This window comes from Leopardus geoffroyi, chromosome B1 (assembly GCF_018350155.1).
Source record: "Leopardus geoffroyi isolate Oge1 chromosome B1, O.geoffroyi_Oge1_pat1.0, whole genome shotgun sequence".
NCBI classification, from domain to species: Eukaryota; Metazoa; Chordata; class Mammalia; order Carnivora; family Felidae; genus Leopardus; species Leopardus geoffroyi.
The window spans coordinates 187,678,206-187,966,563 of NC_059327.1; the positions used below are offsets into that span (position 1 = coordinate 187,678,206).

A 288,358-nucleotide genomic window follows, 5' to 3' on the forward strand; every position below is an offset into this window, starting at 1 on the left:
AGGGAGTGCCAGTAGCTCAGGCAGCACAATCCATCACCAACACAGGGGAAATAACTCAAATTTCGTGTCCTACTAATGGCGGGTCAGTAGCATCAATTTTGTATTTGAAGGGCAATCCAAACCAAATTCCCTAAAATGCACCAAAATTTTGATAACTCCTCTCTGCTAAAATGAACATCATCTAGCAAAACAACAGATTTAACATTGAAAGAAAGTGCAGCAATTGGGAAAGCAAGCGAATTAAAAGCATAAGAACAAATCATGCAAGGCAATCTTGTTGGTTGTTTTGATAGAACGTCTAAATATATGGCTATTTAAGGGAACAGTATTTTATCAAAATGTCAGAAAACCTTACTCATTTTTTATGGAATCTAACAATTTGGCTCAAATCTCCCTTCAGTACAAAAACTGTATACTGAAAATGGGTCAAAGGTACAATATATGGCCCTGTGCGAAATTACCATCACATCAATCCTATGATATAATGTTTTAAGACCGGAAGATGAATATAAAAGAGTAAGAAGAACCTCTAAAAACAGTCAGGAAAGCAAAAAGCTAAGTACATTAGGTTATCAAAAGACATTAGAGATGACAGAAAGGGATTTTTCAACTATTTGGAGCTAGAGGAAAAAAAAATAATGGGATAGGCTTACCATTTAAAGAATATAATGCTAACAGGTGATAGAACACTAAAATATTTCTATTCGGTCTCCTTCAAGTTGAAAAGGTCCAATTTAAAAAAAGGAATTATAGCCCAAGATAGTTGAGAAGATAGTAAAAAAGGGCACATAACCACTTTAAGTGAATTTAAGTCTGTAAGACCAAGCCAATTACATCTTCAGAAGCTGAAAGAATTTGTAGATGGGACCTCAGCACCACTATTTGGTATGAAGAAAGGAGTAGAAGCCAGGAAATTGAAGGTGGCTCCATGTTCCTCTTTTTAATAGGAATATTGGAGTGTTTTGTTTTGTTTTAAGTAGCAGACATAGATTGTAGGCAAAATCTAAGAGTGGATTTATTAAGCATATGCATTTCAAACATCTAGGAAGTAATGTAGGGATGGTTGTGCACTAATAAAGGTTTACAAACACAAGGTCTAAACTAAACTCATTTGCATTCTTGTTTTGATTGGGTTTGTTGCTTGTTTTCTTTTTAGGTTCAGATTTGCTAAAAAGAGCTCCTGAGCTTTGGAGGTAGGGAACTGAATATGGATTTCAATCCTGGCCTTACCACTTTCTTCCTGGGAGATTGTGGGGAATTCTCTCCCTTTTTCTGCCTGTCTTGTTTACTCATAACACTGCCTCAAGGAGCTGTTGTAAGGGTCTTGTAGGCTGATCCGAGTGAAGCGCCTCGCATAACTTTTGACACACACTTGACTTGGTATTAAGTGTAAGTGGAAATTCTCCATTTCTCTGCTTCCATATTCCTTTTTCTCAGTGCAGTCCCTTTGCTCTTTTGGAGCTAGCCTATTTAAAGGATGTGTGCTTTCGGGTTGCCTTCTGTGCTGAGCAGAAAGCTTACCCAGGCAGTTTCAGCTTATGCAAAGGGGAGGCATAAGATTGCCCAACACTGCCTATATAATGACCTACTGAGGTTATCAGAAAGCCCCAGTGGCCACAGATTGAACCCCCTTCTTCAGTTTTATCAACAATAAAGCTGATCCTCTGATCTCGGGGCACCTGGGTGGCTCTGTCGGTTAAGTATTCCAACTTTGGCTCAGATCATGGTCTCATGTTTATGAGGTGGAGCCCGGTGTCAGGCTCTCTGTTGTTAGCACAGAGCCCGCTTAGGATCCTCTATCTCCCCTCTCTTTCTGCCCCTCCCCAACTTGTTCTCTCTCTCTCTCTCAAAAAATAAATAAACGTTAAAAAAAAAAAAGTTGCTACTTTGATCTTCATCCCAACTTTTGTCTCACTATCATTGGGGGAAAAATTGGGGGTTCGGGTGAAGAAAACAGTGTTGTCAGCCAACTGGAACCCCAACAAAGATGATTAACAACAATGATGAGAAAATTAGTAAACTGGGATAATTCTTACATATTTTACACTTGGATCGCAGTTCCTTAAATGACAAAATCTTTGCATTCTTTTGAAGAAGATGGTTAAATGTATGGTGGTTAAATAAGTAATAAATTATATACCAAAAGAGCCTCGATTTAATAATACTTCATGTTTCCTTAGCACTTAAGGAACCCTGGATACTTAGCTAAATGCTTCATGTGTATCATCTTATTCTTCTCTAACAGCCACTGGATGCAGATACTGAAATTCTCCATTTTACAATTGAGGAAACTAGAGCTCAAAGGTTAAGTGATTTGCCCAAAGTCACACAGTTAAGTGGAAAATCAGGATACAGCCTCAGATCTGTGTAATTCCAAAGCTCGTATGCTGACCCAGGGTTTGGCAGACTACATAGCACAGGCCAAATTCGGCCTGTTGCCTATTTTTACAAGTAAAGCTTTATTGGAACTGCCACGCATGTTTGCTTACATATTGTCCATGGCTGCTTCTGCACTGCAATGGCAGAGTCTAGCGGTTGTGACAGAAAGCACATGGCCTGCAAAGCAGAGAACAGTTACTATCAGTGTCTTTATGGAAAAGTTTGCAAACCTCTGCTCTAGTAGAAACCATTCTGTAATGTTCTTTCAATTGAGTATCTTGCCAGTTTCCATCTCGTGCATAATTTCCATCTCATGACTCAAATCTGGCCCCTCACTTAACACTGGGTGATGAGATAAAAGCTGGGGGGCTTTCGGGTGTACTCTTTTATTCAGAAACTAAAATGTAATAAATGACCCAATGGCCCCCATAGTGTTCTTTTTTTTACTATTTTTTCCTCCCTGGAGTTTCAGCATTGTTCTCAAATCACTGTAAATCCCTTAAGTGGTATCTCTTGACAGTCCCGGATTTGACCTTTTGGAAGAATTAAGACAATTCCTAATCAATACAACTATTCCTAACCACATTCAGGGTTTTTTCACTTTATATTAGGAAAAATTCAAATAGACACAAAATATATAGAGTGAACGGTTAAGTCAAATTCCATACGTCCATCACCTAGGTTCAAAATTATTATCTTTGAGGCTAATTTTATCTCATCTATACACTTTATTTCCCCCAGTCCCCACCCCCAAGCCATTTAAAACACATTGCAGACATCATATCATTTCAGCCATAAATACTAAAAGTGGTTTTCAACACAGACCAATAGGTTATCAGTAATAAAAACTATATACTCCTTAATATCTGCAGACCTATAAGTCTGCTCAAATTCTGGTTTTATACTAGGTCTCTGCTTCTGGCATGACAACGTATGCTACATTTTCCGTCAAAAAAGTCAGTTTAAGAGAACATACTGTTCAAAAGTCCATTAGGAAAAGAGTTCAGAAACTGTTATAACAGTTCATATCATGTGGTAGGAAGTGATTTCAATTACTCTACCAGTGAAGCTCCAAGGGGTCAAGAATGAGAGTCTAAGTAATAAAGAAACATGGGGGAAGAAAGAAAGCTACCCAGGCCATGATGTGCCAACAAAAATAATAAATATAACATCTGCCATATATTCTTGAAAGATCCTATACCTGTTTGTTACTGAGACCATTATACATTTCCCAAGACTACAGTAATGATACAGCTGTTACTGTTGGAAGCTGTCTTTTAAGTGTGCAGGGAGAAGTTATAGTCTATCTTTTAAAGAAGCCAGCACAAACTAACCATTTGTAGATGTTCTTGAAAGCTAGAAGTGTAATTTTGCTCCATGCAAAACAACTAAAAAAGATCTGTTGCTTGCTGGCTCCTCAAATATCCCCAAACACAACCTGTGGATAAGACAAAGTTAAGTGTATTGCTTACATATTAACGAAGAACACAACCTCTGCAAAGCTTTGGTAATGTCTCTGTGGGGGAACGAATTCAGCATTAATTGAGAATCAGAGATTTAGTTCGCTGGGGAGCTTGATGAGAACTGGGTAAAGATTAAGAGACAATAGTCCAGGGTTGTCAAAAACAGCAGGCAAGGATTTTTCAGGCAAGACATTCCAAGAATCTTAGGATGCAGACTGTGTGTTGATGTTTTCCATTGAAGAATTGATGGGTTTTTTGAAAGTCACACCTGTGAAGACAATGGAATAGTAAAGTCCTGTAAAGTAGATGGTTAGGTTATCTGTGGGTAGTGAGGGCAAAATAGGCATTTTAATTCTTTAGTGCCCAAACTGTGAGTAAGTGTTGGTAGTTTCAGTTCTCAACCTTTATCTTCAAGTCAAATAAGTTGTCTTCAAATAGGCTATGGTTAGGTAAATAAGCCATATATGAGATAATCTCTCCATATACATATATGTTTTTAATATAATGTAATCCATACAGTGTTTAATTAGTCTACTAGATTTGTGGTGAAGATGCCAGTAGAGACTGAAAATGATTCATTATGTATTTTTCTTCTTCATTTTGGAGTTCAGCCAATCTTTCATGTGGCTCCTGAGGTGTGGCCCTACTTAACTTTCAATATCCTTAGAGTCTTCTTAGCAACTGTAGAGAACTTCCGGTCACTGCACCTGCAATCATTCAAAGTTCAGATGGTTAACCCAGACACATCATCAACTGTAGTAAAAGTTGGGTCTTTTATCTAATTCTCTCTCCCTAATGCTTACCCCTAATTACTTAGGACTCAGAAATGTTTCAGTTTTTTTTTTTTTCATTCCTGTGTTATGCAGTATTTCTGAGATGTCATGGCCATTAACACAATGAAGCCTACCCAAGAGTTGCAATGTAAGGCTTAGAATTTAGTGCTTCTACTTCTCAGTTTTAATCCAATCTTTCTGCACCATATTTCTGATATTGTTGAGAGATAGAAGCAGAAAATATTCACCTTTAGCCCAGAAGGCTGACCTATACCCTGCATAGTTCTGATAAGGATCAAATACTGCTGGTTGCTACATCCTTAAAGAATTTCATGACTGCCTGTATATCTCACCAATAGCTAATATCGAACTGAATGATAAGCACCAAAGAAATCTTGAGAAAGTAGTTTTACAAGTAGAAATTTGAAGAAGCCATTTATGATCTAATACTCCCGGCACATTCCCTCCCCCTTGATCATAACCACCAGCTTCATACAGCAAAAGTGCAGGTCCTGTCTCTGTGCTACTTAAATGAACTTACTAAGTTGTACTGTCAGTGTCTCAAGAATTCTTTCTTGGCTGTCATGCTTGATGACCCTGCAACAGTATCAACAGATGATGAATCATAGAAACCCTTGGGAGGTCCGAAATCATCTTGCAGTTATATGAGTGGGAAAAATCCGAAAAGTTAAATTTCCAGCGTCATTTCCTTAAGCGATCATATCAATATGGCTAGTGTTCACCCGTACTCAAGATGAGATTGTGCAGTATATATTCCCATCTACCCTTGAAAGAACAGAAAATCCAAGCTTTCTTTAGGTTGTTAGTGTTTTACTTAGAGTCTAATTCACCTGGAGGATTTGGTCTCTTAAATCGTAGGAGAACTAACTCCTGAGGTGAGACTCTTACCAATTTCTGAACCAATTTACCCTCAAGGCTCCAGTGGAGTAAGATCCTGGTTAATGTGAACGTCTTCCACAGCAGCCCCTTCGGCTGCCTTACCCGACTGACTAATCTAGCTTTTCGCCCTAACAATCTTCCTCCACTAATAGACCATAGACTCTCAATTATCTGACCATCTGTTCTGTATTTATCTTGCACAACCTCTCACTCTCCCTAGTAGTCAGAGCCTGCTTCCAAACCGCCAACATTTCCCTGTTGATTGGCTCTTGACTTTCATATTAATGCATGCTCTATATAAGGGGCCACCAACTCTGTTCTTTTCTTGTGTAAGCAAACTACTTGCAATAAAATCCAAACTCAGCTCATCACAAATTGGCAACTCAGAAAGAATATCTGATGGGGAGAGAAGCAGGTCTCAAAGACTTTTAGACTTGTTCTTAGAGATTTCTCATTAATTTCCTCTGCTACTTAAAGAAGGTCTTGCTCCCAGGGTGCCTGGCTACCTCAGTCGGTAGAGTATGCAACACTTGACCTTGAGGTGAGTTTGAACCCCACATTGAGTGCAGACATTACTTCAAAAAAAAAAAAAGGTGCTGCTTGCTCTTTGACATTTTCTTCCAAGATGGGACACAGGACTCTTTCCTTAATTCTCCATAGTGCAGCTACACCCAGACTGAAAATTTAAAAATAATTTACTGAGTACTAAGAGTGAGAAGGTACTAACAGTGATAGAAATAACAGAAGTAACTTGCTAAAAAATAATCAATATTACACTATGCTATTTATCTATCTCCTACTGGGTGTTTATTGCAGAAATTTCTCTTTGCCTGGTTCCTAGTCTCTGCCCAGCCCCAGGTCTGCCTCAATGGAGCAAAGGTCATTTTCTTCTCACTACCTGGAAATAAACTATGCATGACTGGACTCTTTGGGGACCAGATGTAATTCCCAAAGGAGGATGAAAATTTTCTTTCCCATCTGCATAAGCCATGTTAAAGACAAAAACTGGGGGTGTTTGACTGGCTTAGTCAGTAGAATATGCGGCTCTTGATCTTGGGGTCATGGGTTTGAGCCCCATGTTGGGAGTAGACATTGCTTAAATAAATTAACTTTAAAAAATAAGACAAAAACTGAACAACTAAGGAGAATGATTTTATTCATACTATTGCAATAGGGACAGCATCTAGATCTGAAGATGAATTTCTCAGTAGGGTGGATTCACCCTAGACATTGTAAAGAGAGCAGTAGCTAAGTGACAGATGGGGTGATTTGCTGTTGGAATTGTTTTGCAATCAGACAAAGTCTCAGTCATCTCAACAGGAAATGTTTATGTCTATGTCTAGCTAGCTTCAGAGGACATACTTTTTTTTTTAAATTTTTATTTAAATTTGAACATAGGGTTCAAACTCATGACCCTTGAGATTGAGTCACATGCTCTTCCAACTGAGCCAGCCAAGCACCCCAGAAGACACATACTTTTAATGTTAGCTAATCACTCATGAGACGAAGAATTAGAAATTGACTAGGGGCAAAAGGGGAAAGGTCTCTGTCTGGCCTTGTTAGTAGGTTCAGGCAATAGAGAAAAGCGATGTGTTTGACCTTGTCACACCACCTTTCCTCTTATTGAAGACAACCATAAGGTTGTCCTTAAATAACTGCAAGGGAAACAAAGCGATGGGGAATGTACAGATCTACACCTTTGTCATTCCAGATTTGATCTTGGTACTTAAAGCTCAAATTCAGCCTCTGAGTGAGAAGTTAGTTGGAAGTGGAGTTGTTTTGGAGTCTGATGGATCATACACATTTTTGAATCATATTTTGAGACAATAACTACATAGTAGCATTTAAGACTGTGGACAGGATGCATCATTTAACTGTAAGGCATAAGATTACAAGAAGGGTGAGTAATTCTTGCAATATACCCCAAATCCAGGATCCTAGATTTCCATTTCCCATCCAGAACAACATGTCTGATAGGCCATTTGGATCAACTTTTAGAGAGCCAAATAGCCTTTTCCTTGAGTTTAGTGGTTGACTATTCTACTTGATGTGTGATGTTAATCCAAGTGCAACAAGATGTTTTGGCTATGGAGCAGACGCCTCCCTGACCATCCGGGAAGAGGTTGAGAGCTATATGATTGTCTATAACAACATGAGCCAGTGAGTTTAAGCTTATTTGTTGTGTTTCTATGGCAGAAATGGTATCATTTATTACTTCTGCATGGGTTTGGAGACCTTTCTATTTTTTCCAATTTGTAATTTCCATAGTGGATATAATAGCCTCCACAGCACACATAAAGGGAGAATTAATGACCCCTCTATGAACTCTCCTGAATAACTTATATTTGCCTCATTTTGTTTTTTTTTTTTTTGTTTTTTTTTTAATTTTTTTTTTCAACGTTTATTTATTTTTGGGACAGAGAGAGACAGAGTATGAACGGGGGAGGGGCAGAGAGAGAGGGAGACACAGAATCGGAAACAGGCTCCAGGCTCTGAGCCGTCAGCCCAGAGCCCGACGCGGGGCTCGAACTCACGGACCGCGAGATCGTGACCTGGCTGAAGTCGGACGCTTAACCGACTGCGCCACCCAGGCGCCCCTATTTGCCTCATTTTGAAGTGACCATTTAAATCTCCAGATGGACACATGGCCAACAGGTAGACTAGTGATTTTAAATAATTGGAAGTCCCAGATAAGGTTTCTGAAGATGTAAGGGAAAAAATGATGTGGGGAAGGCAGGTGTAGGCTTGCTACCACATAAAATGTAATATACTTGGCAGGGGGACACAGGCACTTTGGGGGGTGTAGTAATTAATAATAATAGTTGTAGTTCACCATTGGGTAGATCTGGCAGGAGGCCATAGTCATTACTTAAAATTCAACAAAGTTTGTAAGGTTAGTTGAAATGTAGTGAAGGAGAAGATGGTTATCAGAAATGAAAGTGCTGATGTGTTTTTTTTTTCTTATACCTGTTATGGGGAAAGTAGAGTCATGAGTTTTGGAGATTTTTTAAAAATTTTTGTTAACATTTATTCATTTTTGAGACACAGAGTATGAGTGAGGGAGGGTCAGAGAGAGAGGGAGACACAGAATCCATAGCAGGCTCCAGGCCCTCAACTGTCATCACAGAGCACAATGTGGGTCTTGAACTCATGGACTGTGAGATCATGACCTCAGCTATAGTCAGATGCTTAACCGACAGAGCCACCTAGGTGCCTAGAGTTTTGGAGATTTTAAGAGACGTCTTGATTATGTTGGGAATTGCTGAGAAGTTGGGGTTGATGAAGTGGAAGTGTTTGAATTACCCATATAGACCATTAAGGAGAAAGTCTCCCTGGGATGTGTTGAAGGCAATGGAGTGTCCAACCCAGTGGTCAGGTGAGGGAGGGGTTGAGAGTGTAGGGACAGTTGAAAAAAAAACAGAACAAATTGAATGAGAGAGCTTTGTTCTCTTTTTGTTTATATGGTGAGACAGGACAGGACAGAACAAAGAGGGGCAAAATCATTTCAAGGTATTGTGTAATAAGGGGAGCATTGGTTCCAAGATTGATGGAAATAGAAGAAACAGTTTGACGAAGAGTAGACAAAGAAGGCAGGGATTAAGCAGGGAACCCCTGGAGGATCTTGTTTTGGAATCTGGGGTTGAAGCTGACCACTTTTTGATGCTGTGTGCCTGTTTGGTGGGGCTTTGGAAAGCAGGGTACTTCATGCTATTCTCTGCTTCTCGGAGCTCTTGAAAGAGCCTTGGTTTAAGGTCTTCTGTTGGATCAGATTTCTATTTAGGTGAGGCTGCCGTCTTCCTTAATTGTGCAACATGAGCTCAAGGTTGTATTCCTTGTAGATTTGCAGCAATACTGGTGGTTAGGAGGACAGAGTTAGGTCCCTTCTACTTGGATTCAGGATCAGTTTTTCAGACCTGTCTTTCCCAGAAAACTAGGTATCTGACCTGAAAATCATGTAAGGGCTGAGGTGGGAACTCTGGGCGAAAACAGAATTGACCTGCTAGTCATAAGTATGAGTGTATTTAATAAGACCTGGGCAGTATTGAAGGTTATTGGATTGAATCATATTAGATCTCCTAAGGTCAAAGAGGGATAGTAGATCTTCCCTGCCCTGACTGTAACTATTTCATAAGGGCTGAAGTGGGAGGAGCAAATAATGGTCAGAGATAAAGGCATGACTTTGAACCCAGGCAAACACAAGTTCCTCGGGGAATTTGGTTGTTTTGGCCCATTCCTTTTTTCCAGAGAATGGTAAGAAGGATGCAGTTTTGTGAGAGTAGAAGTATCTGTTGAACATTAGTGAGTTGAGTACCTCTATTACTAGAGGGGAACCAAGGGACTGTCCAAGTGGTTATTCTTAGCTACAATGGTGGCAGTGCCTATTTTCAAGGGAAAGCTTCCAACCATCCTGAAAACATGCAGACTATGGTTTAGAACATATTCCTATCCATGAAACATTAAGAATTGAATAAGATCCATTTACCAGTGGAGAAATGAGACAGAAGGAGCTGGCTCTCATCCTTGTCCCACATTTACATTTTTACCAGGATTGTGTTCCTGGTAGATTGAGCCAGTGGAGGTTACCTACTCAATATGAAGGCAGGTGCACTCCCACTAATATTTGTGCAGGAGAACTTTATTTCCTTTGCCATAGTGTCTAATCTCACAGAGGTTATGGACTAAATTGCAGGCAAGAGAAGAGGACAGACCAAAGCAGGTGTCTCCAAAGCTAAAAATAAATAAAGATAGAAATCTCCCCTGTTTATAATTAGCCTTTTCAACTTCAGGTGCTACCAGTTCCTATGCCTTAAATTCCTTAAGAGTTTCTGTGTCTAAAGGAGATTGAACAAGAGGGGCAGGGAGGGTAGTTGAGAAAGAGGGGTCTTGGAGAGCAGTTGTGTTAGTGTATTTGTCAACCAAGGAGTTTACTTTCAGGAGTCTGGCTACTAGTCTGAGGTTTGATTTTAAGAATTTTTCTTGGAATTCCTGGGAATTACAGATTTTTATCATGTCCTTGTCATCAATGTCTGAGGGCCTCTAAATGTTTATGTCTTTTGGCTGATCCTGTTACAGAATTATCTTTCTAGGAGATCCCATTTGGTTTATGTCTCAAATTAGGTAAAGAGTGGGAATATGAAATAAAGGCTTGATCCCAAGTCATCAGCATGAGTTAGTTTGACATAAAGGATATATTTTGTAGAAATGTAATATTGTCTTTCTGAAAGGGGGCTATCAGATCATCTTGGGTGTAAAACACTTAGAAGAAATTTTCATGACCTTATTACTTAAACTTATGTCAGGTAGCATGGGACAAATACAAGCAATGAAAGACTGTAAAAGGGTTCTACCACATTCTGGCCTACTTGATGTTATTGGCCCAAGGTCACTTCAGGCTAAGGGCTCCAGAAGCATTCAAAATGCATTTCAAGAATTCATATTGATTTTGCAGTCTGATACCAAAAGAACTTCTTGGGTTAGACTCTCTCTCTCAAAATGGCTCTAAGTGCTTATAATTACATTTCAAACATCTGCTGCAATAATCAGGTCTGTGCTAGTTTTTGCAACACATGGATTGACAGACACCATCCTTACTGACAATAGTTCTGATTCAACCTCAGCATGAGTGGTGAGAGTTTGTAGTTGGGAACCTTATCTGAGCTGTCACCATTATGTCTTATCAACTCGAAGCAAATGGCCATCCCCAGATGGATGGTGCAGTCTACTAAGATTGCCTTAAATAAGAATGTTGGAAGAACTGGACTCCAATGTTTCCCAGATTTTTTTTTTGCCCCAGGGTTAACATTTTCATTTTCAACAACTGGAATTGAATTTTCTGAATTAATTATTGGGGGGAGGAAAGGAGGTGGTGATAATTCAAGACATACTATGATGGTCTCACCTAGAGCAGAAGTCAGTCTACCATCTATTTTTACGAAGTCCACAAGCTAAGGTGATTTTTGCAGTTTTAAATGGATAGAAAAAAATCCAAAGAAGAATAGCATTTTATGACACATGAAGATTATATGAAATCCCAATTTTAGTGTCCATAAATCAAGTTTACTTGGAATACAGTGGCACTCATGAATTTATGTTTTATCTATTGCTACTTTCACCATGGTAGTTGTAACAGACACTCTAGCTAGCAAAGGCTGAAATATTTACCACTTGATTCGTTACAGAAAAAATTGGCTGGCCCCTGCTCTAGCATGCTGAAGACAAAGAAAAACTCCCTCTGGAAATCAGTTCCATATTTTTACCTATTTTTGCCAATGGGCAAAATTTTGCTGGAGACTATAAAGGACTAGACTAGGTATTTATCTTTAAAAGACATATATGGCAAAAGGCCCCAATTCAATGATTGATTGATAAGATCTTCTTCCATGATGACTTGGTAACAACAGAATCCTTAGAAGTGCCTCCTCGGGTGCCATTAGCATGGAATATTTAGCTCCGTCTTCTAAAAACTGAGTAGTGACACAAAAGAAAAAAACTAATTTTCCTGGATTCCTGCAATAGCTCTAGAGGAGTCAGCTGGAATTGCCATACTTTCTAGTAAAACTCAGAGACAATGTCATAAAAAGCTGTGCCATAAAGGAGAAAAGGGTTCTGTTAACTCACTAGTAGGGCAGCGGGGTGGAGGCTAGAATGGGGCTGGTGTGGTATGCAGGACAGGTGATTTTGTGCTTTTAGTGTTACTGCTTGTAGTAACTTTGGTGTTTAAATTGGTGTTCGGCATCTTTGGTGTTCTAGGAGGCAATTTAAGAAGGGTTAATTTAAAATAGATATTGTTCTTGATAAATAACGAATCTTCCTGTCTCTAAGTGATCTTATTAACTTTGTAAAACAAGGAGAAAGTAAATGATCATAGGGACTAATCAGCAATCCCTATTATTACATTATTCGTTTTTGAAAGGCTTTATTCTACTTTGTCTTTCTTTCTCTGCTGCCTTCTCTCCTCCCATACATTTAAAAGTTGACTTCTTGGGGCGCCTGAGTGGCTCAGTGGGTTAAGCCTCCAACTTCAGCTTAGGTCATTTTCTCTTCGTTCATGAGTTTGAGACACGATAGGCAGTGAGGAGCCTGCTTTGGGTCCTCTGTCCCCTCTCTCTGCCCCTCCCCCATTTTGTGAGCTTGCACTCTCTCTCTCTCTCTCTCTCTCAAAAATAAATAACATTAAAAAAAAATTTTAAGTTGACTTCTTTGGGATAGATGCTCACCAATCCCTTTTCCTTTCTCACTTTAATTTTTCTACTTAGGAAAGTTCATCTTCACCTATGCTTCAAATAAAACGTTTATGCTCTAACTTAAAAAAAAATTTACCTCCAGTCCTTGCTGAAAACTCCAGACTGTAACAGTGCCTTCTCAACACTGCCACCTGAATGTCTAAAAGAGACTTCAATCTCAACATGTCCAGCAAACACTCCTGATCCTCCCATGCAAATCGGTCTTCCTCCAGGGCTTCCTGTCTTGGTAAATGTCATCCCTATGCAGCTTGGCAAACCAAAACACTGGGACTCATCCTTGACATCCCCCTCTCCCTCCGTCCAAATAAGCAAAAATGAGGCTCGTAGTTTCTTAAACATGGTGTCAGTCATAGATACCCACCTCTCTTTACCTCCATTCCCATCCTCCTAGTTTAAAGCTACCAGAATAATCCCTCATCTCTGGCTACAGACACCTAATTTTGTCTTTAGACACCATAATCTTTTCGTATGCTGTTTCCATTCCCCTCCAATCCCTGTGCAGGAGCCAAAAGAAGCATATAAAACTGCAACTTTTATTGTGTCTTCACTCTTCTTTAAATCCTTCGATGGCTTCCAACTGTTATTAAGGTGAACGACGTTCCTAATGACCAAAGCCACAAGCGCTGCAAGATGTGACCTCTGCCTGCCTCACACGTCTCTTGGGGTGGCAATCTTCTCTCCGTTACACTCCCTGCAAAATTGGTCTTTTCTCATTTTCCCAAATGTTCTATTTTCTTTAAGGCTGCAGGAGCCTTCCACAGACAGCTCTCAGTTCAGCTACAACGTTACTCACGATAGAACCGCCTGGAGACCACTAACTCCATCAGAGATATAAAGCCATTGAGCCTCAGAAGGGTTCAGGTCCTCAGTCTCCATCCCTAAGCTCCCAGGAATCTCCTTTGAGCCTATGCAAATTTACCCACCTTGCCCTCAGAGAAGTGATCTACATTTGAAGGGATATTAAAAAGAGCAATTTTGTTCAAACCATTTAAAAAAAAAAAAAAAAAAAAACGGGGCGGGGAGGTGGGGCTTCCTTGACAATGGGTACCTTCTTCCGTTACAGTTTTTACACATCCACCTTTAGGAGTCTTCCTTCAAGACAACCTTCCTGGAACAAGTAAGACATATTCTGTGATGCTTTGCTGTCTACTGCTGCCAGAAAATTGAAAAACATATTTAGAGTTTTTTGCTCAGTCTGTTTCTAAAATCAGTCTTTTTTTTTTAGTCTGCCTTTTTAATAAAAGGTAAATGCATGTATAAAACTTTTAAAAATCGAACAATAAACAAATTTACAGGATGAAACGTAAGTTTCCTCACTGCTGATCCTTCTCCCAGAGGTAAGATTTCATTACTTACCGTTTCTTTATACTCTTCCAGAAATACTGTATGTATACACAGCATAAAACACACACACACACACACACACACACATTTATTTATAGAAATGGGGGTCCACTATATCCCTCTTTTCACCTAACTAGGAGATCAGCACACAGAGGCTTTCTCATTTCCTTACTTCAAGGCTTCACTTGAAAGAAAGTGTCTTCTAGGTGATAGGATGGAGATGGTAGCTAATACCATGGTGATAAGCATTTTGCAATTTTTAAATGCATTAAATTATCATACTGGCACCTTAAACTTACACAGTGTTATGTGTCAATTACATCTCAATAAAGCTGGGACAGGAAGCAAAATGGTTTTTTGTTGTATCCATTGATAGTGCCTCTAATCACTTAGGAGAACAGTTGACTTCTCCAAAAGTCATCGGATATTATCTAACTCTCTGATTTTTTCCAGTTCGAAGGGTAAAAATTAGTATCTTGATTTTTTTTTTTTTTTTTTTGTAGGTTGCTTTGATTGCATTTCTTTATTATTAGTGAGGCTGGGGCACCAGGGTGGCTCAGCATTGGACTTCAGCTCAGATCCTGACCTCATGGAGCATGAGTTCGAGTCCCGATTTGGGCTCATAGCCTGGAGTCTGCTTCAGTTTCTGTGTCTCCCTCTCTCTCTGCCCCTCTCCTGCTCAGGCTGTGTCTCTCTCTCTCTCTCTAAAAATAAACATTAAAAAAATTATTAGTGAGGTTGAGCATTTGTTTTAATGTTTATTTTTGAGAGAGAGACAGTGTGCATGCGCTTGTGGGGAAGGGGCAGGGAGAGAGGGGGACAGAGGATCCAAAGTAGGCTTTTGAGTTGACAGCAGAAACTCAAATTCCCAAACCTGAGTGGAAGTTGGATGCTTAACCAACTGAGCCACCCAGGCGCCTGAGGCTGAGTATTCTTTCATATCATACTTTCATATCATATCATACCGTATATTTATCCTTTTGTGAACTAGCTATTCAGATATTTCACCTGTTTTTCTTAAGTAGTTGAACGTTTTCTCACTAATTTGTAAGTTTTTTATATTTCATTATCCCTCTAACACATGTGTGTATGCACACACATACACCTAGGTGATTATATACCTGCATATAAATGTCATTTTTAAATGTGGTTTATGATTATATATATTTTAAGTTTATCTTTTAATTTGAAAGAGAGGAAGTGTGAGCGTGAGAGGGGGAGGGGGTAGAGGGAGAATCCCAAGTGGCTACGTACTGTCAGCTTGGAGCCCCGTGCGGGGCTGGACCTCATAAACCGTGAGATCGTGACCGGAGCCGAAATCAAGAATCAGACGCCTAAGCAACTGAGCCACCCAGGGGCCCCATGATTATATTTTTATATTTAAATCTTTGATGTCTCTTTTATGAAAGAGAGGGATTTGGTGATAAGCAGTGAGTAATGATAGCTGGTAAGTTTTAAATAGCAATTATCCTTTTACCAAAGGAATTTAAGGAGTTTACAACAGTGATTAAGTGAGTATGTGTTTGTCCTCCCCATCTAACAACAAATTCCTTGGTGGTAGTGGCCAAGCCTATTTTATTCATTTAATTTGCCCTTAGCATTCAGAAAAGTGCTTTACACGCAGCAGACTCAGGAATTATATTCATTCACTTATTTGATAAAATGAATACATTCCTAAAATAGCACTTAATTTTAAAATTATGTTAGTAACTCATGTACATTATAAAACATGGAAAATGACAACAGTATAAAGAGAAACATAAAGAAGATGTTCAAATTTGCTTGCAAGCCATCCAGAAATAACTGTGACTAACATTCAGCGAATTGTCCTTCCTATCATTTTGTCTATGTCATATACTATTGGGGTAAAGATAGCATAGCAGACAGTTTTGTTTTTTCTGCCATCAAGTATGTATTTGGGGAACTCACCTTATCCCACACTTGTTCAGTATGTGTGTTTTCTTTTTCTTTTTTTAAAGTTTATTTTATTTTTTATTTGTTTTAAAGTTTATTTTGTGTATGTGTGAGAGAGAGCGCGCGTGCAGGGGAAGGGCAGAGAGAAAGGGAGAGAGAGAATCCGAAGCAGGCTCCATGTTCAGTTTGGAGCCCCCCTCAGGGCTCGATCTCATGACTGTGAGATCGTGAACTGAACTGTTATCAAGAGTTGGTCGCTTAATCGAGTGGGTCACCCAGGCACCCCTCTTTTTTTCTTTTAATGAGTTTTCTAAAACTCGGTTTCCTTCCTTCCTTCCTTATCAAAGTACAACTGACACACATTACATTAGTTTTAGGTGAGGTAAGTGTATTTTCAACCCAGACTAGGTTAGTTAGTCCCTCTCCTGGGAATGCTGGGAAAGGGGATTGTTTTGTTGCTATTTTTATTTTTTACTGGGATTTTACAGTAATGTGAGGTTGATATTGAAGGTGGAGCTGTTGGTGGCTCTCCAACTGCAGGGTGAATAGTTCCTGCCCACAGAACAAAGCCCACAGAGTGCAAAGAGATGGAGAGAGAGACCTGGGAACATTGCTTCAGAACCTAGATCCAGCTATGCCTGAAACAACTTCCTATTTATGTGAACCAATATGTTCCTTTTTGGTTTCACCTAGTTGGAGTTGTGTTTCTGTCACTTTCACCTGAAATAATTGTTAACTAAAATAGGAGTAGTTTCGATAGAATTTCATGGTGCTATGGGCAGGGACCTACAAACACCTGACTCCTGACTTCCTCCTTTCAGAGTTCTGGAGGGAGGAGGTTAGGGATATGAATACACAAAGACAAGAAGAATAAAATCAGAAAATATTTTTAGCTCACTGGGTAATGAATAATTCCCAAGGGGATCAGGTAAAAATGAGTCACAGTACTGGACAGTGCCCTAGACAGAATCTCTCTCTTCCCTTGAGACTCTATATATTGCAATATTAGCTGTCAGAGAGGTTGTTTTTATTTTATATTCCCATCAGATGGGACTGAGTTTTATATAATGAAGATTAGAGAAGCTAATTAAGTGGATTTAGAATTTAATATACAGAGGTTTTACAGCCAAACAGGCTCCAAATAGATGAGCAACTTTTCCTGATAGGGACAGACAGGAGTCATACTGCTGAAATTTTATCATTTATAATCTAGCAATGATAGCATGATATGTTCATATAGTTTCAAGAGGTAAGTGCAAGTATGAGAAATTTCAATGCACAGTCAACTGAGCTGAGAGTGGAGTTCATAAATAAAAGTTTTCCTTAAGTTTCCATATGGCAACTCAGTTGCAGTTATTTGATCGCCAGGAAAGACAAATTCATGAATGGAGAAATGTTACCCATTCTTTGGCTTATTTTTTCATTCATCGATTCATTCAACAAATATTTATGGAGTGCCTATGGAATACTAGGCATTGTTCAGGTGCTGGGCTTACAGTAATACAGAAGACAAAGGCTTTTCTTTCTTGGAACAGACATTCAGAAGCATCTCAGTTATATTGAACTGAACTTGGAATGTACATACATCTGGGCACCTGGGTGGCTCGTTGAGTGTCTGACTCTGTATGTCAGCTTGGGTCATGATCCTGAACTGTATTGGACTCCATGCTGAGCATGGAGCCTGCCTGTGATTCCCTCTCTCTCTCTCTCTCTCTCTCTCTCTCTCTCTCTCTCTGTCTCTCTCTCTCTCCACCCCCCCCATCGCCACTCTCCCCCACTCTCTCACATTCCTTTCTCTCTCTAAAACAGAGATAGAGAGAGAGAGAGAGAAGATACGTATATCTGTATGATGAGGAGTGTTCACTTACAGAGAGATGAGGACAATTGAGGTAATTACCTGGAGAAATAGAACTGTAAAACTCAGTCCGTGTGGAGAACACAGGCTTGCTTTTTCCTGAATTTTCTGTATGATTCCCTCAATTCTCCATTTTGCCTTCCTAGTAGAATCACTGTCTAAGAATGTCCACTGCACTAATTTTGCTGGAATCTAGAGATCCAGAGATGAAAGAAGCTGTATATATGTAATTGTAATGTGGTGTTATTAACAATGAGATGCTTTTGCAGCTTCTAATGTTTATAATGATATGTTATGGTTACATAGAAAGTTTTTCCCAGTGATTTCTTCCAGGCATTACTTCTTTGCCTGTCTAATATTCCTAGAATATAGGAGGTAATTATTAGTCCCTTGATTCTGCAGGTAGAGAAACTGAGACATTAAGTGAGTGACTTATTTAAATCATAACTTGTGACCAGATTATAAGAAAGTCTCATTATAGGCTTATAAGGGAAACGAACCATACCTGCAGTCTTTCCAGTTCTTCTGTTCTGGATTTTATTTGAACCAAAGGTATGACCTGAGATACCTCTGTACAGCCTGTAGGTTTCAGCTTCTCCATCTGGAATATGAGGCAATGGGCTAGATTCAGGTTCAGTAGGTTCAATAGGCACCGATCGTGCAACTCATGTGCCAGGTGCCTTCAGTGTTGTCATACTTAATTAAATTAAGTTTTAAATTCAATTTATATTAAATCTTGCAACAGATGAAGAAATTCAGCCACCAAGATGTTAGGTAAGTTGCCTAAGGTAACCCAGCTAAGGATAGAGTCGGTATATTAATCCAGACTTCCTGACTTCACTTTTTCCTCCGTATTTTCACACTTCTTTTGTATTTTAGCATGCTATGGAGTTATACAAACTATACATGCATTTTGACTCATTGACATATAAACGAAAACAGTCCTGTTACCCCAAATGCAGGTAACGTAAGGAGAGCAATAACTAATATATCTGAATTAAAAGTTAAAAATTTGACTAAGTTTATATAACCTAATTTTATGATTTAGCAATGTTTGAGGCTTTTGGGTGACATAGGAGGGTGTTTAGAAATGTGTTACAAAAAAAAGCACGTTACAGAAATCCAAATACCACAATGTTCAATGTGTTATCGATATACTGATTCAGAGGTTGATTCAAAGTAATGATTATTTTATTGAGAAATGTATAACTTCAAATATATCTTCCCATTCTGTACAGCTCAACAAATGGATTTTGACATGTTAACTAACACTAAGGAAGAAGGAAGCTACTGGGTTCTTAAAAATATAGATGGAAATTTATGACTGACCTATCTCCTACTATGTCTATGATTAATAGTAATTGGTGGATAGGTTTTGACCATTATAGTTGGCACATAGGACTAAAACTTGTAATAACATAGATAGGTGATATAACAAGGCAGGTTATTTACATCGTCTTTGGGAGGTAGGTCTCAGGCAATACTACTATTTGAAGAAGCTAGCCACATCTCTGGTGTGAGCTATATTTCTAAATTTCCCCAAAGTCTGTTGTTTCATCTGTCATGTAATGTGTTTTCTGTGTTATTTTAAAACATTTAATTCTGCTATAAAAACAGAGAGAAAAAAAAGGAGAGTAGATGACACTAGGTAGAGAAGCAAATCACTTATGAGACATGATAGATTCAGGAAAGGAAAGGAGAGAACATGAGCAGAAAACAGATAAAAATGATGGGACAAATGAGAAAATGACTTCTAGGCAGAAAAGGATTGAAGAACTGAGGATGCACCAAATATTTATGGTTCAGTAAACAGGGGTGGCATATAAGGTACTCAATATTTATCGGGTTGAGAACCAGCTACCCACTGGCGATACCCAATCTGACCCTGCGTGTCCTCTGTCCAAGCAGCACAGATAAGACCCACAGCTGCTTAGCAGACAAGTCGTAACTGTGCTCAGGCACAATTGTCCCCACATCCCTCTAATAGAACAAGGGAGATGCTGGCCCCAGATACGTTCTGTCTGTTGGATCTCTTTGCTCAAACTTCAGCTCTGCTCCTTGTAACTATAACTATACCAGCAGTGGGAAGATTGATTTTTCTGAGTTAGAAAACAGACAGATGGATAGACGGACTCCAACAGTTCAAATGAACACCATGTGGCCCAGGGTCCAGGGGGTGTTCCATCTGTCACATTTTATTCTCTGTGGGTTGACCAACCCCACCTCTTTCTCCTGCTTCTCACCAGGTGCTTTATTATATTTCTTTCTAATTTTTTTTTTTTTTTGAGAGAGATAGAGACAGGAGGAGAGGGTAGAGGGAAAGAGAATCCCAAGCTGGCTCCACACTCAGCAGGGAGCTCAATGCAGGGCTTGATCCCACGACCCTGGGAAACCAAGAGTCAGACACTCAACCGACTGAGCCACTCAGGTGCCCCTCTCACCAAGTGCTTTAAATGAATGTAATCAACTGCGCGATTTGAGTGTCTTTAGCTGAATGGTGGGCCTTCCACAAAACTCTGTGTAACCGACCTCATCGTGTGTTTGGAGGCTACTAGGTAATTCCTCACATGGCACGGCTGGCCAATTTTTGCCTCATATTTCTTCTTTGTATTTACAACTGATGGTAATTACACTGGAGTGGGCAAAGAATATACTATTTCAGAAAGATATTTGGTCATCTAAAGAGAACATTTAACTGTCACAGCGATACATTCCAATAATAGTCTGGCTGCAGCAGACAAACAAGAAAAGAATTCATGGTTCAGCAGGATAAAATCATAGTGCTTAAAAGCTGGTTGTAGTTCAAACTCATTTCAAAAGATGAGATTTAGTGACTTGTCGAAGGTCACTATTTCTAGTAACTAGTAAGCCAGAACAGGAGCCAATGCTGTCTAAAGAGGCTAGGGGGTGATTTGAGACACTACTGCTGTTCCTATCTGGGTCCTGGGTAATGACTGAGCATGCGTTCCAGCACAAGTTATGTAATGACTAAAAATATAAACTACAGCTGTGAGTTTAATGGATTAACATTGGGGCGCCTGGGTGGTGCAGTCGGTTAAGCGTCCGACTTCAGCCAGGTCACGATCTCGCGGTCCGTGAGTTCGAGCCCCGCGTCAGGCTCTGGGCTGATGGCTCAGAGCCTGGAGCCTGTTTCGGATTCTGTGTCTCCCTCTCTCTCTGCCCCTCCCCCGTTCATGCTCTGTCTCTCTCTGTCCCAAAAATAAATAAACGTTGAAAAAAAAAAATTAATGGATTAACATTATGTGTGTTTTTTTAATGTTTATTTATTTTTGAGAGAGAGAGAGAGAGAGACAGAGTGTGAGTGGGGGAGGGGCAGAGAGAGAGGGAAACACAGAATCCGAAGCAGGCTGCAGGCTCCGAGCTGTCAGCACAGAGTCCGACTTGGGGCTCGAACCCACGAACTGTGGGATCATGACCTGAGCCAAAGTCAGATGCTTGACCAATGGAGCCTCCCAGGAGCTCCAATAGATTAACACTAAATAATGCAAAAATATACAGAGAATGTCTGTTTGTTAACAGGGTTTATAGAGGTGTCACTGAGACATTTCAAGTCCCAAAAATTGCTCTTCCTTCCCAAATGCTGTCAACTTAATCATGACATTACACATTGCCCTTTGATTCTAGAAGACCAAACTTTAGTCAGCCTCAAGTTAGTTGATTTTAGCTGGACATTCTTGCCCAGTTATCAAAAATATTTAATTCACAAAAGCTTTTACTCACCAGCTAATGCATATGAAGAACCGTATTGGATGTTTGGGACATGAAAATGACCAAAATTTAAGCTATTGAATCAACAAACACTTTGGATTTCCTTCCATGTGCCAGACACTGTTCTAGGAACTAGAAAACCACAGTAACCATGCATTAAGCCAGAGAATATTCATTACCAATAAAAATAAGGCTTGATTGCCAGCCCAAGTATGATCTCAATGACCCAAATGGTGGTTTTCTCTTTCCGATTCCTCCTATTATTTTGGAATTTTCCTTCAGGCTTCTTGCCTAGTGGTCACAAAATACGTGCTTCAGCTCCAGGTCTCCTGTCCCCACAATATGATCTCTAAAGCAGGGAGAATGAGGGTGGTGGGAGAGATATTCTCTTGTAAGTATCACACAGGGCCCCTGCCTTGGTGGCTCACTGGGTTAAGCATTGGACCTCAGCTCAGGTCATGATGTCATAATTCATGAGTTGAGGCCCTGCATGGGGTGAACTTGAGCCCTGCTTGGGGTGAACACAAGCCCCACTTTGGGTGAGCCCTGTTTCTTTCTCTCCCTCTCTCTCCCTCCCTCTCTGCCCCTCATGGGATTCTCTCTCTCTCTGCCCCTTACTCATTTGCACCCTCTTTGTCTCAAAGCAAGAAAGAAAGCAAGAAAGCAAGAAAGCAAGAAAACAAGAAAGAAAGAAAGAAAGAAAGAAAGAAAGAAAGAAAGAAAGAGAAAGAAAGAAAGAAAAAGTCTGTCACACAGACAATTCCTGTCCTGAGGCTTCTCTGTAGACAGGCTTCTCAGATTGGTGTTGACGAGGAGAACTTTCTGTGATGTTGAAACTATTCTATAGTCTGTGCTGTCCAAAATGGTATTCACCAGCCACATATAGGTAGGGGGCACTTGGGTTGTGGCTAGCATGTTGAAGGAACTGAATTTTTAGTTTAATTGTAATTAATTTAAATTTAAATACTCACATGTATCTAATGTCTACCATATTGGACAGCATAACTTCTGATTCTTTTTGGCTAGAATGAGGTCACCAAAAGTTTGGGCAAGGGAGGCTGAGAAAACGATTAGCTTTTTCAGTCTCTAAGGGAGAAAAGATTTGGGAATGGATGCTTGGGAGAAGCAAGTGTCTGTGATAAAAAGGAGATAAGACAGTGTCATAGAGCTGGTGTCATGTGGGAGACTAAGGACAGAAAAATGTAAACAAATAAATTTTAAAAGGTAGCTATCTTCAGGTTTGAACAAGCCATGTTATCTAGACTCCGTTTAGATGATTGGTCCAGATTTCAGAGTAACTTAATAGGGAGTGATTAGAGGTGGGCGTAATTTAAGAAGGCGGTTGGAAAAGCCTCTAGGAGCTAATAGTTTGGTAGAGGAAGAAGACAAAGCATGTAAAATAAATTGTTAACAATAAACAGGGTGGCATCTGTGTATATACACACATATTTATTACATATTCACACATACATAGTTATACACTGCCCCTATTAGGAGGAGAAACAAAGTATTTTGGAGTGTTTCTCTGGTGTCTCCCACAAGCCTTACATAATATAGCAAGACAAGATTGGTAGCATAGAAGCTTTGGAATGTGGTCCACCTACCATCCTTAAAGCAACAGTTGGTGCAACATAGCTTTACTACTGGACTGTGGGTACATGAATATGGTTAATGAGCAATTTCTCAGTTTCTATAGGATGTTCTAAAGTGGGAAATCACAAACACAGTGAAAACTTTGAAAGGATCTCTTAAGTCCTACAACTTCAAATCCTATGATGCTCATGATGCCTGAGGGGGGATCAGCAGTAGATAGACCTGTCTGGCAAGAGGCTGTCGGAGGGCCTGGGGTAGCATAATTAAAGCACAGTTTTTGATCTGACGCAGGGTAAGTGATGGTAAGTTTCAGACAGCATCATCCTCTATTTTTGTACATGTGGAAGGACTTCTTGCCATTTCCTTACAAACCCATACTGGTACAGAAATGCTAATAACAAGGGGTCCTGTGGTTCAAAGGACTACAGCGTTGAGAGATATTTTTTCTAAAGTTCTTGCCAGCCTTAATGCATTACTAGCTTGTGATCTATAATGATTTTTAATTTTCAGAGATAGTATGAGTGATTCCTGTACAAGAATGGCTGAAATTGTCCATATAGTAAGACATTTCATTTCCTCTGTATTTCTCCTTGGATGAGTGATACTACTTGAGTTTTTTTGTTTTTTTTTTTTTTAAGTTTGTTTATTTACTGAGAGAGAGAGAGAGAGAGAGAGAGAGAGAGAGAGAGAGATGGGAAGGGGTAGAGAGAGGGAGAAAGAGAATCCCAAGCAGGCTCCACACTGCCAACTCAGAGCCCAACTCGGGGCTCGAGCTCATGAACCGTGAGATTATGACCTGAGCTGAAATCTAGAGTCAGATACTTAACTGACTGAGACACCCAGGTGCCCCCCACTTGAGATTCTTTTTCTTAAATTCTATACTTTATATAACTTTTTCAACTGCAGTGAAGTAAACAGAGGCTATGTACCAAACTGATGTTAGTGCTTGTGGCAAATTTCAAAATAGACATGCACATTTATTTCAACTATAGACTGACATAAAGTATGTGAAAATATGCACAGATTCTAAGTTCAAATGACAATTTGTAGCTATGACAATAGTAATATGACTATTAAAAACTTCCATTTTGCCACAGTAAGAAGTATTTAATTTTTTTATGTTTATTTCTTTATTTTTGAGAGAGAGAAAGAGAGAGAGAGAATCCCAAGCAGGCTGTGTGCTGTTGCTGTCGACCCCACAAACCTTGAGATCATGACCTGAGCCGAAATCGAGATTCAGATGTTTACCTGATTGAGTCACCCAGGTGCCCTAAGAAGTTTTTACTTTTATAAAGAAAAGGGATGATGATGATAATACCTTTGTTAGTGGATAATAGTTCTTTATATAAATTCAAAAGAAATGTAAACAATTTTGCCTACTTAACACAGAGGCATTTTTTTTTTCTTTGCCTTCTAGCTGATTTACAGATTGAAAGCTACTTCATGCTGATGATGAGCTGCCACTTTTTGTAGCCATCAGTGTGGAGATCTGCATTGTTCAATGGAGTAGCCATTCGGCACCTTGGGCTATTTAAACTCAAATTTAAATTAATTAAAATTAAACAAAATGAAAAATTATCTTACCTCACACAGGCTCCATATCACGTGTTACACACCCACTTCCAGCTGCCATATTGGACAACACAGACCTGGAATATTTCTATCACATAATGTACTATTAGCAATGGATACTGTTGGGTTTATATGGTTGAATCTCAAAAAATGTTGGTCAGATGAAGTGCTATTCAAACATGACTGCAAGAGTGTACGTTATATCATTTATTTCCAGTGCGAAAGTTCTAGTCATAGATTTCTGGGAATTGGTCCCTGGGATAAACTCTGCAGGGGCCCCAGACCCACACAAGAAAAGCCTCGGGTTCTGCATTTTAGCGGCCACCATTTTAGCTCACCTCCCCAAAGGGAAAAATTCCCCAAGACCAACGGATGTGTTCCCCAAGAGCCTGTGTCCCCTTCCTGATTGTAGACCTTGTCCAAGGTACCCAGAATCCTTCAATTCACTGATCAAAAATTCCCAAGGCTACTTGCAGGTGCTCAGCAGGCCTCTCTCCAGAATTGTCCTCCCAAGGGAAGACCAAACAACTGATGTGGGCACTGCTACGCCAAGGGGTGGCTGTTTGAGGGTGTGGACAGAGCTTGGTTGAATGGGCTCCCGTATCCATACACGTGCAGAAAGCCCGCTTGTTTATGAATGGAGCTGGCACAGGAAGCAAAGGGTGTGGAAGTGCGTAGGCCAAGGGCTGGGGGTCTGGCTCTTTCCTCCCCGCCATGTTTCAGGGTGGAACTGAGGGCCTCTGAGATCTCTGTACACACACCTGGCCTTGTGGGTTGTTATTAAGGTATGTTTCTCAAGGTAAGAGAATAGATTATATTTAGTTAGCTTGACATATTTCTTGTAAATATTTAAACATAGAGTATTTAAACATAGAGTATGTTAGCCCTTGCAAATATTAGGGTGGGGTTGGCAGCCCCACATGGTAGAGTGATGGATTCAGCTGGGGTTTCTTGACTAGTTTGGTCACTAGTGCTCTAACTGGTTACATCTAACTAACTGGTTGCTGTCAGTGGAAAATTTCTTTCAAAAGGCTTTTGGTCAGGCGGGACCCCGATGCATCCTTTCCAGGGTTTACAGCTGGAGTTGCTGAAGGCCAGAAACAGCTTCTGAGAGTCCCCGGACCAGGAGGGGAACCTGTTTCTTGCTCTGGGGCATTTGGGACAAATGAGGCTACCGTGTGCCAAGAGAAGGCGTGAAATCCCTTGGGGGGGGGGGGCGGGGATGAGGTGGGAACGTATATTCGGTTTGGGGGCCCTTGCCCTTTCCTTTCTTTCTCGGAGGAAATACAGTCCTGCTTCTCTCCCTCGCTCCACGTTCCCGGCTGGGGCTCCTCGGGCGGAATGGGCGGCCTCCAGGGGCGCACAGGGCGGCTTTGTCTGCAGGGCGGCCGAGGGAATCCAGCGAGAGAGTGGCTACCGTGCCTGGAGTTTGGACGAGAACTTTCTTCCGCCCTCTCCACGAGTTACCGGACCCTCGCGGGGCGATCACAACTGCTGCCCGGAGGCCGACGCCGGGGGCCGGGCGTGCACCGGGTCGGGGGTCGGGTCCCGGACCAGGGCGGGCAGCGCAGATCCCGGAGCACGCTCTTCCTAACCCGAGCCGCAAGCGGCGGGAGGCGCGAGGAGGAGGAGGAGGAGGAGAGAAGGAGGGGGAGGAGGACGGGAGGAGGGGAAGGGGCGGTGGCGGCGGCCGCGGGCGGGGAGGAGCCGCCGCGGGCAGTGGCCGGGGGAGGCGGCGGCGGCAGCGAGGGAGGGGGAGGAGGAGGAGGAGGAGGAGGAGGAGGAGGCGGCGCTCCGGCCGGGCCAGAGAGCAGCGCTGGGACCCGCGCGGCCGTGACCCCGCGGTTCCCCGGACGCCGAGCGCGGCCGCAGCGGACAAAGGAGCATGTTGGCGCCGAGGAGGGCCCGTCCTCCGGCCGCCATGAGGCTCCGGGCGCCGCCGGGCCCGCGCCGCGCCCCCGCCCGCCCGGGCGCCGGGCCGGCCCGCTAGGCCAGCCCGCCGCCGCTCGGCCCGCAGGCCCCGGCGCGCAGCATGGAGCCGCCCGGGCGCCGGCGGGGCCGCGCGCCGCTGCCGCCGCTGCTGCTGCCGTTCGCGCTGCTCGCGCTGCTGGGAGGCGGCGGCTGCGCCGCGGCGCTGCCCCCCGGCTGCAAGCACGACGGGCGGCCCCGAGGGGCCGGCAGGGCGGCGGGCGCCGCCGAGGGCAAGGTGGTGTGCAGCAGCCTGGAGCTCGCGCAGGTCTTGCCCCCCGACACGCTGCCCAACCGCACGGTCACCCTGTGAGTAGCCCTCGCCTCGGGTCCCCTCCCTGGGGCACTTTCTCGTCGGGCCGCCTCTCTCTTTGCAACTTTGGAGAGGGGTGCTGCCGGCACCCACGCGCCTTTGTGTGAATGAAGCTGCAGGCAGGGATGGCGCTGGGGGGTTGGCTTGGCAGGGGCGCGTTTCGGGGAAGGCAAGTGAATCGCCCCGGAGCCGCTTTCCAGTTCCGCTAGTTTGCAAAGTAAAAGTTTTCGGGTTCCCTGGCGCGCCCCGCGCTGTCCCGTCGCAGCGCTTCTGTGGCTGCGCGGTGCCACGTGAGGATGCAAGTAAACATGCAGTCGGCGAAGTTGTAGATGGCCCATCCTTTGCTTGGGCTTCCAGAAAACACGGTGCTCCGTAGAAGCGCCGGTCCTTCAGCTTTTCTGCACATTAACTTACACTTCCATGCGGTTTGCATGAATAGTTTGCAGAATACCAAAACAACACTGGGACTTGGAACGCCTGTGTGTACAATCCCCCAACCCCCAGACTGTTTCCTTGTCTTTCGCTCCCTTAGTTTTATCACACAGTAAAAGAACACCTTTTAAAATGGAGTTGTTATTAAGGGCGTGAAATACATTTGGGACGAACCGTGCACCTTCCAGCCCGGGTTTCATGTGTTTGCGCGCTCATACTTAAAAACCCGAGAATTTTGGAATTGAAAACTGGGTTTGTTGAGCCTCCCATGTCGAGGCACTTGATATTTGAGTTGAGTTTCCGACCTGGAAGGAAGAGTTTTTGGTCTCAGGACTCCATTTGTGCTCAGATTCACGGTCCAGTTTTGCAGGCGTGGTTCTGCCCATGCTAGCTGGACAGTTGGAATCTTGACTTGATTTTCTGAACGATGAATTGGCTTGGAAAAGGTCAAGTATTTCTAAGGGGATATTTTGTCGAACTGAAACGTGAGCCTCTCCCGTGTTCCTCTCCGTTCTTTTGGTTCATTTCCTAAAAAAGAATCAAGGCTACCACTGTAAAAACACGAAGGCAGGGGGAACAGCATAATTTATGAAAAGCTTGAAGTACGATTTTTAATTTAACCCAAATTAAGCAGGAGGCTAGGGGTAAGAGAAGTATAAACCTCATTACTAAAACCTTTGTTCTTCCATTGCCATCTGTTTGAATTAAGAAAGGCTTAACACAGGGAAAAAGTGTTTTTGTCTATGGAGGCATGAAAATGGATAAAATAGTTTTCTTTGACTCGTTTACTGAGCGTTTGGTAGTGGCAGCAGCTGTATTTATTTATTTTTTACCCAGATTCTTTGAAGTGGAAATTTTGGGATGGGACCTTTAATTACAGTCTTGAGTCAAGCAGCGAAAACCCCATGTTGGAGATATCCCTTTATAGCTTTGCGGAAATTAGTCATCATACATTTGGGTTCTGAATCGGTGGTGCTCCAGCTGATTCAAGTTTAGGTCGAGTTTTTCAGAATGTCAACAGTTTCAGCTGTATTAAGTCAGCTATTTGTAAGTTGTTTTCGTTTTGCAGAAAAAAAAAAGATGGTGTCATAGAAATCACTTTTCAGCACATTATCAGTTAAGCTGTTTCAAAGAATTCTTAGTGCCTTTAAGATGTCATAATTTTTTAAAACATTTATTTAGTTTTGAGAGAGAGCATGAGCCCTAGTGGGGGAGGGGCAGAGAGAGAGGGGGACAGAGGATCCAAAGCGGGCTCCCGTGCATGCAGGGAAGAGCCCGATGGATGTGGGGCTCCAACTCGCAAACTGTGAGATCATGGCCTGAGCTGAAGTCGGACGATTAACCAACTGAGCCACCCAGGCGCCCCTACAATGTCCTATTAATCCAATATTTTTTGCACCTGAAACCTCTTTAGATGAAAATAATAGAATGTAGTGAATGGGGAGAAATTATAATTCACTTAAGAATCAGCTAATGTTCTGGATTACGTTGGTTCAAGTTATATCGGACCAGTTCCCTTATTTTGCTAGGGAGTACATGGGAGAGTCCTGCAGGGATAAGTGACTTGCCTAAGCTCCATAGTGATTGAGCATCAGGGTCAATGTCCCAGATTCCTGATGTGCAGTTCAGATGCTTTCTTAACTGTCTTCCCCCCCCCCCCCCCCCCCCCCCCCCCGCGCCAAGGCTTTCATCATCTTATTAGTTCAACAGTTTTGTGTGTGTGTGTGTGTGTGTGTGTGTGTGTGTGTGTTTTGTTGTTTTTGAGTGTTTCCTAGGTAGTGGCAGCAAGTTGAGGTTTAGACTAGTTGTTAATTTCCTCCCGGTGTGCCAAATTACCACACATTGGGTGGTATAAAACCAACAAATTTCTTCTCTTACAATTCTGGGAGCTGGAAGTTGCAAGTCAAGGAGTCAGTAGAGCTATGTCTTCTCCGGAAGGGTCTTCTGACTTTTCTTGGATTGTGCCACCCCAGTGCCAATCTCTGCCCCTGTCTTCATGTCGCTTCTTTCCGGGGTGTCTCTGTGTTTCACATTCTGCCCCTTCTCTTGTAAGGACACCAGTCATTGAATTTAGGGTCCACCCTAAGGCCAGGATGATCTCATCCAAGGATATGTAACTTAATTCCATTGCAAAGACTCTCTTTTCTTTTTTTTTTTTTTTTTTTTTCAACGTTTATTTATTTTTGGGACAGAGAGAGACAGAGCATGAACGGGGGAGGGGCAGAGAGAGAGGGAGACACAGAATCGGAAACAGGCTCCAGGCTCTGAGCCATCAGCCCAGAGCTTGACGCGGGGCTCGAACTCACGGACCGCGAGATCGTGACCTGGCTGAAGTCGGACGCTTAACCGACTGCGCCACCCAGGCGCCCCAAAGACCCTCTTTTCAAATAAGATCACTTTCAGGGGTACCAGGGGTTTAGAGCTTTGGACCTCTTTTGAGGGCATACTGTTGAACTCACTACAGAATGTAAATAAAGCATGGTCTTTCTTTAGGAACACACAGGCAGTAGGAGAGAAATATTCATGAATTCAGTATGGTAAATGCTCTAATCCTGGAGTGTACATGTAGCAAAAGGAACCCAGAGGAGGGCAACCAAAGCCCCCTTGGGACATAGTTGGTGGGATCCAGGATCTGAGGATCCTGAGCCAATTCGAGAAGGATGAGATGGATACCTGTGAATGAAAAAGGTGATGAGACGAGGGGGAAGAAATGCGGGGTTGGTCTGTGGTAGACTCCCTACTTCCCACCCCATGCTCATGGGCTTGGAGGGTGCAGTGTTGGCTTGCTATGCGGTGCAGTTAATGCTGGATGTCAAGGGCAAGTGTCTACTCCCTGGAGTGGTCCAAGGGGAGCCCGCAAGCACCTGGTCAAGGACAGACAGGCTTTCTGGTTCTGGTTTGAGTTTTAATTCCCTAGGTGTGTCCAGCCATTTTCAGCTGCTGCAGGGAAATGTGATGAGGCTTGCAAGGATAGCAAGGATAGGATAGAATTTTTTTCTTTTTTTAAATAATGAAAAATAAGGTAATTTCTGCCTTGGGGAATGAACTAGACTTCACCATAGCCAAGAGCTCAGACCCTTCAGCTATCTTCGTGAACAACATCTATTTTCATAGCCTTGGTTATGGAGAGGTCCAGCAGAAACCCTCCGCGTGACCACACTTGTTTCATGTGTCGTGTAGTCTTTTTTATTAATGGAGTGAATTGCATTTAGTATTTACAGCCAGATTGAATTAAAATTTGACTTTTAATGTTTTTGTTGGAAATATATATTACTATTTTTTAAAAATGTTTGTTTAGTTTTGAGAGAGTGCAAGGCGGGGAGGGACGGAGAGAGGACAGAAGATCGATCTGAAGCTGGCTCTGCATTGACAGGCTGGCAGCTGCAAGCCTGATGTGGGCCTCCTACTCACTAACCTGGAGATCATGACCTGAACTAAAAGTTGGATGATCAACCAACTGAGCCACCCAGGTGCCCTGAAATATAAGTTATTAACTTTATTCCTGTCTTATTTGATATTTTAAGTTTTAAAAATAATGAGGACTTCAGTTATAGAAAGTTTTACAAATTTACCTTGCTTTTCAGATTTTTTTTTCCCCATAATGCTACATGGAGATTCTAGGTAATTTTTTTTTTTTTTTTTTTTAATGACTTGTCATGAATCATACCTTAGGGACAATGTCTAGATGTTTCTCAGACTTTTTAAAACAATCAGATAATGTAGAAGGTTTGGTTTTTACTTTACAAAATGTTTGTTTTTGCTATCAAAGACCTGATTACAGACATCAACCAGTGTGCCCAGCTCAGTGTCAGGGAGACAAAAAGGAATGCTGTATTGTTTTGAAACCCAAACCTGGTTGGAAGAAAGGATTTGCACAAAAGCAGCATTTAGGGAACAATTGCAGACTGTCTGTAATTAAGTAATAAATCCTGTACTGCCAACTGTTTAAATGCTTTAGGAAGTCTGAAAAGATTGGAGATCAGCTGGGGCTGCGGACGCCCTGGGAGATTTTCTGTTTTCCTGGAGAAGTTTGGACTTGAGCAAGGCCTGAGGGAAGGGAAAGATTGGATTTTGTGCGGGCATCGGGGAGTTACTGACAGGGGTGGGGACGGAGTGGTTCTACTGAAGCAGGGAGGTGGTTTTCAGAACCACTGGTCTGTACCAGGTATGTAATACCCAGGTGCGGTGGAGGTCAAGTTAGAGTAGGGGAGCGTGTGCAGGTGGGGAGGAGGAGGCGGGGGTGTGGCCCAGGCAGAAGCTCCCTGGAGCAGTGGCGGAGCCTGGTGAAGTGGGGGACGCCGAGGGGGGAGCATGCGGTTGTAGAAGCCGAGGCACGTTCAGGTTTGAAGGAAGGAATGGGTGCCGGTGTTGAGAGATGCTGGGGAATCAGGACCAGGAAGGCCAACGAGCTGAGCACTGGAGTGGCCTGCTTGGCGCTTTGGTGCCCTCTGGGGGTCGGAGGCCACGAAGGGAGGTTGGGGTGGCTTCAAGGGAGAAGGGGGTGAGTGAGGATGGTGGTGGTAGCATCTAGAGGAGGAAGAATTTCGGTGAAAAGGAAGGTTTCTTAGGAGCAAAGGACCATGAGAGCACATCGGAGTAAGCTGGACAGTAACTTGGGTGTGGGGCAGACGGTGGATGGAAGATGAGATGAGCTAAGCGTAGGCACAGGGTTTTGCTGGCAACAGGCACTGTTTGTTCTCGAAGAAGGCGGTGGTGAGGCAGGAGGGCTTTGGGAGTGCAGGTGGGTTGAAGTGGGGGTTCTTTTATGTTCCCATAGACGTGGAGGCAGGGTGAGGGAGGAAGGAGAAACAGGAGGCTGGGCTTTGGAAGCTGGGAGAGCTCGCTCGCTCGCTGGGGATTGTAGAAAAGTTAGCAGAGTGGAGTTGTGTCCTTTTCTGCCTTGTGATCAAATTCGAAGGCACATAGATGACCACAGTTCTTTCTCCAGTCGCATTCAGCCCAGAGGTGTAAATAGTTGGGATTGGCTCGGCTGCTTCTTGCCAGGGCAGTGCCACAGAGCCAGAGAGGCATAGGCTGTGGCCTGAAGTTTCTGTGTGTCAAGGGTTAGGTTTTTATCTTTGAATTCGAGGCCATCCAAACCTTTTGTAGCCTGATTTCCCAATACTTGGCACCAATTATATTTTCTTCACATGCATATCAGTTGAGGCACTGTTAATACTGTAGGCACTCGCCTGGGTGCTAGGGGTGTTCAGGGATAACGTAAGACGTGATTCTTTCGTCTAAGGATCAGTGCTATGTGCAAAGTCTCTGCGTAACCCAAGTGTGCCTCTCATTGTCCCCTGACTTGGTTTCCTGTGCATCAAGGGTAAGTCTGTCGCTCTTGCTTGGAAATCCTATTCTGGTAAATGCTGGGTCCTTCACAATCCAGCTCAGCTGCTGTGAGCTTTTTTGTCACCCTTCTGGCTTTGGATCCGTCCCTTCTCTGAAGCCAGGTAGTGCTTAACTAACTGTGCTCCCATATCCCTCTGTGACACTTTATATGACACTTGCTCTCCTAAAGCACGTACCCTTGAAGGGAAGGACTGGGAGACCTGTCTTAATACCGTGCCTGGACTGTGGGGTGCGAATTGTTCTTAATGGGCATGAGTCATACTGGCAAAGATAATACCGTAAAAGGACGGAGGGATGGAAGAGGGATGCGAATTCAGATTTTCACCCTATTATAGCAAATGAGAACACTTATTTATTTATTTTTAGTTTTTTTTTTTCAACGTTTATTTATTTTTTTTTGGGACAGAGAGAGACAGAGCATGAACGGGGGAGGGGCAGAGAGAGAGGGAGACACAGCATCGGAAACAGGCTCCAGGCTCTGAGCCATCAGCCCAGAGCCCGACGCGGGGCTCGAACTCCCGGACCGCGAGATCGTGACCTGGCTGAAGTCGGACGCTTAACCCACTGCGCCACCCAGGCGCCCCTTTAGTTTTTTTTTTTTTAATGTTTTATTTATTTTTGAGGGACAGAGCGTGAGTGGGGGAGGGGCAGAGAGAGAGGGAGACACAGAATCTGAAACAGGCTCCAGGCTCCCAGCTGTCAGCACAGAGCCCAACGCTGGGCCCAAACCCACGAACTGTGAGATCATGGCCTGAACCAAAGTCAGACGCTTAACCAACGCAGCCACCCAGGGGCCCTGAGAACATTTATTTACTTAGGTCGGCGTTTCATGGCCGTAGGATCCCCAGTTCAAGAAGGGTATGTGAAATTTGTTTAGTTACATTTGACAGTAGTGATCTTATGTGTCTGGTGAGTACACACATAAGGCGGCGTGGTGGCAAGTTGCTCAGAAATAGTGCAGAATTTTGGGCAGACTTAGGCGTTTGGTCCATGAACGCAAACCTTAAGTTTTTTTCCAATAGGATGGGAAGCTTTTACATGATCCAGACTCTGAATCTTGTTGCTTCTTGCCTGCTTGGAGCGCTCCAGCATCAGGAGTGTGTGAGAGAGGTTGGTGGGTTTGGCAACAAACCAGAAATTAAAATACCAGGAACAAAAGCACAGGAATGTTTGGAGATCCTTGTCCCAGTTCATGCACCACTTTTCCCAGGAGCCTGTAAAGATGGTTTTAAAAACCAGACAAAAACAAAAACAAAAACAAAACACACCAAAAAACAAAACAAACACCCCCCCCCCAAAAAAAAAAAAACCCAGAAGTAAAAGCTCTCGGAAAGTCAGAAAATGACAGTGTGAAGTTTTAGTGTATGTAATCAGTGATTTATTACTATTACTCTTTGCTATTTAGCTGCCTGTCTGAAAGCCATTGTTTTCTGTATTGGCTGCATTCCTATGGAGGGGTCTTCAATCCAGAAGACACAGCTAATTTATTGTTGGGTGAACATTTTCCTTGTAAATAGGCAAAAATTAGGATACAGAGCTCTTTTACATCTTAGTAGCTTGTTAAGTCAGTTTTTGCAAAGGTAAGGAAGCTATAGATGCAGGCTTGCTCAATGAGTTTTTAATTGTTGCCAGACTAAATTTATTTTAAAACTTAATGTAATTTTCATGCTTGCATTAATGTTCCTGTGCAATTTTAGTCTGAAGAGAGAGTTTTAGAGAAAGTAAGCATCTTCTCCCAAGGTTTTTTTTTTTTTTTTTTTTTCATGACTAAACTTTTCAGAAATTTCTGGTAGGGGAATATCCTGCGTGTTGGCGTGGGGTGAACAGAGATGGAGTGGGCATCTCACAGAAGGCCACTTTTCAGTAGCATGCTGAGTACATGGCAGATATTGGGCTGTTCACCCAGGGAAGCATTTCTTGTCCTCAATTCCCTCCTGCTCAGGGTCTGAAGGGAACAAAAGGAAAGTTTAGGGATTGGTGTAAGAAGTCTGCAGAACACGTCAGGCTCTGGGCTGATGGCTCAGAGCCTGGAGCCTGTTTCCGATTCTGTGTCTCCCTCTCTCTCTGCCCCTCCCCCGTTCATGCTCTGTCTCTCTCTCTGTCCCAAAAATAAATAAACGTTGAAAAAAAAAAAAAAAAATTAAAAAAAAGGGGCTCCTGGGTGGCGCAGTGGGTTAAGCGTCCGACTTCAGCCAGGTCACGATCTCGCGGTCCGGGAGTTCGAGCCCCGCGTCAGGCTCTGGGCTGATGGCTCGGAGCCTGGAGCCTGTTTCCGATTCTGTGTCTCCCTCTCTCTCTGCCCCTCCCCCGTTCGTGCTCTGTCTCTCTCTCTGTCCCAAAAATAAATAAACGTTGAAAAAAAAAAAAAAAAAAAAAAAAAAGAAGTCTGCAGAACAACCCCTCCCCCCAGTGCTCTGGTCTTCTTTTTCCTTTCCGTAAGTTGCAAGCCCAGGCTTAAATCTGTGCATTTCCCCATACAGCGGGGTCTGTCCAAAGACCCAAATCTACTTTTGATGTTTACTGTTCTGTACTGGCATTCTTTTTTTTTTTTTTTTAAGTTGATTCTAGTATCCAACTTTAATAAATTTACCACATATTCTTTCTTTTTTTTCAACATGTTTGTTTATTTTGAGAGAGAGAGAGAGAGAGCGCACAAGTGGGGAGAGGGACAGAGAGGGGGAGAGAATCTTAAGCAGGCTCCATGCTGAGCACGGAGCCTAATGTGGGGCTGAATCCCACAACCCTGGGATCATGACCTGAGCCGTAATCAAGAGTTGGATGCTCAATTGACTAGCCACCCAGGTGCCTCTTGACCACATTTTCTTATGGCAGTGAATATTTGGGTTTCATTATTCATTTCGTTGCTTTAAAAATACAAAGAAAACTATGTAAATTGTATATAGGAAGAAATTATGTTCCCTAATGAACTGTAATCTTATGAATCTTTAATAAAAGGGAAGGTTAAAAAAAAGTTCCTTGAGATCAAAACTGGGAAAGAAAAGGAAAAACAGTCTTTCAGATGACATGATCTTGTTTTGAAGAGACCTAAAATGGGATTTGATATTTGCCGAAGTAATGTATTTTTTTTTTTAATTGATGTATAGTTTCTATACAATGTTATCAGTTTCAGGTGTACAACATAGTGATTAGACAATTCTATACATTATGCAGTGTTCCCCACAGTCACCATCTGTCACCATTCAAACTTATTACAATATTATTGATTATATTCCCTATGCTGTACTTTTTACCCATGTAACATTTTATACCCGGAAGTATGTACTTCTGAATCCTTCTCACCTGTTCTGCCCCTCCTTCCTTTGGCAACCACTAGTTCTCTGTATTTATGAGTTTGTTTCTGTGTTTTGTTCATTTCTTTCTTTAGATACCACATAGAAGTGAAATCATATAGTATTTGTCTTTCTCTGTCTTATGTCACTTAGCATAATACCCTCTAGATCCATCCATGTTGTTGCAAATGGCAAAATGTTATTCTTTCTATGGCTGGGTAATACTTTATGGTTTATACCACATCTTCTTTATCCATTCATTTGTTGATGGATGCTTAAGTTGTTTCCATGTCTTGGCTATTGTAAATAATGCTACAGTAAATATAGGGGTACATATATCTTTTTGAATTAGTGTTTTTGTTTTCTTTGGGTAGATACCCAGCAGTGGAATTACTGGATCATATGGAATTTCTAGTTTTAATTTTTTGAGGAGCCTCCTAGTGCTTTCCATAGCGGCTGCACCAGTTTACATTCCTACCAATAGTGGAAAAGGATTCTCTTTTCTCCCCTTCCTTGCCAGCACTCGCTGTTTCTTGTCTTTTGATACTAGCCATTCTGACAGGTGTGAGGTGACATCTCATCGTGGTTTTGACTGCATTTCTCTGAGGACTAGTGATGTGGAGCATCTTCTTGTGTGTTGGTCTGTTCAGGTTCTCTGTCCATTTTTAATCAAATTATTAGGTTTTTTTTTTGTTTTGTTTTTGGTATTGAGTTGTGTGAGTTCTTTATACATTTTGGATATTAACCCCTTATTGGATATATAATTGGCAAATATTCCTCTCATTCATTAGGTTACCTTTTCACTTTGTAGATGGTCTCCTTTGCTGTACAAAAGCTTTTTAATTTGATGTAGTCCCAATGGTTTATTTTTGCTTTTATTTCCCTTGCCTGAAGAGACATATCCAGAAAGACATTACTAAGGCCATTGTCCAAGAGATTATGGCCGATAGTTTCTTTTAGGAATTTTATGCTTTCAGGTCTTACATTTAGATCTTTAATCCATTTTGAGTTAATTTTGCATTTGGTGTAAGAAAGTGGCCCAGTTTAATTCTTTCACATGTATCTGTCCAGTTTCCTCAACATTTATTGAAAAGTCTTCTCCCCATTGTATATTTTTGCCCCCTTTGTTGTAGATTAATTGAGCATATAAACGTGGGTTTATTTCTGAGTTCTCTTTTCTGTTCCATTGATCTATGTGTATTTTTGTGCTAGTATCCTACTGTTTTTATTACCATAGCTTTGTAGTATACTTTTTCTAAAAAAACATTCTAGTATAATTAAAATACAGTATTATATTAGTTTCAGGTGTTCAGTATAGTGAATCAACAATTCTGCACATTACTATGGGCTCATCATGGTAAGTGTAGTTTCAAAATCGTTTTAAAATCGTTTTAAAATTGTTCTCAATCTGGTATGTGATGCCTACGTCTTTGTCCTTTTTTTTCTCAAGATGCTTTGGTTATCTGGGGTATTTTATGGTTTTGTACAAATTTTACGATTATTCTAGTTGTGTGAAAAATACTGTTGGTATATATATATATATTTTTTTTTACGTCTGTTTATTTTGAGAGAGACAGAGACAGCATGAGTGGGGAAGGGGCAGGGAGAGAGGGAGAGAGAGAATCCCAGACAGGTTGCATGCTGCCGGCACAGAGCCTGATGCGGGGCTGGAATTCATGAAGCCATGAGATCAGGACCTGAGCTGAAACCAAGAGTCATGTGCTTAACTGACTGAACCACCCTGGTGCCCCCTGTTGGTACTTTGATAGGGATTGCTTTGAAACTGTAGATTGCTTTGGACTGTATGAACATCTAACAATATTAATTCTTCCAGTCTGTGAATGTGGAATTATCTTCCCATTTGTGTCCTCTTCATCAATGTCTTACAGTTTTCGGATTACAGAAGTTTTATCCCCTTGGTTAAATTTATTCTTTGGAATTCTTTTTGCTGCAGTTGTAAAAAGGATTTTCTTTATTTCTGTTCTCTGTTACTTCATTATTAGTGTATAGAAATGTAACAGATACCTGTATGATAATTTTGTATTCTGCAACTTTACTGAATTTATTAGTTCCAATTTACTATTGGTAAAGTCTTTGGGACTTTTTCTATATAATATGTCATCTGCAAATAATGACAGTCTTATTTTTTCCCTACCAATTTGGATGCCTTTTATTTCTTATCTGATTTCTGTGGCTAAGACTTCCAGCGTTATGTTGAATAAAATTGTAAGAGTCACCTCAGTGTCTTGTTCCTGATTTTAGAGGCAAAGCCTTCTGTTCATCATTGTAGGTTTGTCATTATATTAATACTTATTAATATGTAGCTGTATTATATACACACACACACACACACATATGTATAAATAAAATAGGGCTGTGGGCCTCTATTATATTGAGGGATGTTCCTGTAAACCCACTTTGTTAAGAGTTTTTATCATGAATGGATATTGTACTTTGTCAAATGCTTTTTCTGCATTTACTGAGATGTTTTGATTTTTATCATTCATTTTGTTAATGTGTATCATGTTGATCTTGTGGATATTGAACCATCCTTGCATTCCTGGAGTATATCCACCGGATTGTGGTGAATGATCCTTTTAATGTGTTGTTGAATTCAGTTTGCTGGTATTTTATTGATTTTTGCACATGTGTTCATCAAGGATTTTGGCCTGTACTTTACTTTTCTTTTTTTCTTTTTTGTAATGTCTTTCTTTGGTTTTGGTACCAGGATAATGCTGAACTTGAAGAATGCATTTGGAAGCTTTCCTTACTCTTCTAATTTTAGGAATAGTGTGGGAAGGATAGTTGTTAACTCTTTAAATGTTTGATAGCATTCACCTGTGAAGCTGTTTGATTCTGAATGTTTGTTGGGAGTTTTTTAATTATATATTCAATTTTGTTACTAGTACTCTGTTTAGATTTTCTGTATTTTTCTGACTCCGTGTTAGAAGATTGTATGTTTCTAGGAATTTATCCATTTCTCCTAGGTTGTCCAGTTTGGCATTTAATGTTTTTGCAGTAATCTCTTACAGTTCTTTATATTTCTATGATGTCAGTTGTTACTTCTCTTTGATATCTGATTTTATTATTTATGTCCTCTTTTTTTCTTGACGAGTCTTGCTAAAGGTTTATCAATTTTATCTTTTCACAGAACTAGGACTTTGGTTTCATTGATCTTCTCTATTGTTGCTTTTGGAATCCTTTATTTCTGGTCTGGTCTTTATTACTTCCTTTCTTCTAACTTTGGGCTTCTTTTTTTTCCCTCTCTAGTTCCTTTAGGTGCAAGTTTGGATTTATTTGAGATTTTTTCCTGTTTCTTGAGGTGGACCTGTATCCCTGTAAGCTTCCCTATTGACTGCTTTTGCTATGTCCCAAAGATTTTGGTGGATCATTGTGTTGCCGCCTTCATTTGTCTCCAGCTCTTCTTGGATTTCGTCTTTGATTTCTTTGATGCATTGGTTGTTTAGTAGCATGTGGTTTAGTTCTAGTGGCATTTCTGATGATTCCCATCCTGTTTTTAAAAATGGCTTGCTTTTGCGTTCATTCAACAAAGTTATTCACTGCCTACTCTGTTTGTTGTAGACTTAGGTGGGTTTCTGTGACTTTTTATCTCTGGGCATGACTTTTTCTTTGGCCATCAGACCAGTTTTATCCTAGTCCTGTATGCTTGTATCCCTTTCTGGAACTCCATTTCTTGCCCTTAAGCTGTCCAGTATCTCTCCTACCAGACTTGACCACTGGCTCTTTGTGATGTGATTTAACCTGCATCTCCCTCCATTGCTGTGCTCTGCTAAGAGAGCTAGAGATGGCAGGGGTGGAAGGCGGGAGTGGGGGCTAACAGGTGGATTTGTAGAAATTCTTATAGGCATTTTTAAGGGAAATTTGTAAGACTGGCTTAGGAAAACCTTGTGAGAGGGGCTCATAGACCTTTTTGTTCAGTGACCACCATTGTTTTCCCTCACGTCCACCTGCCAGGCACAAAACCTTTCCAAACCTAGTGTGTCTCAGATCTCTTGTGGTACATAATCACTTCCATTATTTATAGCAATTCTTTCCAAGAACTTTCATGCCATGACCTGTATAGGTAGTGATGATGTTTGTGTGAATGATGCCCCAGGCTCTGCATCCCAGCCCCAAGGGCTGAGGGGAGCAGTTCTCTCAGCTTTCCTATAATCTGGTCGGTGGAGTTTTTTGTTGAGGTTTTTCAACCTTGCATTGAGTCACCTGGGAGCATTAAAAGTTCAGATGGCTGGGCCACAGACATCTGCTCTGATTGAATTGTTTCAGAATGAGGCCTAGATGTTGGTATTTTTCACACCTCTGCAGGCAAGTCTGATGTCACCTGGGTTGAGAACTTGTTGTCTAGTAGCCTAGCTACCTGAGGGTTAACCATCTTGACCAGCTGTCATCCACTGCCACAAAAGTAGAGAAAAGAATAGAGGGACACACTGGGGACAGCTGCCTCACGTGGGAGGGAGGGAGTGTTTTAAGTGGAGCAAAGATGGATGAAAATGAGGAGACATTTAGGTAGCTGAGAGCTTTAGGGGGCCTTATTCACAGGAGACAAGACAAGTGACCATTTGTAAGGTAGGGAGTGATGTGCTGCAGGTGGATTTAATATCAGGTCGTGGGGTTAAGGGCAGTTAGGTTGTAGCAGTATGTTGTGGCACCAAGTGAGCTGAAAGGGCCTAACAGCAGTGAGCGTTTGTCCAAACCAGTATTTAAGGGCCTGGTACTCTGGTGGAGCCCCCTGCCTGAGTGTACCTTAAACCCATTATTTTAGATTTAAAGTAGAGATTTAAATCTGGTCGTAATGCATTATTAACATAAAATGATGGAGGAATGAGGAGAGGCCTAGTTTCCCAGGTATATACCTGCTCTGGGAATTTTGGTGGGAGGGAGGTCTTACTAGTTAAAAAAAAAAAAAAAAGTCTTATTTTACTTTGCATTGTGATTATTAGTGAAGTTTAATATAATCTGACATGTTGGGGTGCCAGGGTGGCTTAGTCGGTTAAGTATCCGACTTGGGCTCAGATCATGATCTTGTGGTTTGTGAGTTCGAGCCCCATGTCGGGTCCTGTGCTGACAGTTCAGAGCCTGGAGCCTGCTTCGGGTTCTGTGTCTCTTGCCCCCCCCTCCCTAAAAATAAATATTAAAAAAATTTATAAATCTGATGTGTTTACAAAACTCATTTGTGTTCGACCACCTTCTCTGTACACTTTTATTTTCTAATACCATTTTCCCCACTTGATACTCTTGAGATTTTTAGAGACCTTCTAATCATCTGATAACATTTTAAGTTAAAAAATTTTTTTTTTAAGTTTATTTTGAGGGGGAGAGAGAACACGTGTGTGCGTGTGGGGGAGGGGCAACGAGGAGAGACAAAATCCCCGGCAGGCTCTGTGCCGTCAGTGATCAGCGCACAGCCCATTGCGGGACTCCATCTCACAAACCGTGTGATAGATCATGACCTGAGCCGAAATCAAGAATTGGACGCTTAACCGACTGAGCCACCCAGGCTCCTCTCATCTGATAACATTTTAAAAATTATTTTCTTGCTGATTGGGTGGGACAATGGAGGCTGGATGATGGGCATCCTTGTCATATTCTTGACTTTATAAGTGATGGGCATGTTGGGCAGACCAGGACAAGAGATTTTCTGTATCCTAGGCTGTGAGCCTGAACCGGCTCTTATAGGAGGCACTTGGTAGTTACTTTTTAGCTCTTTATCAATTCAGATGACTGACCTTCCTGTTCTTAGTTTAAATAAAATATATACATCTTTTGACCCCCCCCCCTTTCTCTGCCACCCCGATATTTTGCCTTAAGTTCAAATTACATAGTGTTTGAATTGGGCATATTTGAAATCTTTTTTTTTTTTTTTTTTGGTTGGTTGTTCCAACCTGCCCCTGTGGGAGTGGGGCAGGTCTACAGAATTCTATATTCTATACAAAGAAAGCTAAATTATCCAGACCCTTAGAATCTTAGAGTTCTTGCTCAACCTTTTTAGATGACAGTGCCATGAGCATAAAGGAAATCTTTTGGCATAATTGCTAGCTCTACATGAAAAAGCGCTGCTTCCTCCCTATTTTAAGAATGGTCTTTGCAGTCGAGATGTCCCTGTAAAAGAGGAATAAGCACGCCGCCTACCGAGGCTGGGGGGAAGTAGAGAAGCCCTGGCGTAATCGAAGCTCCCCAAGCCCCCTGCCTCCCACTTCCCACATCCCTAGTACAGGGAATAATGCACAGGATGTGATCGTGAATTAAATTCACTCCCCAGGGGCGCCTGGGTGGCACAGTCGGTTAAGCGTCCGACTTCAGGCAGGTCACGATCTCGAGGTCCGGGAGTTCGAGCCCCGCGTCAGGCTCTGGGCTGATGGCTCAGAGCCTGGAGCCTGTTTCCGATTCTGTGTCTCCCTCTCTCGCTGCCCCTCCCCCGTTCATGCTCTGTCTCTCTGTCCCAAAAATAAAAATAAAAAATGTTGAAAAAAAAATTAAAAAAAAAAAATTCACTCCCCATATGAGGACATTTCGGAATTATAATACCTCGTTCCGAATATGTGGCCTGGCCTCATAGAAGGTCTAGAAGGTCTGTTCTTTTGAGGTCACAGACCCTTGTTTTGCTCCTTCCTTCAATTGTAGCACCTGGAGTACAGACTTGTATTGCACATGCACTTCTGTGATGGCCTCTTAGTGTGGGCTGGACCAACAGGGCGTTGTAGATTGTGTTTGGGACGGCCCTTCAGTCTAAACCCTCCTTAAATTTAATCGAAGGGAACTTAGAGTGGCCTCAGAGGTGTAAGTGTGATAGAGATTCTTTAATGCAACTGTTAAAGTTTTTTTTTTTTTTAAGTCTGTTTGAATCTAAGTCTAATTAAATTGATTCATTTCCCATCAAGATAAGACTTAAAAGCATCCTTTGTTTTATTGTGCAATGTTTCCCAGCTTTTTTCTCACGAAGAGGCAAGAGAAATTGACGAGTGTTGTATTCATCTCCAGGACCATGTTTAAGACAGATGTGCTTTCTATTAGATTAATCTTTTTTTTTTTTTTATTTAACCTGCCTTTTTCTTTTTCTTTTTAAACAAGACCAAGCATAAACTCTCCCTTAATGCCCAAGACTCGACTAGAATTCTAAAGTCATTACAGTACTGTGGGCCTGCAGTTCACCTTCACAATGCCAGGCTGCTCCTTCGTTCCTTGTGACTGGGTTCCGCCTCTCCTTTGCTTGCATTAAGGCAGGAGTCATACTGTGTGGAACTATTTATAATCCTCACTGTCTTACCAGATTGTGAACTCTTGATGGTGATATTTATCTCTGTGTCTTCAATGTCTCCCCCGTAAGCGCTCAGTAAATCTTTGTATAAAGAACTCTCATTTCCCCCCACTGGTTTTTAAATCAAGTTTTAAAAATGTTTCTATTTTTGAGAGAGAGAGTGTGGGGGAGAGACAGAGAGGGGGGGATACAGAGGATCTGACGTAGGTTCTGTGCTGACACCAGAGAGCCCGATATGGGGCTCGAATTCCTGAACAATGAGATCATGGTGGAAGTCAGAGGCTTAACTGACTGAGTCCCCTGGGCGCCCCTTCCCCAGTATTTTTTTTTTTTTTTTTCCTTAAGTAGGACTGGGAACAGAATGTTGCATTATCCTTAAGAGGGATGAATCTATCATGGATAAGCTTCAGGTTCTTGAAAGCAGAATGCCCAACCTACAAGATGAGGGCTTAGACTCCCACTCTTCATTTGCTAGTGAAAAATGTCTTTCCACATTAGTTTGTCCGCCTCCCTTCTTGATCCCACTCCCCACTACCTCTTGAGAAGCCCATCACTTACCTTTCCTGTGTTTTGAGTTTCTCTCCTACTTTGTGACGTTTCTCCTAGGCATACACCGCCATGTCCTTTTCTCCTCTCCCCAAACACCCCCTTGTAGCACCATGTTGGAGGGGTCACTCTCTTCCTTCACAATATAGCTTCTTGAAAAGAGGCTTGAATCCATTGTCTTCATCTCCTTACTCTTCATTTCAGTTTCAACCCATTAGTGTCTCGTGTCTGTACGGAGCCCAGCCTGAGTCCGTCTAGATGTAGACATTTTCCATTCACCACCTTGTGTGTTGACTTCTGGCTCTTTGATGGCCACCACCTGTTATCAGGCTCACCTAATGATTGGATCTTGGCAGTTCACACAGTTTGCGCCATGAAGCTCTTAGGAAGAAATGGTTAGCTTGGCTGTGTGGTTTCTCTGTCAAGATAGACCACGGAGAGCCTTATGTCCTAAATAATGCTTTTTGAAGTGCTGAGAATGGGTGTCATCTGATCCGAACCCATGAGAAATAGAGATTGTCCACTTGAGATTACTGCCATTGTAAAGCACCCTAGGTACCTGTGTGACCAGAGTTTTCAGGGTTCCTTACTTAAATAAACAAAATTATTGGAGTTCCTGCAGGGGTAAAGTTGAAACACTTATGCATCAGCTCGGCTAGAAGTTAGCAACCACAGACCGGGACCCTGAGCATAAAAACTTTGTCAGACTTTCCCTCGTTTAAGCTTTGTGACATTCTCAGGTACTTGAGTTAACGTTTCCATCTTTTCCCATTTGAGTGATTTTTTATTTATTTTTTTTTAATTTTTTTTTTTCAACGTTTATTTATTTTTGGGACAGAGAGAGACAGAGCATGAATGGGGGAGGGGCAGAGAGAGAGGGAGACACAGAATCGGAAACAGGCTCCAGGCCCTGAGCCATCAGCCCAGAGCCTGACGCGGGGCTCGAACTCACGGACCGCGAGATCGTGACCTGGCTGAAGTCGGACGCTTAACCGACTGCGCCACCCAGGCGGCCCTTGAGTGATTTTTTAAACCTTTTAAATTGTGGGTGTCCTGTTGGCACTGCGTGCGCAAAGGTGAGGGGGGATTATGGAGGCCTTCTACATGGTCCTGGTACGTTGAGTAGTACTGGATGGTGGCACCTTTCAAACGGAAGGTGTAGGGGTCGTGCAGTCTGGGAGTACCAGGCCCCTGTTGTGCCTGGAAGATATACCTGGGAGGTGAACCTAATCTGGCCCAGTCAGGTTCCCTCTCTTTTAAACTTCTTTGTTTTGCTAATCTATGAAACTGAGCCTTAGTGGTTATATTTTATTCTGACCCTGAGGGATTAGTTTTAGTTTAGGTTAGGTTTGGTTATTTTTAGGGATGCATTTATTTTTCTGTTGGGAGGTGGCGGGATAGTAAAGTCAATCTAGAGATTCTGGTCGTCTTGTTGTCTTTCAAGAGCATGGAATTGGAAAACACTACCAAGCCTTCTGATGAAATTAATTTGATAGACCTGCTGCTTCCAGTTTGGATGTCGCCTAAAGATTTATGATTGAGTTACATGGTTACAAACTGTTTCTTTCTGTTGCTGGTTTAACTTTCTCCCAAAACCGGTTTGGTAATTACCAGGAAATACTGGAGAACAGGAGAACCTTAAGCTGTCTATAGAGCCTTTCAGCCTTCCGAACTACCTTTATATACAAGAACCTTTCACTGAGTTATGAGTTGTAATGACGGCCAGCATTCAGATGTTTCTCATGTACCGGGTACTGTGCAAAATGTTTCACATACCACAGCTCAATCATGAAAACCAGTTCATGAGGTTGCTGTGGTCCCGCCCCTCCCCAACATCTGACAGGTGTGCCAGCTGAAGTGTGGACAGGTAAATCGATCCTCTCAAGTTACAGGCTTTGTAGGTTTCTGGCGTCTGTGTCCTCTGGGCCTCAGTATCATGTCCATAAAAGATAAAACAGACAACTTAGGTGCTCACTTAGGCAGTGGGATTGGGCTAAATCTTTTTTTTTTTTAATTTTTGAAATTTATTTTTAGAGAGCAGGGGAGGGGCAGAGAGGGAGGGAGAGAGAGAGAGAATCCCAAGCAGGCTGTGAACTGTCAGCGCAGAGCCCAATGTGGGACTTGATTTCACAAACTGAGAAATCATGACCCTAGCCAAAATCAGGAGTCAGATGCTCAACCGACTAAGCCACCCAGGCGCCCTTGGGGGTTAAGTCTTTGTCGAACAAAAGATATGGGACTTCTTTACTTTGAACCATTTCTTTAGCAGTGGCTGGCTGATGAGATAACAAGGTAACTGAGAATTCTCACCTGGTGCATATTCTGTCCAAGGAACTAACTGTTGAAGGAAAGAATTTTAATGTCCTATTTTCCTATCATCGAGTGGTTTTGGGGGGTGACTACGGCGGTGGCACTTAGGACGGCCGTGGAGTAGTATTGATGATTAAATAATCAGTCCTTTTCTTGTCTGCATTCTTGAGGTTGGAAATTGTACCCTGGAATGCTAATTGACCCTGTCTCAAGCCTGGCTGCCACGTTCAGATGAAAGGAGTGATAACGAAGGGAAGTAGCTGCATTTGGGTAGGTTTCCACTTTTAGGGAGGGTCCACACCTACGTGTCACAGTTGCGCTGGGTAAGCAGGGCACTGGCATTCTTATTCCCTATTTGATAAGGACGACCAGAAGGAGGGTACAGAAGAAATAGCAATGAAACCGGATGGCTGCGTGGGTGGCCTCATGGTAGCTTTGATACCAAGCAGAATGGTGACCCATAGCCAGTCCTCACTTTTCTGGCCCTCCCTTTCTTGAATAGTAAAATGGGGTTTTGAAGCAGATGATCTTCAAGGGCTCTTGAACTGTTAAAGTTGTATGATTTTATATATCCCACTAAAGCAGACCAAACCTGATAAAATCACGAGGTAGATTTAAAAATCCATGCATGTCGAATGAAGCTCAAATTGTTTTATTAGGATTGATTCATTGCATTATAATAGGTGCAGCAGCTGTTTTCTTGGGGGAGGGGGTGTAGTATTGGGTCTGTTCAAGTCCTGAGTCTGGTCTGTGTGGTTCCTGAGCTCCTGGGCATTTACTTTTTCTTTCTTTCTTTCTTCCTTTCTTTCTCTTTCTTTCTTTCTTTCTTTCTTTCTTTCTTTCTTTCTTTCTTTCTTTCATGTTTATTCATTTTTGAGAGACAGAGAGAGCATCAGTGGGGAAGGGGCAGAGAGAGAGGGAGACACAGAATTCAAAGCAGGCTCCAGGCTCTGAGCTGTCAGCACAGAGCTCAACACGGGGCTCGAACTCACAAACTGCAAGATCGTGTCCTGAGCCTAAGTCAGACGCTCAACCGACTGAGCCACTCAGGCACCCCACCTGGGCGTTTTCTTACCACTCCTGGGGCTAGTTGCCCCTCGCCGGCTGAGACCTGCCCTCTCCCTAGGGCTGCTGCCAGCCTTGGGACCGTGCACTCCCTTTCTGTTAATTGGATTTCTTTCTTGACTCTTAGTTCCCATCTTTAACATCTTGGTAGACTTTGTTAGCATCTGAACTCCGGGTTGTCTCTTTGTGTAACCCTGTTCCTTCCTCTGTTACAGGAATATAGATTTTTAACTTCCCAGCTCAATGAATCGGCCAGCTTGCTTGTCTGAATTTTTGAGTCTCAAAGGAATTGACAGGGTGTCCATAATGTTTGTCTTACTTTCTTTTCTTTTCTTTCTTTCTTTCTTTTTCCTTTCCTTTCCTTTCCTTTCTTTTCTTTCTCTTTCTTTCGTATATGAGAGAGAGACAAAGAGCCCGAGTGGGGGAGACACAGAATCCGAAGCAGGCTCCATGTTCTGAGCTGTCAGCACAGAGCCCGACGTGGGGCTTGAACCCATGAACCCCAAGATCATGACCTGAGCCGAAGTCAGATGCTTAGCTGACTGAGCCACCCAGGTGCCCCTAGACTTTCTTTTTAGCATAGTGAAGATACCCTTCATGACATCATACACACAGTCACGTATTTTTTCCTTTTATCTCCAGACTTAGTGCATCTTTTAAAAAAATTTTTTTAATGTTTATTTATTTTGAGAGTGAGAGAGTGTGCGAGCAGAAGCAGGGGAGGGACAGAGAGAAGGAGAGACAGAATCCCAAGCAGGCAGAGCCCAACGTGGGGCTCAAACTCATGAACTGCAAGATCATGACCTGAGCCGAGACCAAGAATCTGACGCTTAACTGACTGAGCCACCCAGGCGCCCCCAGACTTTATGCATCTTACAGATTGTGTGCCACACGGTTATTTTCTTGCTGGCATGCTCTCCTACCCTTTACGGCTTTGCCTGTATTACCACATATTTTTTTATTAAAAATTTTTTTTAATGTTTATTTTTGAGAGAGAGAGAGACAGAGTGCAAGCAGGGGAGGGGCAGAGAGAGAGGGAGATAGAGAACCCAAAGCAGACTCCAGGCTCTGAGCTGTCAGCATAGAGCCCGATGCGGGGCTGGAACCCACGAACTGTAAGATCATGACCTGAGCTAAAGTCAGACGCTCGATTGACTGAGCCACCCAGGTGCTCCACCACATATTTAATACAGATCTTTCAATGCCAGTGTTCTGGCTGATGCTGTTTCACGGCAGCCCCCACTGACTCTGAATACCTAACTTCTCTCTAAGTGGGTAGGCCAGCTTCTGGTCATGATCCCTCCACCAATTATAAAACTACATTTGGGGTCATAGTTGTCTATGATCTACTTCTGCACTGGAGCCAGTATGACAGATTTCTTGAGTGTCTGCACTGGTGAATTGGGAATAGCCATCAGGAGTGTTGTGTATCAGGAAAGAGCTAGGACTCACTCATGGGCTGCCGTGGGCCTGGGATGGGGACCACTAATGAGCTGCCCTGGGATGGGGAGGTGACGGCACACATGCCATTGTTTGCCAGTCGCCCCGGAAGCCCAAGACTCTTAATCATTTCTTTTTTCTTATAATCTTAGGATCATATGGCTTTTTGTGCATATCCATGTTCTTTACTGTTTGAGAGCGTTTTCAACAGCTACTTTAAGAGTGGCTTGGCATACATTTATAAAAGGTCTCAGGAGATTTCTTACTGGAAGAATTATTTAGATTCTATACTAAGTAGTAAGCTCTCTCCTTGTCAAAAATATTGATTTCACTCCTCAGTGATAGTTTCTAAAATGTACTTTCCAAATATCTTCTAATAGAGTGGCTCCTAGCATTTGGACCAGCAGTCTAAGGATCTTTGGGAGATTATACTGGAGGAAAATGCTGGTTCCCATATATTAAGAACTACAAATTAGTGAAAACAGACATGATCTATTAGAAATATGGGGCAGTAATAACAGGCAATGTCTTTGGAGCGTGCCAGATCCTGTCCTGTGTGATTTGAGTGTTGTATTAATTCATACAGTTCCCTGATGATATCATTATTCTGATCCCTCTTTTGTGTCTGAGGATGTGGGGCATGGAGGCTTATTGATTTCCCTGAGGTCACTGGCCAGTAAGTGATGGAACCGGGACACGAGCCCAGACAGCCTGACTCTAGAGCTCATGTTTGTAACCCGTGTGTTGTAATGGTCAAGGGGCATTTCCAGACCTTCAAGGGAAGGAAACAGATTCTCAGTCGCAAATGCAAATTAGAATTTTGAGGTACCACTTTTCACTACTTAGATTCAAGTGTGACTTTGGTAGGAACTACTTCATAGCTGATGTGTAGACTTAAATCCCTCCTTCCCTCCACCCACGTCTGCTCACTCTGGCCTCGCTGCTCTTGGAGCTCAGGTGTTCTGCAGCCCAGTGCCACCTGAGCAGAGGACCCGCCCACCCTGTGCCTGGACTTCTGACCTGTGTGCCAACTTACCGGTGTTGATTTAAAGCACTCAGTTTGTAAAATTTGTTGTGCAGCAGTAGAAAACTAATACAGAACTTTGAGGGGTTGTCTCTGTTTGAAAGGATTTTCCCCTTCCTGTCTGCCCTTTGAATTTCTACTCCCTTTAAAAAAAAAAAAAAAAATTTATTTCGAGAGAGAGAGAGAGCTTGTGAGAGTGAGAGCAGGGGAGGGGCAGAGAGAGGAGGAAGAGAATCCCAAGCAGGCACTGCGCTGTCAGCATAGAGCCCGATGTGGGACTCGAATCGTTGAACTGTGTGATCGTGATTTGAGCTGAAACCAAGAGTCAGACACTTCACCGACTGAGCCACCCAGTTTTTTGGTTTTTTTGGTTTTTTTACACAAAGTTCAGAAACGCTTGATCATTCTGCATTTCAGCAACATTTAAACTGCATTGTGTTTGGATCAGTCATGCACCCTTTTTGTCGCACTTTACATTTAGACCACAAGGATTATTTCTACACATGAATCTAGCTGTGTATCCTTGGTGTCCCTCCTAGCACAGAGTAGGTGCTCAAATATATTCTGAAGTAATGTGTAGTAGGTCTGTCAGGAATTTTAACTTAAAAATCAAAGATTCAGAATTCTGAAAGGACCTCAGTAGGGTCCCAGGAGAGAGCTCTCTATTTGATTAAAATGCCAAATAACTTGCTTTTATTGTATTCATAAATATTAAATGTCCAGTGTTCTTTATGATGTATAGACACCTTGAAAAATGGGCTCCCTTTTCTCACGGAGCTGGTGTGTTCATGAGATAAGATGAAGTGTTCTTTAATAAACGGTTTTTCATTTTTGGGCATTTTAGATGTATATCTAGACTGGCATAAAAAACCGTTTAGTTTTTCTTAACCAACTGCTATTTAAATACATGTAGACTTCCTGCTTAATGCTAAAGCATAAAAATAGATGATTTCCCTTTTGTTTATGAAACTGCTGAATAAAGAATCTGAAACAATTATAAGAAGGAACAGTCCTGAAAAAATGTCAGGTCTTTGATTAAGAATGAGTGGAAACTTGAAAGGTTATTTAACGAACCATTTGAATAGTTAAGCATGACCATATGCCCAAGATGACACCTGTTGTCTTACTGTAATTATTAATGGCACCTTGTTTTATTCTCAAGTGTCTGTTTGATGATAAATTATATTGTGACCCTGTAATAGTATGTTAGCAGTTGATGTCTTTGACTTGCTGTCTCCTTTTAATAATTATTCACCTCCCAGAGATTGAAGTTGGAAGTTGTACAGCATCCGCTTTCAAGAAGGCAGGCAGACTATCCTGAACTTCCTCCCGGACTCGCCAAATCTGTGGAAGCGATATTAAAACTGAATGATAAAAACACCCACGTTTTCATGTCTGTTTGGAAACTTACAGGGTTTTTTTTTTTTTCTTTATCATGGAATTCACAAATTTTATTAGAATACGCCTGGGTGTGTGTGTGTATGTGTTTAAAATTGATTTGCCTGGCATGTGGTTAGTTTTTTATAAGTCTTCAAACTGGAGATATCCCCCCCCTGCCCTTTTTGAGGGGTTTATACATATATCTTTATTAGACATTACTTTTTTATTGTGGTAAAATACACCTAACATCTCTAACCATTTGTAAGAGTATAATTCAGTGGCATTAAAGACATTTGCAGTGTTTATAACCACTGTTACTATACCTGCAGCATTTTCATCCTTTCCAGTGTAAACCCTGTACCCACTGCATGATAACTCCCTAAACCCCCCTTCCCCTGCACCCTGATAACCTCTGTACTACTTTCTGCAGAGATCTTTCCTTTTACTTAATTGTAGTCATTTTTATACCTATTCCATTTTTTTTTTTTTTTTAGTTTTATTTTTAAGTAATCTCTACATCTGACATGGGGCTCAAACTCACAACCCCAGCATCGAGTTTTATGCTTCACACCGACTGAGCCAGCCAGGTGCCCCCACTACCTGTTCCTTTTTTTTACCCTCTGGAATCTGTATTACTTACAAATACTCCAGATTTCATGATTTGCCTCCCACTGGTGTCTGTCTTGATTTTTATTTGCTGAATTTAAAAAGTCAAGCTGGGGGCGCCTGGGTGGCGCAGTCGGTTAAGCGTCCGACTTCAGCCAGGTCACGATCTCGCGGTCCGTGAGTTCGAGCCCCGCGTCAGGCTCTGGGCTGATGGCTCAGAGCCTGGAGCCTGTTTCCGATTCTGTGTCTCCCTCTCTCTCTGCCCCTCCCCGTTCATGCTCTGTCTCTCTCTGTCCCAAAAATAAATAAACGTTGAAAAAAAAAAATTTAAAAAAGTCAAGCTGTATGATCTCACTCATATGTGGAATTTAAGAAACAAATGAGCGAAGGGGGAGAGAGAAAAAGACAAACTGAGAAACAGACTCATAACTGTAGAGAACAAACTGATGGGTTACCAGAGGGGAGATGGGTGGTGATGGGGGGGCGGGAAATAGGTGATGGGCATTAAAGAGTAATCAACATCACTATTCATTAGGAAATGTATATTAAAACCACATTTAGTTACCACTGCGCTAGAATGGTGTAAATAAAAAATATTCTGGGCGCTCCTGGGTGGCTCAGCATCCGACTTTGGCTCAGGTCATGATCTCGTGGCCTGTGGATTTGAGCCCCGCATCGGGCTCTGTGCTGACAGCTCAGAGCTTGGAGCCTGTTTCGGATTCTGTGTCTCCCTCTCTCTCTGCCCCTCCCCTGCTCGTGCTCTCTCTCAGAAATGAATAGATATTAAAAAAAATAAAAATAAAATTCTGACAGCCGCACCGGTGGGGAGACTGTGCCACAGCCCTCACACAATGCCAGTGGGGGTGCAGTATGGTGCAGTTGCTCTGGGAAAATGATTTGCTAAGTTTTTTATGAAGTTAAACATGCATGAACCAGCGATCACACTTCCAGAGAGTCAGTTACTAAAAGAAATATGTTCACACAAAAACCTGTCTTCGGATATTTGTAGCAGCTGTAGTCCTATCACCAAAACCTGAAAGTTTCTCAAATGTCCTTCAGCTTGGTAAATGATAAACCGTGGTCCGTCTCTACCATGGACTGTTACTCAGCAAGAAAAAAGGAACAAACTACTGACATGTGCAACACAGATGAATGTCCCAGTATGTTAAAAAAAAAAAAAAGGCGGGGGCTGTGATGAAGAGTTATCACCTATAATACTCCCAAGGGTTAGAAATCATCTTTCTTGTAGCTCTCCTGGTTTGCCTACCCACCACACATATGGAATAGCATTTTGGGTGCTGGAAAGCCTTTGCGCTAGGTTGCCTTTTATTTGGTTACTTATGTGTTTACCTTTTCCAAACTCAGAAAATGAACAAGCAATTTAAATGGACACTTTACCAAAGGATATTTATCAATGACAAATAAGCATATAAAGAGAAGCTCGACATTTATACTAACAAAATTACAAAAGAGATACGTCATCATACCTACTAGAAAGGCCCAAATCAAAATGACAATATCAAACTTAGAGGGTGTGGAACAACTGGAACTAAGCGGGGCTATAAAAGGCTACGACCACTTTGAATTTATTAATGCCTAAACCCTATGGCCCAGGAATTCCAATCCTAGATATTTAATTAAGAGAAGAAAACTTACGTCCACAAAAAGTACGCACGTGGTCTTCATCACTTAGTGAGGAACCAGAAGCCCAGACACTGGTCAACAGGGATAGTAAACCAATGGAGGTGTGTGTATTTGCATGGTAGACTCCTACTCAGAAATAAGGGAGAAAATATACAGCAGTGTAGATGAATCTGAAATAATTATGTTGAAGACACAAACTGTGATAAGCATTCCCAAAAGACCAACTTAATTGATGGTGGTGGAAGTCAGAAAGTGATTTCAACAGGGTAGAGGGCAGGAAGGAATTTTCTGAAAGGATGGCAGTGTTCTCTGTCTTGTTTGGGTGGTGATTGTATATAAAGGTGTATAAAACTCAAAAAGCATCAAACTGAATACTTCTGTACATTTTATTATATGTATGTTACAGCTCAGTAATAACAAGGCTAGGATTGTGCATTAAAAGTAAGTCAAGGCGAGGTGCCTGGGTAGCTCAGTTGGTTAAGCATCCGACTTCGGCTCAGGTCGTGATCTCGCCGTCTGTGAGTTTGAGCCCCGAATCGAGCTCTGAGCTGACAGCTTGGAGCCTACTCTGGGTTCTCTATCCTCCTCTCTCTCTGCTCCTCCCCCACTCATGCTCTGTCTCTCTCTCTCAAAAATAAACATTAAAAAAATTTAAAAGACTTTGAGGACCCCACCAAGCATGTCTCAAAAGAAGAACAACCATAAAAAAGTGAGAAAAGTAGGTCAGTCAGTGGTTGAAGCTATACCCAGGGCTTCTGTGAAAATTGATTGGGCCATAATACAGTCTTGTAAACAAAAAAGGGATGAATCAGTTGCAGACTTTCGAATTTGCTTAGAAGAAATATTTAGACAGCATTTTGGTCTCAGGGACTGTGAAGCTAATATTGCCTTGTCTGCTCATTTTGTTAATGGGCTTCTCCCTGAGCTTAATGATTTATTAAAGAAACATAAAATAAGACGGGAGATCACTCCCCTTTCTGAGCTCCCAACATCTTGCTGAGCATTTTGAAAGAATATTAGAACAGAAAAAGGGGTTATCCAGCAAATAAACTCATGGCCCTACAGTTATAACAACTACAGGGGCCTTGACCAAACTTTAGAACTAACTTTGCACCTGCCTCTGTTGAGGAGATACTTGTCAAGACTATAAGCAAAAGGGACATTGGATAAAGGACTTTGCCCTCAAACAACCTGATTATCCAAGAAGAGGAAACACTCCACCTTCAGATTCTCAAGATAACACTGATGGGGCTGAGGAATCATCTGGTAAGCCACTCCCAGTAATTCCTGTAACTCATCAGGGTGAAATGAAACTTGAAATAAATGAGAAATATGCACTGTGCTGGTAGATACCAGAGGTACTCTTTCTCCTTTTAACTCCACCATGGTACAGCGAGAACTTCTTCAGAGTGATAAAATTGGTTTGGTGATAGGAGTCACGTCCAAAGAGTTCCTTTATCAGCGCCCTTAACTTTGGCCCTTACCCTCTTCTCCGAAAATCATGCCTGTCTCTTAGGAGACACTGACTCTGTCAATCTCCTGGCAAGTTACCTACTTCCTAAATTCAGAGGTCAAATAAATTTTGTCTTCCCCAACCATATAAATCTGTTAATTCAGTTTTTTGGACATGGGGGTCTGACATTTGACTGTTCAGGCGAGGTTCGCTAGTGCCTCTGTCACCAGCCTGCAAGAGACCACTGTTGAGCCCTCCCGCCACTCACAAGTTCAAGCTGTCCCAAGAACAGTGAGGGGTTTGAGCTGAGCACAGCTATGAAGTGGGCCATGGCAAGAAAAAGGGAAACCATGACCACTCCAGAGGACCCAGTGGCCAGAGAGAACAAGGGAACAATCCAGAAGTCTGTTTCTAATGACCTGTGTCAAAAGTTGATAAGAAACAAAAACCCAGTGAATCACCAAAGTAGTAATCAGTAGAACTTTACTGTGCACACACCGAAAGGCTGTTTGCCAACCATGAGCACTCAAACCGAAACATGGAATAAGACTCCAAGGTGGCTTATATCGCATGAGGGCAGTGAGTGTTCTTTACAGTGGTTATAGTAATAGAATTTTCTTAAATGTAAAGGAATTGGTTAGTGGTTACCTCATGTCAATTTTGGGGAATGAGGTTACTTTTGCTTATGAGTTTCAAATGCAGAGGCAAGAGGTGACTCAGGTTAACCTGGAGCTTTTGCTATTAATAACATTTTACCCCTTCATCAGTTGCTTTTTCTGTGTGTGACAAATGTATTTTAAATCTGACCATTTGACAGTATGGTGCCTATATCATAACCCACTGATCTTTTTCTATGGGTGATTTTGACTTTTTTTCATCTTTAGTCTTGATAATATAATTTGGGTATCTACGAAGATCAGTTTTCGTTTGCACTTTTTACTTGGTTAATTTAAAAAGCTCCCCCTGCCCAATTTTAGTTTAATCATGTCTCTCTGGAAGTTTAGCTGCTTCCCTTATAAATGAGCTGGCAGCTTATGAGATCTGTCGGCTGCTTGAGTGATAGTTCTCCATGACACATGAATGAATCCCACCAACCTCTCCTAAATGTTAAATTCTGAGAGGTTTAGCATTTCTGCTGCCTTTAATTACTCTGACTGCTGTATAATATGCAGTCGTCTATTGCACAACTTTTTTTTCAGTGCTGTATCATAGTGAAACCTTAATGTGTAAACATTAAGCCGCGATTAAGGATCCAGACTTAAAATTCAACCCCAGTTTGTGTGTATGCCAGCAATGACAGCTACTGATAAATTCTTAATTTCTTTTCCTAGCAGCTGGAAATTTCTTTTGATACCAATTTGAAGATGGTCCTAACTTTAGAAGGGTGAAAATGTGGAAAACAGTATCTTAGGACACTTCTATCGCAATATTAAAGGAAGAAAGCGAGATGTATTCTGGTAGAATTTTGGATTCCCTTCTGCCCCCTAAATTACATAAGCCTCAGAGAGAAGAAGTAATGAGAACAGCATTGAGGTTTTTACTCCTCATCTGTAACACTGGAAGCTGGTACATTGTAGGTGCGGGTGAATTCCTTAAGAAGGATCTTTGCCGATCCTTAAACCCAACCATATTTTTATTTTATTCATTTATTGAACAGATATTCTGGGCATCTTGCCAGTTGGGTCCTCTGGGAAGCACATGCCAAGTGCTTAGACGGGGTTAGAAGTAGAAGATTTTTACCGATGGAAATACAGTACATGAAGGGAAACGAAGCAGAAGTGGGCCTGGGGATCCTTCAGACTGGGATGCAGGTGTAGTCTCTGTGAAGGGAGAGGGGAAAGGGAGGACGACTGGGTAGACTATGGTGCAGTTGTACGGCAGTCTGGGCCCGCCCTGGTGTAGAGATTGCCCACTGGCGAGTCTGTGCTGGCCGGGAATGGAGAGCCTTCTGGGCCCCGCTGTGCTTTGTCCTTGGCTGGCATTGCCTACAAAGTGGCGGCCTCTGCTTAGAAACTGAGGCAGGTCCTCTGCACAGCTGCAGCTGGAGTCTCTCTGCTCACTGGCCTCCTGTGCAGGGTCTCTCTTAGAGGATGGTCTGAGGAGTGCGTCTCCACAGCCACGAGAGTCCCTTGCCGCGTACCAGGAGCTGTTGTAATGTTAACTCTGCCACTTGGTTTGAATCGGAACCTGGACCAGTCGCCTAACTTGCAGATTTTAGCTTTGGAGAAAATAATGCCGATATCGTAGGGTTTTCGCGAAGTCTCACCGCACAGTGGTCTCACTCACACGTTCGGCGTTCTGGTCTGTTTCCTGTGGGGACGCGGTGATGGTCAGGTTCGAGAAGGTCCCTGTGCGGGTTTCACCCGGTCATGGCAGACACGGTAAACGCACAGATACCTGAACGGTAGTCTCCCGGCCTGAGAGCTGCTCATTAAAACCAGGTGATGCGGCAGTGTTGAGCGCAAAACGTTTTTTCACACACCGGAGCTGTGAAGCCTACCACGCGGAATGTTTTCTGCAGAATTGAATGAACGAGTGCGCAGGGTTCGGAGGACACATTGGCGAACAGACTAATGGTACTTCGGACAAAATGTGCACAGCGCCTCTGGCATGCCGACTTAGGTGTGATTTCAATGTAAAGGGGACTCAGATTGATGAGTTCTGCAGTCTAGTAGATACTTATTCTTACTTGCTGGGAAGAATTAATTTCGAAACGAGCACTCGATGTTTCATTTGCTGGGAAACCAAAGGATAAACTGGGACAGACTGTGCTAAAACGGGGGTTGACAGACTTTCTCTTTTTCTGTAAAGGACCAGATAGTAAATATTTTAGGCTTGCCTGGCCGCCACAGCCTCTGCTGACACCACTCACCTGCGCCGTCCTGGCATGAAAGCTGCCGCAGACGACATGTGAACAAATGGGCCTGGTTGTGTTCCGATAAAATTTTGAAAAGATTGAAATTTATGTTCCATAGGATTTTCATGTGTCGCAAAAATACCATTCTTTTGATTTTCTTTCAACCATTAAAAATATATAAAATCCATTCTTGGAGCCTCCCGGCTGTCCAAACAGGTGGTGGGTTGGATTTGGCCACCCTGTGGACTAGAACTTTGAAGAACGTAGGAGTAACCGGATTTCATTAGTGGGATAAATGAAGCAAAGCACTAAAATTCACTTTTGAGGAGTTAGCATTTCTGATTTTAGCTTTTTGCAGGTGCTCCTAAATTTTTAGGGCATCTGCCGATTGAGGTTAGTGACTCAGAAGCTTAGCCTAGCCATATTGTCTGTTTTTCTTGTATTTGATAAAGATGTGGCAATAACAAGTATTACTCTACATAATAAATCTAATGCAGAATCAGTTTGTATTACCAGTTTGTATTGCTTGAGCAAATCAGAAATGTCAAGCGATGGAAAATTTTAGTACCCATATTTAAAATGCATACCTTCAGCCCTCTGTATGTCTTTGATCTTTCTGTATGAATACCTGAAAAGCTCTCTCTCTCTCTCTCCCTCCTCTGCGTGGTATCCCATTTTGTGGATAACTAACCAATCCTGTATTACTGGAACCAACCTAAATATCCAGTCGTTAAGTTTTATGAATATAGTGCAATGAATACTTTTGTTCTATAAATATACAATTGCATAATTTAACATATAACATGAAATGTATATTGCACAACTACAAGTATGTCTTTAAGGTAAATTTCCAGAAGTGGAATTAATGGGTCAAAGACTGTATATGCATTTGAACTTTTGCCTTGCATAGTGTGATTGTATTGATTGATATCAAATTTGAGTGGCTGTTTCCCTCTGAATATAAAGTGTGTTGTCACATTTTTGTTTTTGCTCATTAAGTGAATTATGGTATCTTGTTTTAGTTTTAATTTGCATTTCTGTCATGATTGTGGTTGTATATCCCTTCATATGATTATGATCCATTTGTATTTATTTTCCTTGAACTGTCTTTTTATGGCCTTTGCTAGTTTTTCTATTGGGGATTTTTTTTTTTAAGTGCTTTTTATATGTTTGAGGAATTAGTCCTTTGTTTTTGGTGGTAGTCCCAAGTATTGTATATCTTTTAACTTTGCTTATGATTTTAAAAGTACCAACGTTTAAAAAATGTAGCCCTGTTTACTCCTTTTCTTAGTTCTTTAAAATCTTGAATTATTATGACTTGTAAATCTGTCTGCCCCGCCCTTTTTTTGTCTTTATGAGACTGCCTTTGTTTTAACTATGACATTCTCTTAGTCTTCTCCCTTTTTTTTTTTTTTTTAAATGTTTATTTATTTTTGAGAGAGAAAGAGACAGAGCATGAGTAGGAGAAGGGCAGAGAGAGAGGGAGACAGAATCCAAAACAGGCTCTGGGCTCTGAGCTGCCAGGACAGAGCCTCACGCGGGGCTTGAACCATGAGCTGTGACATCATGACCTGAGCTGAAGTTGGACACTTAACCGACTGAGCCACCCAGGCACCCCTCCCTTTATTTCCTAAGGATACTTGTCATTGGATTTAGGACCCAAACTAATTAAGGATGATCTCATCTCAAAACTTTGAACTTCATTACATCTGCAAACATCCTTTTCTTTTTAAGGTCACGTTCCTAGGTTTTGGGTGGACATATCTTTTGGAGAGCCACTGTTCAACCCACTACAAGAACTCCATTTGATTGTTTTTCTGATTTTTTTTCCCTCCAGTGTTGACTTCAAGAATTCGATTCCTGACGTTTGATCTGAATATTTAAAGCTCTTGAAATATATTTTCAGTTCTTCTCAGAAGGAAAATTATTCTGTGCCTTCTGCCATACAGGGTGCGGGTGCTATGAATAGCATAGCGTTCCATTCTGGGACTTGGAATAGCAAGTGGCTGAGAACGTGTAATACTTAATTTTTATTTTTTTCTACTCCATAAACTTTTGATTTTTTTTTTAAACATGTCTACGTTAAGTCTTACTCCTTTTTTCATGTTTCAGCATAAATGGTATATTGAACTAACTTGCTACTGTGTTCAATGATAACGGGCATCCAAGGCTTCCTGCAGTGTTTAAATTCAAGAGGCATGAGCCCAGAATAGCGCTCCTAAGCATTGTCTGTAGATATGGTAGTGTTATAATATCGTTAGTATAGAACAGAAATGGGTATACATAAGCTTTATAACCTTGGTCAAGTTTTATACTTTTTATTTAGTTACCTCCTGGAAAGTTTGAAGTTTCAGAGATGTCGGCAAAAATATTGATTAGAATGGGTTTTAGGTTTATAATGATACATGATATTATGCCTTTGCTAACTTCACAGTCCCCAGTCTCAAAATTGAGTGTAAAAACTGTCTGCAGAGTAAATTTATTCACACTGATCCTGTTTTCTTACACAAAATCCTTAAACACATCAAGTTATGTATAGACTGAATATATTAACATGAGGTTGTAAACTGTATTTTTAAGGTTACAGTTATAACTTTTTAAGTGTGATAAAATGTCTTCCTTTTTACTCTTCTCAATAAAATCTATCATTTATTGTACTAAAAGCCTTTATGACTGAGCAAAATGACAGTCCTTTCGCTGAAGCAATACTGGATTGCAGTGAATGTAATTCAGCCAGAGCCCTGGATGTTTTTCACAAGCTACTTCCATATTTGGGTTTCATTCTTCACTCAGACACAGGGTACTGATGTCACCAAGCCTGTTACCTGTTAGATTGTGTCATTTTCCTTTGTTTCTTTAACTTTTGGTTTATCGGTTATAAATTCTCAGACACTGTAAAGTTCGTCAGTTTTGCTCATTGAAACACGGATACAGAAGTTTAAAAGGGGCTAGAAAAGGATCTGGGTGGTCACTCTGGTCTGATTTTTTTTCCGTCTTAAAGGTGATGAAATTGAAGTCTAACTAGAGAAGTGAACTAAATCATTTATTGCTGGTGAGGTCTCTATTAAAACTCCGGGCTCTGGATCTCTGCACCATTGTTCATTGGTCTACTTTTAGTGCCTATTTATAGTGCCTGCTAAGTTGCAAACTCTCACTACGTAAACATTTCGTGAATATAAATAAATAAGCATGAGTCTTTAATCTCAAAGCTTCAAGTATTCCTTCGGTTTTTATTTGTAAGATATAATTCTATGCAAAATTAACGCAATTTCAAGCTATACCTGCTTATGAAGATTCTTATGTTTATCATCAGGAGAAAAAATATTCAAAAAATAAGAGGAGTCTGCTAGATGTTTCAAAAAAACTACAAGTATAGGGAATAAGAGAGAAGCTAGTAGAAGCCTCATCACTAAGGTAGTGATCCATTAGGATGTGTTTCTTCCCAGTCTTTTTTTTTTCTTCTTTTTGATCTCTGTATAGATTCTTTTCAGTCAGCGATATCACTTTTGGTGTTTGCTTCTGAACTGAGTGTAAGCATTTTCCTTTTGATCAAGTTTCCTTTGAACGAATTCTTTTTTAATGGATGCATGAAATTTTGTTTGGATGTGCCATCATTTAACTCTTCCTCTTACATAATGTTAACATGAGGTCGCTGGATGGATATCCTCCTTGTCGGATTTGGTGACATGTTTAGGAGTGATGTTTTAGAGAGCAAGGTGCACTCCCAGGCTGCTTGAGAAAGCTGGTTTCAGTGACCTTTGTGGCCAAAGGTGGGCAAGACTTAGTTTGCTTTTGCTCGAGCCAACCACCTCACTTGCAATTTTGATTGGAGAAAATGGTATTGTATTTTCATGGCAGTTTATTTGACCACCATGTTTTCTTGGTCCCGATGGTTGATGCCTTGTCTTTGCTTTAGGAACAGCTTTGAGAAGCAAGAGGTTACATGGTAATACACTTGGATTGCAAGAAATATTGGAACGATGATGGAAGGGGCTGCCTGGGGGGTGCAGTCAGTTGAACGTCCGATTCTTGATTTCAGCTCAGGTCATGATCTCAGGGTCGTGGGATCGAGCTCCGTGTTGGGCTCCACGCTGAGCATAGAGCCTGCTTAAGATTCTCTCTCTCTCTCTCTCTCTCTCTCTCTCTCTCTCCCCCTCTCTCCCTCTCTCCCTCTCTCCCTCTCTCCCTCTCCCTCTCTCCCTCTCCCTCTGTCTTCTCTCCCCCACCTGTCTCCCCAGATTGCACTCTCTCTTTAAAAAAAAAACAACAACAACCAGAAACAAAAAAATGAAGGAGGATGTGCGACTTAGACGCAGGGAACAGAATCTGAAATTTGATGAATGCTCGTTGAGTGTGTCGTGCATTTTCTGATTTCCTCCTGGTGTTTATGAGTAGATATTATTCTTCCTGTTTTATGTGTGAGATGTGGACTGACTTACCCAAGATCAATGTAACTTGAAAGCAGTAGAGCTGAGTTTTAAACATGGGTATCCTTGACTTGAGAGGCTCCTAATAATCATTCCCAAAAAAGGCTCTGAAATATGAATCTGCCTGAACAGGGCTTTTTTTTTTTTTTTTTTTAATTCCACTTACATCAAAAGAAATTCAGATGTCAAATGGCTATTTTTGTTTGTTTTAAGACAAATAATCAAAGCTTCTTCTTTTAGGGGCACCTGTGTGGCTTAGTGGGTTAAGCGTCCAACTCTTAATCTCAGCTCAGGTCTTGATCTCAGGGTCATGAGTTCAAGCCCTGCATTGGTCTCCATGCTGGGCACCATGCAGGGGAAGCCTGCCTAGAAAAAAAAAAAAAAATTCTTCATTTAGAATAATAAAAGTAGATAAAATAAAAATGAATGCCTGAAATCGTATGACCCAGAGGCATTCTGTTATTTGTATATACACAGAATTGCTGTGTCGCTCTTTCCAGGAGAGAGGGGCCACTGCTCAATCTTGTGCCCATTGTGAAGAATGTCCCTGAAGTGCGGCATGTGTGTGAGGTGCGTGACGTGAAGTGTGTGATGGAGAACTTTCTTGTCCATGAGGCCAAGAGTGACTTTCTTGACCTATGTTGGTGTGTGTTGAATGTGGAGTGTAGAGTAGAGATTTTCTGGGTTTGTGATCTGATTCTGGCATTTGCTGGTGTAACTTTGGGCCATTAACCTAACTAAATCGTCTCTACCTTGGTTTTCTCACTTTATTATTTGATGTCCCCATTCCTCCAAATCAAGTAGCTTTAGCATTTTCACTTTATGGAAAATATTTATTGGTATTTTAGCTGCCAACGGTGCACAGTTACAATGCCTGGAGAGGAGGCAAGATCGTGTACACACAAGTGCCTTCTTGGGCAAGTCCTACTGTGGGGGTGGCTTGACTGACTTCTTGCAATAAGTTCTTGTTTTTAGGTTGCATTTTTATGAACGTTGTACCTGATACGTGACATAGAATACTGTGATACAGGTACCTGTGCCCTCTGTACGTGAGGATGAGCAGAAAGCTTATTTTCACACACAGAGGCGCAGTACATTTGCATACTGTTAAATTACAAATAATATTCAGCGTTGAAATAATATCTAGAGGTTGCTTTATTTCTTTGTAAGATCAGTATTTTATAGTGTGTTACACGTTTTTCTATTAAGTTTCTAGTTTTTAAATAAGCCTTCAACTTACATAAATTGGTTTAATTATATAAACGTATGTGCTGTTCTTCTCATATTGAACTTTAGAGCTATTTTGTGTTCACTTCTCTCCCTTTTTACTTTAAAATGATGGGAACAATTTAAGAGGCAACAAGACAGACGTGTGCGCCAGTTATTTTAGGTAGTTTCTCAGAGAGAAAGAAGGTCCTGTTTTTTTTTCAGGCATCTCAACGATTATTTGGGTAATAGATGACTTTCTAGAATTTCTCATAGGTTTAAACATAGGGAACTAAATTATTTTGATATTATTGGTGTATGTATATTCCACAACTTACATTTTTTTGTCTTTTGTTTTTTCCCTGTCATTTTTAGGATTCTGAGTAACAATAAAATATCTGAGCTGAAGAATGGCTCATTTTCTGGGTTAAGTCTCCTTGAAAGATTGTGAGTATTGTTTATTATCTCTTATTGTTATTTCACTTACTGCATTTTTTTTTTTTTTGCTGTTTATTATGAGCTTTACTTGAGTGAAAGATAATACTAAGTGCATTTTCATTATAAGACTGTTACTAAAAACTTGAGTTTTCCCAACATTTTATTTCAAAAAATTTCAAGAATTTAATGTCAGAAAACAATTCGTTAATTAGATGTTGGCAACCTTGCCGAAAAAGGGCCAGATAGTAAATAATTTAGGCTTTGTGGGCCATATGGTCTCTGTCACAGTGCCTCGTTTTCTGCCATCGTAGTGGGAAAGCAGCAAGGGACAATAAATACATGAATCATTGTGGAGGCAAAATTATTTGCAACGCAGGCTGAGGTCATGGTTTGCTGATCACTGGTTTTTGGAGCATAGATGCTATTTTGAAATTCTTTCATGATGTGTATGTCTTATAAAATAAGTAGAATTTAAAAAATACATCAAGGGGGGTAACTTTTGGATAAACTTTGATATTTTATTGAATGTGGTAATTTTGTTTTGCTTAGAAATTAGGTCTAGTTTTGCTTATGATCAGATATAAGTAGCACTAATTTTTTTTTTTTTTTTGCCTTGGAGTTTGCACAGTGAATATTTAATTTGTGTGTATCATGAATGATATTTCTGGTTCTTGTTTCAAATTCCCTTATTACTCATACATTTAGGATAACATCTCAAGACATTTTTTTTTCTTTTTTTCTTTTTTTTTTTTGAGTACGCTTCATGTCCAACGTGGGGCTCGAACTCACGACCCTGAGATCAAGAGTCCAATGTTCTACCTACTGGGCTTGCCAGGCACTCCTGGGATAACATTTGTTCAGATGAATATAAGGCATAGATCTATAAGGAAGCTGGACCGTGAACCTCTCCACTTCTGTTGAATAATAGACTTTTCCTTATTTTCTTAGTTCTCTTTGCTTTACTTTCTGTATTTCTGTGTCGTCTTTCTTGACTGTTTTACCTAGTAGCTTCTACAGTCGAACGTCCACAGGACATTTATTGCTCTGATCACTGATGTGTTATTTACGCATATACCTAGAGTTTTTATTTATCCTTTTAGAAGTGTCTGTTCTTTTCATTCATCATGTGTCTTTTTTTTTTTTTTTAATATTTATTTTTGGGAGAGCACAAGTGGAGTAGGGGCAGAGAGAGGGAGACAGAGGATCTGAAGTGGGCTCTGTGCTGACAGGCTGACAGCAGTGAGCCAGATCTTGAACTTACCAACTGCAAGATCATGACCTGAGCTGAAGTCAGATGCTTAACTGACTGAGCCACCCAGGTGCCCTGATTTACTGATTTCAAAGCTAAAACCTCTATAGTTTTTGTAATTTCCATACCAACTCCTTGAATAATCTCTTGATTCTTGCTTTCTACCATTTTCAGAGCTCTTCTCATTTTCCCTCTCTACCGGGTCACCTAACTGACTCTGGACACCTAACTAATGTCCTCTGTCTCTGTGTGTCACTGCCCCCTCCTCGTGATGGAATCCAAACAATATCTTGCCCTTCCTTTATGTCTGTCAACTCTACCTTGTATTCTTCTGTGGTTTTCTTCACTGTAAGATTCTCCTCATGGATTCTGGTTTGCTTTGGGTTCTCCTCATGCTATCTGTGAAGTATCTAGGTAGCTTCTCTTCTCAGACTCTGCAGAGACTTTGGGACTTTGTCTTGGGCTCTCAGTGCCTCACACACAAGCTGTGTGAGTGCAGTGGTTGTCTTTGGGCTGCCATAACAAAATGCTGTAGACTAGGTGGCTTAAACAACAGAAATTTATTTCTTCCCAGATCTGGAGGCTAGAAGTTCAAGATCAAGGTGCTGGCAGAGTTGATTTCTTCTAGGGCCTTAAGGGAGGGATCTGTTCCAGGCCTCTCTTGTTGGCTTGTAGATGGCTGTGTTCCCCCTGTGTCTTCCCATGGTCTTTCCTCTTTGTGTGTGTCCACATTTCCTCTTCTTACGAGGACACTAGTCATATTGGATTAGGGCCTATGCCAGTGATTTCATTTTATGTCGATGACCTTTTTAAAGAACCCATCTCCAAATCCCAAGTCCCATTTTGAGATAAGAGGGGTTACGACTTCAGCATAGGAATTTTGGAGGACACGATTCATCCTGTGACAATGATTTAGCATTTTTGTAAGTTTACTTATGTGTGTTTTCCCTGCCTGTTTACTAATTACTCTGCCTTGGAAGGAATGACAAAACAGAAAAAAGGATTCAGTGTTTGGCTGTTGAGTTTCAGAAGTCCTAGTCCAGTATAGAAAAGAGATTTGGGAAAAGATAACATAAGAGAAACTTCCTTCTTTCCTAGATACACATTCTGTGGGCTCAGTGGAGAGTTAGAGGGAATGTAGAAAGAGTGTTTATGCTGGCGGGTCCTGAAGAAGGGTCTCTGTCTTTGCTTCCCCACCCCTACCGGGTTTAGGGGAAGGACAGGGAAAATGACCATATAAAACGAATGAATGGTTCTGAATCTAAGGGCAAAGAGCCTCTGAGTCCTCTTTCCTGGAGAGGAAGCAAACCCCCAAATTTCCCAGGACCCAGTGTGATCTAGGAGCAGAACCGGTCACACAGCCATTGAGGCACATGGGCTAGGTCATTCTGTTAGAGTTCCCAGGGAACAGCAGAATGGCCCTTGCTGAACACAGGGATGGGTTGTTCTAAAAGAAGGTAGAAGGATCTGGGCTACTTCTGGGGAACTCAGCCTAAGACATAGCTAGCCACGTAAGTGACTTAAGGTCTTTATGAATGACATCATTTTCAAAATTTTCAGAGTTACTGGAAAATACAGTGTAGCTGATTTTATTCCTTCACTGGTCATTCCTGGTGCATCTCTCCTTGTGTCTTCCCCCTGTGAACCTGAGAGCCTTTTGTGCGCCAGCACTGGAAGGAAAGTCACTGCCCCAGGGACCCTCAACCAGTGACCGAGAGTAGATGGTGGGTAACCACCTGACCACCTCCCCTCTCAGAAGGGGTGATGCTCTCTGCTGTGCCCCAGGGGAGATCTCCTCACCAGTGCCCCTTGTATTGGCTTCCTTCTCATTAAGGGCTGGCTGGGTTGAATTGACTGGCAGATATGCCCCAGAGGTTGAGGAAACCTACAGGCCAAGCTGTCCCTGGCAGTTCTTTTGAAGAACAGCTTTTTTTTTTTTAATGTTTGTTTATTTTATTTATTTAAAAAAATTTTTTTGCCATTTATTTTTGAGACAGAGAGAGACAGAGCATTAGTAGGGGAGGGGCAGAGAGAGAGAGAGAGAGAGACACAGAATCTGAAACAGGCTCCAGGCTCTGAGCTCTCAGCCCAGAGCCCGACACGGGGCTCGAACTCGCGGACCGCGAGATCATGACCTGAGCCGAAGTCTGACGCTCAACCGACTGAGCCACCCAGGCGCCCCTTGTTTGTTTATTTTTGAGAGAGAGACAGAGAGAGACAGAGGGTGAGTAGGGGAGGGGCAGAGAGAGAGAGGGAGACACAGAATCCGAAGCAGGCTCCAGGCTCCGAGCTGTCAGCACAGAGCCCGATGTGGGGCTCGAACCCTGTGAGATCGTGACCTCAGGCAAAGTTGGACACTTAACCAACTGAGCCACCCAGGCGCCCCTGTTTGAAGAATAGCTTCTTCAGAGGATTAATTCTCTCTCTCTCTCTCTCTCTCTCTCTCTCTCTCTCTCTCTTTCTGATATATTAAAACTGGCCTGGGTACACATATTCATTTTAGAGTATTGTGATTCTTCTTATTTGCCACTATTTAGTGACACTCCTCTATAGTCTAATTACTGACACTAAAATTACATACCAGGGAATGTGTTTAACTCCCCACCTTCCATTCCACCCCGAAAGATGGGTCCAGGTCATGGTGGCATCTTTTTGTAGCTATTGCTAGAGCTAGCCGGAGCCAGTAAGAGTGATGAGGGGTATTTAGCTGTGAGAAAGAGGTGTGGCTCCTAAGGAATTACAGGAGGAAAGACTTCACTCTTTTTCATGACTTTGTGCTTGGCGATAATTTGTGGACCTTGGGATATCCTATCATGGTTGAGGGTCAGCCCGAAGGCCAAGTTGACATTCTGAGAAGGGCAGACTCCAGAGATGGTTGGAACTGACCACTTAGCCTGTCCTGTGTCTTGATTTCCCTAAATGCCAGAGAATTTCCTTTATTGCTGAGGCCTTTTTGAGTAGAAATTTTGGATACTTCAGTTAAAAAGCATCTTTTCTGATACGCTTGGCATTCTTTCCTAAAGGAGTGTGTTCTTTTTCCAAGCACTGTTAAAATACTCCTTTGATTTTGTTAAAGCAGTTCTTGTGCACTTTTTCATTTATTTTTTAATGACCCAACATATTTAGATTTAGCTATAGACCCTAAAGTTAGACTCCTGTTCCCTAGGGAAGCTGTGTTTGGTAAGAAAGAGGAGAGATGTTAAACGAGAGAATCTGACTATAAATATCGTTTGGCAATGCCTGATTAATATGACTATTAGTAAGTATTATATAATATGTCAAGGCGTGTTTATTATTAAAGGAAAAGTGTATCTTTAAATCATATTACAGTACAGTACTCCGTTATTCATGAGAGGTATAATGTAGAAACACACGTAGTACATCATTGACCACAAATTTATGTACTGCGGTAGCTAAATCAGTACTTGTTGTAGATGCGGTTTAAAATATGAAAAGGGAAACCTATGTTTTTAAAAAATGAAACTGACATATATTTGTTTGCAGAGCTTTTTAGCTCCAATTGGGGGCGCTTGGGTGGCTCAGTGTGTTAAGTGTTTGACTCTTGATTCTGGCCCAGGTCTTGATCTCACTATTTCTCACAGGGTTCGAGCCCTGTGTTGGGGGTCTGTGCTGACAGTGCAAAGCCTGCTTGGAATTCTCTCTCTCCCTTTCTCTCTGCCCCTACCCTGCACGAGTGCTCTCTCTTTTTCTCTCTCTTTCAAAATAAATAAACACTTAAAAAAACACAAAAACATGCCGATTGAATTTTCTCCCGAAATATTGTTTCTCTTTGAGGTGTAGGATTGTGGACAGTTGGGCTAGGGGGAGATAGGGACTAAAAAGTTGGGCCTAATGATTAATTGTATTTTCTGGGGATAAAAAATGATTTTTATAATGAAAATTTATAATCATACAGAAAAATTTAAAGTATCATGTAGTAATCTCCCATATCACCAAGTCACTTAACCTGCATGCAAGAAGAAGTAATGATTTGCTGTCATTTTTTTTTTTTTCTTTATACTGGAACATGTGTACACGTAGACATGTTTGCTGAATTACTTGAAGGTCAATTGCAGGCATCATGACCCTCTGCCTGTATTAAGAAATGTAAGTGGTTATGAATGCGATGCAGCCGTCTCTCTGTTGCCTGAGTTTATGAATATCATAATGATTCTGTAGCTAACCGTAATTTACCAAAAAGATTTTTATAGTGAAGGTCAGCTAATGGAATTCTGTCTCTCAGCTATGGTTTGCTTTTTAAAAAAATTTTTTTCTTATCCATTTATCATCTGTCTTTGTCCATTTTGGCTGCTGTCACAAAATACCACAAACTGGGTAGCTTGCAAACAACACAGATTTATTTTTCAACAAACATTTAGTTTTGGAGGCTGGCCGGGAGGTGCAAGATCAAGGTGCCTGCAGATTTATTGTTTAGCGAGACAGCTTCTTGGTTGACTGTCACCTCACTTGGTGGAACGGGAGGAGGAAGCTCTCTGGGGTCTCTTTTATAAGGGCATCAATCTCATTCATTAGGTCTGTGCCCTCATGACCTAATCACCTCTCAGAGGCCACACCTCCTAATTCCATCACTTTGGGAGTTAGGATTTCAATATGAATTTTTGGAGGACACAAACACTCAGACCATATCAATTCCATCTATACTCTATATTGTGTGTCTGTCCCTCTCACCGAATAGACAGACATGGACTCTGCCCTTGTGGAACTTCTGGTCTCTCAGTGAAGGTGGTTTAAGCAATCAATAGAGAGACCTGACGGCCACATCAGGGCAAGTAAAGGGCACTGTTGTTCAGAGGTATTTTTTTAGAAACAGGAATGCTGTTCAAGGTGTAAAGAATGAGTAGGAGTTATGCAAGAAAACCAGGATGGAGGTAAGGGTAGATGTTGGGGGCTATTGGGATGTGTATCAGTGACAGAGCAACCACCTGCCAAGGTCTAGAGGTGAGAGAAATAGGACTCTTCATAGAAACATCTTGAAATATGACTAGTAATATGAAGAGAGAGAGGCCAGATGAGGGTGAAAGCAAGGTCTGGGACAGCATGGGAAGTCAGAGTTAGGGTAGGAAAGAAAGAGGGCCAGGGCCATGGAGGACCTTGGAAGTTAAAGAGTTTGGACTTCATTCTGAGGGAACTAGAGCTTTCAGATGTTTTCTCCAGCACGGAGACACATTCAGGTTTATGCTTAGGAAGATCACTTTAAATGGAGAGTGGATGAGAGAAACCAGGGCACCAGCCGGAACTGTGTGGGGGTCACAATGGAGAGGAGGAGAGAGAGGTGCATGGCTCTGTGCGTCATTGGAAGGCTGGACGATAGCACATCTGATAACTTTTTTTCATATTATAAAATTTATCAAACACAGAATTTGAAGGAACATTATGTCCAGCACCTTGATTTAACCATTATCATCTTCTTGGCATGTTTGCTTTATATGTCTCCCTCTTGCTCTAGGTGTAAATTAACTCAGTTCCTTCAGAAAGTCTCCACTGTATCAATGAGAAAGATGGGTTTAAATCCTGAATTCTGGCTTGGCCACTTATTAACACCAAGAACTTGGCCTGATTTCATAATCTTTTTTGCACATGAGTGTCTTCATCTGTAGCAACAGTCGTGTGTCCTAGGATTGGTTGTGAATTCTTAATGGGATGACAGGTGACAGACAACAACTTGCTGAAATTAGTGGCTTGTGTAACTGAGGAGCCCAGAGAGTTAGAGCTGGACTTCAGGCTTAACTGGATCCAGGGGCTCAGCATTAATTCTCTTTTCCTATCTTTTGGCTTCATTAGACAGGCTCTTATATACTTTTTTTTTTTTAAATAGTCTCAATGCCCAAATGGGGCTTGAACTTATGACACTGAGATCAAGAGTTGGGTGCTCTGTTGACTGAGTCAGCCAGGCACCCCCTAGCCAGGCTCTTATATCATAGAAGCAAGAGGGCTGTAAGGTTACCTCTTGACCTCTGATCAAACCACTGGAAATAGCCATTCCCTATCCCCGTCTGTCTCTTCCTCCCTACCCCAGGCCCTAGGTTGAGTTGGACCAGGGTCATGTAATCATACCATTTACTGAGACCACAGTGTTTGAAGAATCTGGATGGAGGTTGATCAAGTGCCATACCTGGAAGGGTGGTATTGGGGGCTCTGGGGCACTGTCCGTCCTATATGGTGTGTGAAGGAAGTAGGTCTGTGAGAAGAGCAAGGGAGAAGGCAGCAAAAAACAAACAAACAAACAAACAAAAAAAAACCCAAAAAACCAAAACTAAAAAAAACCTAAAAAACCAAAAACCAAAAAAATGTTTAGCACAGTGACTAAACATTAAATGATTGATAGCAGTCATAGTTTGAGTTCTCATTGTTAAATTCCGGAACCTTTCATGCTAGCTCTCCTTTCTCACCTCTATCTACTCCAAAGTTTTTGAATTCCTTTTTTTCCTTAGGAATGAATTTTTTTTTTTCTTTTAACGTAAGTTTTTGAATTTTTGAATGACTAAGTCTTTCCTTTTCTGCTGTGTGCCCTCAAAATGGAGCAGATGGGTAGAGTGTCTCCTTAGGTTTCTGCACTGATGTTAACACTTGGCCGAGTACTGGTGGGTTTCACATTACTGGGCCAGTATCTTTTTTTTTTTTTTTTTTTTTTTTTTTTAGTCAATTAATTTATTTTCAGAGAGAGAGAGAGAAAGAGCACAAGCTGGGGAGGAGCAGTGAGGGAGAGCGAGAGACAGATCCCAAGCAGGCTCTGTGTCATCAGTACAGAGCCCGATGGCGGGGCTCGAACCCACAAACCGTGAGATCATAACCTGAGCTGAGATCAAGTCAGACACTTAACTGACTCAGCCTCCCTGGTGCTCCCATTGGGCCAGTATCTTAACCTGAGTTTCCCCAGAAGCTGGTCCCGAGATGAAGTTTGAGTTCAGGTGGTTTATTTGAGAGGTGGTCCCAGAAAGCTCACAAATTTGGGAGGGAAGGGAGGAAGCCAACGCCTGGTGCCTTTGTGAGCAGCTTTGTTGCAGGGAACTGAGCCTGGACCCGGACCGCTGGGAGCTGCACGGGCACACATCACCCTCATCCCCCTGGAGGCAGAGGATTCTCCCACTCGCCTCTCTCATGGGGCAGGAGCTCTTCTCGGGCCAGTCACACCCTTCACTTCTGACTTCCCTGGAGTGGCCCTTAGGAGCTAGCCAGGAGAGAGCCCACAGGGCAGAGAGGCGTGTGGGGGGAGGTACAGGTCTGGACCCTGCTGTCACAATCTGCCTTAGTATCCGTCTGCCCTGGGCAGGAGTTTGGGGATAAGGGATGCTGGGGGCATGGCGTTTGTAGTTGGAACTTATTCTCTCCCTGATTTTCTGTGGAAATCGTTGCACCAAAGACCTCTTTTTCACTCCTAGTTTAGAGGACCTAAAAGCTGGCTGGAAGTTCCAGAAAAGGGTAGGATTCGTGAATTGACCCGAATATCTTTTGAAACTTTTATTATCATCCAATTACATTTTGTGAAGCTACCTGGCCTTTTCAGATACTTTGGGTTACTTTATTTACAAAAAAAATATCTTCGAGACTATGGTACAAAAAACCAAAAGGTCAGCTGCCTGCTTTGGCAAAGCAGTTTTCTTGTGGAATATAACGTCTGAGCTCTGATTAATGAAATACTCTTACTTAGTAACGGTAATCCAAGCATAGATTTTATGTGTAATAGTTATTTTTTAAAAAGGGATTGCAGGGGTGCCTGGGTGGCTCAGTCAGTTAAGCATCCGGCTTCGGCTCAGGTCGTGATCTCACAGTTCAGGAGTTCGAGCCCTGCATTATACTCTGTGCTGACAGCTCAGAGCTCAGAGCCTGCTTTGGGTTCTGTGTCTCCCTCCCTCTCTGCCCCTCTCCTGCTTGCACTCTGTCTCTCTAAAATGAATAGATTTAAAAAAAAATAAATTAAAAAGGATTGCGGATTACTGGGGTGGTGGTGGTGGTTCAGTTTTAGTTAGAAAAACCTGGCTCTGATTTGGGGAGGAGGGTAGAATTGAAACTGTTCCTCCAGAAGAGTACCTGATGTGTTACAATGGGAGTTAAGACCCAAGAAAGGCAGAACAGTATTTGCTGGAGAGCATGCTGCTCCCAGAATTCACAGACTGCACTTCCAGAGAAGCGTTACTGAGAGTTTCTGGTCAGTGTCTGTCACCCCATATTAAACAGCATGGAGAGTGTTGGGAGGCCAGTGTCAGCGACGTACCAAGAATGGCGGACTTTGGGGCCAGTGGGTGGCTCAGTCGGTTAAGCATCTGACTTCAGCTCAGGTCATGATCTCACAGCTTGTGAGTTCGAGCCCTGCATCGGGCTCTGTGCTGACAGCTCGGAGCCTGGAGCCTGCTTTGGATTCTGTCTCCCCCTCTCTCTACCCCTCTCTGACTTACACTCTGTCTCTCTCAAAAATAAACATTTAAAAAAAAAAAAAAAAAGAATGGTGGGCTTAGAGTAAGTGAATGACTACTACCATGTTGTGCATAGGGCCAGTCTTATCAGGATGTTTTTGTGAAATTTCCAGAAAACCTGTTCAGAAACTAACCCCAGCTTTGTAACTGGTATATGGCAATAGGTGGAATGAGCTGTTGGAAAAAAAAACCCAGCATGTTATGAAGCAGGCCAGATCCCAGTTTTCATTAGCTGATGGGACAGTGAAATTGAATGTGCCTTCCTTCACTGGATGGAAGAAAATCCGTGGCTCAGCGTTCACTACATACAGTAAGACTTCCTCGGGGGTCTTTTCTTAAACACAAGTAGGCAAGGGAAGTCACACGCTTTCTGAGTTAGAGCAGTTTGAAAAGTCAAACACAGGGTTCTCCTCTAATTTATAGACTGCCTGGGCTCAGGCTAAAATCCCATGATGGAGCAATAGTCATAAAGATCCCAGAGACCTGTCACCTCAGTGTCATGATAACAGGTGGCACCAGTGGTCCAAGATCTACTTCCAGGAAGGCCTTTTAAATCTCCAGTAAGTAAGGGACTGAAGGATCCTTTGAGGTGGCACCTGCCCTGCTAGGTTTTATTTTGGTGTTGCTCTGCATTTCTGTCCTGTTTCCCTAACTCTGTGTGCGTCCCTGTGCCACGTATAATTGTGTCACATGTGCAAAGGGCAGTGTTGCCATTGTTAGGGGAAGAAGGAAGAAGGGAATGGTGGGAGAAGTTGCAGAGAGTTTCTGTCCTTTGTCTGACATCCGGTGCCCTGCGAGATGACTGGAAACCACTTGGGACTTCAGTGGGCAAGGTTATGAGTGAGTCTGGCTCGAGGGTCTGGCAAAGCTCAAGTGTGGGCCAGCCCACTGGCAGGAATGTAGTCAGGAAAAATGGGCTGCTCTTCTGCTTTTCTAAGTCCTCCTGTAGTTGACTGTCAGCTGTCTTTGAGGTCTGTGTGAACATCTGTAGGGGGCAACTTGAGTCCCCAGCTGGACCCAGGCACCCACTGGAGAGCAGCAGCCTTATTAGCAGGTGGCTCAGATCCCCTCGGGTGGAGGGATGTGGCTGTGGCGTTCACCACCGGCCCCCCAGTGGCGATGCGCTGGCATGGCGTGGCTGTGCACTTGACCCTGGGAGTAAATTGTGCATGCCGTCAGCTGCCATTCATTGTCTTGGGGGCTAGTGGATCTTTGCTTTGAGATATATATTGTGAATTGTCACATTTTTGTTTTACAGGAATCCTAACCATAGAAGCTCAGGGAGGGAAAACTCTGAAAAACCAAATGACATGAACGTTAGAGCATGTATTTTTGAAAATGGTTTTTAAAAAAATTAAGTTTAATTATGTTCCCACATATAATCTCTGATTTCTTTCGATAACTGAAGTATAGCATACTAAGGAAGAAATTGTAGAAATAATGTATAGGATTGTAGCTTAGCCATAACTTTGAATGTGAATAGTAATAAGGACATAACATATCTTTTTTCGACATATGCCTTTATTGTATTCACCAAAAAAGTGATTTTGGAACCAGATTTCTTGAATTTGAATTCTGGCTCTACTCCTTACTGCTGGGGTTAACCTTTTTGGCGTTAATTTCCTCCCATTGTCGTTTTCTGTATAGCAGGTAGGTGTAGTTTGCCTAACTATTTGTTGCAGTGCTGATATGTGAATAACTTTTATTTCTAACAGGGACCTCCGAAACAATCTCATAAGTAGCATAGATCCAGGTGCCTTTTGGGGACTATCATCACTGAAAAGATTGTAAGTATTTGAATTGTTTGCCTATGAATTTAAATTCTTCTTTTTAAAGTAACTGTTAACCTTCTTTAAGCTTTACCATGATTAACAAAGGTGGGTTTTTAACAATTTTTAGTTAACTAGCCAGGACCGTGATGGGGGGGGGGGGTGGGAGAAAAGAGTAATAGAAGTCGTGTAAAAAGTGGTTAATTTGTACAGTAATTTGATTTGTTTCATGGGAGATGGTTGTGTCCTTCATATGCTAATAAAATGATTACTGGCTTTGCCAATGATCATAATATGTAATATGTGAATGAAGGATTTTAAGTTATAATTGCATTCAAGCTCCATCATATATCCATATCATTTGAGGCCCCTTTCTATTAATGATTCAAAGTCTTACTATTAGCGTGTATATTTTATCTGTATATTATTATTTCAAAACCTACAGAGCAGGTTTTTAGTACTTTTGAGGCTAAATAACTCCCTTCACCCCTTATTTTGCTGTTTTCACAGCTGCCCTGTGAGCTCATATTTGAGCATGTGAGCTTAATTATTATTAAGTACTGGCTGCTTACCATGGTCTGACTTCCTGGGAAGAGCTCACAGACTCTTGGGGGCAACTAGACAATGAAAATATACCCTAACACAGGCACATGTGAGCTGTCACAGATAAAGTTATAGCAATAATAATCCACCAATGACAGGAGTGGCCACCTGGGAGGGGAATGGCCTGTCACAGGAGCAGTTGACCTTCAGATTTGACCTGGCTCCTGAGGGATGAATAATACATACTGAGGAAAACAAAACGGGTATTCTAAGCAGAATGGACAATGTGGGAGAATATGTCTCTTGGGGTTGAGTTCTTTGGCCAGAGCATGAAGTATATAGCAGGAAAAGACGAGTTATGGAAGTTGGGCTGGTCATGGAGGGATTAAGTTTGGCAGGCTTTTGATGACCTGCCACGTTAAAGAACTCTGAATCTCTTCAGACAGGGCAGGCTAGGAGTGCCTGGGTGGCTCGGTCTGACTTTGATTTTGGCTCATCACGGTTGAGATCGCGCCCAGTGTGGGGCTCTACACTGACAGCACAGAGCCTGCTTGGGATTCTCTCTCTCTTCCTCTCTTGTCTGTCCTCCCCCACTGCACTTTCTCTATCTCTCAGAATAAAAATAAACATTAAAAAAAAGTGTGGGGCTAGGAGGACTTTTTGAATACAGAGTTGACATCATATTTCTGATGGCAGGAAGGAGAAACCGGTTAAGCACAGAGTGGTGGGGACAAAGGATATTGGGGATGGGACCTGCTTTCATTCCTCCCTCTGTCCCTCTCTCTCTCTTTTTTTTTTTTTTTGGTTTTATACTCTTTTATTTTTTTTTAAGATTTAATTTTTAAGTAATCTCTATACCAAATGTGGGTCTTGAACTCACAACCCTGAGATCAAGAGTTGCATCCTCTACGGGCTGAGTCAGCCAGGCACCCCTATCATACTCTTTTATTATTTAACATTTTTTTTTTTTAATTTTTTTTTTTTCAACGTTTATTTATTTTTGGGACAGAGAGAGACAGAGCATGAACGGGGGAGGGTCAGAGAGAGAGGGAGACACAGAATCGGAAACAGGCTCCAGGCTCTGAGCCATCAGCCCAGAGCCCGACGCGGGGCTCGAACTCACGGACCGCGAGATCGTGACCTGGCTGAAGTCGGACGCTTAACTGACTGCGCCACCCAGGCGCCCCATTATTTAACATTTTTAAGGTATTGAGGGTGCCTGCTCATTTTTTTTTTGTCTTTGTTTTCCATATTATTTGTATAGTAAAATCAGCTCTGTTTGTTCTTAGTTGAATCATGTCACGACTTAAATGCTGACAGTGACCTTCCCTCCCAATATTTTTGACGTTCGGTATCTATCATTCTTTCATTCAAAACTCGTTCCTTTTTACAGTCAGAGCCAGTTGTAAGAGTTGGCCATGCTACTTTCGCATATTAAAAAAAAATTACTTTTACAAATAATTTTTTTTTTCGTCTAAAATGTCTCCTCTGAAACCCTTCCTCTCAGTCTCCTCTCTTGGGTTTCTTAGTGTTCAGAATTCTGGAAGATGAAGCATAGTAGGAGTTAAAGGATTCTCTCTTTCTTCATTCTGTAAAATTGTTTAAAATCTCAGTCAGACTCTGTAGGAGGAAATTTTATTACCATGGTTTTCATTGAGGGCCCTAGATGGTGGTTCATTGTTTTTATCAGCCATGCGTGCACTCAGGACGCCCAGGGATGTCTGGAGGAGGTCTTGCCCCTGATCAGTTTTCTTCCTCGTGCACTTTGCTCTCCATTATTTTCCAGTTAAGGCTTTTTAACAAGACAAGTCAGAAAAACTGGCCCTTCTGGAGTAGGTCAGTGGTGTTAATGGAGACTGGAGTTCTGGATAAGGAAGATAAGCATTGGAGGGGAGGGGCATTACGTGGGGCATCAGAGTTGCAGAGGATCAGGGTGTAGAGTTAGGTTTCCAGCCCAGGAAAAGTAGTAACTGAGCACAGCAGTGGATCAGGTGGTGAGACAGAGACCACCATCAGTTCCGTTAAACAAAAATGGAGTCTGTTGTGGGTGCTCAACAGTGAGCCCAGCTCCGAGATACACAGGTAACTCAGGAATCCCTAGAGGGGTTGGCAGACTCGTGGAATCATATACACCGACCAGGAGCCTGGATGTGGGCTTGGGATCTTCTTACAGAGAGCTGGAGCAGTAGCTACAGTGTAGCTCTGAGAGCTTCTAGGACTCAGCCGTTCAGACCCAGACGAGGGTGTGGAACTTGGCCATTGAAGGGCTGCAGGCACCTCTAAACCGGTCACTGGGGAGAGGAGCAGCAGCTTAATACGCTTGTTTTATTACTGAGGCACTTTCTTTGTGCTTCTTACCAGGTGCACACAGACACCATGTTTGGATGGGTCAGTTTGAGTCCAGGTGTAGGAACGGGAGTCCTCAAGTAGGAAGGAAGAGAGCTGGTATTAGACTCACCCTACCAGAAATTGGGGCGGAGGCTGAACCATCTTTGTTTTATTTTTCCCTCCTGGCGATTCTGATGCTAAAGTTGGGGAACTTCTAGAATAGCTTTCCCTCCAGCTTTTTTTTCCCTCTGCGGGTGGGGTGTGACCTCATACTGCCAGATAAGACAACTTCTCTCCCTCTGTGATTGACACTACTGGATCCCAGCCTTTTGGGAGGGAAGCTCTTTTTTAGGAAGATAAATGCTAATAATATCTCCATGTAGAGATGGGAATTGAAGGGAACTTGACTGTGAATAAAAAAGCAGTTTCATCAGGCTGTTTTAAGGATAATGCAGAATATCTTAGATTCTCTGTCTAGTTCTTTATCCTTTAGTAAATAATTTCTCAAGTACTTCCGTCCAAAATAAATAAATAAGTTTCTTGATTGGTAGCATTTAATTACTAATATTGTCCCCTGCATTGCCTGAGCATTTCTTTATTGCATTACACATTAAGTAGTCTCTTGTGTTCTTGCCCAGGAAGGTAATTGCCATTTATAATAATCTTCCCACTAGAAGATACATTCTTAATTTCAAACAGCTGACTTGTAATGGAACTTACAGTATATGGTTTGCTGGCTGAGAGCATCCTGTATGCAAACTCAATGAGAAACAAACATATTCTGTGTTAGTAATGTTTGCTAGTTGCTTATGGATACAGGAGCTGCTTCTTATGAGGCCCTAAATCATTCATTTCAATTGTGCATCTCCCTCGACAGCCACACATAAAGTGTTTTTGTAAGTGTACCGTGCCTTTGCCTTTATTTTATAGATAATTTGAATCAGGAAGATTAAGTGGCTTTCTGAAGAATAAACTACCAAAAGTAGGTAAAACCCAGACCCATTCAGTTTGTCTTTTGCTTTATCAACACATTCAGGCTGATTCTCCATCTAAATGGAAACCCATTATCAATACCTAAATACCATTTTAAATAGGTATAGCTATAATGAAATTGTTTCCCAAAGAATCAGTGGTAATTACACCAGTTAAAGCTCAGAAGAGAGACAAGATAATGAATAGAGCCCAGAAATGCTTGCTTAAGCAACAATTCACAAAATGATGCCTAATTTTCTTAAACAGTAAAACCCAGAAATAAAAGGAAAATCGGCTGGAATAAAAAAAGTCCCACAGGATTAAATACTTCACTTTAACATTGTGAGGAGCAGGGTCCTGGAGCCCAGCAGGCGCAGATAAAGTTTCAGTTTTGAACTGCTTAAGATTCTTTTATCAAAAGTTGCTGTAAGATAGAGAAGGCAAAGCTGTAAAGTCAGGGAACCTCAGGATTACCTAAGCTAGCTTTTGGACTATCTAAGGGAGACACTTGGCGAGTAAGTACCTAGTTCAGATGCTAGATGCTTACCATTTCTAGTTTCTAGTCTGGCTAATAAAGTTTCTGCTGTTATCAAGCATACGGTTGAGAATCCAACAGTTTTAGTTTAGAAACAGCTGGTACAGATTCCTTCTCTAAAGAGTAGCTTAGAGTGTGGCTCAAAGCATAGGTACTTTTCCATTACAAAGAATAAGACAGACATTGAAGAAAATGTGTTAAAAATATTTCTGGAAGTTTGGTTTAGAACCTTGTTCAAACCCTTTTGTCAACATCCAAGGGGTGAATGGTTCCAAATCTAAGAACTGATAAAAATTAAGATTCATTGTTTTAGGGTTTTCTTGTATATAGTTTACTAAGTCTTGTGATGGAAAAAATGCTGAAAGCCATGCTATGTTATTTGAAGGTTACAGAAATTGTCAATTATTATCTCCCAGTTAAAATGCGGTTTCCCAGGGGTGCCTGGGTGGCTCAGTTGCCTTTTCAGCATCTGACTTTGGCTCAAGTCATGATCTCACAGTTTGTGAGTTCGAGCCCCGCATCGGGCTCTGTGCTGACAGCTTGGAGCCTGGAGACTGCTTCAGATTCTGTGTCACCTCTCTCTCTGCTCTTCCCCTGCTTGTGCGCTCTCTCTCTCTCTCTCTCTCTCTCTCTCTCTCAAAAATAAATAAATGCTTGGGGTGTCTGGGTGGCTCAGTCAGTTAAGCATCCCACTTTGGCTCAGGTCATGATCTCAAGACTTGTGAGTTCGAGTCCCATACGGGGCTCTGTGCTGGTAGCACGGATCCTGGAGCCTGCTTCAGATTCTGTGTCTCCCTCTTTCTCTGCCCTGTCCTGCTCACACTCTGTCTCTATATTTCTCAAGAATAAATAAACATTAAAAAAAATTAAAAATAAATGTTAAAAATAATTTTTTTAAATGTAATCTGATTGAAATGTAAAATTGTATTCACTGTGGTGTGAGGAAAGAACACAGTGCAGAAGAAAACAATATCTACTAAACATTTTATGTAGATAAAAAGGAAAACGTTTCGTGGACTGAGGAGAAAAACATATTTAGAGAGTAGTATTCGACCGTAACTATTAGTTAATAGTGAAGGGAAAAAATAACTAGGCTGTTACCTAGCTATTGCTGAAGTAATTTGGCTTAGAGACTGAATGATAGATCTGTGAAGTAAGAGCTAATTCTGTTTTCTCCATACACTCAAAACTTCGGACTGTTTAAGGAATGACATTAGAAAGCAGTAAGTTTCAGGTATTCTTGAGGAAATAAAAGTTCAAATATTTTGGTTATTTGCCCCTTTATTGTCTGTTAGATGTTCGCTGAGACAGCTCTGTCCCTAACTTCTCCAGCGTCGTGAACCGTGTAGGCCATCTAAGGAATTCTATCACAGACAGTAAGGTAGATGCAGTCTCCTTTTTACCACTCCAGTTTTATCTTGAGTCATTTTATAGGAGTAAATGGGGGTGCCTGGGTGGCTTGGTCGGTTAAGCGTCCGACTTTGGCTCAGGTCATGATCTCATGGTCCGTGAGTTCGAGCCCCGCGTTGGGCTCTGTGCTGACAGCTCAGAGCCTGGAGCCTGTTTCAGATTCTGTGTCTCCCTCTCTCTCTGCCCCTCCCCTGTTCATGCTCTGTCTCTCTCTGTCTCAAAAATAAATAAACTATAAAAAAAAAAATTTATAGGAGTAAATGCTTGAAATACAGAGGGCACCTATAATTAGACAGTGTGTAGTCTGTAAGTGCCAGAAATAAGTGAAAGCCAAGACTTCCTTTTTCTCAGTGCTACCCTTAACTCACTTGAGGTAGGTAAACTTCTCAGAGATGCTGAAAAGATCTTGTATGTTACCTGGGTGCTGTTCCTGAATATTGAATGTATGAAATCTTCATTAACCAAGAGAACACATTGAAGATATTTTTTCTTTCCCCTTTCTCCTTAGGGATCTGACAAACAATCGAATAGGATGTCTGAATGCAGACATATTTCGAGGACTCACCAATCTGGTTAGGCTGTAAGTACGCTTTTCTATTAAAATGTAAGAAAGCATGTGAACTATTGCTCAGATATTTATAGATACCCGTGACATGTTTAATAGTAAAGTAGCAACTGTTGGGATTATAGAAGGAGAAGCAGATAGCTGGAAATTCATTCCTGGAGACATATTGTCCTCAGAACTTAATACTCTGTTACTGTGCGCGCGCACACATGTACACACAGAGCCACACAATGTGGTATGTGCCTCAGAGGACATGTTCGTGTGGAGAGAGATGGTCGGAAGCTTTGCCAGTCTGGATAAATTTCCTCGAAGAGGTAAAACGTGAGCTGATGGTCCAGAGATTGTAAAGATTTGGTTAGTTAGAAAGGAAAAGAAGCGGAACAAATGATGCATGAAAGTGGAAATAGGAGCAAAGCCATTGTCAAGGGGAAGGCCACTGGTGTGAAGAATAAAATAGCCATTTGAATTGTGATGCCTCTGACTTTGTGATTTGGGGTGAGGTAACTTTTGTGAGCTTTTCGATTATTTTTCATCTGTTAATATAGGTTAATATAACTCAAGGTTATTACAAAGATGAATTAAAATTTGAATTGTCTGTATCTATCTCAAAATTTACATACGATATAAATGCAGAAGAACTTTGTATAAGCCATCAAATGCATTTTTTTTTTATTTTAATTTTTATTTTTTAAAATGAAGAAGAGATTCTGTTTGGGAATAACTAGAAATAAGGCCGATAATAATAGAACTTTAATTTTTTCTTAACGCTTTTTTTATTTTATTTTTTGAGAGTCAGAGATAGAGTGCAAGCAGGGGAGGGGCAGAGAGAGAAGGAGACACCAAATCTGAAGCAGGCTTCAGGCTCTGAGCTGTCTGCGCAGAGCCCAGTGCAGGGCTTGAACCCATGAATGCAAGATCATGATCTGAGCCCAAGTCACGTGCTTAACCAACTGAGCCACCCAGGCGCCCTTATAATAGAACTTTATATGGGAGCGTATGAGAAGCAGATAGAGGCTTAGATCCGATTTAACAATAGGAATCCACTGAAGCACAGAACCTGACACAGGAAGGAAGATGGCATAAAATCCTATTTTAGAGAATAGTAATCTGGGAATAGGGTGCAGGATGAATTTCGGGATTTACAGTGGAAGGTCTAGTTACGAAGGTTGTCTGTGTCTGGTTCTGTCTCTTTGTAGCTTTTCGGAATGTTTCTTCAACTTCATTCATGTTAACTTTGAAAAAGCTGTTAGGGGGCTTAACCAGGGAGATGAGTTCACCCTAGCAGGAAGGGAGGGGACTTAGGATCACCTGTGAGAATACCACAGAGGATTCCTGTTTCTTAGCAAACTCATAATACTTTTCAGTGAGCCCTTTAATTTAGGGGGAGAGGTATACGGCCAATATTCCTGTGTTGAAATAGAAGACTGATTTGGTGTAAAGCTTTACTCATAACTGGAAATCAATGAAACCAATTGCATTTTTTCTTTTTTTGAGGCTGTATCACAGCAATTTTATTTCAGTGCTTTTATTATCTCTTCTTGAGGGTTTTGTATTTTTGGTTTTTGAGGACTGCACAGGAATTGGCAAAATGAGGCATTTATGGAGAAAAATCTGTTATATTTTTGGATAGCTATGACTCAAGTAACAAAAAAGAGTCTGGAGTCTACTGTTTTCATTGACTTTGGTTCCAGATGGATTTATAGCTTCGGCAAAAGAACTAGAAGGGGCAGTCTTTATGTTAGGGCGTTTCCTTACTATTTCCTTACTGTTTGTTTGTTTCTTTCTTTCTTTCTATCTTTCCCTCCCTTTTCTTTCTTTCTTTCTTTCTTTCTTTCTTTCTTTCTTTCTTTCTTTCTTTCTTTCTTTTTCTCTCTCTCTCTGTCTCTCTCTTCTTTCTTTCTTTCTCTCTTTCCTTTTCTTTCTCTTTCTTTCTTTCTTTCCTTCCTTTTTTTCCTTTTCTCTCCTTCTTCCTTTCTTTTCTTCCTTTCCTTTCCTTTCCTTTCCTGTCCTGTCCTGTCCTCTGCCTCAAAAGCTGAAGTATTAAAGCTCGGGTACATCTCTTACATTTTTAATTAATTCTTTGATACCTGTTGTGAGAATTTACAGGACATTTATTCAGGTGAATTATTCAAACAGAAGAATAGTGCTACCAGGTCTCCTACTTTGAGATTTTATTGAGATAATTTTGTAGCCCATGTAGTAATAGGTCTTTGTGGCTTTTTTAAATGCAACAGTTGATGGCACATACAGAAGTAAACCTGACTTAACATCCTTTAAATACTGTTCTAAGAAAAATTGGCAATTGAGGTAGCTTCTTAATGTTCAGAAATGCATTGTAATGGAGATGCCTATAATAATTTGGGTTGACCTAGGTCTAGAGCTGTGGATCAAGAAACTTTGGACAAGTATTCTATATGGGCAACAGCAATTTCCCAGTTTCTAGGCTGAGCCACCCTGTGTGCTGGTTGTGAAGGCTAAAAACAATTTGTGTTTCCCCCTGGGAAGAAAAACATACTTAAACAAATTTTTTTTCTAATGTTTATTTTTGAGAGAGAGAGAGAGAATGCGCTAACAGGGGAGGGACAGAGAGAGGGAGATACAAAATCCGAAGCAGGCTCCAGACTCTAGGCTCTGAGCTGTCAGCACAGAGCCTGACACAGAGCCTGATGCTGGACTTGAACCCATGAGCTATGAGATCATGACCTGAGCCAAAGTCGGACACTTAAACGACTGAGCCACCCAGGCACCCGAAAAACATATTTAAAAAAAAAATGTTTATTTTGAGAGAGAGAGAGAGCACGCCAGCCTGGGGAGAGGCAGAGAGAGAGAGGAGAGAAAGACAACCCTAAGCAGACTCTGCGTTGTCAAGAGATCCTGACCTGAGAGTTGGACGCTTAACTGGCTGAGCCACCCAGGCACCCCAAAATAGTATTTTGTTAGTGTAATAAGTGGAAAAAAAATTTGATTAGCAATGGGGCACATAGTGCCTTTCTTACATAAGATCTGTCTCCCCACCAAAAGACCAGGTGTACAGAAGAAGGGAATCCACAGTGGATCACTCTTGTAGATGTTTCCTCTGCTGCTGCTTCAGGGGACTCTCTGGGTTGCCCTGGAACTTGGCATCTGGGACTGGCTGGGCTTCTTAGCCAAGGAGGCTGGAATGGAGGCCTCTTGCCAGGGAGGCCGGATGAGACCTTGGCACACAAACTGTAGCCTTCTTGCCCTGGCTTCTCATTGTTTTGAAACAAGCTGTGGCTTTAGAGGCTTCGGTTAAGAATTCAAAAATAACTTGAAATAGTTTGAGGCTTCAGTGGACATGGATGTGGAGGGTAAAATTGATTAATTCTATCTGTGGATCTCAGCCTTTGTTGATGGAGAATTTCTGGGGAGAACCGTCTCAGAGAAGTGAGGGCTTAACTTCCCAGAGGTTCCCACCCTATCCCGCTCAACAGTGGAAATAACCGGCAAACCGAAGATGAGGAGCTAAAAATGGATGTTATATTTAAATTATTTTTTAATGTTTATTTATTTTTGAAGGCCAGAGAGACAGCGTGAGCTGGGGAAGGGGCAGAGAGAGAGGGAGACACAGAATCTGAAGCAGGCTTCAGGCTCTGAGCTGTTAGCACAGAGCCCAACCTGGGGCTTGAACTCACAAGCTGTGAGATCATGACCCGAGCCGAAGTCTGACAGTCAACCAACTGAGCCACCCAGATGCACCGTGGACACCATATTTAAAAGCCAAACCAGAGATTTTTTTTTTCCCCTCTGAGTTGCATTGTATATTTTCATTATAAGTCTCTCTCCTTCATTTAGGAGGTTAATTTCCAGAGAAATTGTTAGGAGATCAGCAAATCAAAAGCTTTCTCCTTTTTTCTTTCTTATGAATTTTGATCAATTTAAATCTGGTATTTTTTTTCCTAAGAATTACACATTTAATATTTTTCTATCAGAAATAATTGGTAAGTGGTGTTTATGAAAACTTCCTTTATACAACTGAACAGTTAGTGATGTCATTAAGTAATAAAACCATTTAGAGACCTGAAGGAAAAGTTAAGCCTCCTTCCATCACCTCAGACATACCACTGTGAGGTCGCCTGTACTCACTATGCGGCTGTCTTATTTTCATATTTTCTGTTGCTCCCACAAATGTACGGGCATGCATATAGGGCTTTAAATGTGTGCTGTACTCAGCAGTTTACTTAAAAAAAGTGCCCATATATCATTAATCTCTTTTCAAGGGGGTACATGTTGTAGTCCTTGTTTGTTAATAGTTACAGAATATCCCTAGTGTAGAACTGATTATAATTTAGTCAATTGTTCTTCTGTTGAAGGAGATTCTATTTGATTGCATTTTCCCTTCCTTTAATCCATTGGCCCTGGTAAATATCCCTGTATATACACAGGTAATGTATATATTTAACTTACAGGAATTCAGATGTATCTGTTTAGCAAAAAGTAAGTAAATAAAAATTAAGACATTAAGAAACAATGCAAGGGTGGGAGTGGGGGACGGATGGATAAGTCACCTGCTGTTCCATTCAGGGAGCTGATAGACTGGGGAGCAATGACTTTGCTGTGCCGTTGTAATTCTCAGTTCCCTTTTTGCTTTTTCTGTGTAAGCCTCTCAGAGCTGGAGTGTGATTGTAGTGTTTTAAAACATGTGTAAGTTTTTATGGTCCCCAAACCAAAGCCAGTCACTCTGTTTGGTGTTCAGCCAGTCTGTTTGAACGCTGGAGGAAAAATTGGTTTGTGTTGGGATTTCCTGGAAGATGGCATGTCTCACCCCAGTGTGATTCCTTCCTCTGTGATTTCCAAGAGAAAATCGCTAATAATAACTAATAATTAGAATAAAATTACCTAATAATTAGAATCTAATGATCCCTGTAAGGTGCTTTTATTTTGTTTATACTTAAATCCTATATTTACAGGATAGAGCTTTATTTCCAACTTACTATTAAGGAATTTTTCAAGCTTGTAAAAAAAAATTAGAGACAATTATATAAGGAATTTCCATGTAACCTTCCTCCTGTTTTAACACTTAGCAACTTCATAACCGGTCTTGTTTTAGTTATGCCTCCCATCTCTTTTGCCTTCCTGCCTACGTTGATTTAAACAGATCCAAGTAATCATGTAATTCCACGTAGGATAGCTTCATACAGGTACTGTTGTTCATTTTAATTGCATGTAGGTTACTTTTTTTTTTTAAGTTAATTTCAAGAGGGGAGAGAGAAAGAGTGGCACGATGGAGTGAGCACAGACATGCAGGTGGGGGAGGGGCAGAGGGAGGGGGGAGAGAATCCTAAGCAGGCTCCACACCCAGTGCAGACCCCTGTGTGGGGCTCGATCCCAGGACTGTGACATCATGACTTGAGCCAAAATCAAGAATGGGACGCTAAACCCACGGAGCCACTCAGGTGCCCCTAGGTTACTTTTTAAAAATATAATAATGATTTACACTCCCATCTGTAATACCCTTTTCAAAATCCACATTCAGTATCCCTTCTGATAGGCCAAAAAAGAGAAGGGCATCTCTTTCATCATTCTTTTAATGGCAAATCTCCTTTTTTGTTTGTTTGCTTACATTCCTAGGCAGCTCTCCTATGAGAATCTGAACCCTTTCATCCAGGCCTTTTCTATCGAAAATTCGTGTATTATATTTAAAAGCCAATCCAGGGAGGTCTTTTTTTTTTTTTTTTTTTTTTTTTTTGTGTTACTGAATTTCATTGTATATTAATTTGTGAAGGATTGGCATTTGTGTCATATTAAGTCTTCCCATCCAGGAATACACGACTGCAGATGTCACAGGAATGGCTGACCTTTCCCGGATCAGTTCTGTTCCCTCTCCCCACCAGGGAATCCATCTACCTGATTGTCCACACAGGAGGGATTCAGTCCAGACCCCAGTGAGAGGCAGGCTTTTTCCCAAGTCTCAGGGCATCTCCTTTGAGAATTCTAGGTCTAAATTGTATCTATTCTTGATAGTACCATAGACAGAGAACAGATCTTCAGATCTTGTGGGGGTTGACCTTCCTGCCATTTTTCCGGAGCCCTCAGTCCCGATTTAGTATTCAGAGCCTCCTGAGGTGGAGTCCACATCCCGAATAGTCAGCCACCACCACGGAGCACCTACTGTGTACCACAGCTTGTTACTAGCTGCCAGGGGTACCCTGATAAATAAGACACACAAGTCCTGCTGCTCCCGGAGCTTATGGTCAAGCGCGGAATCCTCCTGGGTTTACCAAACCACTCAGATTGTAGCATGGGACGTTCTGGGTTTAATTCATACAAAACTCAGCAAGGGTTAGGTATTTATTAAAGTCATCTGATACAAGGGGAGGAAACAAAATAGGTTAAGTAATTTTCCCCAGGCCCACACTGAGTTATGTCCGTCTTAAACCCTGGACTCTTTCCACTCTGTTCACATTTTTTATCCACTTCCTGTGGGTTGCTGCTGATGATTATTCAGATCATCCTTGTCCTTGTCCTTTTCTGATTTTTAAATTTCTGCTTTCTTACATGATGCGGAGTTAACATATGAAGACTGATTTACTTAAAATGAGAGCATGACTAAGGCTCTACCTTATTAGTAAGGTAGCTTTTAGATTCGCCTGGTATTTGGTAGAAAATCCTATGTGATAGTGATAACTTTAATTTTATTACTTGAGATAGGCTGAGAGCAAAGTTATTCATCCTTGGATAAAGTATTTACTACTTGCTCCTTTTTATAAGATTTAAAATAACTTTCATAAATTCTTTATAACATTATTCAGTGATTATAGGACACTTTAGAAAATTGTATAAAATGATACATAATTGTATTTTTTACATGAAATTATTTCCTCTTTTTTTTCTTTTTTCTTTCCCAGAAACCTTTCAGGGAATTTGTTTTCTTCATTATCTCAAGGAACTTTTGATTATCTTGGTTCATTACGGTCATTGTAAGTAAGAAAATTTTTTTTTTCCTGTTTTGAAAAATAAATCTTGATTTTTTTTTAAGAATTAAAAACAGTTATTATATGGTTTAAGAGACTTCATGGGGAAAATGTGAAATTTTGCAAAAGTTAGATTCTCAGTTGAGAGCATGAATTCTCATTGAAAAGCATACTATAAACCAGAGTAATGTGTTTCAGACTGGGACAGCCATTTTCTCCTTAGAATACTGTCTCTATATTTAGAGTAAATAAATGGGCAATTCATTCTCTTTCACTTTATTTTCAAATTAGAAAAGAAGTTGAATCCTCAAAGTATAAAATATCCTTCCCTATGAAAGTCTATTGTGAAGAATATTTTATACTTTAGGGTTTTACTTTTATCTTGTAACCCTTTCCCCAAACTGAATTCACAACTAATTACTGAAATTTCTAGGATTGTTTATGTAGAATGCCTGCTTACGAAACCAACGTAAGATCATACTGACATAGCTCTCTGTAGCTTTAGAATTGGCTGATCTTTTTTTTTTCTCCCAAAACAGTTTTATTAACTGAGATTGTATGGGAGTTCCTTTTGACGGTAATTGTATTTCCACATTAAACCATAATATATTTCAAACTGTAAGTTATACTAATTTCTATTGGAGATACAGTTAAATATAATGTTTTTCAAATCTTTATTGTGTATAATTTATGGGGTTGATTATTTTTCCAGGGAAAAATGTCTTCTCTTGCAGACGCTATCTGGTGTATGCTGTCTTCTTCCCTACTGTGCCTTGTCTTCTCCATTTTTTTTTTTTTTTAACCTTTCCTTCCCTGTCTCTTCTCTGCCCTTCTCCTTTAATTTTCTAGGTGTACCGTTTAGCAGTTTTCACTGAGATGTAGCTAATACTTAGGCATTCGTCTGGCTCCTCACCATTATAGATATGGACACATGTATCCACTTGAAGAGCCACCGTGGATCAAAGTCTGTCTCGTCTTTCTTTTTGTTGCCATTACCATTGTTTAGTGAATGAAAACATCTCTATTTGGCATATGTAGTAGGCTCAAGTCAACCATTTCTGTAAGTTTAGAAAATAAGGACTACGGAGAGTAATCTGGCTTTTGAGACCTTGGGCAGTAGGAATGTAGGAGGTATTTTTATCCAAAAATTGGGAAAAATGGCTAGTGTTTTTACCTCTGCGTGCTGGAAACCAACCAGAAAGTGGTGCTTAGGGGTTAGAAGTCAGTCCAGTCGTCCTTCCGTAGTGTTTTCTAAAATTTACTTTCTCTTTTGTGTATCACTCATCCCACCTCCTTTTTTTTTTTTTTTTTTTTTGCCAGAATTAATGAGATGAAGCCTGTGCTGATGCACGGTCCGTGCTAGGAACACACATGTTATATTTGTTCTTTGCACTTTGATTTATTTGTGCAGGATGTGTTAGGTTCTGTGTTAGTTGTATCTATGTTTTGTCCCCCTATTACATAATGTGTTCGTGTCCCCATGCTTTTTGATGAATGGGTAGAAGTTTGATAGGCCCAGAAGGTGGAGGTTTGCTATTCTAGACCCTGAGATTCAGGAGCCTGTTACATAGAAGAGGGATGATGTGTAGATTTTGTTTGCATACCAGCTTTGATCTGAAGCGGTCAGTCTCAGGATTAGCAGGGGGGGAGGGCTGGGGTCAGCCATTCCTCCTGTCCTCTCATTAGCAAGGAGAACACAACCGGTGGGTGGTTTGTGCCCCAGGCATCCCAGGGTGAGCACTGGTGTGCTTGTCAAAGCAGAAGCCAGCAGTATAAAGCAAACATGCCATTTTATTACATTCACTGTAATCACTAATTTGAATTTTGTATGTTACAGAGAGTTTCAGACTGAGTATCTTCTGTGTGATTGTAACATACTGTGGATGCATCGCTGGGTAAAGGAGAGAAACATCACTGTCCGGGACACGCGGTGTGTTTATCCTAAGTCTCTTCAGGCCCAGCCAGTCACGGGTGTGAAGCAGGAGTTGTTGACGTGTGGTAAGAGAGAAAGAGAAAGAGAGAAAGTGTTTGCCATATTTTACTTGCTACTGTCTTTTTCTTGACAAACTGTGAAGTCCTCTTCACACTGTGATGGAACTGATTACAACTGTTACTCTTCATGGATCTGATAATACATATTTAGTGTATGTGAATAGTTAAGTCAACTGGATAAAACAGTTTTGGATGGGTGTTTAAAGTTCTTAGGTTTTGAACGGCTTTCTGTACGAAAAGCAAGTTCAGACAATCTTCAAATTTTCTATCAGTTGGCAAATCAGGAATTTGATAGTAAAAAAAAAAATCTGAGGTTGCAATCATACTACTTGTTGGTAGGAGTGTGAATTAATAGAGCCTTTTTGACATATACTTTGGCAGTATGTATCGGTGTTCTCAAAAATTTGATACAATTTAATCCAGTGATTCTATAGGAGGGTGTAATTCTTAGGAAATGATCAGCTATGTTAGTCAGTATTTAAGCATAAGCATATCTTCAATCCTCAAAAATAGGGGATTGACTGAATTACTTGTGACACATCTTTATAATAATGCAGCTATTAAAATTTATAATTCTGAAGAGTATTTGAAGACTTGAGGGAAATACAACATATTTATTAAAAGAAAAAGAAAAAAAATACACATAAACCGAAAATATTCCTTAAAATGATAAGAGGAGATTCCAGACTTTGTGTCTGGAAATAAGCAGTTCTATACTTGTTTACATTTTTTCTTTATTATCTTTATTGTTGTAGTTTCACAAGTAAAATATGCTCCTTAAGATTTGTGAAAAGAAATAACATATACATATATCAAATCATCATGATGTACACTTTAAATATCTTACAATTTTAAACATGGGTGGGAAGAATAAAATAAACAGAAAAATATATTATAGTTCTGTCAGTTATACCTCAATAAAGCTGGAAGAGAAAAGACACTAAAAGAAGCAAACCTATGGGGTGCCTGGGTGGCTCAGTTGGTTAAGCATCCAACTTCGGCTCAGGTCATGATCTCATGGTTCGTGAGTTCAAGCCCCACAACAAGCTGTGTGCTAATAGTGTGGAGACTGGATCTTCCTTTGGATTCTGTGTCTCCCTCTCTCTCTGCTCCTCCCCTGCTTGTGCTCTGTCTCTCAAAAATAAATAAACACTAAAAAAATTAAAAACAAACAAACCCAAAAAAGCCCATGCTTGTATTCCCAAAGGTAGCTGTTGTCAAAGATAACTCAGTATATTTTCTTCATCCTTTTCCTGTGTTTTGACCAAAACCTCATCATACGCTAATAATATTTTGTAACTTTTTAAAACTGGAGATGATGTAAACCCATTTCCTCATCATATAAAAGAGATGCATACCAGTACATGATACAGATGTAGCTGTAACTTGACCGCTTCCTTATTACTGCGTATTTAGTTTATTAATAATTTCCAAGGATTCATTTCTTTGTATGCGTGTTTGCATATGTGCTGTTACTCTTTAGGATAGACCACAACTTGGACACCTGGTGGCTCAGTTGGTTAAGCATCTGACTTTGGCTCGGGTCATGATCTCGTGGTTCGTGGTTTGAGCCCCACATTGGGCTCCATGCTGTGCGGAGCCTGCTTGGGATTCTCTCTCTCCATCTCTCTCTGCCCTCCGCTCCTTGTGTTCTCTCCTCTCTCTCTTTCTTTCTCTCAAAATAAATAAATAAACTTAAAAAAATAAAAAAAAATAAAAATAAAAGAGAGGATAGAGTACATACAGGTAAAAGTAGTAAACAGTGGACTAAGTATTCTAAAGGCCTTTAATGAGCCCATGGTATTTGTGTATAGTTTTGCACATATATTTAGAATTCCTCCCTGTTATTTTTCTGACTGGAAGGAAATATATCAGCTTCTATTTTTTTAATTAGTCTTTTTTTTTTTTTTTTAAAGTTTATTTATTTTGAGAGAGAGAGAGTGCACATGAGCAGCAAAGGGCAGGGAGAGAGAGAGTCCCAAGCAGGCTCCATGCTGATAATGTAGAGCCCAACATGGGGCTCGAACTCAAAAACCATGAGGTCATGACCTGAACTAGAACCAAGAGTTGGACGCTGAACCACCTGAGCCACCCAGGCACCCCACCCATATCAGCTTGTTAAAATGATGATGATATGTGGGATCTTAAAAGATTTTTCTTTCCCTTTTCTTTAAATGTTCTAAGTTTTCTCAGTGAGTATTCATCACTTATGTAAGCAGAAAGCAGTGGTTTAATCAAAGGTAATGCTGTCTTCTAAATGTATTCTAAAATTGTATGTCTATCAGTATTTACTTATCACCAGCTCCATTCTCCAGATTTAAGTATTATTTTACAATTTGTTTTCTTAGTAATTGCTTAGATACCACAAAACAGGAACAACTTTAAATGTCAGAACTGATTATGAAATGGTTTCATTTTAATTTTACTAATTTTGTTTTCATTTAAGAGCCACTTATCTTAGTAGGAGCCTTGTTGGTGCTAGCATGAAAATGCTGGTCACTGGGGAAAATTTGTTTTTTTCATTTAAAACATTTTAATTAGAATTTCTATCACTTTGGGGGTACCTGGGTGGCTTAGTTGGTTAAGCATCCAACTTCAAATCAGGTTGGGATCTCACAGCTCGTGAATTGGAGCTGGAGCCCTGTGTTAGGCTCTGTGCTGACAAGCTCAGAGCCTAGAGCTTGCTTTGGATTCTGTGTCTCCCTCTCTCTTTACCCCTCTCCCGCTTATGCACGCGCTCGTTTGCGTGCTCTCTCTCTCTCTCTGTCTTTCTTTAACATAAGTAAACATTAAAAATAAATTAAAAAATTTTGTTTTCATAATAGAGTTTTTTCTTTCTGTGTATATTTATTTTTGAGAAAGAGAGAGAGACACACACGGAATCTGAAGCAGGCTCCAGGCTCTGAGCTGTCAGCACATTGCCCGATACGGGGCTCAAACTCATGAACCGTGAGATCATGAATGACCGGAGCCAAAGTTGGACGGTTAACTGGCTGCGCCACCCCAGCGGCCCCCCCAAAAAAGAGTTTCAATAGCTTTTAACTCTGGAGAGTGAATATAGTATGGTATCTGTTTCCTGAGTCTTTGTTTTATGGTCTGTAGATCCACCCCTTGAATTACCATCTTTCTACATGACTCCTTCTCATCGTCAAGTTGTGTTTGAAGGAGACAGCCTTCCCTTCCAGTGTATGGCTTCATATATTGATCAGGACATGCAAGTGTTGTGGTATCAGGATGGACGCATAGTTGAAACTGATGAATCTCAAGGTATCTTTGTGGAAAAGAACATGATTCACAACTGCTCGTTGATTGCCAGGTAAACTTGTTTAGATGAGGAATCGTCTCCGTGGATTTTCTGTATTTCAGAATTGAAGTGTTAGAATTTGAACTAATATTTTATCTTCTTGCATTTAAAAATACAAACATTTGGTTTTCCTTTTCCTGATTGTTACTCGTGTCTGGAAATTAAATAGCTACCTTTGTCATCCAGTTGTGGAGCAGAAAAGTATAGGAAGAAAGGGAAACACTGTTAAAAAGTTGGAGACTGTTTTTGTTAAAAGTTTTAGGAGGAAAAATGTAAACTTTTGGTGCCAAACTTAATTTCTAACCATTTACTGCTGCTAAACTCAGATTTTCACATTTAGCAATCACCTAATTTTCACCGTAGGTTAATGCTACAGTTTAAGATACTGTATTTCCTTTCTCTACTCCATCAGTATAAAAGATTTAACACCTGTCCTGTTAACCCAATGACTGGTGTGATCACCAAAATCATTGATTTGAATGAGCGTTATAAAGTATAAAAAAACAGAGTGAAAATATATGATATTACCACTATATATTTTATTTTGGTAAAATCTTAACCTGTAGGCATTGAATTTTCTTTTTTCTTCTCTCTTGTGTCTCTTTTTTTCCTTCCTACCAATTTCGTTCTTTTTTTTTTTTTTTTTTTTTTTTTTTTTTTTTTTTTTTGAGAGAGCGTGTGTGTGCACAGGTGTGAGTGGGGGAGAGGCAGAGTGAGAGGGAGAGAGAATTTTAGCAGGTTCCACACCCAATGCAGAGTGCATCGTGGGGCTCAGTCTCACAACTGTGAGAGATCATGACCTGAGCCGAAATCAAGAGTCAGATGCTTAGGCAACTGAGCCACCCTTCTTACTATTTATTCTTCCTACTTCTATCTATTTAAGAATAGGTCTGTAGTTTCCAAACTCTTTTAGAGCAACTTAGGGTAATATCATTGCAGATTCAAAGAGGTGCCATTAAAAAAAATGATCAAGAAAATAAAGGCATTCTGACTTGAGAATCCTGTCTGAGAATTTCAGAGATAGAATATTCTATTTTACAATTTTTGTTTCCCTCCTGAGATATCCTGTCTGTTTATTAGAAGCTTATTTTTCTTTGTGTCTTCTAACATATTTATAATAGATGCTTTTAAATTCTTGCCTGCTATTTCCAATATCTAGGTTATCTTGGAATCATCACCACTGTCTTCTTTGCTTTTGAATATGTTTTATATTTTATTATTTAAAAAATGTTGAGGTGCCTGGGTGGCTCAGTTGGTTAAGCATCTGACTTTGGCTTGGGTCATGATCTCATGGTTTGTGGGTTCAAGCCCTTGTTGGGTTGGCATGGGGAACCTGCTTGGGATTCTCTCTCTCCCTCTTGCTCTCTGCCCCTCCCCCACTTGCACCATCTCTCTCAAGATAAATAAATAAGAAAAAAATATTGTTCATGTGTCTAGTAATGTTGGATTCTATCCTGGACAGTGTGAATGATTCACTATAGAGAAGCTGGCAAAGTACAGCCTGTGGTCCACACCTGGCCTGATGGGCCTGTGGGCTAAGAATATTTTTAAGGTTTGTGAACAGTTACATAAGTACCAATATAATATTTTCAGTGTTGCTTCTTGGCCAGCAAAGCCTGAAATAATTACTGTCTGGCCTTTGAAGCAAAAGTTTACAAACCCCTGACTCTGGGTTCTCTTCCATTTGCTTGAAGTCAGCTGGTTTTTGTTCCCTCAGGCATTTAGTTTGGCTAAACTCAAACTCCTACTTCTGTCTTTTCTGTGCTGGGCAGCATCTGAAGTCTGCTTGGTGCCCACTCTGTCAGGGGCCAGTTAGAGATCCGGGTAGATGTTCTATGCAGAAGTTTGGGCTTCCAGCCAGGTTCCTGTCTACCTCTGTCCTCTGATTTTTCAACAAGTAAGACTGTGAATTTCTATTTGAGTGGGGCCTGTCCTTGGTAAAAGCCATTGAAAACACTTTCCTGGTCTTACTCCCCACTGCTGATCCCTTCTTCCAGGTGTCAGCTTCTCTCCGGTTTCTGCTTGCCTTGGATCTCTGACCGTGTGTTGAGATAGGCGTCATGTTGTAGTTTGTCCAGAGTGTATAATTGTTAACTGCAAGGAGGGTAGTTTCATAGGAGCTGCCCTGCTCTTCCCAGAATCACAGGTTGTTTTTTTTTTTTTTTTTGAAATTAGGGAGTGAGATTGTTAGAAACAGTTTAAGTCCCAGTGAGAAGACTCTAATTGTTACCTCACTTGTGTTGTGATAATTTCACAAGCATTGTACATATGTTAAAACTCATGGAGTTATGTGCTTTAAGCAGTTTATTATATGAATAGACAATAATTCAGATATGATATAGCAACAATAACATATTAAAATATATAGAACCTTTTTTTAAATAAAAAGGCTCTTGGGGAGCCTGGGTGGCGCAGTCGGTTGAGCGTCCGACTTCAGTCAGGTCACGATCTCGCGGTCCGTGAGTTCGAGCCCCGCATCAGGCTCTGGGCTGATGGCTCAGAGCCTGGAGCCTGTTTCTGATTCTGTGTCTCCCTCTCTCTCTGCCCCTCCCCTGTTCATGCTCTGTCTCTCTGTCCCAAAAATAAATAAACGTTGAAAAAAAAAAAAAATTAAAAAAAAAAATAAATAAATAAAAAGGCTCTCAGTCATTTAGTACTCTTTACATTTTGCAATTATAAAGTAACTAGATTAACTTTAAACATTTATTTCTGCAGGTCATACTTTAAATTCTTTGTAAGCAGGACCAAAAATTAATTCTAAGGTCAGCATCCTTGCCTAATAGTTTTTTTGGGGAGGGACACTTGACTAATGTGAAAATCTTTCATATGAAGTCCTTTACCCAAAATTTGCCTCCGAATAGTAAAGAAGTTGCAGGAAAAGGAAATGATGGTTATCAATTTGGTTAACCTGAAATACTTGTTTGTTCTTCAGTGGTTTTTCTCATGTTATCCATTCTCCCTTGGTAAGAATCAGAGTTTGCACTTTTCCTCAAAGATAAAATTGAAGCTGCTTCTTCCTCCTTAAATCTCCACATATGCTGCCTTGAGGATTCCTGAAAAGTTTATTCTGATAATTGGTTTAAAGCATTGAAGGTGTTGCTAAAGGTTATCTTTAAAAGCATGTTGGCAGAATGTGTTAGGACCTTCGCTCCCAGTGGGTGTGCTGAAGTGCCCTGGGACATCACAGTGAGTTTACAGAGGTGCTGTGGGGTGTTGTAAGTTTTTCCTTTTTTTAAACTTTATTTATCTGTGTTTGAGAGAGAGTCGGGGAGGGGCAGAGAGAGAGAGGGAGACAGAGAATCCCAAGCAGGCTCCACGCTGTCAGCACAGAGCCCAACATGGGGCTCAGACTCACGAACCGTGAGATCATGTCCTGAGCGAAACCCAGAGTCAGGTTCTTAACCGACTGAGCCACCCAGGCGCCCCTGTTTTAAGGTTTTGAAGAAGCGTGGGGATACTTGACATTTGTTGGACCAACTTGAGGCAGTTACAGTATCATTCGATCATGCTGGATTCCTTTCTGTGGCGCCATACTTTAAGGGTACCAAGTTTTGGGTAATTAATATGGTGCAAAGCAGGTACTGTGTGAAAGTCATTGTGGAACGTGAAATAAGGGTATCGTTTGATCTGTATCTGACACTTGGTTAATTTTGGAGTGCTCAAAAGACAGACACAACCCATCAGGAAGTAATTGTGGTCATTGAAGAATGAAACATTTACCTCGGATTGTTGTGCATTATTTTTTCAAATGGCTCTTAAGATATTAGGACATCGATACACAATTCTGGGATTTAATTTAGTAATTGGACCATTGTAGGTATTTCTTTTGGGCTTAGGGCTCTGCGTAACATTTTCTTGTCAGTGAAGGTGCTGTGAACCAAGAAAGTTTGGGGACCTCTGGATTAGACAGTGATTGGTTATTTTAGAATTTGGTTATTTAAGTTTAATGTAAGGTACTTTTTGTGGACTTTATTTGGAGTATATTTAGTACTTTTAGTACTTTATTTGGAATATATTTATTACAGTGTGTTGGTTTGTTCACTGACTTAATTAACAAAGATGATAAACATTTTCTTTGATTCAGAGTAACAGTGCCTCAGAGTCTTTATTAGAACATATGATGTTGTATAGCCATTAATGATTTAGGAGACTGGAAAAACGTGTATTAACTTCAAGACATAATTTTGTCAGTTAATTAAAATGATACATCCTTTATGTCTAATTATCTCTTAATTTTCTATTTACATAAAAGCATAGCATAGTGGGTCATATGGTGGGGAGAAAGGCTAATTGAAGGTTCTGACATTTGCTCTTTAATTAATAGGTTTTATATTAGAGAATTATGATTTCATCTTGAAAATTGAATTTACTGACAGCTATTTAGAAATATAGCTGTTTTCTAAATTGAAGTATACCTTTACATGGAAAACTCCTTTTGTGAAAGCATTAGTTGGTAATTTATTAAATCTTTGTAGAGACTTAATGAATTCTTCCCACAAAGTATTTTACCTTAAATATTTTCTTAATTGTTCACTTCATAATATTAATCTCCTTCCTTCATGCTTGACTGTTTTCCTTCAAATCAGTGGAAAGGTACACGTAACCTGGAAACGTTTCCATTAGTTTTGCCAAAGAATGTGCCGCCATGTTTCTGCCTTTGCACTTAGGCTGTTGCCCTGCCTGGCTGCATCCTGGTTTCCTCTTTCTGGTGGGAGAAGTGTCAGGCATGATGTCCCATCTCACTGTCACTTTGTTCGTACCTTTTTTTTTTTTTTAATGTTTGTTTGAGAGAGAACGAGGAGGGGCAGAGAGAGAGAGAGAGAGAGAGAGAGAGAGAGAATCCTAAACAGGCTCCGTGCTGTCAGCACTCTCTCTCACTACTGTGAGATCATGATCTGAGCTGAGGTCGAGTTGGTTGCTTACCTGACGGAGCCACCCAGGCACCCTGTTCATACTTCTGGTACAGCTCTAACCCTAGTGTTTTCAGGAGCTTTTTATCTGTTCATCTTGACTTGCTATTGAAGTACTTAAATGGAGGGATCATTTATATATATTTTTTACATATGTACATATATATGTACATATATACATATATGTGTATGTCTATATATATACATATATTTAACATTTATCCTAGCATGGTGAGAGGGGCATGTGAGGGAGAGAGAGGGAGGGAGGGAGACAGAGGATCTGAAGCAGGCTGTGTGCTGACAGCAGAGAGCCCGACGGCGGGGCTTGAACTCACAAACCACGAGATTGTGACCTGAGCCAAAGTCGGGTGCTTAACCAGTTGAGCTACCCAGGCGCCCCTGGAGGGATCATTTTAAATTTGTTTTTAATCTGGCAAGTGCTTTGCCCACAGTGTGTATTCAGACGTATTTGCTAAGTGAATGATAGAAGCCTGATTGTCTCCCTTTTTTGGTCTAACCATATTTTCTCTCTTTTTAAAATCTTTCTTCATGCAGTGCCCTCACCATTTCTAACATTCAGGCTGGATCGACTGGAAATTGGGGCTGTCATGTCCAGACCAAACGCGGGAACAATACGAGAACCGTCGATATTGTGGTATTAGAAAGCTCTGCGCAGTACTGTCCTCCCGAGAGGGTGGTAAACAATAAAGGTGATTTCAGGTCAGTGACATGGAAAGTCCTGGTGGAAAAGTGATTTGCCCACATCTGTTTTTATTCTTAAAGGTGCATCATGGTCTCCTGTTTTGAAGAAGAAAATTTGAGAAATACAAGCATATTCATATACACATATCCTTACGTATCTTAGGACTACCCTTTAGAACAGTGATTCCAGACTCATTTATGAAGATTGAGAAGAAAAGGTGCCTGCATTTTATCTCAGATATGTGGATTTAACAGCCTCTGCAGGCAGAGTGTTTCATGTTTAATAGTTTGTTGTAAAAGTTAAGGACCACTACTTTAGGGAAATGTTTTGGAAATTCTACTAAAACTGTGAAATCCAGACAGGCTAATGGTATGTCCTGCTTTTTTCAGGGGCTCTTTTATGGATGAACTTTGCTTCATATTGCTAAGTTACTTTTACCTATTGGCAGTTTAGTAGACATGAGAATTAGGAGAAACGCATGTCCCTTTTTCCTCCCCAATTTGGTTTTTCTGACAATTAAGCCAGAAGGACACTGGGGAATGAAAGCTTTTCAGATGGCCTGAAACTTTCGGAGCCACTGGTGGTGGACTCTGTGTTGAGATAAGCAGAAGGAGTTAAATATTACAGTTTTTTTTAAATAGAAAATTTAGAATTTGTGGGAGGTAACAACTTTTACCTTAGACTCTCCTTAACTTTTCAAGGTTTTTAAAAAGCATCTTTATATTATTTATTTAATGTTCTTTATGTTCAGGAATTTAATAATGACTTTATAGTTGATGTAAATGTAGGGAAATATGACTGCTCTTGAAAGCAGCATAAATAGTGTGTTGAATACCCAGTTTGCACTGTCTTTGATTGGTGCTCCTTTTGCCCAACTTTTAAGGGTAAGAAAACCCTTGGATATTAGTCTTTTAAACCCAAGGTGAAGAAGCAATGCAACGTCTTTAGCTCAGCTGCCTCTTCGTGGCTTTTTTAAGAAACTGTCTTTCTGTCCTTTAAAAAAAATCTCTCTGACCTGAGTATATGGAAATTAGCATTTTATTATTGCCAAGAGCTAAATCCTTTATGTAGATGAATTGTTAACAGATAATATTTACACTGTATACTTTAAAGCAAAATAGACAACATTTGGGAATTTTGTTCTATTCTGCATTTTTTATTACGTGCTCATGATGTGTTTTCTATTTATGGTGGATTTTCTCTTCCTACTCATAATTGGAGTATTTTACAAATTTAAAAATAGAAGAATCTAATTATTTAACTGATTAATGAATTAGCTTTCGACACTCCTTAGTATATTATACAATTGGACTTTCACTGCATTAATAAGATTTAGTTTAGTGTTGCTTAGTCTGTTTATGCAGATTTCGGTGATGAATTATATTTCGGCATGACTGATGCTATAATTTATCAGTTCCTGTGTTATACAGGTCAGCTGTAACTTTTATTAAATATATTCACTTCAGTCCCACTTTTGGAGAAATGGAGCTCAAATGACAAAGATTTCTCCCAGCTGTTAGTGGCAATCCATGCCACTTGCATAGGGAGCAGTTTCTCCCAGATAAATTCATTTGTGTGTCGTGTTGGAGGTCTGCTGGGCCACCCCCAAGTGCAGAAGGTTGCTAGGAGGACTCGCGTGGACTCAGCTTGTCATTGCGGTCACAGCTAAGATGCATTATAGTGATGTAGTAAGACACATAGCAGGATAACCAGGGGACCGACCTAGGTGCATTCTGGAGAGATCCACGTTCAGGCTTCTTCCTGCTCTTTCCCTCCCATGAAGATCACACACAGCATGCTCCTCCTTCAGCCATGAAAAGGCAGCAGCCTCTATGCAGCGTTGTTGCTCAGGGAAGCCCGCGGGAGACTCAGCATGCCGAGTTCTTATCGCTGGCCGTGTAGGCACCCTCTGCCTGGCATGTACCAAAATTTCAGACTCCCAGGAAGAAAGCAAGTTTCAGCATAATCCCTGTGGTGTGTCCCAACAGCCTAGGCACGGTGAACAGCCCTCCAGTTCACTGTTCGTGGGAATACTGCAAGTCCCAAATACTCCCAAGTCCCCAGTTGTCCCAGAAGGGCCAGTGTGGCGAGCGGGCCTTTCTAAGGAGAGCCATCCTGGCCCTGCTGTGGTGACTCTTGTCTGCACATCTGCTGACTCTGTGCCGTATGTGGGATTTTCTTTTTTAAGACAGTTTTCCTGTGTGTTTATAGCAATATTTAGAATATTTTAAGGAAGTATGCTGTGGTATTAAAATATATGTGGCTGATGGTTTAAAACAGTTCAGTTCATGCTAACCTTTTTTGTAAAGTCTTTGTTCCAAGAGGAATGTGTTTCTTCTTGATTTTTCTCTCTGATTGTACGTGACCCGTTGTCATCCTTGATTTTCTTCCCCTATTACTTGTGTTCCACGTGAGTGTTTTCATACAGTTTTGTCTTCGTCTCTCTAGATGGCCCAGAACGTTGGCAGGCATCACTGCGTACCTTCAGTGTACTCGGAACATCCATGGCAGTGGGATCTACCCTGGAAACCCGCAGGATGAGAGAAAGGCTTGGCGCAGATGTGACAGAGGCGGCTTCTGGGCGGACGATGATTATTCTCGCTGCCAGTATGCAAATGATGTCACTAGAGTTCTTTATATGTTTAATCAGGTAACTAGAGAGTCTTCACGTTGACTGAGGTGGTTAATTTATTTTCGTTGAAATGCCAGGTGTGTGTTTGTGTGTGTTTTAAATACGAGTAAAGCACAAGGATTTGGTGTTTCCATTCAGTTGCTGTGTCTTGGGGATTAGGCTTTGTCACCTCAACCGGTATTCAAGGCCCTCTGTGGTGTCGATTTTCCTTTCCAGTCACTGCCTGACTCGGTGCCTTTGTTTGAATATCTTTATCATCTATATTCACTAGACCGAATTCCCAGCCATCCTTCAAGTCCATCTGGGAAGCCACCTGTTGGGTTCCTTTTATAATCTCTTTGTCACGAGTGATCCCTTGTTATACTTGTACTCATATGTCTTTTCTTGTATTCTCTCCTGTGCATCCTTTTAAACCTGACCACGTTGTAAGCAGCGGGAACATGGCCTCCCTGTGACACATTTTCTTATGCTCCTTGGTAGCTGTTATACCCTTGGTGTAATGGTTGGTGCTGAGTTGTGTTTAAGTCAATAAATAAGCAAATGTAAAACATTACCGGCAGAGCATGGCAGTATAGATACATGTTCAGTAAGTGCTTCATACTCTCGTGCATTGGGGCTCCAGGGGAGTTATTGATCCCTCCCAGTTGGAATACTCAGGAAAGGCTTTACTAAGCAATTGGAATCGAGTATGTGTAGAATTTGGATAAGCAGAGAAGAAGAGATGGTGTAGTGTGTTTACCAGACATGTTTTCATGTATTACTGTTTCATTTAAAGTTAAAAAAAAAATTGCCTTTAGGTTGGTTACCATTATAATTCCAGTTTTCTCAGCTCTGAAAAAGCATTTTAAGAAGGTCCTGGTGATAAATGATAAAGACTTTGAATTCATTGCCTTGTTTTGAATGCAAAGATAAAACGCCAGATTTTTTGCCTTTTTAAATACAGATGCCTCTCAATCTTACTAATGCTGTGGCCACAGCCCGACAGTTACTGGCTTACACTGTGGAAGCTGCCAATTTTTCTGACAAGATGGATGTTATATTTGTGGCTGAGATGATAGAAAAGTTTGGAAGATTTACCAAAGAGGAGAAGTCCAAAGAGGTATTTTTCTGGTTCACATTTGTAGCATATAGCATGTCAACAAATAGTCATGCGGTAGGGTTGAATCTGTAGTTTGTATTTATTTAAAAAAAAGTTTTTTAACTCTTTTATTCAGTTTTGAGAGACAGAGAGAGAGCATGAATGGGGGAAGAGCAGAGAGAAAGGGAGATACAGAATCCGAAGTAGGCTTCAGGCTCCGAGCTCTCAGCTCAGAACCTGACGCGGGGCTCGAACTCAAGAACGGTGAGATCGTGACCTGAGCTGAAGTCGGACGCTTAACTGACTGAGCCACCCAGGCGCCCCTGAATCTAGTTTTTAAAGAAAAGTTTACTTATTTTGAGAGAGAGAGAGAGCAAGCAGGGGAGGGGCAGAGAGAGGGAGAGAGAGAATCCCACGCAGGCTCCATACTGTCAGTGTGGAACCTGATGCGGGGCTCAAACCCACAAACTGAGATGATGACCCTGAGCCGAAACCAAGAGTTGGACACTTAACCAGCTGAACCACCCAGGCGCCCCTGAATCTGTATTTCTAAAGCATCTTTATGTTTGCTCTATTTTAATTAAGTGTACCTTTTAATTTCCAAAGTATTGAGAAATGTATGCTGCATTTACTATAGTAATCTGTCGTTAGAACAGAGGTGAACAATCCGTTCTTGGGAATTAAGGTATCGTGATAGAGCAGAGCCAGCCTGTGAGAGAGCAACTTCCTGCCTCCACATTGTGGGTTGGCTAGAACTGTTCCCCGGCATTCTGGGATTTCTCCTGTCTACACAGGCATGTGTTTATCCTTCTCTTTCTCTTCCCCCACCACCCAGTTTTATTGAGAGACAATAGACACTCATCAGTATATAAGTTTAAGGTGTGCACCATGATGCTTTAACTTACATATATTGCAAAATGACCATCACGATAGGTTAGGCTAACATCCATCTTCCCATATAGATACAACAGAAAGAAAAGAAAGAGAAAAAGAAAAAAGAAGAAAACAAATTTCTTCACGTGATGGGAACTGTTGGGATTTACTCCAATAACTTTCCTATATACCATGCGACACTGTTAGCTGTTTTCATTTGTGTGCTACATCCTTGGTACTTATAACTGGAAATTTATACCTTCTGACCACCTTCCTCCAGTTCCGCCCCCTGCCCTCCCAACTCTCTGCCTCTGGTAACCGCAGGTTTGTTCTTTTTCTGTGAGGTTTCTTTTTGTCCACATGTAAATGAAATCAGGCTGTATTTGTCTTTCTCGGATTTATTTCACTTAGCATAATGGCTTCAAGACCCCTCCATGTTGGAATAAATGATAGGATTTCCTCATTTTTTAAATGGCTGAATATGATTCCTTTGTGTATATATATATATATATCACAACTTCTTTATCCTTTCATCCTCAATGGATCATGGGTGTGTTATTATAAATAATGCTGCTATGGACGTGGGGGTGCAGAGCCATCTTCAAGCTAGGGTTTTAGTTTCCTTGGGATATATTTCTGGAAGTGGAATTTTGGGATCATGTGGTAGTTCTGTTTTTAAATTTTTTAGGGTCCTCCATATTGTTTTGCATAGTGACTGTACAAATTTACATTCCTACCAAGTGCACAAAGGTTCTCCTTCTCCATATTTTTGCCAGTGTTTTCTTGTCTTTTTGGTGGTAGCCATTCTAACAAGTCTGAAGTGGTACCTCATTATGCTTTTAATTTGCATTTCCCTGATGACTAGTGATATTGAAGACCTTTTCATGTACCTCTTATCTTTGGAGAAATGTCTATTAGGTCCTTTGTTTATTATTTAATTGTGTGTTTTTTTTTTGTTTTTTTTTTTTGCTATTGAGTTATGGAAGTTCTTTATATATTTTGCATATTAACCCCTTACCAGATAAATGGTTTGCACATATTTTTTCCCATTCTGTAAGCAACTAGGTTGTCTTTTCACTTTGTGGATGGTTTCTGTTGCTATGCAGAAGCCTTTTAGTTTGATGCAGTCCCATTTGTTTATTTTTGATTTTGTTGTTTGTGCTTTAGATGTCATATCCAAAAATCGTTACTAAGACCTAAGTCAAGGAGCTTTATTTCTGTCTTGGAGTTTCATGGTTTCAGGTTTTCATTTAAGTCTTTAATCCATTTTCACTTAATTTTTGTGAGGAATGTGAGATAGGGGTTCAGTTTCTTTCTTTTCCATTTTAATATCCAGTTATCACAACACCATGCATTGTGAAGAGACTGTCTTTTCTTCATTGAGTATTGTGGCTCCCTTGTCAAATATTAGTCGACTGTATAAGCTGGGCTCTTGTTTCTGTTCTATTGGTCTGTTTGTCTGTATTTATGCCAATACCATACTGTTTTGATGACTATAGCTTTTATAGTATAGCTTGAGATCTGCAAGTATGATGCCTCCTTCTTTGTTTTTTTTTTCAATATTCTCTTGGCTATTCAGGGTCGTTTGTGTTTCCATGTAAATTTTAGGAGTGTTTTTTTCTACTTCTGTAAAAACTGCCATTGGAATCTTGATAGGGATGGCATTGAATCTATAGATATCTTTTGGTAGTGTTGACATTTTAACAATATTCTTATAGTGCACGCACATGAGATACCTTTCCATCTATTTGTATTTTCTTTGACTTCTTTCATTGGTGTCTTGTAGTTTTCAAGGTAGAGAACTTTCGCTTCATTAAATATATTCCTAAGTATTTTATTGTTTTTGGAGTTATCGTAAATGGAAATGATTTCTTTAAAAAATTTTTTTTAATTAAAACCTTTTTTAAGTTTATTTATTTATTTTGAGAGAGGGAGAGAGAGAGACAGACAGACAGACAGTGAACACGGGAGGGGCAGAAAGAGAGAATCCCAAGCAGGTTCTGTGCTGTCAGCCCAGAGACCGATGACAGGCTCAAACTTACAAATTGTGAGATATGACCTGAGCTGAAACTAAAAGTTGGACACTCAACTGACTGAGCCATCCAGGTGCCCTGGGATTGATTTCTTTATTTCATTTTTATAAAATTCATTGTTACTGTGTAGAAATACTACTGAGTTTTAATGTTAATTTTGTGTCCTGCAACTTTACTGAATTCCCTGATAAATCTAACAGGTTTTTTTTTTTGTTGTTAGGTCTTTAGGATTTTCTGTATATAAAATTATGTCCTCTGTAAATAGAGACAGTTTACTTCTTTGTTTCCAATTGTGATACCTTTTAATTTTTTTCTAGCTTGGTTTTTGTAGGTAGGACTTCTTGTACTATATTGAATAAGTGTGGTAAAAGTGGGTCCTTTTGTCTTAATTATAATCTTAGAGGAAAATCTTTGAATCTTTCACTATTGAGTATGAGGTTAGCTGTGGGCTTGTCATCTATAGCCTTTATTATGTTGAGATACATTCCTTCTATGCCTAATTTGTTGGGAGTTTTTATCATGAATAGATGTTGAATTTTGTCCAATGCTTTTTCTGCATCTATTGAGATGATCGTATGGTTTGTTTTTATTCCATTCATTTGATATATCATATTGATTGATTTATATATGTTGCACCATTCTTGCATCCCAGAGATCAGAGATAAATCCCACTTGATAATGGTGGGATCTTTTTAATGTACTGCTGTATTTGACTTACTAGCATTTTATTGAGAAGTTTTGCATCTACATTTATCAAGGATATTGGTGTGTAGTTTTCTTTTCTAGGAGTGTCATTTTCTGGTTTGGTATATCAGGATCATGCTGACTTTGTAAAATGAGTTTAAGAAGAGGAGGGAACTCTTCAGTATTTTGGAGGAGTTTGCGTGTGATTGGTTTTAATTCTTCAAATATTTGGTAAAATTCACCAGTGAGACCATCTCATCCTGGACTTTTTTTCATTGGAATATATGTATACACACATATATATACACACACCCACATATGTATACTTACATATATATATATATATATATATATATATATATATATATATACACACACACACACACACACACATACATATATACTTATATGTGTATATACATATACACACACACAAATATATATATATATATACATATATATATATTTTATTTTTAAACATTTTTCATTTTTGAGAGAGTGTGAGTGAGGGAGGGGCAGAGAGAGAAGGGAGACACAGGATCTGAAGCAGGCTTTAGGCTCTGAGCTGTCAGCACAGAGCCTGATGTGGAGCTTGAACCCATGAACTGTGAGATCATGACCTGAGCCAAAGTTGGACACTTAACTAACTGAGCCACCCAGGTGCCCTGGAATATTTTAGATTACTGATTGATGCTTCCTACTAGTAATTGGTCCATTCAGATTTTCTATTTTTATCTGATTTAGTCTTGGTAAGTTTTATGTTTCTAAGAATTTTTTCATCTAGGTTGTCTAGTTTGTTGGCGTATAGTTTTTCATTGTTTTCTCCAGATTCTTTGAATTTCTGTAGTATCAGTTGTAATGTCTCCTTTTTCGTGTATAATTTTGATGATTTGAGTTTTCTTTTTTTCTTGGTTGGTGTAAGGGTTTATCAGTTTTGATTTCTTTTCAAAGAACTGACTCTGTTTTGGTTAATCTTTCTATTGTTTTTTTGTTCTCTATTTCATTTATTTCTTCTTTAATCGTCATTATATACATTTTTTCTTCTGCCACCATTGAGCTCACTTTGCTCTTCTTTTTCTAGATCCAGAAGGTATAGAATTAGGCTATTTGGAATTTTTCTTGTTCTTAATGTAGGTGCTTATTGCCCTTAACTTTGCTTTTAGAACTTCTTTTGCTCCATCTCCCAAGTTTTGCTATGTTTGTTTGTTGTGTTTCCATTTTTGTTTGTCTCAAGAATGTTTTTTTTTTTTGTTTGTTTTTGTTTTTGTTTTTTTTGCTGCATCTCCCAAGTTCTGGTATGTTTGTTGTGTTTTCATTTTCGTTTGTCTCAAGAATCTTTTTTTTTTTTTTTAAGATTTTATTTTTAAATAATCTCTATACCACATGTGGGACTCAAACTTAGAACCCTGAGATCAAGAGTCACATGCTCTACTGACTGAGCCAGCCAGCCAGGTGCCCCTCAAAAACTGTTTTTAAATTCCCTTTAATTTCTTCTTTGATCTACTGATTATTGAGTAGAGTGTTGATTTCCATATGTTCATGAATTTTACAGTTTTCCCTCTTGCTACTGATTTTTGATTTCATGCCATTGTATCAGAAAAGATACTTGGTCTGGTCTCAGTCTTCCTGAATTTGTTAAGACTTGTTTTGTGGCCTGATATAAGGTCCATTCTAGAAATTGTTCTGTGTGTACTTGAGAGAAATGTGTATTCTTCTGTTGTTGGGTAGAATGTTCTGTATATGTCTCTTAGGCCCATTTAATCTCTAATGTTGTTCACATATACTGTTTCCTTTTGATTCTCTGTCTGGGTGATCTGTCCATTGTTGAGAGTCAAGTGTCAAAGTCTGCAAGTACTATTGTTTTACTGTTTGTCTCCTTTTCTGTTAGTTTCTGCTTTCTATATTTAGGTATTCCAATGTTGGGTGAATGAGTATTTACAGTTGTTAGATCTTGTTATATTGACCACTTTATCATTTTATAATGATTTCTGTGTCCTTTTACCACTTTTAAAGTCTGTTTTGTTTTGGTTACCATTTGCTTAAAATGTCTTTTTCCATCCTTTTCTCTCAGTGTAGGTTTGTCTTTAAGGCTAAAGTAAGTCAGCATATTGTTGGATCTTTTTTTTTTTTTTTAATCTACTGAGGCATTTTCTTTCTTTTAATTGGACAATTTAATCTTAAAAACAATTTTTTTTATGTTTATTTCTGAGAGACAGAAAGAGACAGAGCATGAGTGGGATAGAGGCAGAGAGAAAGGGAGACAGAGTCCAAAGCAGGCTCCAGGCTCTAGGCTCTGAGCTGTCAGCACAGAGCCCGATGCGCGCGCGGGGCTTGATCCCACAAACCCGCAGGATCGTGACCTGAGAGGAAGTCGGATGCTTAACTGACTGAGCCACCCAGGCACCCTGGACAATTTAATCTTCTTAACATTTAAAGTAATTATTGACAGGTAAGGACTTACTGTTGTCATTTTGTTAATTGTTTCCTGGTTGTTTTGTAGATCCCTTATTGCATGATTCTTATCTTGCTGTCCTTTTTGTTTTGATATCTCTTGGTATCAGTATATACCGTTTTGGCTTCTTGTATTTTTTGGTGTAATTAGTAGAAGATTTTTCTGACTGGTTGCTATGAGTCTCACGTAAAATATCTTAAACTTATCACACTCTATTTTAAACTGATGGCAACTTCAGTAGAGTTTGTAAACTTTGCAGTTTTACTTCTCCTCTCCCTCACATTTTAGGTTACTTCTGTTACTATTTATACAGTACAAAAAAACACATAGGGATGCCTGTCTGCCTCGGTTACTAGAGCATGCGACTCTTGACCTTGGGGTTGTGAGTTGAAGTCCCATGTGTGGCATAGGGTGTACTGTAAAAAAAATTTTTTTTAATGTAAATTATAGCAGATTGTTGTCATTATGGTTGTTTTAAGTATATTCTTTTAACTTTTAAACTAGTTTTAAGTAACTTATGCCCCACTATTACCATATTGCAGAATAGAAAATGCCCATATATTTGCTGTTACCAGTAAGATTTACACTACCTTTTTTTTAAAAAAAATAAAAATGTTTATCTGAGGAAGAGTTAGGGAGGAGCAGAGAAAGAGAGGGGAGAGAGAATCCCAAGCAGACTCTGCACTGTGAGTGCAGAGCCCAATGCTGGCTCTATCTTTTGAACCGTGAAATCATGACCTGAGCCAGAATCAAAAGTCAGATGCTTTAGTCACTGAACCACCCAGCTGCCCCAGCCATTATTGCTTTAAATATACTTTCTCTTCCTTTCTCTTTCTTTTTCTTTTCTCCTTTTGGAATTCCCAAAATGTGAATATTGTTTTGCTTTGTTTTGTTGTTTTTTTTTCCCCATTGTGTCCCATAATTCCTGTAGGCTTTTTTCACTCTGTTTCAGAACATTTTTGCTCCTCTGACTCTGGAATTTCCAGTGTCCTATTCTCTCTAGTTGTTGATTCTTTTTTCTGCATGGCTGAAGCAACCTTTGAAGCTCTGTTGAATTCTTTAGTCATTATATTCTTCAACTCTCAGATTTCAGTTTGTTTGTTTTTTGATGGTTGCTGTTTTCTTGTCAGACTTCTTATTTTATTCATGTATTGTTTCCCAAATTTTATTTAGTGGTGTCTCTCTTTTCTTGTAGCTCACTGAATTTCCTTAAGAGGAGTATTTTAAATTCTTTGTCTGACAGTTCTTGGATCCTCCATTATTGGAACTCGATGAGTTTCCTTTGGTGGTGTCATATTTACGTGACTTTTTGTGATCCTTGATTCCTTATTTGAGTAATGGGGCTTCTCCTCTAGACTTACCAGTTTTGTTTTTTCACTGGTTAGCTCTGTTTGGGTTTCTGGGTGTGTCTGCTGGTAATGGCCTTGGGCAAGTGGCACCTGCTATTATCATCTTCTTTTGGGCCAGGCGGCTCTTAGAGCTCTGAGAATGGGTACAGGGACTTGTGCTCCTGGCTTGGTTGCCTACCCTGCTGAGGCTTTGTGGTTGCGTGAATTCTCTGGTCAGACTTACTAGATTGGTCTGGACTGCATACCATATTCCGGGGTAGGTGGGGCCATGGGTTAGCTTCCCTCCAGGGAGAGCCATCCTTATTGTGAGTTTTAGTCACCCAGATCTTGTTATATTGCTTAATTTCTTTTGTAATATCCTGGAAAAGGAGACTATTTTTTGGAACTTTTTTGAAATTACTAATGATTGTAATATGCAAGTTAGGAAAATTTGGTGACTTTGAAAATGAGCACATTTTGGGGTACCTGGGTGGCTCAGTTGGTTAAGTGTCCAGCTTAGGCTCAGGTCATGATCCCATGGTTTGTGAGTTCAAGCCCTGTGTTGGGCTCTGTGATGACGGCTCAGAGCCTGGAGCCTGATTCAGATTCTGTGCTTCCCTCTCTCTCTGCTCCTCCCCTGCTCATGCTTTGTCTCTCAAAAATAAATAACCATTAACAAAATACTAAAAAAGAAAAGAAAAGAAAACAGGTTTATTTTAATATGGCCATGTTCTTAAAACTGTGCTTGTCAACATGGTATCCTTTATGTGAAAACATTGACAACCACCATTTTCAGAATGAATGAGCAGAAAATAATGTTTCAAGTAAGTTTTTAGATGCAGATTAATGTATTCTTAAATGTTAAGTTTCAAGCTACTTGAGAACTAGTGGATCTTATGTGATAGAGTCAGTTACACAAAAAGGTTCCGCTCTGTCAGCACACTGTCAGCTTGGAGCCTGATGGGGTGTTTGGACTCATGAACTGTGAGATCTTGACCTGAGCCAAAATCAAGCAACAGATGCTTAACCGACCGAGCCACCCAGGTACCCCTCATGTTTACTTTCTAGTAGTGTTGCCCTGTGTGGTTTTCCAAAGTACACAGCACACAGCTGTGTGAAAACACTGGACTGAACAAAGTCTAATGTATTTCTTGATGTAGGACCTCCCAGATTCATTAATAATGTTCAAAGGTAAATACCATCCCTAGTTCTTCTACATCATTTAAACCAAGGAACTTTTTTTTTTCTCTTTTTAGTACACTGCTTATTAATATCTTGCATTTTGGTGATAAGTTTTGGAACTTGGAACTACAGCCCCAGTACCCTACGTGCTTTATTTGATAGGATGTAGTTACTAAAGGAAGAAAAACAGTTACATGTATTTAAATGAGACTCAGGTCAAGGGACCACTTGATAATGAGGTAACATTTTAGTGTTGCTCTCTGCACTTCAGACCACAGTTTTCTTAAGAGCTGTCTTGCTACTTGATGGTCTCTCTGGGCCACAGCCTACTTCCGGTGGTAAATTTTCCCAGTGGTGGGAGAAGCTGTCTGGATTCTGGCTCTGTGGTAGTGCTGCTTTCCATTTTGATGATAATCACAGGTTGGCTGCTACATGATGAGAAATCATTCATGGAAGTGGGAATGGTTTGAGTCCCGGGAATAAATGGCATATCTTCTGGAATGTGGACATTGAGAAATATTTTGCCAATATATAATGCCTGTTTATTCCCACGCTGCCCTGTTTATTCCCACGCTGCCTGTTTATTCCCACGCTGCCTGTTTATTCCCTCACTGCCCTGTTTATTCCCACGCTGCCTGTTTATTCCCACACTGCCCTGTTTATTCCCACGCTGCCTGTTTATTCCCTCACTGCCCTGTTTGTTCCCACGCTGCCTGTTTATTCCCTCACTGCCCTGTTTATTCCCACACTGCCCTGTTTATTCCCTCACTGCCCTGTTTATTCCCACGCTGCCTGTTTGTTCCCACGCTGCCTGTTTATTCCCACACTGCCCTGTTTGTTCCCACACTGCCTGTTTATTCCCATGCTGCCTGTTTATTCCCACACTGCCCTGTTTATTCCCACGCTGCCTGTTTATTCCCTCACTGCCCTGTTTGTTCCCATGCTGCCTGTTTATTCCCACGCTGCCTGTTTATTCCCTCACTGCCCTGTTTGTTCCCACGCTGCCCTATTTATTCCCACGCTGCCTGTTTATTCCCTCACTGCCCTGTTTGTTCCCACGCTGCCTGTTTATTCCCTCACTGCCCTGTTTATTCCCACACTGCCCTGTTTATTCCCTCACTGCCCTGTTTATTCCCACGCTGCCTGTTTGTTCCCACGCTGCCTGTTTATTCCCACGCTGCCTGTTTATTCCCACACTGCCCTGTTTATTCCCACGCTGCCTGTTTATTCCCTCACTGCCCTGTTTGTTCCCATGCTGCCTGTTTATTCCCACGCTGCCTGTTTATTCCCTCACTGCCCTGTTTGTTCCCACGCTGCCTGTTTATTCCCACGCTGCCCTGTTTATTCCTACGTTGCCTGTTTATTCCCATGCTGCCCTGTTTATTCACATGCTGTCCTGGTTTTGCCTGAAGGAGCTTTGTGTGCATCTCAACTCGTGAGGAGTCACATGGTGCCCAGAGGTGTGCGTTCCCCCACTGCGTGCGGTGAACCGTCTCCACTTTGGTGTACTGTCAGGTAGATGCATCTTGTTGAGGACAGAAAGTGCATAGGGTTTCATGAGTTACTTATTAACCTGAGGCCCTTTCTTTATTTTTGAAATGGGATGATATTTGCCCTCTTTAACTTGCGGTGTTTGTGTGCACAAGTGAGAAAATAGAGGCGAAACTGTTCTGCGGAATCATTGAAAGCTATGTTATACTTTCATAAAGTTAGGAAATTTAACATTCTTATCTCCAAAGCTGAGAAATAGGTTCTTTAAAAAAAAAAAAAAAAATCACCAGAGTGCTTTAATTACTTAACTGTCACTTTCACTGGTGACATTAGAGGTAAAGTGTGAGTTAACTTTGGAAACAAATGATGGCAAATTATTAAGTATAAATAGGAGAAACAGAAGAAAAATATTTAGGATCGAATAATTGAGGTACAAATGTACTATCATCACCTGTGGTCGTGACAGGCATCCTATCAGATTCTCTGGAAAGTTAAGGTATAGGCCATAGCTGTCACCATGTATTAGAACAGTAAAAAGAAATCATGATGTTTAAGGGCTTCGTTTTATGTTAATTACCATGAAATTATTCTAAGGTATCCTGAAATGCATATGGCTTAGTTGGGCAAATAGTTAAATTGATTTTTTGCATTATATCCAAAAAGTTACTCTGTTATGAATAATTCATAAGGGAAATATTGTGAGGCAATTGCTTTTTAACCTATGATTGAGTCTAGGCGGCTCAGGCTGGTGCTCTGTGATCTTAAGGTGGGTGCTGAAAGCTTCCCAGCCGTCAGATCCAAATGGTGTATTTAATGGACTCTTTTTTGTTTTAATATTTGTTTTATTTTTGAGAAACAGAGAGAGCACATAAGGGGCAGAGAGAGGGAGACACAGGATCCCAAGCGGTCTCTGTTCGATGAGCACAGAGCCTGATGCAGGCCTGGAACTCACGAACTGTGAGATCATGACCTGAAATGAAGTCGGATGCTTAACTGACTGAGTCACCCAGGCGCCCTTTTGGTGGGTTTTTTTTTTAAAACAGCTTAAGGTTGTCTGTCAGGCAATTTAAGTGTCTGTTTCGTATTTACACTAGTGATGTCTCTTATGAAAACATATGTGCATTTCAGAAGAGGAGAATGTATAAAGATCAGATTTGGTTATGCATAATAGTCCTTTTACTGCTCTGGTTTGAAATTGTAATTATATATTTAAAATTATATCTATGTATGTATGTATATATATCTAAAATTTTTAATTTTTTAGTGTGCTCTAGTTTAAAGAAATTTTTTTTAATGTTTATTTATTTTTGAAGGAAAGAGAGACAGAGCATGGGTGGGGGGGGGGGGCAGAGAGAGAGGGAGACACAGAATCTGAAGCAGGCTCCAGACTCTGAGCTGTCAGAACAGAGCCCGACGCGGGGCTCGAACCCACGAACCGTGAGATCATGACCTGAGCTGAAGTCTGATGCTTAATGGACTGAGCCACCCAAGGCGCCCCAGTGAGCTAGTTTTAAATGTCTGAGTGAGGCATGCACCCTAATGCTAGTTTACCACAAGGTTCATTTGGCACATTTTTATGGCCAGATCTTTAAAAATGTAAAGTTCTTTCACTTCCTTATCTTAAAATATAATCACTTCTGTATTAACCATTTTGTTTGGTTTTCAGTATTACTAATGTTTTTTCCTTGATTTTTGTCAGACTTTACTGTTAAGCTTTTCAGAGATGGCTACCCTGGCTTTGTTACATTGTTTCTGAAACTTGAGTGTATATCTCAATCCCCCTAAGGTTTGTGAAATAGAGCGGTGGCCCTGCCCCCTCAGTTTCTGATTCAGTCTGTCGAGGAGGAGTCTGCATTTCTACACTGTGCCCAGTGTCCTGTCTTTGGCACAAGCTTTGAGAAGCACTATAGTGTCTTCCTTTTCTATCCCTGTCTTGCTTTAAAAAAAAAAAAAAAAAAATGTATACTTTAGTCTTAACTTCCTAAAAACTTTTCAGAAACTTTTTTTATTGGAAAATTCTAAAAGTGTAGGAGAGAGAATGTTATCATTAATATCCGTGTTTTACCTTTCACCGGGCTTCAGCATTTTTCGGTTTTGACCAGTTTTGTTTCATCTATCCACTTCTTTTGTCCCCACTCCCCCACTCTTTCTTTTCCTTTATCTTTTTCTTCTTTCTTTCTTGTTTTCCTTCTTCAGTGCTGGAACATTGAATAGCAAATTCGAGATGTCCTACCTCATCCATAATTTTCCTGAAATAAAAGGAACTTTAAAATAGAACTATGAGGGGCTCCTGGGTGACTTATTGGTTAAATGCTCAGCTGTTGATTTCGGCTCAGGTCATGCTCTCACAGTTCGTAAGATCGAGCCGGGAGTTGGGCTCCATGTGGACAGTGTGGAGCCTGCTTGGGATTCTCTCTCCCCCCCTTTCTCTCTGCCCCCCTCCACCTGCAATCACATGCACGGTCTCTCCCTTTCTCTCTCTCTGTGTCCGTCTGTGTCTCTGTCTTTGTCTCTGTCTCTCAAAATAAATAAACATTACAAAAGATAAAATAGAACCGTGATACTGTTATGTGTTACCCAAATGAGCTCTGAGACCTTAACACCATCAAATGTCTAGTCTTTGTTCAATTTTCCCTAATTATGGTTTTTAAAAATGTGCATCTTGTGTCTGGTTACCTTAAGGAATTCGTTCACATAATTTTGCAGTTGGTTATGTGGGATTTTCTAGACATAGGTCACCAGTGAATACAGTTGGTTTATCTGTTCCTGTTTAAATTGTATCCTTTTTTAAATTTTTTCCCTTTCTGGTTGTTAGTGAGAACCACCAGAACAATGTTGATTAATATTGATGATGAGGAGTCTTCATGGGAATAGTCTAATGTATCCTTATGAAGTGTGATATTTGTTTGCTTCTGTTAAGTGCCTAGGGGCAATACCAAGGTAAGGGGCTCGCTTTGAAATTAGTTCTCAGCTTGAGGTTTTTTAGACCTCAGGAATAATGTGATGCCTGACCTTAGTCCTGTGTGATCAGCTGTGTTTACGAATTGCCAGGGAAGAGATTTTTCACCTCCTACTTTGTGCCAAGGTCAAGACAGTTTCAATTTTGCTTGCTGGTTCGCCCTGACCCTGGAGGTGTCCCCTTTATGTTATCAGCGTAATGCAGTGATCTCCTTGTAGGCCTGCCTGGAAATCAAAACATAAGCCACGGCCATCAGAGTTCAACCTCAGAGCTTCTTGGATTCCTGCTGCTGTTTTGCTGTGGGCCTCTGGAACAGTCTTTATTGTCTGACTGGTCAGTGGTGCCTTTCTTTCTTTCCTGTCGACGAGTTTTCACTCAGCAGTTTTCACTGTTAGCAGGGGAATCTTCCTGAGTACCTAGTTCTCCATGCTCCCCGAATGGGAGATGCACAGAGGTTTGTGTAACCAGAAAAAAAACAAAATGAGCTTCCCTCGGGAGAATTGAAGGACTCTGAGGAGTTAGGCTCTTCCGTTTGTTGTGAAGGTATGGCTGAGGGGGCCGCCGATCGAGGTCCACGTCTCGAGTAGTGTTCCTCATAAAAGCAGCTTTGCTGACCTGGAGGGAGCGTTCTCCCTTTGTGTTGATAATTGTGGTATGGTCTTCACCGCCTCGCCTAGAAACATACCATTTTTTCCCGTGTGATAGAAGCTGTGCATTGATGCATAGTTTTTTACTTGTGTATCTTTTTCTTATACGTCTATATTTCCCACTATTTGCTTTCTTAATTTATTTTTTTTTAATTTTTTTTTTTAACGTTTATTCATTTTTGAGACAGAGCATGAATGGGGGGAAGGTCAGAGAGAGAGGGAGACACAGAATCTGAAACAGGCTCCAGGCTCCCAGCTGTCAGCACAGAGCCCAACGCGGGGCTCGAACTCACGGACCGCGAGATCATGACCTGAGCTGAAGTCGGACGCCCAACCGACTGAGCCACCCAGGCGCCCCTGCTTTCTTAATTTAAAAGAATAATCCTTTTTATTTTGCTAAGCTACCTCAAATCCGTTTTGTAAGGAAACAGAATAAGTGGGACATTTATTCCACATAACATTATTCTCAGCCTCCCCCCCCCCCCCCCCCCCCCCACTTCTCACCTGTTTCCCCGGATCCCCCATGGTCATCGTCCTCCTCTTCATTATCTTCTTCCCTCCTTTACCACAATAAAATCAGATCTTTAATCTTTGCCACAGGCGCTGATGATTATCACAGTGAGACTCTCACTGAATATTGACTGCTTTACTAAGCAAACTGAGAAGCCTGCAGTGGGATCCCGAGGCACTCAGGACACCGAAGCTAGTTAAGAGGGACATAAATACACCTTTAAAACTTGGCTTTCACAGTGGAGTAATCCCTTTGTTAAAAGTATGCAGGGCAGGGGCGCCTGGGTGGCTCAGTCGGTTGGGCGTCCGACTTCTGCTCAGGTCATGATCTCGCGGTCCGTGAGTTCGAGCCCCGCATCGGACTCTGTGCTGACAGCTCGGAGCCTGGAGCCTGTTTCAGATTCTGTCTCCCTCTCTCTGACCCTCCCCCGTTCATGCTCTGTCTCTCTCTGTCTCAAAAATAAATTTTAAAAAATGTAAAAAAAAAAAAAAAGTATGCAGGAGTAACACAGTTTGAAATAGGTTTGATCTCAGTATTATACGTAATGTGTAACTAGGAGAAAATCATGAGGACTTCTTGAACTTAGTAATAATACCAGCTGCTGCCCTTATGCCTGTTATTACCTAGTCACGTTTGGACGGCACGTCATCCCTTTACAACCTGTCACCATCTTAGCTGTCCCCAAACAACTGCCCAGCTTGCTGCCCCATCTCACACATGAGTCTGTAATTCTTGATTTTCTGGTTATTTGGTTTAACGGGTACCCCCTGCTTCCTTGTGCTTGGAAATGCAAACTGGGGTGGGTAGGGCTACATCCCTTGGCTTTTCTCAGAAATGACGTGAGTTGCTTATTGAAGATAACTTTTGTTTTCTTAATTTCCTACGGCATGAACCCTTCTGAGCCTTCTCATAGAATTCTTGGTCTCATTTTACAAGTGAGAAAACTGAGTGTTGGGCAGGCTCAATAACTGACTCGTGGGCATTTAACTGGCAGGTGACAGACTTGAAGTCTCAACCCAGGAGTGTGTAACTCGAAGGCACATAAATACTCTGTCTTCATTGTCCTACTATCCTCCTACATTACAACTAAATACCAAGTTTATGTTATGTATCATCTCATGTGTTTCCTATGCTAACGCATCAGACGTTCATGAAATTTACAGGTGATTTGATCTGATTCTGGTCAGAATTCCAAACACATATATTGAGAACATGAAATATTCTTGTGACAATTGACATTTAATGCTTTCTTTGTTATTAATGTGGCATTTCCATTTCTTTACCCTTTTTATCTTTGATAATGCGCGTTCACAAGTGTTTTTATTTGAGCTTCAACCATTCACTGTGACAGGTGGGAGAGCAGGTGTGTGATTCCTTCTGACCCTTTTGTGCCTGGAGTGGCCTTTAGGAAATGAGGTCAAGGAGAGATCCAATGCTTTTTAACGCTCGTTGCAGTTGCCAAACTGTCTTGGTGTGTCAGATTTTAGGAATACTTTTTTAATCCAATCTAATTTTTCATGCACTGTTACCCTTTTTGTGTCCTTCTTTTGCCACTGTGACGGATTCAGAACTGCTTCCGTAACCAAGCTACAGAAGTTTACAGCATTTTATGATCACCTGCTCTGGGGAGTATTTTGGCAACAAATCCCTTTCCTGAGTTCTTAGCCATTTGGAATGAAGTAATGAGAAAGATAGCTTATTTTCAGCTAAAGCAATCATTCTTGCTAGCTATATACCTTCTTAAAGATACTTCTTTTCTTTACAGTTATTAGAACACACTAAATTCCATTACTGGCATTATCTGGTGGCCATAGCAGTAAGTAGCTTTTTGATCATGCAATAATTAAAGTTTCTCAGTGGAGATGATGTATCTGTCAGGTCTCCTGTTGGATCTTCATAAAGTCTATGTGTTTAAAACTTAAAAAAAAAAAAAGTATAAGACAAGTTGAATTGTAATGGTGCTAATCTATGAATACTCCATATTTATTTCTGTAGTACCTTAGAGTCTGTGTTTTCTTACATATTATCTTTTAGGTGTTTGCAGCCAGTGGGAATTTTTTGATAGCCATAGAGCATCTTTTAAAATCCACAGTAGGTAAGAATAAGAGACACAAACCTAGCCCATTTATTCCGGCTACTCTGAATTCCTGTTAAAAATTGGCAGTTACTATTCCAATTGTCTATATAAGTAGCTGATTGGCATGTTCAGTTATTGGCATATTGGAGTCATTGTCCTTTTTTTTTTTTTTTTAAGTTTATTTTATTTATTTTGAGAGGGGGAAGGGTCAGGGAGAGAGAGAGAATCCCAAGCAGGCTCTCTGCTGTCAGTGTGGAGTCTGGCACAGGACTCAATCTCATGAACCATGAGATCGTTAATGACCTGAGCCGAAATCAAGAGTTGGACGCTTAACTGGCTGAGCCACCGAGGCACCCCCCCGCCACTGCCTTCTTTATAGCTCCAGAAACAAGAGCTTCTGTTAGAATAAAATCCACCCCCCTCACCTGTTTGTTATTAGGAATATATAGACTATATACTAGGATGCTAATGTTCCATGAATTATATAAAATGAATAGGCTCTGGGTTGCATTGGGGTTGATTAGAGGCCTAGGCCTTTCTGGTTCTCAGTTGATCTTGTTAATGTGTTGGGTTTGGAGGGAAATGCTCTTTGGGAATGTCTGAGTCCATTAAAATAGAGTGTTTGGATTAAATTCCCTTCTCTTCATTATATATCACTCTGGTAGTTTTGCAGTTATCACAACTTAGTCACTTTTAAAACATGCGTTTACTTGTTGTGCATTTTCCTCAGAGACTACAAGCCCCCTAATAGACCTTGTATGTTTCTCTTACTGCTGTGTCTCCATTGCTCTGGACAGTGTCTGGCTCACCTTGGTTCTCAATAAATATTTAGTCAGTGAGTAAATGGAACTGTGTAGCTATTGGCTTTTATACCAAGAGTTCTACTAGTGAATAAGGGTATAAATATAAGTAAGACATTGTGTTGTCTCTGCCCTTAAGATGTTTACATTGGAAAGAAAATAAGGAAAGAGTTGCGATATAGTATGTTAGAGGCATTAAGAAGCCCATAAACTATTTTTAATTGGATGAGGTAGCAGTGCTTTAGAGAGTAGAGAGAGACAGTTTTGCTGGATGCATTGTCCTATTTACAGATGAACATAGACTTTAATTATTTTTAGGGGCGCCTGGGTGGCTCCGTCGGTTAAGCATCTGACTTCGGCTCAGGTCGTGATCTTGCGGCTCGTGATTTTGAGCCCTACGTCGGGCTCTGTGCCGACAGCTCAGAGCCTGGAGCCTGCTTCGGATTCCATGTCTCCCTCTCTTTCTGCCCCTCCCCTGTTTGTACTCTGTCTCTCTCTCTCTCTCTCAAAAATAAATAAATATTAAAAAAATGTTTAACTGGCTGAGCCATCCAGGCTGTCCTGAACATAGACTTTAAAAAGGCACTCCTCTTTTTAAGTTAAATTAAATTAAATTTTTGTTTTTTGTTGAGGTGTAATTGACATGAAACATTGTATTATTTTTAGGTGTACAACACAATGATTCAGTATTTGTATATATTGTGAGTCGATCACCAAAATAAGTCTAGTTCATATCCATCACTGCACAGTTACAAAATTTTTTTTCTTGTCGTGAGGAAGATCTCCTCTTTTAGCAACTTTCACATATGCAATAAGTATTTTTAACTACAGCCCCCACACTACGTCCCATGACTTATTTGTAACCGGAAGTTTGTACCTTTTGGCTTCCTTCACCTATTTCGCCCACCCCCTACTCCCTCCTGTGGCAACTCCTTGTCTGTCTTCTTGGCAGTTTTGTTTAAGATTCCACATAGAAGTGAGATCCTATGGTATTTGTGTTTCTGTGTCTGACCTGTTTCACTTAGCATAATACCTCAAGTTCCAACCACGTTGTCACAAATGGCAAGATATCCTTCTTTTTTACGGCTGTGTAAAATTCCAGAGAGTATGTGTGCGCGTGCACACGTGTGTGGACACCACGTTCTCTTTATCGTTCATCCATCGATGTACATTTGACTTGCTTCCATGTCTCGGCTACTGTAAATAATGTTACAGTGAACATAGGGGCGCGAGAACCTTATGAGTTAGCATTTTCATTTTCTTCAGGTAAAGTGGAGTTGCTAGACCCTATTTTTAATTCTTCAAGAGACCTCCATACTGCTTTCTAGAAGTAAGCGGCTGTGCCAATTTACATTTCCACCAGCAGCGCACAAGGCTTCCCTCGTCTCCACATCCTCGTCAGCTGTCCCTGTGATAGCCATTTTCACAGGTGTGAGGTGACATCTCATCGTGGCTTTGTTTAGCATTTCCTGGATGACGAGCGATGTTGAGCACCTTTACATGTACCTGTTGGTCAGTCTGTATGTCTTCTTTGGAAAAATGTCTTTTCAGATCCTCTTCCGAATTTTTAATCAGATTTTTTTTTTTTTTTTTTGCTATTGAGTTATATGAGTTCTTACATAGTTTTGCATATAAATACACCCTTTCTCTTTAATACTTCTAGAGCTATCTTGAAAGAGGGGCCTATGCTGGAATTGAAATGTTAAACAAATAATGGAGCGATAAAATACGATAATGAGGACAGCTGACCAGGCATGGTTTTAGGAGCCTTGTATTATCATAGGAACTTAATCTTCACAACATTCAGAAAAGACAGGATTGTTATTATCTGCCTTTTACAATTAAAGGAAGGCATAAGAGGGTAAATGTCCAGCTCAGCTAGAGGTCAGGACTTGAAGTCCTACTCTTCACCCCTGTACTCACTCACTTGCCTCACCCATCGTGTTCCAGCGCTGGGATCCAGTGCATTTCCACAGGCTTGTCTTCTTTGTGAGGTTAACTGTGGGTGGGATGGACTGAACATTTTCTAGTCCCATCTCAGTCTCATAATTATACATCTTGGGAAGAGTATCGGATGCAGAGCAGGGTTGAACAGCTCATCTGGGATCTTCTGGGATGACGAAAAGACATTTGCTAAAATAGCCTTCACTTTCTTGCTTGGCTTTGGGGCTTAACACCTTTGCTGTTTGTTTCTTGATTAGAGGCCCAGCCAGCTTGTAAATCCTGTGATCCTACCTCTGGAATGTTTTTGTAGTTGTTTCTGCCATAGATCTCCCTCTCAGGAACATTTTGCTTGATAGCAAACCCCCTCGACACCAGTATGTCTCATTAGCCCGGGCTATTCAATGCATTTCTCTGACATGGGACACACAAGTCAGTGTCGATAATAGTTAATGGACATTTTTGGTGGCATTGCCTGACAGATGTTTACATCTGTAAGTCATGGACTGAACTTAATAAAAGGAATTCAATAAATAAAACAAGTGGTGGAAAAGTACCTCTTAGGATCCATGTATTTCATGGCACTGGATCGTAAAGCATTCATTGAACTGGGAGGAACCGAAGAGGTTCATTCGAGGTCATGGAAACCGCATGTGCAAAGACCCATCCAGTGGCCTGGCATATGCGGGGAACTCATGATAGCTGGACATTCCTAGGGTTTTGGACATGACAGGATACTAAAGAGGTAGCCGTGTGTATTTCCTACTAATAATACTGAGTTAACATACAAAAAGAGGTCTTTATAAATGTTTTTCCAAAGAGTTGAGATCTTTTTGTTCTGGGAATCGTGTGATATCTTTCCCTTCTCCTTGATTAACTTAACTGCCTTTCCCCCCCTTATGAAAATGAGTACCACATGTCATTCTTTACCAATGAGTTGGTAGTTATTCAAGTATACTGTTTTGAGCTAAATGTGTTTTTTTTTAAGAGAGAGAGCGAGAGGCAGAATGTGAGCAGGGGAAGGGGGAGAGAGAGAGAGAGAGAGAGAGAGAGAGAGAGAGAGAGAGACAGAAACACAGAATCTGAAGCAGTCTCTGGGCTCCAAGCTGTCAGCACAAAGCCTGACCCTGGGCTCGAACCCATGAGCCGTGAGATCATGAGCTGAAGTCGGATGCTTTAACTGACTGAGCCACTCAGGCGCCCCTGAGCTAAATGTTACCTGCCGGTCATAACTGAATGTGCTATTCATATCTGAAAATGTTTCAGTCAGAAAAAATAAGTGCCTGTTGGGTTTTCAGGTGAACATTTAGACGGAAGGCCAATCTTGGTGTCTCATTGTGATTTTGATTATGTAAAACAGCCTGTATTGGTTTTAAAGGTCTTCCTCTTCTCTCCTGCACACCTGCTAGCTAGGTGATGTGATGGTTGACATTGCAAGCAACATCATGTTGGCTGACGAGCGTGTTCTGTGGCTGGCACAGAGGGAAGCTAAGGCCTGCAGTCGAATTGTTCAGTGTCTACAGCGCATTGCTACGTACCGATTAGCAAACGGAGCTCATGTTTATTCAACAGTAAGTGTAACATTGTCCTAGAATTCTAAAAAAAGAAATTCACTGAAAGCAACTTGAACTTATAAAAGATAGTTTTGGTTTTTTTCCTCATGATGTGGGTATTTTCTGTTCCTGCTGATTATTACAGAATTTCCAGTTCTCTAACATTTTAAAAGCTCATTTCACTTTTGAGTAATCTGTTTTCTTGGTAATTAGAAAATACTTTCTTAATTTGCAGTTTGAATGGTTATCGCCATTTAATTTGAAAGACAAATAAGCACACTGTAGGATTACTGTAACTGTCACGTGCACCTCCCAGCTGATACTCTGTTCTGGGCCCTGAAGGATGTTCTGAGAAAGTGTCTGATTGTTTGCCCAGGTTCCAATTTCAAAAGAGAACTGGGGAGCGCCTGGGTGGCTCAGTCGGTTAAACGTCTCACTTCAGTTCAGGTCATGATCTCACTGTTTGTGAGTTCAAGCCCCATGTCGGGCTCTGGGCTGACAGCTCAGAGCCTGGAATCTGCTTTGGATTCTGTCTCTCTCTCTCTGTGCCCCTCCCCTGCTCACACTCTGTCTGTCTGTCTCTCTCTCTCAAAAAATAAATGAACACTACTAAAAAAAAAAAAAAAAAAAAAAAATTGAAACAGAAAAAGAGAGAGAACAACGAGGCCCTCTAACCTTTGTGCACTGTTGACATTTCCAGTAAGTCTCACTCTTGGAATAATGAGTATTTATATTTAATAATCACTCATCATATTAAATTTTATTTGTGCTAAATTGAGCAGCTCTAAATTTCTTGGTGTACTGCTGACTTTTTCTACAAATGTGGTAAATATGATAAATACTCTGTCATTCCCTTACTACTCATACTCTGATCTCTGGTCCACGGTTCTCATTTCCTAATTATTTTAAGTAGGTTCGTAGAATACTCTCTACTTCCTCCTAGGATTTTATACAATTCAGGGTTACTGTTTTTCCAGAGGTTGATGGGATCTTTTTGATGATACCGTGTTTTATTGTTCCTTTTGCTCAATTAAGTTTAGGATTACTTTCTTGAATAGTAAATAAAATGGTGGGCCTACCATGGCTACTGACCTGACAACATACTTCAGGGTAATTTCTCTCTCAGACACATGACCTTACTGGAAACTGGCTCGCCATATTTAAAAAAAAATTTTTTTTTTTAATATTTATTTATTTTTGAGAGAGACAGAGACAGAATGCAAGTGGGTTAGGGGCAGAAAGAGAGGAAGACACAGAATCCCAAGCAGGCTCCAGGCTCCAAGCTGTCAGCACAGAGCTTGACGTGGGGCTCTAACTCACAGGCCATGAGATCATGACCTGAGCTGAAGTCAGATGCTCAACCGACTGAGCCACCCAGGTGCCCCACACCATTTTCGATGACCACATTTGGTCTTCCCTGGTCATTTAGATCTATTTTAAATTCCTTGCCTGAGCCTTACTAAGCTCAAAGAACTTCTTCCTTTCTCTAAACTTCATTGGTTCTTTGGAGAACTCAAGGATATAATAAAGGTGCATAGTGCATTTGCCCTCCTTTTATTTTATTTTATTTTATTTTATTTTATTTTATTTTTTAGTTTTACATTAATGCTTCTTATTTATTTTTGAGAGAGAGATACAGAGCACAAGTGGGGGAAGGGCAGAGAGAGAGAGGGAGACACAGAATTCGAAGCAGGCTCCAGGCTCTGAGCTGTCAGCATAGAGCTGACGTGGGGCTTGAACTCATGAACCGTGAGATCATGACCTGAGCTGAAGTTGGACGCTCAACCACCTGAGCACCCCCCCAGGCGGCCTGTCCTCCATTTCAAAGGGTAGGAAAGTTTCCCGGAAATTGTGCCTCTACTTATCAAAGATACAGCTTACAGGGCACCTCAAAATGGCTGTTTTCTTCCTTTCAACTGAGGTTTCACATATTTGTCTTAATTATTTGTGTCTTTGGTCAATAAAAAAATGGAACATACTTTGTTAACAAACACAGTTGGGGGCACCTGGGTGGCTCAGTTGATTAAACATCCAACTTTTGATCTAAGCTCAGGTCATGATGTCACGGTTTGTGGGTTCAAGCCCCACGTTGGGCTCTACGCTGACATTGCGGAGCCTGCTTGGGATTTTAAGCCTCACTCTGCCCCTCCCCTGCTCTCTGTCTCAAAAATAAATAAGCTTAAAAAAATGCAATGGAATTTAGTAAGAGTTTTCACAATGTGACATCTGGGTTGCAAAAGCTAATGCAAAAATTTGTTAGTCTTGAATATTTCAGGGAGCACCAATTCTTTTCTTCCATACATATGGTGCTTGGCAAATTCTACTTTGCCTTTTATATTTTTTAATTTGTATCTTATCTTCCTGATAGATTTTACACACCTTGCACATAAATTTTACACTTAAAAAAAATTGCAAAAGAGGACTTTGTCCATACATAGGACTTAAAATGGGACCTTGCCTTTTTTTTTTTAAGTTTCTTTTTAAGTAATCTCTGCACTCAACTTGGGGTTCAGACTCATGATCTCAAGATCAAGAGTCACATGCTCTACCGGCGGAGCCAGCCAGGCGCCTTAGAACAAGGCAGCTTTTGGAAGTGTATTTCCCAAACCCCAGCACTCCTCTTGTGTTACTAAGCGAGTCCACTGATTTCTCTAGCTGATTTTTTTATAAGACACACTTTTCTTTAAAGTTTATTTATTTATTATTTTATTTTATTTTTTAAACATTTTTTTTTTAATGTTTATTTTTGAGAGAGACAGAGTGTGAGCAGGGGCGGGACAGAGAGAGAGGGAGACACAGAATCTGAAGCAGGCTCCAGGCTCCGAGCTGTCAGCACAGAGCCTGACATGGGGCTCGAGCCCACAAATCACAAGATCATGACCTGAGCTGAAGTCAGACACTTAACCAACTGAGCCACCCAGGTGTCCCTATTTTATTTATTATTTTAATTCTTTTTTTTTTTAAGTTTATTTATTTTGAGACAGTGAGCACGAGCAGGGGAGGGGCAGAGAAAGAGGAAGAGGGAGAATCCCAAGCAGGCTTCCACACTGTCAGTGTAGAGCCCTCTGTGGGGCTCCATCCCACGAAGCATGTTCCTCAGTTGGTATTTTTCTAGATTAGGATATCCTTTTGTTTCCAGCATCTTTTTTTATGTGCCAGTTACCTACACAGTGTCTTTGTTATGTAAGAACTTGAGCTTTTGCCTCTAGCTTATGTACAGTGTTTTGTGTTTGGAGACTCTTTGAAAGTGCTTTTCCCTCATGCTGTAAATCTTTCATAACTCCTCTTTGACTTTTGAAGTATTCACCCAATATTGCTCTGGAAGCTTATGTCATCAAGGCTGCTGGCTTCACTGGGATGACGTGTACCGTGTTCCAGAAGGTAGCAGCCTCTGACCGGACAGGCCTCTCTGAGTATGGGAGGCGGGATCCAGATGGAAACCTGGATAAGCAACTGAGCTTTAAGTGCAATGTTTCAAATACGTTTTCAAGTCTGGCCCTAAAGGTATGTTACATTCTATAAGCATTTAAGACTCTTTATTGTTAGGTTAGAATACTCAAAATGGTTTGCTTTGAAGAATCACCTAATTAGAAGTTATTTGGGGGGTTGGGTAGGTATTGGTATTGTTTTTTGCTGTTGTTTTGAAAGAAATTCAGACCAGGAAGGGACATGTAATGCCTCTCATGGGCCTAGACACTTTTGCCCTTTGGACCCCGTCTCCATACAAAAATATCAAAATTATATTTTATGACTGCACTGGTAAAAAGATGAATATATTAATACATATTAGAACATTTTCTTTGACCTGAAAGTTCATTTTTATGCTCCTGATTTTAAAGACATGAGAACATTTCGTAGACCTCCTGAAAGTATTGTGTGTCCTTGGCTCTGTGCCTCTTGGACCTAATGGAAAAGCCAGCCTTGAGATTGGGCATTTAATCAGGCAAGCTGTATATCAAGAGTTTTGGCAAAGAAGTGCAAACATGTGATCTGTCTTCAGAAAATGTGTGTTTTATTGCAGCAAGCAAAATGAAAAGCATTTTTATTGAGTTTTAAAATTTGGGGTTTAGATGTGTTTCATTAAGACTACATTGAAGCAAATAGTGGAGGTCCAAGTCTAACACCCTAATGAAACCACATTTTTTTCATTTAGCTTTGCGTGGCCACGTGTAGCTGTGTTGTCTGTGGATTTTAATGACACAGGACTTTGTTTCTGGCTTGTCCCTGAATTATATCACAAACAATATTCCATTCACTTTAATGGCTGCATAGTAATTGATCAAATAGGTGTTAGGTGTCCTGGTACATTGTGGGCATTCAGTAAATATTGAATTAATGAATGAACGAATGAATGAATACGGGCACTCAGCAAATATTGAATGAATGAATGAATATGGGCACTCAGTAAATATTGAATGAATGAATGAATATGGGCACTCAGTAAATAATGAATGAATGAGTGAATACGGGCACTCAGCAAATATTGAATGAATGAATGAATATGGGTGCTCAGTAAATATTGAATGAATGAATATGGGCACTCAGTAATGAATGAATGAATATGGGCACTCAGTAAATATTGAATGAAAGAAAGAAGAGAAAACAAAGAAAAGAAGAAAAAAGAAAGAAAATTAATGTATTTTGTTACACCTTGCTATTGGTGACCTCCATAAGGAGAGCCAGCTTGCTGAATTTAGAAGCAGTCCAACTTCCCCCACTTCCCAGGACAATCTCAACCAGGCCAGAATGTCTAATGATAATATATTTACTTGATATAATATACTCAGAGGAAAATTCGCAAGATTTATTTGTTACTCTTGGTTCTGTGAGGGTACTCAATGCACCCAGCATTGCTTCTGCAGACCTGTTCCTTTCCTTGTTGTGTTTTTCATTGGTAAAACATACCACAGAAGGCAGAGAAACAGCATCGCACACACACCCGAGAGAGAAAGGCATGTGCCTTTGAGGAGCACTTAAAATTGATGAACCCTTCTATCTTAGATGATCAGAGCTGGTAGAAAGGGATTACAAATGATGAAACCCTACATTTCATCAATTTCACAAGCTACCCCTCTGGGTAAGGAGAGTTTCTACCTGCCAAAGTGGAAAGCTTTAAATGAACACACTCAGATTTGTCAATTTCATACTATTCTATCCTTTTAAGATCATCTGTGGCCAGAAACCAAGGACACATTGCACTATTATTCATGCTTCTTTGGTGGACATGATTAAACCGAGTGAAAAGGGAGTCTGTCCTTCGTGACACAAAATTAGTTAAAAATTGTAACGTCAACAGAGCAAAATGCTTTAGACTTTAACAGGAAACTAACTTTACATTTGTAACTTTACACTAGGGCGGTTTTTACTCTTTACGCATGTCTTTTTCTTTTTTTTTTTAAAGCCTTGCATATACGAACTAGATACCATGTATATACCTTTGAATGGGAGAATATGCTAACATACAAAGTTAAACCTATAACAAGGAGGTTTTCCGTTAGCAATAGGAGCTTCTTGAATTGCTTTTTATGTATTTCTTCAATCGCTGTCCTTCTGTCTTTACTACCATCACAGCCTGGTTTGGACTTCTAGATTACCCAAACCGTTGTGGCTTCCTCTTTAGTCTTTGGGTCAACAGGCTCTTCCTTAAAAATCCATTCTCCTTATATAGATTGTCTCCCTAGGGCTGGCATTCAGCCAGCATGTAGCAATTCAACCATGACAGTAAAGTACTGAAATACTTTCCTACCCTCTACAGAGAGCTGTCGTGCCGGTTCCCTGAGCGGCTCCTCAGCCCTGCTGGGCCTTCTGGGAACACCTCCTAGTCTGTCCACCCTTTAGTAACAAGTTCCAGGGCTGCAGAGCAGAGGGTCTCCAGGAGTTCCTGTTTGCAGAGGCTGTTCAAGTTGTCCGTGTCCGTGTCATTTCACGCGGTTAATGTTGTTACTAGCATTATCCCTGGATCTACCCAACATGGAAATTGACCTCGCGTATCCTCTGATAAATACTCTTCATGTCTCTCTGGAGGCTGGCTGCCAGGGAGCTTCGCCCTCTGGCATTTATCTGCCCTCCTGTGCCATCTTTCTTCCTGCCTCCTTTCTTCTGTCCACTAACAACCAACCCCCCCATGGTTCCTCTCCCAGCCTATTAGGCCAGTCTCATGCTAATTCTTCTGCTAGGATTCCTGGCTCCTCCCCTTCCCCTTCTCAGCAATTTGGTTGTGCATGCAGAAATATGGCCTTCAAGAAATCTTCCTAATACTGTCCTGTCTGTCCTCTCCCACCCTTATCTCCTTTATTTCTCCTCCATACTTTGTCGCACTCTGCGCATCTCTTTGTCATTGCATGTTACACACAGGGGCCAAATGGTTTTCTCACCTCCTACATGGGAGGCTGAAGCTTGCTTGAGGGCAGAGTGCTTGAGTCACCAGTGAGCACCAATGCGGGCCGGCCAGGTGGAGACTGAATTAGCTGTCCTTGGACTCTTACAGCAACACATCTGTTCTTTTTTCTTAACCAAATGCTTCCTTCTCCTGTTGGTGCCATAACAGATTATATTAACTCACCCAACAGTATCTGTTTTTCGATAATCTGCTAAGAGCTTTTAGAAATTGCTGGTGTTTTGAATTCAGTTGTAATGTAGTCTGGAAGAATTGGTTCTTTAAACTTTCCTTGACTGGAATTTAGAAATCAGTTTTTCTTGCACATCCCATATTTCCCTCGTCTGAGACCCCAACTGAAGTTCTCTAACTTTCCACACCAGTGGTGTATGTCTTCGGGCCCCCTGCCCTCCTTTCTGCCCCCTTTCCCACCCCACCCTCTTTCCCACTTCTGCCTGGTGAAAGCCTTGCTACTCTGTTTCTAAGACTCCATGCAAATTGTACCTTCCTTCTCTTCCTGAGAATTCATCACCGCCTGTTTGTTCCATAGTGCTTCCTCTGTTCTCCAGAATAATTCAAAGCTGATACTATGGTGAGCTGAGTTAGACTGAGAAGCCATGGGATATGGTGACAAAGAATTTGGTCTCTGCAGCCAGACGTTGTCTTTCTGCTCCCTAACTTAACAGCTGTGCAAACTTGAGCAAGCACCTTCACCTCTCTGAATGTCAGTTCCTCATTTGTTACATAGGCGTCAGGAAACAGTAGCTAAGTCAAAGGGTTACTTGGAGGATTAAAGGAGGCAAATATGTAGACATTTACAGTAGTGTCCAGCACAGAGTAAGCCCTTAATAAATGTTAGTTCTTATTATTGTTTTATTGTTGTTATCTCTCCCCTGTTCGATTATCAATATTTGAGTTAGTGTCCGTGGCTTATCCATTGTTTATCTCCAGACCCTGCACAGTGCCCAATACAGAGTAACAAAATACCCAATAAATACTGTTGAATAAAATTTAACAGCCAAAGCTTAATTAGCAAGGAAAGTCAGTTAATAAAAACTTCATTCTGAAGTCAAACATAATTCCTGTTAATCTTTAGCAGTGAGATAATCAAAAAGTGGTATGCAGTTAATAACTAATTATTCACAAAAAAATTGGAGTGTATCATATCTATCTTTATAATCAAGGGAGTAGATAGTTAAGACAGTATGAATCAATTAGTATTTTCTTGTTGTTTTTTTTTTTTTTTTTAATTTTTTTTTTTTCAACGTTTATTTATTTTTGGGACAGAGAGAGACAGAGCATGAACGGGGGAGGGGCAGAGAGAGAGGGAGACACAGAATCGGAAACAGGCTCCAGGCTCTGAGCCATCAGCCCAGAGCCCGACGCGGGGCTCGAACTCACGGACCGCGAGATCGTGACCTGGCTGAAGTCGGACGCTTAACCGACTGCGCCACCCAGGCGCCCCAGTATTTTCTTGTTTTAAGGCAGGTGGTGCCTCTCTGACTTATTCAAATTTGTGTTAGAATTCCGCAGAATTGAACAAAGTTAGGATTTCAGAAAATTTTAACTTGCTAATTACACAGTGGCAGACGTTCAGGTTGTTTCATAAGGAAAGATGTTAAGATCCAATGGAAGTATTGGAGTTGACATCCTTTATGATACTTAACGTTCTTCTTGACTTAATATCTTGTAAATAGGGAAATATATATGAATTTTGCCAATACAATAGTAAGAGCTCTGTGATAACATTAATTTTATGTGTGTTCATATTTGGTTGATTTTTAGTATTGAAATTAATACTAAAAGTGAATTGTAGAAGTCAAAATATGATGAGGTTCTAGATTATTGCTGGGAAGTCAGTTACTTGAAGACATTTTCTGTTTCTCCAGACTCCAGATAACCATTCACCACACTGCGGTAGTAAGAGTAATAAAAATACCACCCACAGTGATGTGGCCTCTTATGCTTGTCATGGTCATGATCCCATGCGGTCCTTACAACCGTTTGTTAGAAAGATCATTAGCTGCCTGTGACAGATGAGACCCAGAGAGTATAAACAAAATTGTGCAGTGTTAAGTGGCCACTAAGTGGTGAGGCTGGGACCCGTATCCTGGTTTCTTATTTCAGATCCTATGTTCTTTTCCCCAGGGTTGGCATATGATCTGCAGTAATAAAAATTAGACGCCAAAAACATATACGGTATTTCCCAAAGGGTTTTAAGAGAGGTTTTTCTAATTTATTAGCTCTAATTGGCCATGTGTATATCTTTCTATTGCTGCAATCCATACATTTAAAAATGAACAGAGGGTTAAATGGAATGACAGTCAGCGGCAAAAGGTAAAAATCATGGTAACTGTAACAAATGAGTGTTTCTCAGTGATTGTTTTCATTAGATTTACAGCTTTGCCATAATAAATGATCACTTCTTTTAAGGAATTAAATATACAAATATTATATTCTTCCTATAAAAATCCAGACATTCTGATACAGCTTTTCGGGCACCCCTAACCGACCCCTCTCCATCCCAGGTCACCTGTAATAATATTTAACAATATTCCTTATTGGACTTTAAAGGATATTTCAGAAGCTACAGTATATACAGCCTTGAATATGTAGCTTTCATCTGTCAACAATCTGTTCTTACTCCTCTGAGTTTTTATTATTTGTTGTTGTTTGGATGGTTTTACAAGTTTAAACTTGGATAGAAAACATTTTCTCACTGCTAGAAATTACAGATGTCATTTCCTTTTTTTCAGCTCTTTCAGAAAATGTCAGTATGTCTTCTTTTTAAAATTAATTTGATATACCATAAGTAATGCTTACCCAGAGACCTGTGCTTTTTGAGTCATTTTGTGTTCACAACAAAACTATATTATTGAATTTTATAGTTCTCAAGTTTTAATAAATGCCCAGTATGTAACGCTTTATCAGGGATTTGACCTTTTAACTAATTGATCTGTTGATGTATTTCCCTTTTTTTCTGCACACCTATTTAAGATAAAGTTACATACATAGTAGAAATTTACTAGATTAGCGAGTGAATTTATAAGAAACTTTGTTTCTCTATCAGGTTATATTTTTAAGTGAGAACAGTAGAAACCTTTTTGTGTATTTTTCTTAGGCAAAATATTTCTTTTTTTTTTTAATGTTCATTTTTGAGAGAGAGAGAGAGAGGACAGAGCATGAGCAGGGGAGGAACAGAGAGAGGGAGACACAGAATCTGAAACAGGCTCCAGGCTGTCAGCATAGAGCCCGACGCGGGGCTTGAACTAATGAACTGTGAGATCATGACCTGAGACTAAGTCGGCCGCTTAACTGACGGTGCCACCCGGGTGCCCCTCTTAGGCAGAGTATTTCTACCAAATATCTTCTTGGCATCTTCAATTCAAAAGAAATATTCAAACTTCCAGTATTCAAACTTTTCAAAATACTTTATTCAACAGACATTTGTGTGTGTCCAGTGTGCTCCAAGATTGTTCTAAGCACAGCAGTTAAAAACTAATTTTAATCACTTGCTTATTTAAATAGATCCTTTTTTAAAAATATAATCATGCCACGCAGACTTTCGTTAGTTTTACAAACGATGGGTTACTTTTACCAATACAAGTGCCAGGAACTATTATTAGTGTAGAGGGTCCAGAAACATAAGGGAGATTATCTGTACTCAAAAATCCTGCTACTCTGGTTAAAGGGGCAGACAGTGAGTTACACTGTGAAAAGTGCACATATTAGCAATGAGATGTGTGTGCAGAATCCCGCATGAGGCCACAAGAGGGAGCAGCTAACTGGAAAAGCAGTGTGATAGGGAGTCATGTAATTAATCATCCAAAAAAGCCCCGTTTTAAGGATGTCTTTCTCCTGGCTGTCAACCGCTCTTAACCCTGACCCATCTTTGTTCTTGCTAGAAATCAGATTTGCCCAGTTCAAGAGTTGGCCAGACAAAAGAATGGTAGAGCATTTCAGCAAGGGGTCCTGGCACGTACAACACACACAGTGGCATAAAACACATATGAAATCTTGAAGATCGAAAAATTCAAGGTGGAGATATAGGGGATTTTAGAAGATGAATTTGAGATGTAGATTTTAGCCAAATTATATGATGTACTTACAATTGGGGGCAGTGTTCCCTAAACGTTGGAGAGCCAAGGTGTTTTTTAAAATAACAAGGTCAGATGTATATATATATATATATATATATTAATTTTTAATGTTATTTATTTTTGAGAGAGAGAGTGTGAGTGGGGAAGAGACAGAGAGAGAGGGCTCGAACTCGTGAACCATGAGATCATGACCCAAGCCGAGGCCAACATGTAACCAACTGAGCCACCCAGGCTCCCCTGAGATGTATTTCTTTTTTTTTATTTTTTTTTATTTTTTTTAATGTTTATTTATTATTTTTGAGACAGAGAGAGACAGAGCATGAACGGGGGAGGGTCAGAGAGAGGGAGACACAGAATCTGAAACAGGCTCCAGGCTCCGAGCTGTCAGCACAGAGCCCAACGCGGGGCTCGAACTCACGGACCGCGAGATCATGACCTGAACCGAAGTCGGCCTCTCAACCGACTGAGCCACCCAGGCGCCCCCTGAGATGTATTTCTTAAGAGGAAATTCTGTTGATAGCGTGGACATTGGATTGGAGAGAGATTGATGCCAAGAGAAAAACTTTGTGATAAATTCTTAAAATAGGGATTTTTTTCAGGTGGTTAATTATTTGCCTGCCTGGCATATGAATTTATTTTTTATTGAATGCCAAGTAATTTATAATTTAAAAATCCTATAAAACACTCCACGATCAGCCAGCATGACTAGCTCTTCTATTTGTTACTGTGTTTTTTCCAACAGGATGTGTTTCTTAGTCTCAGGGATACTTCTGCTAAAATGAGAGTTTGTTTGAATCTATTTCTATTAAGTGTGTAGAATTTCTTTGTTGTTGTTTGACAGTTCAAATCCGTCATAAATCACCTTTAGAGTTCCGTAAGTCCAAATTAATTAAACTCAGATTTGTGATATGCTGCATTGGTGCTTATATCTGTAATTGATCATTATAAAATTGATGCAAAGAGTGATCACTGAGATCCCTGATCGGTTTGATGCATCGACTTCAGCAGTATGTGTTACCATGGGAAAATTCACTTTGTAGTTGGAAATAATTCCTTATTTACTACTTCAACTCTTTGAACTATAGTTCCCATTTCTCTTTCTTTTATGCTTCTTTTCCTCTGTGCTTTTGTGTGGTGTTCAGATACTTCACTTAACCAATAAGTTGTTTTAACTATTAAATTTCATATGTATATATTTTAAGAAACGGTTCGTATACAAATAGGAAACATTTGTAGCTGTCTAAAATATTCTTCCTGGTTTCTGCGTGCTAATGTGGCAACCTTTCTTTGCTTTTGTTTTTATGTGTATTCAGAATACTATCGTGGAAGCTTCCATTCAGCTTCCTCCTTCCCTTTTCTCACCAAAGCAAAAAAGGGAAGTCAGACCAACTGATGACTCTCTCTACAAGCTTCAACTCCTCGCGTTCCGCAACGGAAAGCTTTTCCCAGCCACTGGGAATTCCACAAATTTGGCTGATGATGGAAAACGGCGTACGGTGGTTACCCCAGTGATCCTCACCAAAATAGGTTTGTTACGTAGGCATATGTTACCCTGGAGTTGCTGGACAATGTGACTTTAATGATATACTGTACCTAAAAGTGCTTAATTCTGTTCCTTCTCATTTTAATGAGTCACTAGTGAAAAAAGACACTGCAGAGTACCCATTAGAGTATAAGTTGACATTTTATTGTTTATGAAGTTTGTTTCAGAAATATTGTTATTTCCCATTTCCTCCAGATGGTGTGAATGTAGATACCCACCACATCCCTGTTAATGTGACACTGCGTCGAATCGCGCACGGAGCAGATGCTGTGGCCGCCCAGTGGGATTTCGATTTGCTGAATGGACAAGGAGGCTGGAAGTCAGATGGGTGCTATATACTCTACTCGGATGAAAATATCACCACCATGCAGTGCAACTCCCTTAGTAACTATGCAGTTTTAATGGTACAGCAGTTGTTAACTTTATGCACATAAACACTAAATTTCCTCATTTTTTTTCCCTATGCGTAGTTAAATGAAGATTTTTTAAAAAGAACTTTTAACATAAATTGTTACCTATAGTTAAGGGGTGATACTTGGTGTAATTCTGAGTTTAAAGGGAAATTAAGTTACTACGAAATGCAGTGTGTGGGATTGAATTTGGTTACAGGGATTTTCAGTAAACTTTATAAGTGAGACAGTTCAACTAAACTTTGACCTTCTGAAAATTTGGAGACATTTGGGTCTATACAGTCTAACCCTTCACCAGGAAAGAGTGACTCATTTGCCCCGAGATACACAGTGGATAGTGAGGGATTTTCCTTTTTTGCCATCTCGCACCTTCTTCCACTACACATCATAATTTTTAGACTCTTCAATTTAGAGCAACAGTGGCAGTTTCTGTTCAGTTACTGTAACTGACGGTATTGACACAGTTAAGGCCTTTTCACCTTTAATGCTAATCAAGCTGCTGCTGTTTTCTGTTACTTACCACTGTTCCTACCTGTCAGCCTTTGGTAGCCAGTTTCTTTAGTCTCAGAGAAACTAAAATGTATGGATGTATATCAATGTGTATATGAATGTGTAGGAACAGGTCTTATTATTAGTGACTTACTTAAGTGAGTCGGATTCCTGAGCTGATAATTATGAAATTAGCCATGCTATATATATATATATACATACACACACACACACATGTATATATATGTATATATATATAATTTTTTTTTTTTTTTTTTTTGGGACAGAGAGAGACAGAGCATGAACGGGGGAGGGGCAGAGAGAGAGGGAGACACAGAATCGGAAACAGGCTCCAGGCTCTGAGCCATCAGCCCAGAGCCTGACGCGGGGCTCGAACTCACGGACCGCGAGATCGTGACCTGGCTGAAGTCAGACGCTTAACCGACTGCGCCACCCAGGCGCCCCTATTTTTTATATTACAGTATATAAATGGAGTAGTACACATGGATTTGGAGAACAGTAGAAGGAATTGCTTACGAATCTGAAAGGCATTTCCAAGAAGTCATACAGGACCAGCCTGGGAGTGAGGAAGCTTATGTTTATGTTCCTGCCCCCAGCTCTGAATCTGTTATCTAGACAATGTTTTATCAAAGCTGAGTGATCTCGAAATGTGATATATCTTAAAAAAATTTTTTTTTTAATGTTTATTTACTTTTGAGACAGAGACAAAGCACGAGCAGGGGAGGGCAGAGAGAGAGAGAGGGAGACACAGAATCTGAAACAGGCTCCAGGCTCTGAGCTGTCAGCACAGAGCCCGACACGGGGCTTGAACTCATGAGCCGTGAGACCATGACCTGAGCTGAAGTCAGATGCTTAACCAACTGAGCCACCCAGGCACGCCGAAACATGATACATCTTAATTTTTGTAAATTCTTCTTTTCTTAACAAATGTGCATTTACCACTAGAAGTGATCTTGAAGCAAGTTTGAAGTAGGATAAATTTTCCTGAACTCCTTTTTAGTTTTTTTCTTTGTACCTCTGCTAAGCATATACTTACCCAGCAGCTGGTCAGACACGTAGAGGAGTGACTATATTGTTCAGCAGGGCGGGCGTAAAGATGGTCTTTCAGTGACCTCCATTAATATGTGGGTTATTTAGCTTGGCTGACGGTGGATAGAGTCTACACTAGTCAGACTCAGCCATATTTCTTTAAGTCATTGATCCTTTTCTTGTGCATGGTTCTTGTTGATAAGTTTAGGCTTCTGACAAATAGAAGATGTTTGATGTCTGTAAGTCTGGTGTCTGTAAGTTCACATTTTATTATTTTGTAGTAACCTTTCACATTAAAGCATGAAGCATTAATTAACGTATGAAGCATTTTCTTTCACTTTGAAAGTGTTGTCATTCAGGTTTTGATTATAAAATAACATGAAACTAGAAAGTACTGGAGGAAAAATACTAGAGATACAGCATTGCCTGAACTTTATATAATAATCAGAAAAAGTTGGGTAAAATAAATGAAACAAAACACACACAAAAGGCATTTTATAAGCTTCACTGTTAATGACATGATACTGCACGTGTGAAACTTTTATTTTTACTTAATACTAGTTTAAAGCATCTATTTTTAACTTCCTTAGTTGTTCTTCTAAACTATTTAAATTGGTATAATCCTTTTCTAGAAAGAATAAGCTATTTTATCTTTCATGCTTTTCATCTTTTAAAAAATGTAATACACAGTTCTTATTTAAAGCTAAAATACAGTATTGAGATATTTTTCTATTTTCACAGAATATCCCTTTCTTTTGCTTTTTAAAAATATAACTGTGCCATCTAGAGGCTGCAAAGTGAAATGTATCTGAAATTATTGACAAAATTATAATGAAGTTAGTATATGGGATTTTTAGAGTTGCTAATTAAACATAAAGGCAGAGCTAATTAAATTATACCTATTCTTAAGTAAATATATGTCTAAGATAAAAGTGGTGTCTTCAAAATAATGGAAGTCAGCATCTTTTTTCCTTATCTGACACTATTTTGAATAATAGATAAAAATCCTATTTTTCTTGAAAACTGTCTTAAAATACATGGCTTTATATAGAAAATCTAAATTCCTAATTCGGCATTAAAAATCTTTTTCCTGATCTGGTTTTAAATAATTTTGTATTTAAAAAAATGAGACAGAAAGAATATATTGGTTTGCAAATCTGGAATAGATACCGTAGTTTGATTTAGTAGACGTCCTGTGGTAACCAGTCGTGTCTATCCTCAGTCTTGATGGGAGAGAAAAAACTTACATAGAAATTGGGTTTGTTGGAATTATATGATCTGAAAAATAGGAATTGAGGCAGGAAGATTCCTAGAAGTTGGGGTGAGTAGGAGACAAAAAGACCTGAATAGCCAGGAGGTGATGAGTAGGGTCAGACAATTTACATAGCACTTAATACTTTAGTCGGTGATAGGCACAAAGATGCGTAATAACCTCAGTGCCTTGATCGCTTTTTGTTACCGTATTCACACAGAAATACACGAAACTAAAGAGTACTCATTTGTTTTTACGTCTTTCTAGTGCAGGTTTCAATCTTTGTTTGTATAAAACTTGCTGGATGAAAGCAAACTACAGCTTTGTCTACTCTATAACTGAACGTGAATGTTAGCACCGTTGGGTTTTTTTTCTTCATAATTCTTAAATAGGTTCTACATTCACACAGATCAAATGTTTTAATTATTTCTGCACATTAACGTAGAGTGAAAACTTGACCTCCACCCCTCTCCCCCATCACAGTCATTCTGCACAAAGTAGGTAACCTGTCACTAATAAAAGTTTCTTTCCTATTGTTGAAGAGATGTTCATGTATGTTGAAACAAAATGAATAGGTAGTCCTCTTTTCTTCCATTTTTACATGAAGGCTGCATGCTGCAAATGTTGTTTCAGGCCATGCTTTTTTTCTATGTATCTAATGATGATGATGATGATGATGATGTCCATGGAACAATTTATCTTATAATAAAGATGTCTTTATGATGATACCTTAGGATGATAAGATTCTGGTGGCTAATTTTCATTAAGTGCTCATGTATTGGGCATTCTTCTGAAGTCTTTACATGCATCAACTTATTTGGTCATCAGAGCTACCTCACAAGGTCTAATACTATTATCATTACCCCCAGTTGACAGATGGAGAACCTGAGGCATAGCGAGGTTAAGCACCGCCCAACTTGATAAAGTTAGTGTCGCAATTGAGATTTGAATTCAGAGTCCAGAAATCTGTGTTCTTAATCACTCTACTAAATCTCCTTTCAGAAATCTTTCTTTATCTTCCTCATTCTTTTTTACTGTTGAATATTATTTATGTCTCTACCATGATTTATTTAGGTATCCCTCTCTTTTGTTTCTAGTAATTGCCATGCACGATATTATTTTGCACATTTAATAGAAAATCTGCAGGATAAATTTTCTAAAGTGGGATTGGTAATCAAAGGGGACCAGTTGTATTCCGTGGAGGTATTGGGCAGAGTGCACAGAGAGATCTGAAGTGTCTGGCTTAATGATATTTTTATGTGTATATGCACATTTGTCTACCATCAAGATCAAGATTTTTGCTCGAGCACTTGTTAGCTCTTCTATGCCTCTTTTTAGTTAATCCCACCATCATCTCAAGAGATATCCCCCCACCCCCTTATGTCTATCACCATAGATCAGTTTTGCCTGCTTTTCAGCTTCTTAAAATGGGAATTTTACAGCATGTACTCATTTATATCTGATGCCTTTCCCATCATTACATCTATGAAATGCATCTTTGTTTTTACATATGGCAGCAGCGTATTCTTTTTCATGCTACATAGTTCTTTGGAGGAAAATACCAAAACTTGTATGTTCTACTCTTTATGGGCATTTGAGCTGTTACTAGGTTCAGGCAATCAAAGCAAGCTGCTACGAGTATTCACATACTTGGTTTTTGGCAGACAGAGGCACTCAGGAGTGGGATTACTGCATTGTATGTACCTGTATATTTAGCTTTGGTAGCTAATGCCATACAGTTGACCAGAGTGGTTATTTTGGTTTATAGTCTCACCAGTAATGAGAGTTTTCGTTGCTCCACGTCCTTGCCAGTGGTTGCTAGTGTTAAGTCTTTAATTTTAGCTTTTGGTGGGGGTATTATGATATATCGTTGTGGTTTTAATTTGTCGTTCTCTGTTGACTAGTGATGCTGAGCACCTCTCCATTTTCTTGTTGGGAGTTTGGGTATCCCCTTATTGTGAAGTTCGTGCTCAAATCTTGCCTCTTTGTTTTCATTATCTTTGGCTTTTATTTTTCTCATTCAGTTTTATTGAGATATAATTGACATGCAACACTGTGTAAGGTATACAGCATGACTAGACTTCCATATATTATGAAATGATCACCACAGTAAGCTTAATGAGCATCTGTTATCTCATATAGATACTAAAAAAAGAAAGAAAGGAACGTTTGAAGCTCTACTCTCTTAGCAGCTTCAAATATACTCTTCAGTAGTGTTATAACTGGACGTTTGTACCTTTTAACCGTCTTCAGCTGTCCTCCCTCCTTCCATGCTCTGCCTCCAGTAACCACAAAAATGATCTCTCTCTGTGAGGTTGGTTGGTTTGTATTTTGTTCATTTATATTGCTTTGTTTGTTTTTAAGATTCTACATATAAATCTTGCCTATTTTTAGTTTGGTATCTGTTTTTTTCTTATGATTTATAGGAATTGCTGATATGAATTGTGAATAGGAGCTCTTTGTTGGATTTATGTGTTTAAAATGTGTTTTCCCAGGGGCTCCTGGGTGGCTCAGTCGGTTGAGCGTCCAACTCTTCATTTCGGCTCTGGTCATGACCTCATGGTTTGTGATATCGACCCCCGAGTCAGGCTCTGTGCTGTTAGCTTGGGATTCTCTCTCTCTCTCTCTCCCTCTCTTTCTGCTCCTCCCCTCTTCGTGCATGTGCTCTTTCTCTCAAAATAAATAAATAAAATTAAAAAAAAAAAATATTTTCTCCCAGGGCATGCATGCCTTAATGAGTTTGGGCTGTTGTAACAGAGTACTGTTTATATAAACAACAGATTTCTCACAGTTCTGGAGGCGAGAAGGCCAAGATCAGGGTGCAAGCAGATTCAGTGTTTAGTGAGGGACTGCTTGTTGGTTCATAGATGGTGTCTCACATGGTGGAAAGGGCAAGGAAGCTGTCTGTGGTCTCTTTTATAAAGGTGCTAATCTCAGTCATGAGGCCACGATCCTGGATCCTGTCCTAATCACCTCCCAAAGACCCCACCTCCTAATACCATCAAATTGGGAATTAGGATTTCAACATATGGATTTGGGAGGGGTGCAAGCATTCAGTCTTTAAAAGTGACTTTTTCCTTTTTCTTTTAATGTTGTCTTTTTATGTACAGAGTTTCTTAATTTTTCTAAAGTTTTGCTTTTTATAGTTAGTGCTTTTTATTTCCTCTTTTAAAAAACTTCCTATCTCAAGATTATGAAGATACTCTTTGTTTTCTTTAAGAAGCTTTAATGTTTTTTATATTTTACATATAGGTCCATGATTTCGACTGAAATTGACCTTTGTATATGGTGTGAGGTAGGGGGAGCAAAATCGTAACATTCCTTTTTGTTCCATAGGGGAAAAATTAAAAGCAGCATAGAAGTCATATCCTTTATTAATTTTTTATTTTTTATTTTAGAGCTACTTTTAAATTTTATTTTTGGTGAGCTTTTTAATACTTCTTTGTAGTCTGAAAAACGGGATACCCTGTGGTATTTTCTTTGAACTTGATTCCATTGTTCAGATCATGGTGAGTTTACATAATTACAGATTGATAGTTAATCTTATACTTTTTTATTTTTTATATGAGGGAGACAGGGAGAACACAAGTGGGGGAGGGGCAGACAGGGAAAGAGAATCCCAAGCAGGCTCCACGCTGCCAGCGCAGAGCCTGATGTGGGGCTGGAACTCACAAAAAGATCATGACTTGAGCCGAAACCAAGAGTCAGACGCTTAATTGTCTGAGCCACCCAGGTGCCCCTATAATTACTCTTATTATTAATATAATGACAATGGATTATTTAAAACTGCCACTGATTTTATATTTAGTAAGTCTTGGGCTAGAAGTAACATGCAAATGTATGAATCTATTTTTATCAAGTTAACAAAGATTTTCAAAAACTCTTCTTCTTCCCTTTATTTTGGTCCTTAATCATCATCTTTGTGTGGGGTTTTTTTGTTGTTTTTTTTTTGTTTTGTTTTTTTGGAACACCTTCAGGTGTTTGGATACCTTCTGCCTGCTCTGGCAAAGTTAGCTTCTATGAAAAACTATACTTTTCACTTCCTTTCTCCATTATTTTCTTAAAATTTGTACTGTAAAGAGTGAACAGTATCACTCTGATGATCTGTTATGTACACTTGCAAATGTGAGTTTTTCTCTCCTCGCAGTACCTCCTGGTGGTCATATTTGGGCGGTGTATTAGTGATCTTTGTGCTATTGTATCACAAAGCTTATGTATATAACTGAAAATAATTTTAATTCAGATTTGTATTTTGTTGCTTTAGATATTTAACTTCTATACTATCCTAATCTCCTCAGTTGTCTCAGTAGTCTTATATTCTTGTATTTTAATGCCATCAAGATAGGAGGATTTCTTACCTTATTTTGTTTCCTTTATACCTGACCTCTGTAAATCATGGTGGCCCAGAGCAGTCAGCTGCTTTTTTTAAATGGTTATATACTAAGTGGTTCATAAGTACCTGCAGAATAGCCTCAATTTCTCCCTTGGCCCTCAAAGCCTAAAGTTAACTGTTTACTGCCTGGCACTTTACCCCTTTCCTTGGTCAGTGTCTCAGCAGGAGTTCTTTTCCATTTGGGCAGGTCAGTTCGTTGTGACCATCAAAAATGCCCCAGTAGGGCACCTCTGGGTGGTTCAGTTGGTTAAGTTGTAAGATCAGATCCCAATCTCACAGTTTGTGAGTTCGAGCCCTGTGTCGGGCTCGGTACTGATGTGCGGAGCCTGCTTGGGATTCTCTTTTTCCCTTTCTTTCTGGTCACATCCCCAACTCCGGCTCTCTGTCTCTCAAGATGCGTAAATATGCCCCAGTAGAAGCAGTGCCCTGTGAAACCAGTGACGGTAGCACCTGTGCCTTTCTCTAGCTATAACTTGGAATTAAAAGAGTCTTTGCCCTTTATTTCAGCCTCTAGTTTCTTTCATCTACTGTGTTTTATTTACTTGGCTTTTGAAAATACTAATTGCTTTTATTTTTAAAATTTTATTTAAAATATTGTTTATTTGAGGAGAGAGAGGGTGGGAGAGGGGCAGAGAGAGAGAGAGACTCCCAACCAGGCTCTATGCTGTCAGCACAGAGCCCGACGCAGGTCTTGATCTCACAAACCGTGAGATTGTGACCTGAGCCAAAATCAAGAGTCAGACGCTTAGCCGAGCAAGCCACCCAGGCTTTTAAATGTAATTACTATACACAGTATATTTTGAGAACTGAATTGGAAGTTTGAAGTTTCATTAGCTATTTAAAAAAAAAAAAAAAAAAATTTTTTTTTTTATGTTTTTATTTATTTTTGAGACAGAGAGAGACAAAGCATGAGCAGGGGAGGGGCAGAGAGAGAGGGAGACACAGAATCTGAAGCAGGCTCCAGGCTCCGAGCTGTCAGCACAGAGCCTGATGCGGGGCTCGAACTCACGGACCGTGAGATCATGACCTGAGCCGAAGTCGGATGCCCAACCGACTGAGCCACCCAGGCTCCCCAAAGTTTCATTAGCTATTATGCAGCCACCTGTGTTGTTACTCTCAACAAGGCCCATGGATGGCACGTTTGCATGCCCCCCACCGGCTCCTACCCTGACCTTGCCAGGTGATTGGTGGTGTCTTCACTGTATTGTGGGGTAACTCGTCCGGAATCACGTAGCCAGCACGTAAGTGGGGACGTGTTACTGAACGTTTCCTAGAGGAACGTACAATGAGTGGTGCACGGAAGGAGTCTGAAAACCAAACCCTGGCTACTGAAAGCTTATCTTCAGTTATTCATCGTGCACTGGAATAGTAGTTTCCTGTAGAAATGAAGAAGAAACGTGTGTGCTTTTACCAGCATCTTAACTGGCTCTCGTTGCCCCAGTGTGTTTTTGAGTTTTCCCATTGATATTCTGGACTTGTGGCAAAGTGTGAACACACTGAGGCCCTGTGCTCTTGACTAATCTTGTGGGCATCTCACAAGGGCTGGTTGCTCAGACTTTGTGGCCATAGGCCTTTTCTCTTGTATTTTCTCTTTTTGGTACTTAGTTTACAGCCTGTCAGCGCTCGAGGGCTGGGACTGTGTTCCGCGGTTCGCTGAATACCCGGGGTTTGGCACAGCTCCTGGCCGTGGCGGGTACCCAATTAACGTTTGTCAAATAAATAGATGAATTGCAGGTTTGAGACTCATCACAGCGTAGTGGAACACTCAGACTGGAATTCAATTTCCCTTGTTGCATCTCCAGTTTCCTATTAACCATGATTTTTGTCAGGCTCCGTGAGCCTCTGTTCATCATTTGTTACGGTGAGGGGCTTGTTAAGGTGTTCTGAGAAGATCTCTTTAGATCCATAATTGTATTGTGTCGGCTTCCCATTCTCCTGTGGGAAAATTTGCCCCCTTTTCCATCTAGCTTTTCTGGATGTGTCCGGCACCTTCGGATTAAAGATGTGTTTCCTGTGAACTACTTCCTGCATCCAGCTGTCATTTTGTAGCCTCCAGAGTCTTTCTAGAAGGATCATGTGCTGACGGGATCTGGCGACTCTACAGCTTGGGCTTCTACAACCCTTATTGTCTGGCATGGTGGCTGTGGCCGGCACGGAAGCCGCGTTCCCAGCCCGTTTTGGTCCCTTACGAGGAAGAAGCCTTATGTGTCTACTGTTTTCATTGTAGTGGGGGCACTGTCTGCATCGTGTTGGAGAACACAGACTTGGCAGCCACGTTCTCTTGGACCTAATCCTCACGGAACTTAACCTCTCTGCTCCTCAGTTGTTCAAACTATAAAACGGGGCCCGTGATTTGTGTACCTCATAGAGTTAACTTGGTGTGGAGTGCTGGCCTAGTGCCTGGATTATCATAAAAGCCAAATGAGTGATTTGCCGTTATTTTACGGTATTGATTTTTGAGCGCTTCGCTCCCAAAACCGTGTTGCCTTCACCGTCCTCAGACGTTGTTGTGATCTGATCGTGCATCCCTCTCCCCTGTGACTTGCATTTCTTCACGGGCAGGACCCATGTCTGACCCCTGTGTCCCCAGCGCCTTACACGGGGTTTAGTCCACTTGTGTTTGCTGGCCTTGGAGCTAAGCTTGCCTGCACGTGGTTGGGAACGTCTGTCTGGGCTTGGCTGTCTCGGAGGTACTGCTGGGCTGTGCCTTATCACAAGGCTGCTGCTGTCTGTCACCCTTGTAGCAAAGTCAGTATGCAGATTTGCAAAGCCGACGTAGAGCAAGGCACGTGTGTGCGTGTATGTATGTATGCATGTGTGTGTATACACATACACACATACACGAACACACACAGCCTAAGTGCACACACCGTAGTAGTTTACATGGTGGGAGTCAGAAAGGCAGAGTAAGGTGTGAGGAGAATAGCATGAAACATTGGTCCTCGAATAAAATGAAGACGTCATAAAGGTCAGAGTGTTTTAGTCTCTGGAGAACATCTCCGCGTGTCCAGAACAGTGCTCCCAGAATGGTCCTTCCTTTTCTCCCCCCAGGATTTGACGGGATCTGAACTCTACACCCAGGCAGCCAGTCTTCTGCACCCCGTGGTTTATACCACCGCTGTCATCCTTCTCTTGAGCCTCTTGGCGGTCATCGTCAGTTACATATACCATCGCAGGTAAGAAGGGGAACTTGGTGAATGGAGGACTGTGACTTGGAGGGTGTTTTTCACCTTGAATGAGGATAAAGCTGAGTTTTAACACCGTGCTATCCTTCCAAAGTAAAAGCAGTTCCTTGAGAACGCATCAAGCCTCCTTCATTTCATGCAGTTTGAGACATAAGTAATTAGTCCATGCGGTGGTAAATTCATCTTTTATAGCATCCAGTCTGTTTGTATCTGGGAAAGAACATGGGAGGGATGTGTTGGAGGCGGGGAGGTGAGGCTTGGGGACACCCGTGGGTGAGGTGAGCCGGAGGCCTCTTACCCGTAGCCGTGTTGTCCAGCTCCAGACTGTGGTGGTATGTCTGTTTTATGACTTTTTGCAGGTTGCGATATTCTTTATTTTAAAGATGGCATTTGTAAGAAAAGTTTGTGGCATTTCAGTGTGGGTTATGGTTTCTGTTAATTGGAGGCAGAGCTACAGAAACTTTTATTTTATGGTAGGAACTAGAGGGATTTGCTAAGCAGAAATTCACTTCACAAGAGGTTTTGCTAGAATGTATTTTCCTTTTTAAGCTGGACATATATGGCATTTCTTGACATTTAGTTAAGAAACAAAAGGAGATTTTGATGTTAAAAAAAGAAAGATTTCAGCATTTTGTTATGAAAGGCCAGGAAGAAATGCACTGGGCATTTAGACGCGTTATCCTAGTAGGTCAGAAAAAGTAGAGATTGGCACCTTGCAGAAACCTCTAGGAAGCAAACAAGTAATCCCGCCGTCAGAAGACATCATAACTAACAGAAGCCCAGATATTTCTTATTATGGAGAATTTGTTTAGCCTTTCGTGGGTGCAGTAGTCCCATAAACGACTTGTCTCTTTTGGTCATAAAGTTAAATGTTAAGACACTGTATTGACTTAAATGTCTCAAATCCTGTGTGTGTGTGATAGTGTACGTATTCTAAGTAAAATGTTTAAGCATGAAACATTTACATTTGCCCTTTTGTGCTGCTGGAATTGCTAACTTGTGGATGAATATCATAGTATCCCGCTTCACATGGACTAGCCTGAATATTAATGTTTCTTTCTTTTAACAGTCTGATTAGGATCAGTCTCAAGGGCTGGCATATGCTTGTGAACTTGTGCTTTCATATTTTCCTGACCTGTGTGGTCTTTGTGGGAGGAGTGACCCAAACCAGAAATGCCAGTATCTGCCAAGCGGTAAGTCAGAATGAAAAACTGGAATGGGGAAAAAAATACTGGTATTAGAAAGTAATTTCACGTTTTATTAACTGTAAAAGGAAAAAGGCTTCTTCAGGTTGTTTTTTCTTTAACGAAAGTTAAGCCAAGTGTCACTTACCAGATTTCAGGTTTTGAACTCTTAGTTCACAATTGAACACATGACTTAGGGAGCTTGTCTCTTTATGCTTGGGAATTCATTGCTACTTGTTATGTCTGTTATGATAGCAGACATCTATTAAAAAAATTATAAGACCCTGACTTCAGCTAAGAGAAAAGTGTGTTTTCTGACAGTAGAGTTTTAAAAATTATTTCACCTATTTATGACAAAAATAGGAACTTCAAAAAGATTTAACTGGAAGATATAAAAATCAGAAACTTGTGAGGTGTGGTAAATATGAAAAATTTAAAAATATTCAACTTTTGGGGCTCCCGGGTGGCTGAGTCAGTTAGGTGTCCAATTTTGGCTCAGGTCATGATCTCGCGGCTCGTGGGTTCGAGCCCCCCATCGGGCTCTGTGCTGGATCATCAGCTCACAGCCTGGAGCCTGCTTCAGATTCAGTCTCTGTCTCTCTCTGCACCACCCCCTCTCTCTCAAAATATAAACAAACATTAAAAAAGCATGTTTAAAAATATGCAACTTGTAACTTCAGATAAGTAAATTATTATATGTAAGCTTAGTACAGTATTCTTGTAGGATAAGTATAAAAAAACCCAAAATTATTCAACATATGAATAGACATAAAATTCTCCATATTTCCTATATTTGCATATTTTTTTCTGTATGCATGATAGCAAGTGGTGCCATATCGTAATTAAGAGTCCAGACTGCCTGGATTTGGATCTCAGGTTTACTGTTTACTGTTTTGATGGGCAGTTTATTTAACGTTTGTTTTTTTAAGTTTATTTTATTTTGAAAGAGACAGAGCAAAAGCAGGGGAGGGTTAGAGAGAGAAAGGGACAGAGGATCGGAAGTGGGCTCCATCCTGACAGCAGAGAGCCCGATGTGGGGCTTGAACTCACAAATTGTGAGATCATGACCTGAGCCAAAGTTGGACGCTTAACAGACCAAGCCACCCAGGCACCCCTAACTTTGTTAATTGCAAAAAACATATAACAAAAAGATACACCCTCTTCATAAACTTTTAAGTGTCAGTTTAAATATAAGTACAATGTTGTATAGCAGATTTCTACAACTTTTTCATCTTGCATGACTGAAACCTGTTTTAGCATGACTAAAATGCTGTATCTGTTAAACAGCAACTTCCTGCTCCCCTCTCCTCCCAGCTCTGGGCCACCTCTGTTTCACTTTCTGCCTCTATGAGCTTGACCACTTAGCTACCTCATCCAAATGGACTCATGCAGTATTTATCCTTCTGCAACTGACTGGCTCATTTCACTTCGTGTAAAGTCCTTCAGTGAGGTTCATGCATGTTGTAGCATGGGATAGGATTTCCTTCCTTTTTATGGCTGAATAGTATTCCATTGTATGGACGCACCACATTTTCTTTATCCATTTACCAGTTGATGGACATGTAAGTTATTTCCATCTCTTGGCTGTTGTGAATAATGTTACAGTGAACATGGGGGGTGCAGATGTCTCTTTAAGATCCTGTGATTTCAGTGTTTAGCTTTTCTGTGTTCCAGTTTTCTCACCCATAAATTGGGGATAATAATTGAGTTATCAGATTATGTGATTATTTATATACGAAAAATCCTACAGTAATTCACAGATAAATTATTTGAAGTAATGGGAAGGTTTAGCCAAGGGGGAACATACAGGAGTTTGATGCTAGCTTGCAGAAATAGAACTCTGAGAAAACATAATTAATGTGAAGGTGCCATTTATGTGGCATCAGAGAATATCAGGTACCAAGAAATAATAAAAGATGTTTGCGATTTACAGGCAAAATTGTAATAAAGTATTAAAAGAAGACCTAAGTAAATGGAAAGATATACTAGGCTGAAGGAGAGGAAGTTTTAATATCAGAAAAGTGGTGGTTCCTCTGAAATTAATATATACATTAATTTTTTTTTTTACGAAACTCAGTAAGATGGTTTTTAAATCTACATTAAAAGCAAAGGACCGAAGATAAAGATAGCCAGGACTTTTCTGCACGGGAAGAGTAGAGCAAGAAGACTGCCCTTCTGATCATCAGAGCTTGTGAGGCTCTTGTCATGAACACCGAGGCATTTGGTGTGGGGAGAAGGACACAGACCAGTACAAGCAGAAGGGAGACCCCAAGGCAGACCCACGTGGAACTTTGGTGTGAGACTGAGGCTGCACGCCTCATCAGTTAGGGAAAGAGAGACCTCTCTGCAGTAAAATAAAAAGGAGCTGGGAAAATCCACATGGAAAAACATTACAGTTGTGCCTTATAAGATGTCAATTCTGGGTGGATTAAAAACTAACATGGCCAAGGCAAAATGCTAAAATTCATAGTGGGAAATATCACCATTCTTGGGATAAGGGATTTCTTAATTATGACACTAAAAGGCATTGACTAGAATTGTAACTGAATTAAAAATAAGAGCTTTTGGGGCGCCTGGGTGGCGCAGTCGGTTAAGCGTCCGACTTCAGCCAGGTCACGATCTCGCGGTCTGTGAGTTCGAGCCCCGCGTCAGGCTCTGGGCTGATGGCTCAGAGCCTGGAGCCTGTTTCCGATTCTGTGTCTCCCTCTCTCTCTGCCCCTCCCCCGTTCATGCTCTGTCTCTCTCTGTCCCAAAAATAAACGTTGGAAAAAAAAAAAAATTAAAAAAAAAAAAAAAAAAAATAAGAGCTTTTGTTAATTAAGATTCCTTAATGAAAGTGGAAGGACAAGCTAACAAATTGGAAGACGCTGTTCCTTTTTTTGTTTGTTCTTTTTATTTATTTTTTTTACTCTCAATTTGGTTAACATACAGTCTAGTCTTGACCTCAGGAGTAGATTCCCGTGATTCGTCACTTACATACAACACCCAGTGCTCATCCCAACAAGTGCCTTCTTTAATGCCGATCACCCATTTTCCCCTCTCCCCTGGCCTCCACCCCCCCCCCCCCCCCATCAACCCTCAGTTTGTTCTATTTAAGAGTCTCTTATGGTTTGCCTCCCTCTCTGTTTTTATCTTATTTTTCCCTCCCTTCATCTATGATCATCTGGTGAGTTTCTCAAATTCCAGATGAGTGAAATCCTAGGAGACCTAGAAGGCATTCTTCTTAATACATACCACCGAAAGGACATTAGGATAAAAAATACATTAAAAACTGTAATCAATGAGAATGTCCCAACCGACCCAGTAGAAAAAGTGGTGAGAGTGGACAGGCTTTTCATAGAGGAGAATGTATACACTGAGGGAGTCCGTATACACGGGAAGAGGTACTCAGCAGCATGGGTGGTCATGGAGATGCAAATTAAGACAATGTGGTAATCTTTATGCCTTTTCCGTCAGCAGAAATCAAGCCTGACACTGCCGGGTCATGAAGAACATGTGGGTCCACATGTTTTATACATAGTGGGCGGGAATGTAAGTGGATGATTTGGGGAGGCTTTGCCATCTGAAGTTACACATGCACACACCTTGAGACCCAGCAGCCCCGCTCCTGGAATCAGAGAGTGAGCTTGCCCGTAGGCAACAGGCGCACGTGCGCATGTGTACGTACATGTGTAGGAGTATACGCATGCACATGAATATTCATAGCAGCGCTGTGCACAATAGAAAAAACCTGGACGCAACCCAAATGCCCATCGGTGAGAGAGCGGATGAATAAACTGTGATAGCATGCAGCAGTCAGAACTAATGAATTACAACAATGTGTAACAATATGGGTAAGTCTTAGGAACATACGTGAAAAAATTAAGTCCCATAAATTACATCCACCCCGCCGTCTTTTTTTGTAAAGAAAAAAGTAATATGGGAACAGCTCGCTTTTAATGGAAATGTGTAGATGTGGTAAAGCTGAGGAAGGAAGGCAAAGAGATGGTAAACATAAGGTATAGGGTGGTTACCTGGGGTGAAGGGGATTATATTATTTGATACAGGTTTTGATCAAGGTCTCACCTTTTGATCAAGATTCCTAGATGCTTGCAAACAGTAACTAATTAAATAAAAGCAGGCCATGCTTGGTCTCGTCATTAGAATGTGTCTTGAACCTAAAGCTGGCCATTAATCTAGTATTGTAGAGCTGACCTCCAACTGACAATAGGGGTGTGTATAAGAATCATGGAGAGGATTAAGGAACTCAGGAGTACCTGGTATACAGAAGGTTCTGGTAGATAGTAGCTATTATTACTGCTGTCACTAGTGACAAAATCACCTCTCAGCTGTGCAGAATGTTTCTGTTGTAGGCCATTAGTGTACATTGAGAAACAAACGTGATTGGAGCCTACGACAGGTCAGCTAATGGGACTTGGGTCAACTGAATCCATGCACAGAAGATAGTCTCCTGTTTTCTCAGTCCTTCCCCGCTTCTGATTTCTCTTCATCTTGTTTGGGGGCCTCAGTTTTACTGTTACTGTTTGAGAGATACCGCCCCTCCCCTCCCCTCATTATCATACGGTACTTATTACATTTCCATCATGCTTCCGAAACTTTGCAGTCGACTGGTGTTTACCTGTTTACTGACTCTGGACTCGATGCTCTGCAGGGGCAGGAATCCCCTGGATTTGATTCACCCGTGTTTATCCAGGGATCAGCCCAGGACCTGACCCAGAGTAGGTGATACTAGATGCTTATTAGCAAGTACTTACGGGGTGAACGAACAGAAAAAGGCCTTTGTTTACAAATAGTAGAAAACATTCAACCCTGGAGCCATCCTGAGCATGGGCTGTTAGGAGCGCGCTCAGCGCATGGTGGTAGTGGTAGTCTCACTTTTGTCTAAAAATATTCATTGTTTTCACAAAGCAGACACATTTATTTCGCTAAGGAGATGAATAGAAAGAGGGCTTTGTGAAGATGACTGCCTTTCGTTGCCCTGGATGACATTTTATACCATTTTTAGAAAGAAAAGGAGACGAATTTGCATGGAGTATCCGGGACCTCTACACTGAAGGTCCATTACGTAATTATTTATTTTTTAAAAAGGGAAAGGCAAGTCTTTAGTGTTTTCGTATGTCGATTCTTCTGTTTTTACAGTGTTCTCCCCTTCTTCTATGAAAGACAGACATTCTTGCTGCTTCTGACTCAGACATGCCTGGTTTTGCTTTGCTGTTGTGATAGTTCAGTTAGGAGCCAGCTGAGCAGGGGGGTTGGTAGAAGGCCTTCAGGACTGTCTTGGGGTTCTGGACACTAGTAGGTAGGTTCAAATTCGGTATCTGCCAGAATGACTAGTATGACTACCCGCTTAACCTGGTAGGGACTTAATGCTTCTTCTGTACAATAATGGGTTGGGCTAATTAAATGATCATCAAGGTTCCTCCAGCGGAAACCCTAAGGTTCTAAAATGGAACCCTAAGTGTACGTATCTTACATGCAGTTTGATATGTGTACCTGATCAATGTACTTTTATGTTTCTTATCTCCCTTTTTAGTGCTCATATATTTTATGAGCGGCAAGAACAGGTTCTAATATAGGTTCCACCCCACAGTGATTGGTTGAGGTTACTCAAGGTGCCACTAGGCACCAGCCAGGTCCTTCCCACTCTGTCTGTTCCAGGGGGTACCGTGGGTACATTCTACAGCCTTTTACTCTCTTTGGCAGAAGGAGTCGAAGGGAGAATAAGAAGCTGAGTGACAGAGGAGCCAGGGCTGTTGACTCCCAGTTGGAAAGGTTCTGGGTTCTGGGTCATGATGCACTGCCGGATAATTGTTTGATAATTAATCTTCTGTCCTTGGTTTCCCTGGTTTTCCTTAGAAAAGATTTGGCTGGATCTTACCTAAGTCCCCTTGTTCCTCTACCATTCCATCCATGATTTAATCTATTAAGCACAGTGCTGGCTGACCTTCTCTGGTGTCCTTTTGTATCTCTTGTCTAGAGTTCTTCTGCAATGACACGTGAAATGCCTTGGGGAAATTTAATCAGTGAATATTAAGAGAGTCGACTTGCCAACTACTGCAAATGTGTTATCTTAACTTTCATGTTAACCCTGGGAGGTACTTCTTACTCATCTATTTTGTCAATACAGAAATTGAGTCGTAGGGATTTGAAACCGCTTGCCCCAAATCAAGGGCTGTTAGGTGGCAGAGGTGTGATTCAGATGCCAGTCTCTCTGACTCGGGTGGCCCTCCCCCCTCACCACTGTGCTTTACTGTTCAGTGAAGACACACAGCACAATAGAAGGGGCGTGGGACTTGGAAGCCAACAGGTGTGGTTGGGACATTGGGAGGATAAATGGAAGCACGTACAAATTGTCTAAATACGTTTTTTGGCACATAGCAGGCATTCAGTAGTGGAAACTATTATTATTTCGTATGTATTCATACATTATTATATGAATATTAAAGATAATTTTTTTGCACACTTGCTGTACATGCTGTAATATCTTAGGTTTATTGGTGGTTAAAAATATGGTTGTTATAATGTTTGGTCTGTAGTTTGTGAGTGTGGTTAGGTAGCCTATATATAAAGTGCAACTCTTTTTTTCTTTCTTTTTAAGTTTTTATTTTTTTATTTATTTTGAGAGAGGAAAAGAGAGAGGATCCCAAGCAGGCTCTGCAGTGTCAGCACAGAGCCTGACACGGGGCTTGAACTCACAAACTGTGAGATCATGACCTAGCTGAAATCAGGAGTCGGACGCTTAACCGACTGAGCCACACAGGTTCCCCTAAAGGGCAACTCTTTAGGATGATTATTTTATATCCATTTTACAGCTTTGGAAATTGATATCCTGAGATCAGGTGACCTCACTAATCATTTGCATGCCCTATAAATTAGATTACTTATTCCCAAACTTTACAAACTTTCCCCTTGTATTTCTAATTTTTTTTAATGCTTATTTATTTTTGAGAGAGAGAGAGTGTGTGTGTGTGTGAGCTGGGGGAGGGCAGAGAGAGAGCGAGACAGAATCTGAAGCAGGCTCCAGGGTCTGAGCTGTTAGCACAGAGCCAGACATGGGGCTCGAACTCAGGAACCACAAGATCATGATCTGAGCCGAAGTTGGACGTTCAAGCAACTAAGCAACCCAGGTGCCCCTCCACATGCATTTCTAATGCATGTGGAAGAAATTTGACAGTGAGATTGTATTTCAAGGGTCTGATAGAGAGTACAGTAGGAAGTACCCCATTTCAAAAGCTAGGAATACCCTCTCTGCCAGTTTTCAGTCTCTCCTTTATTCCAGTTCTTGTGCAATATCAGGAGATTTCCTTCCATAATGGTTATTAGGAGACATCAGGCTCCTAAAATTCTGCTATTGGTAATATTTGACTGAAGGCTTCGGTAATTTCAAGCATGAATACTTCTGGAAATTTTGAAATGCCGTAGAAAACACTTCAAAATCTAAAGGTTGAGTTTTCCCTCTTGGATCTAAAACAAGAAAATGCTCCATCCTGCACCTCCTATGTTGAAAACATTTTTACTCCTATTTTTTAAACTTACTTCACAGCTCAGTCTCATTCTTCTGACCTCAGCATCACTCGTAAAGCCTACCATTGTGATTTGTCTTGAATGTTTTGGCGTCTGTGTACCAAATTCATTTATACTATTTTTACGTCTAGTATTTGGTGCAACTCCAGATAGCTTAAGGTTTATTTTCTGCTTTTTGTTCCACTTTCCTCTGTGAATTTTGCTTTTACAGTACAGTCAGTAAAACTAATGGAAGCCAAGGAACCACTCTTCTCCTTACAAAGAAAATCAATCTGAGTTTTCTCATTTGGCCAAGCTGGATCCACTCTGCCGGCCCTTCCAAAGCCAGTGTAAGGTTCAGGCTGGACAGTGACTACCCTCGTTTTTGTCCTGCACAATAAGACTTGGGTTTTCATTTACCAGATTTTGGCGCTCACTGGTTCTCATTAAAGTTTCTGGGCAACAATCTAAATGCATGTATTATTGACGCAGGTTTGGTGATGGCAGTCAGATCGATTCTCTTGAGATCGGAGAGCCATCTTTTTAGAATGAAAAAATTTTTCTTGAAGATTTTCATTAATAGGATGTTACCTGTGATAATTGTTTAAAAAGGAAAGATTAAAATATGGTGGTTAGATAAGAAAGCTGAATTATGTCCTTGATGCCTCAGTGACACACTTATTTTTCTTAAAATGGATTTTAAGGCTTTCTTAGCCCCAGTACATAGCCTCACCTAGAATTTGATCTTCAACTAGAGTTGCTTCACACTCAAGTCACATGGTAAACATACCCTCCATCACCCCTCTGAGGGAAGAAACTTAATTAGTATGACCATTACATGTGCTACAGTTACCTGCTCTTAAATGGGTACCTATTGTGTCTTAAATATTGTAACCATATAGTCCCCACAAAATTGCTAGAGATGGTTATTGATAATCTTCCCACTCTTCAAATGAGGAAAATTAATTTAGAGAGGTGACATTATTTACTTAAAAGCACACTCTTAATAGTAATAATTAAAATACAGATACCATTTTTCTTGATTACTTACCATATGCCAGGCAATGTGCAAAATGCTTTATGTAGGCTTTCTTAGTTAGTCTCCCACTACTTTCATATCTCTCTCTGTTTACCAATGAAGAAACCAATGTTTGAGATGTTATGTGACTCTGCTAAGGTATCATAGCAGGTAAGGGGTGGATCCTGGTTTTAAAACCAGGCAGAAGTTGTTGATTCTAGACCTCACCCTCTTAACCACCAGTGTATTACCTTGCTGTCTTACTGTCACCGTATATAGTAAATACTTCTGAATTAGAACAACTCCATTCTGTCACACTAAAGCTTATTCTCTGTGTATTGTGACTTTCACTCTCTGGTTACCCTTGCCTTCTACGTTCTTCCTTAAAACGGGCCTTCGAAACTGAACTCTAATTTATGACATTGCATCCCTGACACACACACCTTTGGTTTAAAGATATTGAAAAGCCAATTCTGTGGTGTATGAAGGGTTTTCTTGGGTACAAATTGTATGTAGTGTGTGGGCCTCCGAGATCCAAATGTTGGTTTGTCTGTTAGGGGACATAACCCTCTGTCACATGTCTGTTAGGGTCCTCTGTTCGATTCGTGGGTAGAGGAACTGATCTTTAGAAGATACTGTCATACTGGTTTTGAATCATATTTTTGGAAGTTACTTACCAGTTATTTTTGGTACACCTTGGTGGCAGCTACTACTGGGGAATTTTTTTTTTCCTTTTAGCTTACATATAGTCTTCAATCTTCTTTCTAGATTGGAATAATTCTTCATTATTCCACTCTTGCTACAGTACTATGGGTGGGAGTGACGGCTCGAAATATCTACAAACAAGTCACTAGAAAGGCTAAAAGATGCCAGGATCCTGATGAACTACCACCTCCACCAAGACCAATGCTCAGGTATTTGGTATCTTTGTTCACTGTTTTATAGCAAATGTTCATGAAACATCAGTTTAGCTGAAGCTTCATCATAACCAAACAATTCTGAGTAAGTTTTGGGGAGTACATAATGGACTTGGAAGCCGGGCTTCCTGGGTTTGGGCACTGGCTGCACAGCTGTCCAGCTGGAAGCCCTTCGTGAGGTTGTACCCTCTCCGTGCCTTCCTCTCTCATCTACAAAGTGGGACTAAATAAGTGCCGTAATGTGTGAAGCACATCTAATCGGCTCTAAGAAAATGTTAACTGTTTTTATCTCCTTGAGGCCATGTCAGAGATTTTTAACCTACTTAAGTGTGTTTCAATTTAATGATTCCCTACAAAGGACAACATAGTTTTGGAGTTACACCTTTCTTCACAATTATAAGAAGAAAATAATGGATTATCGTGCTGGATGAGTAAAAATTGACCAATGGTGATTGAGTTTACTGAATGCTGGCTGTGTACTTGGCACAGGACCAGAGACTTAAGCTGTCCTGCCTTTGAGGGGTTTACAGTCTGCGTGAGGAGACCGTAAAGAACCAGCTGCAGGCTGTGTAAGAAGGTTACACAGTGGAGATACGGTCTTTTGAAACTGCAAACAAAGGCACCATTAATTTGGGGGGATGGTGTTAGGAAGTATTGACCATTAGTGATGATCCTTCATTAGGGATTAGAGCAAAAGGGAGAGGGGACACTCCAGATACAGGATTATGTGGTGAGTGAGCTGAGGAAACTTCAAGAAATGCAGTTTGACGGGAACCTACGGTATGTGGTGGAGAGTTGCCGGAATTCCGAGTGAAAGTTCCATTTCAGGCCTTTGGAAGCCATGTTAAAATGTGGGCAGCCATTGGAGACTTACCTAAGGGAGTGGCCTGACTAGTTTTCTCTTTAGAAGGACAGCTTTGCATTAATATAGAGTAAAAACTGGAGAGCCTGAGAGTAAGGAATTCTGCTGAGGTCATTAGGGTGGTCCCCATGAGGACTGAAACCAGAACAGCATCATGGAGAATAGAGGGTGTGTGTGTTGAAGACAGTTGAGGCAACTTCTCTAGGGTTGATGGCCAACTGGATTTAAAACGTGTGGGAGGGAGAGAATTCCAAGATGGTTACAAATTGCTCTAGTTTAGTTTGGCACATGGTGCTTCTGTCAACTGAGAAAATAATACAGGAAATGTAGAATGGGGGCGGGGCAGGTAAGCACAGGGGAGGCAGGCTTACTAGTACTTTTTGTGAGAAGTGTACATTTTTGGAAACCTGGTGGTACTCAGTAGGGAAGATGTGCTAGGCATTTTACAGACAGGACAGGAGACATTTTCCATGTGTGGTGATTGAAGACAAGAATAATGAACCAAATCCCCCAGGTAGAAGTTGGTTAAAAAATGGTCCTGGGGCCATGTTGATATATATATATTTTTTAACCTTTATTTATTTTTGAGAGAGAGTGTGTGAGCAGGGGAGGAGCAGAGAGAGAGGGAGGCACAGAATCGGAAGCAGGCTCCAGGCTCTGAGCTGTCAGCACAGAGCCCAACATGGGGCTCAAACTCACAGACCGCGAGATCATGACCTGAGTCCAAGTCGGACGCTCAACCGACTGAGCCACCCAGGTGCCCCAAGGGCCATGTTGATATTTAATAAATGGGCCATAGCAAGTAAAGGGAAGAACTGAAAGAGAATGCCTGAGAACATAAAAGGTTCAGGGAGTGAATGGTTCCCTGGACGATTAAGGGACAAACAGGAGTGCTTGACCAGAGTCAGGTTATAGGATGTGAGTTGGCACCTCTGTCACTTGGGCTAAAAGAGCTGAGAGATGGTGTTTGATTAAGAGATTTAGGGATCCCATCCTTCAGAGCTATTCCTTCCTATTGTTAGGTTCTGAGAAAATAAATAATAACCCCAAGCGTTAAGTAAAAGTTTTGAATACAGTAAAACCTTGGTTTGCGAGCATAATTCATTATGGAAGCATGCTTGTAATCCAAAGCATTTGTATATCAAAGCGAATTTCCCCATAAGAAATAATGGAAACTCAGATGATTTGTTCCACAACCCAAAAATAGTCATATAAAAGTGATTACATTACTGCAATATAATCCAAAATAATAAAATACAAAATATAAAGAAAAATAAAATAACCTGAACTTTTGTGGCTGGTGTGAGGAAGACCAGCCAGAGGAGGGTTATTGTGTCAGATGACTTTCACTATCACTAACGGATGTTTACTACAGTACAGTATGAATAAACTTTTGTCATGTACTGTATTTAATGTAACTGCCAATAAGGCAGCAGAGGAAGGGGTCTATATCTGCAAGCAGCCTGACTTAGAATGAAGCAAAGTATTCCTAAGTTTACTCTTCTATGGAAAAGCAAAGGCCTGTCCGTAAGTGCTTTGAAATGACAAAAAAATACACTGGGCCTGTCGTGGGTACTTTCTGATGTTCTGCAAAAATCACTGATCTCTGCCAAACACAGCAGCCTGAGACCCAGCATCTGAGCATGGGAGATGGTCACCCACAATCCCCCAGCAAGAGAGAGAGAACCATTGGCTCATTTGTGATCATGTGACATTTGGCATCACAGACTACTCATATTACAAGACATCACTCGTTTATCAAGTTAAAATTTATTAGAAATGTTTACTCATCTTGTGGAACACTCACAGAACAGGTTACACACAATCCAAGGCTTTACTGCACTGCCTTTATCCAGCCAGCTCAGGAATGGGGCTGTGTCTCTAGAATTGGCAGATGCAGAGTTAAGATTCTGACTGTACCCAGCAGGATGTGGCCAGGGCACAAAGTTCCTATTTTCTCTAATCAGGGAGCTCAAAGAAGCTCTGGTCAAGAAAAGAAGTTTCTCTTGGTAGGACTCACCACCACTCTGTCTCCCTCAGTTCCTACTGTATGATCCTTTTTCTTGCTGTCCCCAGTGAGTCCATGGGAAGGAGGTCAGGAAGGGCCTGGGCATTGTGTGAGGCTGAGATGGGGCACCTTCCTTGCCTCAGTGACTAGGGATAAGCATACACAGCAGTGAGGTGGCCTGCAACACACAGGCATAGGCAGACATTAATCAGTAGTTAATATTATTACATATTTTGTGTGAACTGTATGGCACAGCAAGACCTTAAAGTCCGTTTTGTAATGGACTAACTTACTGGTTTGCCTGCTGAATTCCCGTGGAAAGATTAAAACCCTACCTGCAGTATCTGTTCCTGTCCACAGGGTGGCAGAAGCTGATCAGCTTTCCTCAAGTGGAAACGTGGTAGCCTACTCAAAAAAAGCTATCCAAACAAAAATTTAAAAATTTTTTAAAAAGTTATTGTTAACAAAGCAGCCTCCAAAAGTTAACCTCCAGTTTATTATTGGGATAGGAATAATAATTAATCATTGAGGAAGGACTATTGCAGTACCGAGATGTGTGTACCTTAATCAATGGGAATGATGAGCTGACATTCACGTTGTCCCTCCTTCCAGATTCTACCTGATCGGCGGTGGCATACCCATCATAGTTTGTGGTATAACAGCGGCCGCGAACATCAAGAATTACGGCAGTCGGCCACATGCACCCTAGTGAGTGTTTTGTGTTCTCTGCGTACCTGACCCCAGTTGCTTCTCTTTTAACGCTTTCCCAGGCCCTGACTCTGTTGCAGATCCTGGAACAGTTGGTTGCCATGCAGCATCTGAACTGGTTTCCCATTTTCTTTCCTAGTTGCTGGATGGCGTGGGAACCTTCCTTGGGAGCCTTCTACGGGCCTGCCAGCTTCATCACGTTTGTGAACTGTATGTACTTCCTGAGCATATTTATTCAGTTGAAAAGACACCCTGAGCGCAAATATGAGCTGAAGGAGCCCACGGAGGAGCAGCAGAGGCTGGCGGCCAATGAAAATGGCGAAGTCAACCATCAGGATTCCCTGTCTCTGTCTCTGATTTCGACGTCAGCGTTGGAAAATGAGCACACTTTTCATTCTCAGCTTTTGGGGGCCAGTCTTACCTTGCTCTTATATGTCGCCCTGTGGATGTTTGGGGCCTTGGCTGTTTCCTTGTATTACCCTTTGGACTTGGTGTTCAGCTTCTTTTTTGGAGCCACGTGTTTGAGTCTCAGCGCATTCATCGTGGTTCACCACTGCGTCAATAGGGAGGATGTTAGACTTGCGTGGATCATGACCTGCTGCCCCGGCCGGAGCTCGTACTCCGTGCAGGTTAATGTACAGCCCCCCAGCTCCAGTGGCGCGAACGGAGAGGCGCCTAAGTGCACCAACAGTAGTGCGGAATCTTCATGCACAAACAAGAGTACATCGAGCTTCAAAAATTCCTCCCAGGGCTGCAAGTTAACCAACTTGCAGGCTGCGGCGGCTCAGTGCCATACCAATTCCCTGCCTTTGAACTCCACGCCTCAGCTTGATAATAGTCTGACGGAACACTCAATGGACAATGATATCAAAATGCATGTGGCACCTTTAGAAGTTCAGTGTCGAACAAATGTGCACCCAAGCCGCCATCATAAAAACAGAAGTAAAGGACACCGGGCAAGCAGACTCACCGTCCTAAGAGAGTATGCCTATGACGTCCCAACCAGCGTGGAAGGCAGCGTGCAGAACGGCTTACCTAAAAGCCGGCCGGGCAACAATGAAGGACACTCGAGGAGTCGAAGGGCTTATTTAGCCTACAGAGAGAGACAGTACAACCCGCCCCAACCCGATAGCAGCGACGGCTGTAGCACGCTTCCCAAGAGCAGCAGAAATTTTGAAAAGCCTATTTCAAATAGTAGTAAAAAAGATGCCTTAAGGAAGCCAATTGTAGTTGAGCTTGAAAGTCAGCAGAAGTCTTACGGACTCAACTTGGCCATCCAGAATGGACCAATCAAAAGCAGTGGGCAGGAGGGCCCCTTGCTGGGTACAGATAGCACCGGCAACGTCAGGACTGGGCTATGGAAACACGAGACTACTGTGTAGGGTAGCGGCGGTGGGCTTCCTGGGCACAAATCCCTATAGACCGTGTTGTCCACATTCCTTGAAGCTAGGACTATGTAAAAACAGACTGTTTGCAGCCACCTTAGGGATTCAAAACAATTTTGAATAAACTTTGAAGTTTGGGGTCTTATTTTATATCCCCCGATGGTTGCTTTTTTTATGAATTAAAAAGAAAAACCCTCTAAAGCATCGTTTTCATTGTCAAAGCACCAGCAGGACTTTGAGCATCTGAAATGTAATTTCTTGGAATCTGTGTATCTACTTAACATTTCAGGCTTGTATTTAATATAATAAATAGGTGTTTGTCATTGTTTCAGTCTCACATTTTTTTTTTACTGTTTGTTTTTGAGAGAGAGAGAGCACGTGCGCGCACAAGTGGGAGAGGGGCAGAAAGGGAGGGAGACACAGAATCCGAAGCAGGCTCCAGGCTCTGAGCTGTCAGCACAGAGCCCGACTTGGGCTCAAACTCCTAGACCGTGAGATCATGACCTGAGCTGAAGTCAGATGCTTAACCAACTGAGCCACCCATGTGCCCCATACATTTTTGTATTTTATAATAGAAGCATGTAGTTCTATTTTAATTGTGTTTATACATGGGGATATTTTAATGAGAATTCTATGTAAATCAATTAGCAGACTCCTACATAATTAACTCTACTGATTATGACATATAAATCAAAGCTTGTTTGGATTGATGTATTTTATAAATACAGTTTTAAATGCTACAAGTTTGTAAAAAGATCTCACGGAATTTTTTTTTTTTTTTTTGAAATGGAAATGCCTCAACAGCTCTCTCTAAATTGAATTACTTTGCCTTATCACTTTGGTCCTCTTAATATTGTTTTGTCACTTTTGTGGCTTTTCAGTGATTTATATTTAGGTTTAATTTTCTTAATCATTCCTTCCCCCCCACCCCCCAGCACATACATTATCCTTGAATGTAAATGAAGTACAACCATATAACTCAGGTTCACATTCACTTACTCTGAGTTCTTCAGTATTGGCTGTTCTGTTGGCTGTTATTTTGTTCTCAGATAAAGTTCCTCAGGTACTGATCTTTAAATTACATTCTGAGGGCAAAAGCTGCTCTGATCCAAATGTTCCCCTTGGTCATTGATGCACTGCGGTCCTTAACCATCTCTGGTCCTTAGTCTCAATGGAGTCCATTCCTGGAACTCTTTTTTTTTTTTAAGTTATTTAATGTGTTGCATTATTTTAAAGAATGTTAATTTCAGCATAGTTCATGTGCGGTGTTGTATTAGTTTACATTAGTACACGTTACTCAGTGCTCATAATGATAAGTGTGTTCTTACTCCCCTTCACCTACTTTAACCATCCCCCCACCAACCTCCCCTCTGGTAGCCATAGTCATTTCTCTGACTATTTCGCTTAGCATTATACTCTGTAGCTCTATCCATGTTGTTGCAAATGGCAAGATCTCATTCTGTTTCATGGCTGACTAGTATCAAATTATACGTGTATAATATAATCACAGAGCCCAACGCAGGGCTCGAACTCACATGCCGTGAGATCATAACCTGAGCCGTGTGTATATAATGTGATATATATACATGTACACACATTCATACCACATCTTCTTTATCCATTCACCTATTAACGGACACCTGGGCTGCTTCCATAATTTGGCTATTGTAAATAATGCTCTAATAAACATAGAGGCATATATATCTTTTTGAATTCGTGTATTCATATTCTTTGGGTGAATACCTCCGTGGTAGAATTACTGGATCATATGATCATCCTATTTTTAATTTTTTGAGGAACCTCCATACTGTTTTCTACAGTGGCTGCACCAGTTTGCCTTCCTACCAACAATCCACAAGTGTTCCTTTTTCTACATCCTTGCCGATGCTGATTGTTTCTTGTGTTTTTGATTTTGGCCATTCTGACAGATGTGAGGTGATACCTCATTGTGGTTTTGATCTGCATTTCCCTGATAAGTGATGTTGAGCATCTTTTCACATGTCTGTTGGCCCTCTGGATGTCTTTGGAGAAATGTCTATTCATGTCTTCTGTCCATTTTTTAATTGGAGGTTTTTTGTTTTTTGGGTTTTATTTGGTATTGAGTTGTATCCGTTCTTTATATATTTTGGATACTACCCTTTATTTGATTTATCATTTGCAAATATCTCCTATTCAGTAGGTTGTCTTTTAGTTTTGTTGATTTTTTTCCTTTGCTGTGCAAAAGGTTTTATCTTTTCTTTCTTTCTTTCTTTCTTTCTTTCTTTCTTTCTTTCTTTCTTTCTTTCTTTCAAGAGAGGGTGTGACGGAGCAGTGACAGGGGCGGAGGGAGAGAGAGAAAGGCCATCTTAGGTAAGCTCCATGCCCAGTGCAGAGCCTGATTGCAGGGCTTGATCTCACAACTGTGAGATCCTGACGCAAGCTGAGTTCAAGAGTCACTTAACCCACTGAGCCACCCAGGTACCCCTGTGTGGGAGCTTTTTATTTTGATGTAGTCCCTGTAGTTTATTTTTGCTTTTGTTTTTCTTGCCTCAGGAGAGATACCTAGAAAAACGTCGCTATGGCCGATGTCAGAGAAATTACTGCCTCTGCTTCTAGGATTTTTAAGGTTTCAGGTCCTACATTTAGGTTTTTAATCCATTTTGAGTTTATTTTTGAGTATAGTATAAGAAAGTGGTCCAGTTTCATTCTTTTGCATGTGGCTGTCCAGTTTCCTGAACACCATTTGTTGAAGAAACTTCTTTTTCCCATTGTATATTCTTGCCTCCTTTGTGGAAGACGAATCAGCCATATAATTGTGGGTTTATTTCTGGCCTCTCTATTCTCTTCTATTGATGTTTATTTCTGTTTTTATGCCAGGGTCATACTGTTTTGATTACTACAGCTTTGTGGTGTATCTTCAAATCTGGGACTGTGATACCTCCAGTTTTGTTCTTCCTTTCCCGGATTGCTTTGGCTATTTGGGATCTTTGTGGTTCCATACAAGTTTTAGGATTGTTTCTCCTAGTTCTGTGAAAAATGCTGTTGTTACTTCGATAAGGGTTGCATTAAATCTACAGATTGCTCTGGGTAGTGTGAAAATTTTAACTCTATTTGTTCTTTCAGTCCATGAGCATGGAATATCTTTCCATTTGTTTGTGTTGTCTTCAGTTTCTTTCATCAGTGTTTTATAGTTTTCAGACTGTAGATCTTTCACTTCCTTACTTAAGTATATGCCTAGGTATTTTATTATTTTTGATGCAATTGTAAATGGGATTGTTTTCTTAATTTCTCTTTCTGCTACTTCATTTTTAGTGTATAGAAATGCAGTGTGTAAGTTAATTTTGTGTCCTGTGACCTTACTGAATTCATGTGTCAGTTCTGGTAGTTTTTTGGTGGAATCTTTCAGATTTTCTGTATATAGTATCATGGCATCTGCAAATAGTGAAAGGCTTATTCTTCCTTACCAATTTGGAAGGCTATTATTTCTTTCTGTTGTCTGATTGCTGTGCCTAGGACTTCCAGTACTATGTTGAATAAAAGTGGTGAGAGTGGACATCCTTATCTTCTTCCTGACTTTAGGGGAAAAGCTCTCCATTTTTACCCACTGAGTATGATGTTTGCTGTGGGTTTTTCATATATGGCCTTTGTTATGTCGAGGTATGTTCCCTGTAAACCTACTTGGTTTTGAGGGTTTTTATCCTGAGTTGATGTTATACTATCCATTGTAATGATCATACGTTTTTTTATCCTTTCTCTTGTTGATGTGATGTAGCATGTGGATTGATTTGCAAATATTTAACCATGCTTACATCTCAGGAATGAATCCCACTTGATCATGGAAGATGATTTCTTTCATGTATTCTTCAATTTGGTTTGCTAATACTTTGTTGAGGCTTTTTGCATCTTTGCTCATCAGAGATAGTGATCCATAGTTCTCTTTTTATGTAGTGTCTTTATCTGGTTTTGGTAGGGTGATACTGGCCTCATAGAATGAGTTGGAAGCTTTCCCTTCTCTTCTATGTTTGGAAAAGTTTGAGAAGAATACCTATTAACTCTTCTTTAAATGTTTGTTAGAATTTACTTGTGAAACTGGTCCTGGACTTTTCTTCATTGGGAGTTTTTTGATTACTGATTCAATATCATTGCTGGTAATTGGTCTGTTCAAATTTTGTATTTCTTCTTGGTTTAGTTTTGGTAGATTATATTTCCAGGAATTTATCCATTTCTTCTAGGTTGTCCAATTTGTTGGCATATAATTTTTCATAATATTCTCTTATAATTATATTTCTATGGTGCTGGTTATTTGTCCTCTTTCATTTATGATTTTGTTCATTTGAATCATTTTCTTTTTTTATGATTCTGGCTAAAGGTGTATCAATTTTGTTGATCTTTTCAAAGTACCAGCTTGTTTCATTGCCCTATTGTTTTGTTTTTTAGATATTATATATATTTGTCTAATATCTAAATAATATACTTATCTTATTTTTAGTTTATTTCTGCTCTAATATTTATTATTTCCTTCCTTCTACTGGTTTGGGTTTTTGTTCTTTCCTAGCTCCTTTAGGTGTAAGATTAGGTTGTTTGAGGTTTTTCTTCTTGATGTAGGCCTGTAAACTTTTCTCTGTTGCTATAAACTTTGCTGATCCCAAGGATTTGGGGCTGTTATAGTTTCATTTTAACTTGTGTCCACATATGTTTTGGTTTCTTTTTGATTTCTCAGTTGGCCCATTCATTGTTTAGTAGTGTGTTATTTGACCTCCATATGTATGTGTTCTTTCTAGATTTTTCCCTGTGGTTAATTTTTAGTTTCTTAACGTTGTGGTCAGAAAAGATGCATGGTATGACTTGCATCTTTTTGAATTTGTTGAGACTTGTTTGGGTGCCTAATATGTGATCCATTCTGGAGACTGTCTCATGTGCACTTGAAAAAAATGTGTATTCTGTTGTTTTCGGATGGACTGTTCTGAATATATCTGTTAGATCCATCTGGTCCAGTGTGTCACTCAAAGCCATTGTTTCCTTGTTGATTTTCTGTTCGGATGATCTGTCCATTGATGTGAGTGTGGTGGTAAAGTCACCTACTATTACTCTATTACCATCTATTACTTTATGTTTGTAATAGCTGCTTCTTGTATTTGGGTGCTCCGTGTAGGGTACATAAATATTTACAATCAATATATCCAATCGTAAATTGGATTTGTCCCCTTATAATATGGTGCTCTTCTTTGTCTCATTACTTTTTTTTTTTTAATTTTTTTAAATGTTTTTATTTATTTTTGAGACAGAGAGACACAGAGCATGAGCAGGGGAGGGGGCAGAGAGAGAGAGGGAGACCCAGAATGTGTGAAGCAGGCTCCAGGCTCTGAGCTGTCAGCACAGAGCCCAACACAGGGCTCGAACTCAGAGACAGCAAGATCATGACCTGAGCTGAAGCCGGATGCTTAACTGACTGAGCCACCCAGGCACCCCTTGTTACTTTGTTTTAAAGTCAATTTTGTCTCATATAAGTATGGCTACCCTGGCTTTCTTTTCACATGCGGTTACATGATAAATGTTTCTCCATCTCTTTACTTTCAGTCTGCAGGTGTCTTTAGGTCTGACCTGTCTCTTGTAGGCAGCATATAGATGGGCTTATTATTTTTTTTTTTTTTATCCATCCCTTCACCTTAGGTCTTTTGATTGGAGCATTTAGTCCATTTACATTCAAAATAATTATTGATAGGTATGTGCTTACTGCCATTTTGTTATTTGTTTTATGGTTGCTTTTGTAGTTTTCTCTGTTCCTTTGTTGTCTTGCACTCTTCTGTCATGGTTTGCTGGCTTTATTAGTGATTGACTTGGATTCCTTTCTCTCTTTGTCTCCTGTTGTTTAGTTTGTTGTTATTTTGTTGCTCTTATTACTAGTTTTTGATTCGTGATTACCATTAGGTTTGTATATAATATGCATGTAGCAGTCTATATTAAGTTGATCGCTTAAGTTTGAACCCATTTTTTTCTAACTTCTCTCCCCTCCCACATTTTAGGCATTTGATGTCTTACTTTACATCCTTTTATTTTGTGAATCCCTTGACTTACTTTTGTAGAAATACTTATTTTTACTGCTTTTGTGCACCCTATTCTTTTTTTTTTTAATTTTTTTTTCAACGTTTATTTATTTTTTGGGGGGGACAGAGAGAGACAGAGCATGAACGGGGGAGGGGCAGAGAGAGAGGGAGACACAGAATCGGAAACAGGCTCCAGGCTCTGAGCCATCAGCCCAGAGCCTGACGCGGGGCTCGAACTCACAGACCGCGAGATCGTGACCTGGCTGAAGTCGGATGCTTAACCGACTGCGCCACCCAGGCGCCCCAAGTGCACCCTATTCTTACTACTACTTATGGTCTTTCCATTTCACACAAAGAGTCTCCCTTAACATTTCTTATAGAGCTGGGTTAGTGGTGATGAATTCCTTTAACTTTTGTTTGGGAAACTTGATCTCCTATTCTGAATGATAACCTTATTGGTTACAGTATTCTTGGCTGTAGTTTTTTTTTTTTTTTTTTTTTTTTTACTGTCAGCACTTTGAGTATATCATGCTACTACTCCCTTCTGGCCTGTAAAATTTCTGCTGAAAAATCAGCTGATAGCTTTATGGGGTTTCCCTTGTATGTAACTGCTTTCTTTTCTCTGGCTGCTTTAAAATTTTTCTCTTTATCACTACTTTTGGCTATTTTATTTTATTTATTTATTTTCAAATGTTTATTAGAGAGAGAGCAAGGAAAGGAAAGAGAGAGGGAGAGACAAAGAGGAAGAGAGAAAATCCTAGTCAGGGATTGTGGTGAGTGGTCAGCACAGAGCCTGATGCAAGGCTTGATCTTCTGAGCTGTAAGATCACAACCTGGGGGCGCCTGGGTGGCGCAGTCGGTTAAGCATCCGACTTCAGCCAGGTCACGATCTCGCGGTCCGTGAGTTCGAGCCCCACGTCAGGCTCTGGGCTGATGGCTCAGAGCCTGGAGCCTGTTTCCGATTCTGTATCTCCCTCTCTCTCTGCCCCTCCCCCGTTCATGCTCTGTCTCTCTCTGTCCCAAAAATAAATAAACGTTGAAAAAAAAAATTAAAAAAAAAAAAAAAAAAAGATCACAACCTGAACCAAGATCAAGAGTTGGACCCTCAACCAACTGAGCCACCCAGGCATCCCTACTTTGGGTCATTTTAATTACTATGTGTCTTGGTGTGGACCTTCTTAGGTTCATTTTTTGGGTGCTCTCTGTGCCTCCTGGATCTGGATTTCTGTTTTATTCCCCAGATTCAGGAAGTTTTCAGATACTAGTCCTTCAAATACATTTTCTGCCCTCTTTTCTCCTTCTGAAATACCTATAGTGCAAATGTCATTATTCTTGATGGTGTCACTGAGTTTCCTAAGTCTATTTTCATTTTTTGTTACTTTTTTCTGTTTTCTGTTCATCTTATTTGCTTTCCATTATTCTTTCCACCAGGTTACTAGTCTGTTCTACTTCTCCTAGTCTACATTAATTTCCTCTAGCGTATTATTAATTTGAGCTACTGAGTTCTTCATCTCTGATTGGTTCTTCATGTTTTCTCTCTTTGTCAAGGGTGTCACTGAGGTCCTCCACTCTCAAGTCTAGTGAGTATCTTTATGACCCTTACTTTAAATTCTCTGTTAAGCATATTACTTCCTCCATTTCATTTAGGTCTCTTGCTGTGATTTTGTCCCTTTTTTTTTTTTTTTTTTTTTCATTTGGGACATATTCCTCTGTCTCCTTGTTTTGTCCAATTCAATTCTGTCTGTTTCTGTGTGTTAGGAAAGTCAGCTTTGTCTTCTGCTCTTGAAAGTAGTGGCTTCATGGAGAAGAGGGCCTATAGTGTCCTGCAGTGCAGTCTCCAGAACCTGGCTCTTCAGTGGTGTCTCCTGTTTGTGTTGCATGCGCCCACAATGTTGTGGCTGAGCCACTTTTTCCTTCAGTCATCTGCGATGGTTCTCTTTGCCTCTTGTGGGCAGGTTTTGGTCCCTGTGTTGTTAGTGGGCCAGTGTGGTGCAACCTTGGGCTTAAGTTGGACCAAGTATTTGCCAGAGATGCAATAGCACTGAATTGCTGGGTGCTTTCTCGGTCTTATCTCCTGAGAAGTTCTCCTTGTTGAATAGGGCCCGCAGTTCAACAGAACAGGTCCAAATGTCTGCCTTCACCTCTGGGGCTGTATTCAGACTAGTGTGTGGTTATCTTCTCTCCCTTGGGTGGGAGTCACTTTGGAGTGGTGCTGGCCCCTTTCAGAGCTGCTTGCCCATTGGCAGGCTTGTGGCACGGCTTTGGATGAACTCCAGACAAGAGTGAAGTGGAGGGGATTGATCTGCAGAAGAATATGGTGGTGGGGCACATGGTGCCCATTAGGTCTGCCCTGGTCTCCTGTGAGAAAGGATCGAGGCAGGTCAGGTGGAGGGAGTGGGTCTGCAGAAGTACAAGGTGAGGGGTGGGGTGGAGCAGAGGGTGGGCTTTGTGCTGATAGCAAGCCTTGTGTGGGTCTGCCGCAGGAGAGGACCCGTTCCAGGCCTGGCTGCAGGGGGTGTGTCCACAGGGAAAAACACTGGGTGGGGCATGGTGTTAGCAAGTTAGGTAGTGAGTGTTGACACTGTGCTGATTCTCACAGGTGTCCATGTATCTAGACTGGGGTGCAGGGCAGGGAAATGGCACCTGCCAGCTTCTTTGTTCCTGGGAGTCTCCCAAAGATCTCTGCTCCTCTGTGATTAGTCATGCTCTGAGATTAGTAAGCAAATCTCTCTTGTATGCCCCAGGAATTTTTCAGACTACTGCCTCTGTGCTGTATCTCAGTAGGGCTGTTTGCAGTTCTGTCTTCTTAAGGGTGGTGATTCTATCCTGTGCTCTCATAGAGCCCAGACTGCTGATTTTTTTTTTTAATTTTTTTTTTAATATTTATTTATTTTTGAGACAGAGACAGAGCATGAACGGGGGAGGGGCAGAGAGAGAGGGAGACACAGAATCTGAAGCAGGCTCCAGGCTCTGAGCTGCCAGCACAAAGCCCGACGCGGGGCTCGAACTCACAAGCTATGAGATTGTGACCTGAGCCAAAGTCAGACGCTTAACCGACTGAGCCACCCAGGCGCCCCCAGACTGCTGATTTTTAAAGTTCTGAGTGTTAAGCCCTGCTGGTTGTAAGAACTCAACAAATTTGGCCTCTTGGTGTTCAAAGCCAAAAATGGGGATTCATCTTTCCCAGGCAAGCTCCTTGGTATGAGAGTGTTTCTTTGCCCCTCTCTACACCTGTGGTGTCCCTCCCTCCCGTGGACAGTCCCGTGGGTGTATTTAGCTCCTGACCTTGTCTCTGCCCTTCCTACCCTCTTTGATTGTTGCCTCTTCTCTACATTTGGCTGTGGAGAGTCTGTTCTGTCAGCCTTCAGGTCCTTTTCTGGGTTATTTACACTGATGTGGCTGTATCCGGGGGATGAGGTGGTCTTAGGGCCCTCCTACTCCACCATCTTCCATGAAAGTTCATTTCTGGAACTGTTTTGAAGGTCAGATAGGGTCTGCCCTGACTCTGTGCATCCGGTCCCTCTGATAGGTGAGACAATGCTTGAGAAGTGAGGCACAGCTCAGATCTGTTTGTGACAGCTGCCTAAAGGTTTGAGTCAGATCAGATTCAAAGTGTACATTCAAGAAATACTGACTCAAGTTTAGCTTGATAAACCCCAAATCTGAGAGATGTACCACTTAACTTCTATAGAGTAAATATCAGGGACACCACAAGATCACTTATTAGAGGGTAAGTGTTCACTTGTCGTTGGATTACCACATTAGAAATAAATTATTTTGCTTTGCAATAATAAAACTGGTAGTTCTATTTAAGCCTTTGTCAAATGTCAGTTTTAGAGACATTCTTTTGGTGGGGGAAGCAAACCAATGGATAGATCCTGACCAAATGGATGGATTCAACACTTGCACGTTGGACCACTGCCTGGCCCAGGGTCTCCTGGTAAGTTGATATATACATGTAGGATGACGTGTAGAAATGGTAAAGATAAACTAAAAAGGAGTGAATGGAGTGATAATGCCTACTTCTTTATTGCTATTTTAATTTTGCTCTTGTATTTTGTAAAGCATCAACAATGTGTAACGTCTTTCTCTGACCCATAGGTTGACTGCACATAGGGAAAAGAACTTTGTTCCTCTGCTTTTTCCTACCTCACAGGAAGTGAGGAATTTCCCCTCCTGGAAACGTTCACCATTCAGTAAGCATCTGTTAATTTAAATATAACTTTGTGTAGATAACAGAAGACAAGAAGGCTGGGCCTAGGGGAGGGGTGGAAGACAGAAAACATCAAATACTTGGAATAAAATGAAGATTCTACTAAAAATATTTGGAATGTGTTGATATTCCAAGCGTAGAAAGTGATGAGCAATGACTTTGTGCATTATACTCCTAGTATTTGACTGAGTTAACGTTTGATGTTTGCGTGTAGGAAATGAAGAACACATTGTATCCCCTTACCTTTGTCCTTTTTGATTTATGGCTTGTGGCTGGTGGAGGTTTCTTTATTTTTCACAGGAGCATAAAACTGTTAAGAGAGGTTTCAGTTTTCTCAGAGAATTGGCTCATTCATTTTCCCGATTCAAAAATGTTGGCAAGTGAGGCTCAAAGAATTTCTGCCATGCTGAACATGCTGGCGGGTTGCGCCACATCTAGGAGCATGACCTGTTTCCTCATGCTGCGGCCACCATGCTTTGCAACACATCGCGTAGCTTCTCTGGAGGCAATCACTCGTGCCCTCACGGTGCTTATGATCTGTAGTTTCCCCAAACTTTATTCTCATCCCAGTTCTTTTGTTTGCGTTTTAATTTCATAATAAGGTATAACTGGTCATGTTCTGATTAAGGAAACACACCTGATTTACTCTTTTATTCCACGGAAGGTTTTTAATCATGTTGTCACACACTGCATAATATAATAACATGATGTTATTTGCTAGTATTAAACGCCAACTTCTGATTTTAGGTAACAGTTCGAAATCAGGTTTGTGTTTGAGTATTTGTGTGACTAGATTTATATACATGTATAAACATATATTAGTATTTCAGCTAGTAATCAGTGGCAACTAATTAATTTCTAGATAACAGGAATTTTTGCACATGCAACTTAATGTAACTTTGTATCCATGTTCAATATATTTCTATAAATAGATAGAATGTTACAAACAGATGGCAACTTATATATAGATGCTTAGGCTTAGATTTTGCTCATTATTGAAAAGTAAGAAAGTTACAACATTTAAACCTATGTGTTTCAGGCATTGAGATCAGAATGCCTAAGCTGAAGTTGGTTGAGACCATAAAAAATGAGGAAGTAAAAAAATTAACAGAAAGCATTTCAGCTAGGAGTTAAACTAAACCATCAAGAAAAGTGAGTCCTACAACAGCAATCCAAAATTTAAAGCAAATGTTAATTGTCTTTTTCTTTTCAGATTCCCAGAACCATCTAATTATTTTAATATTCATTCCAGTGCTTTCATCTGAGAGGCGATTTGATTATTTATAGCTACTTATGATAGTGTTTCCCAAACTTGGGCCGTTCCATCATTCTTGCCAAGATTTTGTCATATCTTCCTAATATTTATAGTAATACTGTCATACGGGTCAACTCACCTATTTTTCAATGAAATACAAGTAACAGTAAATCCAGTACATTTATTTGGCTAACTGAAGCCAGCTCCTCAAGGAGAAATGTGTAAGTGTCCGTTCTGTGTGTTCACTTAGTTACTGTAGACTGACTCGCCCTGTCTTTCCACTGTAATGCCCGATGTTCTAAAACCTCCCACAAAAGACCACCAGAGTCGTGAGTCAAAGCCAAGCGGCAAGGGTCGTTTATTACAGGTTCGAACCTGGACCTCTGCGCACTCGTTGCCGGTGACGCTAAGAGGCCCCGATCAGAGTTGGTATAGGGTTTTTATAGACAAGCAAGCAAGATTACAGAAGCGAAGGACGCCAGTTAGTTTGTGTACAATTACTATAGTTACTCATTTCATTACATATCAGACTACATTCATTTAGGGAGATTTATAACCCATTCTACTACACGGCGGGTTACATCCAGGAAAGGTCTCACAATGCTCATAGCAACCGCAAGCAAAACAGACTTCTCAGCAATTGTATTTCTTGTCAAAGATCCACAATACAGGTCCCTCTGACCCCTGGGTCCACTTGGCCCCCAGGAGGCATGCCAGATGATGACTGAACCTAGTCGGTTAAAGTACAGAATGGTTCATCGGTTCCTAGGTGCACTGTCTGTCTGAGGATGTATAAGGCATGGGTTTCTAAGGCCCTCTTGGCCCCCTTCCTGGCACCTCGGACCCAGGCGAACACTTTTCTTCAAAACCACAAATGATTCAGGGAAACAACTAAGAGGTCGTGTCCCTGTAACTGTTCCACTTGAGGTGTTGAGAGATAAATGGCCTTTCGTGGAAACAGCAAGCAAAACAGACTTCTCCACAATACAGGAAGAGAGAACTTAGCTTTAAACTGTTTGGATTGCTCTTTTCACCACCTTCTTGGTGAACCTGGTGCTGCACGTAATGAAACCCCCAGCAGCCCTTGGACGTAGCTTTCCTTCAGCTTCTTTTCACTGGGGATGCCAGTGGCTCAAAGGTGGATACCAAGTGTGAACTTACGGGACCCCCGTTATAGTCAGTGACAGACCATTACCTACGCTTTTAGAGTTGGATGCTCAGAATTAATTCCTAGCCATAATCTCATTAGATTTTTTTCAGCAAACTTTTTCAGCAAGCTTTATATTGTTTAAAATATGTATTGTCCTTCTAATTGTTATGTCTACAGAACAGTGGAAGAAAAGTGTGTGTGAGTGTATGTGTTTAATCCATTACTGCTGCCATTATCCAGTTGGAGAAGGTACTGATGACAGTTCTTATCAGAATATTCCAGGCATTTTGGGGACCCCGGGTGGCTCAATTGGTTGAACGTCCAACTCCTGATTTGGCCTCAGGTTATGATCTCACAGTTTGTGAGATCAAGCCTCGTGTTGGGCTCCCTGCTGACAGCACGGAGCCTGCTTGGGATTCTCTCTCTCCTTCTCTCTCTGCCCCTCCTCCCTTGTCACATGCATATGTGTGCGCACTCTTTCTCTCTCAAATAAATATTTTTTTTAAAAGAATATTCCAGGCATGTTTTTAAAAGTTCAAAATGTTTCTAGAGGGTTCTTGAGACACATTCACTGTGTAAAGAATCCAGCTAATCAGAGTGTTCGTATGAACAAATATATATGCAGAATATGATTGGTCACAAAGCCAGGAGTAGTCATGAGTTCCCAAAGTCATGGGGACTTTGAGTCACGGGGACTTTGAGTCATGGGGACTTTGAGTCATGAGTCAAAGAAGATTGGGTCTAGGAAGATACTCTACACGAAAGTAATAAATTTCCACCACTAAGCACGTTTGTTTTGTTACTGGTATCCATTCCTATATAAGACTGAGTAAAAATGTTTAGTGGGCAACCATGATTAACAATTTTTACTGCTTAGTTAAGTATTTCCTTTTAAATTTTGTATTTTAAGAATGTACATTTTAGTACCTTAACACTGTAAGGCTTTCTTGCTGAAGCAGTGGTCTGGTATGTATGTTACTAGCCTGGCAGCGCTCCTCAGGGGTTCTTACCCAGGCTCTGCCCGCTCCAAGTCCTTCCTCAGGGAATGGTTGGTAGCACTGGGGAGGGTTTTATGAATCAGGCCCAGGAGATGGCATATGTCATTTCTGCCCCAGCCCACTGGCCAGAGTGCAGTTGTGGCCACACCTAACTGCAGAGTAAGCTGGGAAATGGAGTCGAGCTGTGTGCCCAAGAAGGAAGGAGAGATGGTTTGGTGAACAAATAACCAGACAGCCACAGGAATAGATTCCCAGGATGTACACCAGTGAACTTTATTCCCACCTGTCTTCCTACCTGTTGAAAAATCTTACTTTTATAAAAGCACTGATCCATTATGAGTTCCAAACAAAAATGTTAGATTTTACATCAGTTTGTAAATTACGTAATGGCCAACAATTTTTTTTTTTTTGAATTTACATCAAAATTAGTTAGCATACCATTTAGCCCCTCCCCCCCCCCCCCCCCCATATAGTGCAACAATGATTTCAGGAGGAGATTCCTTAGTGCCCCTTACCCATTCAGCCCCTCCCCCCTCCCACAACCCCTCAATTATATGACTTCACTCATATGGGGACTTTAATGGCCAACATTTTTTTTTTTAGTGAATGCTTATTTATTTTTTATTTATTTTTTAATGTTTTTTTAAAATATGAAATTTATTGTCAAATTGGTTTCCATACAACACCCAGTGCTCATCCCAAAAGGTGCCCTCCTCAGTACCCATCACCCACCCTCCCCTCCCTCCCACCGCCCACCAACCCTCAGTTTATTCTCAGTTTTTAAGGAGTCTCTTATGCTTTGGCTCCCTCCCTCTCTAATCTCTTTTTTTTTTTCTTCCCCTCCCCCACTGACTTCTGTTAAGTTTCTCAGGATCTGCATAAGAGTGAAAACATATGGTATCTGTCTTTCTCTGTATGAGTTATTTCACTTAGCATAACACTCTCCAGTTCCATCCACGTTGCTACAAAAGGAATGGCCAACATTTTTAAAAGAATTCAGTAAATAGGGGGAAGTTTGGTATCCTTTCTGATCTGCGTCCTTCATATTCTTATTTAACAATGATTATATTGCAGGGCGCTTCTGCCGAAATTGAACTATATTTACAGTTGTTATGTAATCAATCCCCAGAACTTTTTGGTCTTGCAAAACTGAAATTCTACACCCATTAAACAACTCTCCATTTTACCTTCTGCCTGGTTTTGGCAGCTACCATTCTACTTTGTTCCTCTAAATTTGATTTTTTTTAAAATTTTTTTTTTATTTTTAAATTTTTTTTTTCAACGTTTATTTTTATTTTTGGGACAAAGAGAGACAGAGCATGAATGGGGGAGGGGCAGAGAGAGAGGGAGACACAGAATCGGAAACAGGCTCCAGGCTCTGAGCCATCAGCCCAGAGCCCGACGCGGGGCTCGAACTCACGGACCGCGAGATCGTGACCTGGCTGAAGTCGGACGCTTAACCGACTGCGCCACCCAGGCGCCCCTAAATTTGATTTTTCTAGGTACCTCATGTGAGTGGGATCATACAGTATTTGTCTTTTTGTGACTGGCTTGTTTCACTTAGCATAACGCCCTCAAGATCCATCATGTTGTAGCATGCGTCAGAATTCCTTCCTTTCTAAGGCTGTATGCTGTGTGTATACATGTGTATACGTTCCGTTGTATGTATGTTCCACATTTTCTTTTTTTTTTTTTTTTTTTTTAATTTTTTTTTTTCAACGTTTATTTATTTTTGGGACAGAGAGAGACAGAGCATGAACGGGGGAGGGTCAGAGAGAGAGGGAGACACAGAATCAGAAACAGGCTCCAGGCTCTGAGCCATCAGCCCAGAGCCCGAGCGGGGCTCGAACTCACGGACCGCGAGATCGCGACCTGGCTGAAGTCGGACGCTTAACCGACTGCGCCACCCAGGCGCCCCCACATTTTCTTTACCTGTGTGTATCTGCCAATGGGCATTTGTTTGCATTGCTTCCATCTTTTGGCTTTTGTGAATAATGCTGCTATGAAGACCAGTATACTACACATAGATATTTGAGGCCTTGTTTTCAATTCTTTCGGATTTATATCCAGAAGTGGAATTGCTGAATCATATGGCAATTCTATTTTTAATTTTGTAAGAAACCACCATGATATTTTTTCCTGAAGCCTGTACCATTTTACATTGTCCCCAATTGCACAAGGATTTCAGTTTCTCCATATCCTCATCAAAACTTTTTTACTTCTATTTTTGATTCTTAGTAGCCTTCCTAAAGGATGTGAGGTGATATCTCATTTGGGTTTTGATTTACATTTTGCTAATGATAAGTGATATTGAGCATCTTTTCATATTTTTGTTGACCATTTATGTGTCGGTGGGGAAATATGGAGGTCCTTGGTCTATTTTTTCATTGCGTTACTAGGTTTTTTCGTTGTGGAAGTGCAGGTGCTTTATATGTTCGATAGTGAACCTTTATACAATGTGTGATTTACAAATATTTTCTTCCATGCTGTAGGCTGACTTTTCAATATGTTGACTGTGTCCTTTGACACACAGAAGTTTTTAATTTGATGTCCTATTGATCAATTTTGATTTGTGTTCCTTATGTTTTTGGTATTATACGTGCCAACCTAATGTGATGAAGTTTTTTTCTTCTAAGTGTTTTATAAAGTCTTACATTCATCTTTTCATGTGCCTGTTGGCCATTGGATGTCTTCTTTAGAGAAGTGTCTATTCATGTTTTCTGCCCATTTCTTCACTGGATTATTTGTTTTTCGGGTGTGGAGTTTGGTGAGTTCTTTATAGATTTTGGATACTAGCCCTTTGTCCAACAGGTCATTTGCAAATATCTTTTCCCATTCCGTTGGTTGCTGTGTAGTTTTGTTGATTGTTTCCTTTGCAATGCAGAAGATTTTATCTTCATGAGGTCCCAGTAGTTCATTTTTGCTTTTAATTCCCTTGCCTTTGGGGATGTGTCAAGTAAGAAATTGCTGTGGCTGAGGTCAGAGAGGTCTTTTCCTGCTTTCTCCTCTAGGGTTTTGATGGTTTCCTGTCTCGCATTCAGGTCCTTCATCCATTTTGAGTTTATTTTTGTGAGTGATGTAAGAAAGTGGTCTAGTTTCATTCTTCTGCATGTTGCTGTTCAGTTCTCCCAGCACCATTTGTTAAAGAGACTGTTTTCCATTGGATATTCTTTCCTGCTTTGTCAAAGATTAGTTGGCCATACTTTTGTGGGTCCAATTCTGGAGTCTGTATTCTATTCCATTGGTCTATGTGTCTGTTTTTGTGCCAATACCATGCTGTCTTGATGATGACAGCTCTGTAGTAGAGGCTAAAGTCTGGGATTGTGATGCCTCTTGCTTTGGTCTTCTTCTTCAAAATTACTTTGGCTATTTGGAGTCTTTTGTGGTTCCATACAAATTTTAGGATTGCTTGTTCTAGCTTCGAGAAGAATTCTGGTGCAATTTTGATTGGGATTGCATTGAATGTGCAGATAGCTTTGGGTAGTATTGACATTTTAACAATATTTATTATTCCAATCAATGAGCATGGAATGTCTTTCCATTTCTTTGTACCTTCTTCAATTTCCTTCATAAGCTTTCTATAGTTTTCAGCATACAGATCTTTTACAACTTTGATTAGGTTTATTCCTAGGTATTTTATGCTTCTTGGTGCAATTGTGAATGCGATCATCAGGGAAATACAAATCAAAACCACACTGAGATACCACCTCACACCAGTCAGAGTGGCTAAAATTAACAAATCAGGAGACTATAGATGCTGGTGAGGATGTAGAGAAACGGGAACCCTCTTGCACTGTTGGTGGGAATGCAAATTGGTGCAGCCACTCTGGAAAACAGTGTGGAGGTTCCTCAAAAAATTAAAAATAGATCTACCCTATGACCCAGCAATAGCACTGCTAGGAATTTACCCAAGGGATACAGGAGTGCTGATGCATAGGGGCACTTATACCCCAATGTTTATAGCAGCACTTTCAACAATAGCCAAACTATGGGAAGAGCCTAAATGTCCATCAACTGATGAATGGATAAAGAAATTGTGGTTTATATACACAATGGAATACCACTTGGCAATGAGAAAGAATGAAATATGGCCTTTTGTAGTAACATGGATGGAACTGGAGAGTGTTACACTAAGTGAAATAAGTCATATAGAGAAAGATACCATATGTCTTCACTCTTATGTGGATCCTGAGAAACTTAACAGAAGACCGTGGGGGAGGGGAAGGGAAAGATAAGTTAGAGAGGGAAGGAGTCAAACCATAAGAGACTCTTAAAAACTGAGAATAAACTGAGAGTTGATGGGGAGTGGGAGGTCGGGGAAAGTGGGTGATCGGCATTGAGGAGGGTACCTGTTGGGATGAGCACTGGGTGTTGTACGGAAACCAATTTGACAATAAATTTCATAAAAAAATAAATAAATCTTTCATTCAGATCTTTGATCCATTTTGAGTTCAGTTTTGTATTTCTTTTTCATCTGTTAGCATTTAATGAACCTCCATCTATTGTGGCTTCAAGCTACCAGGACACAGCAGCACCCCCCCCCACCTCCCCCCCCCCCCCCCCCCCCCCCCCGCCAAATGTTTAATTTTCTCTCCAGCTCTTGTACTGAAGAATTTGGCCTTCATGATGACAGGCTGTTTTGGGAGCTGTCCCTTGCCCAAAACTTTGTAGTAGTCTGATTGCACGAGATCAACAAGAGGAGCAGTGCTGGTCTTCTTTCTGGCAGCATTTACATGTGTCTGCTCGCTGACCGAGGTCCACAGTTTATCAAGGTTGACAGTTGGGCAGAAGCTCTGATCCCTCTCTAAGTGGTAATGCCTCATACCAACTTTTCCACAGTAACCCAGATGATATTTGTCAAAGTTCATCCTATAGTGATGCATTACCCTGGCCTCCTGAGTGCTTCTGGTGTTTGCTGATGGGCGGCCGTGGCCTTGACTTGCACAGCCTGCTGGTTTCCAGGTCTTCCACAGTCTGGTTGGCAGCCCAGATGAAAGAGCCATTTTTGTGTGGTTTGTAAGGATCCAACTTTATTTCTTTGGCTTGTGGATATCCAGTTTTCCCAGCACCATTTGTTGAGGAGACAGTCCTTTCCCCATTGGATGTCTTAGCATCCTTGTTGAAAGTCATTTGACCCTGAATCTGAGGGTTTATTTCTGGTGTGTCTGTTCCACTCCATCGGTCTATATCTCTTATCTTTATGCTAGTACCGTACTCTTTTGATTACTGTCCTTTGTAAAAAGTTTTGAAATCAGAAAGTGTGAGACCTCCGGGTTTGTTTGTTTGTTTTTTGAGAGACAGAGCATAAACGGTTGAAAGACAGAGAGAGAGGGAGACACAGAATCTGAAGCAGGTTCCAGGCTCCAAGCTGTCAGCACAGAACCTGACGTGGGGCTCAAACTCACAGACCACAAGATCATGACCTGAGCCAAAGTGGTACGCCCAACCTACTGAGCCACCCAGGTGCCCCTGGGTTTGTTCTTTTTTTTGACATTACTCTGTTAGTTAGCTAGGGCTACCATAACAAAATACCACAGACTGGGTGGCTTAAGCAGCAGACTTTTATTTGTAGTTCTGAAGGCTAAAAGTTTAAGATCAATGTGTATGCAGGTTTTGTTTCTTAAGTGGCCTTTCTTCTTGGCTTTCAAATGATCTTGCTCTGTTCTCACATGGCCTTTCCTCTCAGTATGCACATCTCTGGTGTCTCTGTATGTACTCAAATTTCCTCTTACGAGGACATTGGTCAGATTGGATTTGAGCCCACCCAAAGGCCTCATTTTAGCTTAATCACCTCTTTAATGGTCTTCTCTCCAAATATAGTTATTTTCTGAGCTATATTGGGATGTGGTGGGGGGGGAGGGTAGAACTTTAACATGAATTTGGGAGGGTACATAATTCAGCAGATAACAATTACTTTGACTATTTGGGACCCGTTGAGATTCCATATGAATTTTAGGGTGGATTCTTCTATTTCTGCAGAAAATACTTTTAGGATTTTGATAGGTATTGCATTAAGTCTGTAGATCATTTTGAATGATATTGACATCCTAACAATACCAAGCCTTCCAATCCATGAACACAGTATCTTTCCATTGATTTGTGTCTTTCTAAAAATTTCTTTTGGCAGTGTTTTTTAGTTTTCAGTGTATAAGTCTTTCACTTCCTTGGTTAAATATATTCCTAAGTATTTTTATTCTTTTTGATGCTATCGTAAGTGAGATTATCTTCATAATTTTATTTTTGGATTGTTCGCTGTTAGTGTATAGAAACAACTGATTTTTGTGTCTGATATTATTGTATCCTGCAACTCTGCTGAATTTGTTTATTCTACCAGGGTTTTTTATTTTTTCCCCTCAAATCTTTAGGGTTTTGTCATATATATATATGACAAATATATATATATGATATATATATATATATATGATATATATATATGACAAATATATATATATGATACATTATGTATATATATATTATGTATATATATTATTATGTATATATATTATGTATATATGTATATATATATTATGTGTGTATATATATATATATATATATATATATGTATATATATATATATTATGTCATCCAGAGCACAGATTTGGGTGCCTTTTTGTTTCTGTTTTTTGTCTAATTGCTTTTGGCTAGGATTTCTAGTGCTATGTCGAATAGAAGTGATAAAAGTTAGCATCTCTGTTTTGTTTCTGATCTTAAAGGAAAAACTTTTCCATTTTTCTTCACCTTTGGGTGGGATATTAGCTGTGGGCTTTTCATAGATGGCCTTGATTATGTTGAAGTAATTTCCTTCTGTTCCTAGTTCTTTTTATTATTATTATTTTTTTAATGTTTTTATTTATTTTTTGAGAGAGAGAGTGAGTGGGAGAGGGGCAGAGAGAGAGAGAGAGAGAGGGAGACACAGAATCTGAAGCAGGCTCCAGGCTCTGAGCTGTCAGCACAGAGCCGTAAGATTATGACCTGAGCTGAAGTTGGACACTCAACCGACTGAGCCACCTACGCGCCCCTGTTCCTAGTTCTTTTTTTACACTTTTTTTGTTAGAAAACATACTTAATTTTGTCAAATGCATTTTCTGCATCAATTGAAGTGATCATGTCTCCCCCCCCCCACCCCCTTCATTCTGTCAATGTGGTATATTGACACTGGTTTTTCATATGTTGAATCACTCTTTCATTCCAGGAATAAATCTTACTTAGTCATGGTGTAGAATCCTTTCAATTTTTTGTTGAGTTTTTGTTGCTGGTATTGTGTTAAGTATTTTTGCACTGATACTCATACAGTCTTCCACCTTTTAATAATGATATTGGAATAGGTGTTTTGTACATACTCTCTGTGATATTAAGAAAGGTTTTTTTAACATTTTAATTAATTTATTTTTTAATTTATATCCAAGTTAGTTAGCATATAGTGTAAACATGATTTCAGGAGTAGATTCTTTTTTTTTTTATTTTTTTTTATTTTTTTTTTTTAAAAAATTTTTTTTTTCAACGTTTATTTATTTTTGGGACAGAGAGAGACAGAGCATGAACGGGGGAGGGGCAGAGAAAGAGGGAGACACAGAATCGGAAACAGGCTCCAGGCTCTGAGCCATCAGCCCAGAGCCCGACGCGGGGCTCGAACTCAGGGACCGCGAGATCGTGACCTGGCTGAAGTCGGACGCTTAACCGACTGCGCCACCCAGGCGCCCCAGGAGTAGATTCTTTAATGTCCCTTACCCATTTAGCCCATCCTTCCTCCTACAACCTCTCCAGCAACCCTCTGTTTGTTCTCTGTATTTAAGAATGTCTTATGTTTTGTCCCCCTCCCTGTTTTTCTATTATTTTTGCTTCCCTTCCCTTACGTTCATCTATTTTGTATCTTAAATTCCTCATAAGAGTGAAATCATATTATATTTGTCTTCCTCTAATTTTGCTTAGAATAATATAATACCTTCTAGTTCCATCCACGTAGTTGCAAATGGCAAGATTTCATTATTTTTTATTGCCAAGTAATACTCCATTGTGTGTGTGTGTGTTTGTGTGTGTGTGTGTGTGTATACGCATACCATATCTTCTGTATCCATTCATCCACCAGTGGACATTTGGGCTCTTTCCATACTTTGGCTATTGTCGACAGTGCTGTTATAAACATTGGGGTGCACGTGCCTTTGAAACAGCACACCTGTATCCCTTGTATAAATATCTAGTAGTGCAATTGCTGGGTCATAGGGTAGTTCTATTTTTAGTTTTTTGAGGAACCTCCATGCTGTTTTCCAGAGTGGCTGCACCAGCTTGCACTCCCATCAGCAGAGCAAAAGAGATCCTCTTTCTCCACATCCTTGCCAACATCTGTTGCTGCCTGAGTTGTTCATGTTAGCCATTCTGACAGGTGTAAGGTGGTATCTCATTGTGGTGTTTATTTGTATTTCCCTGATGATGAGTGGTGTTGAACATTTTTGCATGTGTTGGTTGGCCATCTGGATGTCTTCTTTGGTGAAGGGTTTATTCATGTCTTTTGCCCATTTCTTCACCGGATTATTTGTTTTTTGGGTGTTGAGTTTGATAAAGAAAGTTTTTAATTAAACAAAGTTAGCTGAGTTTTTACCATGAATGAGATTTGGATTTTATAAAGTGCCTTTTGTTGTATTTAAATGCATGGATTTCTCCTTTATTCCATTACTATAGTCAAGTACATTGACAGAATTTTGAATGTTAAACTAACTTTGCATTCCTGAGTAAATGCTATTTGGTCATATAATATCTGCATTTTATGTATTTTATATAAAACTGCATTTTATGTGCATATGTACTTTTTGGGTTTTTCATCTACATTTACTAGAGAAATTGGTCTAGATTTTTCCTTATAGGGTTTTAGATGTATATTAATTATCCTGGCCACTTAAAATGAATTGTGGTACTTCAGTCATTCTCTGAAATTTTTGGAGTTTTTGTAAGATTGGTTAGACTTTTCTTAAATATCTGAAAGAATTTTGGGGTGAAGTTATTATCCTGGTCTCAAGTTTTCTTTCATGGGTAGTTTTTAGTTACAGATTCAGTTTTCTGAAAGATCTTGAACTATTAAAATTTGTCTCTATTTTCTTGTTGTGTAAGATGTATTATTTTCTGAAAGAGTCTGGCCACTGCATCAGAGTTGACAAATTTATTGTCCTAAAGATCTTATCTTTCTAATATCCATCATCCCGTAAAGTATATTATACTAATCTCACCTATTTCATTCCTGATAATGCGACTTTGTATTTTCTCCATTTAAAAGATTCTGTCGTCTTCGAGGTTTGTCACTTGTGCTAACCTTTTCAGAAAACCAACTCTGGTGTCGCTCATTTTGTCTGTTTTGTTTGCTTCCTACTGCTATTGCCTTTGTTCTTCATTATATCTTCTCATGTTTTTGTGATTTACGGTGCCGTTCTTTCTCTGACTTTTTAAAACAGGTTCCTTGGGGCGCCTGGGTGGCGCAGTCGGTTAAGCGTCCGACTTCAGCCAGGTCACGATCTCGCGGTCCGTGGGTTCGAGCCCCGCGTCGGGCTCTGGGCTGATGGCTCAGAGCCTGGAGCCTGTTTCCGATTCTGTGTCTCCCTCTCTCTCTGCCCCTCCCCCGTTCATGCTCTGTCTCTCTCTGTCCAAAAAATAAATAAAAACGTTGAAAAAAAAAATTAAAAAAAAAAATAGGTTCCTAACCTTCCCTTTTTAAAAAATCTGCTATTAGAAGGGCACCTGGATGACTCAGTTGGTTAAATGTGCAACTGTTGGTTTAGGCTCAGGCTCACGGTTGGTGGGTTCGAGCCCTGTGGTGGAATCTGTGCTGGCAAGAGTCCCTCCTTCTCTTTCTGCCTTTCCCCTGCTTGTGCGTTCTCTCTCTCTCTCTCTCTCTGTGTGTCTCTCTCTCTCACAAAACAAACATTTTTTAAAAATCTACACTTAGAGCTATGTAGTTCTCTGTGAATGTTTGGAAATAATGAGAACCAAAACTTTGTATAAATACCTTTATTTTTTCTTTTTTGCTTATTTTAAATAAAATTATAGGCAACTTCTGTTTACCCTAGAGTCTAGTGAGCAACTGATGTTTAAGGTTTCTTCATTATTTCTGTTTTTAACCCTTCCACTAAGTATCTTCTTACCTGCTGAAGTTTCATAACTTCTCATTTTGTCCGTTTTTTCTTTTTTTTCATTGCCAGTAGACATTTATGGGGTGAATTCCATGGGGTTAAATGTCTAAATGTGCTTCCATATGAGGATACATTGCCTGAGAGACTCTTCAGTGTAGGCAAAACCCTACAAGAGTATCTTGCTGTAGCACAATTCTAACTATGATTCAGGTGACGTGCAGATGATTTTCTCTCATGAAATATCCCCTGAAATAGTTCAGTTTTATGAAAAAGTGAAGAAAACTTTGTAGCTTTAGAATCATTATAGGGAAAGAAAACCCACAAACTTTAAAAGAGGGAGTGGTTTGAGTCAGATTTTTTTAAAGTTTATTTTCCTTATTTTGAGAGAGAGAGAGCGAGCATGGAGGGGCAGAGAGAGACTCCCAAGCAGGCTCTGCACCATTAGCATGGAGCCAGATGTGGGGCTCGAACTCAAGGACTGTGAGATCATGACCTGAGCCCAAGTCAAGAGCCAGTTGCTTAACCTCCTGAGCCACCCAGGCACTGCAGATTTTTCATTATAACTTAAAAGTTCTTAACATTGAATGCAGACTATGTTTGAGAAGTGGTGTTTTATGAGACTTCATACATTGTACTGACTTCAAGGTTTCATTTGCAAGCTGACACCATGGCAGGCCTGGAAGGTTTGGTTGGTTTTATTGACAGAAGGCCTTGGTGCCTACAGGGACAGGAATTTGCAGCCAAGATTACCACACAAAACTGAGTCCCCCAGAGCGATATCCACAGGAAGAAATCTACCAACTTTTAGAGATAGAAAGCAGGGGAGTTTATCAGTCATGGCCTGGGCTCCGGTTTATCTCCTCTGCGAGTGTATAACCACATGGGTTGGTATTTAAATCTTTACTGCCTGCATCCTTCTATGAATATCCTCAGCCAGAGATGGTAAAATAAATGTGGCCTTGCTAGATGCCACTCCAGTGGATGGAAGAAGCTAACATAATACATGCCTGAAAGTACACATTCTCAGTGACCTATAGGATTTAGGAGTCCAGATGTCAACCGTCTCTTAGGTATCCAGCACTGTGCTCTCCCAACACTTGGGAATGACCTGCTATCGTTGAGCTTTTGCACCCCTCCGTCTCACTCTCGTCTACAGTGGGCACCATCCTCATGTGGTGTGATCTCCTGGCCGTAGTGAATTCCTCCAGGAATGGGTACATGACCCAAGCCAAAGCAGGCCGTCTCTTGGGGAATTTGAACTAAAGAGAAATCTCTTCTGGTCACTTGATTGGTAATGTAAAGACTCAGGATCCTTTGGTTGTTACATATTCATTCATGTAACCCTGCAGCCAGAGAGGACAAGGCAGAAAAACAGGGGGGAGGAGACAAGAAACAGAGTCCCAAAGGCTTCTGTGAGTGCCTGGGTTTAGAAATTTCAAGTTTAGCTGCATTCCCTACCTGTGAGTTCTGTGCCATACATTCTATCATTGGGTCTCCCTCTTCTCCCACTACCTTCTCCTCCTACCTCGACTCTGGCTGAGGTTATAGTTCATCCCAGAAGAGTTCAAACTGATATACCAATAGAGCCCCCACCTCTTTTTTTTTTGTGGGCTCTCGGGGATTAGACATCTCTGTTTTGATGGAATGTTTGATGGAAGAGATATTCCAGATCTGACAATCAAATGCTACGGTTTCGTTTTTGTGTAAACACTCTGATTCGTTCTCCTTATTTGAGTAGAAATGCCTAATAATGTATTTACATAAATTATGGCACCATTATATTGTGGATTTCATAAATGCCTTTAGCTATTACACTATGAGGGAGAAGTTGAAGGATGAGAAAATACATTTCTTTAGGCAAGATAGAGTATGCCAGCATCACCTATCACATTTACTGTTCTGCTGGTGACGTTTGTGCTCCAGCTAAAATTACTCTTTTTCATACGAACAGAAGATTGGTTGAGTGATAGTTCTTCATTCAAGAAGGCACAGTAAAACTGACTGAAAAGCTTTTCAGAAGCAAAAATACTCTCCTAAAAATATTTTTGTGTTCTATAGAATGTTATTCATTTAATACTCACCTTTGAATATTGAAATTCCTTTTGACTCATTAAATACATTCTGTCACCAAATAGAAGACAAGCTTTAAGAATTTAACAATTCATGAGGATCTATTTATAATTTCATGTTTCTGCTTTAGGGAAATAGTTATGTACAGGATGTTAGAATGGAACTCTCCATGCCTCGGTTTCAACTAAGGTGATGATTCTGTGAATATCAAGATACTGAACGGGGAGAAAGCAGTGCATGCAAACTCTGTAAAAGAAATGTAAAGGCACCTGTTCCACAACTCTGTATCTGTCTGATAGACTAAGGATCAGAGAAGAGGTCTGATAGCTCTTTGTGTGGGGCCTGGAGAAGAGAATTCTTTGGAGGCCTCTTGCCATCCCTGGAGGGATGGAATTTACTCTCTAGTAGAGTGCTACCTTCTTTACCTCGAGCCTGGTGAGAGAGACTTCTGTGAGGAAACAGGGAAGGCTACTATGTATTCCCCCAAAGATGTCCACATCTTTTTTTTTTATTAAAAAAATTTTTTAAAAGATTATTTATTTGAGAGAGATAGAGAGCAAGCAGGGTAGGGGCAGAGAGAAGGAGAGAGAGAATCCTAAGCAAGCTTCACACCATCAGCACAGAGCCCGATGCAAGACTTGAACCCATGAACCGTGAGATCATGACCTGAGCCAAGGTCAAGGCAGGCACTTAACCGACCGAGCCACCCAGGTGCCCCATAGGTGTCTACATCTTCATCTCTGGAACTAGTGAATATGTTGCCCCATTTGGCAAACAGGACTTTGAGCTGGTGAAATTATCCTGGATGATCCAGGTGGGCCCAGTGGCATCACAAGGATCCTTTTGAAAAGGAGGCACAATGGTCAGCCAGAGGTGATGTGACGATGGAAGTAGAGGTCAGACCAGTGTGGCATGAGCCAAGGAATACAGATAGCTTCTAGAAGGTAGAAAAGGCAAGAAATGGGTGTTCTCTGTTTCTTCAGAGCCCTTAGAAGTAATGCACCCCTTCTGGCTCTTTAATTTTTAGCTCAGTGAAACTGATTTTGAATATCTCCTCTCCTGAACTGTAAAATAATAATCATTTGTGATAATTTGTTACTGTGAAATAGGAAACCAATACACAGATTGCTGCTTGGGTGACACAGCTGAGTGCTGCTGTTGTGGTAGAAGTTGAGAGGCACAGACTCGGGGGGGGAAAGATGGGTAAGTATTTTCTGTGCACCGGATACAGACCTCACAGTAGACCTTGCTGGCAAGAGGTTTCTGTGAGTCCTGTCCAATACTGCCCTCTGTGGGAGTAGGGAGTCTCAACCAGAAGAGTCTGGAAGTAGGCCATAGACTTTCTGTTGTCAGGGAAGGAATTCCAAGTGACCATATGCGTCCGTCTGTGTCAAGGAAGCTGCAGCAGCGTTAGGCCCAGAGAGCTCAAGGCCAACAAAGGACAGTTCCAAATCATGTGAAACCTTTTATAAGCCCTTCCCCCAGCACGTCAGTTCTGACTGAGGTGAAAGCCACTTCTAGATAAATGGGGGAGATGAGATGCGGCGATGGAGAAGCTGGCTACCATCTCTTTCTCTCTGCAGACTTGGACCTACAGTCATACCAGCAACCTGGAAGAAAGCAGAAGATTGGACATTAAAGCAAATGCACAGCTTTGTTACCTTGAGCCGCAATTTCTAAGTACCTAGTCAAGAGATTGTAAGAGTATAAAGGGGACCATAGAACCTTCCAGCACTTTCTGTTTCTCACTAAATAAAGTATAAACACACAGGCGCCAAAATACACTTACATCTTCTAGATCTTATGAACATTTTCAAATATGGAAAAAATTAGAAATAATATTATAGTGAACCTCCCTGTTATGGATTGAATTATGTCCTCCCTCCTCCCCAAATTCATCTATATCGAAGCCGTAACCTTCAGTGTGACGGTATTTAGAAATAGAACTTTTTGGAGGTAACTAAGGTGAAATGAGGTCATGAGGATAGAGTCTTGTTCCCTTAGGATCGTACGAAGATGAACAGAGAGATCTCTCGCCACATGCATGCACACAGGAAGGCCATGTGAGGACACAGAAGGTGGCCACCTGCAAGCCAGGAAGAGAACTCTCACCAGAAATCAACCATGCTGGCACCTTCATCTCAGACTTCCAGCCTCCAGAATGGTGAGAAAATAAATAGCTGTTGTTGAAGCCGCTTGTCTGTGGTATTTTATTATGACGGCCCAAGCAGATGAATGCACTGTCTGTCCATCCCCCATGTTCAGCAAATGTCACCATTATGTCGTGCCTCCTTCATCTGTTCCTCTTCCTTCTTCCTCCTTTCCCCCTTTTCCGTTAAGGATTATTTTACATTAAAATTGGACATCATGTCACTCATCTCTAAATATATCCATATATGTCTGTAAAGAACAAAGATGACACACAGCCTAACCACTGGGGCACAGAGCATCACTGTTCATGAGGAGAGGACTTCCCGCACCTTCTAGGTACGCTGGACATTGATTTGAGTTGTGGGCATGTGATTTGCTTTCACTGCCAAAATGAGAACAGAAGTAACCCATACCAGTTAGCTATTACTGTGTAATAAACCACTCCAAAACTTAGTGGCTATAATGCAAGCATTATTTCTCATGATTCTGGGGGTTGGATGGGCATGGTTGCAGCTGGATGGCACAAGAGGCCTTCAGTTGGCATCACCTCTTTGTGTCACGTGTTCTCTCATCTATCAGCAGGCTAGCTCTGGATTCCTCAGACAGTCGTCCCACAGTTCCAGAGAACTCGAAAGCAGAGCGTAAACTTCAGTGCCCAAGCACTTTTCATGCCTTTGCTTCTGATGCATTTACTAAGATGTTCATTAAAGTAAGTCACATGGGGAGCATCTGGGTGGCTCAGTCGGTTAAGTGTATGACTTCGGCTCAGGTCATGATCTCGTGGTTTGTGGGTTCAAGCCCAACATTGGGATCTGTGCTGATAGCTCAGAGCCTGGAACATGCTTTTGATTTTGTCTCCCTCTCTCTCTGCCTCTCCCCTACTCATGCTGTCTCAAAAACAAATAAACATTAAAAAAATTTTTTTTTAATAAAATAAAGTCACATGGGCAAGCCCAACTGCAGGGACCTGGAGAATGGACTCTGTCTCCTGATGGGAAGGGCTACAGAGTCATACTTCAAAGGAGTATGACTCTTCCTGATGGGAAGAGGTTTTGTGGCCATTTTTGCAATCTACAGGTAATGTGTGGCTCTTCCCAAGATACGATTAACTGAGGGCTTTGTTTTGAATGTAGTACATTTGAAAAGGCCAGATAACAAATTAACAGTTGGAAATTGGTAATGGAACAAAGCAAAACAGGATTAACAGGAAGGGAAAGAAGTAACAGTTTCTAATTGTTTATTGATGGCATATAGAAAACGATACATTTTTATGGATTGATCTTGCAAATTTGCTAAATTCACCTGACGATTATGGTAACTTTCTTGTAGCTTCTTTAGGATTTTCTTTTTTGTATGAATGTTTATTTATTTTTGAGAGACAGAGAGCATGTGTGTGCACCAGTGGGGAAGGGCAGAGAGAAGGGGACAGAGGATCTGAAGTGGCTCTGTGCTGACAGCAGACAGCCTATGCAGAGCTTGAACTCACAAACCATTGACGATTCACCGACTAAGCCACCAAGGTGTCCCAATTTGTTAGGATTTTCTGTATATGTGATCATGTTACCTGCAAATAAAGACAGTTTTAATTCTTTCTAATCTGTATGTGTTTTCTTTTTCTTGATGTCATTTCCTATTTTAATGGAAAAGCATTTATTCTTTCACCATTAAATAGGCGTTAGGTGTAGGGTTTTTTTTTTTTTTTTTTTTTTTTTTTTTTTTTTTTGGATGCCTTTTAGTAACTCTAAGTTATTCCTTTCTTTTTTCTTTTTTCTTTTGAAAATTCAGTATAGGATAAATTTATTACAAGGGACTCATAATTGGAATCACAGGCATGCAAATTTAATTCCCACATTCAGAGAACTATTTAACAAAATTGTCAGGAGATTAGCCCGAATCTACCTTGTCAAAATGAGATAAAGATATACTTTGAGATGACGTGCTATGTGTAAAGACCAGTGGCTTACTACATATATTATGGGCCAATCCCTTTTATTTTATTTTATTTTATTTTATTTTATTTTATTTTATTAATTCATCTTTTTAAATTTTAGTTAACATACGGTGCAATATTCATCACTTACATACAACACCCAGTGCTCATCACAACACGTGTTCTCTTTAATATCCATCACCCATTTAGCCCATCCCCTACCCTCCTCCCTGCATAAAACCCCCCGGTTTGTTCTCTGTCATTAAGAGTCTCTTGTGGTTTGTTTTCCTCTCTTCTCTCCCCCCACCCTTTCCCATGTGTTTATCTGTTTTGTTTCTTAAATTCCACATATGAGTGAAATCATATATTTGTCTTTCTGATTAACTTATTTCACTTAGCATAATACATTCTAGCTCCATCCACGTCATCGAAAATGGCAAGATTTCATTCTTTTTGACGGGTAATATTCCATTGTGTATATATACCACATCTTGTTTACGCTTTCATCACTTGATGGACACTCAGGCTCTCTCCATAATTTGGTTATTATCAATAATGCTGTAATAAACATCAGGGTGCATGTACCCCTTTGAATCTGTGTTTTTGTATCCTTTGGGTACATCTATAGTAGTGCAATTGCTGGATCGTAGGGTAGTTCTATTTTAGTTTTTTGAGGAACTTCCATACTGTTCTCCAGAGTGGCTGAACCAGTTTGCTTTTACACCAATAGTGCAAGAGGGTTCCCCTTTCTCTGCATCCTTGCCAACACCTGTTGTTTCTTGTGTTGTTGATTTTAGCCATTCTGACAGGTGTGAGGTGATATCTCACCATGGTTATTCCTTTCCATTCTTAAAATGGAAATTTCACTTCTTCTTTCCTACTGTAAGCATTTAGAGCTATAAATTCATCTTCAAACTTCTGCATTACATGGATCCCCTAAATTTTTTTTCTTTTAAGTCCTTTTGAAATATTTTCTAATTTTCTTCATGTCTTTTTTGTCCCATGTGGTGTTTGGAAAGTATGTTGGAAGATTTTTCCAGATATGACTATTATTATTGATTCCTAATTCAATTACTTTGTCATTAGAGAACATGCTTTGTAAGTCTTCAGGCCTTATCAATTATTTGTTGTTTTGTTTAGCATGTGATCTCTCTTATTGAATGTTTGATGACCATGTGTAACAAATGCACATTTTAATGCTGTTGAGTAGAATGTTCTATAAATGTAAGTTAGAGTAGTTAGATTGACAGATTTTTAGGATGTCTGTATTCTTATTGACTTCTCTCTACTTGATATATTACTTGTTCAGAAAGGGATGTTGAAATTTACAGTGATAATATTGAATTTGTCTACTTTCTGTTTTCTCATTATATTCTTCATGTATTTGAAACTATGTAACTAAGCATATAAACTTAGGACTGTTGTGTCTGTTGATGACTTGATAATTTTATTATAAAAGATTTGTCTTTCTGTCTGACTACTTTTAAGATTTCTATCATTAGTTTTCAACAATTTCATTATGTGTTTGTTGTGCTTTTCCTTGTGTATATATTTCTTGGATCTATGAGTTTATTGTTTTTATCAATAAAATTTGTGAAATCTGCAGGCTATTCCTTTGATTTATCTTTTTCTTACACGTAAGTTAGAACAATATTGTCTAAAAATCACTTAAGTTCTGTTCATTTTTGCCTGTTTTTCTATCTGCTCTTCAGTTTGGATAGTTTCTAATTCTATATCTTCAAGTTCACTAATCTTTTCTTCTAAAGAGTCTTATCTCTATTAACCCCATCAAGTTTTTCATTTCAGATATTGTATATTTCATCTCCAGGACTTAATTTAGTCTTTCTTTATATTTTTATTGTGTGTATATTTTCCTTTAAAATAAAATATTGAGCATATTTACAGTACCTCTTTTAAGTCCTTGTCTGATAGTACCATCCTATGTCATTTATAAGTATTTTCTATTATTGACTGATTTTTACCCCCTCATTCCTGGGTGGCATTTTCTGGCTTCTCAGTCTGTTGATTTTAATTGAAGGCTGTACATTGTGATTCTTTGTTGTTGAGTGTTAGATTTTGTTGTCTTAAGGAGCACTGGAGTTTTTTTTTTCTAGCAGATGGTTAGATACATGTGGATTTTCTTGGTACTTAAAAGCTGGCATTTAAGGGCTTGCATAGACTTCACTGTAAGCCTGGTTTACCCCTACCATTTAGTGATAACTCTCAGGTCTCTAGTCTCGGTGGGTATTGAGACCTCCCTGCTGTGCCTGGTTAAAACTCAAACATCTCTCAGGTCTATGTAAGAGCTCCTACAGGGGCACCTGGGTGGCTCAGTTGGTTCAGCATCTGACTCTTGAATTGAGCTCAGGTCATGATCTCATGGTTCATGGATTTGAGCCCCGTGTCTGGCTTGGCACTGACAGTGCAGAGCCTGCTTGGGATTCTGTCTCTCTGCTCCTCCCCCCACTTGTGTGCTCTTTTTCAAAATAAATAAAATATTTTTTTTAAAGGGGTCTTAAAATTTCTCAATTGGTCTTTTCTGACTGTGAAATTTAACCTTATGCATACATAAGTTAGTGTTCAGTTATAGTTTGGAGCAGATCCCCATGCAGATTCCTGGAGCTCTTTGTATGCTTCTCTCATCTCTGGTTCTCTATACAAATGCAACCACATGGCTTTGCTGACTTCCAGTCTTCATGAACTCAGTGGCACACCTGTGTTCTGCTTGGGGTTCTCTTTTCCAGCATAATCTATGAAGTGCCTCCAGGCAGAAAGCTGTGGTGACTGTATCACCCTTCTAGATGTTTCTCTTCCTTTAGAGATTGTAGTCCTTGGCTGCATGTTCTATAATGTCCATAAACAGTTTCACATGTTTTGTCCATGTCCCTACTTCTTTATGGTGGGTAGACAAATCTGATCTGTTACTCTAGTGTTGCTGGAAGGGAAGCCCTCTACTCCATTAGTTTTTAAGACAGCTGATAATGTTGTTTGTTAAGTCCCTCTAGAGGTAGCCAAGGTATATTCAACTGTTTGCTCAAAATATATTTTCTATTCATGAAATGCAAATTTTATCAACTCTTTGGAAAATTAGAAGAGCTGATTGTGATAAAGCTACAGCTCTTAAGGTAGAAACGGGCTGTTAGTAGCTATTAAGCATGTTTCTCAGTTAAAGAGACAAAACCATATAATTAAGACCATTAGATCGGTTGAGGAAGCATTGTTGTGCATCTCTGCAATTTTGTTCTCTTCTGAATTTGACAGAACTTTTTTTTTTCATTGTCCATATACCTTGTAATAATGTCACTGATTTTCATCATTTTCAAAAGGCTGAACTTGATTACATTTTGTAGAACTATTAATTCTTGGTTTACACAGCTTTTAGAAACCCGTAGTTTTCTGGATCAATTTTTATAATTTGAAGTGATACAGATTTCTTTTCTCTTCTTTCTTTAGCTTTATTTAAAGACCCTGAGGGGACATTGATTTGGAATTAATTCACTTATTTAGAGAAATCAAAGAGCCTGCTAGAAATTATGTTTCTTTTCATATTTAGTATAGAAATCCTGTTTTCATGGAGTTTGGCAATAGTGGACCCCTCATAAGTAAAAATATAGAAGGCTAGAGCTTTTTGGACAAACAGGAAGAATCTTCAGAGTTAAAGGAGCCCATATTGTTCCAGATCAAAAAACAACAAAAACAAATATAAGTATAACATGAACTCAGATATGAGTGAAAGGGAAGTTCAAATGGATGAAAAGATAATAAGACAACAAGCAACAAACAGCTGCTATAAGTTATAGCCTGTTGTCTGCAGTAACTTCTGTCCTCAATTCTGAGGAATAGAAAACTCTGGGAGAATCAGAGTTGGGTAAATTTTCAGGAAACAGCAGATGTTGGTGAAGACGAGGAGAAAGGGGAACTCTTTTGCACTGTTGGTGGGAATGCAAACTGGTGCAGCCAGTCTGGAAACAGTGTGCAGGTTCCTCAAAAAATTAAAAATAGAATTACCCTATGACCCAGCAATAGCACTAATAGGAATTTATCCTAAGGATGCAGGAGTGCTGATTTGTGGGAGCAAATGTACCCCAGTATTTATAGTAGCACTATCAACGTTAGCCAAATTATGGAAAAAGCCCAAATGCCCATCAGCTGATGAATGGAGAAAGAAGATGGTGTGTGTACACACACACACATACACACACACACACACACACACACACACACAACATAATGGAATGCTACTGGGTGACAAAAAAGAATGAAATCTTGCCATTTACAACAACATGGATGGAACTGGAGGGTATTATCCTAAGTGAAATAAGGTAGAAAAAGATAGATATCATATGTTTTCACTCATATGTGGAATTTGAAAAACTTAACAGAAGACCATAGGGGAAGGGAAGGAAAAATAAGTTTCAAACAGAGAGGGAGGCAAACCATAACAGACTCTTAAATACAGAGAACAAACTGAAGGTTGGTGGGGGTGGGGGTAGGAGATGGGGGTAGGGGTGGGAGGTGGGGGTGGGGAAAATGGGTGATGGGCATTGAGGGGGGCACTTGTTGGGATGAGTACTGGGTGTTGTATGTAAGTGATGAATCATGGGAATCTACTCCCAAAGCTGAGACTATACTGCCTACACTATATGTTAGCTAACTTGACAATAAATTATTTAATAATAACAATAAAAAATAAAAAAGAATGAGAAGCCTCCATACACTGTGAGGCATACCCACCCTTAGAAGATAAGCCAAATCTTGACTGGTCAACCAGTTGAGATACAATGAGCCACTTTTAGGTTTAGACAGTTCGTTATAAACCACAGGACGAAGTCAGAGGGGCTGGCTCCTTGTTCTCTACTCACCAAAAAGGACGACACCCAAACAAGAGACAATGATTGCAGGATTAGTTGCGGGTGCCCTGTCTGGAGCTGCCTGTCCATCAGAACCCAGGAGATGATGAGACACTGTCTCGTAACATCCGTGCAGGGAGACAGAGAGGTGGGTGAGAGATGACTGCCTACCAGCTCCTTAGAGGCCGCCCAGACTCTCTGCGCTTCAGGATGGTGTCCTGCCAGGACTCAAACAAGCGGCAGCTCGGGCTTTGTTTATCTGGATGCCTGCAGGGTCACCAGGGGCGAGCTGTTCCCCTGTGTGAATCGGCAAACTTGGGTGGATCTAAACAAAACTCTTAAACAGATCATTGCTGCGAAAACTAAGATGATCTGTGAACATCTAAAGAGAGAATGAGTTGAAGATGTGATGCTGACAAGGTCAAATTTGATATAAATGAATGTGTCATCATGACTTCTGTTCTAGGAAACTGGCCTTCCAGTTCGGTGAGAGTGGGACCTGGCTTAGCAGAACTCTCCAAAGAAAAACACTGGTGAGTCAAAAAGACCCGAGGGTTTTCCTGGATAGCTTAGTGTGAATGTATGGTGATCTGAGAGTCAGAACAGTACGTAGGCCGGTCGCTTCTAGCATTAGGATGTATGTTTCCAACCCCATGGATAGTGATACGTTTAGTGTAACTCATGTTACACCTGAACAGTCACTTTGAAGACAGTTTAGGTTCAGGAGATGGGAAGCACGTTAAAAAGTAAGGGTTTCTTAGGCTAGAGGAGAATCAAGCATTAATCAATGGATTATTCGTAAAGCCCTATAGTATATGCTAGATATCACGTTAAGTGCTTTACATAAATTATGAATTAAAGTCTCACGGTACCATATCGAGTAATTACCCTTATTCTCCTCATGTTCCATAGGAGACAATGAAGACTCCATAAGGTTAAACAGCTGCACTTAGACATGTTCCTAACTGGTGCCTGAGCTGGGATTTGAACCCAGGACTAATCCCAGGTCATACTCCTAACATGTACTGTAAAATCTCACTACAGTTTTCCAATATGTGAAGGGCTTTAGTGTTTAAAAGGGATATTATGGACTGAATTGTGCCCCACCATCCCCACACCCCATTCACCTGTCAAAGCCCTAACCACCCCCCGATCTGAGTATATTTGGAAATAAGGCCTTTAAACAGGTAATTAAAGTGAAATGGAATTTAGACTTCAATGCTCAGCAGTTGGTAGCCTAGATAATCTTTAAAGTCTCACACAATTCCTACCTCACTTATCTCTGCTCTCTGTGCCCACTGAGCTTTTTAAAAAAGATTGTTGTTCTGGAATAAGTTTAGATTTATAGAAAAGTTGCAAGGATAGTACAGATAGTTTCATTAAACCTACAGCCAGTTTTCCTTCATATTAATATCTTACATTACTATGGTATATTTGTCATAACTAATGAACCAATATTCCATTGATCTTTTGAACCCTTTTTTTGTTTTTTAGAAAAAATTGCAATTTTATTTTGTCTTTAATCAAACTGAAGTGTTTCTTTGCTCTGAAAATAACTGTCGAAAATACAAATGTTGGCTCTGAAACTTTCAACTGAGCAAAGAAATTTCAAGGCTAAAGCAAAAATTTACTCCCCAAATTTCATACAAGTGAGCAGAACAAAAGCTATAGAATCTTGAGAATGGGCAGATACCTCAAAATAGTAAGTAGTGTAGAATTTAAGGAATAAAGTATGTGTCTGAGGGGATAAAAACAAGACAGCTGCTTCTGAAACTCTGTTATCAGTCAGAATGTGACTAGAATGAATTTAAGGTTAGAGCAGAATGTTTGTTTTGGTTTAAAAACATAATGGGAAAGACAGATTTTACTTTGCTTTCTTTGTACTAAGGATAACATGATTTCTTCCCCCACTTTTTTTTAAGTTTATTTTTATTTTTGAGAGAGAGAGAGCTAAAGAGCAAACAGGGGAGAGGCAGAGAGAGTGGGGGGGGGGGAGACAATCCCAAGCAGGCTCTGGGTTGTCAGCTCAGGCCCCAGTGTGGGGTTCAAACTCACAAACCATGAGATCATGACCTGAGCTGAAATCAAGTGTCTGATGCTTAACTGACTGAGCCCCTTAGGTGTTCCTTCCCCCACTTTTTTAAAAAAGGTGCCTGGTGCAGAAGCACATGAGTAACTTCCTGACTCTTCCTTTCATAGTCTTTACAAATTAAGAATTTTTAGAATTAAAAACTATACAAGGAAGTATATAAAGAAAGATTTTATCCTGAGGTTCATTTGTTTTCCTAGGAAATGATCACTGGGCAAATTAATTGAAAAAAGTTATCAACTGTCTCTCTTAGGTCTCGGCATGTTGAAGACCTATCCTTTTTCCTAAACCCACTTAAAAAAAAAAAAAAAAAAAACTACTCGGTAAAATTCCAAGTTTTCCAAAGATACTAAAAATGTATTTTCCACTACAAACTGCAACCCCAACAAGTAGATTTTGATGCAACTCTGTGTCACAAAAGAACCAACATGATAACATAAACTAAGCTCGTAAAACCCACACAGAAGAGGAAATGGTATGTTTAAATAGCAGCATCCATTTGGGCATTGGATTATGTAATACATACTGAAAAAGTAAAACCTTCTGCCCATTGTAGGAAACTGTTTTGGACATTTCTCAGTTTGGCAGCCCTTCTTATCTTGTGAAAGGGTGAGGCTGTCTCTGTTATTTTCACTTTGTCACAACAAAGATGGTATCTGTCCCCATACTGTCATAACAGGACATGGGAACATGTGCACTAAGTCAGAGGAGAAACAGATTTTAATTCTACACAGATCTGTGCAGTAGCTAAGAAGGAATAATCACAATTATAGATGTGTAATTGATGAAGGCCTTAATGAGTGATTACAGATAATATAAAAATATTTTTAAATAGGTAGGTGGAAGAATCAGCATTAACTAAGAGACAAGAAGGCAAGCAGCAGATTCCATTAAACGAAGACAATGAAAAGGGATGATTTGTGCATTAACAGGACAAAAACATTACCTCTAACCTCATCTAGATATAATTTTTATTAGTCCTTAGATGAGGAGGGATTAGATATTAATAACCTCTCCTAACAATTTACTGTATTTATGTTTACATAATGCAAATAGTAACTTGACATTAACTATTGAGTAAGTAGCAGATAGTTCATTCTATACCAGGTTCAGTTTCAACTCATCCTTGTAGTAGTTTTTGAAATCCCAAGTCATTGAATTCCTCGACAGCGGTCAAAGGCGGTATCTCAACTGTGTAGATACAAACTGACCATTCAGCCAATGGCTGTGGATCAGACCAGGTGAATGGCCTTCACTCCAGGTGCTACCTGAGCAAAGCATACATACATGTCTTTGGGACATAGCCAGACATTGCCCTGACTTCGTTTGTCTCCGATCTGTGTTTTTTAAAGTGTGGTAGGCTGATCATCTGTATCAGAACTCCCAGAGTTTAAAACACGGATTCTGGGGCCATGTCCAGATTTAATGAATCAGAATTTCTGGGGATGTCCAGGAATCTACATTTTAAAGACACAATTAGCCACTTTGAATGAGTGAAAACTACTGTCTTAGACATTAACATTAATGGGAATGAATTCTATATAGAAATTTTATAGGAAACCAAAAGATAATTACCGGTTTTTAATGTTTCCTTAGTAATGCTTCTATTTGTGTCTATAGGTGATTCTTAGGAAGGCTTTTTTGGGTGTTGAGATTATTTATAGTATGTTTATGGAGATCATTGTAATTACCTACCTGAGGACCCATATGACATGACCATACTGTATATCTGCAGATGATTTTCAAATTACTCAAGCAATGCGTAAAGTAGTTATATGAAAACTTAACTGGAATCGTACAACCGAGACAAATCTATTTTGTCAATTCCCACATTTCTCTACTATCTAACACATATCTCTACATATCTAACAACCACCTACATACTCTTATGGCAAATTATATGCAGTTTTTTAAACCATCAGTGTAAATTAGAGTAATAAATGTAACCAGTTACTGTCACTCTACTTAGACTCTAACAGATAATATTCTCAGTATTGCAATCACTAGACACCGACAGTTATGATTTGTGCCTGTATAGCTGGACCAACATAGGAACCAAAGAGTGTTAATTGTTTAATTCCCTGACTTGCATGAAAGAATCTCTACAGGGTAATAATACAAAAACAAGATCTATTTTTGAAATCTTATCTAAAAGTGGTGGTGTGTTATTTTAGAGAAACTAAGAAAGCTAAGCTAAACTAAGAAAGCTAAGAACATTATATCCCAGGAGCATGGTGTGATGATTACAAGTGTAGACTCTGGAACTGGACAGTCCACACTCCACTCCAGTTCTACCCTTTCTTAGCCGAGTGACCTTTGACAAAATATTTAACTGCTCTGTGCTTCACTTTTCTTATGTGTAGAATGGCAAAATAATTGCACCTCTATCATTGGTTTGTGGGATGATTACGTAAGTTATCATTGGCTGAGACCAATGTCTGGTATGTAATAACACACTCAAAGTTAGCCATGATTATTATTATTATTTTACCTTTTATTTTTATTTTTTAATACAGAGAGCATAAGCAGGGGAGGGGCAGAGGGAGGGAGAGAGAGAATCTTAAGCAGGCTCCACACTCAATGCAGAGCGTGATACAGGGCTCAATCCCATGATCTTGGGATCATGACCTGAGCCGAAATTAAGAGTCTGATGTTCAGGTGACTGAGCTAGCAAGCACCCCAGCCGTTATTATTATTAATCTATTTGATAACATGCCAGAATTGTGTCCTAGGTCATTCATCTGCTTTTGGTACTCCTTTTTGCTCTCACCAGTAACTTGAGGGTTCTTTTTTTTTTTTTTTTTAATTGAGCTATAATTGATATAACATTCTTTTTTTTTTAATTGAGCTATAATTGATATAACATTATATAACATGATATAACAGGTGTACAACATAATTTGGTATTTGTATACAGCCCAAAAGGATCCCGACAGTAAGTCCAGTTAACATCTATCACCATACATAGTTACAATTTTTTGCCAGTCTTGAAAATCATGAGAACTTGTTTCAAGATCCACTTTCCCAGCTTCTTTAAAAAATGTAGTATCATATTATTAACTATAGTCACTGTGCTGTATGGTACCTCCCCATGACTTACTCATTTTATAATTGGAAATGTATACCTATTGACCCCTTGACCCATTTTGCCCACTTTATACCACCCACCTCTAGTAACCATCCATATTTGTATCTTTCTTTTTTAAAATTTATTATTATTATTATTATTATTATTATTATTAAGTAGGCTCCATGCCCAGAGCCCAACACAGGGCTTGAACTCTCAACCCTGAAATCAAGACTTGAGCTGAGATCAAGGGTCAGATTCTTCTTTTTTTTTTTTAATATATGAAATTTATTGTCAAATTGGTTTCTATACAATACCCAGTGCTCATCCCAAAAGATGCCCTCTTCAGTACCCATCACCCACCCACCCCACCCTCCCACCCCCCATCAACCCTCAGTTTGTTCTCAGTTTTAAGAGTCTCTTATGCTTTGGCTCTCTCCCCCTCTAACCTCTTTTTTTCTTCCTTCCCCTCCCCCATGGACTTCTGTTAGGTTTCTCAGGATCCACATAAGAGTGAAAACATATGGTATCTGTCTTTCTCCGTATGACTTATTTCACTTAGCATAACACTCTCCATTCCATCCACGTTGCTACAAAAGGCCATATTTCATTCTTTCTCGTTGCCACGTAGTACTCCATTGTGTATATAAACCACAAGTTCTTTATCTATTCATCAGTTGATGGACATTTAGGTTCTTTCCATAGTTTGGCTATTGTTGAGAGTGCTGCTATAAACATTGGGGTACAAGTGCCCCTATGCATCAGTACTCCTGTATCCCCTGGGCAACTTCCTAGCAGTGCTATTGCTGGGTCATAGGGTAGGTTTATTTTTAATTTTTTGAGGAACCTCCACACTGTTTTCCAGAGTGGCTGCACCCGTTTGCATTCCCACCAACAGTGCAAGAAGGTTCCCGTTTCTCCACATCCTCACCAGCATCTATAGTCTCCTGATTTGTTCATTTTGACCATTCTGACTGGCGTGAGGTGATATCTGAGTGTGGTTTTGATTTGTATTTCCCTGATGAGGAGCAACGTTGAGCATCTTTTCATGTGCCTGTTGGCCATCTGGATGTCTTCTTTAGAGAAGTGTCTACTCATGTTTTCTGCCCATTTCTTCACTGGATTATTTGTTTTTCGGGCGTGGAGTTTGGTGAGCTCTTTATAGATTTTGGATACTAGCCCTTTGTCCAATAGGTCATTTGAAAATATCTTTTCCCATTCCGTTGGTTGCCTTGTAGTTTTGTTGATTGTCTCCTTTGCTGTGCAGAAGCTTTTTATCTTCATGAGGTCCCAGTAGTTCATTTTTGCTTTTAATTCCCTTGCCTTTGAGGATGTGTCAAGTAAGAAATTGCCATGGCTGAGGTCAGAGAGGTCTTTTCCTGCTTTTTCCTCTAGGGTTTTGATGGTTTCCTGTTTCACATTCAGGTCCTTTATCCATTTTGAGTTTATTTTTGTGAATGGTGTGAGAAAGTGGTCTAGTTTCAACCTTCTGCATGTTGCAGTCCAGTTCTCCCAGCACCATTTGTTAAAGAGACTGTCTTTTTTTCCATTGGATGTTCTTTCCTGTTTTGTCAAAGATGAGTTGGCCATACTTTTGTGGGTCTAGTTCTGAGGTTTCTATTCTATTCCATTGGTCTATGTGTCTGTTTTTGTGCTAATACCATGCTGTCTTGATGATTACAGCTTTGTAGTAGAGGCTAAGGTCTGGGATTGTGACACCTCCCGCTTTGGTCTTCAAAATTCCTTTGGCTATTCGGGGCCTTTTGTGGTTCCATATGAATTTTAGGATTGCTTGTTCTAGTTTCGAGAAGAATGCTGGTGCAATTTTGATTGGGATTGCATTGAATGTGTAGATAGCTTTGGGTAGTATTGATATTTTGACAATATTTATTCTTCCAACCCATGAGCATGGAATGTTTTTCCATTTCTTTATATCTTCTTCAATTTCCTTCATAAGCTTTCTATAGTTTTCAGCATACAGATCTTTTACATCTTTGGTTAGATTTATTCCTAGGTATTTTATGCTTCTTGGTGCAATTGTGAATGGGATCAGTTTCTTTATTTGTCTTTCTGTTGCTTCATTATTAGTGTATAAGAATGAAACTGATTTCTGTACATTGATTTTGTATCCTGCAACTTTGCTGAATTCATGTATCAGTTCTAGCAGACTTTTGGTGGAGTCTATCAGATTTTCCGTGTATAATAAATATCATGACATCTGCAAAAAGTGAAAGCTTAACTTCATCTTTGCCAATTTTGTTGCCTTTGATTTCCTTGTGTTGTCTGATTGCTGATGCTAGAACTTCCAACGCTATGTTAAACAACAGCGGTGAGAGTGGACATCCCTGTTGTGTTCCTGATCTCAGGGAAAAAGCTCTCAGTTTTTCCCCATTGAGGATGATGTTAGCTGTGGGATTTTCATAAATGGCTTTTATGATGTTTAAGTATGTTCCTCCTATCCCGACTTTCTCAAGGGTTTTTATTCAGAAAGAGTGCTGAATTTTGTCAAATGCTTTTTCTTCATCGATTGACAGGATCATATGGTTCTTATCTTTTCTTTTATTAATGTGATGTATCACGTTGATTGATTTGTGAATGTTGAACCAGCCCTGCATCCCAGGAATGAATCCCACTTGATCATGGTGAATAATTCTTTTTATATGCTGTTGAATTCGATTTGCTAGTATCTTATTGAGAATTTTTGCATCCATATTCATCAGGGATATTGGCCTGTAGTTCTCTTTTTTTTTTTTTTTTTACTGGGTCTCTGTCTGGTTTAGGAATCAAAGTAATACTGGCTTCATAGAATGAGTCTGGAAGTTTTCCTTCCCTTTCTATTTTTTGGAAGAGCTTGAGAAGGATAGGTATTATCTCTGCTTTAAACGTCTGGTAGAACTCCCCTGGGAAGCCATCTGGTCCTGGACTCTTATTTGTTGGGAGATTTTTGATAACTGATTCAATTTCTTCGCTGGTTATGGGTCTGTTCAAGCTTTCTATTTCCTCCTGATTGAGTTTTGGAAGTGTGTGGGTGTTTAGGAATTTGTCCATTTCTTCCAGGTTGTCCAGTTTGTTGGCATATTAATTTTTCTTAGTATTCCCTGATAATTGCTTGTATTTCTGAGGGATTGGTTGTAATTCCATTTTCATTCATGATTTTATCTATTTGGGTCATGTCCCTTTTCTTTTTGAGAAGCCTGGCTAGAGGTTTATCAATTTTGTTTATTTTTTCAAAAAACCAACTCTTGGTTTCGTTGATCTGCTCTACAGTTTTTTTAGATTCTATATTGTTTATTTCTGCTCTGATATTTATTATTTCTCTTCTTCTGCTGGGTTTAGGGTGTCTTTGCTGTTCTGCTTCTATTTCCTTTAGGTGTGGTGTTAGATTTTGTATTTGGGATTTTTCTTGTTTCTTGAGATAGGTCTGGATTGTGATGTATTTTCCTCTCAGGACTGCCTTCGCTGCGTCCCAAAGCATTTGGATTGTTATATTTTCATTTTTGTTTGTTTCCATATATTTTTTAATTTCTTCTCTAACTGCCTGGTTGACCCATTCATTCTTTAGTAGGGTGTTCTTTACCCTCCATGCTTTTGGAGGTTTTCTGGACTTTTTCCTATGGTTGATTTCAAGCTTCATAGCATTGTGGTCTGAAAGTATGCATGGTATAATTTCAATTCTTGTAAACTTATGAAGGGCTGTTTTGTGACCCAGTAAGTGATCTATCTTGGAGAATGTTCCATGTGCACTCGAGAAGAAAGTATATTCTGTTGCTTTGGGATGCAGAGTTCTAAATATATCTGTCAAGTCCATCTGATCCAATGTATCATTCAGGGCCCTTACTTCTTTATTGACCGGGTGTCTAAATGATCTATCCATTGTTGTAAGTGGGGTATTAAAGTCCCCTGCAATTACCACATTCTTATAAATAAGGTTGCTTATGTTTGTGAGTAATTGTTTTATATATTTGGGGGCTTCCGTATTTGGTGCATAGACATTTATAATTGTTAGCTCTTCCTGATGGATAGGCCCTGTAATTATTATATAATGCCCTTCTTCATCTCTTGTTACAGCCTTTAATTTAAAGTCTAGTTTGTCTGATATAAGTATGGCTACCCCAGCTTTCATTTGACTTCCAGTGGCATGATAAATAGTTCTCCATCCCCTCACTTTCAATCTGAAGGTGTCCTCAGGTCTAAAATGAGTCTCTCATAGACAGCAAATAGATGGGTCTTGTTTTTTTTAATCCATTCTGATACCCTATGTCTTTTGGTTGGCGCATTTAGTCCATTTATGTTCAGTGTTATTATAGAAAGATATGGGTTTAGAGTCATTGTGATGTCTGTAGGTTTCATGCTTATAGCGATGTCTCTGGTACTCTGTCTCACAGGATCCCCCTTAGGATCTCTTGTAGGGCTGGTTTAGTGGTGATGAGTTCCTTCAGTTTTTGTTTGTTTGGGAAGACCTTTATCTCTCCTTCTATTCTAAATGACAGATTTGCTGGATAAAGGATTCTCGGCTGCATATTTTTTCTGTTCATCACATTGAAGATTTCCTGCCATTCCTTTCTGGCCTGCCAAGTTTCAGTAGAGAGATCTGTCACGAGTCTTATCGGTCTCGCTTTATATGTTAGAGCATGTTTATCCCTAGCTGCTTTCAGAATTTTCTCTTTATCCTTGTATTTTGCCAGTTTCACTATGATATGTCATGCAGAAGATCGATTCAAGTTATGTCTGAAGGGAGTTCTCTGTGCCTCTTGGATTTCAATGCCTTTTTCCTTCCCCAGTAAGGGAAGTTCTCAGCTATTATTTCTTCAAGTACACCTTCAGCTCCTTTCCCTTTCTCCTCCTCCTCTGGAATATGAATTATACGTAGATTATTTCTCTTTAGTGCATCACTTAGTTCTCTAATTTTCCCCTCATACTCCTGGATATTTTTTTTTTATCTTTTTCTCAGCTTCTTCTTTTTCCATAATTTTATCTTCTAGTTCACGTACTGTCTCCTCTGCCTTTTTAATTCGAGCTGTGATTGCCTCCATTTTATTTTGCAGCTCATTAATAGCATTTTTTTAGCTCCTCCTGGCTGTTCCTTAGTCCTTTGATCTCTGTAGCAATAGATTCTCTGCTGTCCTCTATACCTTTTTCAAGCCCAGCGATTAATTTTATGACTATTATTCTAAATTCACTTTCTGTTATATTGTTTAAATCGTTTTTGATCAGTTCGTTAGCTGTTGTTATTTCCTGGACGTTTTTTTTGAGGGGAAGTCTTCCGTTTGGTCATTTTGGATAGTCCCTGGAGTGGTGCGGAACTGCGGGGCACTTCCCCTGTGCTGTCTTGAATAACGTTGGTGGGTGGGGCCACAGTCAGACCTGATGTCTTCCCCCAGCCCACTGATGGGGCCACAGTCAGACTGGTGTGTGCCTTCTCTTCCCCTCTCCTAGGGCAGGATTCACTGTGGGGTGGCGTGGCCCGTCTGGGCTACTTGCACACTGTCAGGCTTGTGGTGCTGGGGATCTGGTGTATTAGCTGGGGTAGATCGGCAAGGTGCACGGGGGCGGAAGGGGTAGGGTCTGCTCGCTTTTCCTTTGGTGATCCGCATTGGGAGGGGCCCTGCAGCACTGGAGGGAGTCAGACCCACTGCCGGAGGGAGGGGTGGATCTGCAGAAGTACAGCATTGGGTGTTTGGGTGCAAGAAAGTTCCCTGGCAGGAACTGGTTCCCTTTGGGATTTTGGCTGGGGGATGGGCGAGGGTGATGGCACTGGCGAGTGCCTTTGTTCCCTGCCAAGCTAGCTTTGTCATCCGGGGCTCAACAACTCTCCCTCCCGTTGTCCTCCAGCCCTCCTGCTCTCCGAGCAGAGCTGTTAGCTTATAACCTTCCAGATGTCAAGTCCCGCTTGCTGTCCGAACACACTCCCCCTGGCCCCTCCGCTTTTGCAAGCCAGACTCGGGGGCTCTGCTTGGCCAGCGGGCTGCCCCTCTGCCCTGGCTCCCTCCCGCCAGTCCGTGTAGCACGCACCGCCTCTCTGCCCTCTTCCGTGGACCTCTTGTCTACGCTTGGCTCCAGAGGATCTGTTCTGCTAGTCTTCTGGTGGTTTTCTGGATTATTTAGGCAGGTGTGGGTGGAATCTAAGTGATCAGCAGGACGCAGTGAGCCCAGCATCCTCCTACGCTGCCATCTTCCTCCACATCAAGCGTCAGATACTTAACCAACTAAGCCACCCAGGCACCCAAGTTCTCAGGATCTCTTGAGGGTTCATCTTTCCTCCCTCATCCCACACAATGCCCCCCCCCCCCAAAAAAAAAGATTCAAGCTAACTATTGACTTAAATGCTAAACAAAGATTCTTGGGTCTGTGTTTTGTTTTTGTTTTTGTCTTCTTTTCCTCATAGATCATAAGGTTGAGGGCTTGGGGCTGGGAAAGAGGAAAGGAAAGGCAGGATGGTGACTCTGGAGGGAAAGAGCTGGAAGAGGGAGGGAACTAAAAGGCCCTTCATCTGGAAATGACCCGTGATAAGCACACCATCCAGTGTGTTCACCCATCAGTGGACCTCCCAAGACAGAGAAGCTACTCTCCAGCAGTCCTGAGCACCTGGAAGCTTCTGCTCACAGGCTGGGGAATCTGGTCATCCTAAGTGAGTTTGGGACCTTGCAGGGAGAATGTCAAACTTCCAGACAAGGTAGAAGTGTGTAGAATCAGTGGGGGACTTCCCTAGGAATGGAGCAGTAATCTTTCTACATAATAGGAACATGCTAAATTGGAAAAAGGTCATTGTAGAGTTTGGGTGGTATTAATGTCCACATTCCGGAATTATAGGAATTACACAACCACATTATTTAATTATAGAGCAAAGTTTTGAGTATGGTTTAAAATATCAGTTCCTTCTCAAGTAATTCTTCTCTCACGAATTTTTAATGTCCCTCTTAAATGAATCATTTTCCTTTATCCTTTAACAAAAACAGTTTTTAAAAAATTCCTACAAATTACTTTCTCATGACATAAATCTCTTCAACCTCCCACTACCAGTTACCATGTCTCATAACTTTTATTTGCATTTTCCAAAATTACTGATGACCTTATGTGCACAAGTCTCATCCATTGTTTTTCTTGACTTCTCAGAAGTATTTGACAACAAATCCCTTGTCTACTTTCTTGAAATTATATTTCCTTAATTTCTACAATATTGCAGAGTATCTGAATCAGTTAAGGATCCAGCTCTTTATTTCAGCTCAGATCATGATCTCATGGTTTGTGAGATCGAGCCTGACGTCAGGCTTGGGGCTTGGGATTCTCAATCTTCCCCCCCCCCCCCCCGCTCTCTCTCTCTCCCCTCTCCCCACTCTCTCTCTTTCTCTCTCTCTCAAAATAAAGAAATAAACTTAAATTTTTTTTTCCATAATATTTCAGCATACTAATTTCCCTTCTTTATAATTCATCTATGATATCTTAGGGGTCATCCTTGGCCTCAAGAAACTTACAGTCTAGTGCCAAGCCCAACATTTTGGCAGACATTGCTAAGTAGCTGGCCCAATCTCAGTGCATAGACCACTTCTCCCCAGCCATTTCCTTCTACACATCCATTAGTAAATAAGTGTAAATCCCAGCAGTACCCATTAAGCAGTAAAGAAATGTACTATAAGAGCATGGACAGAGGAGAAGTAATTTGAATGGAGGAGATGGGGAAGCTTTATACAGGAGATGACACTTGGGATGGAGATCTAAGGATGGAGAAATTTCACTGGCAAGAAGTGGAGAAAAGATTCTACATGGATAGAACTGCTTGAGCAGTGACCCAGAAGTAGATGTTATATGTTCTTAACTGTTCTGGGTTGAACTATCACGGGGATGAAACAGAAGATATGAACTACAGTAGATTGGTGAGGACAGGGGGCACATAGACCATGGGTGAATGCTATGGAACCTGAACTGGCTTATGTAGATAGTGTAAAGGAGCCATCACAATTTAGGGACATGAGAATGTCACTATTAGATTTATGTTTTAGAAAAGAGCTCTAGTGTCAGTGTGGAGAACACGTTCGTGGGTAGAAGAGGTTGGTGGTGGGATATCTGTTTATTTTCTTGTGTATCTCATTCAGCATCGATCATACATTGCCCTCTTGGATTACGTATCTCTTCTGTGCTAAATATTTATTCCTTGGATTCCAAGATAAACTATTTAAGACAGGGGACACATCTTGTTTTTCTTTCAAGCATACTATCACATACACAGAAGTTATCACCCTGCCTTGAACATTATCATAATTTTCATTGTTCTTAACTAACATTGATTGAGCAGTTATGTGTTAGACACTAATGCAAAGTCAATGATATGTACTATCTCATTGAATCCTTGTGATTGTCCCCATTTTATAAATGTGTAAACAGGGAATTAGAGAACTTAGTCCTTTGCTCCAAATCATATGGTTGGTAACCAGTGGAACCAGGATTCAAAATAAGTTCTTTGTGACTCCAAAGTTATTAACAACATTGTTAAATGGACTTTCCATAGTGGCCAATCAACACATACTTTTGAACGATTGGATAAATAAAAATGGTGGGTCACAAAATAAATTGTTTTGATTTGATTTGATTTGTATAGGCAGTAAACATATTCATTCATATTGGGAAGATATATCCTGTGTCTGAGTTGTACACGTGTGTCTATCTAATATTTTCAAATAATAAAGTTAATAATAGTGGTAGGAAGTATTACTTATATGAATGAACATCATGAAAGAACCAGATAGTAAATAATGTCAGTGCTCTACCCAGATCCCATAATTCCCTTTTCACTGTTTCCGTGTGTCTCCAGACTTCAGTGTGCTCTTATTCCCATCATTCCTAAGCTATGGCAATTAGGGGGAGGATTTTCTTCGGTCTACTGGACACTTCTTTGAACACATGGGAACGTAGCCCCCCCCCCCCCCCACCGGGTTGACCCTTTAGCAATACCTAATGCCAATGGAGTTTTAAAGTCCTGCTTTCTTGACTCAGGAAAACTCTCAGGGATAATTTTTTTCTTCAGAGTTCTCTGTGGGGCTAGGCTGTGTGATTTTGCTTGAGATCAGACCCTTATTTGTCTTTCTCCCTCTCTCTGTCATTTTTCCTTCAGCCTTTTTTCGTTGTTGTTTTCCCCCTTGATGAATCCCTTGCAGGTGAACCTTCATCTCAGGATCTGCCTTCTGGGGAAGTTGACCTGGGAAAATTGTACGTTAAAATCTAATAAGTCTGCTTATTTTTTTCTTCTTTCTTTTCATTGTTTAACATGGTGTGTATGTCTTTGTAAGAATCAGTGGCCAACATCACATGCAGTGATTTGTTAGGATGCCTTCTCTTATCATACGACTTTTTCTGAGATTTTATTTGACCTTTGGTACTTTTTGTAGCAAACAATGCAGAAAAGTTTTCTGCTGAGTGTGTTCATGAACAAAAGTGCAACTTATGTGTGTTTGTTGAATGGAAACTAGAAGTTGCCTTAAAAATTCCACTATTGAATTTTTAGGAGTTTGAAAATCTAAGTTCTTAAGTTGTATTCCAAATATAGCCAATGTGCTTTTTAAAAATGGGTACATTTTGAATTCACATGGTTCAGATAATTCTGTTTCTTCCAGCATTATGAGCAAAACATTGATATGTTTTCTTCCTTCATTTCCCAAGCTGCGCATTTTATTTCTTCCAGCAGGACCATGGATAAGCAAATCATTCCAAATTTAGCACATTGGAAATGTCTCATGTTTAAATCATAGATGTTTTTATGGCCTGTGTGCCTTTTGCTAACTTTATCTCCCGCTTTGCTTCAGGTAACATTCTGAATGCTAGCAGTTTCTTGTGCCTCCAGACTGGTGATGATGTTCGGCTCTCAAAATGGCCAGGTCATAATAAATACACTTTAAATAGAGCTCAGTAGTGCTCATGATTTGCAAACTAACTGGCTCCTCTCCCTTCCAGCCTTAGACTGTAAATTACTACATTGTATGTGATTAATGTGGCCCCATCAACATCCTAGTCCTGCTTAGGTGACTAACTTGGGATAGAGTTACCTAACCTAGAAATTCTCCTTGAACTTGGAGGGAAAACAGACATGGCAGAGGCTGGGGGATTTTAGTGGAAGAAAAGATGTATTTTCTTTCTTAGTCCTTTCAAAATACATAGTATTAGTTATTTCCTGTATCTTGGAGGTTACATACAATAAAGTCTTATAGTAGAATGGATGCTGTTGTACAAAGTGTTAGCTGATGCCCCCTGTATCGAAGGCCCAGTGTGTGCTAACGCAGAGAAACCACTGTAGGATGGAGAGGCAGGTTAAGGGAAGAGAGTTAATACCCAAAAATGAACAAGGAGAAAACTGTCAGTTTCTAGGGCCTGTTGGATGCCAGGCATGAGAGATGAAACTGATAGGGCAGGACGTGAGCACAGGCAGGGGTGAAAGGGAAGGTGAGACAGGGACAGAAATGAGGCAGGAAGATTTGGGACTTTTGCAATATTCTGAGCTGAGCTGGCAAGGGCTTCCTTTCGATGCCTTGGTGTTTTGATCTGTGTTAAAACTGTGGGACCAGGCAAACAAGTACTATATTAAAATCCTCTTACATAATAGTTAAGAGTGATTCACTCTTTATAATTGAGGGGCACTGCAGTAGGCAATGAGGTTACAAATAATAATAATGATAATCAGCATCATTGTGATAATAATAGTAATAAAAATAGCTTACACTTACATAGGGCTTACTCGTATGGTGTATAGTATGTGCCAGATACTTTTCTAAGGGCTTCACGTATATTAACTCCTTACAACTCTTTGAGGTGTAACCACTGTTTTTGTTTATTTTTGTTTCTCAGTTGTTACCATTTTAATGCCCGTCTTGTGGATGGTGAATCTGAAGCACAAGAAGGTGAAATGCTTTGCTCAGTGTCACTCAGCAGGTGAGTGGTAGAACCAGCATCCAAGGCCCAGGAAGTCTGGCTTCAGGGTCTGCACAAAACTGCCCTCAAATAATCTGCTGTTGGGTGGAGAGGTAGGAAATGCATTAACCATGTAAATGATCATATAACTCACTTTGTCCTAAATATTGAATTAGTGTTCTACATAGTAGATGACTCAGGGGCCTGGAGCTGGGAGAGAAGCTTGTATGTGGCTATTTGGAGAGGTGATAGGAAATGAAAGATTCAAAACTCAAGCTCAAACTTCTGGGAACAAGTGGCATTCATTGGTGACCTAACTGAAAAATCTAGGAGTGCATCTGGCATGCGTGCATCCCAAGGTGTAAATGATGATATCAACAGTATCTGTCTTTCCTTCTGGGTTTCTTTTCTTCTGTTGGCATAATTCTCAGCAAAGTTCTCTTCATGCAAGCCAGGTTGCCCCTACTGGCTTCAGGAGTACATTCTGCCAGCTTTATACCCCCAGTAATGAGCTCTTCCACCTCTATGTTTCTAGAAGCAGTTCCAGGATGGTCTCAGGTTTGAATTTCCATGGATTCAGTGATGTATCTGCTTCCTGAGCCAGTCACTGTGTGTGGGTCTGGGTTATTTATGCATCCCTTGCCCAAGGGCGTGCCTCCCAAAATTATATGGATTAAGTGTATAGGAGAGGTGGTTTTCCAAAGGAACATCTAAATGCAGTTGCCAGAGAGAGGGGAGATGATGGCCTCTAGGAGAAAAGAGGGCAAAACATTAGATCTCTTGCCCCTGTATTACCAGGTGATATGTTGATTAACCAAGCCAAGTACCCAAACAACTAGAAAAAAAGAAGCATGTGAAGGTGTGAAAACCAGTTGGGCAGTCAGAGAAGGAGTCCTTGATGGAGAAATTGGGATTAGAGTTTGATTTTAAAGACACATTTGAGAGGTAAGGCTGGGAAACAGAGAAGACAGAAGTCTTCTTGGTGTATGGAAAGACGATACTAAAGCCATATAAAGCAAAACAAAATGTGTTCTGAGAAGGGCAAATGTTCAATATTACAGGAAGAAAATGGAATAGAGTCGGTAAATCTTAAAAGTTTGATTTTAGCCAGATTATGGAGAGACCTTGAATGGCAGCCTGAGAAATATTTAAAATTTTTTAAATGTTTATTTTAAGAGAGAGAGAATGAGAGCTTGTGCATGATTCAGGGAGGGACAGAGAAAGAAGGAGAGAGAGAATCCCGAGCAGGCTCTGCACTGTCAGCACACGAGCCCAATGTAGGGCTCGAGCTCATGAACCGTGAGATCATGACCTGAGCTGAAGTCAGATGCTTAACTGACTGACCCCCCGGTGCCCCTTTAAATTTTATTATGTAGGCAATGGATAGCCACTGTACATATTTCCTCAGAGAAGTAAAGTAAACCTGACACTGATTTCAGATTAGTCTAGAGAGTTGGTAGCACATCAGGAATCCACAGATCATTTACTAGTTTTCTGACAGGCGGTATCCACACATCTGAGATTTGTTAGAGGAAATCACACAGTGGGGCAGATTGCTATATTGATAGATCCTGTTCGTCAAACTCAAATGGATACACAGCACTGCTTTCTTTAATAACTAACTCTCTGGAATAAGTATTTTATACATTTTCTGCCTTGTCTAGACGCTCTTTCTCCTGCCTTTCCAGTCTTTCTCAACTCTCACTGCCCCATCCCTGTGCAAAGGTGTTTCCATTCCCCCCTGGACCATTGAAATACCATATTCCAAAGTGATTCCCCCCTTTTTTTGTCTTTGGCCCATCTTGTGGCTCTAGTCCAAATACAAGGTGCTAGGAGTGATATGGTAGAGTCAGTGTTTCAAAAACAAGTTAGTGAAGTCCCAGAGAAAAGGAAAGGAAAGAAACAAAAAGGTTGGTAGAAGGATACTGAACATGCTTCTAGGCTGAAGAGATGAAGCCAGCAGAGAAAATTATGATACAAAGAAAACCAAAGGGGCTAAGTATTGGAGCAAAGGCCCAGAGTGGAAAAGCATCATGGTATCTCAACAGAGACACCTGTTACACCAAAACGGGGGAAAAGGATCAAAGACTTACAAAGTGTCATAGCTGACAAAACATCAACCCTACCTGCGCCGGTAGCTTCTTAACCTGATCTCAAATCTGGGGATGCTACAGAGGTGAGTATGTACTGGAGAAATGTATTCAGTTCTTTGTTCAATCACCGTTTAGGCCTTTCTATGCTTATTGGGATGTAATTGTGACCCGCTGAACATTAGCGCCTGTGGAACACAGGTTGTACTGGGAACTGGGAAGCTCCTGTCAAATTGTAAGAATCTCCCGGGTGATCTAAGGAAGAGTACAGACTACCGTGCATGGGGAATCTTTTTAATTTGTACTCATTTTTCCTTGGTGGTCTGTTGTCTATGCCTGAGTCACGGTGAGGCCCCAAACCCACAGATTCAGCTCAGCCTTGGCCAGGCTTTGTGGAGTAATGTTAAGTGGTGCTAACATTTAGCTTGTTGGGGAGCACTGAACTTTAGGAGCAGGCAAAGGGGCTGAATCCAATTACACTCTCTATAAGAAGACAGTGGGGTAGTGTTTTGGCATGTTTCTTGGAAACTTACTGACCAAATAGACAAAAAATTAAGTGTACTAGAAGATTTGAGTAACATAATTAATATGTCCTTGATAATCGACTTATACAGAAATATAAATTAAAACATACATAGAAATTTTTTAGCATTGCTGAGTGCTCATCAAATACTCATAAGCCATAAAAAAGCTATGTGACAAAGAAGTTTGAACCAATAAAAGAATCAACTTAACAGGAAAACTCAATCACATTAGAAATCAGTAACAAAAGGAAAGCTGGAAAGCTGGCACAGATTTGGAAACTAAAATCATAATATTAAATAACCCTTGGGGGAAAGGACAAATAATGATAAATTGATAAAATAACTAGAATGGATTTACCAAATCATTATATGACAGAATTTATGGAATATAGCTAAGGTAGTGTTCAGTGGAAAATGTATAGCTTTAAAGATCTTTACCATAGTAAAAACTGAAGTCAAGTAAACTGATTGTTCAACTAAAAAAGAATTAGTGATGTGCAATGTTAGACCCAGATAGGAAATAAAACAAAAATTACGACAATAAATTAACATTTATATTACAACATTTATTGACCCAGGCATTGTTATTGATGCTTAACTCAATTGATCCACAATAATAAAGATACATGCAGAGATCACTGAGTCAAAGTATTAAAGAATATTAATCAAACCAAAAACTAAAATGGTTTATTTAAAAATGTTAAAATAAATAAGATCTTTTAATTTTTGCATTGCCTTTCAGCAAATTACCAAGGAACAGATAATTCCTATCCTAGTGATTTATTTCTGGAAAACGGAAAGACATGCCCAATTCATTTATTTCCAGTTTTATTAAGAAATAGTTGACAAACATCACTGTGTAGGTTTAAGGTGTATAGAATGATGGTTTTGTTTAGACCCAATTCATTTTATGAGACTAGAAAAACCATTCTTCCAAACATGAAGAAATGAGAAAGAAAATTATAGACCCTTTTCACTTGCAAATAGAAGTGCCTAAATGCAAATGAGATATTAATCCTACGATGTAACAATGTATCATGATTAAGTAGGGTTTATCTCAGGAATCCAAATATGGTTTATAACTGAGATTCACTCTACCAAATGGATTAAAGAAGAAAAATCACATGTTAACGAAATAGATGCTGAAAGTGCATTTGATAGCATCCAATTCCTATTTATGATTGAAAAAAAAATCTGGACAACTAGAAATAACTGGAAATTACTTAACTTGATTAAAGCCTACTACAAACATTATGTAATGCCATTTGATAATATGAGGATCCCTACTCCCATCATTACTCTTCATCATGGTCCTGACTAGTTCAAAAAGATTAAAAGAGAGAGAGAGAGAGAGAGAGAGAGAGACCAAATCAGGATGCTACACTCAATAAAACCTAAATGTTTTTAGTTGCTTAAAAACCCCAAGAGTTTCTTTCTTTCTTTGGTTTCTTTTTGGTCATTTTCATATTAAATAATACTCTCTTAGAAACAGTCTTTAAAGTATATAAACAAAGTGTCTTCATGGCATCAAAATGTTACTCCAGATCAGGAGGGACACCAGTGGGAGGTGTGTGACTGCAGAGGGCACAGCCCCACTGTGTGCAGGGCTGAGGATGGGCGTGCTCTGGAGGCCCACTTGGCTGGGAGCCACCTTGGGGAGGAACACCCCCGCCAGCAGGACCTGGAACCCTCTCCTCTGCTGCCCAGCCTGCGGCTCAGACCATTCATTTGGTGTCACTTGCCTGGAGTGGACCCCTGGCCCCTGCTGCTTTCTCTCACCTGAGGACCCTTGGGTCCCCACCTCGTCTCCCTGAAACAGGTCTGCTTCTCCTTCCCAGCCTGGGCACCGGGCAAGGCCAGGAGAGGAGCAGGGAAGCCCACCCAACAGGACAGTCATCGCAGGCTGCCTGGGACCCTGGGGGAAGAGTCTCAGGCTGCCCGATGGGGTCTTCATACCCACAAGTCAAAGGCAAGAACAGAAAGGTGACAGAAGAAAGAAGAGACACGAAAGTCACCACTGGAAATGTTCAGGAAGCAAACACGCCCGCTCGGACCCTTTGACACATGGTGGCTGCAGAGCCATCTATGAAAAATGACCCTCTGGTCACCCTCTGCCTGGAACCAGACCGCACAGCTCAGGTGTGGGGTCAGCCAGACTGAAAACCAAAACCAAAGGGAATCGAGAAACTCCAAACGTCACTCGGAAATGAGTGTTTCTGTATCCCTGCGACACCTAGCAGGCCCCGGTGGACTTCTCCATGAGACCGCTTCCCTGAGGCACCTCAACCCCTGCGAGCTGCCACACCTAGGCCACACACTGTCTCAGGGGCTCCCACTTTGGAAGATCAGGCTGCTAGCTGCCTCTCTGCACTCTGTTTATGGAAATCAGAAAACCCTGTGGGCCTTAAATCACCCTGTTCTTGGCCAAGTGTCCACTCAGGGGGGAGCCAGGGCGGTGACAGCTGCCACAAGTCCCCCTAGGAGCTGCTGTGCCACGGACAGAGGGTCAGGGCCTGAGGCCGGGCCTCATTGGTGTGACTTGTGGGAGAGGGATGGGAACTTTCCTGCCCAGAGGAGGCGACCTGGGCGCCCAGTTTTCAACAGATGCCACCAGATTAGGACTCAGACCCAAATCCATGTCAACTCTTCAAATCCTGCTGCCCGGAGGAGGTATGACCCTCCCGGGACCATCACAAACTGGGTGAGTGGGCAACAGAGAGGAAGACCCACTCATGGGGCCCTGCTTTGGCTGTCGAGTCTAGGGTCCTTCTCTTGGGAGAAGCCTGGTCTCTCCTCTGGTGACAGAGGCGTCCGGTCATCTGGGAAAGGCAGCACAGGTAGGGAGGGGCAAGGCTGGGCAAGGCTGCATTTTAGCTCCAGCTGAGCAGGAGGTTGGCCCCACCTCACTAGGGCCCGGAGGCCAGGCCTCTCCTTACACTCTGTGGAGTTTCCTCCCGTTGTGCTGGTGGAGTCTGGCTCTCAGCCCCCTGGGCAGGTGGTCAGTACAACTAGGAGCGTGTCCAAGGTCACAGAGTGCCAGGAGGTGGCGCTGGTCACTCCCAGCTCTGGGTATTTAAGGCAAAGGCTCCCGGAGACAGCGCCAGCCCTGGGAAGCGGGGAGGGTGAGACTCTGGGAGCCCCCGCCCACCAGTCCCAACGTGGCATTTCAGGAGCCGCTGGCTTTACTCTGGGACAGACTACAGGAGCCCAGCTTGTTCTACAGCGTGCTCCGAGGTGGTTCCCAGGGTGGAACCAAGCGCACCCTGGCCCCACGTGCTCAGACACAAAAGGGTCAGTGGTCCCCCGCACGGCGAAGCTCAGCTCCCTGTGTCAATAGCGGCTGGTCTGCAGATGCCTCAGCACCAGCTGCAGGAGGTCGAAGGTGGTGAAGTTGACGCCCACGGCGGTCAGGCCCTTGAGCCAGTTGCTGGGCCCACGCACGGCGCCCTCCTCCCCCACGGGCGGCAGGCGATGGAGGCGGGCAGGTGTCCAGAGACTGAGCCACAGCTGGGCGTCCAGAGGGCGCCAGGAGGCCGGCTGGAGGAAGGACGGGGCGGGCGCAGGCCCGGGGGGCGGGGCTGCGGGCGGGCCCTGAACTCTGCGCGCCCCGAGCGTCTCCTAGGTGTAGGCAGCGCCCCCAGCGCGGTGGGCGCGTATCCGTGGTAGACGGTCTCCGGGCCCACTTCCCGGGAGATGCGGCTGAAGACGGGAAAGATGGCGCTGTACGTTGCCCTTGGGGTCACGGCCACCCTCGCTCCGGCAGGGCCGGGGGTTGGGTCCTCGAAGCCGCGGTCGCTGCAGCCGGGGGGCGCGGGCGAGGAGGCGGGCTGGGGTGGGGGGTGGGGGTGGGCAGGGCTTCCCCACCGCAGCCCGAGCGGTGGCCGCGGCTGCGCGGGGCTCCTGGAGCGCGCTCCGCTGGGGGGCTGCGCGGGGCCGCCTGAGCTCCGGCGCCCCAGGCTGAGGATGCCGTCGTGGAGGCAGGTGCAAGGTCTCCTTGGCCACAAATCTTTGTGAAGACACTTGGAAGGTGATTTTGGTTGGGTCCACGGGGGAGATACCGCCGTTTTGGCAAGAGCACCGGCCGGAACCCAAGGCAGGAGGGAGCTGAGAACTTGCCTGTGATCGCTGTCCCACGAGACAGCTGAGGGCAGGACAGCGGCCACCACGGCTTCGCCTCCACAAGTTTATTTCTTGCTCACACTAAACGTTCCTTATGGGTTGGCAGAGGGGTCGGGCTCGTTGTCCCTTGGAGAGGGAGGCTGATGGAAAAGCCATCATCTTAAACATTGCCAGTCATTACGTCTAAGGGAAGATGACAACTTGGGAAGGTCTGGCATCCACAATTAAATGCTGTGGTTCCAAAGTAACAATGCCAATTGCTCAAAACTCAGTTGGCCAGAAATAGCCTCATGGCCCAACCCATGTACTGGCAAGGCAGGAAGTGGAATCCTATTAATGGACCTAGAAAGGGGAAGATACGGAAATATCGGTGGACATTTCTAACAACTACCACAGAGGCATGTTCATAGGAAATGAGGAAAGGACACAAAACTATCTCCTTGTAGATTTATGAGTTTTCACATAAACCAACAAGAAATAAAAGAAAACCACTAAATGATTATGACTAATAAGATCTTGTGGCAGTGTTGCTGAAACATCAGTTTAGAAAAACAAGTAGTGGTACTAAATGTCACCTGTTATTGGTATTTGATAAAGTAGATTATTTTCTCCTCCAAACACTCGATTCACTTGGCTTCTATAGAACTGTAGCCTCCTAGTTTTACACCGTCTTCACTGGCTGTTCATCTTAATTTTCTTTTTTCATCTCCTCTGCGTCTCTGTGCCTTCTTAATTCTGGAATACACCAAGATCAGTCCTTGGACCTTTTTGACCTATTCTCTCTTCCTTGGTGATTTCTTCTAGTTATTTAAGTTGATATGGTAATGTTACAAATTTTATCTCTTGGACAGATCTGGACTCTCAGCTCCAGACGCACATATACAACAGTGTATTCAAATCTCACTTGAGTGTCTGATGACATCTAAGAGGGATCTTACTGATCCCCTTATATAATGGCATCTAAAACATTAAGGGAGTTTTCTTCCCTTGATTTGTTCTTTAGGAACTCTTCCCTATTTAGTAAAATGGCAACTCTATCTTTGAAAACCTTGAAATCATCAGTGACTCCTCTCTCTTCAATACTCCACTGCCCAGTTGTCAACAAATCCAGAATGTGACTCCTCATACCTCCTCCATTGCTACTAATTAGTCCAAATCACCATCATCTCTTGTTGTGCCTATTGAAATAGTCCCTAATTGGTCTTCGTTTTCTACTCTTGCCCCACCTACAGCCTGGTGTCAACATAGTAGCCTAAGTAAACCTAACCTCTAGGTCAGTTATGGTATTCGTACAGTGGTTTCCCATCCCAGTCAGAGACTGTGCAAGGCAGTGTGTAAGAGCACAGGCTCTAGAATCAGACCCAATCAGTCATGTGACCCAGCTACCTGATCTTGGGCAAGTTACTTAAGCTATTTGTGCTGTGGCTTCCTCATCATTCAGGTAGGGTTGTCGAGAGGATTAGGTAAATTAATATGTATAACGGCCTTGGAACAGTGCCTGGCATATGGTAATGCAATATGTGTATCAGCTGTTATTTTATTGTTATTGTTATTTTGGTAAACTCCAAAATTCTTAATTTTTTAAATGTTTTATTTATTTTTGAGACAGGGACAGAGAATGGGCGAGGAAGGGGCAGAGAGAGAGGGAGACATAGAATCTGAAGCAGGCTCCAGGCTCCAAGCTGTCAGCACAGAGCCCGACATGGGGCTAAGATCATGACCTGTCTGACGCTTAACTGACGGAGCCACCCAGGCGCCCCAAACACCAAAATGCTTAAAATGACTTTTAGAGCTCTACACTTCCTACCTACCCTAAGATAAGCTCTGTGGTAATCAGGAACTTTTGTCTGTTTTTCCAGCACATAAAATAATGTCTCAGTTATAGCAGGAGCTCAATAAATATTTGTTAAGTGAATTAATGGATAAAAGAATAAATGAATTCAAAGAGGGCTGATAAAATATAAAGAAGAGCTCAGAATCTAGTCCTTATTAAATAATACAAATTACACCACAAAGAAGGACTTTTTAGTTGATATCATTGAAGAAATTTGCTTTTCATGTGAAAAAAGTTAAAATTGATGTTTTTAAAGTCTATCCCACTTAGAAAGCTACACTTAAAAATGTGACTTTCTAAATAAAACACTGAAGCACATACCCTAAAAGTTAAAAGTGGGTTGAGCAAAGTTAGCAGAAGGAAGAAAATGATAAAGAGTAAAGCAGATATAAATGAAATAAAGAATAGAAAAACAGTAGGAGCAAATCAACAAAACCAAGAGTTAGTTCTGTGAAAAGATCAACAAAACTAACTTTGAGGAATCTTGGGCAAGGAGAGCCAAGAAGGAAAAGTGGTATTTTCTGTTAAACTGAGTAGAATAGGATTGGTGATATTATAATTTGAATAGTAAAAGAAATATGACTTTATTTTGTACCCAAACCAATGAAGGGGACATACTTATTACTTGTGAATAATTATACACAAGTAGGATCATAGTATACATGCTGGCTTAGAACTCATTGTTTTTCTTTTAACAGTATGTTGTGGACATGTTTCTTTGAAGTAAATGTATACATGTAAAAAAATTTTTTTTTAAGATCTCAAAAAAAAAAAAAAGAGTGGGTTGTTGGATTAAGACTACAAGAAAATGAAGGATTTTTTGGCAGTGAAGGTAACAAAACAACTTACCAATTGGGGACCAGGAACTATATCTGCAACATTAAAAACCACCAGGATTATTACCTAGAACATAATAGAAGTGTCTATTGATGTGCAGCTAAAATAAAACAAAGTAGAAAATAATGAGCAGACATGAATTGGTAATTCACAAGCAGGGGGAACCTAAGTGCTTTTAAGTATCAGAGATTCTTATGCTTACAAATAATCAGAGAATTGTAAATTAAAACAGTAAAGATATAATCCTTTATACTCCTCAGATGGATAATACAAGGCTGATACAATTTTTTATACTTCTGAGATTGATAATTAGGAAAATAGCGAGCACTGACGATGGGAATGAAATGGGAATTCTCATATTCTGGAGAAAGTATAAACTGGTAGAAACCTGCGGGAGAGAAATCTGGAAGTACTAATGAAATTATATATGTGTATCTCCTAACACTCCCACAACCCTGTTCTTGGTTATAGACTTCTCTTCAACACGTCTAAGGATCCCTGTTTGCATCACAGTTTGTGGTAGCGAGAAGCTGGAGGAAACCATGGCTGAAGAAAGAGTAAGTAAAATGAGACAAGGGCACCCAAAAACCTGTTATCTAGGATGAAGAAGCAATAATCATACAGCACCTGTGTACATCTTGAAAGTGATATTATTGAGTGGAAACTAATAGGGAGAACCTGATTTATAGGTCAATATAATTTATATAATTTATATAAAGTAAGACTGTATATTTGTAGGAGTAGGAAAGGAGGTCAGCTCATAGCCATACTACTGATTCTTTTTTTTAAATGTTTTTATTTAATTTTGAGAGAGCACAAGTGGGAGGAGGGGCAGAGAGAGAGGGGGACAGAGGATCCGAAGCAGGCTCTGTGCTGACAGTGGTGAACCTGATGCGAGGGCTCGAACTCACGAACCATGAGATCACGACCTGAGCCGAAGTCAGACGCTCAACCAACTGAGCCACTCAGGTGCTCCCATGCTGCTGATTCTTGTTCAGTGATTCTGCGCCTGCTCATTCCCCAGTGTGAGTGCGTTGGCCTCCAGGATTGGGCTGCAAAGGCAATACCTGATATGTTTATTGTGGAGGAAGGTGTGAAGACTGTTGGGGAGACAACTGCCCTTTAATGCAACTAGCACACCTGGAAAGAAGGTATAGGCATCCCCAGAGTCCCTTAACACAGAGCTCCTTCAGAAGTGTGCACAGATTCACAGGTGATTGGATTTAGGGCCCAAAAAAAGACATTGGAAGCCTAGAAGAAAAATACCTTCTTACACCTAAGTAACTAAAAGGGGCAATAATCCAAAATCTTTACAAACAGCATCTTCTAAAACCACCACTGCGGTGTCTTAGAGTTTCCACATCAGACATTAACCATGGTCTTTGGCCTTTGTCGTTCTTAAAATACAGCTACTATCGCTTGAGCTCTTACTATGCATGGGGTAACGCAAGCCATTAGCCACAGCTTCTGCCCAGATTTCAATAAAACCAGTGTAAACAGTTCATAAATTGCCCAGTATACTTGTCAGGATGTGTCTTTGCCAATGTGATCTGTGATTTATCTGCCTTGTGTTACAGATTTTAAATCTGCAGTGTTCTAGGCAAGTCCCAAATTATAAACCAATTTCGCTTCAGAATTTATTTGGTGACCTTATGGTTGGGAAATGAGAATGTCTTTTCACATGAAAAGAATGGTATAAGTGGTATAACCCACTTTCCTGGGCACTGGGTTCAAAGCCAGATTTTGGAAGCCTGACATTTATACTTAGCAGCTTCCTTGCAACACTCACAGGTTTGCTTTATATGCTGTAACACACCTACCCTTGTGCGACATGGCCCGTAGGGAAATAGGCTGTTTCTTGCACTACAGAAATACTGAGGAGGGATTGCACGCAAGGTAAGTGGTTTCCCTAAACCACTGGATCTCAGTCCTATCTGGGTATTGAAATCGGCCCTAATCATTTTCCATAAAGGACCATGGAAATCCCGGCAGGTAGGTTTGGGTCAGGTGCAGCAGCCTCACATGTGATGCTGTTACACAGCCGTGTTACCAGGCAGCAACACGGTCATTCAGTCCCTGTTCTCGTCCTGCTCACCTGATCTCACCTGTGCCGCAGGAGCACCAGGCACCCTCTGGCATCTGAAGTCCAACATGCAGGTGGTTGAAAGCCTCAACCATGCTAGTTTGTGGAATCTAACGCATGCCCAGACTGACAAACTCCCATCTATGGCCTCACCTTCACTTAGTGTGGCTTATATAACTTTGAGATTCTTGTGAACGTGACCCCTTCTTTTGTCTTAGTAGTAGGTGATCAGGATGTCGCCTTCTGCTCTGATGAACATAAACAAGAAAAGTCAAACCACAGTGTCTGAAGGAGGAGAGAAGAGGTCGGACCTTGAAACGGGTTCTGTGGGTGGCCATGCTGTCCTTTGCTCATTCATTCATGCAAAGTGTCAGCATATGCTTAGTGGGGGTCTGCTCTGGCCAGGCCCTTCTCTAGCTGCAGTGGAGCTACGGTGGGGGAACGACGCAGATGGAAGTCTGTTTATGTGTCAGCAAAATGTGTAAAACATGGCTAGAGGGCAGGAAGTGATAGAAAGTAAGTAAGGAAAGGGCTTAGGGAAAATTCTGGGTGACATGTCTGGGATGGTAGAAGACTGTCAGAAGGGGCCAGAGGGGCCTGAGTGGGGTGTGAAGGAGAACCTGAATAGAAGTAATGAGAAATAAGAAATGAGGTTTACTCGATTTTGAACCACCCTTCCCACCACTTTACAGGTAGTGAAAGGACACGATCCCTCCCGCCCCCCATCACCCTCTCCAAGGCTTAGAGCCTTCACACCAAGACTAAAATGGTCTAGGCTCCTATTGCCCGCATCCCCCAATAGGGCACTTTGCTAGTCTTACCTAGGACTTCTCTAGTTTCTTCCTCACATGCCCTGTATCGCCCCGTTATTTTTTCCTCTCCCTCTTTAATAATATTTCTTGCTTCTGTGAAGATGAGAATGGCTACATATTCGAAAAAAAAAAACAGTCTAATTTAGTTCTCACTGAGGTGCTTGTCAATAAGAATAAATTTTTAACTGATGTAGCATCACACACTGGGAGGAACAGAGTTCTGGAACTGTTGCCTTCACCTGGGAGCTGGCTCTGGGGTCAGGGGACCTTAACTGGTTGTTCACCATATTTTCCTTTTGCTGACTCTGGAATCCATAGGCTCAAGAGCATCAGGACCTCTGCCTGGTGTTTCTTTGATGGAGCACGTTTGTTGGCAGGAAGGGCCACATAGGGCAGGCTTTGCACAGAAACCTCACGTGTCAGCTGGTGCTGGTGGTTTGCTGTCTGCAGCACTCGCCAAGCTGAGGACACCCCTTTGGTGAACTTAGAAGCCCGGCATGGCCTTCTGAAAGAAAACTTCACGGAACGCCCTGGGCCTTTGCTGTTATGGCCAGTGAGTCGGAGTGCACGAGGTGGGGGAAGCAGCTGGGGTCAAAAGCAGAAGACAGGATAAATGAGTCTATGAAACAGCAGGCCAAGATTTCCAGGGGAACTGCTTCAGCTACCTACTGCTTTGAAATGGAAGGAAGAAAGCAGACCAGAGTACAGGGTTCAAAGAGAGCGAGAGGTGACAGAAGGATCATTCTCAGGAGCCTTATGAGCACTGAAATAGGTTTTCATTCAGGATGACCCAAACCTAGATTTCGAGTCTGTCAGGGGTGCTGAGTGGCTAAGTCATTTACGCGTCTGACTTCATGATCTCACGGTTCATGGGTTTGAGCCCTGCATTGGGCTCTGTGTTATAGCTCAGAGCCTGGAGCCTACTTTAGATTCTGTGTCTCCCTCTCTCTCTCTGCCCCTCCTCCGCTCTCTCTCTCAAAAATAAATAAACATTAATAAAAAATTTAGAGTCTGCCAGTCACCCCCCACCTCTCTTTCTCATCCACCCATTTATCTATCAATTCCATCTATCGGTTATCCATCTATCTACTTACCTGCCTGTGAAAAGGAAAAGTCAATCCACATTGTCTGGAAGGAAAGGAAATAGGTCGAATCCTAAAATCTGTTCTTTTGGCATTCAGACTGTAATTAAGAGATTAGAGGTTCAGGGGCACCTGGGTGGCTCAGTTGGTTTAGTGTTTGTGGCTTAGGTCATGATCTCACAGTTCATGAGTTCAAGTCCCGCATTGGTCTCTGCTGTCAGCCCAGAGCCTGCTTTGGATCCTCTGTTTCTCTCTCTCGATTTCTCTCTCTCTCTCTCAAAAATAAATAACCATTAAAAAAATAAAGAGATAAGAGATTTATTCATTTTGCCAAGAAATACACAGACACACATATACACATTATTACTTTCTATTAGAATCAGAGGAACGCACACACATTCAAAAAGACCCAAAGTCACTCTCAGGGCCCAAGTGAAAAGTTAAGAGTTTTAACTAATTTGGCTTTAAACTCAAGGCTTCCAGTACGGGTTAACCGGAGGGCATGAGGGGCATTGCAGGAGAGCCGGCATTGGAGCAGTGAACACTGGGAGTGAGGACAGCACCCTGGAATGAAGACATATCACAGCTTCCTCCTCCAGGGGCTTTTGTGAGATGTTAGCAGGAAAAGAACTTGGTGTTTGCAATCTAAAGCAGTTTGGGGAAAACATATGAAATGTCTGGAAAGACTTTTGATAATATGATATAATGTTGGAAGATCTTGAAAAAACATGCTGAATTGTATTTCTCATTGCTCTCAAGGACTATATTGCATAAAGCACTTTAAATTTAGATTATTCCCAATACTTTATGACAGATTTGAGGTAAGAAACTCGATCTGATTGATTCCCATCGTACTTCCCCCCCCACCCCGTGCAACATACTTCTCATTTAGACTTTCACCCTTTCAATTGTGTTCCTGAACTTCACCTAAACATGTGATATTGACTTAGCCATTGGGCGGTAAGTGCCATAGACACAGACACGCGGGCTGGATAGTTGGTGACGCTTACATGTTGTGGCAAAAGAGGTACTATGAGTTTCGCTTGTGGTACCTCCGAACACGGACTCCGAACTCCTGAGTGCCAGAGAGGGAAGTTGAGGTACAGTAGAGTTCTGCACCCCAAATGGGAAAAAAAAAGTTCACAGGTGGTTCTAAGGAAGCTGCTTAGGAGACTCAAGTGGTAAACCTTTCCCCCAAACCTCCTGTTGAAGTCCCTGGCAGATAAGGCGAGACCAGCCTGCATCACTCACTAGTTCAAGGCAATGTTTTAGATCCAGTGTACCTGGGTTTGGATTCTGGCCTGCCTCTCACTAGAAACATAGTTTTGTGTTTGTTTATTTTAACATTTATTTATTTATTTATTTATTTTGAGAGAGAGAAAGAGCGTGAGTGGAGAAGGGGCAGAGAGAGAGAGGGAGAGAGAATCCCAAGCAGGCTCCACGCCGTCAGCACAGAGCCTGACGTGGGGCTCAATCTTATAAACTCGATCATGACCTGAGCTGAAATCAAGAATCAGATGCTTAACTGACTGAGCTACCCAGGTGCCATAAGAAATATAGTTTTGAATACGTTTCTCAATCTTTTTGAATTGCCGTTTCTTTTGCCATGATTGTGGACTTAGTGACAGCAAACACAAAGCTTATGGCCATGTGTGTGGCACAGGGCTTGTTTACTAAGAGGTCCAGTGGGTAATGCTTCTGTTTATTGTTGTTGGCCCTTCATTCATTAGCATCCATCCTCTTCTGTGTCCCACCTTACCCTGTGACCGACTGGTCAGGTCCTGATAGACAGGAAATGCAGAATTCCTAGCTTGCAGTGGCTTCGGTTTTCAGCCATAAACCACAGAGTCCTCATCCATCCTATTTCTCCATTTGAGCTCGTGTGTTTCTGTAATTTCTTGTATATTAGCTACATGGAAGGAAGACCAGCCTTTCTTCCAATTTGTTTCTTACCGCACCCAGGGGATGATTTTTCTGTGTGCTTTTTGTTAGTGGTTGTGTAGGTGGGGATTTTATAGAACACTCTGGCTTAGAAAAGGAAAAAAAAAAACTCAAGCCTGCATGCTGCATCAAAACTTCTCCTCCCAGTAATCAAAAACTGACAATGTTTTATTTCTGTATCACATTGCTTTTACACCTGTCAGCTGAACCACCTGGGATTCTGTGGTTTAAACATTTCATTTTCCTATAAGTATGAGATATAGTGAAGCAGCCACAACAAAAACAGTAAGTTACATGCAATGAACACTGTACTGAAATAGCAAATGCTGTGCAGCCCCAGAAAGTATAATCTCCAGGGGTCAATTCACATGAAAAGTTGACTGTTTGATACCTTACGAGGGCCTTTAAATATCAATGGTTCTCTTTTCCAAGAGAGCAAATTTAAATCCTTCCTAGATTTTAATAGTTTATTTTGAAGTACTCTGCTTGTATATAATTTTTATAGACCAGTGAAGGCTTTTAGGTAAAATACTCCATCACTTTCAATTCCATTTATTAAATAAATATGTATGGAAACCCTACTAAATTCAGAGGGACTAATCCAAGCCCTGTAGGGACTCCAAAGATTTCTTGTTTATAAACAACTTCTGTGGTTTCTTCTCTACATAATATATCACCTGTTTTACATGTAAATAGAGGCTTCTTTTAATTATAATACATCTAAATCACAATTATAGCTCTTTTTTAAATTTATGGTATTTATTTCCCAGTGTGAATAACATAGTTTATAAATCAAAGTAAAAGGTTATATTCAATTACGCAAACACGACTTTTCCAAAAAGACAAGCAACTGGACTTGAATCATTTTACTTCAATTCATGTGTTATTGAGTAAGTATATTTGGAGCACCTACTATGTGCCAGACACTTTGGTAGTATCTGGGATATGAATAAAACAGGATCCTTTCTAGGGACTCAAAATCTATTAAAATGCAAGTTGCAATAAAACATGGCACACACCAGGACAAAATGTATTTAAAGTGTCAAGGAGGTTACTAGTAAGAAGTTACTGGTAAGAGTTGGGGGGTGATCCCTTAATTTCCTGCTCCAACTCTCCAAATAATCTCTGGCCCTCCACATCTCCCAGCTGATGAAGCCAAAAACATAGAGGTCATCATCCATGAACTGGCCCTTTCCTTGATCTCCCTCATTCAGTCCATCAGCTGGTCCAGCCACACCCTTCCCCTAAATTTTGAACCTGCCAGTTCACCTCCATTCCCGCTTTTCTCCCAAATTCAAGCTGTTGTGCACTTTCCTCGGGTCCTCTCCAGTAACCGGTTCCCCTGGTCTCCTTTCTTCCATTCTTGCCACCCTACAGTGCTTTCTCTGCACAGCAGTAAGTAGCGTTTTAAAAACATACAAACCAGGGGTGTGTGGGTGACTGTCGGTTAAGCGTCCGACTTTGGCTCAGGTCATGATCTCACGGTTAGTGAGTTCGAGCCCCATGTCAGGCTCTGTGCTGACAGCTCAGAGCCTGGAGCCTGCTTTGGATTCTGTGTCTCCTCTCCCTCCCCCCTCCCCTACTCATGCTCTCTCAAAAATAAAAATTAAAAATAATAAATAAAAATAAAAACTACAAGCCAAATCATGTTCTACTGTCTCAAGCTCTTCAGTGGCTTCCTGTTATGCTTAAAATAAAACCCAACCCCCAGCCAAGACTTCTAAGACTCAACATGAGCTGTCCCATGCCGTCCTCATCTCTCTCCACTTTCCTCTCGGCTCCAAGTCATAACAGCTGTGACATGTACAATCGGTGTGCCATCTTAGTGCTGCAAGTATCTCAACCTTCTTTCCATGTCTACATAGGTCTAGCTTGCTGTCGCCTCAGACCTGCTGCATGGAACTCGCTCTCCCCAGATATGCTCATGGATGGCTCCTTGTTTTCTTGGAGACCTGAGCTCAGGAGTCCCCTCCCCACCCTGGCTCAATTCACTCTTTATTTCCTTCTTCACAGCACTTACCTCTGAAATTGTGCTGGCCTCTCATTTGTTTATCTTTTCTTCCCAATCCCTCCCCACTCTGGCCCTCCACACACACATACAAACTCACAGATGAAAGCTTTGTAAGATCAAGGATCTCTTCTGTCTTCTTTGTATGTATCCACCCAGCACTTACCGTTTGTTGAATGCATGAACGAATGATTTCAGAGGGAAAATGACATTGGAACTAGGTAAGATCTCATCAGACCAAGATGATGGAGTGAGATTCTAAAACTATCAGCTATTGCCTAGTGAGAGAGACACTTAAAGGCAAGGAACTAGCAACACCATGGTTAATATTCCAGTTGGGAACAACTTCCTGAACGCAGGCATAGTATATGGATTGAAATATGCTTCACTTAAGGCAGAGCCAGACTAAGACTGAATACTAACGCTTGGAACATGTTTTGATTTTTTAAAAGTTTTGACTATTGGAACTGGTGTCTGCATTCAGAAATAAATCTCATGGATTATATCTTTCCAATTATATCTTTACTGTCTGGTATTTTAAAAGTGAAATGGCAATTTAAAATTTAAATGCTTCTTTTGTATGTGATTGGGAAGAGGGGTCATGAGAGTTCACTGACAAATACGTTGGTATATGTGGAACATACTCCATGATAAGATCGCATATTGTTTGCAAGAGTCTTGGAAATAGAAGCTTGTTACCCATCACCGAAGCTTTTTAACATAGGCCTTAAACCAACAGTGACAAGAACCTGGGGGAAAACAATCCCTACCTTTACTAAATTGTCTGGAGGCCATTTTCTTAATTGAAACTTTCAAGTTTTCTTATGATTTATGGAGGAACTGGAAATAAATCAGCTTCCATCTTCTCATTGTCTTTATGGGGAGTTCACCATTTTCCCACCCATCGTGAACATTTGTCAGGTAATTATGGAAGCTGGCCTCTTATAAACCAACAGTGTTGACCTCTCTAGAAACCACAAAATTAGAATGTGGACAACTTAATGAAGATGTTTTTTTTTCTTTTTTTTTTTTTTTCAAATTAGCATTTACATTTTCCCAAGAAATGTATAAGCATAATAAATGTCTGGTGTCAATGGCATAGACATTCTTATCATCTGAAGTCTAATTATTCTGTTTTCTTATTTCTAATAGATAGTCACTGCTAACTTGTTCTGGCTTCTGAAGGTTTGAATTGATCTCTGCATCCCCTCTATCCACAGAGCTCATCTGTTTTCAGAGTTGGACATCCCTTCTGCCTCAATGATATCCTGATTTCCAGGCTAGACTTCTTACCCAGGCATTGGGCCCATGGTTTCAAGTGACCATAGGATATTTTCATGCAAAAGATCCACCACCAAATAAAATACAACAAACCCCAACTTAACCAAGATTCTTCTGCTATCCATTTGGTCTATCTTTCACCCCCGCATCTCCCACATTCTCTCTCCGGTATGCCTATCCACCGTTCCCTCATCCCTTCCATTCAGACTGTAGCACAGGCTTATATATTATCTCTTGGATTCCTTGCTGCTAGTCCCATTGGATACACACTTGTACACATTCCATCACACCTGAATCAAATCAACAATGTTTCATCTGTCTCCCTGCCTCTTATTTCTTTGTTCCTCATACCCAGATACATTTTCAAAGACAATTTTTGCAGCGTAACCATGACTAGAAAGGGATCCATGAACTCTTCACTTACCATGAGAAGATTAGTTTCACATTATCTATGATAACAATTCTCGGGTCACCTGGGTGGCTCAGTCAGGTACGCGTCCTACTTTAGCTCAGGTCATGATCTCACAGTTTGTGGGTTCGAGCCCCGCGTCGGGCTCTGTGCTGACAGCTCAGAGCCTGAAGCCTGCTTCGGATTCTGTGTCTCCTTCTCTCTCTACCCCTCCCCAGCTCAAGCTTTCTCTCTCTCAAAAAAAAAAAACAAAAACAAACAAACAAACAAAAAAAACCAAACACTTAAAAAATTAAAAAAAAAAAACAATCCTCAATAACTTACCACTTAATGCCCCACTTTTTTTTTTTTCCTTTTTGTGAGCTTGCAATCTGGATAATCCTGTCTCTTTGCTGTCTTCTCTCCAGCCTTTTTTAGGTGGTCCTCTATTATTTCTGTCCATGGCCTTCTCTCTTCTCATCAGTTATCAAGATTATTTTTTTCTTCAAAGCGCTTTTGAAACCTCATCTCCTCAAATAAATCTCCCCTGGACACTCAAATCCCTCTCCACCTTCCTTTGTCAACAGGGTACTCTCATGTATTGTTTTGTATGCTGGGGGTTGTCTCCTTCATAAAAACTTAAATTCTTGCAGGGTCAGAGGTGTTATTTTCTGCTGCATCGCATCTATGACAGTGCTAAGCCTTTTAAAAAAATTTTTAGTAAGTATTTGAGGAATCATATAGCAACAGAGAATCTTCCATGAGGGCTGGGGTCATGCCTTCTCTGTTCCCGGGTTATGTATTCAGTAGGTAACACAATGCCTGGCACATGGTAAGTGTCCAGTATACATTTTGTGATTAGGGAATGAGTAAGAAGAACTAAGTGCAGTAAAAACCCTCCTGTGTCAATTTTTATAGTATGCATTTAACAGGTAAGAGCAATCAGGAGAAAGGATACCTGAGGCAGAATGTCAAGTCCAAAGACACATATCCATAGGTTAAAGATAGAAGCTATGGCATATATATGTTAAACAACTAGCATAGGAGAATGAATCATGACAATCAGAATGCAGGCATCTGTTGAACCCTCAAAAGCTTTGAGATTTCTGCAACCTTTGGTCTGATATAGGGACAAGGTATCATGGAGCAAAGATGTACAGTTGCTTCAAGCAGTGAGAAAGCAAGGGGGAGGAGTGGAACTGGTTCACACCATCAGGAAGCAGGTGGATGTGCCTGCGGAGGGATCAGTGCAATATGTCCTTAATAAAAATGATGTTTTTTTCCCCTCAATTTTGGGTTAGGTCCCCAAGTTAGGAGCTGTCATTCCATACTCTACTATGGCATTTTATTACAACTGTAATAAATGATTTTTTGTTTGATACATTTCTTTAATATCTGTGACAGGTGAAAAGTGCAAGCTTCACATAGGCTTCTTGTATCCTTCATGTGTAGAATGGAGCCTGGAGCAGAGCAGGTGTTCCATATATATTTGCTGAGTGAATGAGGAAATCTAGGTCTATGGTGAAACAAGCACACGCATGTGTGTATGTGTGTGCACTCGTGCATGAGAGAGACACAAAAATAGACCCACAGGATAGACCTGAAGACTCCAGGAAGATCTCAGAAGAACCTTCAGACCCATTAAGAGAATGGAAAATAAGTGCTAAGAAAAAAAAGAGTTGACATTGCAAAATTTAGAGCTAAGAATGTTGCAGGATGAGGCAGTTCTGTGAAGTGAAAAGTGCCCATGCCTAGCTGTCTCTTTTCATTTGCATCTGTGAAATGGGGACAACAGCAGAATCTCCTTACATTGGTACCAATTGGGGTTGCATCTGTGAAGCATTGGACCCAGTTCCTGTTTCCTACACAAGAAATTGCTTATCCTTTGACAATTTTCTTTTAATTCAATGAACTTATAGGCTACTCTTTCTTAAGGGAATATGATGAAACAAATTTGAGAAAAACGAAAAAGCGGGACAGAGCACAATGTAACAGAATGGATTGTACATGCTCAAAAAAGATTCAAATCCTTGGAAAAAGAAACTAGAAAATGTTTCCTCTGATTTTGACCCATCCTAAATACTTTGTGTATGTTTGTGTGTGTGTGTGTGTGTACGTGTGTGTGTGTGTGTACGTGTGTGTGTGTACAGTATATATCTATATCTGTCTCTTCATCCATAGCTCAGACTGCATCTGTCCATAGTTGTCCATATATTTTAATTAGTGATAGATTTTTTGCATTGATATATAAATAAGTAAAAAGTGAGATTTCATAAAACAAAAAGTTGAAATCATCTCCCTTCTCCGCCTTCCTTCCTCCCTCCTTTCCTTCCTTCCTCCCTCCCCCCACTTCCTTCCTTTATTGAAGTGATCAGATCAAAATAAATACCAGAGTAGGTTTTTCCTTTTACTTTGGAATATCTTCTGCAGTTTTGATGAACATAAAATTGTGCTTTAGGTACTAAGGGCCATAATCAAGTTTTTAAAGAAAGCACCAAAGTAAGTTCTACTGACCTCTATATCTGGCAGGTGTTGGGCATTTTTCTTTATTCACAGTCTGGGCAACATTAATCTTTGTGAAGAGATCCTTCTGTGCCCCACGTGCCCAATATGATGGCGTGAAACATCTGTGCACTCTTGACCTTCTAATAGGAAGGTGGAACACTCAAGGGTCCTGAAGATCCTTCTATAGCTTCCTGCTGTTGAATTCATTAAGAGAAGATGGTAAAAGTCAACATAACTAGAGGCCTCATCCCTAGGCAGATCAAGGAGTGGGGTGCTCTGAGCTTTGAGCATTGCTACCATGTCACTGACCCCTTTATCAGACGACTGGACCTGGAAGCAGAGCTATGGGGACCAGAAGTAATAATGGCTATAAGTTGCTGGTTTCTCAAATAGCATTCCCCACTAAAAAGAAGCAGGAGTCCTTGGAAAAATAACTGATTCCAGCTCTGGGACAAGGAGTGTGCAAGATGAGCCTACAACATCTTAAAGCAGAAGGTAAAAAGTAAAGAAATATATGAAAAATGAAAGAAACATACCATTAAGGACACAAGACATAGGTCAAAAGACATGCTACTGGCCAAATATGTGACAAGTTGAACATCAGGATGAATAGTGACAGTAATGAATTAAAACCCACTGAGTAAAAAATATCTGAGTTGGGGGGCTTCTGAGTGACCTCATAGGAAAACGGAGGGATCAAACTGAATCTTGGGCAGGGATCTTTTCCTGAAATATAGAGTCAGGGACTCCAGATTTCCCTCCTGGAATTAAAATTATTGAAAACATGTTGGAATTAAAAAAAAGATCTTTGCGGTAAAATTGTCTGCATCGGTCCAAACCTCTTTTCAACCACGGTCCCAGATGAAGCTGCACTGTGCTATCAAGAGAACAATGGTTAGAGGTAAAGCTTAGGAGAGGGGGTGAAATGTGAGCAAAATTTGTGTAAGAAGAGAGCTTGCCTCTTAATAGATTCCTTTAGAATTTGCCATTTAGCACTGAGACAACGATAGACCACTTACTGCACATTTACCTTGTGTTGGGTATTTTGCGGATGTCATTTAATCTTTGCAGCAATCCTGTGAGGTAACTTTTATTGTCTTTATTAATCTCCTCTTGTAGAGGAGCAGACTGGAACACTGAGAGGTCAAGGTCACGCTCAGGCCATGCAGCCAGTAGGTGGCCAAGCCAGGGTTTAAACCCAGGCAAAAGGATTCCCAAGGCCAACCTATTCAGTGCACCATTGTTGGCTCACCTCTGTAACGGTCAGAACCTATCCTGAGGACAGGGGCTACCAGTGGACTGATTATATATAACCGGGCGATCTTTTTATGATCCAGACAGAGGAGCGATGTCTTTATTCACTTCTGATGGAAAACAAGTGCGTGTTTTCTCCTGAAGAATGAAGAACGCCAATAAAGGCTTCGGCACCTGAAATGGCCTCTGTGATAATTTACTTTATTTGCAGTTTACCTGTCACTGACCTACAACGGTAGCATCTGGCTTTGTTCACTGAAAAGCAGGGGCTCGTGATTAACTGCCTTTGACTGTTCTTTTCCCAGAGCCGTCTGCATCTGCTGTGCTTTGCACTGGAATTTCTGAAGCAATTCCCCCTGACATGAAAATTAGGTTCTGTACAAACAAGAGTTTCATAGCAAAAAGGGAAATGAGTGAGGTCACGATAATTTAGCACTAGATTTTCAAAGAAGCAGAGCCCCAAATAAGACATGGACTGTTTGGATAAAGTCCCCAAGACAGACAATACTTTGACGGGTGATATTACTTTCCTTTTCTGGTTTCTCTAAGCATCTGACGTTACAGACCACACTGTCAGTGCATGTGAGCACAGGGGAGGCACCTAACAGAAGTCAGGGAAATCTTTCTGAATTCTTGAAAGAAAAGGACTTGTCAAGGCTAGAATATGGAAGAGGCAATGTGTTTTAGGTAGAGGGGGAGCATGAACAAAGGAATAAAGATGTGGGAGGAAACCAGTTTAAGAAGTTTGGAATGCCAGTGGGAGAGGCAGAATGGCTGGCCAGGTAGGTAGGAGGCAGATCTGGGAAAGTTTTGTGCATTATGTAAGTGAGTCTAATTTTATTCCACAGGCAAAAGGGAGCCATGAAAAGATGTTAAACGGAGTAGTAGCATGGTTATTTGCAGATTTTAGAAAGCTCTCTGGAAGCGTGTTGTCCATTAGATTGGAGAGAACAAAATGGAGCAAGAGAGAACTAGTCAGACTACTGGAATGACCATTGTGAGAAAGGATTGTGGCTTGAACTGAGGCAGTGGTACTGAGTGCAGACGGGGTGGATGTAAGAGGTCTTTAGGAGTTTGAATCTATATATGGTGACTGATTAGATGCAGAGGAAGGGAGGAGAGTCAAGGAGGACTCTTAGGTTTCTGACTTGGACACTAGGAGGATGGGAGGGACTTGTATATCTGTCTGGTAAGAGCAAAGGACCAGGGATGGTGGAAAATGTTGGCTAGAAAGCACGCGTAGAGGCTGTTTGGTATTGTGAGGTCTTGGAGAGGCAAGAGGATACGGGGTACCAGTGCAAATAGAAGCATCACATCTACAAGATGGGAGAGCAAGGGACAAAGAGGGAAGCAGGTGCAATAAGTCTGTACTGACACACTGGATGGGGCAGCAGCGCTCAGAAGATTAATGACTTCTTAAATTTTTTCTAACAGGTAACAGACGAAGTTTTGGCTAAGCATAAGGATCGAGTGTTAGGTGGGAGAGAGGTGAGGGGTGGTGAGGGTATGAACTGTTGCAGACAATAGAAAGGAATGTCACCTGGGAAGAGGCAGTGCGTCGGCTGGGCAGGTTAGTGGCTTTGAAAAAGCTGAAGGAAGGCATAAACTGGTAGTGGTACCATTCTGCTCAGTTCATGATGCATGACTCCACCCTATTGTGTTACACCCCGTTATTGTATTATAACTCACTATTCTTAAGACCACAGTGATGGCAGGGACCATATTTCATTTAACTTGGAGAATCTTCAGTGTTCAGAACAGGGCATGACCCGTATTAGATGCTCAATATACTTTTGTTGACTTGAAATTTGTGCAGCTATAGAGCAGTAGACATGAAATACTATTAGCAAACAGCACTTTTTTCCCCCAAGTGCATTAAATGGCAGTACCTTGGAGAACTCTGAAAGTAGAACAGTCAATATTTTAGGATGGTTCTCCCAGGAGTGACAGTTCTCTGTATGAACAGGTGTATCTGAAAAGACCAATTTGCTGCCAATAGTCACTTTCCTGCTGCAGACTCGGGGTTTAATGATTTAAGGCAAGACAGAGCACCTGGCATTGTTTACAGGGCTCTTTCTTCACAGTGACACTATACAAGAATCTGTGCAGGGATTTCAGGGAGAAAAGTGAAGGGATTTGGAAAAAGTGATAAAAAAGGATAATGAAGGAGAAGAGTGAGCTGAGGACAACTGCCAGTTGAAAGTTATTGATTGACACCGTATATGCTGCAAGGCAAAGAGCACAGAGTAGAATAAAACAAAACTAAACAAAACAACTCCCCCCCCCCCACCAGCCCCACCTAGGTCCTAGTGTTATCTCAGCCTCCAATTGTATGATCTCCAATGTGACCTTTAGGCAATTTTCTGAAACTCAGTTATTTTTGTTAGCAAAGAGGGGTCACACTTCTTGCATTAGATGATTCTTGTAATAGATATTTTTGGGAGCTGCCCAGCACTTCACAAATGTGTAGTGAAGGCTGCAGATGAGAACTGTGAGGCCGAGCAAATGTGCTTCCATGGGGGTTTCCATGTCCGCCTCACTGCCTTCCCTATGCTTGTGCCCCCACCCAGCCCAATCTTCTGTTTCTCTTTCTTCAATCCTTTCGGAATGAATTTTATCTCCATAAAATCCTTACATAGAAGTTGAAAGTTAAATATAATGTAGTATTTACTTCCCAAGGTAGCCTTTGCAGTGTATCCAGAATGATCCTTGACACACCATCTTTCCAATTCCTCAAAATTTGCAAGTCGGGGGTAATTTGTTAGTGCAATCCCATGAATGTGTTTTGTTCCAAGCCCCGTATTAGGTGCAGGGAATGAGGTACAACAGGGGAGATGAACACAGCTTTTTCTATGCTAATGTTCATAATAAAGTATAAAATACTAATAGAAACACAGAAAAGAGATTAATTTTATCTGGGTGTTTAGAGAAAGCTTTCTAGAAGCTGTGCTATTTGACCTGGGCCATGAAGGATGAACACAATACACAATACAACTGCCCCGGATATAGAAGGGAAAGACCTTTCTCAGGTAGAGAATAACAGCATGGACCAAGACCTAGAGGTAGCAAGGGGAGTGTGTGGAGTGGACAGGTGGTGTAGCCGCCAGATTGTTCATTCTCTAATGGTAAATTCTCACTAGAAGTAAAAAAAAAAAAAATCAGATGTGGACACAAGAGCCTTAAACATGGGAATTTCCATCGCTTTGGGAGACTGATGGCTACCAGAGACTCTAGAATCATGACAGAGAAGAGTAGGGAAAATCCCTGTTGCACATATATGAGCTGTTACCAGAAGTGACACACTGAAGCTGGTGCGCTGAAATCGCGTTGTTTTGTGGAAAATCCCAAAGATGGCTGCAGATTTGCCGTGATTTAGGAAATGACTAACAAAGGAGAAGAAAGGAGCACGTGAGTTGGTGTTTTACAAACCGACAGATGGACACACACTTCTAATCACTGGAGATGTTGAGATATCTGTAAAACGAATGGAAGCTCACCTCTTCCTCCTGAATTCTTCTAAATCTCATGACAATTACATAGCTACAGCTTGTTTATAGGCATCAGAGGGGAAGCTGGATTTAACTGCAGGCTCTGCTACTTAGATGTGGGCACATGGCCAAGCTATTTGAGGTCTATAAGTCTCATTTGGTTCATTTGTCTGAAAAGATGGGAATAAGAATACGTACTTGGGGAGCCTGGGTGGCTGAGCCGGTTGAGCGTCCGACTTCAGCTCAGGTCACGATCTCGCGGTCTCTGAGTTTGAGCCCCGCATCAGGCTCCGTGCTGACAGCTCCGAGCCTGGAGCCTGCTTCGGATTCTGTGTCTTCCTCTCTCTCTCTTCCCCTCCCCCACTCATGCTCTGTCTGTCTGTCTCTCTCTGTCAAAAAGAAATAAACATTAAAAAAAATAAAGAAAAAAATAAAAGGATAAGTACTTATTTCACAAGGTGGCAGTGAGGATTCACAAGGAGGTTCGTAGGGCAGCCTGCAGAATGGCTGGCATCTGCCATGGGCCCAAGAAATGGTGCTCGTTACTATTCTTGTCTTAATTCTATTGCCTTACCTCTATATTCAATAATTATGATGGTTTAATTTGCCCAATTTCACCAGCAGATCTCCACCTGTGTTTTAAAGATTGTTGTTTCCATCTAACTAGCCTTGCAGAGCCAGAGCTCCTGAATAGGAATTGTTGCGGGTGATAATTTTCTTGTGAGAAGCCAGATGATGAACCGTGCTTTACCTATTTTATAGATGCCCACACTGAGGTAGAGACCTTGGATGTGCCCCAAGAAATTCAGACTCTGAGCTAAAACTATAATTAAATTCCTTCAACTCCAAGCCTGCAGACTTTGTCATTTGCCTCTGCAATCTTGTCCGTGCCACCATATGTCATCCGAGTGCTGAAAGGCACAACTTTCATAAGGCTCTCTGTGCACCATGCTACGTCACTGTGGCTAGCATCCCACAAAGAGTGAGTCCTTAGAAAAATCCAACTGGAGAGGAGCGAGGGTAATAACAATACAAAGGATTGTAATTTAATCACATCAAACCAGAGAGATAGCATTTACCGTGATCAGATGGTAATGGTGATGGTAAAAGAAAAGAGTAGTTCATTTTTGTGGCGTCAGAATTGGATTTTCCCAAGATCAAAACAGAGCTCAATTCTTTGGACTCCCGATGATACTATCACTAACAGAGAATGCCAGGAGCAAGAACAGAAGCCACTGCCTGTTGAATAGCTTTCCCCAAAATTTATTGTCCCATTTATGGATGTGAAAATCTGAATTGTAAAAGGAATGATGTATGTCTCGGTTAGATATGGTCTTATATAAGATTTTTCATTTTGGAAATTTATTAATATTCCTTAGGCAATTCATCCTTCATGAGAGAGGCAGTGGTGGCATGGCATTTAATAAGTTTGCAGCAACATTAAGCTCTATTGATCTGAATTGGTCTATCTGCCTTTTGCCTTGATAGTTTATTACTGTGATTCACAGGTAGCAAGATGTACAGTCACCCGGTTTCTATTGACTATGCTAGAAAATGTATTACATGTCATTGAATATATTGCAAGTCTTGGGGATAATTTACACAGTATATTTTGTTTTTGTATATTAAATTATTTTATCCTGGCATTAATGTCAGTACATAAACACATAGACCAATGCTCAGTGAACACTGAACGTATGAATGAATGAGGAAATATCTCGTATAACATAAAAGAAAATAAGTCGTGGATTCAAATTTTCTGCTTGAGAATGTTTAAGGCCTTTGGTCAAGGAGAATCAGTTGGGTTGGTTAGGCAGCAGCTCACAACTTCAGATCCTGATGTACTATTTTGGTTGCATAGCCTACTTACTTGATCGAAGTTGGAAGAGCTGATGGAGTTAATCTGAGTTAGATTTCTTGAAGCAGCATTAGGAGCTAGGGAAGCCAAAGTGATAGAATGAGATCAGCAATATAAAATAAGATTTGTGAACTGGGGCGATGGAGCAGGGCGGGGCACCTGGGTGGCTCAGTCGGTTAAGCGTCCAACTTCTGCTCAGGTCATGATCTCACAGCTTGTGGGTTCCAGCCCCGCGCCAGGCTCTGCACTGACAACTCAGAGCATGGAGCCTGCTTCAGATTCTGTGTCTCCCTTTCTCTTTTCCTGCCCCTCTCCCACTTGTGCACTCTCTTACGCACTCTCTCTCTCTCAAAAATAAATAAACCTTAAAAAAACAGATTTATGAACTGGGACCTTGGTGGGACAGATTTTCTGAAACGGATTGACTATACTTTAGTAAGGTTCTAGGAAATCACTCTGAGCATGGCTGGGTGTTTGTGGTTGGTTTTATTTATTGATTTATACATGGTTATGTTCTATCAGCTGAAAGTTTATCAAGTCAAGATGAACTTGGGGCGCCTGGGTGGCGCAGTCGGTTGAGCGTCCGACTTCAGCCATGTCACAATCTCGCGGTCCGTGAGTTCGAGCCCCGTGTCGGGCTCTGGGCTGATGGCTCAGAGCCTGGAGCCTGTTTCCGATTCTGTGTCTCCCTCTCTCTCTCTGCCCCTCCCCCGTTCATGCTCTGTCTCTCTCTGTCCCAAAAATAAATAAACGTTGAAAAAAAAAAAAGATGAACTAAAAGTATTTTAGGATTTAATTTAAATATATAATAATAGTGGAAATTATTAGACAAAGTTCTAGGTTTTTCCATGGATTATCTTACTTAAACCTGGTATTATTACTACCTTCATATTCCAGTTTACTGAGATCTAGAGAGTTTAGTTATCATGCACAAGGTAAAGAAAGTGGTAGACTCAGAGCTTGAGCCTTTGGAAGCTGACTCCGAGGTTTGGGCTCTAAATAAGGAGTCTCTAGAAGTGGGGTGTACCTCGGCATTGCCAGGAAGCATTTCCTGATATTTTCTACCACATATATGTGGTTCCCCAGCATTACTGGTGGTCATTTCTATGATAGTAAGTAAACAAATAAAAGATATTTTACCCTCAACAAACAAAAAAGATCATCCTCCAAACATAATTCTACCATTCACCATCTCTCTATGTTAAGATCTTCTATACTTGCCATTTTGTGCTGATGTTTGCATTCATTTATTCATTAAATATTTTGTTGAGAGCTCACAATGTGTCAGATACTGTTGTAAGTGCTTGGATTCCATCATGAATGAAACTGACAAAGATTCCTGTCATCATGGATCTTACAAATCTTATATTCCACCAGGGGAGATAGAAAGTAGAAAAGAAATAGAACATATAATAAGAGGGTTTATTAAAAGCTGGCCATTACTATAGCTACAAGAAAAAGATGAATAAGAAGCATCAGGTGTGCCTTGGTCAGGGGGAGGGTTATTTAAAATAGAGTGATTGTCATATGTGTTGTTGAGATGATGTTCATTAAGCAAAGATTTGAAGGAGGAAGGGAGTATGGCATGTGTGTTTAGGTGCAATGATGTTCATTGTGTCCAGGAAACTCGGTCATCCTGCCTAGTCAGGAGACTAAGGGTGAACCTGTGCTCATGGGTGAAGTCAGAGCTAAATGTTGTATGTGCAGTTTGGTCTCAAAACCTTGGCCTCATAAGACTCTTGAGAAAACTGAAGGTGTAACCTGTCATTTCTCAGTGACAGACTAGCTTTGCTTTCAGGTGGTCGCAAGCTCATAAACTCTGCAGTCAGCATGAGCCATCAGTATGGGCCCTGCTCCAGGATGACACCCACTCTGCCTAACATGGTGGTTTTCCATCTCAGAGCCCCAAATGTGGGGGGTCAGTACTCCAGCCTCTAGCGGCAACTCAAGGTACTATCTTCCTACCCCTTCTCCACCTCACCAACCGCTTGCGACTCCCCAGTATTCTGACTTTCTCATCCTTAACATCTCACGTGAGATGTTAAGACCTAGGATAGTATTAGATCTTGGTGCTTCGAGCTGGAGTTTTTCATAGAAGTACATTCACTCAGAATGGAAATGCTAATGAACTTCTCAGCAGAATCTCTGATTGGCATTTACCTGGGTCTGCAATTCAAAAAATATAAGATGGATTATTACTTTGCAAATGCAATATGGAGGACTAAATATTTCAAAATATAGATTCCTTGGAGGAAATACCTGTTCACCAGATGAGGTGACAGTTGAGTTTTTTATTGCTCTTCCCTTTCTTATCTTACTTCAAGTTTGGCCTTCAGCTAGAGTTGGCTATTTGTCTGCTGGACCACAAAATCAGGATGAAAGCTAGCAATGACAAGAAAATAGTCATAACAGGATCACTACCTTTTTGAGGTTGGGTTGATAATCCAGGAGAAGAGATTTTTTTGCTTTGCAGAAACTTTCATACCAAAACTAGCCTACTTGACAGTGAGTTTGTTTCACTGCAAATAGTTATCAAATACCCGCAAAGCTTCTAAAGAATGCTGACACAGGCCTCTGTTCAGGGCCCTGTCAGCACTTAGTACAAGGCAGATGGAAACAGATCTTCAATTATTTATAGAATCTTTTGTGAATAGAGAATGTGCCTGTGTGTGCTTAAGTGCGCGTGCGCGCGCGCGTGTGTGTGTAGTATTTTGAATGTGGATCTTTGATCAAATCCTATATTTGAGTAATTTAGGGTAAAATGGAGAGCTCCCTTCTCAGATATGGTTGAAGACATGGTAGCATGGTTTAATGGAAAGGGGAGAGTTTGGAGCCTAGCAAAGACTGGGCTTATACACGAGACCATGTCTTAGACTGACCTGCGTTGTGATAATGGGAAAATTGCTTAATCAGGTTAAACCACAGTTTCCTGATTTATAAGAATCAGTATTGTCATAGTTCCCACCTTGAAGGCTTTTTATGAAGAGTAAATGAAAGAAGATATGGGTAATGAGGTAAAGAAACCCGTGAACTTGTCCAAGGCCCTTGATTTACAAATAAGGAACGTGTAGCTAATTTGTTTTCAAGGTGCAAACCTGGGACTCCATTCATATGCTTAACTACGAGCACACTGGTCTTTCTGCTATAACATGCTGGAGGAAAGAAAAATATTTCTAAACAGTACATGTTACATAATATAGCTATGTAGAGCTCAAAAGAACCCACATTCTCTATTTAATTCTAAATATATAAAGCTGGATTCCAACAGGCTAAAATCTTAGAGGAAGTAGCCATACCCAACTGGGTTTCTAAACAATGCATTTTGGTTGAAGTATGGGATAGGGGCTTGACTGGTGACCTCCAAAAAGGAATGTCCTTGACTGATCCCCAGAACACACACATGTGACTTTTTTGGAAAAGAAGACTTTGTAGATGTAATTAAGTTAAGGATCTTGAGATCAAGGGATCATCCTAGAACATCCAGGTCTTAAGTCTAATGAGAAGTGTCCTTATAATAGACACACAGAGGAGAGACACAGAAGAAGAAGAAACAGTGTGGTCATGGAGGTTAGATTGAGGTCACAAAATGCCCAGAAATGCCCACAGCCCTCAGAATCTGGAAGAGGCAAGGATCTGAGTTTCCTATAGAGCCTCTGAATGGATCATGGCCCAACTAGCAGTTTGATTTTGGCCCTGTGATGCTGATTTCAGACTTCTGGCCTCTGGAGTTGTGAGAGAATAAATCTCTGTTGATTTAAGTCATCAGAGTTGTTTTAATTTTATGGCATGTTAACGGCAGCCCTAGGAAACCAACATAGGACCTCAAAAACTCTGAGATAAGGAACTGAAAGCACACTGAGTGACAGCTACAATGTGATGCACCTGTGCCATGTGGAGAGGGCAAGCATGCCCTAGTTTTAAAATCTTTGCTTGCTCGCATTCAATAGGCCGTTTGAAATTCTGTACTGAGGCTGTGTGTCTGGGCACATTAATTCAACAAGGATCAGAGAAGCACAGGATGCTTGCCTTTGAGTTACTTAAGTCATTGGTTAGTGAACAAACCAAACAACAAATCAATTAGAATGCAGCATGCTGGGGCGCCTGGGTGGCGCAGTCGGTTGGGCGTCCGACTTCAGCCAGGTCACGATCTCGCGGTCCGTGGGTTCGAGCCCCGCGTCGGGCTCTGGGCTGATGGCTCGGAGCCTGGAGCCTGTTTCCGATTCTGTGTCTCCCTCTCTCTCTGCCCCTCCCCCGTTCACGCTTTGTCTCTCTCTGTCCCAAAAGTGAATAAACGTTGAAAAAAAAAAATTAAAAAAAAAAAAAAAAAAGAATGCAGCATGCTGATGGCTGCGATAGAAGGGGTGTATGAGTGCTGTGAGTCGCTTGGAGAAGTGAAGCTCAAGGCCTGATGGGGACAGGCCACCAGCACTGGCTTCTGAGAGACACTGATGCCTGACTGGGGTCTGACCTTGTTGGCTTAGAGACAGGGTAGTTTTTTTCTGACAGGAGGAGCAGGGCTGCTATTTTCCCCACCCTAGATATGGAGGTCCTGAAGGGTTTTCTATTTATTATCATGTCAACTCCCTCTTTTCCATGACCTAGTATGTCTATATAAGGAACAGTGTGGCTGTTTGCTGGGTTGAGATTAACATTACACAAAGAAGTGTGTCTGACTAACTAACACATGTGAGCCAGGTGTTCTGGAAAGATAAGCTCAGAAGTGGGTAAAGTCAACGTCATGGGGATGGAGGGACTTCAAGCTTCCATTAGCCTGTGGGGGCAGGTCCAACTCCACATTTGACAACTCTGCCTGTGGCTTCATTGTTCCTGCCTCTGAGGCCCTGCCCACCACTCACTTCCCTCCTTGTGCAGCCCCCTAACTCCCATGCTGCATGGTGGGACTGAGCAGGAGACAGGGAAAAAATCTCTTCTCATGTGTGACAAGCCCTGTGCTATGTTCTTTACATATATGATCTCACTTAGCCCTTACCACCTTCCTCTGGGGAACATATCACTATTCCCATTTTTTCAAAAGAGAGAACACTTTTTCCTAAAGTTGAGAAGCCTTTGGAGATCTGGCTTTTGCTTATTTCTCCACCTCCAATGCTAGTTGCTCTCGGTCTCGTGATTTATACTCCAGCTATGCCAAGCTGCTTCTAGCTGTTCCATGCTTAGTGCAGTGGTTCTCAAAGAGTGACAGTTTTGTCCCTAGGGGTAAAACTTGACAATGTGCAGAGACATTTATGATTACCACAACTGAGGAAGAGGATGCTACTGTCATCTAAGGAATAGAAGCCAGGGATGCTGTTGGGGTGCCTGGGTGGCTTAGTCGGTTAAATGTCTGACTGTTGATTTTGGTTCAGGTCATGACCTCACAGTTCATGGGATTGAGCCCCTAGAGCCTGCCTGGGATTCTCTCCCTCTCTCTCTGCCCCTCCCCCACTCACGTGTGCTCTCGCTCTCTCTCAAAATAAATAAACATTTAAAAAAAGCCAGGGATGCTGCTAAGCATTGTGCAATGTACAGGACAGCCCTCCTCCCCTGCAGTAACGAATTATCTGGCACAAAATGCTGGGAGTTCCAAGACTGAGAAGTCCTGCATTAGTGCTTATCATTCCCTCTGCCTGGTTTGGTCCTTAGCTGGATGTGTCCTACTCATGTAAGACCTAGCAGTGGTGTTGCTTCCTCTAGGAAGCTCTTTCTGATCCCTCCAGGCTGGGCTGGGGGCCCCACCTCTGTGCTCCCACACACAGCCTAGGTAGCATTATATTGTTAGCATTTCTACACTGTCCTGCTCATGAATTGGCAGGAAACCATATTCCATCCACCTTTATATCTCTAGGAGAGAGTGCACAGCCCTGGCAGGTTGCTTAAGATATATTTGTTGGATGAATGATGTGGGACTTATACACTGTAAGAAAGGGAACACGAGGGGGGATTGAGATAACTGGTCTCAGCACATAGTTTCATTGGCATGAAAAGAAAATGGTGGGAGCTGCTGCTGCCGAGATGCAGACCCACTTCCTGCTGTTTTTAGCATTGGTTTCCTAAACCAAGAGAGAGAAGAAAGTCTTGGAGAAAAGAAAAAAGTAGCAGAATATACTAGATGCATGTCATTTCCTCCTTAAATCCTACCTCCTCCCCATGTTGTGGTAATGACAGGAATGGCAAAAACAACCTAACAAAAATTGGGGCTGGCTGTTGTAGCTTGAGCAGCCATCAGACCCAATGGCAGAAGCATGGAGAAGTGGCAGGTGTTTGTGCAAGACACGGATTCAAGAAAACCTAGTTGGCCCCTTCCTTGCTTCCGTCAGAGAAATTCAAGAGACAGTAGCACTTGTGCCAGCTGCCAAAGGAATTGGCTGAAAGCAGGAGATATTTGAGGCATCTGACATGCTATTTCTTTTCAAGAGAGTGTCTGTGACAACCTTCAAGCTCCCTGGCTCCCTTTGGCACTTGGAAGCAACGGCAGTCAAAGGAACATTGGGGACCAGACTTCATTGCTTTTTCTCCGTGCAATCTCAGGATTAGAGCAGCACAGGCATGAATGAAAAGGTGGCTGTGTGTTTTAGTTAAGCTCTTCTACCTGTGGCAGAAGATCCAAAGACGAGGAAGCAGGACTTCGTTAAACATGAGCACTCAAGAGCCTCCCCAGGCTTGAAATCTGGCTCCAGCATTTCTTACAAGATTTTAAATGTATGAATCTTTAGATGATGTTTTTTAGATTTTAAATTCATTTTTGTTTATAAACAGGAGCTTACATTTGAACATGAGGTGATCGTTGGAAACTCTTAATTTAGTGTAGAGCAGCCTGGTGGGAAAGACTGACGACGATGGGTGTCTTTTCTTCCATGCTGATTTTTCCCTCTAATTCCAAATATTCCTGCTTTCTAGTACTCATCCAAGCCCCTTTCTTCCTGAAGGAAAAATACCATAGTCAGGAAGATTATTACAAGACTAGCCAAGGCAATTCTTTCATGGATAATATGCTACATGGAGCAGACATTTTCCAGCAGTCTTGAACACTCAATGATTATACAGATTTTGAGTTCCTTCCATCAGAGAGGGTGTTGGACAGTGTGACACTGGAACTGCATGCTGTCCATCTCCTATGCAAGGGACCATCTGTCTTTGTTGTACAGCCAACCCTGAAATTATTACTTTCTTGGACAGCATGCCACATAATCTTTCCCCTCCTGCAGCAACCAAGAAGCCAGAATAGGAGGGGCAAGGACTGAATGCAGACACAGCAGAGTGGGAGTCTAAAGGAAACTGGAGAGTTTAAAGTTTTTAATAAAAGATTTAAATTTTCATGTGGTTAAAATCTCCATTTTGTCCTTAGGATAAATACTTTAAAAATCCCTATTTATCTCAAGGTTATAAAAATATTTTTCTCTATTTTCATCTAAATGTTTTGAAGCTTTGTTTTGTATTTATGTTTGTAATCTACTGATTATCTTTTTTTTTGTAGAGGTGATGTAGGTCTTTATTTTTATCTTTATCCATATAGCTGACAAATGATTCCAACTTACTTATATTAGTCTATCTTTTGCTCAGGGGCAGAATTACTACAAGTTTCAAGTATCCTCACTTTTAGTGGACCCTTCTAAGACCGCAGAAAGAGTTTTTGCACTGTGATCACACAGTCATATATTTCTATAAATCTTCCAAAAATATTTTTGTATTCTTTTTATTAAAGAGAGCAGCTGTTCTAAATCGTATAAACTTCAGGCTTTGCTAAGCCTGGATGCATTTGGTGCCCAAGGATTTTTTTTTAAATGCTGTCTTGTGGTAGGCAGAGTAACAGCCCTTCAAAGAGGTCTGTATCATAATCATCAGGACTTGTAAATAAATATGTGAGGTTACATGGAAAAAGGGAATTGGTGTTGCAGGTGGAATTAGGGTTGCTAATCAGCTGACTTTACGATATGGAGAGTATCCTTGATTACCCAGGTAGACCCAGTGTAACCACCAGGATCCTTAAAAGTAGACAAGGAAGACAGAAGAAGAGCAGAAGGCAGAAGGAGATATGACTCCAGAGAATGGTGAGAGACAACATTGCTGGCTTTGAAGTTGAAGATGAGGTGACAAGTCAAGGAATGTAAGTGGCTTCTAGAAGTGGGAAAAGACAAATTGATTCACCCTTAGAGATGCTAGAAACAAGCATAGTACTGCTTATTCATTTATATTGGTTCGATAAGACCCATGTTGGATTTCTAAACTATTGAGATGTAATATAAATACATTTGTGTCATTAAACCATCAAGGTTGTGGTAATTTGTTATAGCAGTGATAGAAAACTGATACCCTGTCTGGGCCATATGGACAAGGGTATGTTTCTGTTTTTTTTTTTTATTCCTTTCCAGTTGTCTTTCCTTCCATTCCTGTGCTGATACTAGATTGTGTCAGTTACTGCAACTTGGTCATGATTCTTGATTTCAGATAGGGCAACTCTCTTACCTTCTTCTAAAATCTTTTGTCTTCCATAATGAAATTTACACTTGGCTTGTCATTCCACAAGGCATAGTACTACAGAGCAACAAATCAAAGCCCTGTGAAATTTTGATTGAAACTGCATTGTATTCAACAAGTGATTTGGCCTAAACTGACATTTTAAGATATCTATTTTTAGTTTTTTAAGGAACCTCCATACTGTTTTCCAGAGTGGCTGCACCAGCTTGCATTGCCACCAGTAATGCAAAAGAGATCCTCTTTCTCTGCATCCTTGCAAACATATGTTGTTGCTTGAGTTATTAATGCTAGCCATTCTGACAGGTGTAAGGTGGTATCTCATTGTGGTTTTGATTTGTATTTCCCTGATGAGGAGTGATGTGGAGCATTTTTTCATGTGTCGGTTGGCCATCTGGATGTCTTCCTTGGAGAAGTGTCTATTCATGTCTTTTGCCCATTTCTTCATTGGATTATTTGTTTTTTGGGTGTTGAGTTTGATAAGTTCTTTATAGATTTTGGATACTAACCCTTTATCTGATATGTCCTTTGCAAATATCTTCTCCCATTATGTCGGTTGCCTTTTAGTTTTGCTGATTGTTTCCTTTGCTGTGCAGAAGCTTTTTATTTTGATGAGGTCCCAGTAGTTCATTTTTGCTTTTGTTTCCCTTGCCTCTGGAGACGTGTTGAGTAAGAAGTTGCTGCGGCCAAGATCAAAGAGGTTTTTGCCTGCTTTCTCCTCAAGGATTTTGATGGCATCCTGTAATACATTGAGGTCTTTCATCCATTTTGAGTTTATTTTTGTGTATAATGTAAGAAAATGGTCCAGGTTCATTCTTTTGCATGTCGCTGTCCAGTTTTCCCAGCACCACTTGCTGAAGAGTCTGTCTTTATTCCATTGGATATTCTTTCCTGCTTTGTCAAAGGTTAGTTGGCCATATGTTTGTGGGTCCATTTCTGGGTTCTCTATTCTGTTCCATTGATCTGAGTGTCTGTTCTTGTGCCAGAACCATACTGTCTTGATGATTATAGCTTTGTTGTATAGCTTAAAGTCTGGGATTGTGATACCTCCTGCTTTGGTTTTCTTTTTCAAGATTGCTTTTGCTATTCAGGGTCTTTTCTGGTTCCATACAAAATTTTAGGATTATTTGTTCTAGCTCTGTGAAGAATTCTGGTGTTACTTTGATAGGGATTGCATTGAATATGTAGATTGCTTTGGGTAGTATCGACATTTTAACAATATTTATTCTTCCTATCCAGGAGCATGGAATCTTTTTCCATTTTTTGCGTCTTCTTCAATTTCTTTCATAAGCTTTCTATAGTTTTCAGTATATAGATTTTTCACCTTTTTGGTTAGATTTATTCCTAGGTACTTTATGGTTTTTGTGCAACTATAAATGGGATTGATTCCTTGATTTCTCTTTCTGTCACTTCATTGTTGGTGTATAGGAATGCAACCAATTTCTGTGCATTGATTTCATATCCTGCAACTTTGCTGAATTCATGAATCAATTCTAGCAGATTTTGGGTGGAATCTTTTGGGTTTTCCATATAGACTATCATGTCATCTGTGATGACTGAAAGTTTGACCTCCTCCTGGCTGATTTGGATACCTTTTATTTCTTTGTGTTGTCTGATTGCAGAGGCTAAGACTTCCAATACTATGTTGAATAACAGTGGCGAGAGTGGACATCCCTGTCTTGTTCCTGACCTTAGGGGGAAAGCTCTCAGTTTTTCCCCATTGAGGATGATATTAGCATTGGGTTGTTCATATATGGCTTTTATGATCTCGAGGTATACGCCTTTTAACCCTACTTTCGGGATGCTGTATTTTGTCAAATGCTTTCTCTGCATCTATTGAGAGGATCATATCGTTCTTGTCCTTTCTTTTACTGATGTGATGAATCACGTTAATTGTTTTGCGGATATTGAACCAGCCCTGCATCCCAGGTATAAATCCCACTTGGTTGTGGTGAATAATTTTTTTTTTTAATTTTTTTTTCAACGTTTATTTATTTTTGGGACAGAGAGAGACAGAGCATGAACGGGGGAGGGGCAGCGAGAGAGGGAGACACAGAATCAGAAACAGGCTCCAGGCTCTGAGCCATCAGCCCAGAGCCCGACGCGGGGCTCGAACTCACGGACTGCGAGATCATGACCTGGCTGAAGTCGGACGCTTAACCGACTACGCCACCCAGGCGCCCCTTTTTTATTTATTTATTTATTAAAAAAATTTTTTTTTCAACGTTTATTTATTTTTGGGACAGAGAGAGACAGAGCAAATAATTTTTTTAATGTATTGTTGGATCCGGTTGGCTAATATCTTGTTGAGGATTTTTGCATCCATGTTCATCAGGGAAATTGGTCTATAGTTCTCCTTTTTAGTGGGTCTCTGCCTGGTTTTGGAATCAAGGTAATGCTGGCTTCATAGAAAGAGTTTGGAAGTTTTCCTTCCATTTCTATGTTTTGAACAGTTGCAAGAGAATAGGTGTTAACTCTTCCTTAAATGTTTGGTAGAATTCCCCTGGAAAGCCATCTGGCCCTGGACTCTTGTTTTTTGGCAGATTTTTGATTACTAATTCGATTTCCTTACTGGTTATGGGTCTGTTCAAATTTTCTATATCTTCCTGTTTCAGTTTTGGTAGTGTATATGTTTCTAGGAATTTGTCCATTTCTTCCAGATTACCCATTTTATTGATGTATAATTGCTCATAATATTCTGTTATTATTGCTTTTATTTCTGTTGTGTTGGTTGTGATCTCTCCTCTTTCATTCTTTGTTTTATTTATTTGGGTCCTTTCCTTTTTCTTCTTGATCAAACTGGCTAGTGGTTTATAAATTTTGTGAATTCTTTCAAAGAACCAGCTTCTAGTTTCATTGATCTGTTCTACTGTTTTTTTGGTTTCGATAGCATTAATTTCTGCTCTAATCTTTATTATTTCCTGTCTTCTGCTGGTTTTGGGTTTTATTTGCTGTTCTTTTTCTAGCTCCTTAAGCCGTAAGGTTAGGTTGTGTATCTGAGATCTTTCTTCCTTCTTTAGGAAGACCTGGATTGCTATATACTTTCCTCTTATGACCGCCTTTGCTGCGTCCCAGAAGTTTTGGGTTGTGGTGTTATCATTTTCATTGACTTCCATATACTTTTTAATTTCCTCTTTAAGTGCTTGGTTAGCCCATTCATTCTTTAGTAGGATGTTCTTCAGTCTTCAAGTATTTGTTACCTTTCCAAATTTTTTCTTGTGGTTGATTTTGATTTTCATAGCATTGTGGTCTGAAATTATGCATGGTATGATCTCAATCTTTTTGTACTTACTTAGGGCTGATTTGTGTCCCAGTATGTGGTCTATTCTGGAGAACATTCCATGTGTACTGGAGAAGGATGTATAGTCTGCTGCTTTAGGATAAAATGTTCTGAATATATCTGTTAAGTCCATCTGGTCCAGTGTGTCATTCAAAGCCATTGTTTCCTTGTTGATTTTTTGATTAGATGATCTGTCCATTGCTGTGAGTGGGGTGTTGAAGTCTCCTACTATTATGGTATTACTATCGATGAGTTTCTTTATGTTTGTGATTAATTGTTTTATATATTTGGGTGCTCTCACATTTGGGGCATAAATGTTTATAATTGTTAGGTCTTCTTGGTCTGTAGACCCCTTGATTATGATATAATGCCCTTCTGATCTCTTGATACAGTCTTTATTTTAGAGTCTAGATTGTCTGATATGTTTGGCTACTTCGGCTTTCTTTTGTTGACTATTAGCATGAAAGATGGTTCTCCATCCCCTTATTTTCAATCTGAAGGTGTCTTTAGGTCTAAAGTGGGTCTCTTGTAAACAGCATATAGATGGATCTTGTTTTCTTATCTATTCTGTTACTCTATGTCTTTTGATTGGAGCATTGAGTCCATTGACATTTAGAGTGAGTACTGAAAGATAAGAATTTATTGCCATTATGATGCTTGTAGAGTTGGGAGTTTCTGGTGGTGTTCTCTGGTCTTTTCTAATCTTTTTGCCTTTGGTATTTATTTATTTATATGCATATATTTTCATCTTTTCTCCCCTCAGAAAGTCCCCCATAAAATTTCTTGAAGGGCAGTTTAGTGGTCACAAACTCCATTAATTGTTGTTTGTCTGGGAAGCTTTTTATCTCTCCTTCTATTTTGAATGACAGCCTTGCTGGGTAAAGAATTCTTGGCTGCATATTTTTCTGATTCAGCACACTGAATATATCCTGCCATTCCTTCTGGCCTGCCAAGTTTCTGTGGATAGGTCTGCTGCAAGCCTGATCTGTCTTCTCTTGTTTGTTAGGGACTTTTTTTCTCTTGTTGCTTTCGTGATTCTCTCCTTGCCTGAGTATTTTGTGAATTTGACTATGATATGCCTTGTTGATGGTCGGTTTTTGTTGAATCTAATGGGGTCCTCTGTGCTTCCTGGATTTTGATGTCTGTGTCTTTCCCCAGGTTAGGAAAGTTTTCCGCTATGATTTGCTCACATAACCCTTCTACCCCTATTTCTCTTTGTTCCTCTTCTGGGACCCCTATGATTCTGATGTTGTTCCTTTTTAATGAGTCACTGATTTCTCTAATTCTTAAATCATGCTTTTTTGCCTTAATCTCCCTCTTTTTTTCTGCTTCATTATTCTCTATAAGTTTGTCCTCTAGATCGCTGATTCTGTTCTGCCTCCTCCATCCTTGCCTCCGCTTCATCCATCCATGATTGCAGCTTAGTTATAGCATTTTTAATTTTATTCTGGCTATTTTTTACTTCTTTTATTTCTGCAGAAAGGGATTCTAATCTATTTTCAACTCCAGCTAGATTCTTATTATCATGATTCTAAATTCTGCTTCAGACATCTTGCTTGTATCTGTGTTGGTTAAATCCCTGGCTGTTGTTTCTTTGTGTTCTTTCTTTTGGGATGAATTCACTAACTTTGTCACTTTGGAGGGAGAAAAGGAATTAATGAAGTAGAAAAATTGAAATTAAGAAAAAATTGAAATTAAAAAAATATTAAAATTAAAAATTAAAAACACACATACTCACAAAAATCGAATAGATAATGCTAGATCCTAGGTGTGTTTTGGTCTGGGTATTGAAAGTGGTTTGACAGATTAGAGGGAAAAAAAGGGGGGGGGGGAGAAAAAAGGAAATCGTTTGAGAATTTGAAAAAATGAATACACTGAAGTAGACTAAAATGACATGATGGGTGTAAAATAGAATTTGAAAAAAAATACACAAAAGTGAAGAATATGGTAAAAAAAAATTAAGGAAAATATTTTTAATAAAAATTAAAAATAAATATGAATTTTTTATTTTGTGTATTTAAGAAAAAAGGAAAGAAATAAAAAAAAGAAAAAAGATAAAAAAAGAAAAAAATAAATCGTTTGAAAATTTGAAAAAGCGAATACACTGTAGTAGACTAAAATAAAATGATGGAACTAAAATAGAATTTGAAAAAATTACATAAAAGCAAAAAATATAAAAATTAAATAAAATATTTTTAATAGAAATTGAAAGTAAAAATGAAGTTTTTCTCTTTCTGCATTCAAGAAAAAGAAAAGAAATGAAAAAGAGAAAAAAAAGAAAAAGAAAAAAAAGAAATTGTTTGAAAATTTGAAAAGGTGAATACACTGAAGTAGACTAAAATAAAATGATGGAAGTAAAGTAAAATTTGAAAAAGTTTACACAAAAGTAAAAAATATAGTAATAAAAATTAAATATTTTTAATAAAAATTCAAAGTAAAAATGAATTTTTTTCTCTTTCTGTATTCCAGAAAAAGAAAAGAATTATTAAAGAAAAACAGAAAAAAGAAAAAAAAAAAAGAAAGAAAATTGAATAGATGAACCTGGTAACAGATTGAAGTAGGACTGAAATTTCTTCGTTTTCCCCTAGAAGTCAGACTATGATGCGCTTTATAGTTCATAAACTAACCAGGCGGTGAGACTTGTGTTCTTGAAGAGTGAGGTTGGCCCAGTTGGGCGGCGCTAAGTGTAACAGCTCTGCTCTCCACTAGGTGGTGCTGATAGCCTACTTGGGTGGATTGTTGCAGTGCTCGTAGGTGCATGTGCGCATGCAAGGGAGCGGTGAAAATGGCGCCACCCAGCTACCCAGTCTATTCTCTTGGATCAGCAATTGCGCACCTGTCCTCTGTCTTCAGCTCTCGTCCACTCTGCGCTTCTTCACTCTCTGTGACCAGGTCCCAGGCAGTACCTCTCTCCTGAGTTTTGTCTCAGATGTGGCTGTTTTTCCCGTCCCCTTACTTCTGAAGGACTGCGGCTTTGACCCGCTCTGCCCTTCCGTGGGAGGTCTCACCAAGCAATGGCCAAATGAGCAATGGCCAAATATTGGCTGTACCCAGGTACATCCATGGGACCCTGTTGTTGCCTGTGCCCCGAGACTGCGGTCAGGTGCCAGCCCATCCGAGAAAATGTTCGTGAGACAGTGTAGCAGCAGCTTTTCAGGGGTTATGGAAAATCACAACACACATCTGGCACCAGGCTTCACCCTCAACGACCTTGCCCCAGCACCAGCGAATATGACCGCCTTCTGGGGTCTGCTGGGACCAGGTGGCTTCAACAGTCTGTACCAAATGTACTTCCATCAGTAGAACTGCTTTTCCCCATGTGGCCCGAGAACCTCCCGGACCCGTCTGTTCCTGGGGATTCGCCCTTCCCACCAGAGTACCACCAGGTATCGAGGTGTGGAGTTGCAGCCTTTGTGCTCCCCTTGTTTATAGTCTTACTGGAATTTATTTTTTTTTTTAATTTTTTTTTTCAACATTTATTTATTTTTGGGACAGAGAGAGACAGAGCATGAACGGGGGAGGGGCAGAGAGAGAGGGAGACACAGAATCAGAAACAGGCTCCAGGCTCTGAGCCATCAGCCCAGAGCCTGACGCGGGGCTCGAACTCACAGACCGCGAGATCGTGACCTGGCTGAAGTTGGACGCTTAACCGACTGTGCCACCCAGGCGCCCCTAGTCTTACTGGAATTTAAACCCTCTCCTTTGTCCTTTCTCCTTTCTCCCTTTTGGAGTTTAGTCCCTGTGCCTGTTTCCAATTTTCCACTTTCTCTCCAGCTGCTTTTGGGGAAGGGTGCTTGTCCCATATTCTTACCACCACCCCCCCCCCCCCAGTCTCTGTCTTCTCTCCTCCCACAAAAGTGGTTCCCTACCCTTCGCGGCTTCTTGCTCCCTGAGTTCAGCTCTTCATGTTGCATACCTGCTGAATTCTGTCTCCATTTATTTTCTAATTGATTATTAGCCATATAAGGAAGGCTGCTCAATTTTTTTTTTTGGTCAATTTCATCTAGAAACCTTGCTGAATTATCTTAGTTCTGATAGTTTGTTGGCAGATCATCTGGGAATTCTTATAATTATATTGTTTACAAATCTGGACATAATTTCTATTATTTCTCAATTATTACATTTTTTTAAGTTTATTTTGAGAGAGAAAGAGTGGGTGTGCGAGTTGAGGAGGATCAGAGAGAGAGAGAGAGAGAGAGAGAGAGAATCCCAAGTACGTTCCACAACCAGCTTGGAGCCCTACTCAGGGCTCCATCTCATGACCTCAAGATCATAACCTGAGCTGATATCAAGGGTCAGATGCTTAACTGACTGACCCAGGAGCCCCTCAGTTCTTACATCTTACTTCTTTATCTTGGCTAGGGCTTTGTACATTGCTGAATGTAAATGATCTTAGTTGTATACTTGTTTTGTACTTTTGTTCTAAGAAATCCCTTTAATGTTTGGTTGTAAGGAAAGAAATATAGTGTGGTTCTTTTAATATGTAACTTTTATTAAGGTAAATATTTTCCTTATTTTTTAGTTTGCATAGAGGTTTTCTTCATGGTATTATTTTTTTAGGTGATTTTTTTAAAGGTTTTATTTAATTCTAGTTAGTTAACATATAGGGTAATATTGGCTTCAGGAATAGAATTTAGTGATTCTTCACTGGCTGAGATAATTATGTTTTTCCTTTAGTATGTTCTTCTGGTACTATAGTAATAGATTTTCTTTGCTCTCCTGGGATTAACCCATTTTAGTTATATTTTTAACACACCATTACTTTTGTTAGACTTGTATATGTTTAAAATTTTGCCTCTATATATTTTTTAAGTGGTTATTTTTTTTAAATTATTTTTGAGAGAGCACACACACAAGAAACAGCAGTAGCAGAGAGAGACAATCCCAAGCGGGCTCTATGCCTGAGGCAGAGCTCGAACCCACAAATCCTGAGATTGTGACCTGAGCCAAAGTCAAGAGTCAGATGCTCAACTGAGCCATCCGGGCACCCCTTGCTTTTATATTTTTAAATAAGATTGGCTTAAATATTTTTTTCTTGTGCTGTTCTGTTCTAGTTTTAATACCAATGTTACAGTAACCTCATAGAATGAGTTAGTGTATTTCTTTTTTTAATATTCTGTGATGCAATTTACATGAAACAAGGATTATTTATTCCTTGAATCGTTAATAGAAATCATCTCTAAAATCACGTAAACCTAGTATGTTTTGGATTTCATGGTGTTTCTCATTTGTTCAGCTCTGCCCTGTAGGTCTTATCTTTGGACTTAGACCGAAGGGTCAGATTTACTTGAGATATACTGTTCTCACAGGAAGGGAGGAGCAAAAGACCAAACCAAACTGTGCAAGCATGTGTATATAGCATCTTCTTAGAGGTGGCAGGGAAAACTGTGCCTGCCTAGGGTATCATGATATTTGCTTAGCAGTTGAGTGGCAAGTGTTGAGAAAACAAGAATAGAAATCTAGATAATGGAAGATCCACATATGTGGTGGCAAAACTCATAAAACTGACACCTGTGGTCACTTGGAAAGACACCTACATACTGAGCTTACAGTTCTTTTTTTTAATATAATATTTTTTTTGAGAGGGAGAGAGAGAGAGAGAGAGAGTGCAAGCATGAGCAGGCAAGGGGAATAGAGAGAGAGAGAGAGAGAGAAAATCTCAAGCAGGCTCCATGTTCAGTATGGAGCCCAATGTGGGGCTTGATCCCACGACCCTGGGATCATGACCTGAGCTGAAATCAAGAGTCAGATGCTCAACTGACTGAGCCACCCAGGTGCCCCTGAGCTTATAGTTCTTAAGGAAGGGATTGAACAGTAATGTTAATAGATTTATATTGCTTATTATTAATTACATTTTGCAAGTTATTTCTATAGTTCATAGACTATGTTATGTTATAGATTGTAAGACACACCTTTATTTTATGTACTACTCAGAAAGGAAGAGAAAACTCAATTAAGCTCTCCCATAATGACTTTTTATTGCATCAGTTATGAAATGCAGCCCAGTGTCAAAGATATTAAAATGAGAAACAAATGGGCATCTTATAATCAATAAAATATGGTGCAAAAAAGAGATGAGCTAAGGAAAAAATAGGCAGTTATATGCAAAAATGAAAAGGAATAAGATCTACAAAGCAAGGTCCTGAAGAATTGGAAAAGTCAATTACCACTGGACTCAAAGGAAGAGATGTTGTTTCAAAAGGTTTTGAGAGACAAAGACCCAATGTGACTTCTCAGTTGAATGGAGTGACTCAGCTTTAAGGCAGAGATCAACTTTGAGTAGAAGAAATGGCCTGTCTACTAAGCTTTACACCTCAAGTTAAAGAGAGAGGCAGGTCTGTGGTGAAGAACTAAAGAAATAAATCTGTGATCCAAATCTATAAAATAACCTTAAATATAGTAAACAGCTCATGGATCTCACTAGAGACAAGTAAATCAGAAGCATAGTAATTCTTTGAGAGAGTTTGCTGCTAAAGGATTCTTGAGCCTTGCCTAAAAGATAACCTCACTGTTCAGGGAATCTCAAAACAGCCCTCATGCAGGAAATGGACCATATGAGCTTTGCAGTTCTCAACGAAGGCATCCTGTCCAACACCCACATTAGATGTGGCCAACATGGATTAAAAAACCAGAAGATCCTAGATTCAAATCAAGAATTATGAAGAACAAAGGGCAAGTGAGTTTCTCCTGAAGAGAGCAGAATTGGGGTCTTTCAAGGAGCTTCACCTCTTCTGTGGTAGAAGACCTTCACAAAGTTGACCCAGTGGTATTTCAGAATTGGTACAGACCATGGCTACTAAGCGTCTTCCAATCTTCCTTTTTATGATTGGAAGTGTCTACATAGTTATTCTGTCCCTGTCCCACCATTGCACATTGTATGCCGAAGTGGAGGAAGGTAACTATCTTTAGTTCACAAATGCTAGTACAATGAAAGCTACATTCAGAAATGGAGAGGTCACCCGGAAATCCTGGACTTGGAGTTAGTTTCACTGAAGATTGGATCTCTGGGTTGCCTCCTTGGGGAAGGGTGAGCATGTTCTGTGTGAGTGAAAAAGAATGAATTACATATTTGGAAACCATAAGTAGGGACATTTGCTGTGACAATGATAGGTATCTATCAAACCTGGTTTTCCTGCTGACTACATTGGAAGACCATTTTGGTCATTCTCCCGTTGTATTAGTGGATCCACATGACTGGAATTCTGGCCAATAGGATGTGGGTGAAAAGTAACATATACTAAACCACTTGTAGACCTTTCCATCAAACATCCCCCCCACCCCCCCCACCCCCGTAAACCTCTCTCTCCCTTAAAGGAATTTAGAGGGTTTGTATTGAAGTGGGAGGAGCCCCTTTGAATGACTGTGGAAACCAAAACAGAGAACTGCACCCTCAACCCAGCTCTCCCTACACCAGTAACTATGGTTGAAAGTGAGCAATACAATTTTATTGTGTTCAAATGAGATTTTGTTTTTCATTTCTAATTGCAGAATAACTTAGCCTAGCCTAATTATTACAATCAATCAACTTCTCTCCATTGGATTATTCTTACTGGGCTTACCATATATTCATACACATTGTCCTACTAGAAAATATCTTTCTCTTGGCCTCAGAACCTCCTCCAGTCCATCTCATTGTTCTCTATTCAAAGAACAACTTCATGAGTCTGCTTTATTCAAAGTGTCCACCCCCTTTCACTCCCATTAATTCTAAACCCGATGGTCAATTCTTTGTTATTTTTAAATTTGAATTCCCAGCAGCATTTGTGATGGTTGACTATGCCCTTTTACTTTGGTTTTCTTCCTCCTGTATTGGTCATTTTTTTCTCTACCTTCCTTACTGGCTTCATCCCTTCACCAGATCTCAAAATATGGGTGTGACCCAGAAGTTCTTCTCTCAGCTCCCTAAATCACACCCTACATAATCTTATCTACCTTATGCTGCTAAAGTGTACCGGATTTATGAGTATGGAACCCAAATCCATAGGTTTATTCCAACATGCTAATCTGAGCCCAAGGTTCATATATTTAACTGCTACTCGTTGTCTCTGTGTGGAGGCCTACTTGGTATCCCAAACTGAACATGAACAAAGCAGAACTATTGATAGTCCCTCTGAGCATATTTATTCTTCCCCAAGGTTTCCTATCTCTATAAATGGTATCACTGTCCTCAGGCCCTAAACCTAAGATTCCTCTTGGACTCTTCTGTGATTCATTCTTTCCTCACAGCTTTCAGTCAATTGACCATTTACCTCACCATCACCACTAACCAAACTGTACTTCAAGCCACCTTCATCGTTTGGTTTGAAATTGCCTCCTGGATTGTCTTGTTTTCTTTTCAGTCTCCTCAGAAAAGCCTCTGGGATCTTTGGAAAAGATAAATCAGATAATATCACTTTTCTGCTAAAAGTCTTTCGGAGTCTCTGATTGCACTTAGAATAAAATCCAGATTCCTTAGTTTACCTGACAGTGTCTTACACAATCTGTCCCCTATTGAATCTCCAAACTCATCTCTCCCATTTGCCCCCTCACACACTACATTTTAGTCTTACTGCTCTTATTATTGTCACTCAATCGTGTCAGGTTCAGTCCTACCTTAGGGCCTTTGCACTTCCAGTTCCTCTAGTAGGATTTCCTTTCGGATCTTTTCACACCTGCTTTCTTTTCATCACTCTGGTCTCTGTTCAAATATCCTTGTCTCAGAGAAGCAACTAGATAATTCCTGAGTTACTTTCCATCCCGTTAACCAATATTGTCTTTATAGCATGTATTTGGTTCTGAAATTATAAATTTTCCTTATGTGTGACCAATTTGCTCTAAAGAGGTTTGACTATATCTTAATAAGCGATACACTTCCAATATTTCAGCTTAAATCATTGTGTTATTATTTATAAACAAGGAAGCTGGATATTTAGCCTTTCTACCAAGAAATCTTGAGCAGGAGCTAGATAACATGAATGTGACAGGAATTGAAGAGAAGTGCTGACTTTTGTGGAGAGAAACTTAATAAAAAACATTGGCTCAAAAAATTACTTAATTATAATATGCCCGCGTTTGAATGCAACCTGATTATGGCTCCATTTCAATTTACAGCCAAGATTCTGGTGCAACTAGCACTTTGAAATGCCATGGCAACATCGCCTGCTAGAGCATCTTGTTCTTGGTGAAAATGTTTCTTTTTTCTTCCTAGTTGCTTAGGTACCACTTTTATTCACTTGCAGTCAAGTCTTTGCCCTCCAACATATCTATTTTCACGGGTAGTTCACCTTTTTTAAACACTCATCCTCCATGCAATAGAGTGTGCCTTCTCATCCTTTAAAGATATAGCCATGCCGACCTTCTGCAGTGGAGGTTTTAGGTCTGACTTCAGTCCTCACTTCCCTCTGCTGATCCTTAGCACCCAACTATTGTCATCTCTTACTCATGTTCCTGTTCCTGCTTTTATCCCTCCAATCCTGATGAACACATGGCTCAATTTTCTCAGCCCCAGTTTTCTCTGGCTGGCCAGGAAATTCTAAGGGTAAAAGAATAGTCTAGTCACCAATCTCCTCTTGTTATAACACTGTCACCTATTATTCTTGTTTATGATTCCTGGGCAGCTCCTACTGAGCACACAGTCTGGAGGTTAAACCCATAGATGAACTGACTTTTAGCATGTTGCCCCCAACCAGAAGACTTGGGACCTCATGATGGTAAGGGGAATTAAAGTGTGCTTGGTAGTTTACCAGAGGACTATTCTGTACTCCTTTCCAAGAATCTTAATTCCTGCCATTAAAGCCATTCATGAGAAAATGTGGCAATCCTGTGTTGGTGAGGATGCTTTTGAAGATGTCAACTGAGCTTCAATTGGTCCATATACCTCCTGGAGAAATAGTGTGCTTTTGGACTTCTTCCTACTTGACCAACCTGCTTGGCAAAAGTCCTGGGAGACCTAATCTGAATTAGCACTTATCCCATCCTTTGGAATAGATCAAGATCTTATAAGAATGAAATTTAAATTTGAATAATAAACACACCCATCTGAAGGGAAAAATTCCTCCTATTCTGGAGAAGGAGGTCTGTATTAATTTGTGAGGCCGTCATAACAAAGTACCACAGACTGGGTGGCTTAAACAACAGAAATTAATTTTCTTATAGTTCTGGAAGCTGAAAGTCTTAAATCAGAGACTGAGATGGTTTCTTCTCAGGCCCATGGGGGAAGGTCTCTCCTAAGATGCTCTCTTTGACTTATAGATGGCCATCTTCTCCCTGTGTCTTCACATTGTCTCCCCTCAGTACATGTCTGTGTCCAAATCTCCAGTAATATTGCATTAGGGTCTATGCTAATGACCTCATTTTAACTCAATCACCTCTGTAAAGACCCTATCTTCAAACAGTCACATTCTAAAGTACTGGGGTTAGGACTCCAATATTTGAATAGGTGGTGGGGTATAGTTCATCCTGTAAAAGATATTTAGCCTTTAAAAAATATTTATTTATTTATTTTGAGAGAGAGCAAGAGAAGGTATGAACAGGGGAGGGACAGAGAGAGGGAGAGGGAGAGAATCCCACATTCTGTCAGCACGTGCTGTCAGCACGGCGCCTGCTGTGGGACTCGATCGCATAAACTGTGATCTCAGATCATGACCTGAGCCAAAATCAAGAGTTGGATGCTTAACCAACTGAGCCACCCAGGCACCCCATCTTTATCCTTTTGAGAAACATTCCATTGATACTCACCTTCTGTCTTCTACATGACTACCTGTAGCTAAATGAGTGCATGAATATGAACACCTTAGTTAATTTCTGTCTAAGAGCGTCTGTCTAAGAGCATGGCCTTTGGAAGTCATTCAGACTAGCTTTCAAATCCTAGTTCTGTCCTTGCTTTTGGTGTAAATAACTTACTTAAACTTCCTGACCTAAAGATTCCTCAAATGCAGAATGAATGTAACATTTTCTATTTTATATTATTGTCCTGAAGATTAAATAAAATTACATACTGTTTAGTACACTGTCTGTTCCAGAAGTAAGTTCTCAATACTTAAAAACTACTCAAAATAGAAAGCCCCTGGGAAACTGAAGGAATGGTAGAATTATCTTCTTTTTTGTAACTACATTAAAACCAGTGTGGGAGATATCTGAAAGACACCTCTGTACCAAAATTTGCTACTCTAAACACACCAGAACCTTGCAGATGTCCCAAATACCATGTGACCCCTGGCCAAGGTTTTCAGCCACAGAATCTTCTTCTTGGTCATCCTCAATGGAGTCTCAAGTCTCACAAGAGGTTAGGACTGATCTTTCTCTACTCAGAGTTTTCTGGGGCTGCGACCAAGTAGTGGCAGCCATTATCTCCCCCTCAGTTGCCAAGGACCATGGGTGGTTTTAGGCACAGCTGCAGGATAATTACAACCACTTTTTAATTTGGTCCAAGTTGAATAGTTTGAGGAAGATCATCAGGTATTGTTTCATTCCACAAATCATTCTAATATGTTAGCAGAGGAAAATGTCATCCATGAAGTAGATACAAGTAGAGAAAACTCCTAGCAGTCCAGATTTGTTCTCCATTATATGGAAGATCTGAAAGGACTTCCACCCTCAGGATACTGTCATTCTAAAATCTTACTGTAAATTTGACCTTGTTGGCTTTGGCTTTCCTAGAGCTCTGTAGAAGTGAAGGTGATTAGCATACAGTTTGAATCACTTACCCTTTCTGTTATTCACTGGGCACAGTTTGAATGGAAATCATTTGCATAACTGAATTTTCCCTTCTTCAGTGTTATGAAAGGAGCTCCTCGTTGTAAGATATTCCATAAGGTGAATTATCTTAATGGATTCAGTGTGTATGAAAAATTAACAGATGTTTGTGGAAGTCTAAATCTATTTTGCTTTGTTTAAAGATGTGATTTAAAGTCATCTGTCTCCAAATAGCTCCTAAATGATTCAAATAAATATCTAGTCAACCACTGAGCATTACTAAGGGTAGGTCGTGCCCAGAGAAAGTATGTATGCCAAATTGTATTTTGATTTTTCAAGGAAATGGATGATTTCCATTGTTTGAGGTGTTTACCATTTCTAAGGGAAGATTTGAGCCTGTGCCTATGCTGAGCTTTTCTGTAGCTTCTAGAAAATTGAGGAAATGAATTTGCCCGCAGGAACAGTGTTCTATATTAGGAAACGTGCATATTGGCAGATGGTCAAGGGAGTGCTACCTAAGTGTAGAGAGCCATTTAGGACTATTCAAATTTAAATCTCCCCATTTGAGCTCAACACAGTGGAGCAATAAACCCATTTGTTGCATTTATGCTTGGCTGAAGTCAGAGGAAATGTAATATTGGTATTATCTACTCTTGTTGCTGTAGACGTACATATTTGCATATAGGTCATTGTTTAAACATATTTGCATAGCAATGAAAGTATAACCTCTAACTGAATAACTTAATGGAGATAATAACAACATTTGTCACACATCTATTACAGAATATTTACTGTGTGGTAGTTGTGCTCAGAAACAGTGCTATATAATCTAGGAGACTCTTCTACCATCATGGCATACATTTCCATGGGCTATGCAGGCCGAAGAAATAGATGCTGAGCAGTTTTACATTTATAGAAATACGTACATTTCTTTGAAAACACATTTCTATTAGTTACTCTATAAAAATTTCTGAAGCAAGCAGTTTAAAAATGGAATAGTTAAGTACAAACTTCTAAACCTTCTAAAATTCCAAAAGTCGTCTTGTATGCGATCTGGCTATAACTCGGCACTATGCTTTGGACTTTTTGGGAATTATAGAAAAATAAGCAATTATGAAGTCCACACTTAATCAACTAAGAGATTAATTCCCCATTTACCTCCCTTCCTGAGCTAAACTGAGACATTTTCTCTGATGTTTAGTTTATTAGTGATTTTCTTACTGTAGCTTGTATGGTGGGGCAAGGGGAATTTAATATGTAATTAGATTATGACAAAATTTTAATCTATATGTCAGAAATGCAAATGTTAGTGGAGCTGAAAGGAAACTTTTGAAGACTTTCTAGTGCAACTTCATCACTAGGTACGTAAAGAGAAAAAATGACTTGTATAAGGTTAAGTCACTGATTAATGTCTGAGCCAGAAGACAAGACCAGGAGAGTCCAGATTAATTAGGATAATTAAAATTAACAGCAAAACAAGAAATATTAGTAATTTTCTTGACAAGATTTCATTCCATCAGTTTTATTTTTTCACAGAAGCAAATTTTATCGAAAAATAAAATTACGAATCAATCACCCTTGTGTTCATTGTAAAATCATGTAAAATTATATACATACATTGAATTAACTAGAATTTATGAATATGTAAGGATTTCTTACACAATACATACATAAAACATACATCAAAGCATTTGTGAAATGACATGGTTTTCTGATGTTGCTTCCCATGGACCTCCTTCTAGGCTTTTTCTCTGAAGGTCAGCACAGCGCTGCTAAACATCCTCTGCAGGGAGTAAGAGCCTGAGCTTGCCTGAAGGTTGGAAGGTTCAGTTAATTCTATGGACACTTGATAAGCATAAAGTAAGAATTTGGACTCTGATCTAGTCATGTCTGTGTGTGTGCATATGTGCTGTCTGTGTGCCTGTTTGTGTGTTTGTGTGTGTTTCCTCCTCCCTTCAAGGGTGAATAAACGAAATCTCTAGCCAAAGCATGATTATTCAGAATTTCAGAGTATATAAAGACGAGCCCAAGGTAGTAAACCAGTCCTCCTACCCTCCACCAATAACGCTTTTTAATCAGATATTTTCTTTATGTTAATATTTGTATTTTATTCCACACTTGGAATACATTTGGGGTGTATGTGTATATCTTTTCCTTTATATATCTTTGTTTTCTCCTATGGGACTGAAAGAAGAGGGAACAAAAGTTATATGTTATAATTATGATAGCTTCCTGAAGGATTGATCCTTTTATCATTATAACCTATTCTATGTCTCTAGAAACTATTTTTATCTTAAAGTCTATTTTGTCCAATATCAGCATTGTCACTTGACTCTCTTTTGGTTATTATTTGCTTGCTGTTCTTTTGCTTTCTTTTTTTTTTTATTACTTTTTTTAATGCTTACTTATTTTTGAGAGAGACAGAAAATGAGCAGGGGAGGGGCAGAGAGAGGGAGACACAGAATCCGAAGCAGACTCCAGGCTCTGAGCTGTCAGCACAGAGCCTGACGCAGAGCTTGAACCCATGAACCGTGAGATCATGACCCTAGCTGAAGTCGGATGCTTAACTGACTGAGCCACCCCGGCGCCGTGTTCTTTTACTTTCAACCTATTTGTGTCTTTGAATCTAAAGTGTGTCTCTTGTAGACAGTCAATAGTTGGATCATGTTTTTGTATCCATTCTTTCAAAGTTTGCCTTTTGATTAGAGTGTTTATTCTATTTACATTTAATGTGGTTCCTGATAAGATAGGATTTATATCTATTGTTTTGCTATTTCTTTCCTGTATGATTTGTTTTCTTTCTCTATTTCTCCATTACTATCTTCTATTGTGTTAAACAGATATTTTCTATTGTTCCACTTTAATTTTCTTGTGGTTTTTCTCATATATTTTGGAACAGCAACTTTGGAAACCAAATCCTCCCCCACTACCTAGAGTCTGTTGTTTTGCTATTTGTTGTTTGTTTAATGACTTTCTGAACTAATTTTGTAATATCTGTATGCCGTGTTGTACATGATCGCTACAGTCTCTGCTCAGCTTAGTGATCAACTAATGATTGGACAGAAATTTCCTTAAATCCTATCAGCAATTAGTTGTCACTCTTTGCCAAGGGACTCTGTATAGTTTGTTGTGTCATGCCTTCAACACTTTGGCAACTTATAACTCCACCTTATCTTTCCCTTACTACTTGCAAAGAGCCTCAAGGTTAGTCAGGGGTGAAAGCTTAGCATTTTCCCAGATCTTTCTTGGCAGGGACATGGCCTTCTAGATCCCCAGGAATATGCCAGAGATTTTCAAACCCCTCTATAGACATTTCATTCCCTAGAATTTTTGTTTCAGTTTTTTGGGAGGCCTCTTAAGTCCCAACTTATATCCCCAGCTTAGGCAGCTATGATGTTAGCAATTGCTGCTGATTACTTCTGACAAATGCCCTGGGATTAGAAATTTTCCCAAGGATGGGGTGCCTGGGTGGCTCAGTTGGTTGAGCGTCCTACTTTGGCTCGGGTCGTGATCTCGCGGTTTGTAGGTTCGAGCCCTGTGTTGGGCTCTGTGCTGACAGCTCGGAGCCTGGAGCCTGCTTCGGATTCTGTGTCTCCCCCTGTTTCTGCCCCTCCCCTTTATGATCTGTGTCTCTCAGTCTCCCAATGATAAATAAACAGTAAAAAAAAAAAAAAAAGAAAAAGAAAAAAGAAAAAAAAAAAGAAATTTTCCCAAGGAGTCATAGCTGAGTCAGGTTACCTGAGGACAAACCCTGTGACTGGGGCGTTTACAAGGGAGCATCAGAAAGGTTAAGTAGCGACAATTCTGTGGGGATGGGTTTTTTTGCAGTGCTTCAAATCCATTCTGCCCCATCTTGTGTCTCTTAGACTGCTGTTTTTTCACAGCTATCATAGTTGTGAGAATGCTAGTTTCCAAGGCTACTGAAGAGCTGGAAAGAGGAGTACGGGAACGAGGTTAAAGCACAGTAAACTCACCTTTCTTACCATGATTTAGCTGTTTTTACTTAATAAACACTCCTCATATTGTGATAAGCCTTTAGTTAATACCCAGGGTTCTGAAAAGTTGCTTTTAAAAATAGTTTGTCAGTTTTCTCATTGCTCTTATGGAGAAATGGAGTTTTGGAGGTCCTTACTCTGCAGTGGAAGTGTTTCTCCCCTACTTATGATTTAAAAAATTTTTTTTAAATGTTTATTTATTTTTGACAGAGAGAGAGACAGAACATGAGCTGGGGAAGGGCAGAGAGAGAAGGAGACACAGAATCCGAAGCAGGCTCTGGGCTCCGAGCTGTCAGCACAGAGCCCGACACAGGGCTCGAACTCACAGACTGCGAGATCATGACCTGAGCCAAAGTCAGACACTTAGCCGAATGAGCCACCCAGGGGCCCCACCCCTACTTGTGATTTTAAGGCTTAGCTTAGACATTATCTTTTCCAAGAAGTCTATCCTGAACTTCTAGGATGGACTAAATACCCTGATTTTGAGCCCTCATTGTATCCAGGGCATATCTTTCTATAGTACTTGTCATATTATGGTGAAATCATGTGTCTCTGTTACTGTTTTTCTTTCATTAGTCTGTAAGTTCTTCAAAAACAGGAACAGTGACTCATTATTCTTTGTGGCCCCTACTCCTTTTGCAGTGTCTGACTCATTTAGCTTATTTATTCAGCTATGTTCTCTTTCTTTAGGTGTATGCCAACTTCCCTCATTCTAAGATCATTCAAAGCAAATAAAAATATAATAGTAAAGGTTAAAATGAATATTTAGGTGGACTAAGATAGGGAGATTACACTTAGGGCTAAGATTCATACTTCATATGATCTCATAATAATTATTAGGTTTAGAATGAAAGTTGGCCTTGAGATGCCCAGGTACAGACCTCTGGAAAACTCTCTGGTTTCAAATATGGAGTTATGATTATAAAACAGAAAGGCCGAAAAAAGTATTATAACGTGTATCTCCAAATACATTATCCTTTTTTAATGGTCACTATAGGAATTGGACTTATTGCCAATAATATTTCCCCAACACAGATGTCTCTTTGGAACCAGCTCTTTCCAATGTAGTTCTATTACCAAAAGTACCCTGCATCATCATCCTTAGTTCAGGTTGAATTTGCCCCATTCCCTCTGCTCAGTCCCTCCCTTCAAAGGATGAAGATTTACTTATATCAAAGTGATAGGACTGAAATACATACTGCTTGAGGACCACATTCTTGGTCAAAAGGGGGTCATGGGAGACAGACCTGTAAGCTGCTCCTGGGGGCTTTTTCTTTAGCTGGCGTGTCAAGAAGCTCTATTTGGAGTGGCATGGCCAGAGTGGCTAAGTACCAGCCTCTTAATTTGTGGTACTGAATGGAATGCAAAGAAATTAAGACAAAGTTAAACAAATAGGAAAAGGTGTTTGCAAAGAGATTTAGTTTCTTGCTCTCACACCAAACCACATGCTTATCTACACAGGAAGGGTACAGTGGTATTTTAACAGGTATGAAGCCCTTTGAGATGTTGATGAAATAATCTATAATTAGGTTCTCATTATTTTTGTGCAGTCTTGGCATTAAGCTCAGTAATTCAGAGCCTCGGGCCTTTTCTTCATGGGAAAAAAATGGAAAAAAAATATAAATTAACTCTTTCCCCCTCCAGAGGAAAATTCAAAGGCTGGTGACTCAGGGTCAAAAGCTTTCATTTTAATAAAGATGACCCCTTGGCCACCTGCTGTTCCACAAGTCTTGAAAGAAACAGTTGCAATTTTTAGGACAAATTCATGAGATGAACCTACTGTCCCTTTGAATTTCCTTTTTAAAAAGTGAATAGTTTATAAACATAGTGTTATCAAGTTGCTTAATTTCCATTTCTTTTGAAATAAAGTTTTCTTTAAAAAATGATAACATTTGGAGCAGAATTCTCCCCATGAACTTTGAAACTATAATGAAACTGCTTTTAGGTGAAGGATTAAGGAAATGCTTTTTATTAATAACATGAACTGACAGGAATTGGGGAGTTTTAAAATTCTTTCTCATTGTTAATGGTAAGTGAGTCTAGGTGAAGCAGGTCAGAGCCAGCTAAATTTAGAGCCAAGTCTCCAATTTCTGTAAAACAGGATTAAAAATTGGAATAGTTTTATGTCTAGAATATCCTGAATATTTTTCTCTCTTTTTATAGCAAAGACTTGGTATGTTTGATTGACTGGTAATTTTTTTTTTATCTTGGTATACCTCAAAGCATAAAACAAAGAAATTTTAAGCAGTAAACAATCTATTTTGAGTTTATTAAGATCCAGAAATAAGACCAAAAATCAGGAAGAAAAGAAGCAAGAAATATTATGAGAAAGGAGAACATACAGCTAATCACAATATTCCAATTTTCTCTCCCATGAAAGATGATTACATGGTGACATTTATCAAGTTCAGAGTTTACATGGTACTTGTAACAAATCCCAATTATGCTTGCTCCATACCTAGTAGTAATCCATAGGTATTGGCAAATGACAAACTTGAGTGACCTAAATAGTTTAACTAGCTCACAAATCCATGGAATTTCATTTCTCGTGTAAGGCTGTGAAAAGAGATTGCTACTTCTACAACTCAAAAAGAAGTGTGGTGGCTGTTTTAGATTTGGCCAGGGCTGTGTCCTTCCTAGAATTTATAAGTGCCTGGGCACAGAGAGTGATGGTGCGAGTCCATATGCATGAAGGGCAAAAGCACATCCGTATGTAGAATTTTGATGAGGGAAGGAAGAAATGAAAAATACTAGCTTAATTCAATAACATGCCTCAGATCAGAGAGGAAGGAGATTTGGGGTACAATGTCCTTGTTGTAAATTACATTCCAGCTCAGTGTCATGCACTCGTGGCTGAGTATACTGAAGAAAGGGATAAAATGAATCAGAAGGAACCTACGTGGCTCAATTGGTTAAGTATCTGATTCTTGATTTTAGCTCACATCATGATCTCACAATGGCGAGATCCAGCCCTATGTCAAGCTCTGTGCCAGGACGTGGAGCCTACTTAAGATTCTCTCTCTCCCTCGCCTCACTCCCTCCCTCTCTAAAAATTTTTTTTATATATATGTATAAAAAGAAGGGCAGGCTCATCAAATTCTCACTAAGAAGTGGGAGCACCAGAAGCCGGGCACCAAGACCCATGGAACTGAGTGTAATATGAAGGTGGTGAGAGCCTGTCTTCCCTTCATTATGGAGATGACATCTGACAGCACTCCCAGCTAAGACTGATGTCTTGGGACAGTAATGTATGCTAAGTTAAAAGAAAAAAAAATGGGACTAATTTCCAAACAGAGACAATGTCGGGCTGACGATAAGAAGGTGGAAGCAAGAACCAAAAGGCAAGAACAGAAATTGCACATCAACATCTTCCATGTTGACTTGAGCCACTGTAGTTCTCTTAGAGAGATGTCCTGGACTGTGGTGACTGCTTTGTGAGACTCTGAGGCCTTGCAGATTATTAGAGAGGGAAGGAGCAAGAATAACCATGGCATAAGCCACCTTGTATTTGAAAGGACTAAAATGCTAAGCACTCAGGAAATACCTCTGAGGAGCCCCAGGAGTTTATAAGGATACAATATTTAATAAGGGGAACTGGTGGTCTTACAATCATGGGTGGATGCAGAGTCAGAAGAACACAGTGTAAAACTCTGAATGCAATCCTCATTTTATCACCAGTAGGGTTGAAGCCAAGGAAGAACTTTCTAGAACTTAAGGAAAATTGTCCCTCAATCCCTACAAACATTAATTTTAAGGAGAAATAGAAACTTGAAAAAAAAACCGTTATGTGTATAGTTAAAGATCACTTTCACTTATGTTTTGATGCATTTTTCACTAGGGCTGGTTTTAGAGGCCTTATTATCCTCACTGCATATATGAAGGAAATGGGCCTCAGTTTCCTCAAGTTGCTAAGGTGCCAAAATTTATGAATGGGAGAATTTGCATTAGCCTGCAGAGCTAGTGAGTTGTTCTCTGAGAAGTGATGTTCCAGTAAACCCTTTAGAGTCCTAAATGAAAAAATCTCATTTGCAAGAGGGCAGGTACTCTGTTTTAGGCTTTAGGTTAGGGATGAACTTAAACATTGCAGCAAGAAAGGGATATTTACAAAATCAAATTCCAGATTTATTAAGCTGTATCCCAAGTTCTTTAAAAAGAATAACCAAGGGGCGCCTGGGTGGCTCAGTCGGTTAAGCGTCCGACTTCGGCTCAGGTCATGATCTCGCGGTCCGTGAGTTCGAGCCCCGCGTCAGGCTCTGTGCTGACAGCTCAGAGCCTGGATCCTGTTTCGGATTCTGTGTCTCCCTCTCTCTGACCCTCCCCCGTTCATGCTTTGTCTCTCTCTGTCTCAAAAATAAACGTTAAAAAAAAATTAAAAAAAAAAAAAAGAATAACCAAAAGCACCCACTTTCCTTTTCTGTACATTGGAGCAGAACCAGTGGGAGCAGCAGGTGTGTGGGGGGCCCCCTGGCAGGCCCCTAGAGCACAATCGGGGTGGGACAGGCATTGCTTGGAAGAGCCTGAATCAAAAATTATCTCTTAGAAACAGAATCCTTATTCCAGGTACTTGTCCTCTGGGGAGGACACCAGAATAACCTAGAGATTGAGGAATTTCAAAGAATTATCAGGTCAAGTTTTTGTTTGTTTCTGCTTTTTGATGGTGGCTGGCTCAGGCGAAGCTTTGTCAGCACCACATAGGTTGCCCATCTCCTCAGGAGTCTTGCAAAGCCCCATCTATCCTGACCACTTTCTATCCTTGGATGACATCTAGTTATCTAGCTTCTCTCTGCTGATGTCTGTCATAGGTCTCTGATTGGCTAGTGTTGTGGATTCAGCTGGATGATCCAGAATGACTTCACTCACATATCTGGTGGGAGGCAAGCTGTCAGCTGAGGTATCTCCCATCTTCCTCCATATTGTGGAAATTAATAATGGGAAACCACACTAAAGTGGAGTTGGGAAGCTGGAAGGGGAGCCATACAACTTGTCAATTGCAGGAAGAATTGTCAATTACAGGCCTGGACAGGGAAAAGGTACACATTGCATCTCCTACAAGAAATGGACTACCCTTGCAACTCAGCCAATGAAAAACCATCATCTTAAATTCTTGCTTTTTTCCAAGGGGCTTTTGTTCAAACAGCCTCACCCAATTTCCTCCTTCTTCTCCATAAAATACTGTTCCTCTCCTTTGCTGGATTTCCCATAGCTTGCTTCTTTTGTGTTGCAATTCTCTGCTATTCCTGGATGAACCGATTTTTGCTGGTAAAATAACTGACAGTTTTATTTTTAAGGTTAACAGTATGGACTCTCACCCTTCAGCAGCCTAGTTCAGGTTCCTCCCCATGTCTTCAACTGCAACAAGAGAAGGAAAGTTCTGACAAGCAAGCACTTAAACCTTTGTTTGCTTACTGTGTTCTTACTGAAGTTGACAAATCCTCCTTTTAACTCAAACACCATCAAAATCCCACAATATGTGCTGAGGTAATTAATTTTTAGAACTCTTACCCATGAAATTTTCAAACAGACATTGGTTAGAGAAAATAGTGCAATGAAACTCTGTGTAGGATCCAGCTTCAATAACTAATTATACAAAGTATGTCTTAATTCTACATAGTCATTTTTTTAAAAAAAAATTTTTTTTTTCAACATTTATTTATTTTTGGGACAGAGAGAGACAGAGTATGAACGGGGGAGGGGCAGAGAGAGAGGGAGACACAGAATCGGAAACAGGCTCCAGGCTCTGAGCCATCAGCCCAGAGCCCGACGCGGGGCTCGAACTCACGGACCGCGAGATCGTGACCTGGCTGAAGTCGGACGCTTAACCGACTGCGCCACCCAGGCGCCCCTCTTTAAATTGTATGCCATGGCATAGACTGCTGCTTCTCCCCCAGATCTACTCACCTCTGCTTCTATCATAATAAAAGCCTGGATTTATAGTTCAAAATAGAGATTACATTTTCCTTTCTAAGTTATAGCTTGATGTGACCACATGATTCATTTCTAGTCGATGCAATATGAGCAAAACTTGTAGATATGTCCTAGATGGTATCACTGGGCATAACTTCCAGGAGTGCCCTGTAATGCAAGGTATCTCCTACCCTCTTCCCCTCCAGGTGTCTGTTTTGCAGACAAGGAAAGGAAGCCGTCTTGTACCAGAGATGCAGGCCACACCTTAAAGATGGGAGAGTAGCAAAATAGTAAGCATTCTGACCTCTGAGGACTTGGCAGAATTGAACTGCTCTATCAGGTTAGATTGTTACATAAGAGAGAAATAAACATCTATCTAGTTCATGATATTTGGCTCCCCAGCTTAAACCACAGTTTACTTGGGTCTCCTCTAGCAGCATAAAAACCAACATCCTAACTAATAGTCTTGATGAAATCCCTATGTTTAGAGAGCAAAAATTGCATCATATATATTACTGTTTCTTCTGTGATTTGATGTGATGGCCCTTGTATTTTAGCTCGACAATTACATTACAATTTCTCCTGTTCTTATTTAATAAATATTTCCTGAGTGATTATTATATGTCAGGCACTATTCTAGATGTAAGGACTACATCAGTAAACAAAAAGAGACAAAAATTCCTGCTATCAAGCTTATATTCTGTTACTGACTGAATGTTTAATTTTTTTAATGTTTATTTTTGAGAGAGAGAGACAGAGTGCAAACAGGGGAGGGGCAGAGAGAGAGGGAGACATAGAATCTGAAGCAGGTTCCAGGATATAAGCTGTCAGCACAGAGCCTGACATGGTGCTCAAACCCCCAAACTGTGAGATCATGACCTGAGCTGAAGTCGGACGCTTAACTGACTGAGCCACCCAGGCACCCCATACTGATTTTTTTATCACTCCATCCCCATTCCTTGTTTTTAAAAGTTTATTTATTTGTTTTGAGAGAGAGCAAGCAGGGGAGGGGCAGAGAGAGAGGGAAAGAGAGAGAATCGCAAGCAGGCTCCCCACTGCCAACTAGGAGCCTGATGCAGGGCTCGAACTCATGAATCCTGAGATCGTGACCTGAGTTGAAATTGAATTGAATGTTTAACAGACTGAGATACTCGGGCATCCCTTCCTACTCCCATTCCTATATTGAAGCCCCAAACCCCAGTGTAATAGTATTTAATGGTGGGGCCAGTGGGATGTAATTAGGTTTAGATGAAATCATGAGGGTGGGGTTCACATGATGGGGTTACTACCCTATAAGAAGAAGAAAGAAGAGAGATCTCTTCACTTACACTCACAAAGGAAAGGCAATATAAGCCACAGCAAGAGAACAGCTGCCAATGAACCAGGAAATAGACCCTCGCCAGGAACTGAATCTGCCAGCACCTTGATCTTGGACTTCCAGCCTCCAGAACTGTAAGAAATAAATGTCTGCTATTTAGGCCACCTGTCTAAGGTATTATGTTATAGCAGCAGCCCAAGCTGACTAAAATACATTCTAATAGGTTTCTACTTCCTGTTTTAACACTTTATTACCGGGTCATTGATTTATTGAGCCAACAAATATGTATTGAGTACCTAACATGTGTCAGGCTCTGCTCTAGGGCACACAGCAGGTGAAGGAGGCAAAATCCTTCTGCTCACAGGGCTTACATTCCAAAAGCGGAAACAGTTGGACAAGCAAAATCAATAAGTCTTCCTAAAATACCTTCTATTACAAATAGTTGATAAATGCTAGGGAGGAAAGTAAAGCAGGAAAGGGGGATGGGACACGGGGGGAATGGAATGTTATATTTTAGCTGGGGTCATCAGAGACCACCTCACTGAGAAGGGCATGTTTGAATAAAGGCACGAAGGAGCACTGGAGCGAGCCAGGCAGATGCCTGAGGGAGAAGCAGTCCGGGCTGCAGGAATTGCAAGTACAAAAGCCCAGAGGGGCTAACGTGTTCTGGAAGCTTTGATGAGGCTCTTGTGGCTGGAGCTGAGTGAGCCAGGAGGAACTAGTTAGTAGGTGATAAGATGTTTTAGGGCTTTCTAAGGTCCGGATGGCCGGAAAGCTCAGCCACCCCCGGCTTAAAAAACAGGCATCTTTGTCTCATGCTCGCAGTGTTTCTTTCTCTATATTATTCCTTCTGCAGTTATTATCCCGAGAAACCACGCATCTGCACGGGCCTGTGGGCAAATGCTATTGTCTCAGAAGAGAGGCATGATTGGTACTACAGGAGCAAAATCAGATTTGGTGATCTGATGGGTGAACGTGAAGCCAGACAGGTGGGCAGGAGTGAAGAGGTGAAGCATGGGAAGGAAGCAGGAAGTGAGGGCGTCACAAGGGGAATGGCTTTCGAATGTCGGTGGTGAGCTGGGTGAGGGACTGGCAGCTTCTTACTGGGTTGGCTCTTCGTGATGAGTGGGACGTCTTGCTCAGAGGCGTGCTTTGTTTTGTAGCAAATGTTCAGGTTAGACCTTGCAAAGAGAAGAAAAGAAAACATGCTGACTAGGAATAGTTTGCATATTTTGAGCGTGCAGCTGAGAGCATAGAAAGAATATGACTAAAGCGAGTGAAAGGCTGGGCCAAAGCCCCTCTGGTGCCCTGGTTTTAAGAGATATCAGCCGATTATAGTAGCATTATAATGAGAAAGAACATCCACTAGAGAATTGAGGAGTGATGAGAGGTAGGTCCACGTGTGGTCTTATTAGTCTTCCACCACAGGAGGTCTGGAAGAGTTTAAAAGGCCTTTCTCAGGGCGCCTGGGTGGCTTAGATGGTTGGAAGTCTGACTTCATCTCCCATCATGATCTCAGGGCATGGGTTGGAGCCCTCGTTGGTCTCTCTGATGTCAGTACAGAGCCCTCTTTGGATCCTCTCTGCCCCTCCCCCATGCTCTCACGCTCGCTCTCTCTCTCTCTCTCTCTCAAAAAAAAGTTAAAATAAATAAATATAACTTAAAAATAAATAAAAGGGATTTCTCACAATCAGAGTAAGGAGAAGAATTTGAGATTTTATTAAAAGGATGTTTTGGTGCCGCGTTCTGGGGAGTGCCCTGAGTATAGATGACCTTCCACTACTCCCCTGCTGACCTTGATTGGAGCCCGTGTAGGAAATAAATACAGCCATGGCCCATCCATGTTCTATTTCCTGGCCCTCTTTGGCAATGCTGCTTGGAGGGAACCCTGAGCTATAAAAGGTGCATCTGCCCCCCGACCCGGCAGCGTGGATTGCCCACCGTGCCCTAACAGATTGGACTAGTCTGGTTGGAGCAGCAGAACAGGAGGGCAACTATGCAGCATAAAGACTAATTTGGGTTAAACGAAAAGTATCGCCATATCTTCTATTAACTCTGTTCTATACCTCCTGTCTTTCTGAACTGCTGTTTGACTAGAAGATGGAGACTCCCAACAGAATGGAATAGAATATGTGGCTGATTTGTCATATCCTCTGTGAGCATTCCAGTGGAGGGTGGTGGTTTCTGTACTCCATATTTGCCATCTACACTAAATTAAATATTTCCGATAAAGCTACTTTTTTAATAACAGAACATACTTGAAATTTGAGACCGGTGGGATTCTGTCCAAAGAAAAACTGGAGATATGAATATCAAAAAAATATATACAGTATGTAACTTAGAGAAAGGTTTAATTGTTTTATTTGGGGTGCCTGGGTGGCTCAGTTGGTTAAGTGTCTGACTTTGGCTCAGGTCATGATCTCACAGTTTGTGGGTTCGAGCCCTATATTGGGCTCTGTGCTGATAGTGTGGAGCCTGGAGCCTGCTTCAGATTCTGTGTCTCCCTATCTCTTTGCCCCTGCCAGTCTCACGCTCTCTCTCTCTCTCTCTCAAATAAAAATAAAAAAAATAATTGTTTTACTTACAAATTTCAACCAGTACCCTTCACTTTAAATTCAATTAAATTATGATTCAATTTGTGTCAAATCTGAACAAATTAAATAAGATATTTATAGAAAATCATCAGGGTCAGAACCCTCTCAAATAAGGTGGTAAATATGCAATCTCATAAGCAGAGATATTCTTTGTGTCTGCTAGAATTTTTTATGGAATTATACATGTGAAAAATGTGAAATTTAGGTAAGTGGAATTAAAGAGTAGAAACCCATTTGTGTTGCCACTCTCATACCATAACTATAGGAGACTTTAATACTTCCCTTACAGAATGGACAGATAATCTCAGCAGAAAATCAACCAGGAAACAATGGCTCTGAATGACATACTGGACCATATGGACTTAACAGATATTTTCAGAACATGTTATCCTAAAGCAACAAAATACACATTCATCTCAAGTGCACATGGAACGTTCTCCAGAATAGATCACATATTGGGTCACAAATCAGCCCTCAACAGGTATAAAAAGACTGAGATCTCATACCATGCATATTTTCAGATGAAAATTGAAATCAATAGTACGAAATTTGAAATCAAGTATAAGAAAAAATTTGGAAAGCCCTCAATATGTGGAGGTTAAAGACATCCTACTAAGGAATAAATGGGTTAACCAGGAAATTGAAGAAGAAATTTTCAAATACATGGAAACAAATGAAAATGAAAACATGTAGCAAAGGCAGTCTTAAGAAGAAAATACATTGCAAATTAAGCCTATCTCAAGAAGCAAGAAAGGTCCCAAATAAAGAACCTAACCTTACACCTAAAGGAACTAGAAACACAACAGCAAAGAAAGCCCAAAGCCAGCTGAAGAAGGGAAATAATAAAGATTAGAGCAGAAATAAACAATATAGAATCTAAAAACAAAACAAAACAAAACAACACACACACACACACACACACACACACACACAAAACAAAACAAAACAAAACAAAAAACCAGTAGAACAGATCAATGAAACTAAGACCTGGTTTTTTGAAAGAATAAACAAAATTGATAACCCCTAGCCAGACTTCTGAAAAAGAGGACCCAAATAGATAAAATCAAAGATGAAAGAGGAAAGATCACAGCTACTCTCCTTCAGTATTATGTCTGCATCTATCCTGCTATGGGCATTTGTAGATTGATCACTCTCACAGCTGTGTAGCTTTCCTGGTGTGAATTTACTACAGTTTAATTATGCATTACATGCATTATCTACCTTTCATAAATACTTAGGTTGTTTTCATTTGTGTGAACACAAAAACCCAACTGTGTTGGGTGTTTAAGTAGGAATGGATTTGCTGGGTCATGTGATAGACATGGTTTTAGCTTGACAGATATTGCCAAAGTTTTGTACAGGGTATTTGTACAAACTTACTTTTCCAATGGCAGTTAGGACAATTCAGTTGTTCTCCATATTTTACCAGCATTTGATATTGTCTGTCTTCTTAAAATTTAGCCATTGTGTTGAGTGTATAGTAATTCTGTCTTGTAGTTTTAATTTATATTTTCCTGAAAACTAATAGAGTCTTGTCCCATTTCAAAAAGATATAATAACAACTTAGGTTTTGTAAGTATGAGGCAAGAAAGTTGCCCTGAGTCAGACACACTGAGGCTGTTACATGGAGGTGGCACACTTTTGGTTTCATGGTGAACCTGAATACAAAGATAAAATGATTGGTTGTGGGAGGTCATATTTTTCTCTGTTCCAGTAGACGTTAAAGCTGATCACTTGAAGGTAAGTATAGAAGAGATTCCAACAGCGTTTGGCATCCAAATCCATTTCAATGCCTAGTTCAGTGGTGTCTTTAAAATGTAAGCCTGCTGCTTGGTTTTTCTTAAACTCTCAATTTATTTTAGTATCATCTCGATTTTCTTAAGGTCATGATCCACATAGACAGATATTAATTATGGATGGTACTTTTTTTTAGTAGTTCAGTAGAGCCTGAATTAATCAAAAAGTGATTCAACTTAAAGAAAATTTATAATATTAAAATCTGTTACATGAATATATGGCAGAAATAATGGAAATAGGACATGAGCATTCTTATAATATTTAAAGAGAAATGAAACCTTAATCAGGGACATTAATCTTGCAAATGGAGGACCCTTGGTGTTGTACCTCTTTCTGTGGTCTGAAGTTCCTTGATGTATATTCAATTAGGGACAAAAGCGGTATGTTGGTAATGGTGGTTATGATTCATAAAACCTTGAAGACTACATTAAATGCTGTCCATATGTTACATCAGATATATTGCTGCTTTCTGAGGAAAAGTCTAGTTTTACTACAATTTGCTTCCCAGCGAGAGCTCTGGTAGCCTTTGATCCAAGTGAAAGTTTGGTTAAGTGCTTGCCTCCATTTTTACAAAGTGTTAGCCTTAACTCCTTCCCATCTGATGTTTACATAATATAAAAACCTGTCATTCATTGAAGATTTACTGTGTGTTAAACATGTTATATTTCTTGTTTCATGTAATCCTGCAACAACCCCATGAAGGAAGTATTGTTATTATCCCATTTCACAGATATAGAAACTAAGGCATATAGAAGTTGAATAACTTACCCAAGGTGACTTAGCTAGTCAATTTTGAAGCTGACCTTTGAATTCAGATTTGGCTGTGACAAATACTAGCTTTGTGCCCTCAGTAAGTTGTTTTAACTTTCTAGGTCTGTTTCTTCTTCTGAAGAAATGAGAAAATACCAACAATGTTGGGTAATAATGAAGATTAAGGAAGATGATAGCTCTAAAGGGTTTAGTATGTATATGTGAGCATGACTTGAACAAGCACTCCACATGACAGCTAGTATTGTTGTTGTCTGTAAGTGTTATTACCGTCAGTAATCATTATCGGCCAGGTGGATTTCTAGGTGCTCACGACAGTTCTGCAAGGCAGTTATCATTATCCACTGTTGAAAGAGACTGAGTAATGTGTCCATTGTTTTATCAATTAAGTGTGAAATTCAAGAAGTTTTCCCTTCTTATATACAATCCTGTAACCCTGTCTCTTCATTTCATAGGTATTATCTCCGGTTAGCTACTCAGAATCTTTGTATCCTAGGTCAGATCAGAGCCCACTTTGAGCTCTCTGCTTTCCAGCTCCAAACAGAAGCCCTCCTGAAGGAAGATGAAATTGTGGAGAATGGTGAACGGAGCATGCCTTCTGTCTCCCTCCTAGGAGATCTGCATTGTAACCTTATCACGCTGTGCCACCAGGCTGTTAAACATCTAGCATTAGCTTATTTAGCCTTTTGGGAATTGCTTTCCTGGAATTATTGTGCAGCTTTACCTTTAACTTCCATGGAAAGTCACTTCAAAGACCTTTTGAAATTTATCATTGCACTTGCCTCTGAGAACATTGCCGTCCATAGCACTTGGTGTCCCATTAATAAAGTCTCACTTGAGATGATTTTCCGGGAAAAGCTTATGCTTGTGCTAAGGAACTAGTAAGTTTCATTCTTTCTAATACTAGGAATTCTGTAATTGCTTGTTTCACAATTTTTAGTAAGAAACTCAGAATCAAATTTCAACTTAACTACAATAATTATTTTGACATATTTAGGTTGTGATATTGTAATAGGCTGCTGGAACAGGAGGATGTTTGAAAACTGAAGACAGTACAACTTAGTGAAATCTTTCTTGAGCATAACTTTTATTTTGGAGTCATTCTGGGTTTATGGAAAAGTTTCAAAGATTGTATGACCTGCACAGAAAAAAAAACTTGTGTGATAGTTAACACTGTGGTACTGAACATTATTATTATTATTATTTAAACATTTTTTTTAGAGAGAGAAGGAGAAAGAGCGAGCACGTGCACAGAGGAGGTGCAGAGAGAAAGGGAGAGAGAGAGAATCCCAAGCAGGCTCCACACTCAGCACAGAGCCCACTGCAGGGTTTAATCCCATGACTGTGACCTGAGCTGAGATCAAGAATTAGACGCTCAACGGACTGAGCCACCCAAGCGTCCCGTTATTATGAATATTATTATGTATATGATGGTTCCTATTACTACATGATGTGGCGGTTCAGGCTGCAGTGTATACACAGTTACACTGTGTGGTTGTTTACATGGTTAATCAGTTCATGTCAGTACTCTGTGTATTAGTCCACACTAAAGGTTTACACTACTATACAGATGACCCTTGAGTATTACAGGTTTGAACTGCATGGGTCCACTAATACGTGGGTTTTTTTTTTTTATAAATATAGTACAGTGAATGTATTTTTTTCTTATGGTTCTCCTAATAACATCTTCCCTAGCTTAGTTTGTTATATCAATACACTAAATAATACATATACAAAATATGTATTAATTGACTCTGTTATCTCTAAGGATTCCAGTTAATAGTAATCCATTAATTGTTAAGTTTTTGGAAAGTCCAACGTTATACATGGGTTTTTGATTGTGCAGGGTATGATGCCCCTAATCTCCATATTGCTCAAGGGTCAACGATACTGTGTATTAGTTCACACTACTGGAGTTCACATTTGTTCACACTGCTTAGCGGTTCACACCGCTCCACAGTGTATTAGTTCACGCCCTATGTACTTCACATTACCACACTGGGCATTAACTCACACCACATGCAGTTCATGGTTCTACACTGGGTGTTAGCTCACACTGCGTGCAGTTCACACTGTTACGTTGTGTGGTGATCCACACAGCACATAGTTCAGTGATGCTGGGTTTGGCACTATTCTATACGTGCAGGACTCAAGAGCAAACACAGCTCTTTAAAAAATTGATAATAAGAAAAAGAGAACCTTGCCTTTTTTTCCTCCAAGTTTTTATTTAAATTCCAGTTAGTTAACATATAGTGTAATATTAGTTTTAGGTGTACAATTTAGTGACTCAGCACTTCCGTATAATACCCAGTGCTCATCACAAGTACACTCCTTAATCCCCGTCACCTTTTTAACCACATACCTCCCCTCTGGTATCTATCAGTTTGTTCTCTACAGTTAAGAGTGTGTTTCTTGGTTTTCCTCTCTTCCCCTCACCCCATGTTTGTTTTCTTTCTTAAATTCCACATATGAGTGAAATCATATGGTATTTGTCTTTCTATGACTGACTTATTTCACTTAGCATAATACTCTCCAGCTCCATCCATGCTGTTGCAAATGGCAAGATTTCATTCTTTTTTATGGCTGAGTAACAATCCATTGTATATGTACCACATCTTATTTATCCATTCATCAGTCAGTAGACAGTTGGGCTGTTTCCATAGCTTGGCTATTGTAGATAATGCTGCTATAAACATCAGGGTGCATGTATCCCTTCAAATTAGTGGTTTTTGAATCTTTTGGGTAAATACCTACCAGTGCAATTTCTGGGTCATTGAGTAGTTCTATTTTTAACTTTTTTCGAGGACCCTCCATACTGTTTTCCAGACTCGCTGCACGGGTTTGCATTCCCATCAACAGTGTAAGAACGTTCCCCTTTCTCTGCATCCTTGCCAACACCTGTTGTTTCCTGTGTTGTTAGTTGTAATCATCCTGACTAGTGTGAGGTGATATCTCATTGTAGTTTTGATTCATATTTCCCTAATGATGAGTGATGTTGAGCATCTTTTCATGTATCTATTGGCCATGAAAAATGTCTATTCATGTCTTCTGCCCATTTTTTAACTGGATTGTTTTTTGGGTGTTGAGTTTTATAAGTTCTTTATATATTTTGCATACTAACTCTTTATCAGATATGTCATTTGCAAATATCTTCTCCCATTCTGTCACGTGCCTCTTAGTTTTGTTGATTGTTTCCTTCACTGTGCAGAAACTTTTTATTTTGATGAGGTCCCAATAGTTTATTTTTGCTTTTGTTTCCCTTGCCTCAGGAGACATATCTAGTAAGAAGTTGCTATGGCTAATGTCAAAGAGGTTACTGACTGTGTTCTCCTCTAGGATTTTAATGGCTTTCTGTCTCACAGTTAAGTTTTTAATCCATTTTGAATTTTTTGTGTATTGTGTAAGAAGGATTCAGTTTCATTCTTTTGCATGTCGCTGTCCAGTTTTCTCAACACCATCCAAGTTCATACTTGTAAGGGTCTAGTGGACAGAACAGTTATTTTTAGCATTTACATGGTTTTTCTGCCAAGTCTGTAAGTCAGGAGTTCAAGATACAACTAAGCACCATGTATGCTTCTACCAGAAAGTTCTGGTGTGAGAGCTCCTAGTTTTATTTATTTATTTTTAAAAATGTTTATTTATTTATTTTGAGAGGGAAAGAGAGAGAGAGCATGACTGAGGCAGGGGCAGAGAGAGAGAGGAAGAGAGAGAGAATCCCAAACAGGCTCCGCACTGTCAGTGCAGAGCCCGGCACGGGGCTCATCTCACAAACCCTGAGATCACGACCTGAGCCGAAATCAAGAGTCAGATGCTTAACTGACTGAGCCACCCAGGTGTCCCTAGAGAGAGCTTCTAGTTTTAAATCATCTAAGTTTGGCCTAGGTGAGGCTGTTATTTAGAATAGCATTGAGGAACAAGAAACCATTACTCTTGGATTTGTGATGATCCACGTGGATAATGAGACTTATCCACAACATCTTAGGGGTCACTCCCTATCATGCGATCTGAGTTTGGCTTTTCTCTGTCCACTGCATTGGTCATGGCCAAGGTCTTGTATTGCAACTCCGAAACAGTGGCTTCACCCTCAAGAGATCATATATTTGTTAATAGCTGATACAGTTTGGGATGAAAAATAGAATAGAAAGTGGGTGTAGTTTTATTACTATATTCTTCAGATCTATCTAAAGACCTTGTGGGGGCAAAGTGTCCTAAAAATGCCCAGGAAGATACTCCAATAACCAGAAATGGTGTTGTGTTCTGGACTTATGAAGGTCAGAGCTAATTGACGTAGTCTGCTGAACCTTCCCCAGGTACGTGACCACATGACCCTGACTGACCATAGACTTCATGGCTAAACCCAATGGGTTGAGAGAACAAATACAGGGAATGTAGGGGAGGGATTCTTATTCCTACTCGTGCAGTCCAAGAGGAGGAATTTTCCTTAAACAGTCCTGGCTTCTAGGCTTGCCCTGATCGCCTCAGGCAGTGGGGTGCGTTGCCTGGTCGGTGTCTGATCGTTACTGGTATAACCCTTTTGGACCCTGTTTCCACATCTGCTCGACACAGTCTTGCTAGGTAAGCGTGTCTTTCCTGCAGCTCAAACCTCAGCAAAGCTGTAGTCAGGTGGCCCACCGTTGCTGCACACCTAACCCTGCACTGCAGATCAGCTTTTTATCAGCCTCTATCTGCCTGAACCCTCTGTATCTTTCGAAAATTCATAATTCACGCAGTGAGATTAGCCTTCCAAAGCCACAATGCTTCATATCATTTAACTGTAGTTTTAATTCTGACTTTTTTTGTCTATGATTTGTATATGGTTAATATCTGTCTTCCTAATTAGTTAATAAGTTTCATGGGGAATGAAGGGGTGAGCACACATGTGCTTCTGATCCTTGTTGTATTCCTAGTGCCTGGCCCAACGTCCCAAGTTCATATGTACAACCAGTCAAAGGAAATGAATAAATGAGTCTCAGAAAGCCTTACATTCTCTTTGGGCCTGGCTGTCGTCCCCTCTAGTAGGGTCCCTTTGCTGAGGTCTGTAAAACTCACGTGAGCATCCTGCCAAAGTTGCCAACTCTGAATCAGTCCCTGGACCAGTTTTCAACCCCCACAAAGCCAACCACACATCACAGCGCCACCACCCGGGTTGAGGCAGCACTGTGTAACTGCATCCTGTTCCAAGGGAAAGTCCTGGTTTCTTTTCTTTTGCTTCTCACTTCTAGCTGTGGGCTTATGTTTTTATTGAGAATTCTGGCCCTGAGCTGCCTTCTCTCCAATAGCCTTAGCATGCCTTCATAAACAAACCTATGTGCTTTCTCTGTTGCCGGATGCCCCAGGAAATCCCTGGGTCTGAGACTGCATTGCAGGGTCCATGAAACCCAAGTTGGCTGACATCCTCTTACCTCCACCCCCAGCCACCGTGGGGGCTTAGGAGCAGTTGGAGCAGGTCTTGGACACAGCTCGGGAAAAGTTTTGTTTTTAGACTTTCTTGGAGGGAGGTGGGAGTATGGCATAGGGGAAGAAAATATTTACAAATAGAAAAGCCAAAGGGTTGCTGCGTCTTTCTTTCAACTATTGCTTTTCCTAGTTGTTTAAGAGCACAGAGAAGATTTTTCTCTCCTCTCTTGCCTGGATTTTCCTAGGCTTTATTGTTTCATTTTGACACACTCTTTTCTTCAGTGCTCATCTCTGAACGCTTCCTGAGGCTCCTTCCCCTGCTAACTATTTTATAGGAGGCAGGAAAAGTCAGCACGAAGGAAACAAACAGCACTGAGTGGCTTGTGAGAAGCCTGCTGGTTTTGGCCACCTGCTGGAAGGCGGTGAGGCTGAGCCCAGCAACACTTCCTTAAAAACAGAGCCATGTGCCTGCTATCCAAATCAAAGGTGCTTATAAAAAGAATTCCCTCTTTTGGGTCTGTTTTTTTGTTTTGTTTTGTTTTTTTAACCTCTCCCAGCTCCAGGTCCTGCTGTCTTTCTGCTGTCACGAGGGAAGGAACCATGGTTTTATTCCTGCTTTGAATGGCAAAAACTTTAAATTGTAGTACCTTTTCCTGCTCGGCTGGCTGAAGCCAACTCTGCGTGTGGCTCCCTAACCCAGCCTGGAGCTGTTAGCTACAGCTTTACCTTCCGGTTTCACTGACTTTTCCAAGATCCAGTGTTTTCTCCTTCACTGTAAAGGTAATACATGCTTCCTGTAGGACATCACTACAGAAATACGCAGAGGGAAAATAATTCATCCCAAGTCCCACCCCCAAAGACAAACACTGTAAACATGTTGGTACATCTCCTTCTAGACAATGTTTAACATGCTTTAGAATTGAAAGATTCCTGGCTTATGCTCATTATATCTTACTCATCAAATATTGTGGATTCCCAAGGGAGATTTTATTTTATTTTATTTAAAATTGTTTTAATGTTTTATATTTTGCTTTTGAGAGAGAGAGAGAGAGAGAGAGAGCATGAGTGGGGGAGAGAGCAGAGAGAGTGGGAGACACAGGATCTGAAACAGGATTCAGGCTCTGAGCTGTCAGCACAGGCTCACCAACCCGGAGATCGTGACCCGATTCGAAGTTGGCGCTCAACCGCCTGAGCCACCCAGGCACCCTGGGTGATTTTATTTTGAAGTATGAACGTTCTAAGGGAAAGAGAGAGAAAGGGGGAAAAATGCTGGACGCACAAGATGCAAAAGCCCTCAGTGTAATAGTATTTCATCTTTGTGAACTCCCAGACTGGGGCTTAGTTACAATACTGCGCATTTAGATTCATCTATTAATTAGGAAGGGAAGTGATGAGTCAGCAACTGATCAAGAGCTAACAACTCACCCCTCTGAGATGAATAGGTTTTTAGTGCCTTCAGCTACTTTTCCAAAAACTTCTAGTGTCCAATAGGCTGAAAGGAGTTTACTTCCAGACATCTGAATTCTCTGAGGAAGCAAGTAAATTAAGAGATGGCAGACTGTTTAATAATGTGTAAAATGGAATATGGCGCCCTCTTCTGAGGCACATACAGGCCCATATGGGCACTTGGCATGGAGGGCCCCTGGAGTCTGGCCTCTGCCCGGCTTTCCTTCTATCACCTCCAGGAAGGTAGGACCTGTGCTGCCATATATGGTGTGGCATGGAATGAGGAGTCAGGGGAACTCAGTTTGAAGGTCACTTTTGGATGTTATGTGTTTGCCTTGGTCCGGTCATTCTCCCTTGGCAGGTTGGCATGTTCCCTAGCACAATGGGTGGCACAAAATGAGATAGTCCCTGATGTGCATTATGGGCCACACATCCCAGGTACAAAGCAAAATTACATCTGTAGATGTTGCAGACACACATTGGATTGGCCTGTTCTCACATCGCACCTGAGGTCTCACAGACCTGACTTCCAAGAAGGTAGAATCAGCCATTGATTGGAACCCTGAACCTGTTCCTCCCTAAATCTGAGTGACCTTGTACGTCTTACTTAATTTTTAAACCTCCCTTTACTCCTTTGTTAAAAAGGAATAGTCACGTGTACCTTTGGCGTTGTTAGGAAGATGCAATGGAAAACAGGATCAATTAATCACTAATTAACTCAACAATGATTTATTAAGCACTCATGACA

The 288,358-nt window shown here is 40.7% G+C and overlaps 1 protein-coding gene, 2 long non-coding RNA genes and 1 pseudogene across 4 annotated transcripts; 1 reads left to right on the plus strand and 3 right to left on the minus strand.

Annotated features, from left to right (window-relative positions):
* Positions 1 to 3,753: 3,753 nt before the first annotated feature.
* On the minus strand, positions 3,754 to 22,034 carry LOC123583594. Its single transcript, XR_006704970.1, has 3 exons — positions 21,614 to 22,034; positions 18,378 to 18,473; positions 3,754 to 4,549 (listed from the first exon to the last, which is right to left on the minus strand). It is a non-coding gene; the product is annotated as an uncharacterized LOC123583594 (long non-coding RNA).
* Positions 22,035 to 26,783: 4,749 nt separating this feature from the next.
* Positions 26,784 to 162,387, plus strand: ADGRA3 (adhesion G protein-coupled receptor A3). 2 transcript variants are annotated; one of them, XM_045474388.1, is made up of 19 exons: positions 26,784 to 27,043; positions 63,731 to 63,802; positions 75,190 to 75,261; positions 81,540 to 81,611; positions 88,463 to 88,534; positions 90,366 to 90,526; positions 93,623 to 93,836; positions 99,290 to 99,454; positions 101,886 to 102,087; positions 103,013 to 103,168; positions 123,535 to 123,696; positions 126,979 to 127,182; positions 135,468 to 135,681; positions 135,893 to 136,101; positions 146,343 to 146,467; positions 147,546 to 147,669; positions 156,950 to 157,095; positions 160,581 to 160,676; positions 160,816 to 162,387. In XM_045474388.1, exons 1-19 carry the CDS (start codon positions 26,799 to 26,801, stop codon positions 162,056 to 162,058), a joined length of 3,954 nt encoding a protein of 1,317 aa, XP_045330344.1. In that variant the 5' UTR covers positions 26,784 to 26,798; the 3' UTR covers positions 162,059 to 162,387. The 2 variants fall into 2 exon arrangements, with proteins under 2 accessions (XP_045330344.1, XP_045330346.1); XM_045474390.1 differs by lacking the exon at positions 126,979 to 127,182.
* Positions 159,525 to 179,779, minus strand: LOC123596121. Its single transcript, XR_006711545.1, has 3 exons — positions 179,750 to 179,779; positions 173,522 to 173,524; positions 159,525 to 159,797 (listed from the first exon to the last, which is right to left on the minus strand). It is a non-coding gene; the product is annotated as an uncharacterized LOC123596121 (long non-coding RNA).
* A 391-nt stretch (positions 179,780 to 180,170) lies between these two features.
* On the minus strand, positions 180,171 to 180,703 carry LOC123596479 (annotated as a pseudogene).
* Positions 180,704 to 288,358: the final 107,655 nt, after the last annotated feature.

Excerpts from the sequence above, each read along its gene's own strand:
- ADGRA3 (XM_045474388.1), top strand. The coding sequence starts at position 26,799 with ATGGAGCCGCCCGGGCGCCGGCGGGGCCGCGCGCCGCTGCCGCCGCTG. Across the intron at positions 81,612-88,462 it reads CTCACCAATCTGGTTAGGCT|AAACCTTTCAGGGAATTTGT; the intron begins GTAAGTACGCTT and ends TTTCTTTCCCAG. Across the intron at positions 135,682-135,892 it reads AGTGATCCTCACCAAAATAG|ATGGTGTGAATGTAGATACC; the intron begins GTTTGTTACGTA and ends CATTTCCTCCAG.